The 239,071-nt window shown below is 46.1% G+C and overlaps 2 protein-coding genes across 3 annotated transcripts; both read right to left on the bottom strand.

The window, feature by feature from the left end:
- Positions 1-24,816: 24,816 nt before the first annotated feature.
- On the bottom strand, positions 24,817-31,481 carry LOC309365813 (serine protease 55-like). The gene is made up of 5 exons (XM_081904313.1): positions 31,286-31,481; positions 30,842-31,037; positions 29,228-29,469; positions 27,668-27,810; positions 24,817-25,245 (listed from the first exon to the last, which is right to left on the bottom strand). Exons 1-5 carry the CDS (start codon positions 31,338-31,340, stop codon positions 24,838-24,840), a joined length of 1,044 nt encoding a protein of 347 aa, XP_081760439.1. The 5' UTR covers positions 31,341-31,481; the 3' UTR covers positions 24,817-24,837.
- Positions 31,482-34,777: 3,296 nt separating this feature from the next.
- MSRA (methionine sulfoxide reductase A) lies at positions 34,778-234,764 on the bottom strand. 2 transcript variants are annotated; one of them, XM_081904414.1, is made up of 7 exons: positions 234,536-234,764; positions 220,899-220,919; positions 161,181-161,249; positions 151,768-151,887; positions 111,645-111,749; positions 102,186-102,292; positions 34,778-35,333 (listed from the first exon to the last, which is right to left on the bottom strand). In XM_081904414.1, exons 1-7 carry the CDS (start codon positions 234,741-234,743, stop codon positions 35,175-35,177), a joined length of 789 nt encoding a protein of 262 aa, XP_081760540.1. In that variant the 5' UTR covers positions 234,744-234,764; the 3' UTR covers positions 34,778-35,174. The 2 variants fall into 2 exon arrangements, with proteins under 2 accessions (XP_081760540.1, XP_081760541.1); XM_081904415.1 differs by lacking the exon at positions 220,899-220,919 and having other exon boundaries at positions 234,536-234,763.
- Between the last annotated feature and the right edge of the window lie 4,307 nt (positions 234,765-239,071).

Here is a 239,071-nt window from a genome sequence, read left to right as displayed (position 1 = left end):
CAAAAATGCTTAATATTAGAGGAGATAGCTTTGCAAAAATGTCTCTATCAGGCAGTGCTGAGACAGTGTTGCGTAGTGGTTAGAGGCAAGGTGCAAATCCCCACTTGGCCATTTGGACAGTCCCTGCCTCTCTGCCTAACCTACCTCACAGGGTTGTTGCGAAGATAAAGTGGGGTGGGGGGGAGAACCATTGCATATCACTGAGAGCTCCATGGTGGGATATAAATGCAATCAATCAATCAATGTACCTATGGAGCGCCGCCTCTGCGCTGCTCCCCGACCTCTTTGAGGCTTTTCCCTGAGGGGAGGACAAGAGACTGACTGGCCGCGTCAGTCCCTTCTCCCTCCTCGTAGAAAAGCCCGCAGGAGCCGTGCGCTCCTTAAAGGGTGTGGGGGAATTCTGCCACCTCCTGCAAAAGCAGGGAGAAGGTCTGGGGAAGCGCACAGGCTGTGCGCAGCCTGTCCTCTGCTCCCAGAGCTACGGGGGGGGGTGTCATATTTTTTCCCTTGATTTCCCCCTCTGAAAACTAGGTGCGCCCTATGGTCAGGTGTGCCCTATGGAGCGAAAAATACGGCATATCAGAAGAAATTTGCAATGCGATGCTGATGAATTTTCATGAGTAGGTTTTTTTTGGGGGGGGGGGGAATCAGCATCCAAACTGATGTGGAAATGTGGACAAATGAACTTAAGGGTGGAAAAATGAAGAACCAAAAGAGGCTGATTCGCCTCCTCCAACGACAACCGAATCTTTGCTCAAAGCTGACAGGGGAAGGAGTAGCCATGGGGCTCAGGAGAAATGGGGGCTGCCACTCTTGAGTCCCCCGCCTCACTCTGCCTAATGGTAGGGCCAGCCCTGCTTAATATGACCCAAAGGTGAAGCTGTTAGTTTTATAGATCCATCAAAGCAGAGACATCACTTTGCCAACAAAGGTCCGTATAGTTAAAGCTATGGTTTTCCCAGTCGTGATGTATGGAAGTGAGAGCTGGACCATCAAGAAGGCTGATTTGAGAACCAAGGTATACCACTGTATGGCCAATATGGTCAATGCACCCTTAAAGTCAACGGCATACTTCATGGAAAACAACGTTCCCGAGTGAGCAGGACAAGTTCCAGGGAGAGAAAAGTCTCTGTGCTCCTAATTTGAGGCCTTGCTAATTGAGTCCCAAGAGGGGATTCCTGCCTATGACTGAGAGCAACTGCTGAACTGGAACTTTAGCTGTGGTTCCCTAGAGATGACAGTGGCTTCCTTCTGGGTTCATCACATTCGGCTTCAGAAAAAAAACCACTCCTTTTCCCCAGGTGAAATAGAAAGCGCTTTCTCTCTTACCTTTGCTTCATCTGGAAAGGTTCAGATTTGGTTGGCATTCTCTCCCTGTTTGGGTGAACCTACAGCCTACACCAGCCTACAAAATCAAAATGATGATGATGATGATATAATTATTATTATTATTATCATTATTATTTCTACCCCGCCCATCTGCCTGGGTTTCCCAAGCCACTCTGCACAGCTTCCAGCAAAAGATTAGAAATACAGTGGTACCTCGGGTTAAGTACTTAATTAGTCCCAGAGGTCCGTTCTTAACCTGAAACTGTTCTTAACCTGAAGCACCACTTTAGCTAATGGGGCCTCCCGCTGCCGCTGCTGCGCGATTTCTGTACTCATCCTAAAGCAAAGTTCTTAACCCGAGGTACTATTTCTGGGTTAGCGGAGTCTGTAACCTGAAGCGTCTGTAACCCGAGGTACCACTGTACATTACGACATCAAAATAAATAAAAATTCCATCCAGTAGCACCTTAGAAACTAACTAAGTTTGTTATTGGTATCAGCTTTCGTGTGCATGCACACTTCTTCAGATACCTGGAAGGAATTGTTTTGTTTTGTTTTGTTTTGACTACGGCAGACCAACACAGCTACCTACCTGTAATTAAAACATTAGTCATTAAAAACTACCCTAAACAGGGCTGCCTTCAGATGCCTTCTAAAAGTCAGATAGTTGTTTATTTCATTGACATCTAATGGGAGGGTGTTCCACAGGGAGGGTGCCACCACCAAGAAGGCCCTCTGCCTGGTTCCCTGTAACTTGGCTTCTCGCAGTGAGGGAACCGCCAGAAGGCCCTCGGAGCTGGATCTCAGTGTCTGGGTAGAACGATGGGGGTGGAGATGCTCCTTCAGGTCTACTGGACTGAGGCTGTTTGGGGCTTTCAAGGTCAGCACCAACACTTTGAATTGTGCTCGGAAACGTACTGGGAGCCAATGTAGGCCTTTCAGGACCAGTGTTATGTGGTCTCAGCTTTGCAGGACCATTCCAGGGAATAGCTGAGATGCAGCCTGGGCAGTTGGGATCAAGTCCCAGGGCGACGGCGGTTCCCTGAGATGAGCAATACGGAGCGGTACTATTCACGGCAGCAGACGCAACGAAGGGAGGCAGCAGGAGGTGAACAGAGAGAGACCAGGGATCAGCTCTAATGGGAAGGCTTCACTTTGATATATGGGGCCGGGATGGTTATTAATAGCATGCCGGGGTTTACCTTTAAAAACTTACGGTGGATTATTTATTATGTCACTGCTCTGAGTCTATGATCTATAGATGGGGCAGAAATATTTGCTCGGAATTTCTTCCGGAGACAGGGTGGTGGCGGTTCCTACGCGGAGAACGAGAGTCTTTAATTAAGGACTTAATCCATAATTGCTTGCGCCCAGGCCTTCACGGGTTGCAGCCTGCAAAGGATATACTTGTGAGTAGGGATGCAAGAGGAAACCAGTTCGGTTCAAGCTCAGACACACTTCCCAAAACAAAGCACAGCGACTCGTCCGGATTTTGCAGTGCATTAATCCAACCAAAGCACATGTCCCAAAAGTGTGCATTTTAAGGGGGGGTGGGGTAGTTTGCACAGAAATGCATACAGCTGTTAAAGTAAAATACAGAAATGCATTCTGTTAGGCAAAATCAGTTGCAGAAATTAGGCAAAACTGTGTACAAATATATGTCTACAAAGGTGTTGTCAAGCACCTTCGTGAGAAAGTTTTCAGTGAACACTGAAAAGCACCTCTTTAACCTAGTCCAACCTCCAATGCAGGAATCACACCTGAGATGTGTCTACCTGGATTTCATAGGCCAAATTGACATCTGGGGGGATTTCTGAAAGGTGACGCTTTGTCCTGGATCAGGCATAGGCAAACTCAGCCCTCCAGATGTTTCGGGACTACAACTCCCATCATCCCTAGCTAACAGGACCAGTGGTCAGGGATGATGGGAGCTGTAGTCCCAAAACATCTGGAGGGCCAAGTTTGCCTATGCCTGTACTGGATCTTAGAGAAGTCAATCGGAAATTCATGTTTTTGGGTGATTCAACAACTTTGGGGGGTTTTGCTATTTGGAATATGGCAACCCTACGTGTGTTTTCAGAATCCCCCTATTCCTGTGACAGGAATCTCTTTCCCCTGTTTTTAATTCTGAATTTTAAATTGTTGTACCTTGCCCTGGGACTCACTGAAGGAAGACAGGTAGAAATGCACGCTGATTTGCTTTTTTATGGTTTGGGAAAACCATAGCTTTAACTATACAGACCTTTGTCAGCAAGGTGATGTCTCTGCTTTTTAAGATGCTGCCTAGGTTTGTCATTGCTTTTTTCCCAAGAAGCAGGCGTCTCTTAATTTCGTGACTGCTGTCATACATTCCCAGTAGTGATGTATGGAAGCGAGAGCTGGATCATAAAGAAGGCTCATCGCCGAAGAATTGATGCTTTTGAACTATGGTGCTGGAGGAGACTCTTGAGAGTCCCATGGACTACAAGAAGATCCAACCTCTCCATTCTGAAGGAAATCAGCCCTGAGTGCTCACGGGAAGGACCGATCCTGAAGCTGAGGCTCCAATACCTTGGCCACCTCATGAGAAGAGAAGACTCCCTGGAAAAGACCCTGATGTTGGGAAAGATGGAGGGCACAAGGAGAAGGGGACGACAGAGGACGAGATGGTAGGACAGTGTTCTCGAAGCCACCAGCATGAGTCTGACCAAACTGCGGGAGGCAGTGGAAGACAGGAGGGCCTGGCGTGCTCTGGTCCAGGGGGGTCACGAAGAATCGGACACGACTAAACGACTAAACAACAACGATGGTCATCATGTTGCCTAGACATTGTTGAGCTCCCTTACCTGCAATCCCTGCATCTCAGGGGGTTGGACTACAGGACCCTTGGGTGTCCCTTACAACTCTTCTGCGATTCCAGTCCTGCTGCTGTCTCAGCGATGCTTGTGCGAGCTTAAAGCCAATACGCTACATCTCAGCGCAGGCTTTTCCTGGTCAATAGCCCCAAGCGGAAACCACCCCGGCGTCATTTTTCACTCTCCGCAGCTGAAGGATCGGCTTGGGATGATATAATGTTCCCCATAACCTGTCCGTCCGGAGAGACTCCCGGCTCACTCAATACCCCTCAGCGTGACAGGCCTTCTGCGGCAAAAGGGGCCTTGATGGATCATTCCCCGGCTAGATTTCATATATCTTTGGGCTTCCAAAGGGGGCTTGACAAACATAATTGGTGTCACTCGGCTCGGCTCAGCCCAGCACCAAATGCTGACAAAACAGTTTGTAACAAGGAGCTCGGCCAAGTCAGTCTCAATCACTCAAAGGAGAAGGATGAAATCTCGTGCCTTGGCTCCATGGTTTGTTCTCAGCTTCCTGGGCAGCCCATTGCTTTGAAGGACATATGTGAGTCATTTTGGACTCACAGCTGTCCATGGAGGCACAGGTCAATTCTGTGTCCAGGGCAGCTGTCTACCAGCTGCATCTGGTACGCAGGCGGAAACCCTATCTGCCCGCAGGCTGTCTGGCGAGAGTTGTGCGTGCTCTAGTTAACTCTCGCTTGAACTACTGCAATGCGCTCTACGTGGGGCTACCTTTGAAGGTGACCTGGAAACTGCAACTAATCCAGAATGCGGCAGCTAGACTGGTGACTGGGGACGGCCGCCGAGACCACATAACGCCGGTCCTGAGAGATCTGCATTGGTTCCCAGTACGTTTCCGAGCACAATTCAAAGTGTTGGTGTTGACCTTGAAAGCCCTAAACGGCCTCGGCCCAGTAGACCTGAAGGAGCGTCTCCACCCCCATCATTCAGCCAGGACACTGAGGTCCAGCTCTGAGGGCCTTCTGGTGGCTTCCTCTCTGCGAGAAGCCAAGTTACAGGGAACCAGGCAGAGGGCCTTCTCGGTAGTGGCTCCCGCCCTGTGGAACGCCCTCCCATCAGATGTCAAGGAAATAAACAACTACCAGACTTTTAAAAGACATCTGAAGGCAGCCCTGTTTAGACAAGCTTTTAATGTTTGATGTATTATGGTATTTTAAGCTGTTGGAAGCCTCCCAGAGTGGCTGGGGAAGCCCAGCCAGATGGGCAGGGTATAAATATATTATTATTATTATTATTATTATTATTATTATTATTATTATTATTATTACATGCTGAACCCTGGGACAGGATGGCAAACAGCTAAATGGCACCTCCACGTCTTGAAGAACTCTACTTTATGTTTTAATGTATTATATATTTTGACCTTAGCTGCTCTGAGCCTGGCTCTGGCCTGGGAGGGTGGGATATAAATAAAATTAATTATTATTATTACTACTACTACTACCCATGAAACACCAAATATAATATAGTATGACACTCTATGACATCACACTGGCAAGATGGAGAGAGAGAGAGAGAGAGAGAGACTAAATCTGTCTTATTTTCAAGGTTTGAGATTTTGCTTTGAAAAGCCTGCCTCAGAAAAATGCAATTTGACTAAGAAGGTACTTAAATGTACTTTTCATAAGAAACCAGAGGCATTTCTCCTGGGCATGGTCAGCCAATTGGTGTCAAGGAAGGATAGGACGTTTTTTATGTATGCCACCACAGCAGTAAGGATTCTTTTAGCAAAGTATTGGAAGACACAAGAACTACCCACACTGGAAGAATGGCAGACGAAGGTGATTGACTATATGGGACTTGCGGAGATGACCGGCAGAATCCGTGACCAAGAAAAAGAGACGGTGGAAGAAGACTGGAAGAAATTTAAAGTATATCTTAAGAATTGTTGTAAAATTGAAGAGTGCTAAAATGTCAAGGGAAAAGAAAAAATGGAATTATAGCTGTAATTGTTTAAGTATGAGAAGAAGCTAAAAAAGAAAATAAGTAATTAGACAATTGGTGTGAGGAGTTGTCGAAAAAATCTCAAAATAGGGATGCAGAAAAGGAGAGGTAAGGGGAAGTCTGAGAAGTAAGGTTATGAAAAAGAGGTTTGAAATTATACATGTTTATATGTTTTGTTTGTTTATGTATTGTGTGTTGTTTTGTTTTTAAATATGTGTTGAAAAAACCAATAAAAAATTATAAAAAAAAGAAAAATGCAATTTGACACCAACATTCAACTTTGCGCCGCTCCTCTCGAAGGCGGTGTTTCCCGGTAGGTTAAATGAATGAATGGACAAAGAACAGAATTTACTACGCGCTTCTGCATGTCGCCTGCCAGCAAACTGTCAAATGTCAATTGCTACTGCGTGCCAATCACCTGACTGAGTCATACTACCAATTACCTTCCAGAAAGTGCCAAATATCGACTGTTACATGTCAAACGCTGTCAAACGCTGCTTGCTTCTGCATGTTAGTTGTCAGGTACTCTCAGATATTGACTGTTTCATGGCAAACACTGCCAAATATTGCCAGGTATAGCGAGAGTGCTGTAGTGCAAAGTGTGTTAATGGCTACCAAGAAATTATTCAGGGTCAACAGCGATCCTGCATTCCCGGGGGTTGGACTGGGTGACCTTTGAGGTTCCTTCAAACTCTGGGATTCTATTCTCAAGCAACAATTACCATATTTTTTTTCTGTGTATAAGACACCCCCATGTATAAGATGGCTCCTATTTTTGAACCCAATATTAAGAAATCAATTTCTTAATATTTCCATTTTTGACTATTTTCTTTTCTTAGCAAAGAACATCCATCGTCTTATACACGGAAAACTATGGTACCCACAAATACACTTTTTAAAATGAGAGTGTAATATTTTAAGGCTTTTTCAGGCACTTTCCCAGCCTTGGAAAACCTGGTATGAGGGATTTAGACAGAGTGCAATTCTTCATAACCTTAAATTTTAAATAATAAAATCAGGGGTTTGTTTTGTTTTGTTTGTATATATATATATATAATCAGTATATAATCTCAGTACATTATGGTGAGCATTTAAGGTCCCCAACCCTAATCTATGAGTTGCCATCTGATTGGATTTTATTCTGATCCTGATCTGATTTTAGGATGTATTTTAATTGATTGCCTGATTTTATGTTAATGTGTTATACATTTGATGTTAGCTGCTCTGAGCCCAGTTTTGGCCAGGGAGGGCGGGGTATAAATAAAAATTATTATTATTATTATTATTATTATTATTATTATTATTATTAGCAGAGGAGAAAGCTGGGAACAGTATTTTGAGGTGAAGTTTCTTCTCAAGCTCTCCTCGACACCCACTGTCTAGGAAGTCTGTTGAAAAACTGGGAGGGGGGCAGAGAGACGAGGACACGGGTTCTGTCCCAGGAACTTCCAGCATCTAATTGTTAACCCCCCTCCCCCCCCCCACTTTGCTGCATTGTTTGTGTTATCAGCAATTCACATGCACCACGCTGCCTCACAGGAAAATATTTCTGCACCTGGCATTCAGCATGTATCCTGTCTGAAAAGGCTCCCATTCAACAATTCAGCCGGCACCTACCTGGAGAGGAAATCTAGGGAGAGCACACAATTGATGGAAGATACGACAGCCAGGCATTGAAATAACGTAGGAAAAAAAATGTGCTACCCTGAGGTTCCCTCAAGTCCCCTGGGAAAGAGGCGATGGTTCTGTGATAGAGGAGAAACTTCCTTGTCGGCAGAAATGTTCAGGTTTGACGGATGTGTGGCTGAAGGAACTTTATTGGTAGGGCTAAGAGAGTGTCTCCATTTATCCCAGTACAGTATTTATCCCAACAGAAATACAGTGGTACCTCAGGTTACATACACTTCAGGTTACATACACTTCAGGTTACAGACTCCGCTAACCCAGAAATAGTGCTTCAGGTTAAGAACTTTGCTTCAGGGCGAGAACAGAAATCATGCTGCAGCGGCGCAGCAGCAGCGGGAGGCCCCAATAGCTGAAGTGGTTAAGAACAGTTTCAGGTTAAGTACGGACCTCCGGAACAAATTAAGTACTTAACCCGAGGTACCACTGTATCCCTTTTTATAAGTCTTCAAGTCTCCTGTATACAAGTCACTTAAAAAGGCACAGTTTTGTTTACAATTGTTGTTGTTGTTTAGTCGTTCAGTCATGTCCGCCTCTTCGTGACCCCATGGACCAGAGCACGCCAGGCCCTCCTGTCTTCCACTGCCTCCCGCAGTTTGGTCAAACTCATGCTGGTCGCTTCGAGAACACTGTCCAACCATCTCGTCCTCCGTCATCCCCTTCTCCTTGCGCCCTCCATCTTTCCCAACATCAGGTCTTTTCCAGGGAGTCTTCTCTTCTCATGAGGTGGCCAAAGGATTGGAGCCTCAGCTTCAGGATCTGTCCTTCCAGTGAGCACTCAGGGCTGATTTCCTTCAGAAGGGAGAGGTTTGATCTTCTTGCAGTCCATGGGACTCTATAGAGTCTCCTACAGCACCATAATTCAAAAGCATCAATTCTTTGGTGATCAGCACGACTAAACGACTAAACAACAACAACAATATGTAATTGAAGTAAGGAATAGACGGGAGGTCGGGTCTATAGTTCAAAGACCAATATTTGCTTTATTGTTTCGTAAGTAATCTTGTGTTCATTTTCATTTGTATTTCTGTTCTTCTTCTATCAACAAAAAAATCAAATATTTTTTTTTAATTTTATTTTTAAGAGGATTGGGCAAATTCATGGCTAGTGGCAATGATGGTTGTGCTGTGTCTTCACAGCCAGAGGCAGCGATGCTACTGAATATGAAGTGCTCTCGAATCCTGCTTCTGCCTTTCCCAGGGTTGCCTGTGAAGAATTCAAGCTGAGATGGATGGCAGCAGGGAGAGAAACTGAAATCGATTCTCTCGCCCATAGTTGCAGTCCGTAACACCTGAAGAGTGCCAGGTTTGCTGGGGGTGGAAGGGATACATTTCTGGCTTCCCCCTTTGCTCTTCACACAGGTTGGTTGGTTTGTTTTTTTAGGCCAGTAGGGCCCTGATGCCCCCTGGCGGCAGTTCCCAATAAAGCAACACAACAAGGGCTGCTTCTAGATTGTAGTCTTCGAACGCCACTGCTCTTCTGCAATAAGCTGCTCTTTTAAGTATACTGGGCCGAGGCTGTTTAGGGCTTTAAAGATCAGGACCAACACTTTGAATTATTCTTGGAAACTGTTAAAAGATGTCTGGAAGTTAGAAGAGACCTGGAAACCAAGGATCAGTTGGAGGAGTTGGGTATGTTTAGCCTGGAAAAGAGGAGACTGAGCGGAGTTAGGATAGCCATCGTCAAAAAATCTCAAGGGCTATCAAATGGAAGAGGAAACAAGATTGTTTTCTCCTGCTTCTGAGGATAGGACTCAATGGCTTCAAGTTACAAGAAAGAACTAAACACTTGAAAAAACTTTCTGAGGTGGTGGACTCTCCAGTGGCGTAGCGTGGGGGGTGCAGGGGGAGCCGGCCGCACCGGGTGCAACATCTGGGGGTTAGGGTTAGGGGGCGCAAATCCACGGGTTACGGGGCGCAAATCCACGGGTTAGGGGGCGCAAATTACTTGCCTTGCCCCGGGTGCTGACAACCCATGCTACACCACTGCTTCGAACGCCACTGCTCTTCTGCAATATGCTGCATGGCCGAACTGCAATGGACTTTGCACAGTTTCGCGGATGTAGCTGTTCTGGGTGTGTACATGCCTCTTGGGCTCTATCCGGTTTAAAGGTCAGCACCAACACTTTGAATTGTGCTCAGAAACGTTGAAGAACGGAGGATGAAGTTAATGGACTATGCAGAAGTTAATGGACTATGCGATCAGCTGTTAAGCGGCTTATCAGCGGAACAGCTGATAAGCGGCTTAGCGGCTTTAAAAAAGGAAGAAAAAAGCGGGGGGAAACCGCGGGGGGATGCAAGATTTTTTTCATCTTGCGAAGCAACCCCATAGGGGAATTCGTTTTATGAAGCGCCTCCAAAACGGAAAACCCTTTCGTCTAGCGGGTTTTTCGTCTTGCGAGGCGTTCGTCTTGCGGGGCACCACTGTAATTGTGAAGATCTGATGACGTTTGTAGGGTTGCAAGAAGTTTTGTGAGGAGTATTATTGGAAGTATTATAAAAATGCACAAGGGGGAGGATGATTTGTTAAGAGATGTAAAGGGAATATAAAGTTAAGAAATGCATAAGAAGTGGTTAAAATGGTGGATCATCAGAGGTGCTGGTGGAAGTCTAAAAAGATTGTGTAAGTGATAAGTTTTGTGGTCCATTTTATAATTTATATGTTAAAATTAATAAAAAATATTATATGAAAAAAGAATTGTACTCAGAAACGACGCTTAGAAAGGAAGAGAATGTGCAAATTCGCCTTAGTGGCATTTGATGGTGATTTGCCAGCCTTTGGGGTTTAGCAGGGATGCCGAGAGACCTGGCCGCATCTGTATAAGTAGCAGCATCTCACCTACTCCGTTTCCGATTTCTGGTGTGGGACCCATTGTGCACAATAGAGTTCCTTCGATTGGCAGGAGAGAGGAGGCCGTTTCCTGTTATGAAAACACAGCCAAGAGCCTGACACTCGGGGTGGCGGAATCTGGGTCTTGGTGCAATAAACAATGCCGATTCAGACCTGCAACAGAAAACACAATAGCACGTCCCCACCATTGAGAGAGCAGGGGCACTTGGTGTGACCCCAAAGGCATGGACCCTCGGCCACAACTAATAAATAATAATATTTTTTTATTTATACCCCGCCCTTCCGGGTTCAGGAAACCGGGCTCAGGGCGGCTAACAACAAATTTAAAACACTTAACTGATGCTACAAAAAAAAACACACACACAACACAGCATAAAATACGGTACAAAGTGTAAATAACAATAAAATCAGAAATTAATTTAGGGGGGAAATCCATTCAATAAACATTAGATGATCACCAGGGCTAGCTGGCTAAATTAGTCCTATTTGGGCCAGCGAGGAGACCAGGGGAGAATTAGCTGTGGGATCCCAGAGCGGGTAATCTTCATAAAAAGGGGGAGAGGGAGGGAAGGAAGGGGAATAAAAGATCAGGCTAAATTCAAATAGAAAGCCAGGTGGAATAGCTCTGTCTTACAAGCCCAATGGAAGGAGGTTAAATCCTGCAAGGCCCTGGTCTCATGGGACAGAGCATTCCACCAGGTCGGAGCCATCACTGAGAAGGCCCTGGCCCTTGTGGAGGATAATCTCACTTTCTGAGGGCCCGGGCCTCTAAACTATGGTTATTCATGGACCTTAAGGTCCTCTGCGGGGCAGACCACGAGAGGCGATCCCAATAAGTACGGGGCCCTAAGCTTAAACTGCTTTATAGGCAGGAACCAAATGCGATTCAATGCACGCAAATCCAAAGTGTTGCACCAAAGGGAAATAATAATAAGAGTCTAAAATTCACATATACACTCAAGGGGGGCTGAGAGTCCTTGGGGTCATAGTGGGTGGCTCAGTGAAGTCACCCAGTGGCTGCCACCTGTGAAAAAGGTGAATGTCATGCAATGGATTGTTAGGAAGGGGCAACAGAGCACATCCGTGTTCTTTTGTTAAATTCCAGGCGGACCTATTGGGGAAATATTAGCCAGTTGTTTTAGAGGACTGTTAGCAAGCAAGCTGCCTCAATAAGGATGGCAGGCCTGCAACTGTAATCTTGCTTCCAGGAGAGGCAGAGAACCCCCCTGAGATCTATGGCTATAGTAGGGATGTTATGTAGATGTTGTCGGCATGCAGAGGGCAGGGAGGCCAGCTGGCAAGCCCCAGCTGTGCCGTCTCCATCCATCGGCCAGTGCTCCAACGTACATCAGTGGCCCGGACCTCAAAAGCCAGGACACACGATTAGCAGAGTGTATTGCACACAGGGAAATGGATCCCCAGCTGCAGCATAATTACCTTAGAGGACCTCTGTACGTGGACGGGGCCTACTTTGCTTTATGATCACGGTACCTGCTTCTCCGATGTATGGAAGCGAGAGCTGGACCATAAAGAAGGCTGATCGACGAAGAATTGATGCTTTTAAATTATGGCGCTGGAGGAGACTCTTGAGAGTCCCATGGACTGCAAGAAGATCCAACCTCTCCATTCTGAAAGAAATCAGCCCTGAGTGCTCACGGGAAGGACAGATCCTGAAGCTTGGTCACCTCATGAGAAGAGACAGTGTTCTCGAAGCTACCAGCATGAGTTTGACCAAACTGCGGGAGGCAGTGGAAGACAGGAGTGCCTGGTATGCTCTGGTCCATGGGGTCACAAAGAGTCAGACATGACTAAACGACTAAACAATAACAACAACAACATTGCGCACACAGAATAGGCAAGAGGATTGTGAAGTCACTCTACAGCTACATAAATCAGAACAAAGAAACATGTCTCTCATGTCATCTCATGGAAGTTCCCAGCAAGCTGTGCAGGAATGTAAACAGACATGTGACACACAACAATCTCATGCCTGTTCCTTAAGGTGGAATGGAAATGTCAACAGAAACAACCCAGAATGGGGTCACGCCTTCCGTGTGCAGCAACATTTGGCTAGCACTTGGGACCGGATGAGTCTTTGTGCAAATAGTTGACTATATCAATATTGCTGTGCCCAGTAGACACTTTGCTTATCGGTTTCTGGAAACCACAGGAGGGGAGGGGATTTTTTTGTGATCAGGTCTGGTTTGCAGGCTTCCCACTGCAAGCACAAGAAACTGGACTAGTTGGGCCACTACTCTCATCCAGCAGGCTCTTCTTACGATCTTAAAAATACTTAGGACATGTGCCTGGGTGGCAACATGGGCTCTCCAGGAAACCAGGAGGAACGGTTGAGAGAGTTGGGTAGATAGATAGATAATTTATTACGGTCGGAGACCAGCTTATAAAACATACTTGGGGGTACAGTCACAGAAGGAAAACAAACAATTAAAACAATGTACAACAATAAATTAAAAACAATGTACAACAATAAATTTAAAAACAATGTACAACAATAAACTACCGCAGGGAGCTGACCCAGAGTCACCCACAGAACCAAGTTTGGGGGTTTTCTTAACGAACTAGTTTGAGTTGGGAGATGGTCTGTGCCTACAGATCTGTACACAGAATCTGGTGACCATCTGGGTCGTCTTCCTGTTGCCTAACAGGAAAAGGTCGAATTTTGCTTTTCCAGGAGGACAGCGAGTCTCAATAGTAGGGGATCAATGGTCTTACTACGTGCCTCTTCATAAAAGGGACATCTAAAGAACAAGTGCTCTGGGTTTCCTATCTCCCCCAATGAACAGGCGCAAAGTCTCTGAGCATATGGGACTTTTTTAAAGGCTCCTTCCAGGACCGGCGAGGGCAGAGCCGAGCTTCTGACAAGTGTAAAGGCCCTTCTTGCATTTTTAGATACGAGAAAGAAGAGATATGCTGCTGGTGCAGCTATATATTTTCTGATTTCTCCTATTTTATCGTCGGGGCACGTTGTGCAGTCCCGTTGTCTCTCGGTGTCTATGATTCTTTGCCTGACTGTAGCTTTTGCCTAACCCAAGTCCAGACTCAGAAGGGCTTGAGGGGCAAAACCCAGTTTCTGAAGGGTGTTCAGGACTGCTGTCTGCCAGGAGAGAGTTGGGTATGTTCAGCCTGGAAAAGAAAAGACAGAGAGGTGAGAGGATACCTGAAGTCCCCTGGGGAAGAGGTGGTGGTTCTGTGCTAGAGGAGAAATTTCTTTGTCTGCAGAAATTTTCAAGTTCAGTGGATGTTTGGCTGAAGGGACTTTATTGGTATGGCTATCTTCATTGAGATCTTCCATTTATTTAAATTTTAAGGACAGCCTTTTCCAACCTAGCGCCCTCCAGATCAAAGGGATGGATCAACGTCCCTATGAAGAAAAGCTGCAGTGTTTGGGATGTTTGAGTTTATTATCTAGAACAGGCATAGGCAAACTCGGCCCTCCAGATGTTTTGGGACGACAACTCCCATCATCCCTGACCCACTGGTCCTGTTAGCTAGGGATCATGGGAGTTGTAGTCCCAAAACATCTGGAGGGCTGAGTTTGTGTCCCTGCGATATGCCAAGTTACAGGAAACCAGGCAGAGGGCCTTCTCAGTAGTGGCACCCGCCCTGTGGAACGCCCTCCCACCAGATGTCAAAGAGAACAACATCTGAAGACATCTGAAGGCAGTCCTGTTTAGGGAAGCTTTTAATGTTTAATAGGCTATTGTATTTTAATATTCTGTTGAAAGCCGCCCAGAGAGGCTGGGGAAACCCAGCCAGATGGGCGGGGAACTGACAAGCCACTCCAGTATCCCTGCCAAGAAAACTCCATGGACAATAATAAATTATTATTATTATTATATAAGCAGCTGGGAATGTTTAGCCTGAAAAAGAGCAGAGCGAGAGGAGATAGCCATCTTCAACTACAGTGGTACCTTGGGTTACAGATGCCTCAGGTTACATACGCTTGAGGTTACAGACCCCACTAGCCCAGAAATAGTACCTCGGGTTAAGAACTTTGCTTCAGGATGAGAACAGAAATCGTGCAGCAGCAGCGGGAGGCCCCATTAGCTAAAGTGGTACCTCAGGTTAAGAACAGTTTCAGGTTAAGAACTGACCTCCAGAACGAATTAAGTTCTTAACCCGAGGTACCACTGTATCTCAAGGGCAGTCACATGGAAGATGGAGTGAGTTAGTTTTCTCCTGCTCTGGAGGGGAGGACCCGAACCAATGGCTTCAAGTTACAACAAAGGAGATTCTTACTAAACATAAGGAAGAACTTTCTGATGGTAGGAGCTGTTCTACTGTGGACTGGACTCTCCCAGAGGCTGGTAGACTCTCCTTCCTTGGAGGTTTTCAAACAGAGGTTGGAGGGCCAGCTTGCCAGGGTTTCTCTAGCTGTGATTCCTGCACTGTAGGGAGGGACGGACTAGATGAACTTTGAGGGTACCCTTCCAACTCTGCAATTCTCCGATCCTATGACTCTGTGTGCCTTCACCGCGGGAAACACCGGTGGATCCCGGTTGTCACGTAAGGCGTGGAAGGGCATCCGCTGTGTTTTACTAAAACAGCGCCCGCTTCTTCAGAAGGGAAGCTGGGTTTGCCAAGCGCATTCAGAGAAAAAGAAAAGAAGAACAACAACAACTCGGGGAACCATCCCATGCAACTGCAACATCACCCATTCAAGAATAATTGCCATGATAATGATTCACCGGGGAATCTGGCGGCCGTCAAAACAACAACCTATGGTGGAAGGTCTGGAAGCCTGGGTGGTGTTCCCTGGCATCAAACCGACATGGACGCTGCCTGTGTTTCTTCACCATGAATGAGCGCATAAGTACCCACGAGGGGAAGAGGAAACCCCCAATGTAGTTCTGAATAGACCTGTGAAGAGGGATAATAAAAGTTGTCCTGGATTTCCTCTCTCAGCAGGTGTTTCCTTCGGTCCTCCTATTCATTCATACTTTGGGTAGCCAGAGGCTGCCAAGATTATCATTATTATTATTCTTGTAGGAATGCCCCACCACATTTTACTGGCCTGCGTGAGAGAGAAAGCCAATTTACTCGCTCAATTCTCCAACTGTGGCTCTCCCACCAGCGCCGAATTAACAGCTGCCGAACTGTATGTATTCCCTTTCTTTTTCAAAAAATTTTTTATTCATTTTATAACACAAATAAAAAACACAGACAGAAAAGACAAACAATACAAACAAATTCTTGTCATATCCTTATTTTCTAAACATTAAGTTGACTTCCCCAAGTCCCACCTATCTGATTTTCATTTTACTTCATCTTTAGAAGTTTAGATATATCATAATTTCAAACCATCTTTTTTTAAATCATACTTAAAATAACTTCACATTTTATCACTTACAAATAATACTATTTTAAAATAGCCTATCTTCTACTTCTAATGCTACAGCCTATATCCACTTCCAAAGCTATTCTAGGGTTTAAATATTAACATATTTTTTTTCAAATATTCCTTAAACTTCTTCCACCATCTCTTCTCTCTGGTCTCGGAGTCTCCCGGTCAGTTCGGCAAGTTCCATATAGTCCATCATCTTCATCTGCCAGTCTTTGATAGTTGGTAAATCTTGTTTCTTCCAATTCTTCACTAACAATATTCTCACAGCTGTTGTGGCATACAGAAAAAAGTAACATCCTTTTTGGGGATTTGACCCCGTGAACTGTATGTATTCCCGGGACACCTAACATTCAAACATGGGCACACACTCCACCAATGTACCAGCTCCCCCCAATGGACCCCCCGCCCAATGTACCAGCAGTGGAGGCAAAGCATCACAGTCATGGCTAGAATCCTGTCGCGAATTCTTCACGGAGCTTTAGCAGAAATGCTCAGAGTTCCAGGTTCTTCGGTGCAGTATATTTATTGTGAGCTATATATATATATATATATATATATATATGCAAGATAGGGACGCGGGTGGCGCTGTGGGTTAAACCACAGAGCCTAGGACTTGCCAATCAGAAGGTCGGCGGTTCGAATCCCTGCGACGGGGTGAGCTCCCATTGTACGGTCCCTGCTCCTGCCCACCTAGCAGTTCGAAAGCACATCAAAGTGCAAGTAGATAAATAGGTACCGTTCCAGCGGGAAGGTAAAAGGCGTTTCCGTGCACTGCTCTGGTTTGCCAGAAGCGGCTTAGTCATGCTGGCCACATGACCCTGAAGCTGTACGCCGGCTCCCTCAGCTAGTAAAGAGATGAGCGCCGCAACCCCAGAGTCGGCCACGACTGGACCTAATGGTCATGGGTCCCTTTACCTTTATATATATACAAATATCTACAGGCTATAATACACTGACAGCACATTACTGCTGAGTCTTTCTGACCCGGAAAGTATTGCAGGCTGATGGCAACAGCTAGCAACCTCAAGACTGCAGACTTACTATCTCACACAGCATTCTGTGAACCCAACATAGCCATCCATAGACCTCTCCTCCATGGATTCCTCTTCTATAGCCATGCAAGTTAGGGGCCATCACTGTTTCCTGTGGTAGCGAGTTCCATAGTTTAACTCTGCACAAAGGACTTCCTCTTGTCCTGAATATTCCAACATTCAGCTTCATTGGAGGCAATCATTGTAGACTGCAATGAACCAGTGATCCAGCTCAGGGTTCTGCAACCAAAAGCAAAATGTCTTCTCCCTTGAAAAGCCAAAGTCCAAGTGGGAGAATCCCTGGCTGCCATCTCCGCTGCCCTCCCTAACCCCAAAATCCACCCCGATTCCCCATCCATGGGAGTAGTGGCCTAGAGAGAGGCTTATTCACCTTCCTCTGCCCCTGTGTTGACTTGGATATCTGCAGGACAGATGTGGGAGACCTTAGGAGCTCTGTGGGCTCCTTAAATTCCCATAACTTGTGATCCTCTAAAATCAGCGGTTCTCAACCTGTGGGTCCCCAGATGTTGTTGGACTACAGCTCCCATCATCTCTGAGCTCTGGCCTTGCTAGATAGGGGTGATGGGAGTTGTAGTCCAACAACATCTGGGGACCCACAGGTTGAGAAAGGCTGCTCTAAATGCTGTTAAGACTACAATTCCCATCTTTCCTGTCCTTTGGCGTGCCGATGGGAGTTGGAGTCCAAGGACAACTCTTCTACTGTCTATCAATTGCATCTTTTTCTCTTTTTTAAGCAAAATTCGTTTTTGTTAAATTTTCCACTTTAACAATCCAATCAAATCACATTAAATATTCCAAATTACACATATGCATATCAAATAGTCTGAATATTCTGCCAAATTATTAATTTTTAATAGGACTTCCCATGCTTCAAGTTCGGAGGCTGCTGATCATCTCATACTTCTACTGCTTTTCATAGTCATTTCCGATGGTTCCTCTAATTCTTTCTGTTGTTAACTTTCATTCTATAGCCCACTTTTTCTCAAAGAAGTGCTGGCAGCACTGTTGGTTTTCCTGCCCTCCTCATTTCAGCCTCGCAATGATCCAGCAAGGTAGGTTAGGCTGAGAGATGGCGCCTGGTCAGTACTGAGCTTCGTAGCTGAGAGGGCATTTGAACCCTGGTTGAGAGGGCATTTGAACCCAATGGCCAACCATTGCATGACATTGGCCATCGCCACATAATTATTAGTGTTGGGTTTTTTTTCTCTTAGTTTGCTTTGCAAGAGAGGGAAAGGACCTTAGCTTGGTGGTAGTACAGCTGCTTTGCATGCAGAATGTCCCACTCCCAATGTCATCTCTAGGTAGGGCTGGGAGAGACTCTGCTTGAAAATCCTGGAAAAGCACTGTCAATCTGTGTAAAAAAAGGTAAAGGACCCCTGGACGGTTAAGTCCAGTCAAAGGTGACTATGGGGTTGCAGTGTTCATCTCGCTTTCAGGCCAAGGGAGCTGGTGTTTGTCCACAGACAGCTTTCCGGGTCATGTGGCCAGCAGGACTAAATCCCTTCTGGTGCAATGGGACACCGTGATGGCAGCCAGAGTGCATGGAAATGCTGCTTACCTTCCTGCCACTGCAGTATAGTGGTACCTCGAGTTAAGAACTTAATTCGTTCCGGAGGTCCGTTCTTAACCTGAAACTGTTCTTAACCTGAAGCACCACTTTAACTAATAGGGCCTCCTGCTGATGCCGCGCCATTGCCGTGCGATTTCTGCTCTCATCCTGAAGCAAAGTTCTTAATCCGAGGTACCTCTTCCAGGTTAGCGGAGTCTGTAACCTGAAGCATCTGTAACCTGAAGCGTCTGTAACCCAAAGTACCACGGTACAGTGGTACCTCAGATTCAGTACTTAATTCGTTCTGGAGGTCCGTTCTTAACCTGAAACTGTCCTTAACCTGAAGCACCACTTTAGCTAATGGGGCCTCCCGCTGCCGTCACGCGATTTCTGTTCTCATCCCGAGGTTCTTAACCCGAGGTAATATTTCTGGGTTGGCGGAGTCTGTAACCTGAAGCATCTGTAACCCAGGGTACCACTGTACCTTTTTATCCACTTGCAGTTTGACGTGCTTTCGAACTGCTAGGTTTGCAGGAGCTGGGACAGAGCAACGGGAGCTCACCCCGTCGCGGAGATTCGAACCGCCGACCTTCTGATCGGCAAGGCTCAGTGGTTTAGACCAGTGTTTCCCAACCTTGGGCCTCCAGATGTTTTTGGCCTACAACTCCCATCATCCCTAGCTAGCAAGAACAGTGGTCAGGGATGATGGGAATTGTAGTTTAAAAACAGCTGGAGGCCCAAGGTTGGGAAACACTGGTTCAGACCACAGCTACAGAGCTAGGTGAACCAATGGTGTTACTGAATATAAGGCAGCTTCTTAGGTTAGAGAGAGAACACCAACAAATATGAGAATGACCGGGGTGTCTATGCAGATGTTACCAAGGGAAGGTGTGATTCCCACACTGAAGAGGAAATGCTGAGCCTTTTCTGGAAGCCCTGAAATCCGTCTGAGGAAGTGGCAGCGAGTCGGATTCTCAGAGGCAGAGGGAGATGAAGGTAAAAGGGGGTCTGGAAGGCATCTATTCTTAGAGAAAAGGCGGTGGGGGGAGGCAGAACGGCAACAGGGGTTGGGAAGGGGGGTTTATTATTGTGAGTCTTTGTTTACTCCAAGAACTGAATGAATCAAATGACCTTGTTGATTGTCAAAAGTCTGAATGGAGAGCAAGGTGTGAAAGGGGGGAGGGCATTCTGTTATTATTGTTCATTCACTTTTCCCCCCTTTTATTTCCTCTCCTTCATATTATTGCCGAAAACAAAACAAGAAAAAAGGTGAGGAAGACTGAACTTCCCCCATCTTCTCAGATGCATTTATGTGGGTTTCCGAGTAGGGATGTGAAGGCCGGGGTGGATAAATTCACTTTTGTTCGCACTCTAATGAGAAATGATCCAATTCAGTTTTTGAAGCAGTACACAAACAGAAACGCGACGCTCCTTCAAAATTCACACTTCCCTGAATTTTGTAATGCAGTTCTCCAGCCCAAGGACGCACGTGAAAATTTGTAAATAAGGAGAAAGTGTGCATTAAAATGCCTAAATGAAACAAAAAGGTGTTGTATTAGGGGAAATTGCATCACAAAAATATGTGTATTGGCCTAAACTGCCAACAAAAATATTAGAAAGAATTTATCTGCTTGGGGAAATCCTTTGAACTCTTTCACGCAAGCTCTTTATATGGTTCCTGCCTCATCCAGGTGATTTGTGGTCATGGGGCAGTCTTCCAGCAGAGGTTCAGCAGGCACCCTCACTTTCAACTTTCAGGAGTCCCTTGAACACTTTTCAGTGCCAACAAACCTATGCAGTTCTTGAGCGCTTAAGTCATTTTGATGATTGTTCTATATTGTCTGCTAAGGGTGGCGCTGTGGTCTAAACCAATGAGCCTCTTTGGCTTACTGATTGGAAGGTAGGCAGTTCGAATCCCCATGACAGGATGAGCTCCCGTTTCTCTGTTCCAGCTTCTGCCAACCTAGCAGTTTGAAAGCATGCCAGTGAAAGTAGATAAATAGGTACCACTGTGGCAGGAAGGTAACATGTTTCCTGTGTGTTCTGGTTTTTGTCATGGTGTTCTGTTGCACCAGTAGTAGTTCAGTAATACTGGCTACATGACCCGGAAAGCTGTCTGTGGACAAACACCGGCTTCCTCGGCCTGAAGCGAGATGAGTGCTGCAACTCCCATAGTTGCCTTTGACTGGACTTAACCACCCAGGGATCCTTTACCTTACCTTAAAAGGTAAAGGTAAAGGGACCCCTGACCATTAGGTCCAGTCGTGACCGACTCTGGGGTTGTGGCGCTCATCTCGCTTTATTGGCCGAGGGAGCCGGCGTACAGCTTCCGGGTCATGTGGCCAGCATGACTAAGCCACTTCTGGTGAACCAGAGCAGTGCACGGAAACACCGTTTACCTTCCCGCCGGAGTGGTACTTATTTATCTACTTGCACTTTGACGTGCTTTTGACCTGCTAGGTTGGCAGGAGCTGGGACCGAACAACGGGAGCTCACCCCGTCGTGGGGATTAGAACAGCTGACCTTCTGATCGGCTAGTCCTAGGCTCTATGGTTTAACCCACAGTGCCATCCGCGTCCCTTTACCTTACCTTACCTTTACCTTTATACAGTGGACGCTCGGGTTGCGAATGTGATCCATGTGGGATGCACATTCGCAACCCGCAGCGTTTGCAACTTGCAATGGCGCATCAGCGCACGCGCAGGTTGCGATTCAGCACTTCTGTGCATGTGCAAAGAGCAATTTAGCGCTTCTGCGCATGCTTGACCCCCCAAAACCTGGAAGTAACCCGTTCTGGTACTTCCGGGTTTCAGCGGGTCCGTAACCCAAAAAAAGCAACCTGAAGCATCTGTAACCTGAGTTATGACCCTGGTTTTGCAAGAGAGCAGTCTAGAAATACCTTTATAACTTTATGAACAAATGCATAAAGTCTTCTCTTGCTTTGCAAAGAAATGAACCTCGTCCCCTGGCATCGCCCACTGCTATGCCAGGCACTAGGAAGATTGGCAAACTCCCACAGGGCAGTGCAGAAAGGCACTTATGAGCTTGCATGGGCTGGCATGACCAGCTAGGGAAAGATTCTCATAAACCAAATGGTGTTTCTTGCTTAGCAGGGGGTTGGACTCAGTGGCCCTTGTGGTCTCTTCCAACTCTATGATTCTATGATTCTAAGTCTCGCCTCCCTGCCACTGTTCCTTCCCCAAAAAGAGTTTGCCCAGAAAGCTCCTAAAAAACGGCATCAGTTTTGAAGCGAGAGCAGGAGTGTTTTCTCATTGCTAGGCAGAACATAAGATATTCCAGAGGAGGCAGGAGGACCCTAGTGGGTGGGGAAGGCAATGCTGCCACCTAGGGGCTTTACTGAGGAACTACTCCATTCCTTGAAAAGACGCTGCGGTCTGCACTGGAGACTCAGCCCCTGGAGCTCAGTTGGGCCTCCTTCAGTCTCTTCCAAGGAACTATAACATGCCCCCATGTATAAGACACCCCCTATTTGGGGGGACTCCAAATTGAGAAAATGGGGGGAGATTGTATCTGTGTACAAGACGACCCACAATTCTGAACGTAATTTTAAAATAATAAAACCCTAGTCTTATACACGGAAAAGTATGGTAAAAGGACCCCTGACTGTTAGGGACTATAAAACCAGCTCTGGGAGGAGTTTGTTGGGAGTTGGGTGGGTGGTTGGAGTGGGAGTGAATTGGGATAGAGTTTGGGGGTAGGTTGATTAGCGAAATAGGCTGAGTCAGGAACAGTTAGGGGCTAGGAAGACAAGTAAATATCTGAGAGGTGGTTTAGTGAGTGAGAGCAGGTAGCGGAAGTTATAGGTCTGGATAGGCACCCCATGATTGTAATTGACCGATACCATTTATGAAACCACACGCTTGTTAAACTGTGATAAATAAACAGAAGTTTATGTTCCAACTTAACCCTGACTGGACTCAGTATTGTAGCAGGTAGGGCCTGGGTGGTGGCAGCGAGAAATAAAGTGGTGGCACAGGGGTCAACAGACGGTGAAACGTCTGGGGACCCTGTGTGATTGCCACACCAAGTAACTCTGGCTCCGTCACATCATGGATTACTGCAAAGTGCTATTGCATTTGGTCTGGAAGCTGCAGCTACTGCAAAATGCAGCGGACAGACTGCTCACAGGCAACATGGTAGCCAGCTGCTGAGATTGCTGCACTGATTGCCAATTTGCTACCTGGCCACGCTCAAGGTTTTTTGTGTTTATCTACAAAGCCCTACGAACATGAGCCTGACCAAACTGGGGGAGGCAGTGGAAGACAGGCGTGCCTGGCGTGCTCTGGTACTAGGGGTCACGAAGAGTCGGACACGACTAAACGACTAAACAACAACACAAAGCCCTAACCAACTTGGGCCCAGCGCACTTTGGGAACCTTATACTACTCCTCGATCCCTGAGATCCTTGGGTGGGGCACGTCTGGTGGTTCCCCAAACCCCTGAGGTTCGGTCGGGCTTTACTTGGAACTGATCCTTTAGCATGGAAGGTCTTGCTCTGCGGAACTCCCTGCAGGTGGAGGCTCAGCAGGAATAATCCATGCTTTCTTTTAAGGTAAAGGTAAAGGGACCCCTGATCATTAGGTCCAGTCGTGGCCGACTCTGGGGTTGCAGCGCTCATCTCGCTTTATTGGCCGAGGGAGCCGGCGTACAGCTTCCGGACCATGTGGCCAGCATGACTAAGCCACTTCTGGCGAAACAGAGCAGGGCACGGAAACGCCGTTTACCTTCCCGCTGGAGTGGTACCTATTTATCTACTTGCACTTTGACATGCTTTCGAACTGCTAGGTGGGCAGGAGCTGGGACCGAACAACGGGAGCTCACCCCGTCGCGGGGATTCAAACCACCGACCTTCTGATCGGCAACTCCTAGGCTAGCGCCACCCACATCCCTATGCGGGATCCCTATGCTTTCTTTTAGAAATCCCCTAAAACAGTGTGGCAGTGCATGCCTTTGCAAAGTGATTTTTTAAAACAGCAGCAACAACAATAACTATTATTATTTTTTTGTACTGATTTTTTAAATGTAATTGTTGTTGTAGTTTTAAAATTACAAGGGAAGGAATAAAATTACAGAAGGGGAAAAAAGAAAGGGGTGAGAGAAGATGCCAAAAGTAAAGCAGTATCAGAGCAGACATGGAGAAAGATTACACTTGTTGAGGTTTAACGAATACTTCTACATATTTGGAAAAGAAAATATCACAGTAATTACCAATATGTGGAATGCAGAATGGGTTAAACAAAAACGTTAATCTTAATCTTTGGTGATGTTTTTATCCACCTCATTGTAATTTTGCATGCTGAATGCTGCCTTGGTGTATTTTTTTGGGTAAGCATTTCCGTTTTATCTAAGAAACAAATGGTCGGTACTATTGATTTGAATGCCTAATACATGCCAAGAACTGCACAGAGATAAAGAAAGTTTCTCTCCCCCACAGCCAGTAAACAGTCTAAAAAAACCATGACACAGAGGGTTAGGAAAGTGGCAGGAAGAGGGGGAAACTTTCCACAAGGCAGGGAATGAAAAGATAAAGGTGCGAAGGAATAATTCCCATCTCCCGCTGAGAACTTCTCAGCAGCCTCTTTGGAAACAATTGCTCTTACTGCAGATTTGCGAGCATAACAGTGAGGCAAAACCCATTAATAACAGCACTATCAGTGATGCAAACGATCCTTCTGCAACCGGCTTCCTTCCCGATGTTGTGGACGACCCCTCCCATCATGATGTCATGGAGACTGAGATCAGGTGATTGACAGGTGAGTGATGCTGCCCATCTGTCCAAAGGGGACACACACACTCCTGTAGCATCCTGACCCGGAGTAGCATATCTGGTGGTGCAGGTCTGAGAGAGGAGGGCCAGGGGCAAATTCTGGATTGCCAGGGGTGGGCCAGAGGTGGTCTGTGGCCTACAGCAGCAGTTGATGCATGCACACAGCATCTTCTGTTGCAGCGCAGCCTCTCTCTGGCTGCAATGCACAGTGTAACCACAAGATGTCCCTCCGTATTGCAAAACGTGCCACTACTTGCAAAAAAAACCCCGAGAAGTCAGCCCTGGGGGAACGTGCAGGAAGCATGTTCATTTGATGGCCCTCGGGTTTCGTTTTAGGAGCTTTCTTTATTTTACGCATGAAGAAAGCGAGCGAGAACTCTTGCAAGAGAGAGAGAGAGAGAGCATTTGCAAAGCGGATTTTATTACAATAAACGGAAAAGTATCGACATCAGAACAGAAGCAACGGCACAGGGGGCGGAAAGGAAGGGAGAGTCGGCCAAACCGGGAACGGGGATTTCGGGATGAGTTATGAAAACGTCCACCCCTTCGGGGATTAATGGTTTTTCTTCCTCAGCCGTCACCTCTTCGAACTCAGCCAAAGCGGGAGGAGGGATTTCGGAATCGGCTACGACCACGTCCACTCCTTCGGGGATAAATGGTTTCCCTTCCTCGGCCGTAACCTCTTCTATCCAGTTGAGGTAGCTGAAAACCACAGTGTAGACAGCAGGGCTGCCCTTTCCTTCGCAGGCCTCACCCTGACTGCCTAGTCCAACCGCAAACCATCTCCCGACTTCTCCGGAAGTGCAAACCAAAGGAGCCCCACTGTCATCCTGGGAGAGGTCAGAAGGAGGACACAAGAGAAAGAGGTTAACGTCTTCATAGAATTCTGGCATCGGAAGGGACCCCACGGATCATCTAGTCCAACCCCCGCAATGTAGGAATCACAACAAATGAATCCTTCGCAGATGGCTACCCAAACTCTTGTTTACAAACCTTCAAGGTAGCCTACTGCACTGCTGAACAGCTCCTACTGCCAGAAAGTTATTCCTAAGGTTTAGTTGGAATTTTCATTCCTGTAATTCGAAAGCACTGTTTTCGGGCCCTGCTTTCTGGAGAAGCAGAAAGGAAGCTGCCAGCTTTGCACTATTATTCACTATTATGCACTATTATTCACAGTGAGGGGTTGTTACACCCCTGTTAGGTATCCCAAAACTGAGACGGCGCAGTCGCTCTCTCAAGGTCCATGGGCAAACTTTCCTCTCCATAGGCCCCAAAATTCACACAACAGCCACTTGATGGGCCACCAAAATAGTGCGCAAATGTTGGGAGTTTTCCACAATCCTTCATCAGCAGGCTAGGTGTTCAATGACTACACATCAAATGACTTTACATATCAAAAGCTTCTCCGAGGTTTAATGGCAATTGGGTTGGTCTAATCATGGAATGGCCCTAACGTGAATTGTGGATTTTCAGTTTTATTGGAAAACTCAGCCACTTTAGGTTTTTTTTTTTTTTAAATGTTTCTAAAAACATAAATGGAGACATTTTCTGAGCCTGTGTTTCTGCCAAAACAAAGGCATATTCTTCTCCGTTTACCCCAATCTCCATTTCATGCCTTTTCTTTTGTTATCTCCACCGTGTCAGAGTTGAACATTGGGTGCCCCTCAAGACAGGAGTCCTGTGCTCTCACAGCCTTGAAGCCCCCGACACATTGAAGGCACACCATAGATAATAAATAGCAACCACGTGGTTTATAAATTCCCCGCATTAATTCCTCACCCTCCCTTGTTCCCTTACCCTTCTGCATTTTCCATAGTTTCAACCAGTGCTATTTTTCCAGAAAAAGAGGTGTTGGAACTCACCAAAAACACCTCCCTTGTTCTCTTATAATGGCAATGGCGCCCACCTGAGAGGTGTTGGAACTAAGTTCCAGTGAGTTCCGGCTGGGGGGGGGGAGCCCTGGTTTCAACCCTCTGCAAAACCTACTCTTGAGTAAAGAATATACAACTCTTCCTAAAGAGTTTACACCTCCAGCCACAAGCTCACTCCTCCGAAAACACAGTGTGTATCAGTGGAGGCAGAAAAGCAGGACAAGAAAATGAGCAGTGGGAAGGAGAGGAGGGAACAATAATAATAAAAAATAATAAAATTTAATTTATATCCCGCCCTCCCCATCCGAAGCCGGGCTCAGAGCGGCTAACAACAGTAAAATGACACAACATTCTAAAATCAGTTCATTATAAAATCAGTTCAAATCAGATTAATGGCAACCATTGGGCTAGAGTTCAGTGAGGGTTAAAAAAGGAGGGGGTCAGGCTGTGCCTTGGCCAAAGGCCTGGCGGAACAGCTCTGTCTTGCAGGCCCTGCAGAAAAACGTCAAGTCCCGCAGGGCCCTAGTCTCTTGTGACAGAGCGTTCCACCAGATCGGGGCCACAGCCGAAAAAGCCCTGGTTCTGGCTGAGGCCAGCCTAATCTCTCTGTGGCCTGGGACCTCCAAGATGTTTTTGTTTGAAGACCGTAAGGTCCTCTGTGGGACATACCAGGAGAGGCGGTCTTGTAGGCACGAGGGTCCTAGGCTGTATAGGGCTTTAAAGGTTAAAACGAGCACCTTAAACCTGATCCTGTACTCCACCGAGTATAGGACTGGGTGAATGTGATCCCGTGGCAAGGACCCCGTAAGGAGTCTTGCCCCGTAAGTAGTTCTGCACCCGCTGGAGTTTCTGGGTCAGCTTCAAGGGCAGCCCCACATAGAGCGAGTTACAATAATCCAGTCTGGAGTTGACCGTCACGTGGATCACAGTGGCTAGGTCAGGGTGAGAGAGGTAAGGAGCCAACCACTTAGCTTGGCGGAGATGAAAACATGCCACCTTTGTTATAGCTGCAATCTGCGCCTCCATGGAAAGGGAAGTGTCGAAGATTATACCCAAACTCTTAAAGAGAGGGAAGGAGAAAAGGGAGGGAGAGGAACAAAAATAATCAAAAGGAGGGATAAAGGAGCATGAAGACATCTCTCCTCCCCTTTTTGGGGACTCTGAACAAGACTGGAGGACACGGCTTCTATATCCTTGTAGGTGACCAGGACTTCCCCTACTTGTACACTTGCTAAAATAAGTCTTCCCCATCTCTCCGGAGGCTGTGCAGAGAAACATTAGCAGCCCCCAGGAAGCCTGGGGAAGAGATCGAAGATCATTACCGCATCCATCCTGCCTGCCCGGCCTGCGGCACAGCAGTACAGAGCCAGGTTCATTATACCTTGCAGGTCTCCTTCCCTCCTTCGTCAGAGACGGCGCACAGCATGCTCTCCGTCAGCCCCTGTACGCTCTTGGAACAGGTCTCCCCACCGACCAGAGACATTTCCGTTTTCTTTAGCACTCTGGTCGGTGTGTTCTCGTCACCTGCAGGCACAGAGGAAAGAGGGGGAGGCGGCAGCATTCAGAAACGACAGGAGGAGGAGAGGGGGTGAATGGGACAGCAGGGGCTTCGTTTAGGCCTCACCGCTCTGTGCAGCGCGGAGACTTGCGCTGCTCTGGAATTGAGAAAAGGAGAGCCTGTGTTTCTCGAAGCCCAAGAGGGGCCTCGGATGCTGGTGGCATGGCATCAAGGCAAAGGGGTTGCACTGCTGGCCAGGGCAAGGGCAAAAGGTCTGGGCAATTCAGAGGCCAAATCTATAGCCTGCCAGCTACAAAGGCTGGTGATTCCACTTGCTCTAGATTATTTTGTGCTGGTTCCTTCCAGTGAGATCTCCTGGGGAGGACTCTGTCCCAAGCCATTGAGTTCCCAGTTCAATAATAATAATAATAATTTATTATTTGTACCCCACCCATCTGGCTGGGCTTCCCCAGCCACTCTGGGTGGCTTCCAACAAAATATTAAAATACAGTAATGCATCAAACATTAAAAGCTTCCCTAAACAGGGCTGCCTTCAGGTGTCTTCTAAAAGTCTGGTAGTTGTTTTTCTCTTTGACATCTGGTGGGAGGGCGTTCCACAGGGTGGGTGCCACTACCAAGAAGGCCCTCTGCTTGGTTTCCTGTAACTTGGCTTCTCGCAGGGAGGGAACTGCCAGAAGGCCCTCGGAGCTGGACCTCAGTGTCTGGGCAGAACAATGGGGGTGGAGACGCTCCTTCAGATATACTGGACAGAGGGCTTTCAAGGTCAGCACCAACGCTTTGAATTGTGCTTGGAAACATACTGGGAGCCAATGTAGGTTTTTCAAGACTGGTGTTATGTGGTCTCGGTGGCCACTCCCAGTCAGCAGTCTAGCTACCGCAATCATGCTCAGAATCCAACAGTTTTGGTTTCTCTCCATTTCTCATTCCTAAAATCTCCCTAAATCTTAAGTTTGGTTATCTGTATCTTCCTACCAGTTTGGGGGGAAAGCCCTTTAAAGTTCTCATGAGAATTAATCAGCACCTTAGTACAAATTTCTCCTGTTTCTATGCAATTTTGTCACATACACACATTTTTACAAAGCAACTCTCCCTAACATAATGCATTTTTCTGTACTTAAACCAGTACTTGAGTTTTCATGTACACTTTACATGAGCATATGAATTTTCTGCACGTTACTTGGCTGGAAAACTGCATTGCAAAATTCAAATGCGAATTTCAAAGGGGACAGCTGTGTTTGGGTTCACATGTGGTTTCGGAAACTGTGGATTTGATCGTTTCACCTTGAAGTGCAGACTGAGCCAATGGATACCTGCACATTCACACGCCCCATCTGCTCCGACTTACAGCAGCGAGTGCATGTCTGTGCGGCAAACTCAGGGGAGTATTTTTTTTACTGAGCTCTGGACTAGAAAATGCAATACCAGGCGTGGTGGATCTCCAAGTTGCAGCCCAGCAGTCTTGCCACGCTCCAAGGTCCTGCAAGAAGGGCAGGCAAATGGGAGTCCTCTCTTCGCCGAAGTCTACTGGGGAGGCCAGCAGGAGCAAAGCAACATCGTTGTTCAGGTTTGTACAGTCAAAGTCCTCATGGATGAGCACCCTGTCCAACTTCGTTCTCTCCAATTCATGCCCATTCAAAGCAACCACTACATGGAGATCTGAAGGACTTGGGGACAAAAGGAAGAGGGGCAGAGCATCAACAAAGATCAAACAATGAACCTCAGGACTGTGTCCCAACGAACCAATGACTTGAATGAGCATAAAACAGCTTAGAAAGAGTGGGGGAGGCTTATGGGGCAACATTTGTGGGCTGGGATCCATGCGCTCTCCCCCCACCATTCCCAAGGTGAAGCAAAACAAACAAGAGGCAAAGCCTCAGGTTGGTACCCAGAAAGTTGAACATGCAGCAAAACATTGCAGTGGGAAACATTCTTGTACAGGTTTCCTGAAAGCCAGCTCTGCCCTTTTTCAGTACACTCCATTCTATTCCCTCTTTGCCCAGTTTTCCATTCCACCCATCTAACAGCTGGGCAGCACCGTCCAATGGGCATGCTTAGTAGTAATTAAGCATTAAGCCATTTGACCTTCCTCTCCTTGAGTATTCTTTTTTCTAGCACAGTCGTACCTTGGATCTCAAATGTCTTGGCTCCCGAACAAACCGGCTCCCGAATGATTGACACCCGGAAGTGAGTGTTCCGGTTTCCAAATGTTTTGGTGAGCAGCCAATCGGAAGCTGTGCTTTGGTTTCCGAATGTTTTGGAAGTCAAACGGACTTCTGGAACCGATTCCGTTCAACTTCCAAGGTATGACTGTATTAAAACACACACACACTCTTACTCCTTGCCAAAGCACTCCTGGGCCACCCACTCACCTGTCTGGGGTGCCCACCCACTCACCTGGTCCATGTGCTGCCTGGCTGAGTTGTCTGTCTTCCATTCTCTCGTCTCTCTTCCTTTCTCTTCCCCCTCCGAGTGTCTCTTTGCACCTTGCTAAAACCACCCCTTCCCCACAGGCCATGTCAAACTTCTACAGCTTTCCTGGAATGCTTGCTCACCTGGGTGGGCGGCCTGCCTGCTCACTCACCTGGGCCACCAGCTGCCTGCCTTCCTGCCTCCTTCCCTGGTTCTCATCTCCAGTTCCCTCCTCCTTGCCTGTTATAATGGTCTAACAGCTCTGAGACCCAAGCTTGCCATCACACTGTAGTTCATAGCACCACCTGTCTGCAGCCAGGTGAACTGCAGTATGACGACATTCTTGCATTTTCATTATATATGTGTGTATTTGAACGTGAGCCTGCTGATCCCTCCCAGTTGTGTATGGAAGGTGCTTAGGAACCATACTCAAAGGAGGCGTTCATGATTAATATATAGTATTATTATTTGAAGATTGCTCCAAAGAGTGTTTGGAGAGTGAGCTTTCTCAGGGACAAAGGTTCTTTATGGATCATACTCTTAATTCATCCATTAAAATAACACAGGGAATTTTATTATTTTTAAAGACAACTTGCTATCGACTTAAAGGGAATCCTCAGTACTCACAGTTCCTCCGTGTAGCAGTGAGCTGCAGACAGAACCCACCAACTGCTCAGAATCACACCTCCACAGAAATGCAGCTCATTTGATTGGATGCTGGCCTGCCAGGGAAGTATCTCAGAGGCAGTCGTTGCTCCTGATCCTGAGATGGCTTTGAATTCAGGCCACAGGCCACAATGAACAGGGGGCAAGGCCTGTAGCTCTGTCAAGAGATAGCAGAATGATTTCATTCCCTGCAAGATTTGTGCCCATATAGCAGACTAGGGAAAGTGAGGCCGGGCTTGGCTGGAAGCGTGTGTCATGGGCCTTGCAGCATGATGACTTGTGTTTTAAACCCGTTTTCTTCCCCCCCCCCGACCCCGGTTCCTGTGGACAGCACCAAGACTGAGGGCTTTTTGCCACCTAGCTACCAGGAATAAACGACGTACCGCGGAAACAGAATCCGCCTACCTGTATGGGAGATTCTCGTGAAGGACGCTAGCAACAGGAGAAGGCGCTGTAGCATTTCAGCCTCGTTCTAAAGAGGCCCTCAGTCTTCATGTTCAGGCCAGAAGCTACAAGAAGCAATCCCATCATTCCTCATTGTACGGGACATAAGCAATCTGTTTGCCTAGAAGTGACATCACTCACAGTTCCTCCCACATTGCCAGTCCCCATGTGATGTCACCCACCAGCCTGTTCCCTTGTGGTGATGTCATAATGGAATGCTGGGTCTGGCAGTGAGCTGGAAGGCCAGCAACCTGCGGGTGTCTAGCCTCTGCTAAATTCCCCAGGGGGATATCTGAATACTGAAAGGAGAAAGTGTCACAAGGAGCCAATGTCAAGATCTGGCAATCCCAAGGAAGAAAAGGGAAAGTGGCTTTTCAAATGAGCTGTGTGTGTGTGTGTGTGTGTGTGTATACACACACACACACACACACACACACACACACACACACAAATAACCACCAGACTCCGGGCATGTACTACCCAAAAACTTCACACCAGGTAGCATAATCTCCACCCCTGCTATTTTAGAAATCAAATTACCGTATACTAATGTAAAAACACACACCAGGAATCTAGTGACAAATGCATCTGCTCTGTGAGATTTTTTTGTACGCATTTTGGGTTGAAAATCTGCTTTCAATGTATAGGGCAGATGGGGCCCAATATGGCAGCTCCTCTAGCTATGTCAGGTCGCAGTGTCGTAATAACCAGGAACCTTTTATGTGGTGGGTTGCAGAAATGCCTAAAAAACCCATGGAGATAATGGGCAGGTGTGTCTTGCATCCACGCGCAGCACTTACGAACATAAGAGACCGAGCGAAACCTCGTTCCAAATGGCGGCAGCCCAGCATAGCAATATATATAGCCCCAAACAGCTGAAGGGGGGCATTTGTTTTCTGGAATGAGAAAATCCGCTCCCGACACTTGCTGAGCTCAAGGCCCGTGGTATCCGATTTGCTAATAAATCCAATCTCTTTGTGCAAAAGGCACGGCGGCTTCAAGGCTGCAATTTCTTACTGCTCCTTGAAAATGGGCCTTCCCGTGCCAGAGGCCCTCACCCAGCAGCGGGAGGAAAATAACACTCTCCTGCCGCCCGGCCAATACTAACCAAAGGGGTGAAGGCAGCCACGAGTAAAGAATCAGCTGCAGCGCTATTATGCTCTATTCCCCTTTTCACCCCTGCGCCTGGGAAATTAGATAGGGCCAGGTTCCTCGACGGTGAACAACAGAACAATTCGGAGGTATAACGCTTCTACACAATGCGCTCTGTTACTATAGGAACCGTGCCTTCTAAGGATGAAGGGGGCAGCTCGGGAAGGAGGGCAGAATCACATGTTAGACCCTAACCAAGGACAAACATTGAAAAGGATGGGTGGTGGTGGGGAATGTTGCTCACCACCGAGCCAGTTTGGCCCCACGACCGTGGGTGCCATACGGCGTGCATGGCCTTGGCACCAAAGGGGGTGCCCGACCCCTCCATGGGGAATTTCGTGGGTGCCCCGGGGAGTTGGCGCCTACGCCACGTGACCCATTCCCACCACCCAACTGCAGGGCAGAAGGAGAATGCCCTGAAGCCGTCGTGGGTCTGTGGCTTTGAGCATGTGGCCATCAAAACGATCCAACCCACATTTGTTTGCCACGGAAGAAGATAGAAGCGGGCAGAACGGTGGTGCAAGGATTGATTAGCTGGTTGGCGTTCCAGCAGTGGGCATCTCAGCAGAAACCTTAGTTATGGAGAGACCTGATCTGTAGCTTTACAGAGGGGAGTGGTAAATGAAACTGAGTCTCCAAGCTCAGGTCGGCAGCCTCGTTGTATAGAGCCAAAAAGCAGCACCAAGGCTTGGGTACGTGGACTCGAGATAACAGCACAAGACATCTTTTTTCCTTAGCAACCTGTCGCTCTTTATTGCATTACATTTGATACAGTCTCCTTGCCAATCCAGACCACCCCCCTGGGTTAAGAGAAGCCAGGTTTCTTCAGCTTTCCCCATGTTGTAGCTGCTCTCGCAAATAAGAAACAACTGCATTCTTTACAACTGAGTGAAGGACTGGGGAGAGAATCACAGGAGTCCTTTTTGGGGGGGAGGGGGTGGGAATTGCATGCCACAGACATCTGGGGCAGTAACAGAAGGGTACCCATGGGCCGAGGAGCTTATAAAACTGCACATCTGATGCTACAGAAATCAAACCTTGCGGCTCCTCCTTCAGTCAAGAGACTTCCCCACAGTCCAAGCTCTCAATTTTCACACTTATTTCCAGCAAATTCCCCGCCCTGAGAGGATAGCAGAAGCTTTATATGCCACAGCTGCAAAAGCATCTCAGTTGTGCCCACGTAGCTCTCCTCCCAAAATCCCTCCCAATAGAATTGCCGTATTTTTCGCTCTAGAAGACGCACCAAACCATAAGGCGCACCTAGTTTTGGGAGAAGGAAAACAAGAAAAAAAATATTCTGAATCCCAGAAGCCACAGCAGCAAGAGGGATCGCTGCGCAGTGAAAGCCCCTCTTGCTGTTCTGGCTTCTGGGATAGCTGCGCAGCCTGCATTCGCTCCATAAGACGCACACACACTTTCCCTTACTTTTTAGGAGGGAAAAAGTGTGTCTTATAGAGCAAAAAATACGGTAACTTTTGCAAGAGCACACGTAAAAGATCTGTGGCTGCCTGAACCCACAGAATTAAGGCATTAGCTGAACGCAGACTGATATCACTGAGCTCTGGCACCAGTTTCAAAATGAATTCACACCATCAGGATTCCATTGTGGGAGAAGAGGGGCCATTCTTGTCATCCCCACCCCCTCTTGTCACATTCTCGCCCCTAACCCGCTGCATGAATCGGCGTTGGGAGATGTGAAGACTGCTTTCCTCACGCTGGGGGGTCATGCTGGCGATACAGACCTGGCTTCTAAATCCTGTGTGTGTGTGGGAGTCTGCAGAGGTTGCTCGCTTCAAACCTTCAGCCCTGGTGCACGGAGGATGGTGGAGGTTGGGTGACAGGGAAGCAACAGAAGGTGGGGGCAACCAGAATATCCCCCGCCAACCCTGCAAAATATTCTAACCCCGTGAACGGGGCTTGAACAACCGAACGGGGGCTTTGCAAGTATGAGCAAAGAAGCTAGAGGGGTGTGCAGATATTTTGCTCTTTCTCTGTTGCCTGCATCTCAAAAGGCTTTCACACACACACACCCATCATCTTGTTTTTCTATATCTTCTCTCTCCTGCATGGGAACACACAGCCTTGCCTTCCACACCCCCTTCCGATTCCAGGGCTAATGTTGGTACACAGCGTGAAACACCCAGTCCATCCCTGGGTTCCACTGCAGAGTCTATGCCCACCTAAGGTGTTTGGGTTGGGATCCTGAGCCATGTAGATTCCACAAAATTACACATTACAGGCCTTCCTGGACTGCACCACTTCAGAATGTAGAACGGGGGAGTGCGTTTTTGAATGCTCCCCTTTCTTTTTTAAAAAAAACCCAAACACTTTGTGCGTAGAAAATTAATATTCCAGGCTATGGCAGTACACCAGTTGAGGCATCCGATGAGCTGATTTTCTTTATGCTGTGAATTCGTTTTTACTTATATGGAGGAGCATGAAACAAAAGTGATTTTCCCCGTGTGCATCCTGAAGTGGTGGAGTCCAACAAGGACTCCAGGCACGTGGCTCTGCTAAATGTATAGCTCAGCTCTCAGCCTTTCCTTGCAGGCAGGTGCCTTTGATTTCACGGCATTCACTCGTGGGGAGAGCACCCCGAAGACTGCAGCCAAATGGTAGGAAAGATTCAGAGCATGTCCCTTTGCGTCCGACATCTTGCTTTAAGGTGCTGAGGTGGTCGCAGGAGGAAAGATCTCTTTTAGACACCGATGGGGCAGGAAACCCCAGTGCCTCCAAGTCCACAGTAGCCGTTAGGGTGCTTGCTCAGGTACTGCTGGTGATATTCTTCAGCGTAATAGAACTCTGGAGCCTCGCGGATCTCAGTGGTGATCGTGCCGAAGCCATTCTCCGTCAACACCTGCCAGAGGGAGGAAAAGGAGGGAGAATCCCATTAGGAATTGTTTGCACTGAGGTAAGAAATTCATTTGAGTGACCCACCAGCCAACAAACAGAGGCTAGAGCCCAATTCAGGAGTCTATAGCTTGGGGGTCTCCACACACGCGGTTGCACATGTGAAAATGTCCCCGGAATCTGCAAACCTGATAGTTCAGGGCTGCAAATTCCAGAGAAGTCTCTGCATGGTGAACTATATCAGGGGTGGCCAACTCCCAAGAGATTCTGCAATCTACTCACAGAGTTAAAAACTGGCAGTGATCTACCCCCTTTTTTGGGTTCAGGTCAAAGTTGTTGAGCTCTGCTTAGGAAGAAGGAAGGCCCATTTTTGGGGGGATTTGGGTCAAAGTTGTTGAGGAGGTAAAATGTTGAACTCTTTTTAGGGGCGTCACAGTTGTTCAGCATCTTTGGGGAGGGCCAATGATCTACCAGTGATCTACCGCAGACGTCCAGTGATCTACCGGTAGATCACGACCTACCTGTTGGACATGCCTGAACTATATTCATGGAGGCCCCCTCCTCTATATGTGGGCGTCAGGAGAGGAGTCCACAATGCCAGGGTGGGGTCTACCCAGGGAGGACATAAGAACGTAAGCAGAGCCTGCTAGATCAGGCCAGTGGTCCATCTATTTCTCACGGTAGCCAACCAGATGCTCCAGTCCCATGAGAGTTCCTTCCTTATTGTTGACTTCCTTCCATTTCTGGGTATATGTTTAAAGAACCTTTTCTCTTAGTTGCATGGCTTGGAGGCGGCGAAAGTGGGGGGTTTTTACCCCAGCTGTCAGAGACCAAATTGGAAGCAAATTGGGGTGTGTGAAATTACTTTCACTTGCTTTCCAGAATGGTAGCCATATAGGTCTACTATACTACAGAAAAGCTACAAACATGAGTCTGACCAAACTGCGGGAGGCAGTGGAAGACAGGAGTGCCTGGTGTGCTCTGGTCCAGGGGGTCACGAAGAGTCGGACACGACTAAACGACTAAACAACGACAACATACTACAGAAAATGGGGGTGGGGGCATTCACTATATACCAGAGACTTGTTCCAATCCATTGATTGCAAAAAATGGATTGCTTTGATCCAATTTCTCCAGACAAAGACTGGCTATTTCCACTGCTATGGGGGATCCCATCTAACCCCTTTATCTTGCCAAAGTTTTGGGTTAAAATAAATGGTTCTTACATAGTGCAATCTCAGCCAAGAAGGAAATGGAATGAGTGGGAGGATGTTTGTAGAGCTGATTTCTCAGAAATGGGGAGCAGCTAATTCTTCATTAGGTGAGTAACCTGATATCTATAATCACCTGGGAGAGACATACCCAGCCAGCCATATCCATCTTGGAACGGAGTCCATAAGCTGACCTCATAAGAGACAGCACACAGCCCAATTTTGGGTCTTTCTGTTGTCGGGTTTCCCCTAATTTTTTTCTTGTTCCCCATCACCCACTGCTATGCATAGCATTCTACCTGATTTCGAGTCCTGAGAACTCGAAAGCTTGCCACAATTTTGCAATGTTTTCAGCTGACCTTAATAAAGGCATTGCCTAGTTGTGGATTTGAGGAGTTCCCCCTTCTCCACGGACCAACACAGCTACCTTTGCTTTTTATGTGAGAACAATTTGAATGTAGGAGAAAGTCTGTTGGTTTCCTTGAACCCTGTTTACTTACATATCTCTTCGGTTTATATCCTGCCCTTCTTCCCAAAGGAGCCCAGGGGGGATTGTGACCAAGAGAGCCAGTTTGCTTTAGTGGTTGGCGTGTCATACTAGGACAACAGGGAGAGCACAGCTCAAATCCGCGCTCAGGCACAGAGCTCAGTGGGTGAGATTTGGGCCAGCCTCTGCCTCTCAGCCTAACCTACCTCTCTGGGTTGTTGTGATGATTAAACGAAGAGCAGGGTGAACTACAACGCACGAATAAATACAGAGTTAAATCCCGAGTCTTCGCAGTTAGCAAAGCAGGCATGGCTCCAGGGGGAGGAAAAGGAGGGGGGAAATGTATTTCCCCTAACGGCGGAAAAGGTGTTTGGAAGAATCCAATTCCACGGAGTTGGACTGTTGTTGTTTTGGCTGCTGGCACCATACCGTGGGGAGTCTAAGATGGTGCGAAAAAGGAAAGAAAAGGAAGGCTTTCTTGTTTACATCCGAAGTCTGAAAGTGGTGTGCTGTGAATAAACAAAGGATGCTCCCCCAAAATGCTGTGTCAGCGAAAGCCCCCCCCCCCAGCAAAACAGCTCTGCAGAACATGCCTCTGAGCCAAAGGCGTACAGCAGCAGCTCAACTTTTGCCTTTCTGCGCTCCCCCGTTTTTTCAGAGCGCCCTGTTTCTGGATGCCTTCGAATGGCACCCTGCTCCTCATACACACACCCATCCGTGCCTTCTGAAGGCAGAGCGGCTAAAGCGGAGTTTGCATGCAGCTGCACTTCTGAGCAAAGTCAAATCGTCATCCTGCGGTTTGGGGATAGCAGAAATCAGGTCACCTTTCTTCATTCCTGGGAACGTAAGATCTGAGAACAGGACGCAACGGGAGGCGGCCCAGGCGCCAGTTCTGGCTGGCAGAGAAGCAACTTTCGACCTGTAACTCGCCCACGTTCTCCTAGCAGATAAAAGGAACCCTCCAGACCCTGCCAGTCTCTGCGCGGCCCACGCACGCTTGCTGCAGGATCGGCTTCCGACCTTGCTTTTGCCACAAGCCTGCTGGTGGCGGCTGATAAATCAGGGACAGGAGCTCAGACTCTGACCTCTGTGCCCTCCTTATATTGGCCTGCTGACGAAACCAGCTGCTAAAATCTCAGAAAGGGGTCTAGGGGTTAGGACAGGCTGTTCGGTCCTGCAGAGGAGACTTTTAAGTTAAAAAAAGAGAGGATAATTTAAAGTGCAGATTGTGCCCTCTCTTTTTTCCAGCTCTCAAGGGCGCTGGGCACTACTTCTGCTCAGAGGCTCCCTTTCTGCCCTCCAAACAGGAACCGTGCTTTGCTTTTAACCCCTGCAGATCTGAGTGTGAAATATTCACCCGAGAGGCTGGCTGCTTTGATAGCTGGCATCGCAAGGGACACCTAAGCTTCTGGCTGCACCTGTGCCCCCCAAATAGCCGCTGGACTATGGAGGCCAACCAGAGTGTGAGCAAGACGCATTCACCATGATAAATTTATTGGGGCAAGATTGGAACGTTTCCCACCTCTGGTGAAAGTTGCAGAAGCTCCAATATGCAGGAGAAAGTTAATCTGTGTATGTGGCCTTCCACCTTCTGCCCTGCATGCTTTCTAGGCAAAGATATGAACTTTCCCGATCTAAATCCGAGTGCATTTTCTTTTTTTTCTTTTCTTTTTTGCCCTGCAGCTTTCCTTGAGGAAACCTGATCATTACCACTGAAATGGAGGAAACAGCAATTCAGGTTTTCTGTGAATTGCCATTTGCTCCTCCATATCAGTGGCCAATAGTGGGTTTTTTTTGGGGGGGGAGCAGCAAGGTAATACCCCCCCCAAAAAAGCACTTGAACAAGGACCTGGAAAGACCAGACCTCTGCCTCACAATGTGGAGCAAATTTAAGTGTGGATGAGCCCTGTGTTTTCCTTTAGACATTATAGCAGCATGTACTTCATCCGATCCCATTTTCCTGAAACAGCCCCAATTGACTAATCCACTAGGAAGCCACTCACCCACTAGCTTGCCCATAATTTGTCTGCTGGGAGAAATCAGGGGAAGCTTCATTGAAATGGCATAAAAAGCACATATGCTTAGGAATATTAGGTGTTAGGAAGGCAGGAAACTGCCTTGTCTATGTCAAAGCAAAGGCCCAGCTGACTCGGTATTGCCTTCATCATCCTTCTTCAACCTACCGTATTTTTCGCTCTATAAGACGCACCAGACCACAAGACACACCTAGTTTTTGGAGGAGGAAAACAAGAAAAAAAATATTTTGAATCTCAGAAGCCACAACAGCAAGAGGGATCGCTGCGCAGTGAAAGCAGCAATCCCTCTTGTTGTTCTGCCTTCTGGGATAGCTGTGCAGCCTGCACTCGCTCCATAAGACACACACACATTTCCCCTTACTTTTTAGGAGGGGAAAAGTGAGTCTTATAGAGCAAAAAATACAGTAGTTGTTTGGGGACTACAGCTTCCCTAACTGCCACAGCCAATAGTCAGGGCGGGAGGGAGCTAGAGACCAAACTATCTGGAGGGCACCTGTTTGGTTTAGATGGGTCTACACTGACTGACTGGGACTCTCCCAGGTATGACGCATGGGCAAGAGCGGTCCTATTTTTTTCCGCAAAACGCTGGAGATTTTGCAGGGGGTGTTGTGCTGCAAGGAAGGCACGATTCCAGGATCGGACACCTCTTGAAAACCTTCTTCTGTTTTATTTGTGTTAGTCCTTGCAGCTATTGCTCTTCTCACCTTGGTAGCTGTATCTGTTCTGGAGGGCTAGCACTTCCCACGCCACATTCCCGCCGTACCACTTCAACAGGCATGGCAAATCCCGGGACCTATAATTTGATAAAGGGTGCTGGGAGGTGTTAGAGGAGACCTTTCACAAAGCTACATCTCCCAGCACCCTTAACAAACCACGTTTCCCAGGATTTCTTTGGGGGGCGGGGAGCTGTTAAAGTGTATGTGAGTGCTTTAAATGTATAACAGGGCCTCTCTCTCTCTCTCTCTCTCTCTCTCTCTCTCTCTCTCTGCCTTTTAAACAGGGTGTGGTCTTATAAACTACAGGCTCTGTTAGCGGTGATCTCCTTCCCGATTTCCATTATTGCTCTCTTTCCAGCCACGGCAGAAGCACCAGATGCACGAGAGGGAAGAGGCAGGCGAGGGAGATGGAGGGAGGGAGAGTAACAAGGAATGCACCATGCCTTTCCAAGAGAACTTGGCGTTTGCAGCCCCTCTCCTTCCCTGCCAGCCATGGAACAGCAGTGACTTGGCAAGAGTTAAAGAGACAGATGTCAGTCTCATCTGGTTGCTTTGGCTCCAGTTGTTTGTTCAAAATGAACAGCAAAGCCAAGCAAGCGTGGGGGTCTTTTGTGCCCAGAGAGAAAGGAAATGAGCAAAGCCCTTCTGGTCAGCGCCTCTGACTCTTGAAGCCCATGTTGGTTTACATGGCTTGAATGAACGTGATGAGGTTTGCGAGGCACAATTGGGAGCGAGGGAACCATCAGGCCAAAACTTCAACAACAGGGAGAAGGGTGTGCATGACAGCCACTGCGTTTTGTGGAATGTGCAGAGAGGAGCAATTGATCCTTTTAGCATATTCCAGAGCCATGGCATTGACTCGTCTGGAGTGACCAGAAGACTCACAATAAGGCCTTCCATCATGGTCTGTGATGCAAGTACTGATGTCCCATTGGCTTCGCTCGAGCAAGTTCATGACTTTATTACATCATGAGGTTTGGTAGACAAAAGCCTGCTTCTGACGCATGAAGTGGACAGAAAGGGGACTGGTTTATACAGACAGGTAAGTTACCGAGCAATAGACCAGGTTAACAAAGTAAGGGGGGGGGGAAATTGGGAAAGCAAAACACAAAGAAAGAATGCTTGGGAACATGGCCTTATCTCCTACTGATTCCTTTAGCAACCAAGCCTTCAAACAAGCATGATCATAGGTCGGTGCCACCCAGCGGCAAGTGGATTTTTCAAAGGAAGACATGACCAGACTGCATCTGAATCTTATGTATTTTGCATGTGCCTTTCATGTAAAAGACATACATTTTACATGAAATATGCACTTTTTGATGCATTTCAGTGCATTCACCTGTAAAGCACGTATTTTGAGCACATCCTCTGTGTACTTTGTGCACACTGAAAATGGACTGCAAAATCAGTGTAATTTGTGTAGTTCTGGAAGAGAGTTCAGGAGTATTGGATTGGGCTGGACCACTGTGAAAAGCGGACGAAACTCATTCCTCCCCAATCCCTAATTGCTACAGAACCACCATCATGAAGACCTTACTGGCTGCCATTAAGCGCACCATGCTTTATTTTGGGCATTAGTCTGTTATAAAAGAATTGCGACTGCATCATAGGGGCCTCGGCACGACCTCCTCGCTCTACAGTAATGAGGTTAGCATACGCCACTCTCTGTGCCCCTGCAATGAGGCACATCTACAGAACCAGGAAGTTCGGATATACAAAGTTGTAACTGCACTTCATGGGTCCCTGTCATATTTGGTCAATTGTGCAGCTACTTCTCAGTGCGGAGCTTGACAAACAGAAATTTTGTATACAGGCTGACCAGGTGGAAAATGCATATTAGACAGCATGGACAGCCCCATGTAAGCGGAGACCAATTTGCCTCTGTGCATTTCATTGCTGGGTTCACATTATCCCATAATAATGTAAGAAGAAATCCATTGGATCAGGCCCAAGGGTCATCTAAGCTAGCATCCTGTTGTCACGGTGACCAACCAGATGCCCATGGAAAACTCGTGAGTAGGAAGAAGAAGAAGAGTCTGGATTTGATATCCCGCCTTTCACTCCCTTTAAGGAGTCTCAAAGCGGCTAACATTCTCCTTTCCCTTCCTCCCCCACAACAAACACTCTGTGAGGTGAGTGAGGCTGAGAGACTTCAGAGAAGTGTGACTGGCCCAAGGTCACCCAGCAGCTGCATGTGGAGGAGCGGAGACACGAACTCGGTTCCCCAGATTACGAGACTATCGCTCTTAACCACTACACCACACTGGCTCTCTAGGAGATGAGTGCAACCACACTCTCCCCATTTGTGATTGTGATAGAGGTCAACCCATTTGTCCCCCACAAAAAAACAACAACACACCAAATAGTGCAAGAAAATGAAACGGAATGCACACATTTCAAAAAGGAAAACAGCGAGGAAAACATGATGCAATGCAAACAGATCTCAAGTAACACCAACCGGCCTGCATTGCCCAGCACCACTCACTGAGTCTAGGGGGTTTTTTGCATCATAGTTTCACAGGGCCAATCCTGATGGACTACACATGCTCTCGTTGGTGCTGGAAGAAAATGAAGTTGTGTGTTTATTGCTGTAAAAGTTTTTAAAAATTGAATATTCTGTGCAGGCAGCTGATGTGGTACAGTGGCTAGAGTGTTTAAGACTAAGGCCAGTGAGACCTGGATTCAAATCCCCACTGGGTGGGTCAGTCTCTATACCTCATAGGGTTGTTGTGGGGACAAAACAGAAGCTGCCCTGAGCACCTTGGAGGACAGGCAGCATATAAGTGTACTAAGCAAGTAAAAGTGCCCTGTTTCGAAAAGCAGTTCAAAGTACAGTGGTACTTTGGGTTACAGACACTTCAGGTTACAGACGCTTCAGGTTACAGACTCTGCTAACCCAAAAATAGTGCTTCAGGTTAAGAACTTTGCTTCAGGATGAGAACAGAAATCGTGCTTCGGTGGCGCGGTGGCAGCGGGAGGCCCCATTAGCTAAAGTGGTGCTTCAGGTTAAGAACAGTTTCAGGTTAAGAACGGACCTCCGGAACAAATTAAGTTCTTTACCCGAGGTACCACTGTATGGTTTTAAAGCTATGGTTTTCCCAGTAGTGATGTATGGAAGTGAGAGCTGGACCATAAAGAAGGCTGATTGCCAAAGGATTGATGCTTTTGAATTATGGTGTTGGGGGAGACACTTGAGAGTCCCATAGACGGCAAGAAGATCAAACCTCTTCATTCTTAAGGAAATCAGCCCTGAGTGCTCACTGGAAGGACAGATCCTGAAGCTGAGACTCCAATCCTTTGGCCACATCATGAAAAGAGAAGAATCCCTGGAAAAGACCCTGATGCTGGGAAAGATGGAGGGCACAAGGAGAAGGGAACGACAGAGGACAAGATGGTGGGACAGTGTTGTCGAAGCTACAAACATGAGTCTGACCAAACTGCGGGAGGCAGTGGAAGACAGGAGTGCCTGGCGTGCTCTGGTCCAGGGGGTCATGAAGAGTCAGACACGACTAAATGACTAAACAACAACAACCACTGTATTAACCATTCAGTTGAAATTTGAGGGGAATCCAGACCCTAGCTAAATGCTCACAGATGCATGGCTCTTTAAACAGAGGTCGCACAGAACCCGGATGCTTTCGAAACGGTCCCCTACTTTTAGCAATTGCCACTCGATCCTGAAAGTAACTGTTGAGAGCTGGAAGGATCCGTTAGTCATTGACCTTCTACGGCAAGTGAAGCTACATCAGCAACAACAACAAAAAGGGGGAGCGCCGATTGTATGTGCCTCTTTGCATACGCACATCAATGCATGCGAGAAGAAGGGCCGCTTTGTAGAGAAACTTGCCAACAAGCCTACTTTTGGTGCCATCTGCTCCGAGGAGAGTGAGCACCTGTTTGGAGCAGCTGCTGAACGCGGAAGGTAGGTAAGGGAGAAATCAGTTTCATTCTCGACTTGGCCTGCTGCAGGTAGCACATGGGCCTCACCAACGGGAATGCCAACTGTTCCCTTTTAAGCTTGTCCTAATTAGGAAGCGGGGAGCGTTCTGAAATCTCAAAACTGTTTGGTTAGATTATTACAGGAAGTTCCAAGAGAAGAGAGGGTGGCGAGACTCTTCCCTCTCCTGAACGTCAGTTGCGGTTGCTCTTTTTATCAAGGACGCCAGCTTATTGCTGGGCAAGGGGTGGGGAAGAGTAGAAAGAGCATCCCAAACTCCCTTTCGCACCTTAACCCAGCCTTCATTGGCACGGTCCCTATCAGTAGAGCATAAACAGCCCTCCGGCTTTCATCTGCAAGTGAGTCTTCTGCATGTGATGCTTCTATCAGACACTAAAAATACTGCCTCCCTGTTGCAAACAGAACATTTCAGAACAAGGATTTAGATTGCAACGAGACCCGCAAAGGGAAGCCTGGAAAAGCGCCAAAATTGCTGAGAAGAAAGTGTTCCCTCACCCAAAAAATGTAACATGAGAAGAGCCCGGCTACTGGATCAGGCCAAATGGGGGCACATCTAATCCAGTGTCTTGTTTCTTACAGTAGCCAAACGGATGTCCCAAATGGGAAGCCCACAAGCTGGGCATGGCGGCAACAGCCGCCTCACGCTGTTCTCCCCCAGTGTTTAGAAATGTGTTGTCTCTGATCCCAGAGAAGGCATATAGTCATATAGCCTTATTCTCAATGAATTGGTCTAATCCAGGCATGTCCAAAGTCCTTTCCGGGGGCCTAATCTGGCCCGCCGGTCGATTTAATCCAGCCCCTGTGACAGTTTATTTCCTGGGGTAAAATCCTAAAAAAAACTCAACAACTTCAATCCTAAAGAAAGGTCAACAATTTTGGTTGGCCCTTTGGTTGGCCCTAACGGCCCTTCACTTCATCCAATCTGGCTCTCGTCCTTAAAAGCTGATTAAGTTGGTGACCATCGCTACACCTTGTGGGAGTGAATTCTATAGTTTGACTTTGCTTTGTATGAAGAAGCACGTCCTTTTTCTCTGCCTTGAATCTCCCAACATCCAGTTGCTTCGGGGTTCCAGTAACACAAGAGGTTGAGAAATAACTGCCTCCTATCCACGTCTTCACACCACGCAAGCATTCATGTAGCTCTATTGTGGTCCTTCTTTCTCTCTATTTTATTAAAGAAAAAACCTTTCCACGTAAGGAAGCCTCCTGGACATGCTTGCTACACTTCCCTGCGCCTTCTCCCGTCCTACAGTAGTCTTCTTGAAGTCACAGAACTGACCACTAGCCCCGCCCTTCCCGCTCTGGCCGCTCACTCTGGATCCCTCCCAAGCAGACGAAGGCTGCACCGAGGGGGTGAGTTCCTCTTCTGGGTCTGTCTGGCCTGTCGCTCAGCAAGGTGCAGGATTCTCCTCAAGCAGGGTGTCCGAGGGGGAGGAGGGCCAGCAGGACTGGGACTGTCCTGCTGTTGGGTAGAGAGGACAACCTCTGACCCATCTCTCTCTGCATCTGCACTTACACTGTGACTCTCAGCCTCTAACCCTGTCCTGGAAGGTCCTCCTCCTGATTTCCCTCTCCCCCTGATCACTCAACCCATCTGCTTCTATCACCTCCTAGTCACCTGACTGCTCTTCAGTGTCCCAGCACCATGGTCTAGGGTCCATGTTATCGTCTTCTGTGTCTTCCCTGGAAGGCTTTTGGGTGAGTGACCCCCACACTCTTTCTCATCCAGCCAGTTCCTGACAGATGGACTGTTGTTGGTTTGATTTGGCATAATCTTAAAAAGCAGAGACATCACCTTGCCGACAAAGGTCCGTATAGTTAAAGCTATGGTTTTCCCAGTGGTGATGTATGGAAGTGAGAGCTGGACCATCAAGAAGGCTGACTGCCGAAGAACTGATGCTTTTGAATTATGGTGCTGGAGGAGACTTGAGAGTCCCATGGACTGCAAGAAGATCAAACCGATCCATTCAGAAGGAAATCAGCCCTGAGTGCTCACTGGAAGGACAGATCCTGAAGCTGAGGCTTCCGGAACTTTGGCCACCTCATGAGAAGAGAAGACTCCCTGTAAAAGACCCTGATGTTGGTAAAGATGGAGGGCACAAGGAGGAGGGGACAACAGAGGACGAGATGGTGGGACAGTGTTCTCGAAGCTACCAGCATGAGTTTGACCAAACTGCAGGAGGCAGTGGAAGACAGGAGTGCCTGGCGTGCTCTGGTCCAGGGGGTCACGAAGAGTCGGACACGACTGAGCAACAACAAAGCTTCCTGTGCTCCTAACACTTAGCCTTGGGTCGATGGTGGGAATTTAAAGTAACAGTTCTTCTTATAAAAGGGGGGAAGTCAACATGGAGGTAATTCTGCCGCCCAGCAGGGGTCCCTTCTGTTTGCGTCATTAACTGAGCCTGCAAGTGCCATGGTTTGATCTACAAGGGCTTGGCTCTCTCTTCGCTGCTAATCTCGGTACCATGTAGAGCTCCCAAATGAATAATGTAGTGTTTGTGTTTTCCAAGCCAACTCCATTATCTCGCAAGGTACACCTGGCATATACGAGGCAGATTTCCCTTCATCGAAGTACGCAGGCAATGGCTTGAGCTTTTGAGATGGAGAGAGTTTTAAATCAGAGTTTAGATACTGACAGTCGTGCAAGCGTTTCCCATGGTCACCTTCACAACAAAGCCTGAGCCCAATATAACACTGGGCCCGTGTGTGTGTGTGTGTGTGTGTGTGTGCGGAGAACGGCTTGGAAATAAAAAGGAACCTCCTTTTTTTGCTTTGCAGCAAGAAATAGAAAGACGATAGCATCTGGCAAGATGTCTGGACCAGCCCATTGTGTCATCCTACTCAAGACACGATGGCACAACCTACAAATCTGACAATGATCATCGCACTCCATTCATGGATTCCTTCCACTTCTCCATTACACAGCAGCAGGAGGAGGAGGAGACAGCTACTGAAGCTGTGCTCGGTTCCTCACTCAGTCTCCTCTGCCCCCCAATGGAGGGAACATTGGGGAGCTGCCCCCCCCAAAAAAAAACTGGGGGGGGGGCAAAAACGCTCGGCCCCCTGGAGTTGGTGCCCCTGCAGCCATGTATAAAATTCTGCATAGCATGGAGGAAATGGATGAGGTGGTGTTTTTCTCTGTCTTGTAATACTCGAAGCACCCAATGGTGACCAGCCAATGAGGTGGAGTGTTGGGAGATTCAGGAAAGAGAATGAAAATACTCTTCCATACAGCTCATAGGAATTTGTTCCCGCAAACGTGGTGGTGGCCAACAGCTTGGACAACTTTAAAAGAGGATTAGACAGATTTATGGGGAGTAATTTATGGGGACGCGGGTGGCGCTGTGGGTTAAACCATAGAGCCTAGGACTTGCCGATCAGAAGGTCGGTGGTTCGAATCCCCACGACGGGGTGAGCTCCCGTTGCTCGGTCCCAGCTCCTGCCAACCTAGCAGTTCGAAAGCACATCAAAGTACAAGTAGATAAATAGGTACCGCTCCGGCGGGAAGGTAAACGGCGTTTCAGTGCGCTGCTCTGGTTCGCCAGAAGCGGCTTAGTCATGCTGGCCACATGACCCGGAAGCTGTATGCCGGCTCCCTCAGCCAATAAAGCGAGATGAGTGCCGCAACCCCAGAGTCGGCCACGACTGGACCTAATGGTCAGGGGTCCCTTTACCTTAAGACTATCGATGGGGTAATAAGACTAACCACAATGGCTATGTTCTGCCACTGCTGTTGAGAGACAGCATACTTCTGAAAGCAGTTGTTGGGTATCAGAAGTGGAGATACCCAGGTCTTGCTTGTGGGTTTCCCACAGGCATCTGGTTGGCCACTGTGAAAACAGGATGCTGAACGAAACGGGTCCCAGCAGGCTCTTATGCTTTTACGCTTATTTCTGGCGCAATGACTGATAAGCATCATTACACACACCAAGAAACTGCAGTGGTCAGGCGACTATTGCAACAGAAGAACAGTGAAATCCCACGTCTTTGTGTAGCAAATGCGTAGAGGAGCAAAGGCAGCTTTTGCCGTGTTTTTACAGCAAGAAAAAACCTCTGGTTTGGGATTTTTAAAGGGTGGGGGACACAAATCTTTTCAATTTTAGGTCTCCTCTTCATTGCTAAAGCTCCAGCTGAACCAAACTGCAAAATCCTCCCCCCATCATGCTGTTAAGAGTTTAGGTTCTGCTGGCATCTCTTATCTCCGAGAGGAAGACAAGCAGGAAGCCGAATGTGCCGCAGCTGAGAACACGCAGATTTAGAAGCAGCAGGCCGGAGCAGATGGGAGAGCGATTACTGATGCCGAAAGTTATTGTCTTTTAAAAATCTTGGCATTTCAAACAACGGGGGTGGGGAAGGGGCAAGAATGACAAAGAGAATGGCATGGAAGTGGGTTTGGGGTTTTTTTGTTTGTTTTACTCATCCCACTACTTTTCCAACAGCCAAAAGCTTGGAAAGGGTTAACCTCCCCCTACATAAAAGGCTGTGGGTGGTGCTGTGGGTTAAACCACAGAGCCTAGGGCTTGCCGATCAGAAGGTTGATGGTTCAAATCCCCGCAACGGGGTGAGCTCCCGTTGCTCGGTCCTGCCAACCTAGCAGTTCAAAAACACAAAGTGCATGTACAGTGGTGCCCCGCAAGACGAATGCCTCGCAAGACGAAAAACCCGCAAGACGAAAGGGTTTTTCGGTTTTTGCGACGCTTCGCTAGACGATTTTCCCTATGGGCTTGCATCGCAAGACGAAAGCCCATAGGGAAATCTCGGGGACCTTTTTTTAAATGCTGGCGGTGGGGAGCAAAGCCTTTTTCCCCCCTCCGGACTTCAGAAGAGGTCCAGGAAGGCCGGCGGGGCGAAAGGCTTTGCTCCCCACCGCCAGCATTTTAAAAGCGGTCCGGGATAGCAGGGAAGCGCTTCCCGCTATCCCGGACGGCTTTTGAAGGCAGGCAGGGGGGGCAAAGACTTTTGCCCCCCGCCCGCCTTGGGAAGAGGTCCTGGACCTCTTCCGAAGGCAGGCGGGGGGCAAAAGTCTTTGCTCCCCCCTGCCTGCCTTTGCGGGAGAGCGGAAAAGGCAGCGCTGCCTTCCCGCTCTCCCGGAAAGGCAGGCAGGGGGGAGCAAAGACTTTTGCCCCCCGCCCGCCTTCGGAAGAGGTCCAGGACCTCTTCCCAAGGCGGGCGGGTTTTGCCCCCCCTGCCTGCCTAACCGGGGGCTTTTAAATCGCCCCGGGACTGTCCGGGGCGATTTAAAAGCCCCCGGACGGCTTTTGAAGCCTCCCCCCGCCGCCCGGCATCGGGGCATCGTCCCGATGCCGGGCGGCGGGGCGGGAAAGCCTCCCCCCGCCGCCCGGCTTCGGGGCATCGTCCCGATGCCGGGCGGCAGGGCGGGAAAGCCTCCCCCCGCCGCCCGGCATCGGAACGATGTCCCGAAGCCGGGCGGCGGGGCGAGAAAGCCTCCCCCCGCCGCCCGGCATCGGGGCATCGTCCCGAAGCCGGGCGGCGGGGCGGGAAAGCCTCCCCCCACCGCCCGGCTTCGGGGCATCGTCCCGATGCCGGGCGGCGGGGCGAGAAAGCCTCCCCCCGCCGCCCGGCTTCGGGGCATCGTCCCGATGCCGGGCGGCGGGGCGGGAAAGCCTCCCCCCGCCGCCCGGCATTGGAACGATGTCCCGAAGCCGGGCGGCGGGGCGAGAAAGCCTCCCCCCGCCGCCCGGCATCGGGGCATCGTCCCGATGCCGGGCGGCGGGGCGGGAAAGCCTCCCCCCACCGCCCGGCTTCGGGGCATCGTCCCGATGCCGGGCGGCGGGGCGAGAAAGCCTCCCCCCGCCACCCGGCATCGGAACGATGTCCCGAAGCCCGGCGGCGGGGCGGGAAAGCCTCCCCCGCCGCCCGGCTTCGGAACGATGTCCCGAAGCCGGGCGGCGGGTCCGCGAAGCCTGGGCACGCTGGCAACTCTCCGCAAGGAGCGCTCCCGCTGCTTGCTGAGAGGTCCGCGAAGCCTGTCCTGGACCTCTTCTGAAGGCAGGCGGGGGGCAAAAGTCTTTGTCCCCCCTGCCTGCCTTCCCAGGGGCTTTTAAATCGCCCCGGACAGCGGAGAAGTCCTCCGCTGTCCCGGGCGATTTTAAAATGCCGCCTGCCAGAAGAGGTCGGGGGAAGGCGGTTTCCCTAGGAACGCATTAATTGATTTTCAATGCATTCCTATGGAAAAGCGTGCATCGCAAGACGAAAAACTCGCAAGACGAAGAGACTTGCGGAACGAATTAATTTCGTCTTGCGAGGCACCACTGTAGATAAATAGGTACCGCTCTGGCGGGAAGGTAAACAGCGTTTCCATGTGCTGCTCTGGTTCACCAGAAGAGGCTTAGTCATGCTGGCCACATGACCTGGAAGCTGTACGCCGGCTCCCTCGGCCAATAAAGCGAGATGAGCGCCGCAACCCCAGAGTCGTCCGCGACTGGACCTAATGGTCAGGGGTCCCTTTACCTTTACATAAAAGGCAGGCCACTGCCATACGACACCAGACACGGCAGACTAAAGTTGAGGTGGTCTAACCTTCCTTCTCTGAGTTCGTACATATTGTTTTGAAACCGATTCTCAGTTTGCTGTACTGTTTCCAAAACTCTTTTACGAAATATATGTGAATTACCTTGAGACATGTATGGGAAAGGTGATTAATAAATGTACAAATAATAATAATCAAGCAAAAAAATAAAAAAATTGAGGCCAGTTTCCGAGGCTTTGATTAAGGTTTCGCAAAGAACAGCTTAAAAAAAAAATGCTTGATACCCTATACTTCATATTCCTAAACTTATTGTGATAGATCAGGAAGTGAGTTACCTTGAAGGTTTTCTATAAAGCTTTATTCAGACATGAAGCCTCGAGACAAAACCTTGATAGGATTATAAATAAATAAATAACGGGGTTTCAGTGTCTATCGCTGTAAACCCTAGTCTTTTGTCATGGTATCACTACTGACAAAGATCTTTCTGAGAAGCAAGAGTATAAAATTGCTGCAATTGCCACTTAACACACAACATACACAGAGCTGAGGCTCTGTAGTGTGTCAGTGCCTTTGGACGACATGAATAGCCCTATTGCAGAGATTCAACACTTGTCCCAAGGACAAACGGAATCAATGGTGGCAAAGGAGAGATAATTCCCACCCCAGTGCAATTTAACAAGATTCAGAATAGGGCATCTGAAAATGATAATTGCAGAAATGCCACCTGTCTGATGCAAGCCCTCGTGGACAGGAGTGACTAATCGTGGAGGCTGAAGTGTGTTTCGCTGTGTAATGGTGAATAGCGCTGCTAAGGCATTGTGCCGATGAATGGATGTCTCTATTAATGCTGTGAAGACAGGGAAGTTCTCGCCGGGAGCTCAAGAAGAAAGCAAGAAGCAGAACAGGAAGGGGAAATTAGGCCAGGTGCAGAAACACTTCTGCTGGAAACGTCTGCAAGGTAAAGAGAACCGCGGTTTATTTTTACAGCGGATCTCGAGTTCAATGAATCAGTGGAAGAAAATGCCATGAAGCCTCGGGACAATGGAGGCCTGCGCCTTTATGGAATGCGCCCCGGGGACAACAGCTACAAGTCATTAATGTCCCAAAGTTAATATGACCGCTGACTGTACAGGCCATTGTATCAGACTCCTATGAATATTGTAAGGTCAGCACAAGGGCCTACTTGCTCAGCCTTCATTCTTCCAACAGCCTGGAAAGGATGAAAAGGGTTTCACCTGAGGTCCTCTCCTTAGGGCGTTTGTTTTCAACGCGCAGGGAGTTTTTCTAACGGGGGCATTCAAATCCAAAACCCAACAGTCTGAAGAGGGACTGTGCAGGATGAATTCCAGCAAGTCACATTGGTGGAAAAGCAGATGAGACCTCAGCCACTTGTTTGTGCCTCCCCTCAGGAAGGGGAAAAGCAATGTGTCAAGCATCGAAGTGTTTCGTTACAATACCCGCTGGTCAAAAACACCTTAAGTTTAAAGGATGTGGTGTGCAGAAGTAAGGCTGGTGTGAGGGGGTGCCATTTCCCCACTGAGGACATCACCAAGTCAAGAATGGCTGCTAACTCTCATATTTGTAGACTTGAACCTGCCATTGGTCCAGCTAGCTCAGTGTTGTATACACAAATGGGAGTTGCTCTCCAAAGTCTCTGATCCAGCTCTTTCTGAGGCCTCCTTGGAGATGCCTCTGGGATCTCTTGCATGCAAACCACGTTTTCCACCACCGAGCTACAAAGCCATCCTCCTCGGGACATAGAGCTTTATATATGAGACAGGTTGCCAACAAAGGTCCGTATAGTGAAAGCTATGGTTTTCCCAGTAGTGATGTATGGAAGTGAGAGCTGGACCATAAAGAAGGCTGATCGCCAAAGGATTGATGCTTTTGAATTATGATGCTGGAGGAGACTCTTGAGAGTCCCATGGACTGCAAGAAGACCAGACTGATCCATTCTGAAGGAAATCAGCCCTGAAAGCTCACTGGAAGGACAGGTCCTGAAGCTGAGGCTCCAATACATTGGCCACCTCATGAGAAGAGAAGACTCCCTGGAAAAGACCCTGATGTTGGGAAAGATGGAGGGCACAAGGAGAAGGGAATGAGAGAGGACGAGATGGTTGGACAGTGTTCTCAAAGCTACCAGCATGAGTTTGACTAAACTGCGGGAGGCAGTGGAAGACAGAAGTGCCTGGCTTGCTCTGGTCCATGGGGTCACGAAGAGTCGGACAGGACTAAACAACTAAACAAGAACAACATATGAGACAGGTCCCCTTAACAGTCCTTCATGGTACAAACCAAGGCTTGCTGGCTGATTTCAAGGCCATTTGCTCCAGTGGTTCCGGTTGCCCCTGAGCAATCTCTCCTGCCCAACTATAGGGAGTAAGCAACCATCAATCCTTCCACCCACCCGCCAGCTTCCCCATCACTCACTTCCTCCTTGAAAGCCCAACCTTTGCAGTCACAAGAAGCGGCCCCCATGCCCCCTGCAACTGCCAGTGTTGGTGCCCATTAGAGGCAACCCCGAGTGGCATTCTCTTGGGATTTCCGGGTGATGTTGCCTGTCATCCCCTGCCCACCCCCCTCCAGAATATGATTATAGTTCTGCCATATGCCAGCATGCAGAACACACAGAGGACATTTGAAAAAAGGGGGTGGGAAATACACCCAAAGCCTTATGGCTACATGGGGGCTCTTTGGTGATGACAGGAAGGACGGCGAGGCAGGCTGAGAAGGAAGCAGAAAACCTGTCACAAAGAGACGAGAAGACAAGGCAGTGGCTTACGGAATGGGGGGGGGGGTGGAGAGAAAGAGATGAACGAAGCACAACAGTGTGAACATTAAAAAAATACAGAGCATTTACCCTCTGGGGAAGCAAACCGCACAAATCAGAGCAAAACCAATGAGCTGCCATTTGAAACCTCCCTCCCCCTGAGTTGTTCAAACACAAATACCAAGACAGCAGTAATAATAATAATAATAATAATAATAATAATAATAATAATAATAATACAAAAAAACCCTTTGCACCAACCATTCCAACCTTGCACTGAACTTGGGGGTGTCGTGAAGCATTATTTACACTCCATCTATTTATCACTTCCTCCTCTTAAGCACCTGACCTTGTCAAAAAGCTTAAAGGTTATTGTTTTAAATTATAAATGAACAAGACTGCTCTACTTATCTGTCAGCACCTGGAAGGCCAGGTGAGGTCAATCCTGGTTCAGAATTCTGAATATGGTTCAGGGAAGAGAGAGAGAGCGAGGGGGAGAGGGGCCTTGAGTACGCATTGCAATTCTCTGCTCCCTTCAGCCTGGCCTTAGTGCTGCTACATACTAAGTGATTTGTCACGTAGTCAGGTTTAAACAAGTACCAATATGCCCAGAGCTAGTTGCATTTTTGATGTCTTTGCTGTGGAGTTTAGGTCAACCGTCTGGGCAGCAGAGTTTGCTTCAACATACGGACGTGGATGTGCCGGACTTGCCTCAGTAATGGACTGGATGTGAGCCAATAAACTGAAGCTCAATCCAGGTAAGAGTGAGGCACCAGTATACCTAAAGGAGTGTCTCCACCCCCATCGTTCTGCCCGGACACTGAGATCCAGTGCCAAGGGCCTTCTGGCAGTTCCCTCACTGCGAGAAGCAAAGCTGCAGGGAACCAGGCAGAGGGCCTTCTCGGTAGTGGCACCCACCCTGTGGAACGCCCTCCCATCAGATGTCAAAGAGATAAACAACTACCTGACATTTAGAAGACATCTGAAGGCAGCCCTGTTCAGGGAAGTTTTTAATGTGTGACATTTTAATGTATTTTTAATCTTTGTTGGAAGCCGCCCAGAGTGGCTGAGGAGACCCAGCCAGATGGGCGGGGTAGAAATAATAGATGATGATGATGATGATGATTCTTTAGTGGGTGGCTCCCTCGACTGGATGGATGGGAGATGGCCTACTCTTGAGGAGGCTACACTCCTTCTGAAAGAGCAGGCACACACACGGCGAGTGCTTCCAGATCCACTGCTGTTGCTTGAGGCTCAGGTGGCATGGAGTGCCATCGGCTAGTGACCCAGCTGTGCCCTATCTGGATAGAGATAACCTAACTTCCATCATCAATGCTCTGGTAACCTCTAGGTTATGTTACTGCGGTGGGCTATGCGTAGGGCTGCCTCTGAAGACGGTCTGGAAGCTACGGCTGGTGCAGAATTCAGCAGCCAGGTTGCTCACCAGGGCAAGATGGTCTTAAGCATATAATGCCAATCTTGGCCTGACTGCATTGGCTGTCGTTTTGTTTCCGGGCCCGACTGAAAGTGCTGGCTTTGACCTAGAAAGCCTTAAATGGCTCAGGACCACAATACCTCGAGGACATTCATCTTCTCCCAGGCTAATTAAACAACCTATGGGCTTTTAAGGACGCGGGTGGCGCTGTGGGTTAAACCACAGAGCCTAGGACTTGTCAATCAGAAGGTCGCGGTTTGAATCCCCGCAACAGGGTGAGCTCCTGTTGCTCGGTCCCTGCTCCTGCCAACCTAGCAGTTTGAAAGCACGTCAAAGTGCAAGCAGATAAATAGGGTACTGCTCTGGCGGGAAGGTAAATGGCGTTTCCATGCGCTGCTCTGGTTCACCAGAAGCAGCTTAGTCATGCTGGCCATATGACCCGGAAGCTGTACGCCGGCTCCCTCAGCCAATAAAGTGAGATGAGTGCTGCAACCCCAGAGTCGGCCACCACTGGACTTAATGGTCAGGGTCCTTTACCTTTGTGACCTTTTAAACTGGGGAGGGGGGTGAGTATTGGAAGTTAGGAAAAGTTTAAGTTGTTTGCCGTACAGCAGAGGCGGATTTAGGGCAGTGCGAGTGGTGCAGCCACACTGGGCTAACAGCCAAGGAGGGCACCTTCTCAAAGTCCAAAAAGCACTTGCCCAGCTTCCGGGAAGGAGGAAGGAGGGCTGTAGGACCCTGTCAGGGCCTCATGCCTCCTTTCTAGAGACCTGTTTAAGATTGGGGGGGGGGTTAGGGTTAGGCAGCCGCTTGCTTCAAAAGAGATCCCGGACCTCTTTTGAAGCAAGCGGCTGCGGGGAGATCGCGTCTCTTCGCAGCCGCTTGCTTCAAAAGAGATCCCGGACCTCTTTTGAAGCAAGCGGCTGCGGGGAGATCGCGTCTCTCCGCAGCCGCTTGCTTCAAAAGAGATCCCGGACACCTGCCCCAGCCGCTGGGCTTCGTAGCGCTGCTGCGAAGCCGGGCGGGGGGCGGGAACACCTGCCCCAGCCACCCCGCTTCGGAACGCTGCTCCGAAGCGGGGTGGGGGGGCGGGAACACCTGCCCCAGCCGCCGGGCTTCGTAGCGCTGCTGCGAAGCCGGGCGGGGGGGCGGGAACACCTGCCCCAGCCACCCCGCTTCGGAACGCTGCTCCGAAGCGGGGGGGGGCGGGAACACCTGCCCCAGCTGCCGGGCTTCGTAGCGCTGCTGCGAAGCCGGGCGGGGGGGCGGGAACACCTGCCCCAGCCACCCCGCTTCGGAACGCTGCTCCGAAGCGGGGTGGGGGAGCGGGAACACCTGCCCCAGCCGCCGGGCTTCGTAGCGCTGCTGCGAAGCCGGGCGGGGGGGCGGGAACACCTGCCCCAGCCACCCCGCTTCGGAACGCTGCTCCGAAGCAGGGGGGGCGGGAACACCTGCCCCAGCCACCCCGCTTCGGAACGCTGCTCCGAAGCGGGGTGGGGGGGCGGGAACACCTGCCCCAGCCGCCGGGCTTCGTAGCGCTGCTGCGAAGCCGGGCGGGGGGCGGGAACACCTGCCCCAGCCACCCCGCTTCGGAACGCTGCTCCGAAGCAGGGGGGGCGGGAACACCTGCCCCAGCCGCCGGGCTTCGTAGCGCTGCTGCGAAGCCGGGCGGGGGGGCGGGAACACCTGCCCCAGCCACCCCGCTTCGGAACGCTGCTCCGAAGCGGGGTGGGGGGGCGGGAACACCTGCCCCAGCCACCCCGCTTCGGAACGCTGCTCCGAAGCGGGGTGGGGGGGCGGGAACACCTGCCCCAGCCACCCCGCTTCGGAACGCTGCTCCGAAGCGGGGTGGGGGGGCGGGAACACCTGCCCCAGCCGCCGGGCTTCGTAGCGCTGCTGCGAAGCCGGGCGGGGGGCGGGAACACCTGCCCCAGCCACCCCGCTTCGGAACGCTGCTCCGAAGCAGGGGGGGGCGGGAACACCTGCCCCAGCCGCCGGGCTTCGTAGCGCTGCTGAGAAGCCCGCGCCCCCCAGCCTTCAGAAGAGGTCCGGGGACAGACTGTCCCCGGACCTGGTCTGAAGGCGGTTTCCCTAGGAACGCATTAATTGATTTTCAATGCATTCCTATGGGAAACCGTGCATCGCAAGACAAAAAAACCGCAAGACGAAGAGACTTGCGGAACGAATTAATTTCGTCTTGCGAGGCACCACTGTATTAAATTACATAGTAGATAGATAGATGATAGATAGATGATAGATAGATAGATAGATAGATGATAGATAGATGATAGAGATAGATAGATAGATGATAGATAGATAGATAGATAGATAGATAGATAGATAGACAGACAGACAGATGAATCTTATTTTGATTGAATTTGTTCTTGTAAGAAGCACAGCAGATGCTACTTTTAAGAAAAACACAGTTAACAGAAATATGGGTTTGTATATTTGCTTGATGTTTTCTCATTGTTAGGGGAGTGGGGGCAGAACAGTGTTTCTTTAAAGTCAGCAACATTGCCCTCGTTTTTATCCTTATTATCGGCCAATGTTTCAATGGGCCTTTAGGATATGTGCAGCCTGCACAATGTTTTAAGAGGTGCCTGCTGCACTGCACTTTGTGCATTTTACTGCACTGCAGCTGAAGTAAGAAAAAAACAGGGTGAGTCAAAAATGGAAATTTGTCTTGCTGTGAATTTCTGTTTACTGGGGTGATGGATGACGTTCCTCATGAGGGTGATGGAAGGAAGGAACAGGAAGTCATCATCCCTCTCACCAGACCAACCAGGAGAGCAGGCAGCTCTCTGAGCAATTTCTCCTCGCTCTGCTGGTGAGCTGGGGTGTGTGGCTTATGGCTTGTGCTGCCAGTGGTGGTGACGGAGGGGGGGTCCCCTTTTATTTCCACATCTCTTGGTCAAGGGGCTGCCTGTTGTACCCTGGTGTGGACATCCCGCTTTCTGCCATGCTCCTCTGTTCCGTGCCTGTCTCTTTTTCCCCCTGTCTAGCTTAGTCTATCAACCGTTAGGTTTTAGTCACTGACGGAGCTGAAGTTTCAAAGTCCGCGTGGGATCAAAGATTTGTCCACTTTGCTGGTCGGTCTGGAGGGGGGGGAAGAAAGCTGCCTGTTCCTCCCAGTCAGAGGCATCAGGCCCATGAACAATTTCACCTATCACCCGAAGGTAAAGTAGTGTTGTTGTTGTTGTTGTTGTTTAGTCGTTCAGTCGTGTCCGACTCTTGGTGACCCCCTGGACCAGAGCACGTCAGGCACTCCTGTCTTCCACTGCCTCCCGCAGTTTGGTCAAACTCATGCTGGTAGCTTCGAGAACACTGTCCAACCATATTGTCCTCTGTCGTCCCCTTCTCCTTGTGCCCTCCATCTTTCCCAACATCAGGGTCTTTTCCAGGGAGTCTTCTCTTCTCATGAGGTGGCCAAAGTCTTGAAGCCTCAGCTTCAGGATCTGTCCTTCCAGTGAGCACTCAGGCCTGATTTCCTTACAGAATTGGTGCAAAAATCACTAAGATAGCATGCATTGCTCATTTTAGGAATTCTATTCCCAGGGAAGAAGAAGAAGAAGAGTTTAGATTTGATATCCCGCCTTTCACTCCCTTTAAGGAGTCTCAAAGCGGCTAACATTCTCCTTTCCCTTCCTCCCCCACAACAAACACTCTGTGAGGTGAGTGGGGCTGAGAGACTTCAGAGAAGTGTGACTGGCCCAAGGTCACCCAGCAGCTGCATGTGGAGGAGCGGAGACGCGAACCCGGTTCCCCAGATTACGAGACTACTGCTCTTAACCACTACACCACACTGGCTCTCCAAGAATTCAGAAGAATTCAGCGCTGCACTATGCTTGAAGTCCCTTAGAAGTGTACCAGTTGCACCAGCAGAACGGCTTGCCCAAAAGAAAGGCGGGAAGCTGGCAACCCACTGCCATGTTGTTGTTGTTGTATAGTCGTGTCCGACTCTTCGTGACCCCATGGACCAGAGCACGCCAGGCACTCCTGTCTTCCACTGCCTCCCGCAGTTTGGTCAAACTCATGCTGGTAGCTTTGAGAACACTATTCAGCCATCTCGTCCTCTGTCGTCCCCTTCTCCTTGTGCCCTCTATCTTTCCCAACATCAGGGTCTTTTCCAGGGAATCTTCTCTTCTCATGAGGTGGCCAATGTATTGGAGCCTCAGCTTCAGGACCTGTCCTTCCAGGGAGCACTCAGGGCTGATTTCCTTAAGAATGGATAGGTTTGATAGTCTTGCAATAGTAGTAGTAGTAGTAATGATCATCATCATCATCATAATTTATTATTTATACCCCGCCCATCCGGCCGGGTTTCCTCAGCCACTCTGGGCAGCTTCCAACCGAATATTAAAAACAATACAGCATCAAACATTTAAAAACTTCCCTAAACAGGGCCACCTTCAGTTGTCTTTTGAAAGTAAAATAGTTGCTTATTGCCTTGACGTCTGCTAGGAGGGTGTTCCCCCATCTATGCTGCACCACTCCCCCAACTGCTATGTAGTTTTGTAGTAGTTTTATGTAGTTTTGTAGTAGTTTTATGTAGTTTTTCAATTTCATTGTTCTGCATGGGACAATGACAATAAAGATATCGTATATCACAGGGCAGGCACCACTACCAAGAAAGCCCTCTGCCTGGTTCCCTGTAACCTCACTTCTTGCCGCGAGGGAACCACCGGAAGGCCCTCAGCACTGGACCTCAGTGTCTGGGCTAGACGATAGGGGTGGAGACGCTCCTTCAGGTCTACTGGGCCGAGGCCGTTTAGGGCTTTCAAGGTCAGCACCAACACTTTGAATTGTGCTTGGAAACATACTGGGAGCCAATGAATCTGGCGCATAACCAGATGTTGCCATGCAGCAACAGTCTCCACAAGAAGGTGATGCTAGATGCTGTCAAGTTTCAGATTAGCTCCTTGGTTCAAGAGAAATAACACAGTTGACACGTCCCCCATGTCTTCCCACACATTCAGCGGAGCCAGAAAACCCCCACCATCGCTTATATCTGTTTGGTTGCTCTGACTTTTAATGCCTCCAAAAAAGCGTTTTTAAGTGGGCTGTTGTGTTGGTGCCAAGCCAGCAGCACCTGGAGCTCACTGTCACACTGTGTAGGAGCAGATGTGGGCCTGTGATGGCGCTGCGCTAACTTCCTATTCACTTTCATGGATGGAGGTGTTCTGCTGGATGCAGGCATGAAATGCCCCAACTCGGGGAGAGGGGAGGTGTTCCACAGAGTTTTGCCACTGGTCCCTCTCCACCAATAGGGCTGGGGGTGGGGGGACCAGTGGCAAAGCTGGACAGCGGAACATTGTGCCTCTCTGCTGCCGCCAAAGCTTACCTTGGTTGCTTCTGCAGTGGTGAGGGTGGGATGCTTGCAGGGCCACTGCATTTTGAGTTTCTGCCGCCTCACCCCGTGTCATGGGTGAGCCGGCTCTGCGCGTAACACACTGACTGTCAGGATTCTTTTCCCGTGTTGCAGTCATGGGATTGTTTACATCACATGACGGTGTACGTTTTCATTCCACCTTGTGGGAAGTGACAGAGACAGGATGTTTATATTACAGTGGTGCCCCGCCAGACGAATGCCTCGCAAGACGGAAAACCCGCTAGACGAAAGGGTTTTCCGTTTTTGAGGTGCTTCACAAAACGAATTTCCTATGGGCTTGCTTCGCAAGACGAAAATGTCTTGCGAGTTCCTGCAGGGTTTTTTTCCTTTCCCCCCCCTTTTTCCCAAGCCGCTAAGCCGCTTATCAGCTGATCCGCTAAGCCGCTTAACAGCTGATCCGCTAAGCCACTTAACAGCTGATCTGCTAAGCCGCTTAACAGCTGATCTGCTAAGCCACTTAACAGCTGATCTGCTAAGCCGCTTATCAGCTGATCCGCTAAGCCACTAATCAGCTGATCCGCTAAGCCCGCTAAGCCGCTAATAGCGCTAATCCACTAAGCCGCTAATGGCCTTGCTTTGCAAGACGAAAAAACCGCAAGACGAAGAGACTCACGGAACGGATTCTTTTCATCTTGCGAGGCACCACTGTACTGTGTTTCCGTGATGTGGAACATTTGTCCTCTGTTCTCTCTGTTTGCTGTCTGATGCTGAAGAGGAAGGAGCAGAGTTACGACACTCCAAGTGTGTATACGTAAATAAAATGTCGTATAAACACTGACAACTGGGAAACACTGGCCTGCGAGCGCTCCAGTTGGAGAACCTTTCCCAAAGGTGTCGTGGGCTTTGAAGACGCTAGAACTCAGGACGCAAGGGAGAAATGTGCTTAGAGGAAGGTACGCTTTGCAAATCCACACCGTGATCAACTCCTGCCCGGAAACCAATGTCCCCACTGTGGAAGGATGTGTGGATCCAGAATTGGCCTCCACAGTAACTTATGGACTCAATGTTAAAACCATGTTTATGGAAGACAATCTTACTCGGCTACGAGTGATCGCCAAAGAAGTAGAAAGAAGATGTAAATAAATGTAGTTTAGCCAAATGCTGCGCCACTGAGTCTGAACGCTGACTGCCTATACTCTGCTGATCCTGAAGTGTGCTGATACCTCTTAGGTATCAGTCGCTATGATGTTTGGGCTGGAGAAAGACTTTGATTCTCCCAAATGAACCACCAGGAGAGAGAGAACTTGCCAGTCAGGCACGTGTCTCTGCCGGACCCCTACTCATGTGTAGGACCTCCTGACACTGACGGTCACCTGCTCCCCAAGGTTTCAGAGTTCAGACAGGAGCCGTTGCCCGTTCTAACTGGACATGTTGGGGATTGAAGCTGGAGCCTTTTGTTATGGAAAGCAGATGAACTAACAGTGAACTCTGGTCCTTCCTCAGTGCTGATTTAAAAAAAAACAACAACAACGTGTCACAATTAGTTTTACACCTTGAATATTTTCCTAATATTCAGAATTGGGGATATTGAGGGGGTTTAGTGGAAACGATTTTTTATTGTATGCATATTAAAATTATGGGGGGATTCGTGCACACCCCAATAATCCTCTACTTGCAACAGAATATCAGTTTGAGAATGCCAGAAAGTCGATTTTCCAACACAAGATGAGATGGATTCTACTTTTTAAGGAAATGCAGTTTGGAAGGTTCTTCTTCTTCTTCTTCTTTTTCTTCTTCTTCTTCTTCTTCTTCTTCTTCTTCTTCTTCTTCTTCTTCTTCTTCTTCTTTTTACAAACTGAGCACATGCAAGACTCTACACAAATCATGACCAAATGAGTACAAAAAACTGAAGAGCTAGGTAATATCTGACCCAACGGACGAATGAGTCCATTCACGCTTCATCTCAAATGTTGACCTGACAGCCTGCCCCATCTTCCTCCCACAGATCAGACTCAAGAGCACAGAACAACCTTGACATGACAGGACCCATCCTGATGGATGGATGGATGGATGAAGACTCAGTTTGTCTTCTTCCTCAAATGAATGAACGACAGCAACGGCTCCACACACAGAAGGCTTTTAGAACTACAAGGGCACTGGAGAGGTGAGGGGGCTCCAGAGGCATCCCTTTCTCTTCTCCTCCTCAGACGGCTCAGCAGGAGCAGAGGAAACACAGCACCCTCTGTTGTGTGTGCCAGCAGTGGGTATATGTGAAAAGAAGCTCAACCTCTCGCTTCTGAGAGCCACATAGATGTGTGTTGAAAAAGGGGTGGAAATGAGACTTCTAACACCCAATTCATTCTCGGCTAGACAAGCCAAGCTCTGTTGCAATAGGATCTCAATGGCACATATGTTTGCCTTCTCCTTCTCCTTATGGGCCGAACTTAAAGCAAAAGGAGTATTAATTGAATTACTGCAACCCTTACTTGGCCTCTGTTTATGGCCTTGCTACACAGAAATTACATTTAAAAGATAGGAAGCCTGTCAGTGTTGGAAAACAGACACTGCATGTAGATCCTATGATTTATATAATTTTTGTTCTGGCTGATATTGTTGTTTTTGATGGATTGATCAAGTTACTGTGGAGGCCAATTCTGGATCCACACGTCCTTCCACAGTGGGGACATTGGTTCAGTCAGGGAAAAAAGGGAGGCAGACTATGTTTAGGGCACCTTTTTAGGCCCCTCCCCATTTTTGGGGTGAGCAGAGTGGATCCTAAAAGGGGCTGCTCAGTCGTGGATACAGCTGCCGAGCTGCTCAACTGCCTCGTTCCTTGAGTCAGAACGACTAAATCTGTATCTACTGCCCATGTGCCGGTTCATGACTAGGGGCTTCCAGATTTCACAATCCTGCCCCCGTTACCATTTGCCAATCGCCATGGGACTTTTGGGGTTTGGGTTGGGATGGGTTTTGGGAAGATGCCTGTGCGTGAATTAGTTTTATGTGTGTAGATCAGGGCACTCTGACCAATGCACAGTCTTTGCAGTAGGGCTCTGTTCCGATGGCTGAGTAGCCACAACGACCAGTAGATTCCTATCTGCTGCAGCCTTCGTTCGCCTTCACAGCCGTTGTAACATACCGCTTGTTATCACCTGCCTGTTCTGCCATTGAGGACTTCTTGGATCATTCTTTGTCTAGCTCCTTCCCTTTGACCTTACTGCCTTGGGTGACTCCACTGGGAATACAAGATCCTGACAGCTTTGCTCACAAGGGTCATATGAACGTGCAAGACCACTCGCCATGACAAGGTGATGATCCAGTGAGTGAGAAAGGATCAGGTAGCAAGATCCCTGCCTGGAACATTGGAGAGCTGCTGCCAGAGAGTGGACAATACTGGGCTAGGGGAACAAATAGCCTGACCTGCTGTTGGGCAGAATCTCGTGTTCATTGGCCCCTTTGAAACTACCCACCTCAACATCATACTCCCTGAGAGCCAGTGTGGTGTAGTGGTTAAAAGCAGTGGACTCGTAATCTGGTGAACCGGGTTCGCTTCCCCACTCCTCCACATGCAGCTGCTGGGTGACCTTGGGCTAGTCACACTTCTCTGAAGTCTCTCAGCCTCACTCACCTCACAGAGTGTTTGTTGTGGGGGAGGAAGGGAAAGGAGAATGTTAGCCGCTTTGAGACTCCTTAGGGTAGTGATAAAGCGGGGTATCAAATCCAAACTCTTCTTCTTCTTCTTCTTCTGAGGGCCAGCAGCACTGGGGCGGCTACTTAACAACTTATCTGGAAGACTCAACAAAGGAGCAGGTTCAAGCAACTTGAACTTGCAGAAGCAGTTTTTCGTAACAGCAATAAGTCTGCTGGATGAGCACTGGAATCAACCAGAGGATATAACTAAACAGGGGGCATGGGGGCCGGCGGAAACCTTACTTCAAGTCCCAGGAAGGTGCGACCATGCATAAGGAGGATAAAAGTGCTTACTCCTTCTTCCCCTCTTTATCTCATTCGGGTCCTCGTCTTATTTTCGTTTAATGTTATCGACCAAACCACCAAAGACGATCCCAATCCGAGAATATGTGCCCAAACAAAACTGGCAGGATAAAAAAGGAAAAGAGAGATGCTTTGGAAGCAAGCCAGAGGAAATCACATCCCCTTGTCAGAGAGAATATTAATAATGTAACAAATTCTCACCCAGTGCTCTCCAGCCTCATGATTTTTTGATGGAAAGATGCTACTAGGATGGTGTGAAGGGATTATGCGCTTCATGCGCCAGGCAGCATTGTGCGTCTCGGTCTGGGCAGTGGGGTGAGCGAAGGAGCTGAAAGCCAAGGCAACTTGACCTTCCCATCTGAGAGAACGACTCTGGATGGCAGCCGAATGTGCCCACCCCCCTGCATTCAGCCAGCCGTGCATCTCCATGACACCCAAAGCAGCTCCAATAAAAGTGCTTTTGGTGTGGGCATGTTGTTCTCTGAGTCACAGTTAGAGAACTCAGACTCCGTTCTCTCACTGTGCTGTCAAGTAGGTTTGCTCTGTATCTAGGCCCCTGTCCTGAAAACATTTGGTTCTTGTTTTGCTTTAAAAACACTGCGGTTCTCAGCAGGTGCTAAATAGGTGTGTTTTATATAGCAGTGCTATGCTGAATTATTAGCAGTGACAATTCTTTTGTTGCAGAAAGCCCAGGCGATTTGTGCATGACCTTCCTTCATACACTCCTTTGCAGAACCTAACTTCATTTGGCTATTTTCTTTCTCTTTTTATTTTTCTTGCACCCCACCCTGCCAATGATTATTTCATTTTTATCCCATCCTTCCTCTAAGAATCTCAGGGTGGTTCCATGTTCCCTTCCCCTTCATCTTCACAACAAACCCATGGACACTGAACAGGCTGACAGACACAGTGACTGCCCCAAGGCCACACAGTGAACTTCACTGCAGGATCAGGGTTTGACCCCAGGTCTCTGTCTGACATTCTAACCACTACACTCTTGGTTCTTTAGATCAGGTGTTCCCTCACCACAGATGGTCTCAAAGATCTGATGTTGAAGGCAAGGAGTAGATGAACATTAAGAGCTTGGCTTCCATGCAGAGGCTTAAACAGTTGTGACTTGGCCAGGTGGAATGATCCCCCATCTCCTCACCCCACATGCTTTTCAGGGGGCTCTTCCAGACCCAATTTCAGGGGGCACAAGAGGACATAAGAGGGAAAAGTTCCATTGCAAAAGTGAAAGTCCTTGCACTGGGCTTCCACTGGTGAGGTTGGTTAGGTGAATCCCACCCTTAGAATCCAGCAGCTGAGTTGAGTTCCTTCAGGGTAACCCTTGGATTCAGTTGTTTGTGCCTGTGGTCAAAGCCTGAACACAGGAAGGAAGGAACATGGAAAGGTGCCTCATTCTGAGTCACACCTTTGGTCCCTCCAGCTCAGAATGGTCTACGAAGAAGGAAAGGATGGAAAGCTGGAAAGGAAGGCTCAAGAAAGTTGAGGCAATTGTGTCCTAATAAGCGGGGTGAAGGCAAAATGTCCATGTCTAGATCTGACACAGGCGGCAAGAGCTTCTATCAGGCTCCCAGCTAATCAAAGCCAAGCTAGGAGGGAACCAAGGAGAGCAAGAGAAATCCTGAAGTACACCAGTGAAAGAGCCCAGGATCTGCTTCTGAAGTGGTTTGCACGCAATAGCAACTACCTTGCCACTGAGAGTTGGGATGGCTGTGATATAAAATGGAAATACAGGAGCGTCAAATGGGTGGTGCCCTTTTAATACATGGTATTGGGTTGGCTACACTGTCAGAAGCTCTCTTGTAGAGCTGAAAGAAGGGTGGAAGATAGGCTAAATAGGCTCAAGAGACACAGAGGCATTTTCAGTGCATAATACTGTGATCAGCCTTCTAATTTAGGACAGGACATGACATAAATCTGAGTAAACTAATTAAGCAAGTAAAAAGGATGCTGTCTGGAGCCCTCCTGCGTGTTCTGAACTCCCAAGAACTTCACCAAGCCTCACAATACTGTGATCCAGTGGGTGCCTGGATTAAGTTCAGAGCGTAACCCATTCTAGCCCAAGCGCATAAAAGCTCTACTGTTCTTAATCTTTTTACTGATATGCCAACATGTAAAAGAAGCACAGGCTCCACACAAGAGGAACTTCAGCGGCTACATAGCTACGAGTTCTAATGCCGTCTGACACTGGAAGACCGCCCAAGGTCCCAATGAAAAGCCAAAAGGATACTTGGCAAACCGACAAGGATTACAGGTGTGAAGAAGCACATTTAATGTCAAGTGACAGGATGTTTCTCAATTTACATGTAGCTTATTTCTTCCCATGACCCGTGTCGTAAAAAAGAAATGTAAATTAGCTCTGGAAAACTTTAATCAGCTGTGGCACCCACTATATACAGCAACAGTTGCAGACCATGGAATTTACCAGCTTTGAGCATACTTTTGCACACAGATGACAAATTAGAGCTTGGTTCCCTCCCTCCCTCCCTTCCTTCCTTCCTCCCTCCCTTCCAATTGGCCCATTCCAAGGGTTCTGTTTGGGGAAGGGTGGGTGACGGGTAACAGTTTAGAAACACAGTGCTGACAAAAAACCAACCAACCAACCAACCCCATATATGCAAAATCTTACCCCTTTCGTAAGTGGCAAAAACATAGTTGAGCAATATGTTTCTTAGGACCAACCAAAATGCCACAAAATACAGAGCAGACATTCCCCCCAGTTCCTAGATAATGCTACCCTATTTGGCTTTTAATGATTTTTTAAAAAAACTAAAACTGATCTCCAGCATTGCTAATATAAAAAAGCTGCCATGTTTCTCTCTATTTCTGTTTTTCCTGCCTAACAATGAACCTACACTAGCTTCACTTAAAGATGGGGACAGGTCCAGGTAACTGCTGGATTGCATAGTTTTAAAAATGGGGGGGGGGGTGTCAGCCATTCTTGAGTTTCTCCCAAGCATTCCTACGTACAAGTGTTAGGTTCAAATTCCTGAGAGCCAACCACTCTCAACTTCTGCTCTCCAGTTGTAAAATGGGAATCATGCCAACCCATCTCTCAGGTTGTGGTGAGGACAACAAGAGGGAATCTGAAAAGCACATTGTGCCTGGAAAAAGATATAAATTACAACACCAAAATTTATTACAAATATATGTATAAAATTGTCCAGTAGCACCTTGTTGTTTAGTCGTTTAGTCGTGTCCGACTCTTCGTGACCCCATGGACCAGAGAACGCCAGGCACCTCTGTCCTCCACTGCCTCCCGCAGTTTGGTCAAAAGTAGCACCTTACAAACCAACTAAGTTTGTTCTTGGTATGAGCTTTCGTGTGCATGCACACTTCTTCAGATACAGAGATAATTCAGATATATTACAGTTCTACAGCCCACCTTTGCTCAAAGGAAACCAGAGAACTGTAAGCCTGGAAAGGTCTCAAAGGGTCTCCTAGTCCAGCTCCCTGTGGTACATATATATGGTTTTCATTAGTAGTAGTATGCCACCTTTGCATTACAAAAATGTAAGAAAAAAATGAGTTGCCATAAGCAACAAATGCAAACATATCAATCAGCTTGCAATAAAATCAAACAATTCCCACATGATTCATAATAAGGTGCAAAAATTAGGTGCAGCAGCAAAAATTAAGCATCTCCAAAATTAAATCCTGACCTCTCAATAAAAACTCCTAAATGATGTCCCACCCCAACTGTCTATAGGCACCGTGAGCAGCAGGTTTCGTAGCTGGAGTCCATCAGGACCCTACCTTCCCCGGCCAGGTAGAAATCAGCTAGCAAAACAGGGAACAGGTCTTTTAGGAGTCACAGCAAAGATGGTTCTCCTACCCATTTTATCCACACAACGACCCTGTAGGTAGGTTAAGAGACAAGAGACTGGACCAAGGACAGTCAGTGAGCGTCACGGGTGGCTGGGGAGTTGAACCCTGATCTCCCAGGTTCCTGTAAAAACACAACCCTGGCTCAATAACCTTTGACTCCTTCTGCGCTTCTCTCCCCTGATGTGGCTGGCCTTCGTTGCATGAAGATCACCTGGAAACTGTCACGGGACAGGGTGGGTTCCGTATTTCATGGGATTTAGGAACTGTGTGTGTGTGATCCCGTGTCCCTGAATCCAACGGCTTTCCACTGTCTTTACCCTCCATTCTATGATTCTATAAATACACGATCAGAGAGCAAAGAGGGGGAAATCAAACAAAGCAAAACCTTTTGGTGTTCCAGAGTTCTCCCCCCAGTGTTCCTCTCTGAGGCACATTTGGTATTTCCCCCCCCTCCCCCTGCCCCCTTTAAATTCTGGCCGGCTTTCAATTCCGAAAACCTGATACAGAGAGTTACTTGGTATTCTGAAGGCGTTATTTTAAGAAGAAACAATGTAAATTGTGATTTGGGTGGCAGATGGCTGGCAGTTCACTGCTTGGCAATGCAACATGTATGGTATGTTAGAAAGTCAGAGCAGCAGGTAGCGCAGCTCCATTTGAAACAACCACAGATGCTAGGAAAGGAGCGGGGGAGGGGCACAAGCTGGTCAGGAAATTAAGAACAGGAGTGAGACTCACAGGGGGAAAGGAAGACCATAATTAGCTGAAAGTTTCTTCCGCCAATCAGCACTTTCCCCTCCCCCCTCCAAAGTGCACCACCAGAGAAGCAAAAGGCTCTGGATGAATCCAAGTTCCTTTCACAGCGTTGGAAGGCACCAAGAGTGCCATCTAGTCCAACCCCTTGCAATGCTGGAGTCACAGCTAAAGAACCTCTGGCATACGGATACCCAACATCTGATTAAAAGCCTCCAATGAAGGAGGAATCCTATTCTACCCTACTCCATTCTCTTGAGAGGCCCATGGACTGCAAGAAGATCAAACCTCTCCATTCTGAAGGAAATCAGCCCTGAGTGCTCGCTGGAAGGACAGATCCTGAAGCTGAGGCTCCAAGACTTTGGCACCTCATGAGAAGAGAAGACTCCCTGGAAAAGACACTGATGTTGGGAAAGATGGAGGGCACAAGGAGAAGGGGACGACAGAGGACGAGATGGTTGGACAGTGTTCTTGAAGCTACAAACATGAGTTTGACCCAACTGCAGGAGGCAGTAGAAGACAGGATTGCCTGGCGTGCTCTGGTCCATGGGGTCACAAAGAGTCGGACACGACTAAATGTTTAAACAACAACAACAACCCTATTCTAGAGTGTTGTCTACATTTCCGGTTCAGTACTAAAAGTCACAATAAATAGAAGAGGCGCCTACCACCTGGATGGTCCTTTCATTAAGGCACAGTGCAGCCAGGAGTCAGGCTCCTCCTGATGCTGTTTAAAGGCCTCTCAGCACTGTAAAATACTCTCCGCCGCAATATAATGGTTGCCTCCCCACCTCCCTGAGGCCACATTGTGAAATCTAACCTCCAACATCATACTTTCACAAAAAAGGAGGGTAAGAATAAAATCTGGCCTGCATTTCCAAAGCAGGCTATCTCGAGCCTCTCCACTGTTCTAGTTTGGAGAGTGAGGGACAATTTATCTGCAAGGAGGCCAGAGTGAATGCCTGGGCAAAGTTTTCAGTGATGGAGGAAATGGAAGCTTCAGCACCCTGGACAGTTCCTCAGTCAACTTCTGCCAAAAAATTTTCTCTGCCAAATTAGACTCTGCAAAGTGGCTGAGAGAAAGACTACTGCAGCAAGACTGGAAGTAAATGCTTACCTTTGGCCACTTTTCTGTTCAAATTTACCCCTCCTTAAAATTCTTCTTCCAACCATGGAAGAAAATAAGGCAGGTACATTGCACAGAGCTGCTGATGGAAGCAATTTTGAGATTTTCAGGAGGGGAAGCATGAATATAAGAAGGTATTAGGCATTCCATTCCCACCTAGCCCCAATGTACTTCCACTCCCAATGGCCACCTTTATGTTTTAAAAATCAGGAAACTGTTACATAGGTCCACTGCATAATACAGTGGCACCTTGGTTCTCAAAATTAATCCGTTCTGGAAGTCTGTTCCAAAACCAAAGCATTCCAAAACCAAGGCGTGCTTTCCCATAGAAAGTAATGCAAAATGGATTAATCCGTTCCAGACTTTTAAAAACAACCCCTAAAACAGCAATCTAACATGAGTTTTACTATCTAACGAGACCCTTGATGCATAAAATGAAAGCAATGTACTGCAGTCACACAATCAACCAACCAACCAATCAATCAATCAATCAGTCAATCAATCAGTAGCTGAACTGGGTTCCACACAGTCACAAAAACAAAACAAAAAGAGACGCAAAAACAAAAAACGCAAAATAAATAGCAAAACCAGACAGACTTTAGCATAACACTCAAATCGTCAGTGTAACACTCAAAACGGAGCATGTTTGGCTTCCGGAAAAAGTTTGCAAACTGGAACACACATAGGGCGCACTGGCCCATAGGGCGCACCTAGTATTTTTGGGGGGGAATAAAGAAAATAATTTTTATTTCCCCCCCCCCCCGGCATGGGGCTGGGGCGGGGGAGGCCCGAGCTTCCCCCGACCCCAGCCCCCAGAACAGGCTGCTATCCGCAAGCCTAGGGAACCCGGTGGGAAGTCGCGCCGGTCTCCCCATTCTTGCGGATATCTGCCTGAAGCCCGGGGTGCGCTCTGCTGCGGGCCCCAGGCTTCGGGATGCAGGCAGTTCTCCGCAAGCCGTGGGAGCCCGGCGTGACTTCCCGCCGGGTTCCCACGGCTTGCGGAGAACTGCCTGAAACCCGGGATGCGCTCCGCTGTACGCCCCAGGCTTCGGGATGCAGGCAGCTCTCCGCAAGCCGTGGGAGCCCGGCGGGAACTCCCGTGGGCTCCCACGGCTTGCGGAGAGCTTCATGAAGCCTGGAGATAAAGAGGGGTCGGTGAGCACCGACCCCTCTCGCTCTCCTGGCTTCAGCGAAAGCCTGCATTCGCCCCATAGGACGCACACACATTTCCCCTTCATTTTTGGAGGGGAAGAAGTGCGTCCTATAGGGCGAAAAATACTGTAACTTTCTGAAGGACAGACTTTGTTCCTTCAAACATCAGCAGCACCAGCAGGAAGCCACTTCTGCGGCTGACATATTTTAAAAGCAATATTTTATATATATATCTGCTGTTCCACATGAAAGCCACTCTATTACAAGTAAGTTTCATTGTAAGCAGGTATGGGTCACTTAGGTGATCCTGAAATACAAGAATTTAGAGAACAGCCCATAGGCATGAACTTTATGAAGGTTAGATCACCTAGAAACAGACTCGTAGGGACGCTATTAAGATACTGTTTTCCCTTCTAACCGAATCTGTTTGGATCTTTTAAAGAATGTGTCCGCAGGAATAGAAACCTATGTGGTATGGCGGGCAGTGTGCACACAGACCCAGACTAATGTGACAACAGCAAGTTAGTTCCCCAACTGTCTTTTGAACTTAACCCAGTGTTCCAGCATAGTCCTTGCCTCAAATGCAGCAAAATGCATTTTAAAATATGCATTTTGAGAGCTAATACATTTAGAAACACACATTGAATGTGAATTTTCTTGCAGACTTAAAAACAAACAAACGTGGAGGGAACAGGCTGATGGGCAAACACATGGGAAAGCGAAATGGACTGGAAAGAGGTTCCTTTGTTCATCCACACTTGTGAAGTGTTAGAGGGGTACAACGGCTTGTTTTATGGCTCACTGCAAAACTACAATTCCCAGGATGTTCTGCATTTCCCCAGGAGGTTTCAGTACAGTATCTTGGGGCTGTCTTTCATTTGCTTCATGGCTGCTCTCCACAGTTACTGTAATGTTCTGCCGTTTTACCACAAGACTTAACAGCTAGATTTCACATCTGCTGCGAAGTGAGCAAAGGGGCAGGGGAGCCAGTTCACAACAGCAAACGGAAATAAAAGAGAAATGGAGCAGAATCAAAAGGATTGTTTTGAAGAAAAACAAAATTGAAAGACTAGTATTAGCTTATCCGTGCTACAGATTAATTTTCAATAATGGAAGAATGAGTCAAAAACAATAGCCAAATTCAAACAGGAAGACTGGAGACCAGCAGAGAGCATGCTGAGCTCCTATCAATATGAATCAACCCCACCTCAGCTGTAATTCTCCTTTGTGGCCTTGGACAAGTCATACACTCATGCCCTTATCTCTAAAACTGCAAAATATTAACAGCTCAAATAATAAATAATAATTTATTTTTTTTATCTCCCACCCTCCCCAGCCGAAGCTGGGCTCAGAGCGGCTAACAACAATAAAATAATACAACACTCTAAAATCATGTAATTATAAAATTCACTCAAATCAAATTGATGGCAACCATTGGGCTAGAGTTCTGTGAAGATTGCCAAAGGAGGGAGTCAGGCTGTACCCTGGCCAAAGGCTTGGTGGAACAGCTCCGTCTTGCAGGCCCTGCGGAAAGATGTCAGGTCCTGCAGGGCCCTAGTCTCTTGTGGCAGAGCGTTCCACCAGATCAGAGCCACAGCCAAAAAAGCCCTGGCTCTGGTTGAGGCCAGCCTAACCTCTCTGTGGCCTGGGACCTCCAAGATGTTTTTGTTTGAAGATCGTAAGTTCCTCCGTGGGACATACCAGGAGAGGTGGTCCCGTAGGCACGAGGCTCCTAGGCTGTATAGGGCTTTTTTTAAGGTTAAAACCAGCACCTTAAACCTGATCCTGTACTCCACCGGGAGCCAGTGCAGCTGGTATAGCACCGGGTGAATGTGATCTCGCTGCGAGGACCCCATAAGGAGTCTCGCTGCGGCATTCTGCACCCGCTGGAGTTTCTGGGTCAGTCTCAAGGGCAGCCCCACGTAGAGCAAGTTACAATAATCCAGTCTGGAGGTGACCATCGTGTGGATCACAGTGGCTAGGTCATTTTGCAAGACCGTTACAGAAAGCATTGTAATGCTTTGAACTCCTCAAGAAGACAGGCATATCAGCAGCTTGTGCTCATATCAGGGTTGTCCATCAAGTGTCCTGCTTCCACTAAGGCCTCCTGGTGCTTACAGGTATTGGTCTGGCCTCAAAGTGGTGGCAATTCCCACTAGTGCAACCTTCTTCAAACTCAGCAGGCATAGCTAAGAGTTGAGGCTGGTGGGAGTGATGTCTGGGGACCCAGGGCTGAAGAACAAGGATGAAGAACTCTAATGTCAGCTGGCACTAGTGGAAAATGTAATGCTGGTGGTCAACAAAAGAGGTTCAAAGACTCTCTCAAGGCAAATCTGAACACTGACAACTGGCAAACACTGGCCTGCGAGCGCTCCAGTTGGAGAACAGCCTTTACCAAAGGGCTTTGAAGACACTCAAACTCAAGACAAAAGGGAGAAACGTGCTAAGAGGAAGGCACACTTGGCAAATCCACACCGTGATCAACTCCCACCCGGAAACCATGTCCCCACTGTGGAAGGACGTGTGGATCCAGAATTGACCTCCACAGTCACTTATGGACTCACTGTTAAATCTGTGTTTAGGGAAGACAATCTTACTCGGCTACGAGGGATCGCCAAAGAAAATGGACCCTTTTACTGGCTGATCTCTATACCTATCATGAAATTCCCTTTGTTCACTCAATATTTAGGGGTAATAGTTGGGAAGGGCTGGTTATGCCTTGTTGACTAGTGAAAATGCTTAATAATTCCCATCTATATCTGCTCAGTATGTACGTACATCCCGAATTCAGGCAGTTGGACCCAGAGATTCCTTTCTCTGATTGAAGGAGACTCCTCTCCAATGGAGAAAAGGAATCTTTAGATCCAACCTTAATAAAATTAAGTGTGTGTGTGTGTGTGTGTGTGTGTGTGTGTGTGTGTATTACAGGCAGTGTATGAGTGTTTTCTTGGGGTAAAAGTAATTTATTTGGGCAAAGCTACTCTCCTCTTTTCACAGATGTTTAGATGCAGCCTATAAAAATAGTACCTGCATTACGCAGGAAAAGAAGCTTATATTGACAAATCAATATGTTGTGTAAATATTTTTAAAAGATGAAGAAAGAGAAGATTGGCAGGCCCATGGTTTACCACAGGACATATGCCTTCAAGGGAAGTAATGAGATTAGAAAGTGAGGGCAAAAACACATGGCTCAAACAGGCAAAGAATAGCTCATACCACCCAGGCAGAAAGTCTCATTTCAACATCAATCATGCTGAAAGAGGGCTTGCTCCTGAGAAAGTAGCTTATGGAATTCAGGGCATCTAAATGGATTTTTAAGGAATAAAGGCTTAATTGTTGTGTCTTCAGTACCTGAGTTGCAGGTATAATATATCTTTGCAATGGCCATCTCACCCTGGAGCTCACATCAGCGGCCTCTAGAATTATAAATACAAGCAACTGACACAGTGAAATATATGGTTAGGTTAAAGGAGGACTGAAGTCACACATATTGCCCATTCTTTTTGCTTGGCAAATAGAAGGGGAAGAAATGGGGAAGAAAAGTAGAAATTCTACTTTCTTGGGTTCCATTATCACTGCAGATGGCGACAGCAGCCACAAAATTAAAAGATGCCTGCTTCTTGGGAGAAAAGCAATGACAGACCTAGAGAGCATCTTAAAAAGCAGAGACATCACCTTGCCAACAAAGGTCCGTATTGTTAAAGCTATGGTTTTCCCAGCAGTGATGTATGGAAGTGGGAGCTGGACCATAAAGAATTGATGCTTTTGAATTATGATGCTGGAGGAGACTCTTTAGAGTCCCATGGACTGCAAGAAGATCAAACCTCTCCATTCAGAAGGAAATCAGCCCTGAGTACTCACTTGAAGGACAGATCCTGAAGCTGAGGCTCCAATACTTCAGCCATCTCATGGGAAGAGAAGACTCCCTGGAAAAGACCCTGATGTTGGGAAAGATGGAGGGCACAAGGAGAAGGGTACGACAGAGGACGAGATGGTTGGACAGTGTTCTTGAAGATATCAGCATGAGTTTGACCAAACTGCGGGAGGCAGTGGAAGACAGGAGTGCCTGGCGTGCTCTGGTCCATGGGGTCACGAAGAGTTGGAACACGACTAAACAACAACAACCTTCCCAGGGAATTTAAACAGGACTGGTTAAAGCCCAGGTAATTTCATAGACTCATAGAGTTGGAAGAGACCCCCTTCTGAAAGTTGACTAGTTATTTATCTCCTTGACATATTATGGGATGCCATTTCACTGGGTGGGCACCACTACCGAGAAGGCCCTCCGCCTGGTTCCCTGTAACCTCACTTCTCGCATTCGAAGCTGGACCTCAATGTCTAGGCTGGACGTCGGCGGTTGAGATGCTCCTTCAGGTATACAGGGCTGAGGCCATCTAGGGTTTTAAAGGTCAGCACAAACACTTTGAATTGTGTTCAAAAACGTACCGGGAGCCAATGTAGATCCTTTAGGACCAGTGATATAGTTCTGGCAGCCACTCCCAGTCACCAGTCTAGCTGCCACATTCTGGATTAGATGTAGTTTCCAGGTCACCTTCAAAGGTAGCCCCACGTAGAGCGCATTGCATTCTTGGCTTCTGTTGTGCCACCTGTCCTTCAGTGCTTCTCTTGTCCTTCTAAACTGCAAACTTGGAGGTTACAGTCTATGTTAGCAATCACAACGGAAGAGGAGAAGCACCACCACAATGGTGATGCTCAGATTAGCACAAGGTTACCATGCCTGTCATCATCAGATTAACAGGAACCGTTCAAAGGAGGCAGTTGTACCTGTGATCATCTGCCTCCTTTGAACGGTTCCTGTTAATATGAGGAGTTATTTCAAAGAGCTGCTGAACTGTTGGGATTTGCTTTCCCTTCACATAGTTTTGTTGACACAGTTTTGCCTGACTATCGTTTCGTTGCTAATGCCCTTCCCACACACACCTAGGAAACCAGCACTGTCGAAATGACTATGCTCAGTGTGTTCTATATATGGATATTGGCATGGAAACAGCATTTTTGCTCCACGGAGCTGATCCACTTTTGCTTCTTATTCCCCACACCTATTAATTACAGTCTTCTGCTCATGACATCATGATTAGCTGCCATGGGAACAATGGGGGGGTTGTTTCTTCTAACACCCGTTCCAGGGCAGGTACTCCTGACAGCTGCCAATGCCACCAGAGCTAACTGTAAGAGCAACGACAGTCCAGAATGCAAGACCTTTGGGTGACCACTTTACAAAGTTGAGTATTAGTCAAAACATGCTCCAGCCAACCATGCCCTTGTTCACAATACTCCATTGCATTCTCCTTCCTTCCTGGTTTACCACTGCCCACCCCACAAGTATGCCATTATTTCGTGGGCACTTGACCCACTCAGTCCTCAGCGTACAGGTTTGTTTACCCCACACCTTAGGCCTTTTTTGTGCTTCTGCAAACTTTGAGGTTCTCCCCAAGTCTGATGATCCCTCCCTCTTGGGCACTGAAGGTGCTGCTTTGTCTAGAAAAGCACCAGCATTCACAGCCTAAACATCAGAAACATGAGGAACAACACCCAGAGAAACCAAAGCTGCAATCCTATTGTCCCCGGGAAGATGTAAACAGATGGCTGTGCCCTTACATGGAAGCAAGACCAACTGAAAGCAGTGGAGTGACTTCTGCAAAGAACTTGCATCGGCCACAGTCTGCATGGCCAATGGCCAGGGATGATGGGACTTGTAGTCCAATGACATCAAATTGGTGGGCCCTGATTTATAGAGCAAAGCACTACCTCTTCAAGCAATGGCTGGTTTCTAAAGTGCCCACACAGCATTCCAGGGCCTTTCCATGGGCCCCACATAATCACTCTGTTTCTCCCTGAAGCCCCCCCAAAGCTGCTCCTGAAGACCGATGTCCCTCTGGAAAAATAGTCAATACCGGGAACTCATTAACCTTTCACATGGCTGCAGATTTTTTGCTTGCACACAGGGATCTTTATATGTACGCCAAGTGTGTTTTTTTGGTGGATACTGCCAATTAAGTGTGTGTATGCAAAATAATAATAATAAAGGTTATTTAAATAAACCAAGAAAAAAGTAATGCTCTTGTAGCTGAGGAGGAACAGCAGAACAATGGCTGGGTGGATGGATCGCCTTTGATAATGGAAAGCACAAGAGGAAAACACTAAATCAGGGCACTGCATTGGCTGAGATGTTCTGCGATGGTGGTTTGGCCTTTGGCCATGCTTCTCACAAAACACTACACTCTCAGCATCTAAGACAGCCTTCCCCAACCCCTCTCGCACCAACCCCTCTCGCTCTCCAGGCTTCAGCAAAAGCAACGCGAAGCCTCCGGAGCGCAGAGCCCCTCTGTGCTTCGGAGGCTTCGCGTTGCTATCGCTGAAGCCAAGGAGCCTGCATTCGCTCCAGAGGACGCACACACATTTCCCCTTAATTTTTGGAGGGGAAAAAGTGCGTCCTATAGAGCGAAAAATACGGTACTTCAGGAGCGAAGCACCTCTCTAAAAATATCCAGGCTCTCAACAGAGAGGCAGCAGCAGCAGCAGCTCAGACATGTTACTAAGGAAAGTTAATTAAAAGAGGGAGGGAGATCTATGCATTCAACTGCTGCCTACCCCCCACCTCCACGTCCCAAGCCCCAAACACAGGGCCTGGCACTTATTCTGATCCCTGGAGTTCGGCGCGTGTTTTGATTCACAGACTGCATCATGTTTGCACCAGATGGCCCAGAGTTAATGAACACAAACTCATCACTTTTGCTCACCAGGGAAATGTGCAACACAACCTGATTTGTACACGGTGGCTAAAAATATTTGCGTATTTTTAGGGAGTGTTTTACTGTTAGAGAACGCCGCTTGAGGGAAGTGTTAAAAAGAACACGGCCTCCTTGACAAATATGCCTGCGCACGTTACAGACCCTGCTGGAGGAGAGCTGGGTTCGGATTCTTTCTTTTTTGAGGTTGTTGGTTTTTTTTGGGGGGGGGATCAGCATTTGACACAAGCAATGGTAGCACGCTCACAAACAGCAAGGCCTATAAGCTAGCACAGTGTGTTTGACTGCACATGCTTTTGTGGGAGAGATGACAGAAGGTCTGCGTGGATTTCTCTAGAAGTAAACCTCTTAGAAGAGGAAATCTGCAGCGAAATTGTGGCTTAGAGAGCCTCCACCGCACCCTCCTTTGCAAACACACACACAGAGGGAAATTCAGTTGATGCTGCTTTTGTGCAAGAGTCTGATGGCATGTCCACAGCAGGGTTTGCTGAGGCTCAGGTGTGCCAATTCAGCCCAATGGATTTCCTGCAAGCTACAGAGCAGCCGCAATGAATCTTGCACGAATCCCCAGTAGCTCAGAAGACAAACTGGAGTCTCTCTCTCTCTCTCTCTCTCTCTCTCTCTCTCTCTCTCTGTGTGTGTGTGTGTGTGTGTGTGTGTGTGTGCGTGCGCGCGCTTCTCACTAAAGTGATGGACTGTCACAGCATGGAAAATAGTTCTCTGTTGGCATTCGTGATGACCGTGCAGACAATAAAGTTCCACTCAATAGTTCACCACTCAATAGCCTGAAGACGGGGATCTCGAACCACATGCAGATGAATTTAATTGTGCAATTAGACTGGCATAGCAAGTTTAGGTTATCAAGTCTCAGGGCGGCTGGGCAGGCTTTGCTGAGATAACATGGCATGGCATGGCAAGCTCCCTCGCGCAGGTAAGGAGGGGAGAGGCTCTCATCTCATCAGGGCAAATTCTTTGTAAAATTCCTCTAGATTGCATAGATTGCAAAAGCAGCCTTGTCGTTTCCTGCTATTCCCCCAAAATCCTGTAGTTCAGGTTTTGCGTTGTTGGCAGGAGTACTTGATAGAGGCTGCTAGCAATGAAAATGCAGCAGAACTTGGGGGCTGAGAAGGAAAGTGGAAGCAGAGTTGTAGGCTAAGCACGTTGTCCAGAGAAGCCACAGAACCATCAGTCAGCTGCTCTTACCTTTACAATACAGGCACCGAGGAACAATGCAGCAAGGGCAATGATTAAGGGAGTGACGTGGGAGCCTCGGGTTCAATTCTCCCCTCAGCCATGAACTCACTGTGTGGCCTTGAGTAAGCCACTTGGCAGATTATAATTATCTACCTTACCTCAGCCTACCTTACAGGATTGGTGCAAAAATCACAAAGATAGCATGTATTGCTCATTTTAGGAATTCTATTCCCAGGGAAGAATTCAGCGCTGCACTATGTTGAAGTCCCTTAGCAGCGTACCAGTTGCACTAGCAGAACGGCCTGCCCAAGAGAAAGGCGGGAAGCTGGCAACCCACTGCCATGTTGTTGTTGTTGTTTAGTCGTGTCTGACTCTTCCTGACCCCATGGACCAGAGCACGCCAGGCACTCCTGTCTTCCACTGCCTCCCGCAGTTTGGTCAAACTCATGCTGGTAGCTTCGAGAACACTGTCCAACCATCTCGTCCTCTGTTGTCCCCTTCTCCTTGTGCCCTCCATCTTTCCCAGCATCAGGGTCTTTCCCAGGGAGTCTTCTCTTCTCATGAGGTAGCTAAAGTATTGGAGCCTCAGCTTCAGGATCTGTCCTTCCAGTGAGCACTCAGGACTGATTTCCTTCAGAATGGATAGGTTTGATCTTCTTGCAGACCATGGGACTCTCAAGAGTCTCCTCCAGCACCAGAATTCAAAAGCATCAATTCTCCAGCGACCAGCCTTCTTTATGGTCCATCTCTCACTTCCATACATCTCTACTGGGCCCTTATGATTGACAACGCTGTGTGCCACAGGCAGATTGCGGCGGCCCTAATACTTTCTGTTGCACAACTGGTTGCGCAACCAGCTTCCGCTATTACAGCCGTTGTGTTAGGTTTCATATTGCACAATCATTATTCTTATCGTTGGCACAACAGCCCTTGTGCTGGTGGTCAGAGGATGCTGAAGCCGGGCCCTAGAATTTGGAATTTTAATGCCACCTGTTTTATAACTGGATTTATTAAGGGGAAACTTATGTGTACACCCTCGTGTTACCTGAATTGCATATGGGCTACCTGAACCACACACCTGCAGTGGAAAATATATCATGCCACGCTTCCTGAATTTCAAAACATACACTTTTGCCACACTTAAGAATTCACTCTTTTGCCACAAAGATCCCACTGAGCATAAAATCTGAAGTCTAGAAGGAATTCCCCTGCCCTGCTCTGCTCAGACTTTTCTGCTGCCTGTGGCCCACAATGTAGTTGATAAAGACCAACAAGGTGGTGAGCCGGTTTTACCTTGGGGTGGGCACCTGGGACTAGAGCCTACCAGCAGAAACTGCTCAAAGGCTGGCACCCCCTGCAAATTTAAAGGTAAAGGGACCCCTGACCATTAGGTCCAGTCATGGCCAACTCTGGGGTTGCAGCGCTCATCTCGCTTTACTGGCCGAGGGAGCCAGTGTATAGCTTCCGGGTCATGTGGCCAGCATGACTAAGCCGCTTCTGGCGAACCAGAGCAGCGCACGGAAACACCGTTTACCTTCCCGCCAGAGTGGTACCTATTTATCTACTTGCACTTGGACGTGCTTTCGAACTGCTAGGTTGGCAGGAGCAGGGACTGAGCAACGGGAGCTCACCCCGTCGTGGGGATTCGAACCGCCGACCTTCTGATCGGCAAGTCCTAGGCTCTGTGGTTTAACCCACCGCGCCACCCGCGTGCTGCAAACTTACGAGGGGGAAAATCCCCCCTCAATAAAGTTGGAGGCTTACTTCTGTGTAGTAACTGCCCTGAACGTTATCCCCCAGCCAGGCGTGACCTTCGATTTGACTCTTGGCAAACGCAGCAGGAGAAGGCACTCTGTTCATATTCTGAGAGAAGAGATTAGTTGGAACTGGGCAGCTGGGCCCCGCAGCTGCCAAAATCGCCCCAGCGAGTGGCCCGTGCCAAGCCAATATACTATAGGAAGAGCACATTCTTCCATTACCTCCATCAGGAGGGAAGCTTGCCAGGCGCGTATTGCTACGAAATGGCTTACTCCACGTATAATGCTGAATGCAAACACACAGCTTGGAATGCAGGGTTGCCGTTCCAAGCTGCATTCCCAAGTGTGGCATGAGCAGGGAAGGGGAGGGAGAAGGGGAGAGAGAGCGAAGGGCTCTGGTTATTTCCGTAAGAGCCTTTCGTGTGTGTGTGTGTGTGTGTGTGTCTGGCGAGGGAGATCCTGCCAGCTACTTCCACGTACGTTGCGAAATTACGATAGAGATATCAAGGGAATGCTGATAATAATAAAAAAATATTTTTGTAAAAAAAAAAAAACACTGCACAAAACCTCCAGATAGAAACTCATTGTGCAGATTGGACCATTTCGGTTTACAATATTGGTATTAAAGATGAAGCAAAGCTGTTCAAGCCAGATATGCCAGCGTTGTCCTCTAGAGGATGGAAGTGGGAAATTAACCCATATGTGAAGCGGACTGGAGTCAAGAGGCATTCTTCCTGAAATAATGTTAACACTTTCTACTCCATTTCCCATTTTTTTCAGCTGTGTAGCTGTTTTCCGAGGTGTCGTGAGACATTTTTGTTAGATTCACCTTGAATAAGGGGGGGTGCACGCGCAATGTTTTATGTGTCAGACAGGCCATTTTTATACATGTTTCCATGCATTTTTACTTCTCTGGGGCCTCACATCCACTCCCATTCTACCAAGATGAATTTGCTAACTGTGCGATAATGCACTCTTAAAGTTGCACTGTATGCCAGACCTTGCCTTTTACACGCTTAGTTGGTTAGCAAATTCTATCTGGCTTAGGAACGCTGAAGGTATGGAAATGGGACTTGCACAAATGTAGGGTACCTAAATGTGAAAAGGGGTGCTTTCTGAAGTGGCCAGAAATGTGTATGACAATAAGAAATGAGGAGAGCACAAAGAGGCACTGAAAATGCATTTCAAGTTTGTTACTCTTCTTCCGGGTAAAGATGGACTGATCAGTCTATTTCCATTTTAGATCAGTTCAACATGCACTCAACCACAGGTCCATTCCACACTGCCCCACCAGATTTTTAAAAAATGCCTTTTGTATGCATTTTGTAAGCATTAACCCCATAAAATATGCCATTTTTGTAAGCCTTTCAAAGCATTTATCCTAATATACAGGTGTCTGCATGCTTTTCCCGACAAAATATGTATGTTTGTGCAAATTTGTTTCCAGCGAAAGTACACCAGCAAACACACAGAGATGCGCATAATCTGAGTGACAGCTGTGTTCTGCAAATTAGGTCAGTTTGCCATAAAATCTGGTCTGAACAAATTTCTCCTCCATCCTACTTTGGAGCAACAGCAAAAATGAAGCAAATCCGAGCTGAGGCAGTTGTCATGAAGGCTCTTGTTGTTTTATACTTATTATTTTTGTAGTCGAAATAATGTGATGTGTTTAAACAGTAAAGATACTCTTCTCCCACAATCTGAACCAGGATTTCTAATTTAAAATTAGTAGGTTTCATCTGTGGAAAGAGCTCACTTTTGCCAAGTTCCAAATAATACTTTTTGCAGTTCTTAGAGGCAGGTGTGCGAAGATACCATGCAACCCGCACATGGTATGTAGTTTGGCTTCAGCTCAGGGTTAGAAAGGACAAAGAGAGAACTTAGGGAAGCTTTTAATGCTTGATGTATTATAGCATTTTAATATTTTTTGGGGGAAGCTGCCCAGAGTGGCTGGGGAAACACAGCCAGATGGGCGGGGTATAAATAAATTATTATTATTATTATTATTATTATTATTATTATTATTATTATTATTATGTAACCACATGCTAGGGACGCGGGTGGCGCTGTGGGTAAAACCACAGTGCCTAGGGCGTGCCGATCGTATGGTCGGCGGTTCGAATCCACGCGGCGGGGTGACCTCCCATCCTTCGGTCCCAGCTCCTGCCCACCTAGCAGTTCGAAAGCACCCCTAAGTGCAAGTAGATAAATAGGTACCGCTTTATAGCGGGAAGGTAAATGGCGTTTCCGTGTGCTGCGCTGGTGCTGGCTTGCCAGAGCAGCTTCGTCACGCTGGCCACATGACCCGGAAGTGTCTCCGGACAGCGCTGGCCCCCGGCCTCTTAAGTGAGATGGGCGCACAACCCTAGAGTCGGACACGACTGGCTCGTACGGGCAGGGGTACCTTTACCTTTACCTTTAACCACATGCTAAGCCAAACCTTGCCTTAGCTCAGGGTGGAAGTAAAGAGGACCAGGGAGGAGGCAAGAGGCTGTGAGCTCCTCTCCAAGTGCCCTACACAGTCACAGGGCCTCACTAACCCATAGAGTGGTTAACCAAGTTGTCTTAATCAGCCTATATGGCCAATAATAACCTAAAACTAGTATCAGAAAATGGTATGATGGGGAAAACTAAACCTAGGCAAACAACCAGCTGACCTGGCCTTGGTAACTGTGCCATTTGCACTATGAAGTTTTAATTAGTTGCTTTTCATTGATTTATACTTAATTCTATGTGACACCACATTTGTCATATTGTACAGTGGTTTGCGCCCCAAAAAGTCCGCAACTAGAGTGGCGCTTCTGCACAAGCACGGAGCGCGATAGAGCGCTTCTGCACATGTGCAAAGTGCGCAGAACGCTTCTGCGCACACAAACGCGGCGAAACCTCTAAGTATACACTTCCGGGTTAGCCAAGCTTGCAAGCCGGAAAGACGCAACATGAACCTAACTCAACACAAGGTATGACAGTATCTGTCTCCGTTTTAGTTTTGTGATGCCCTCTGGTTTTTGCTGTATTGTGATCCCTCCATTATATTGTTCTACACTGTGATGGCCTATGGTTTTAAGCAATACATTTGAACATTTAAATACATTTTAAAAAGATTTTACAATTGTCTTGCCATTGATGTGCTGAGTGGGTCATGGATGAGTGTCTCTGTAGTAGAGCCTCAAGACTTGACAAACAGATTGGGGCAGTAAATTGTTTTCAGTGCACCTATGAGGCTTCCTCCCTACACGTTTTTGAGCTGATGCTCCTTTCCTTCCCCGAATATACGTAACAGCCAGACCAGTGGTAGCTGATGAACAGAACCTGCTCTCAGATCCCCTCTCCCAGCCGTGAAACTTACAAGTTGGCCTTGAGGATATCACTTTCTCTTGCCCTAGATGAGCCCCTCAAAGCTGCAAGAACAAAATTGGACAGCCCTAGATGAGCCCCTTGGCTGCTCTCTACCATCACATGCTGCAAGGCATACAGATAAATATAGGGACACATAAAGGTAAAGGGACCCCTGACCATTAGGTCCAGTTGTGGCTGACTCTGGGGTTGCGGTGCTCATCTCGCTTTACTGGCCAAGGGAGCCGGTGTACAGCTTCTGGGTCATGTGGCCGGCATGACTAAGCCGCTTCTGGCGAACCAGAGCAGGGCACAGAAACGCCGTTTACCTTCCCGCTGAGTGGTACCTATTTATCTACTTGCACTTTGATGTGCTTTTGAACTGCTAGGTTGGCAGGAGCAGGGACTGAGCAACGGGAGCACACCCCCTCGTGGGGATTCGAACCGCTGACCTTCTGATCGGCAAGTCCTAGGCTCTGTGGTTTAACCCACAGCACCACCGGCGATAGGGACACATAAGAAGCTGCAAATAGCCAGGTAAGCCTCTCTGTCCATCTCCACGTGAGTAATGGCCACCAAGGAAGAGTACTGGAGAGCATGACTGCTAGAAACCTCTGTCCAAGAGTCCCCCGGAAATTCACATCCAAGTCCTGGCCTTGTGAACAGTTCCTTGCCCCTATCAGCGGTAAAGGTAAAGGGATCCCTGACCATTAGGTCCAGTTGTGACCGACTCTGGGGTTGCGGCGCTCATCTCGCTTTACTGGCCGAGGGAGCCGGCGTACAGCTTCCGGGTCATGTGGCCAGCATGACTAAGCCGCTTCTGGCAAACCAGAGCAGCACACGGAAACGGCGTTTACCTTCCCGCTGGAGAGGTAATTATTTATCTACTTGCACTTTCATGTGCTTTCGAACTGCTATGTTGGCAGGATCAGGGACCGAGCAACAGAAGCTCACCCTGTTGCGGGGATTCGAACCGCCAACCTTCTGATCGGCAAGTCCTAGGCTCTGTGGTTTAACCCACAGCGCCACCCGCGTCCTATCAACGGTAGTCCATTTTAATCAGTTTGATTTTCCATCAATGCAAAGAGAGGGCTGTCAATGGCTACTAACCATGGTGGCTGCACTCTATGTCTCCACAGTTGGAGGAAGCAATGCTTCTGTCAACTGCTGTAAACCACAGGAGGGGAGAGGGGTCTTCTGCTGGGGTCCTGTTTGCGGGTTTCTGATGGACATCTGATTTGCCAATGTGAGAACAGGATGCTGGACTAGATGGGCCCTTGGCCTGATCCAGCGGGCCCTTTTTATGCTTTTATCTAGGTTTCCTTTCAGGTCCTTTGCACCTTCCCCTGTACGGCTGGGCTCTCCCAAGATGTCTCTGCACTGCCCATTGCCGCCGCTGCACATACAGACCTCGGCTCTCCCTCCATCCTGCTTATCCTCCCGGCTCCTCCTTCGCTGGGTCTTATTCTCTCGTCTCAATTTCCCCGTCTCCCTAATTTAGCTCTCTAGTTTAAAGTCTTATTAGTGTTGCATTAGAAGCACGAAGACTTGTGCTGTCATAACAAAGAGACAGAGAGCTTGTAGGCCCACTTTGCAAAGGGATTAAGTGGGAAGCAAGGCACCTTGCCGCATACTAATGATGCTTAAATAATGCTACTCTAGCACCCTTGTGGCTGGGTTAACAGTATGCAGGCTTCACAATAAGCAAGGAATGCAATTTGTGGGCTCGTTATGAGTTAAGATAATGGGGAAATGTACAATCCAGCCAAACAAGTTTGCCATAAACAATAGTGTGCTGGAGACGATAGCCCTTCTCTCCCTTTGTTTCGTTCCTATTTGTCTCCCCCTTCCCTCTCCCAATACCTTTCTTTCTGTGATGGCATTAAGTGACCCCCATTTCACGTGCCTCTCTGATTCCAGTTAAAAAAACAATGTGGTGAGGATGTTTCACACCAATATTTTGAGAGCTTCTTTTCATTCTCCTGCAGATACAATGCCACATGTGGATTAATTATGATGTGTCAAGGTTAGTAGGTTTAAAATCTGCACACACACACACACACACCCCTTTTCTAAATCTGTGTTTGCAAAAAGAACCAGTAATTTCCTCTGCATTTCCTATTTGGAGTGGGTATGTCTGTGATATTATATGGATGTGGTATCAGTGGTAATTTTCAAAATAAGGTAAGCACACCAGTTTGGGGGAGAACCCAGCTTCGTGAACCAAGGCTACAGAATTTTTCCCTCTATGCCATTTTCTACCTTCTATAAATCAAAATCAGTCACTTTAATCTCAAGCGTGATGGTGAAATGGTGACACAACAGTGCCAAAAGCGAATTGGTGGATCCAGATTCAATATTCCACCTCAGCCCTGGTCATGTCAATGAGCATGAACCACCTCGGAAGCTTGTTGTGTGGACCAAAACAATAAGGACGGAAAATAATGTCTCCTGTGAAATCCTGGAAGGTTGCTGCCATCAGCGCAGACAATACTGGCCTAGATGGACCAATTGTCGGACTCAGTATAAGGCAGCTTCCTATATTCCTAACGTCCAGGTAGGTAGCCGTGTTGGTCTGACACAGTCAAAATAAATAAATAAATTGTCCAGTAGCACCTTAGAGACCACCTTGCCAACAAAGGTCCGTATAGTTAAAGCCATGGTTTTCCCTGTAGTGATGTATGGAAGTGAGAGCTGGACCATAAAGAAGGCTGATCGCCGAAGAATGGATGCTTTTGAATTATGGTGCTGGAGGAGACTCTTGAGAGTCCCATGGACTGCAAGAAGATCAGACCTCTCTATTCTGAAGGAAATCAGCCCTGAGTGCTCACTGGAAGGACAGATCGTGAAGCTGAGGCTCCAAGACTTAGGCCACCTCATGAGAAGAGAAGACTCCCTGGAAAAGACCCTGATGTTCGGAAAGAGAAGGGGGACGACAGAGGACGAGATGGTTGGACAGTGTTCTCGAAGCTACAAACATGAGCCTGACCAAACTGCAGGAGGCAGTGGAAGACAGGAGTTCCTGGCGTGCTCTGGTCCATGGGGTCACGAAGAGTCGGACACGACTAAATGACCAAACAACAATGAAGTTTGTTCTAGGTATAAGCCAGGCATGGCCAAACTTCGCCCTTCAGCTGTTTTGGGACTACAATTCCCATCATCCCTGGCCACTGGTCCTGTTAGTTAGGGATGGTGGGAGTCCTAGTCCCAAAATAGCTGGAGGGCCAAGTTTGGCCATGCCTGGTATAAGCTTTCGTGTGCATGCACACTGAAGTTTCTGAAGAAGGTATCTGAAGGTATCGTGCATGCACACGAAAGCTTATACCCAGAACAAACTTAGTTGGTCTCTAAGATGCTACTGGACAATTTATTTATATTCCTAAGGGTTGAGCAATGATTGACAGATGACATAGTTGGAAGCATGGAACATGCAGACTTGCAGAAAGTATCCCTTTTCACCATGAACCACACTCTGCATGTACTCATTCTGTGTGGAGCTCTCGGAGGAGCAGCAAGGCTGAGAATATATGCAGAGGCACCTGCCTACGGATCTTTGACACTCTTCTGCCTTCCTCTCCTGAAGGATAAACAAGAGAAGAAATAACAGATCTCGAGTTCGCTGCACACAGGCCTACCAGCTCAGCATCACTTCAGAGCGCCTCAGAGGACTGAATGGTCCTCCACAAACAAAACAAAACAAAAATCCCTGCATATGAAACACACATGGACCCACAAAATCTGGAACGCCACAAAAATGGTGGGCAGGAAACCTTCTTCTTGACAGGCTGGTTTTCTACAGGCAGGAAGTTTTGGACATGGCGTCTCACTTCATTACATGAACCTTCGCCTGTAGCCTGAAGAGGGGAATCCCAGACACAGATCTGACATTTCTGCAAGAACTAGACCTTTGTGACACCATCTTTCTCAGCGTTTAGGGTGTGTGTGGGTGTGTTTGTGTGTGTGTGTGTGTGTGGAAGTCTCTGTTGGGGGCAAGGAAGCAAAAGCTGACAAGGTAGGTGCTGAGGATGATTACTTGGGTGTACAGGGCAAACAACTTTGTTGTTGTTTAGTCATTCAGTCAGGTCTGACTCTTCGTGACCCCCTGGACCAGAGCACGCCAGGCACTCCGGTCTTCCACTGCCTCCCGCAGTTTGGTCAAACTCATGCTGGTAGCTTTGCGAACACTGTCCAACCATCTCGTCCTCTGTCGTCCCCTTCTCCTTGTGCCCTCCATCTTTCCCAACATCAGGGTCTTTTCCAGGGAGTCTTCTCTTCGCATGAGGTGGCCAAATTATTGGAGCCTCAGCTTCAGGATCTGTCCTTCCCGTGAGCACCCAGGGCTGGTTTCCTTCAGAATGGAGAGGTTTGATCTTCTTGCAGTCCACGGGACTCTCAAGAGTCTCCTCCAGCACCAGAATTCAAAAGCATCAATTCTTTGGCGATCAGCCTTCTTTATGGTCTAGCTCTCACTTCCATACATCACTAAGGTAGGTCATAGTCAAAACAAAAAAAATTCCTTCCAGTAGCACCTTAAAGACCAACTATGTTAGTTCTTGGTATGAGCTTTCGTGTGCATGCACACTTCTTCAGAACGGTAGGTCATAAACACTCCTAAATCATTTACAGGGATGGGCTTCAAGTATCTGCATTGTATTTTTAATTGAACTGAGATTGCACATTTTATCAACCCAAAAAACTATAGTTGAATTAAAGTGATGTACAATAATATCACCAGCAGATGGCTGCAGCTACAGCTTTACTATATGTCTCTAGCAGTGGTGCAACACTATTATAAGGTACCGGAAGCAAATGTTCAAGGAATAACAGGAGCTGGATTTTTGCATAGGCCACAAGTTCTCCTTTTAAGTGACACAAGAAAGTATGTTAAAAACAACAACAACCCCAAAGCCAATCACACAAAAAGACAGATTGTTTGGAATTTGTTAACTGCTGCCCAAATGATTAGTGCAAAGAACTGGGAAAATAACAACAATCAATCTGCTGAGGAATGGTGTAAGAATTTGGAATACTTTACTAACAAGAAAGCTTACTGCTGTTACTCAGATACATTTAAGAAGGCAACGTCCCATAAATGCATTTTGAGGTGCAGAGAATGGCAAGCATTCATAGCTTTTTGCACCCTGGACGCGGGTGGCGCTGTGGGTTAAACCACAGAGCCTAGGACTTGCCGATCAGAAGGTTGGCAGTTCGAATCCCAGTGACGGGGTCAGCTCCCGTTGTCCGGTCCCTGCTCCTTCCAACCTAGCAGTTCGAAAGCACATCAAAGTGCAAGTAGATAAATAGGTACCACTCTGGCGGGAAGGTAAACAGCGTTTTCGTGCGCTGCTCTGGTTCGCCAGAAGCGGCTTAGTCATGCTGGCCACAGGACCCGGAAGCTGTACGCTGGCTCCCTTGGCCAATAAAGTGAGATGAGCGTCGCAACCCCAGAGTCGGCCACGACTGGACCTAATGGTCAGGGGTCCCTTTACCTTTACCTTTTTAAGATCCTGGAAAAAGAATCTGATCATGTACATCATTTATGTTCTATTATTTACAAATCCAGAGAGAAATTGGGTGTTTTGCTATATATCTGTGAGAGTGTTATTAACTGCAATACTCAGTATACATCATTACAATTAAGAAACCAAGGTGATGTTGCATGAAAGGAGAAACCGGTGATTTGTTTTCCAAAACAGCCGTTTTTCATTAACCACTATAAGGCTAGAATTTTAGGAAAATGTCACAGAAGTTATGGAGTGGGAGCCTGTGGACAAATGGCTTTGATTTCAGGACACAGTTGTTCACTTTGGTAAATCTACAGAAAGGGGGAGCTGGGCATTGATTTTTCTAGCATTGACGGGGATTTAGCTGAAAAACCCAGTTACTGGGCAACTTTGGTTTATTCCTAGCTGCTGCAGCAAAATAAAAGGGCCGCTTCTTATTTCATTTAAACAACAATGACCAAGTATGTCTCTCGCTTACCCTGCTCATCAATCCGTTCTTGGAGACTTGCATCTTATGCTCTTCTTTTTATCCTTGCGTGTGAACATCGTGGGGGTGTGGGAGGATAACATAAAAGCAAAGACACTGGCAGTGATCTGGGTGTTTGGGTGATGCGGGTGCCCAGCTGACTTCAAGCAAAAGTCGCTCCATTTACAACGATGTTCCAAGGCACCGTTAATGCTTTGATGGATCACACCAAAGAGAACCAAAATAATTCCTAGGCATCGGGCAGAGACTTTAACATGCAGGAGGGCAAGCGCTAGAAAGCTCAGGAAAGAGGACGAGGCAGACAATGGAGACATATAGCTTTAAAGAAACAAAAATTGAGATTTCTTTTTCAGCCTTGCTGGTGGGGAGATGTAGTGGAGGCTGTGCTCTTTTCTACGGACCATGCTTCAAATGCCTCCAAAGAGCTCCCTCGGAAATTTTCTCCACATGTGGTGGTTGTGTCACAAGGTGAAGACTTTTGGGGAGAGTGTGCCTAATGAGTTAAAAAAGATATTTAAGAGTTAAGAATTTGGGTGTCATCTTCGACACCTCCTTTTCCATGGAGGCACAGATTGCAGCTATAACAAAGGCAGCATTTTTTCATCTCCGCCAAGCTAAGCAGTTGGCTCCTTACCTCTCTCGCCCTGACCTAGCCACTGTGATCCACGTGATGGTCACCTCCAGACTTGATTATTGTAACTCGCTCTACGTGGGGCTGCCCTTGAGACGCACCCAGAAACTCCAGCAGGTGCAGAATGCAAGGCTCCTTACGGGGTCCTTGCCGTAGGATCACATTCACCCGGTGCTATACCAGCTGCACTGGCTCCCGGTGGAGTACAGGATCAGGTTTAAGGTGCTGGTTTTAACCTTTAAAGCCCTATACGGCCTAGGACCCTCATACCTACTCCTGGTATGTCGCACGGAGGAACTTAGGGTCTTCAAACAAAAACATCTTGAAGGTCCTGGGCCACAGAGAGGTTAGGCTGGCCTCAACTAGAGCCAGGGCTTTTTCGGCTGTGGCCCCGATCTGGTGGAACACTCTGTCACAAGAGACCAGGGCCCTGCGGGACTTGACGTCTTTCTGAAGGGCCTTCAAGACAGAGCTGTTCCACCTGGCCTTTGGCCAAGGCATAGCCTGACCCCCTTCTTCTGTAATCCTCACAGAACTCTAGCCCAATGGTTGCCATCAATTTGATTTGAATTAATTTTATAATGAAATGATTTTAGAATGTTGTATTATTTTATTGTTGTTAGCCGCCCTGAGCCCAGCTTCGGCTGGGGAGGGCGGGATATAAATAAAATTTATTATTATTTATAATTATTATTATTATTTAGGTTCACCTTTTATAAAAAAAAAACCAAACAGAAGCATTTTTGCTAGGAATGGTTGGAGAGGACATTAAAAAGGAAGATCAGAAATTCTTCCTGTATGCCACAACAGCAGGAAGACTACTCTTTGCACAGAGATGGAAACAACAGGATATTCCAACAATTGAAGAACGGCAACATAAAGTATCAGCGTATGCGGACATGGCAAGGCTAACTGGAAGAATCTGACAGCAGGACGATGAGAAATTCCAAAAAGAATGTTCCAAATTTATGGTATACTTAGAGAAAACTGTACGTAATAAAGACACTCACAGGACTGAAATAAAACTCATAACGTTTCTTGTTAATTCGGATAAGATATAGATTTAAAGGAGAATAATATTGTTAAGCTGTCTTGTGTTTAAGATATTTGGAAAAAATAATAAAAATTATTGGGGAAAACAAAAACAAAGAGCTCCCTCAATCTGCCAGTGTTGGATGTGATTCTTCTCTTTCCATTGCCAAGAACACGGTTGGTCCTTGCAGCTCTGGGATTCCTTGAGCAACAAGGCCACGTCAGTAATGAGCAGAGAGCCTGTGGTTCGCGTTACGCTTGCACGTTGCAAATGAGAAGTTTCACAAGAGGTTAAGGCACCTCTCACGGCAGCCATTCGTGGGCACCCTGCTCATGTCAACCGCCTTCCCCTCGTTCCATAGGGGGCAGCTAGCTACCAAACACATCATCCAATTTGCCAGCACAAATTGCGCCAAAAACACTCTCCCCTCGCGTTGCGTGGTGGCATTCAGAAAGGTTAGTTCTGCTCCTGGCAAGCAGGCGAGATGCCCCCATTTAACCAACAGCTGGAAGAAGCCATGAGCTTTTGGCGGGGAGCGGAAAAGCAGGTTTTGTTCAGCCATTTAGTTGTATCCGACTCTTCGTGACCCCATGGACCAGAGCACCCCAGGCCCTCCGGTCTTCCACTGCCTCCCGCAGTTTGGTCAAACTCATGCTGGTAGCTTCGAGAACACTGTCCCACCATCTCGTCCTCTGTCGTCCCCTTCTCCTTGTGCCCTCCATCTTTCCCAACATCAGGGTCTTTTCCAGGGAGTCTTCTCTTCTCATGAGGTGGCCAAAGGATTGGAGTCTTAGCTTCAGGATCTGCCCTTCCAGTGAGCACTCAGGGCTGATTTCCTTCAGAATGGATCGGTTTGAACTTCTTGCAGTCCATGGGACTCTAAAGAGTCTCCTCCAGCACCATAATTCAAAAGCATTAATTCTTCGGCGATCAGCCTTCTTTATGGTCCAGCTCTCACTTCCATACATCGGAGAAGCAGGTACCGTGATCATAAAGCAAAGTAGGCCCCGTCCACGTACAGAGGTCCTCTAAGGTAATTATGCTACAACTGGGGCTCCATTTCCCTGGTGCACCTAGTCTGCAGCATACTTAGACTAATGCTTAATGCAGCTCTTATCATTTGTTGTGTGCTCAAGGGAAATGGGAGCTGAACTCCCAATCATTCATCATTCTAGAGAGTGCCTCATTAAACTAAACAATCCAATAAAAAACAAAGTCAGATAAGATACAGCTGAAGTTCTTCAGAATCAGTTTATCTCTTAGTAGATTTTATTGTGGAGAGGAGGATTGAGGATGGATTTGCTCGTCTCCCAGGGCCTGAATTTGGAAGGTGAGGAAAAATACACTGCAGAGAGAATCAAATGTATTATTTCAAGCTAGAAAAGTTGGATTCTTCGAGGGCTGTTTAAGATTGGCCTGGGTATCATGGACCCAGGATTCTTCCAACTGACTTGATCAGAAGTAACTATGCGCATCTGTAGTGACAGGGAAGGGGTGCAGAATCTGACCCCTGAGCAAGGCACGCCGGTGACTAAAATGGCAAAGGTCTGATGCTTGCAAAAATGGCAAAAAAAAAAAAATGGAAATACTTAACCAATTTAAAATGGCATTGACGTCTGATAAAGAAAGGGTTTCTGTTTGAGAGTGATCCCTGCTTGCACTCTCAGAAGAGGCCTTAAAAACAAAAATCCAATGGGACAATGGCTTGGAAAGGAAGGAAGGAAGGAAGGAAGGAAGGAAGGAAGGAAGGAAGGAAGGAAGGAATCTTTGTAATGAGGTAATGTTTTTCAAAATTACGGGATATATGTTTTCCTGGGGTCCTTGGTATGGAAGACAGGAGTGCCTGGCGTGCTCTGGTCCAGGGGGTCACGAAGAGTCGGACACGACTAAACGACTAAACAACAACAACAATGTTCCTACTGCAGCAAAGCTCTTTGCAGTGCTTCATATTAGGATCATAAGGCGAGCCCTGCTGCATCAGAATAAAAGGGCCAAAGAGATCCCTATATTGAGATGTGTGTCTGCTCACAACTGCAGCAATTAGTGTTGAGGTTGTGGGACCAGGGGCTGAGCTGGAGAGAAATAAGCCTCAGGTTTTCATAACGCTATTGCAAACATTAGCATTGTCATGGGCATGCGCACTGTGCCTTGACCAGAGCCGTTCCAAACTCACAGGCTGAATAAGTCGATTGCCCTGAAACAAACCATCTAATTAAAAAAAAAAAGTCACATTAGCTAGGTGCTATATTTCTTGGCAGCAATGACAAACCTAGACAGCATCTTAAAAAGTAGAGACATCACCTTGCCAACAAAGGTCCGTATAGTAAAAGCTATGGTTTTCCCAGTAGTGATGTATGGAAGTAAAAGCTGGACCATAAAGAAGGCTGATTGCCGAAGAATTGATGCTTTTGAATTATGGTGCTGGAGGAGACTCTTGAGAGTCCCACGGGCTGCAAGAAGATCAAACCTATCCATTCTGAAGGAAATGAGCCCTGAGTGCTCACTGGAAGGACAGATTCTGAAGCTGAGACTCCAATACTTTGGCCACCTCATGAGAAGAGAAGACTCCCTGGAAAAGACCCTGATGTTGGGAAAGATGGAGGGCACAAGGAGAAGGGGACAACAGAGGACGAGATGGTGGGACAGTGTTCTCGAAGCTACTGATATGAGTTTGACCAAACTGGGGGAGGCAGTGAAAGACAGGAGTGCCTGGCGTGCTCTGGTCCATGGGGTCACGAAGAGGCGGACACGACTAAACGACTAAACAACAACATATTTCTTGGCATTGCTAATACAGCTATGAATTTATAACATGACTCTGGGCATGTACAAAGTGCTTTCCCCCTCCCTGCTTAGCAGAGCTGGAAAAAGCTGAAGCAGTTGCGCGCCTGCATGCTGGAAAACCAAGGCTGGTGCTTAGGAGTCTGAAACATTTATTTTTAAACAGAATGTGTGAGAGACGGAAGGAGGCAGAAAGAGAGAGAGAGACGAGGGCACGGATCAAAGGAGAACCGAGTTTAAAATTAAATCTGGTCCAGGTGCAGAATGGCCCTCTCGGTCCCTCAATTGTCATAGCAATTCTGATGACAGCTGTGCTGTAAATGGAAGTTAATTATAATATCTGAGGCCTGTCATCTGCATTTCCGCCGTTTGAACTGGCAGGAGGAAAGGCCCCCACGCGCAACTGCATCCCAAGCAGTTCAAAAGGAAACGCAGGGAGATGTTAAACAAAAGGAGCCCACCGCTCTCGCACTTCCCAGCTTGACGACTGTCCTTTGGCGACACACGCACTCGAGGGTCAAGATAATGGCCTTGACCGGCAGGGGACCAGGGTGGGTGGGGAGGGGAGGGGGCTCTCGAGAGCGCGAGCCAGGCAGGGTGCGCAGCTGGCCGCTCAAGTGACCTCTTGGGTGATGCCCTTCTTTGACATTGCCTGTTAATGCGTCCCGGGCGAAGGGTTGATGGGAAACAATGGCAGGCAGGCACCCTGCGCAGGCAACCCTTGACACGGCGGGCCTTTTCTTCCTCCTTTTGAGGATGCAGCCAATGGGCACGTTCCCCAGGCTGGCTGCCATGGCAACCACACTGCAGCTCGGTAGCACATTCGAGGCCTCACGTGAAAGAAGATGAATGTGCTGCACGGAAAGGGGGGGGGCAGCAAGGAGGCGAGGAAGGAGGCCGAGAGGCAGGTGATCGCGCTCAGAATCATACATTCCCACCAGGGGGAGCGAGTCCTTTTTAAAGTGCAAAGATGGACCATTTCCATTTTTTAAAGGGTCCCAGGCCATCACCACTGTACACAAACACACCACATATGTAACACACCATATATACACACACACACACACACACACACACAACATATATACAGTGGTACCTCGGGTTACATATGCTTCAAGTTACATACGCTTCCGGTTACAGATTCTGCTAACCCAGAAATATTACCTCAGAACTTTGCTTCAGCATGAGAACAGAAATCGTGCTCCAGCGATAGCAGGAGGCCCCATTAGCTAAAGTGATGCTTCAGGTTAAGAACAGATCTCCGGAACGAATTAAGTACGTAACCAGAGGTACCACTGTAACACACTATCCATCTATCTATCTATCTATCTATCTATCTATCTATCTATCTATCTATATTGCATGTTATATTTTATATATATGTTAAGGTTGCTATATTTCAAAAAGGGGAAATCGGGACACAAAAGTTGAGGCTTTGGCCAAGTTTTTGTGGCCAAAGTTGTTGATCCCAGACGCTGTATATGTGTGTACACATGTGTACACACACACACACACACACTGCATTCTTCTCCATTACAGACCTGAATGATTGTTGTTTTAAAACCAAATGCAACTCTGACCCAATGTTTTGGGAAGATGGGGAAGAATGCCTTCCTGCACAGAGAATCTCTTTTCTCTCTCTAGCGATTTGCACAGGAAATTAATGATACATGAACCCCGAATTCATTGCACTGGAATCCCAAAGAAAAGACCCCCCTGAAATGTCTGTACAATTGAAGAAATCCACATTTAACTACCTATCCTACAAAGTTATCACTCAGACTTTTATCATTTATGTAAGTGGTGATAATGGAGTTACACCAGTCGTCGCTGCTCAAATAAGAACAGCTGCTGTCTGAACACTACAAATAGTAATCATTTTTGCCAGACCTCAGGCACAGCGTCTACGAAGTTTCATTTGCACCAGGTCTGACCAGTGCTTAGTTCCTATACCTGCAGCCTGGACAGGGCTCACACCCGAAACATGTAGTATACTAATGAAGAAACAGGTCCCTTGACCATGTGCGTAGTAGTCAGCCCAGTGGGCAAGGACATGGGCCTTTCAGGATGGAGTGTGTGGATTTCAGGTAAGCTTCCATACCTTATACTTGTAAATAAAGCGCTGTCTGAAAGTAACAGCAGCAGCAACAGGGATATACTTACATTCCATTCTTCAACTAAACCTATCTAGAGAAATGAGTAATCAGCTCATCACAATTAAGCCACTCTACCTGTCTTGAACAAGCCAATAAACTGAAACTAAGAAACAAAGCTATATTTGCAAACCAGGTGTTAGATTTTTGAAGAAATGCATAACAAAAATTCAAAAGTAAAGGGGTCCATGGCTTGGCTATTAATAAGTACGGGTCCTGGGTAATTAGCTAACTGGGAACCACTGAACTAACTGATTGATGGAAATAAACTCACAAAAACCTCCAGGCAACAGCTATCTCTCCTTGAAGATAGAGAAGGAAGAGTGACTTTAACTCAATAGCCAAATAAACATCACTACTCATTGTTCAATTTATGCTTCTGCATTATAGTTAATACACCATGGCCAAAATGTTTTCAAACATTTATACATATGCCCTTCAGTCTCAGCCACTATTAATGTGACAAACGTTGTGTACAGGCCTCATCACCAACCCCTCTACAAGTTTAGTTCCCTGTGCTGGATTTGTGAGTAAAACTAATGAGCAGCTGAGCTTTTATAAAAAGCGTACAGGTGTTTTCTCCTTGGTTCCTGCTTTCCAATAGACAACAAATGGAGATACATTATAGGCCGTAAAATGGAAGCTGAGAGCATCAGACATGTGCATCAGATGGCAGGAGGGGTATGTGCTAGCCTGCAAAAATTGTGATAAAAGGGTTGGGAGAAGGCGTTGAAACGTATTAAAGATTCCCACACAAGCTCAGGTACAGCAGTGGATCCATATGGGCAACAGACAAAAAAAACTCCCCAAGTTTGAGCATCCTAGACCCAAGCACACCTCCCGTTTTTAACTAGGCTCTGTTTGGGGTAATTCCCAGTGCTGAGCTGCTTTCTGCAGAGCAAGGTTTAAAAAGCAATTTGTTGTTTTCTGCTGGGAATGGCCCTTGAAAAAGGATGGCGTGCCTGTGCTCTTCCTCTGCTGGTTCCTGTGGACCAGGGAGTATTGTCAGGATTCATTCTTGATCTTGTTTGAGTGTGCCAGTTTCGGTAGTGTTTGACTTTGGTGCTCAGAACCAGCCCTACCCTACAGGACTCACAGCTTTCCAGCTGCCCTACATTTTTAAAGCACATCTGCTGGCAGATCTGATCTCCAGCTGTAATAAGGAACTCTGTGTTCCTGCCTTCTCTTGCTCTGGAATGTTTCCCTGGATTTGAGACCTACCTGGACTTTGGATTTCTACTGGGACCCACTGGCCTACCGCTCTGAATTTACTTCCTTTCTGAATTTTTGCTGCTTTGACCAAGTTCTGCACTCTGTGGGGCCTTGATCCTGTAAGAAGCATTGGCTCTCGCTAATACGCAATAGCCTATGTAAGGAAAGGGAGCACATACCGATGTGGCTACTGAGAAAAAGGCAACTTCAGCCAATATAGGAAGGCACAAATGTGAGCTGCTTCATTTGACTGCGCTGCAGTCATGTCTCAAGGCCACCAGAGGGCAATGAAATAAACCAGGTTCTCCCGTGGTCATAATTCTGAATTTCAACATCTTACAGCAGGCAAGTCAATTACAGCAGCTTTCCCCTTTGCTGCAATAAAATGCCATTGAATAATGTGGATGTTTATTTGCTGTGGCAGTTGATACTTAACACCAATTTGCACATTTGGAAGAGATAATGACAAGTTTGGAGGGGCGCGGGAGGGGGGAGGGGGGAGAGATGATCACACAAGATATAATTAAACAATTGCAATAGTAAGAAATGATTACACCAACACAGAAACAGGGCAGGTGATGCCCGATAGTTGCACAGAGAGATAAATGGGCTATTTAGCATCAGCAACAACTGCAGAGTCAAATATATTAATGCGGATTCGAGGCAAATGTCTGTTTTGGAGCACACCGTGCAAGTGTCCAGAGCCATGAAGTGCAATATTCCTGGCACACCACCACACGTACCAGAACCAGCTAAGGACCTAGCCTATCCGTGGCATCCCTTGGGCTAAGAGATTGTAGGGCTCTGCACCCAGTTGACATGTCCCTTCTGTGACTGGTCAGAGTAGAGGCAAAAGAGCCTTGCTGAGAAACAGGTGACCCTGGACGGGATCTGCTGCAATGGATCTTACAATTCTATTGGTGGATGGAGCAGATCAGAAGGCTTTCTAGGGGTCAGAGATTACTTGAACTACCCTGGCCTACCATAGGGACGGAGGGGGATTTTATTCGATCTGCATGTTCAAACAAACTAACCTAAATCACACCTTCCAGACTAACACACAGACTGGAATACAATTGTCTTTGGATTTTGCTCTTCTCCAAATGTTATGATACAGATTTTAGCTCTAAAATGTATCCAAATGCATTAAAAGAAATACACGCTCTATGATAAACTATGTTTAGAAATGAATGCATTGACCTAAAGTAGTCCTTAATCAAAATGTTGTGATAACATATATATTCAAGTAACGTCTAAATACAAACTTGCATACTTAAAAAGAAAAGAAAAAAGCAGAATGAAAAAGCACGTGTGAAATCAACCGAGACCAGAAACAGACTGGCCCTTAGCCTATTTATGGGTGCCTTTACTGCTTTCATTCTATTTTGCATGTCGTAAAGTTTATGATATACTTTATGGAAGTGTGGTTTATGTACAGTATATTTCAATAAATAAAATAAAATAAGTTTCTTTAGATGCTTCCTTGATGGTATGGCTCTGCAATTCTCTTCTTCAGCCAGAGCTGGGCAGTGTCACAAAGTCTGAATTGCTGCCTGACACCCTTTGTGTCCCATGTTCAGAACCAGCTGCGGGCTTGAGTCCAGGCAATGACCTCTGCGGGAATATTTGCAAGCTCCTCCAGCCCACCTTCCCAGCCAAAAACATCTAATACTGAGAAAAGCAGGTATAACATGCTGATTGGCAATTTACTTATCCCCACTGACTCAGTCCACAAGGCAGATAAGGAATACACAAAAGCAACTGCCCCAGATTTTCCAGGGCATGCTTGTTGCACCACAGAAGGACAGTGAGAGAAATCCCCACCCCAGCACTCCTTATGACTTAAGCCCTAAGCAGAGGCTTAACACCCACATCTGCTAAAGCGGTCTCTAGTTCACAAAATCTTATGCTATAATAATACTGGTTATCCTTTAATGTGCCACAAGCCTCTTGGTTCTTTTTCTGCTGCAACTGACTCTCTTTGCCTGGAAGTTGCTCGCTGAAAATTACAGCTAAACGACACTAAATTGCACCCTTCATTCACTGAGATTGCAGAAAGATTATTTAACATACTGTATATTAAATATCTAAGGCTGCAATTCCATATGTACTGAAGCCCCGATAGGGCTCATTTTTTTCCAGAAGACACTACACATTACCTAAATTAAGGACAATATTGTCCCAAGAACAGATAAACATGTTTCATTTAAACTTCCTATGAATAATTCCACTGACTTGATCTTTCAAGAAACATCTGTGCTGATAAGCAGGAAAAATGGCAAAGAAAGGGGAACCGCCGAATTAAAATGCAAGAATATTAGCACGGGAGAAAGCAAGGGAGCAGCCTGGAGTAAGGCGAAAAGGAGAACAATGAGGTATACATGGAATAAGTAGTAAAATGAACCACTCCAGAGATAAAGAGACACTGAGAAAGAGTCTGGTGAGTATGTTTGGAACAGCCTCACCTCTTTCAGTTCATCAAAAGCCTCTTCAGTCTCCTCCTTTAAGGAAGTCAAATATGCATGGGGTACAGTCTCTCTTGAGACTGTATCATCTTGAGCTGCAAGTAGGGAGCGACTGTGTTGAATGTACCCGTGTGTACAACCCCCTACCCCACCCCAAACCTTTGCCTGTGGAAAGGTATCCTATCAGTAAGGAGGAAAGGGAAGCAAAGGACTGGCTAGAGGCATAGAGACCCTCACAAATCAGGCTGCCATCCCTGATTAGAGGGCCAACGCTTGCGTGGTCGCGCGGTCACGTCTGACCTCCTATCAGTCAGACACAGGCCAGTACTTATCCATCCAAGTTGGCAGCCCAAAACAGACAGACAATGACAGGACTGCCAGCTCCAGGCTGAGCACACCAGGAGGGGAGCTGCAGACACTGAACCTCAGCTTGTGGGAGCAATGAAGGGAGTCAAACCTGCCAGCTTAAAATCTGCTTAACCCTTCACAGGACACAGCTGACAATCTGTGCCAAGCAATCCTAAATCTATAGGTCTGGTACTGCACTGTCCTGTCCCCCTCGACCCATCCTCACCCTCTCCGTTTGGCATTCATCATGGCAAATTTCTGGAGGTGATGAAGTCCTGTCAACTTTCTCCAGGACTGAAATCAAATAACAGCACTTAGAGCAAGAATGCCAAGAACATAACTAGAACTACCCACAGCCCTCTGGGGAGGAAAGCTACACTGTAAACCCAAGTTTCAATGATTGCCAGCTGACAAAGAGAGCAAATCCAATATGTTTGGAGGTGAGAAGTCAGAGGTAGAGCATATGCTTTGCAGGAGAAGGTCTCGGGTGTGCAAGGATGATGCTTTTGCGTGCTTAATATGTAAGGAAGTGACCAACTTACCAATTGCCAGTCACTCTTGAGGGCTTTACACCTTAAGAAGAGCTTGCAGGATCAGGCCAATGGCCCATCTGGTTCAGTATCCTATTCTCGCAACAGGCAACCAGATGCCTATGGGACTTCCGAAAGCTGGATCTGAGCACAACAGCACTCTCCCTACCTGCGATTCCCAACCACCTTCCAAGATAAAGGTAAAGGGACCCCTGACCATTAGGTCTAGTCGTGGCCGACTCTGGGGTTGTGGCGCTCATCTGGCTTTATTGGCCAAGGGAGCCGGTGTACAGCTTCCGGGTCATGTGGCCAGCATGACTAAGCCACTGCTAGCGAACCAGATCAGCGCACAGAAACGCTGTTTACCTTCCTGCCGGAGCGGTACTTATTTATTTACTTGCACTTTGACATGCTTTCAAACTGCTAGGTTGGCAGGAGCAGGGACCGAGCAACGGGAGCTCACCCCGTCGCGGGGATTCGAACCGCCGACCTTCTGATCGGCAAGTCCTAGGCTCTGTGGTCTAACCCACAGCGCCACCCTCGTCCCAAACCTTCCAAGATACCTCCTGGTAATCAAGAGCTCCTTGATGTAAGCCCATGTCTGACTACAGAGCTGGAAACTGACATACTGTTGAAGTATCTCTCTCTAGTGCATTGTTCAAACTGTTTCTAGGCTTCTTTAGAAGCTTATCAGGGGTTCCTCCGGGAAAAGATCATTAATGAAGGCTTGGGTTGACATGGACCAATGGTAAAGCCCAAGAGGTTTGGCCAGTGCTCTGTGCAAACAGCAAGGGCACTGCTGAATGGGACTCTGAATCTGACACAGGTTCCTCGAGAAATGGATAGACTCAGTGGCAAGCAAACAGATAAGGAAAGGGCTCCCTCGGGGGAGGAATATGAAAAGCATTGCTCTGGTGCTGAGTTCTTTTTGACTATGACTGCCAAAAGCGTTAAGAAAAAAAGGATAATGCCGGCAGATTTAAATGCAGAAGAAGAAGCTGCAGCAGTATAAACCAATGTCATGCAAACCCCAGATGTTCCAAGAGGGAGCGATGGCAACATCAGCATGGAGTTCACGGTTCAGAGTGATGAATTCTCTCTTCTGCTAGGTGCGACACCATGAAACAAGGATAGTGAGGCCAAAAGGATCTCTCATGTGAGTGCACTAATAGCCAGGCAGGAAACCCAACAGGGAGCTAGTCTCCAGGAAGGCTGGAAAACTCACGCTGGTACTTAGAACTCTGCGAAACTTTGCAGCAAAGCACAGCCTGATGGCTAAAAAGTTGATGATGGAATTTCCACCCAAAGGCCGGATGCTTGTGGGGGATCTGAAAGTCCCCCTCACTGTTAAGTTCTACTCAGCCTTACCTTTTGGTAATCTTCTTTGGATCTCAAAGCAGCCTCCATCTGTTCTGGGGAAAACGTGTAGATGGCAGACCGATACTGTGTGCCGAAATCATTCCCCTGCCTCATCCCTAAGATTAAAGAAGAAAAAGAAGAGGAAGGTGTGGGTGGCTCAGTTCTACATCCCAGAGGGTGAAAATATAACCAAGTAATCTAATGTTAATGTTGTCCTGCCATAGGATTAGAAAAACAAGCCCTCCGCGTGTTGTACGCCCACAGTTGACATTTTTATCAAGTATTTGCCTTTTGCTTAACCAGAAGTGAATGCATATTATGGCTTGGTGACATCACTGGCAGCCAAGTACAGCTGTAAGGCATTAAGAGAAATCAAGAGAGTGATTGCAATATGTGCTGTCATTTAATTCACTGAAGTCAAGAGGCTGCTTTTAAAAAAAACGAGAAGGGGCTATCATAAAATCACTCAAAGAACCCAACTGTAAAGAGGCCTTTAGAAACTCTCTAATGAGTGGGGAGTGCTTATCGGAGGAGGCGGTTCTGCACCCTTATAGGAGCTGGAAAGTTTCCACTATAATCCTGCTCTGCTTTAAATAGAAGGAGGTCCCTGTGCTGCCTCTACGGCAATAGAAGCCTAATGCTCATTTGTCACTGGAGGGAAATGGGCTGAAGATTAAGAGAGGGCTGCATGCCACTGTGAGAAGCCTGAGTGAAAGTATGGATGCACACACCAAATTGATGGCATTATGCTGTGAGTTGGCGCACAGTCAGTCAAGGTGGAGTGGCCACTGACAAAGGAAGTTTGGGGGTGGCAAGAGCCAAGGTGAAGTTGGCCCCGGCCAGGTCAACAGACGACAGCCTTTCTGGCACTTCTAAAGCAGCCAGGTAGAATGGCAGTTGATGGAAACAGTTCAGGTAAGGGAGGAGTCAAATGGCAAGGGATAATGGCAGAAGCAGTGAGCATGAGACCATCCCTTAAGGTGGCATAACAGGGCAGACCGTGTTTGCCTCTCGTACACAAGCCACCCCACGCGTGTTGCACCCATGGTTATCTAAATGACTCTGGGACTGCGCCACTGCTGTGCTGCGTTGTCAAACAGTTTGGAATTGCTTGTGAAATGGAATAGTTTGCCCGCTGGACTGCAAAAAAGGCAGACCAGGGGAAGAGGGAGATTTTGCCACCCTGAGAGGCAATGCACGTTTCGTATAAGTGCCCCATTTATTGCTGCTGTTTCATATAAGTGCACCATTTATTTTCAAGAGAACATAATAATAATAATAATAATAATAATAATAATAATAATAATAATACCTTTATTGTCATTGTACAACCTGTGTACAATGAAATTAAATGAGCCTCCCTCCCCCCCAAACAATCTCTTATCAAACAACACACCACCTTACAAGTCAATTTTGCTATGTTGTTTTTCGTTCAACAGCCTAACAGCCCATGGATAGAAGCCATTTTTTAGCCTGTTGGTACGGCTGATTATGCTTCTATATCTCCTGCCCGAGGGTAGAAGATTAAAGAGGTGCTGGCCGGGGTGTGAGTCATCCCTGAGAATTTTTCTCGCTCTCCTAAGGCATCGATCCCTTGCGATGCCATCCAGTGGATTCAAGGGACAGCCCATGATATCATGTGCTGTATTCACCACCCTTCGTAGAGACTGTCTGCCCGTGACTGTCAGGCCAGCATACCACACTGTGATACAATATGAAAGGACACTTTCTATTGTGGACCGGTAAAAGGAGTTCATCAGTTGTTGTTTAACATTATTCTTTCGCAAAACCCTGAGGAAATGGAGTCTCTGTTGGGCCTTTCTCACCACCTGAGTTATGCTGATTTTCCAAGTGAGGTCTTCATTAGGTAAACTACCAGGAATTTAAAGGAGAAGACTCTCTCCACACAGCCCCCCGATATACAACAGGGCAGGTTCCCCTCTCTTCCTCCGGAAGTCCAACACCATCTCCTTTGTCTTACTAATATTTAGGTGCAAGTTATTCTCTAAGCACCATGTAGATACTTTTTGAACCTCCCCCCTGTACGCTGTTTCATCTCTGCCTGCAATCAATGTGGCCTTTTAAAAAAAACTTTTCTTCTTCTTCAAAGCAGCACTGGTGCTTACTATCAACTCCCCCTGGCAACTATTGCCTGTGGAAATCTCAATAAGCAACAAATGAGGCAAGAAATTCAATTTAGGAAACAATAGTGTAGAATGACCGATCCTGATAATCCTTTCTTTGTCAGGAAAAATGTCTACCCAGGCAAGCACTACGCTGCCGGTGTGAGATGTGTCACCTTATATTTCCACCTGGAAGCCTTAACTCCCCCCAGTGATGCCTTAATAAAAAAATCTGGAGCAACCTTAGATTTGTATCACAGGCACCAAAGCAGAAGGCCTATTTACCATTTTTGGCCCGGCGGTTTGAAAGTCACATTTTTCAATAAAACTTTTGGGTTCCTGAAATTCGTTCCGATTGATAAAATACCATGGGTAGAATTTTGCAGGATGTGTTGCTGATGTGTGAAAACCGTCCAGATCCAAGGATCTCCAGGCAGGCACCTCCAGGTGGTGGAGACATCAGGCACCATCCTGGAGCCTGACCATCTTCACTTGGTCGCAAGTGACTGATAGCCTGTTGCAAAATCCACCAGGTGCATTTCAAACGCTGCATATCACTATGCAGAACCAAATTCCCACCTACATAGAAAAGTCATATCTGCTTCTAAAATAAATCAAAACTCAGGTGTCACTTAACCATCCCCACATACCATATTTTTCGCTCCATAAAACACACCTTTTTCTTCCTAAAAAGTAAGGGGAAATGTCTGCGCGTCTTATGGAGCGAATGCGTGGTCCCTGGAGTTGAATTGCCCAGGGGCGAAAAGCAGATCATGTTCCCTTTTTTGAAAGAGGGAAGTGGGTGTAGAAACAAAGCCACTGATCTGCAAGCGATCGGGAGCAAGATAAGGGACGCTAGCAATAAAGGAGACTGCCTGGGAGGCGGGAGGTAAAGAACGAACTTGCAAGGAGAGGAGACAGGAAGACTAAAACAATAAGGAGAGAAATTAGAAGAAAAGGAGGAGCAAAAAACTGTTCCAGCTAAGGAAAAGACACTAATGCAAATGAGGGAAGGGAGTGTTGAAAGAAAGCAGCTGACAGGTAAGCAATCGGGGAGGGAGATAAGGGACACTAGTGATAAAGGAGGCTGCCTGGGAGGGGGGAGGTAAAAGCCCATGGATCCTCAGGATTTTTACATGGTTGTTTAGTCGTTTAGTCGTGTCCGACCCTTCGTGACCCCATGGACCAAAGCACGCCAGGCACTCCTGTCTTCCACTGCCTCCCACAGTTTGGTCAGACTCATGTTTGTAGCTTCGAGAACACTGTCTATCCAACTTGTCCTCTGTCGCCCCCTTCTCCTTGTGCCCTCAATCTTTCCCAAATCAGGGTCTTTTCCAGGGAGTCTTCTCTTCTCATGAGGTGGCCAAAGGATTGGAGCCTCAGCTTCACGATTTGTCCTTTCAGTGAGCACTCAGGGCTGATTTCCTTCAGAATGGAGACGTTTGATCTTGCAGTCCACGGGACTCTCAAGAGTCTCCTCTAGCACCATAGTTCAAAAGCATCAATTCTTTGGCGATCAGCCTTCTTTATGGTCCAGCTCTCACTTCCATACATCACTACTGGGAAAACCAGGACTTGTCCATGGCTACAGCCTGCACCAAAAACATCACACACCCAGTGTTGCCTGGGGCTGCAATGGCGCAAAAACGTGGTTACCAAGCACAGATCCACATGGATTCTCAGGATTTTTGCATTGGGCTACCCCAAACTCACCGTCAAATCACATGTCTGTGGCCACAGCATGAACCACAAAAATCATACATCCACGGTTTCGTTCAGAATATTTTTTCCCCTTGTTTTCCTCCTCTAAAACCTAGGTGCGTATTATGGTCAGGTGCGCCTTATGGAGCAAAAAATACGGTATATCTGAGCCCAGAGGGGTGGTGCATCTGATGGAAAAGCCCTGCTCCACTTCCCCACTGACCTCATTCCACATACGAAAGAAATCACAAGCTGGACCCACTCTGTTGATCTTCAGGGGTGGCTTGGTCTGTAAAGACTTGCTCCCGAAACTGTGTGCAGAAACCTGGCCATTTAAAGCTTTTCTAGTAAGTACTAGCACAGGCATAGGCAAACTCGACCCTTCAGATGTTTTGGGACTACAACTCCCATCATCCCTAGCTAACAGGACCAGTGGTCAGGGATGATGGGAGTTGTAGTCCCAAAACATTTGCCTATGCCTGTACTAGCACTTTAGAGTTGCGGGCAGTCTATGAGAAGCCACCATGCAGCTGCCCTACAATTGGCTGAATATGAATTAATGTCTATATACTAATGGAGCCTGGTCTGCTATGGAAACGGGTTGCCATGCTGACCTTCAGGAACAAGAAATGCAAAATAGTTTGAACCGTGGGCATCTCTGAAACAAGGACCACCTCACCCAGCCAACACTAAGGATTCACTTGTTCTACTGATTTTAAGCATGGGTTTAATTCTCTCACCAGAACCAACAGAATTTAGAACTGATTGACTTAGACCCGGGTCATGCCAGTTACACAGAGAAAGGGCACTGCTCAGGGCTGGTGCATTTGCTTAACGGGCAGAATATCTCAGGTTCAGTCCTCATCATCTCCAGGTAGGACTAAGAAGGTCCGTTCTGAAAGCTTGGAGAGCCACTGCCATCAATACTCCAGATAAGACAAAGAGTTAGATGGATCAAATGGTCCGATTCAGTATGCTTCCTGTATTCCCGAGTTGCTGTGAGCTCTCCGTTAGGTAAGTTCTAAAGATTTTTTAAAAAGCAAACCATACCTTGAGCCAGAGGTAACAAGGGTCACGAGAAAAAGGGTGTATGTCAGCTTTTCCACCAGAAGGCTGGGCAGGGTGACAGGGAAAGGCACACACAGACACAACCACACTTGCCTCTGTGCAAGAGTTAGGGTGGAAGAGCCACAGAGTAAAGCAAGGTTTTTGCTTACATACGTTTTGCTCTGGTGAAGATTATAGTGGTCTTCAATGTGCATGTTGCATGTTAGTTGCCAAACCTGATGCACTAATTCTCAGCTGTGCATCATGCAGGTGAAATTAACTGAAAGTGGGGAAAAAAACTGTTCAGCTAAAACTGTCGGAAGTTGTGAAAGGTGAGCAGTATGTTATAGAAATGCTCCACAGTAGCTGAAATATGGCACAGGAATTGAGATTATGCCGTGCTTCAAACTGGATCAGGAGCACACCAGAATGCAGACCATAATATGTTGCAGAGCTGCCTAAGCCTCCTGTTCCAATGTAATGCAACAGTGTCATTGAGCCAGGAAGCAAAGGCGGCCTTGAATGCACCCAACAATGGCTACCATATCTAAGAAGCATTTTGTAGCCACAAAAAACTCACCGGGTGTTGATAAGCTACAGATCGGGCAGAAGCCAAAATTAATCCTTGCAGTGGGATTAGCAACTAGATGAATAATCCAGGCCTTTGACCATGTTACTTTTCAAAGTGGAATCACCAGGTTTAATTCAGTTCTAGTGTAAACTTGGATTGCAATGGCATTTTGAGAGTCACACACACGGCCCTCCCAATCTCCCCCTCTCATGAAAGGCAAGAACCTAATGGAACCATTTTCCTTTCCCCTCCATTCTCAAAGGATCCAAGTGGTAATGGAGACAAATTGCTACGCTCTGAAACGCTCTCTGGCGTGGTGCAGTGAAATTGTAAAGGGCAGCTCATAGCTCTTACTTTGGTTGTAAAAATGTATCTTTGATTTACAGAGTTTTCTGCAGCTGTCACTTGTCTTCTGATATATCGATCCGTGATTTTCCTCCCCCCACAATCAATACCTGCTGAGTTAAGACTAATAAAACTCCCTTCCTGCAGCTCATCATATGATTATTTAGCAGAAGTCATTTGTACCGTGTCGCCCTGGCCTCATCTCATCACTCACTGTAACGATTCCTGCGAAAAGAGCTTGAGAGTCGCCAATGGGAAAGGGAAAATTTTTGAAGAGAAGGTCACGGCATGTTAATGAGCTGGCACTGAGGCCGTCCCACTTGTTTGGCAAGGGGAGAAGCTCTACACCCAAAGGAGGAACTCAGTAGGAAATTTCCCGGCTGCAACTTTGCTTGGTGAAGCTCTAGGCCACAAGGAAATCAGAGCCTCTGCTTTACCAAACTTAACTGCCCGTTTCAGGTTTCACAAAGGCATCAGCTGGAGGTGGAGCAGAGGTAAAGAGGCAATAGCAGCCCCTTATGCTTTGTACCATGGGTAGGCAAACTAAGGCCCAGGGGCCGGATCCGGCCCAATCGCCTTCTGAATCTGGCCCGCAGGTGGTCCAGGAATCAGTGTGTTTTTACATGAGTAGAATGTATCCCTTTATTTAAACTGCACCTCTGGGTTATTTGTTGGGCCTCCCTGGTGTTTTTACATGAGTGGAATGTGTGCTTTTATTTAAAATGAATCTCTGGGTTATTTGTGGGGCATAAGAATTCGTTCATGGGACGCGGGTGGCGCTTTGGGTTAAACCACAGAGCCTAGGACTTGCCGATCAGAAGGTTGGCGGTTCGAATCCCTGTGACGGGGTGAGCTCCCGTTGTTCGGTCCCTGCTCCTGCCAACCTAGCAGTTCAAAAGCACATCAAAGTGCAAGTAGATAAATAGGTACCGCTCCGGCGGGAAGGTAAACAGCGTTTTCATGCGCTGCTCTGGTTCGCCAGAAGCGGCTTAGTCATGCTGGCCACATGACCCGGAAGCTGTATGCCGGCTCCCTCGGCCAGTAAAGCAAGATGAGCGCCACAACCCCAGAGTCAGTCATGACTGGACCTAATGGTCAGGGGTCCCTTTACCTTTACCCTTTACCAACCCCCCCCCCAAATATAGTCTGGCCCCCCACAAGGTCTGAGGGACAGCGGACCGGCCCCCTACTGAAAAAGTTTGTTAGCCCCTGCTTGTACTATGGAGTCACTTGCCAGTCCAGGAGCCCGAAGGGTGGGATATTCAAAGGGCAGTCAAACCAATGGTTCATTGTTTGCTAAGAAAGGCTTGTGATGGAAGTTGAAGCTCAAAGAGTTTTCCTGTAAATTTGCTAGAGAGAACTCTGTGAGAAACTCTCAATGTGCTCTGCCAGGGGTGTTGCCATATATAGTCTCACCTGCCTGGGCACACTCTACTTTGCCTCTCTTCATCTCATCACCAAACCGGAAATCTGAGCACAATGTGCATCTCTGCTCCATTGCTCAGACACCACCTTAAACTAGACTCAAGCATGTCTTTGTAATGCAATCACCATTTTAAGCCTGCCTGAACAAAGTTCCTGTAATATTCTAATGGGAGAAGCTGATAAAATGTGGGTTAGACGGTGTTACTGTTATGTGGATTTGTAGCTGGTTGACTTCCTCCTCATTTTTAACATGTCAAAATGAAATAGCAGACTCATAGCAGAATGCAGAATGGTGGCTTAGGCCTCCTTTCACATTCTATATGGGTACAGCTGTTCTTCCACTCCTCTAAGAAGACACATCTGTTCATTAGAAAAAACAATGTAATTTCTAGTGACTAATTTTAATTATTTGCAGATGATAGATTCCTTGTGCATCTATAAACAGCTCAGGCTTCCCCGCTCGGTGACAAACGAACAGGCCCTTTAGGCAAAATGGGATGCAGTAATGAAAATCTGATACAAACTGAGAGAATGGAGCAGGTTGGTCTCTTGAGAAAAAGAAAAGGGAATTCCCTGAGTCCTCCACCTCATCAGGTGACTCAGAGGTAGCAACCAGAGCAATAAACTGGTTTCACAAGCTTGGCTTGCTGTGCAGCATAGTTTAATATTCAGTTGCTGCTGAGGTCTGATTACAGGATTCATAAGGTCCTTTTGAAAGCTGTCAATGAGCTATGAGTCACATATCCCACCACTGCCTCCCTCCCAAGCCACATCCATGGTGGAGGAGGATATAAAACCCTACGGAGACAGCATAGGTAACAGGAGTCAGAGTTGCATCCCATGCTGGAAGAAAAATATGGTTGGAGGCTCACCAAAATGGCATACAATGCCCAGCATGCTCAATGCAGCTGAGCTACTCCACTAGCCAACCAGAGGGAAGGGAAAGGGCTGGGCAAGCTTAAAAAGTAGCAACAGACAGGGCAATAGGAGGAAAGTGGGGAATCTTGGATCATCCCCCCAACCTGCTACCTTCCAAATGTTTTCGACTGCATCTTCCAGCAGTCCCAGTCAGCAAGGTGCTTCAGACTTTAACATCAGCAGTAACATCTAGACCATGGGAGTGTTTCAGCCCTGTTCTTGAGTTTCTTCAAAATCTAAAATACCGTACTTTTCGCCCCATAGGGCGCACTGGCCCATAGGGCGCACCTAGTTTTTTTGCACAGCTCTCCCACGGCTTGCAGAGAGCTGCCTGCACCCTCCCACAGCTAGCGGAGAGCTGCGCGAAGCCCGAAACCTGGGGCGTGCAAAGTCGCGCAGCTCTCCCATGGCTTGCGGATAGCTTCCTGAAGCCTGGAGAGCGAGAGGGGTCGGTGCATACCGACCCCTCTCGCTCTCCAGGCTTCAACGAAAGCCTGTATTCACCCCATAAGACGCACACACATTTCCCCTTCATTTTTGGAGGGGGAAAAGTATGTCCTATAGGGCGAAAAAAATGGTAGCAACCCGAAAATACTTATCCCAAAGCTACTTCAACCCGAGGTATGACTGTACAGTTATACCTCATGTTACGTTTGCTTCAGGTTGCGCATTTTCAAGTTGCGTCCCGCAGCTACCCGGAAGTAACGGAACAGGTTACTTCCGGGTTTCACCTCTGGAACAGATCCCGTTCGCAACCAGAGGTACCACTGTACTGCTTTCAGCCTGCAGATACTTCCAAGGAGGAGCTATCAAACCAGTGTACCTGGCTAAGACAATTATCTACCGCACTGGTGCTAATGGTCTCCGATCAGCAAGCCCTGCAACCTCTCGCTCATTTTTCTCTAATCGTAAGAGATACCTGTAATTCTGGAAAGATGAAAAAACCGCACCAAATTCACAGAGGATAAAGCTCTGTGCCTGAGTGAAATCATCAACTGCAAAGAGGCCTTTAATTTGAAAGACAAAAGATCGCATTAAGGAAGAAACTGTAATAATCAAAGGTGAAAGGAATGTCTATTGTCTTGTTCTCTGTTCTGTTCTCTCCTCTCTCTCTGTGGGAATTTTCGCAGGCAGGCATCTGTGGGGGGTTTGGGGGGGGAAGGCTGCCTTGCGTGCTTCCTGCTCCTCATTCTTCCCCACCCCATCAATAAATGCCGGCAATCATACTCTCAAGCTGCGGTGTGATTTCAAGGTTCATCTCTTCCTAGCAGCTCGAACACTAATTATCCCAGCTGTAATTAGTAAGATAATTAAATACTGGCTCGCTCATCACTCTACCTTGTGTCGGGTCATGATTCTCCCAGAAGACCTTGAGCAGTTTCTCAAAGCTGATGGTTTCTGGCTGGAATACCACTCGCACGGCTTCGGTATGGCCAGTCCTCCCTTCAACGAAACGAAAAAGAAGAAGAAGAAGCCAAAGTATTAATCACAAAAGGCCACCCCAAAAGAATGGGCATCTGCCTCGCCAATAAATTAAAACGGCAATATAAATATGGGGATAGGATAGGGGTTTCTAATTTGCTCGCAATTTTACCACATCACTGTTTCAGGTGGTTTGAGAGGAGCATTTGCAGTGCATTGCGATGGATTCCTCAAGCAGGGGCCTTGCAAGGCGATCCCAGAAAAGCCAGCTGGCGAACATTTCGCTGTAGCAGCCAAGATGTTGGACCACAAAGAAAACTGAGCCAGAACCTCTGTTCTGCTCCACAGTTCATGGCGTGAGGAAGGCTGGGCTGAAGTAGTGAGGCGTTCTCAAAGTAAAGGAAGGATTGAACTCTGATTAATAAGAATACACACAGAGGCTTGAACCAGCAAGACTCTGGGAAGGGTGCGTATAATAATCTCTCTCTCCAGCCCCTGGCCCAGGTCGTTTTATTCACAAAAGAGCTTTTTACAAAGTGTTCGGAAGAACCAATCAGATTTCTTCTGAGCATTTCAACAAACCCCACGTGGGGACAAAGTCAAACTACAAACACTAGTTAAGCATGCATACTTTTGGGGTAAATGAATGAAAACTACAAAAGAGTGCATTCAAGAACCCTGGAGGTCATAAACAATCAATACACATGATAAGAAGGATGGCCAGGAGGACAGCGATCATGATCACTTTTATGTGAAACCTGTTTCCTGGCCCTAAGATTAACATATCAGAAAAGCTGCAGCAAAGAAACTGCCCACTGTCTTTGATGACTCAAGACGCCTGCCTGTCTAAGTGGGTACGTGACTTGTGAAGAAAGAGAAATGGAACAGAGATGCAGAGGTGTGGATTGATCAAGAATCATATCAAAATAGTTTAAACCCAGTCAACACAATGCTTTCATTGCTGACACAGGTGACTTACTCTATATTTGTTATAATTCCTCATAGCAATCCCACCTGATCACTACAAGTAGCTTATCAAGTTTCAGGCTCTCTTTCATTTGTGTGAAAAGTTACCTCCCATTTTCAGGAGGTAGGTTTGATATCTGTTGCAAACAAAAGTTGTGATGCTTTGACAGACTTTTTTCTCCATGGCTGTTGCCAACTTACTTGCTCTCACTGTCCTCAAGTTCTTTGCTCTCACTGCTGTTAACCTGAAGTTGGCTCTGGCAACGCATGCAATTTCATTCATGACATTGCATTGCTCCGATGTAATGATACCCTACAGTGTGTGTCGTTAAATTATGGCACCAATGATGCCTGCAAACGAATTCACAGCCAGAGGGCAAATGAGGGCAAATGAGGGCAGCAACAGGCAAAGATGTGCTGAGAGGAAGCCACTGTCAGATAACCAAAGAGTACTGAATCAGCAGAAGGGCTTGGCAAGGTAAGTACCGTATTTTTCCATCTATAAGACGGAATATGAGCGTAATATGTATAAGACGCCCCCTATTTTGGGGGACTCCGATTTAAGAAAATGGGGGAAGATGTATCCGTGTATAAGACACCCCTAAATTTTTGACATTATTTTTTAGGGGGGAAACCTAGTCTTATACACGGAAAAATACAGTATTTCTTTGGCAAGTTGCTTGCTTACGTCAAACATGACAATTTTAACGTGAATGTCAAAATTCAGGAACATTCAGTGCAGCCTGACTAGCACGCACGTGGTAATAAATTCATAAAGGCTGCAGCAGACAAAGAGCTCAGTGGTAGGGCCCAGGGTTCGAAACTCCCATTGTTCCAGGCGTGTTTTGCGACAGGGAATTTCAATAATGCAAGCAGTTTCTGAGCTCTGAGTGCTGTACTGAGCCTAAGATTTCATATTAAAACTGCTACTGCTGGAAGAAAAGGAGGACCTTTTCCTGCCTCCCCAATTCCAGCCACTCTCTGAAGACTAGAAAAAAATATTATCATAAGAATATGGGGAGGAGGACTAGACCATGTGAAAAATGAGCGTAATATTTTAGCTGCATTTCATTCATTTTCAGCTTTGTATTCTTGTTATTAAAAAAGCGTGCCTAGACGCTCCATTCTGGTCCATGGGGTCAGGAAGTTTCGGACACGACTAAACGACTAAACAACAACAACAGACGCTCCATTGCGCCACCCCGACCTAGGTTTAAGGTGCCATTTAATTCCTGGCTTTCGTATCTCAATTTCTAACACTGGTAGGGCCGTTATATTAGCTGTGCTGGAAGACCAGCTCCATAGGGGTTCTCACTCTCTATATGTCACCTGACGTCAGCTACTTTATTGGGCTGCAGAAAAGACTGAGAAGGGAAACAGGGATGCAAAGAGAGATAAAAATGGCAGTGGCTCAGGCATCTGGGACGCCAGATCTAAACAACTGTGCTAATACAATGCATAGAGGAACTGCAATGTTAGTTCATGCACACACTTGCATAAACACATGGGTTCTGGTATGTCAGTTCTAACCCTGGGCTGCTAGTCGTTTCCATGTGAACCAAGCAGTGACCATTTTACGCCTGGTAATAGCAGTTCTCAATTAAAACTATGTACAGTGCAAGGGGGGGAAAGGCATGATTAATTACAAATTATTCCTGTAATGGAATTACTGCATAATCTACCCAGTGGATTTGGTGATCTCAATAACTCTCAAATTATTAATTGGGGATTATATCTGTTTTATGGTTAAGTTCAAACCCAGGATATGAACCGCTCTTCTGTTGCCAAGAACGCTGATACTCAGCATTCTGTGAATGAAATTTCAAATAACTTCAGTCCAGAAGACCATAGAATCAGAGAATCGTAGAATTGGAAGGGATCCAACGGTCATCTAGTCCAACCCCCTGCAATGCAGGAATCTCAACAAAAGCAGCTAAACCTTAGAACAGGAGTTTGCTTATTTATTTTATATATATTCAATAAATTTATACCCTTTATACATGAGATAATTTCTCATAAGGCAGAGAACAATAATATAGAATCATAGAATCATAGAGTTGGAAGAGACCACAAGGGCCATCGAGTCCAACCCGCTGCCAAGCAGGAAACACCATCAGAGCACTCCTGACATATGGTTGTCAAGCCTCTGCTTAAAGACCTCCAAAGAAGGAGACTCCACCACACTCCTTGGCAGCAAATTCCACTGTCAAACAGCTCTTACTGTCAGGAAGTTCTTCCTAATGTTTAGGTGGAATCTTCTTTCTTGTAGTTTGGATCCATTGCTCCGTGACCGCTTCTCTGGAGCAGCAGAAAACAACCTTTCTCCCTCCTCTATGTGACATCCTTTTATATATTTGAACATGGCCATCATATCACCCCTTCACCTCCTCTTCTCCAGGCTAAACATGCCCAGCTCCCTTAGCCGTTCCTCATAAGGCATCGTTTCCAGGCCCTTGACCATTTTGGTTGCCCTCCTCTGGACACGTTCCAGTTTGTCAGTGTCCTTCTTGAACTGTGGTGCCCAGAACTGGACACAGTACTCCAGGTGAGGTCTGACCAGAGCAGAATACAGTGGCACTATTACTTCCCTTGATCTAGATGCTATACTCCTATTGATGCAGCCCAGAATTGCATTGGCAAGTCCAGATAAATGAGAGAACGCTTGTTACGGAACAACCAAAAGGGTTTTTATTAAATGCTGCCTACAGAAGCACAACCAATAAATAAAGATGGCCAAGGTTAGTAATAGGGTTGTCAAATTTGCAGATGACACAACCGTGATTGGGCTCATCTCTGAAAGGGAGGGTGAAACGGACTATAGAGATGAGGTGGAGCAGCTGACAGAGTGGTGCAGAGCTAACAACTTGCTCATAAATACAAGGAAGACAAAGGAGCTTGTGGTGGACTTCAGGAGACAGAAGAGCAATGTCCAGCCACTTTTGATTGATGGGGTCTGTGTGGAGAGGGTAACAACGTTCAGATTTTTGGGTATTGAATTACAAGAGGATCTGTCCTGGAGTGTCAACACAAGGGGGCTTGTGAAGAAGGCACAGCAGAGACTGTACTTTTTAAGAATCCTAAGGAAAAACCATCTTCCACAGAAACTGCTGCTTGCCTTCTATCACTGTGCCATTGAGAGCGTGCTCACTTATGGCTTATGTGTGTGGTACGGAAGCTGTACTACCCAGGACAGGATGGGGTTGTGCAGAGTTGTTAAGGCAGCAGAGAGCCTTCTTGGCTGCCCACTCTCCACCTTAGAGCAGATTTATGCCACAAGGTGCCATAGGAAGGCACTGGACATAGTAAAAGATCCATCGCATCCTGGTCACTGTCTCTTTGAGCTCCTGCCGTCGGGACGGAGATACAGGACGATGATGACAAGAACGAGCCGTCTCAAGAACAGCTTCTTCTCCAGAGCGATCTCGGCCCTGAATGGGAAACCTGGACTTTGAAAGTCATCTAATCTTCCTTGCTGTATTATATTATATTGTTTTAATTAGTGTTTTTATAGTTGTTCTGATTTTGAGTGGAGTGCCCTATCTGGGTGGATGGAGCAGCCAAGTAATTTCGTTGTCCCTGAGAGGGGGCAATGACAATAAAGATATTATTATTATTATTATTATTATTATTATTATTATTATTATTATTAAGGTTTATGAACACAATTAAACAAGGATTTGCATCTCCTCTAATATTTTTGGGACATAGGCGTGACTTCCAGGAGTACTGTATGGCAAGAAGCCATAACGATAAACTATGCTAGCACAATGGCCATAATATTTTCAAAATCACCCTAGGAGGAGCCATGACAGTAACTTCCCTTCCCAGGATAAGAGCAGCAATAAAATTGCAGATATTGTTGTGTACTCAAATACATACTAATGGACAGTGCTAGACCTTCAAAATTTCTAAACTTTTAGGGCAGACCTGACCTGACCAGATCATACTGGGACAACCATCAACACAGGAAGCGGCTGTATACCAGATTATTTGCCCATCCAACCCTGTACTTACTGACAATAGCGCTGCACTATCTTGGCAGATCATGTCACCTGACCCTTTTAACTGGAGCCATGGGGGCAGAAACTTCTGCATGCGAAGTAGGTCCTCTACCATAGAGCTATGGTCTCCACCAGTGCTTTTTTTTCCCTACAAAAAAGTGCCGGAACTCACCGCCTCAGCCGTCAACCCAGACACCGATGCCACCATCTTGAAACCAAAATCACATGACAAGATGTCGGGCCACACCATCATATAGGGAGATTCAGATTGTTTCCCTCCCTCAGCGCCTTCACTCATTAATGGGGAGCAAGACACCATGTACAGTGGCACCTCTGGTTAAGAACTTAATTCATTCCGGAGGTCCGTTCTTAACCTGGAACTGTTCTTAACCTGAGGTGCCACTTTAGCTAATGGGGCCTCCCGCTGTGCCACCGCCGCACAATTTCTGTGCTCATCCTGAAGCAAAGTTCTTAACCCGAGGTAGTATTTCTGGGTTAGCAGAGTCTGTAACCTGAAGCGTTTGTAACCCGAGGTACCACTGTACTCTTTTGGGCTGCCCTTTTATACCGTCTCATGCCGCAAAGCCTCTCAAACAGTGATACTTAGCGAGCACTGCCCTGCAGCGCAGATAATAATAATAATAATTTATTATTTATACCCTGCCCATCTGGCTGGGTTTCCCCAAGACACTCTGGGCGGCTTCCAACAAAATGTTAAAATACAACAGTCTATTAAACATTAAAAGTTTCCCTAAACAGAGCTGCATTCAGATGTCTTGTAAAAGTCTGGTGGTGGTTTTTCTCTTTGACATCTGGTGGGAGGGCGCTCCACAGGGCGGGTGCCACTACCGAGAAGGCCCTCTGCCTGGTTCCCTATAGCTTTGCTTCTCGCAGGGAGAGAACCGCCAGAAGGCCCTCAGAGCTGGACTTCAGTGTCCGGGCAGAACGATGGGGGTGGAGACACTCCTTCAGGTATACTGGACCGATCCTCTGTATTGTGCACACCCATGGCAGCAGCCTGCCACTGCCCCCTTCACCTTCTGGTCTCCAAGCTTGTGCCCCAGCGTCAGCCTGGCCTGCATGGCACAGGCACCCACAGAGGGGCAAGCCTTGACCGTTGCTTCTCTACATCATGAAGCAGCACTGTCATCGTCAGGCAGCTGGCCTGCAATGGTGCCCACCTGAGAGATACTGGAACTGTGTACAGTGTTATACCTCAGGTTAAGTACTTAATTTGTTCCAGAGGTGCATACTTAACCTGAAACTGTTCTTAACTTGAAGCACCACTTTAGCTAATGGGGCCTCCTCCTGCCACAGCGCCGCCAGAGCCCGATTTCTGTTCTTATCCTGAAGCAAAGTTCTTAACCTGAAGCACTATTTCTAGGTTAGCAGAGTCTGTAACCTGAACCGTATGTAACCCGAGGTACCACTGTATTCCAGCAGAAAAAAAGCCCTGGTCTCTCCTGAAAACTAGGTTTCTATACACACAACACAACACAACACAACAATACAACACATAAACATCTAGACACTAGCACCATGATGTTCTGCTGTTCATTACAGTCCACATTATGCATGAGGAATTTGCTGGTGTGGTTGTGGTTTTTTCTTACTATATGTTAGTCAATGTTTGTATCTTACTTATACGTGAATGTAAATCTGGATAATTACTACTCCGACTTCGGTGAAATTGCTCTGCGTAACAGAGATGAAGGTCTACTGAGGACCTATAGGGGCTATTAGAATGACACAACAAAAATAAATCTTGGGAGTCTTTGGGGGGAAAGCACAGTGGAAACATCTGTTCATTGCACAACAGGAATAATGGGGAGGGAGAAGTAGGAAGGACATGGAGATATATTAAAACCATTGGAGAATAACAGGAGAAAAGGCACAGGAGCTTTTAACGGTGCCATCAAATCTCAAACCTCCAAATTCAGCACTCATTTCTGTCCTTTTATTGCTAGTTGCAATTGGGGAAGGGGAGAGATGAAGGAACCAAAGTGGAATGATGGGGAGGAGGACTGCTTCCTGTTAAGAAACATATAAAAAATTAGGATTACATGTTGTAGGACATAGTAGTAAAGATGTGTACAACATACTTTGATTTGTGGGACAGTGCAAATATTTTTGTACATTGCATGTGTGCATGTTCCTTTACTAATGAAGTACTTCCTTCTGTTAGTCACACTAAATTTGCAGTGTACGGTCATACCTTGGGTTGAATACGCTTCAGGCTGAGCATTTTTGGCTTGCGCACCGCGGCAACCTGGAAGTAGCGGAACACATTACTTCAGGGTTTCGCCGCTCGCACATGCGCACACTCAAAATGACCTCATGCGCACGCTCGGAAGCGGCAAATTGCGACCCGCGCAAGCGCAGGCGTCGGTTGCGTTTGCTTCCAGATATGAACGGGGCTCCGGAACAGATACCGTTCGCATCCAGAGGTACCACTGTATGTAAGAGCTGTTTGACAGTGGAACAGACTCCCTCGGAAGGTGGTGGTCTCGCCTTCCTTGGAGGTTTTAAAGCAGACCTTGGTTGGCCACCTGTCAGGGATGCAGTGGTGCCTCGCAAGACGAAAATAATCCATTCCGCGAGTCTCTTCGTCTTGCGGTTTTTTCGTCTTGCGAAGCAAGCCCATTAGCGGCTTAGCGGATTAGCGCTATTAGCGGCTTAGCGGGCTTAGCGGATCAGCTGATAAGCGGCTTAGTGGATCAGCTGTTAAGCGGCTTAGCAGATCAGCTGATAAGCGGCTTAGTGGATCAGCTGTTAAGCGGCTTAGCGGATCAGCTGATAAGCGGCTTAGTGGATCAGCTGTTAAGCAGCTTAGCGGATCCGCTGATAAGCGGCTTAGCGGCTTGGGAAAAAGGGGGGGGAACCCCGCAGGAACTCGCAAGTCATTTTCGTCTTGCAAAGCAAGCCCATAGGAAATTCGTTTTGCGAAGGACCTCCAAAACGGAAAACCCTTTCGTCTAGCGGGTTTTCCGTCTTGCGAGGCATTCGTCTTGCGGGGCACCACTGTACTTTAACTGTGAATCTTGTATTGCAGGGAGTTGGAATAGATGGTTCCCAGAGTCCCTTCCAACTTTACAATTTTATGATTCTATGTGTGGGTGGGTGTGCACCCAGTAAGCAACATGCTAGGATGCCGAATATGTGTGGATGAGAGAATCCAAGGATCTCGTTTTACTTGATTGGGAGCCACCCAGAGTGACTGGGGAAACTCAGCCAGATGGGCGGGGTATAAATAATAAATTGTTGTTGTTGTTGTTGTTGTTGTTGTTGTTGTTGTTGTTGTTGTTACCAGGTTGGAGCCCCCTTTCTGCTGGCAGGGCCTATGCCGTTGCCTGTGGGTGGACATGGACTGGGACCCATTGCCAGGCCTGCAAGTCTGTGATTCCACATTTGGAAGCAACGTGAGCCAAAAACTCTATAGAGAATTCTTGGAGATATCAATCGCAAGGTGGGGAAAGACACACTAAGTCTATTTCAAAGTGCCTTTCTAACGAATGTGCATCTTCCACCCCTCTAAATACACAGCAGAAACAAAATCAGCAGGTGTAAGGTAATAAATCTGAATAAAACTCAAATATTTTTCCCCTGAGATAGGGCTTCCAGTAGGGAACATTTCTGCTTTTCAACATGACAGAAGAAAGAGAGGTCGTTCATGTTATAATAGTTTTGTTGTGCAACTTAATAACGAAAGGGACACTGCTGAAGATGAAAACTTCCTGATTCCGGAATCTATTTTCCCATTTTGCTCTTAAAGCATGTTCATTTCACTCTGATTTATCTCACGTTAAAAACAGAAAGTTCTCCTCAGTCAGTCGAGCAGCCCCGCAGTCTGAGGCAGCAAAATTTCAGGAACCTTCTGTGCTGAAGCTTAAACTCTGAAACAGAGCCGCAGAACCTTGATGGATTGATCTCAGGTCAGAAAATCTCAGTGTCAAACGGCTTTCTGCTCGCCATGTTCAGCTCAGCCATAAGAAGCCAGCTTTTCAACAATAAATGTTCTTAAGAAGGAAGCTTGCAGCTAGAATCGACATGCTGTTCTAGGGCCTATTATCCTTGTTTCTATGTAACAAGGCCTTTGTGCAATCAAGCTCTACGGCAAGCAGCCGAGGGTTGCCATGTGTCCCAAGGCCGCTCGATACTAAGTGTAGATGTGGGTTAAAGCCCAAGTACGCTGAAGCTCCGTTGATATAAAACAGCACCGACAATTTATGCAGAAGCAGCACCTCGCTCCAGTCCGCCTGACCCACATTAGTTCAAGACAGTGCTTTTCCCCCCTAAAAAAACCAATGTTTAGGGGTACTCTCATTTTGACTCAAGAAAATCACCATTTTATAGTTCAAATCAGGGAAAATAAATGGACAAAAGTACAAAGATTCACAAAATGTTTAGGGGTATGTGTACCCCCAGAAAAAATCACTGGTCTTTCTCTTAGCAAAGGTCATGCTGTGGAGTAAGGATGAAAGTTTCCCTTTCAAAACCAGGCCTGAAATCCCACTTAAATGAATCCAAATAACTAGTTTAATCCAAGTGTGAGTGGAATTGGCCAGCAACCACCTGCTTGAACACTTTACCCAGGAAACCCACTGTGGAAGGACGTGTGGATCCAGAATTGGCCTCCACAGTCACTTATGGGCTCAGTGTTAAAACCGTGTTTATGGAAGACAATCTTACTTGGCTACGAGGGATCGCCAAAGAAGTGCAAAGATATCCAGAGCTGCAGAAGTAACTGTGTTATCTTTGACGACAAAGAGTTAACTACCGTATTTTTTGCTCTATAAGACTCACTTTTTCCCTCCTAAAAAGTAAGGGGAAATGTGTGTGCATCTTATGGAGCGAATGCAGGCTGCGCAGCTATCCCAGAAGCCAGAACAGCAAGAGCGATCGCTGCTTTCACTGTGCAGCGATCCCTCTTGCTGTTCTGGCTTCTGAGATTCAGAATATATTTTTTCTTGCTTTCCTCCTCCAAAAACTAGGTGCGTCTTGTGGTCTTGTGCGTCTTATAGAGCAAAAAACACGGTATCTGCTATGTGCATTCCTTTGGCTGGGTAGCACCCCTGACACTGGGAAAGAACTCTGCTTCCATTTCGGAGGTCAGTCACTTCCTGTAGGTTACACAAGGAGTGACACCACCCAGGCCAGCAACTGACCAGTCTGATCTGAAGTGGAGAGGAGCTGGACCATGCCTGATCAGCGCAGGATATGGTCCACATATCCTGTTAGCTGTCTGCCCCTGCAGCGATGTGTCCACTACCTGACCCTGCTGCTCCCCCCCCCCCTCGCAAGGAGCCGTGGACCAGTGGAGGATAAAAGTTTATCACGCTGTTGTTGAAAAGCTGTTTTCCGGAAGCTAATTGCCTGTTCAGCCTACATTCATTGCACACTTGGAAAGCATAGCCACTCTTAAAAGATTACATGAAGTAAGCTCTTGCAGTGGATATTCCAAACAAGTGAGATCGGAAACACGCAGTCTTGGAAAAGAGCTATTTGTATGCCACCTAACCACTGTTTGTAAATTTCCCATCAGATTGTCACTTTAAAATCACTGAAAATAGCTCTCTGATTCGGCTTAATGGAGGCTGCAATCACAGCCTGTGGCAGCTGCGTCAAAAGGAGAGAATCTGTCACCTCACCTTATTTCCCTGTGTTGCAGTCTTGCTTCTTGGTGAAGGATTAAATATGCAAAAGAAAGCCTGTGTGTTTACATAGATCTATCAAGACCTTGTCCTGCCCACAATCATCTTCCCCCCACCTTAAATTGCTTGAACAAGATACCACTGGGTATCTTCTAACACGATGCACCTCACTGCATAACCACCTGATCTGGCTGTACAGCTGTTCAACGCACACATTTTTGTTAAACAATCTCCACAGAGTTAAAGTTATCATAGGGTAGGTACTGTTCCACAGAGGATGTTTTCAAAAGCTCTGACATTCTGCTCTGCCACAAGCAGGGATGTACAAATTTGTCAAATTCGCTTCTCTCCGTTTCTCATATTTCCAATCTTAAATTCAGTTCTCCATATTTCCAAAGCAATTTGCAAACAAACAAACAAACGCCACCTTTTAGGAAAAAAAGTCCTCATGAATATTTGTCAACATTTTAGTGCAAATTCCTACTAATAAACATATTTTTGGTATGACGTTTTGACTAATATACACTTTTCCCCTAATATAATGCATTTTTGGTATTTCCTATTTTACTCATATAGTGATGTATGGAAGCGAGAGCTGGACCATAAAGAAGGCTGATCGCCAAAGAATTGATGCTTTTGAATTATGGTGCTGGAGGTGACTCTTGAGAGTCCCATGGACTGCAAGAAGATCAAACCTCTCCATTCTAAAGGAAATCAGCCCTGAGTGCTCACTGGAAGGACAGATTGTGAAGCTGAGGCTCCAATACTTTGGCCACCTCATGAGAAGAGAAGACTCCCTGGAAAAGACCCTGGTGTTGGGAAAGATGGAGGGGACAAGGAGAAGGGGACGACAGAGGACAAGATGGTTGGACAGTGTTCTCGAAGCTACCAGCATGAGTCTGACCAAACTGTGGGAGGCAGTGGAAGACAGGAGTGCCTGGCATGCTCTGGTCCAGGGGGTCATGAAGAGTCGGACACGACTAAATGACTAAACAGCAACAACCATTTCACTCATATATGCATTTCTATGCACACTTTCCCCTGGCATACGCATTTTTGTACACACTCCTGGCTAAAGACCTGCATTGCAAACTTCAAAGAAATGTAAATTTCAAAAGCTATCTGTGTTTTGATTCACATATTGGCTCCAGAAGGGTGACTTTGGTAAGAATAGCTCTGCTGGATCAAGGCAGGGAACCACCTAGTATAGCACCCTGTTCTCACAGTAGACAACCAGATGCACCTGAGAAGCCCACAAGCAGAGCCTAAGCAGAACCAGCACTCTCCCCTTCTGCGGTTTCCAGCTGTTTGTTTACAGAAGCATGCAGTCTACAGTCATGGAAGCTGAGCACAGCCTCCATAATGGCTAGCGGCCATTGAGAGCTTTATCCTCCATGAATTGGTCCCATTCTTTGAAACCATCCAAGTTGGTGGACATTGCTGCCCTCTGTGGAAGCAAATTCCATAGTTTAGCACCATACTGTGTGAAGAAGCACTTTATTTTGTCTGTCCCCCAATCTATAAGTTCTAGTGCTATGAGACGGGGAGCAAAACTTTCTTCCATCCACTTTCTTCATGCTATGCATGATTTTATAAACTTCTGTCATGTTGCCTCTTACTCACCTGTTCTCTAAACTAAGGTAAAGGGACCCCTAACCATTAGGTCCAGTCGCAGACGACTCTGGAGTTGCGCAGACGACTCCAGGGTTGCGGCGCTCATCTCGCTTTAGTGGCCGAAGGAGCCGGCATTTGTCCGCAGACAGCTTCCAGGTCATGTGGCCAACATGACTAAGACGCTTCTGGCGAACCAGAGCAGCGCACGGAAACGCCGTTTACCTTCCCACCGGAGTGGTACCTATTTATCTACTTGCACTTTGATGTGCTTTTGAACTGCTAGGTTGGCAGGAGCAGGGACTGAGCAACGGGAGCTTACCCCGTCGCAGGGATTTGAACCGCTGACCTTCTGATCGGCAAGCCCTGGGCTCTGTGGTTTAGACCACAGCACCACCCACATCCCTGTTCTCTAAACTAAAAAGCTCCAAATAGGTTTGTAACTTTTCCTTCTTGGGGAGTTTCTCCATTGCCTTGGTCACTTCACTTGACCTTTTCTGAACCTCTTCTAACTCAACAGTATCCTTTTTGAGGTGAGGCGATTTGGTATTCCAAATAAAGCTGCGCCATAGATTTGAATAATTCCATTATGCTATCGGCAGTTTTATTTCCAATTCCTTTCCTAATTATCATTGATCCCCAGCATGGAATTAGCGTTTTTCACAGCTGCCACACACTGGGTTGACATCTTCATCAAGCTAGCCGCTACGATCCCAAGGTCTCGCTCCTGGTCAATCACTGCCACTTCAGCCCCTGTGAGTGTATACATGAAATTAGGGGGGGAAATTGCCCCAGCATGTATCACGTTATACTTGTCTGCACTAAATTGCACAGTCCCTGTTTGTTTTATGACCCAAACAATTTAACATCAATTGCAAACACGGCCACCTCACTGCTCACCCTGAACACTAGATCATGTATGGACAATTTTAAAAGTGCAGGCCCAAAAGCAATCCTTGGAAGACTCCATTTTCTACATCCTCCCCCCATGAGAACCATCCATTTATTCTTACTCTCTGCTTCCCATTACTTAACCAGTTCCTGATCCACAAGACTATATCACCAGATATTCCATGACCGCTAGGAGTCTTTGATGAGGTACTTTTCCCTTAACCTCATCTCTGATCTATCTGCATTCTTTGCAATCTAAACCATCTCACACCACAGAAATGTTTAAAGGCTGCCATGCTTAGCAGGTGTGGAAGGAAAGGGTCAGGTGTGACTAAAGGCACACAGAAGTGAGCAACAACCAGCACTGTTATTATCTGTGAACCTAACTGAGTGACCTCCTGGCAAATAGAAGGGGAAGAAATGGAGGCAGTGAGAGATTTTACTTTCTTGGGCTCCATGATCACTGCAGATGGTGACAGCAGCCACGAAATTAAAAAAAACCTGCTTCTTGGGAGAAAAGCTATGACAAACCTAGACAGCATCTTAAAAAGCAAAGACATCACCTTGCCGACAAAGGTCCATATAGTTAAAAGCTATGGTTTTCCCAGTAGTGATGTATGGAAGTGAGAGCTGGACCATAAAGAAGGCTGATCACCAAAGAATAGATGCTTTTGAATTCTGGTGCTGGAGGAGACTCTTGAGAGTCCCATTAGAGGAGGGAGAAAGGTTGTTTTCTGCTGCTCCAGAAAAGCGGACACGGAGCAATGGATCCAAACTACAAGAAAGAAGATTCCACCTAAACATTAGGAAGAACTTCCTGACAGTAAGAGCTGTTCGACAGTGGAATTTGCTGCCAAGGAGTGTGGTGGAGTCTCCTTCTTTGGAGATCTTTAAGCAGAGGCTTGACAACCATATGTCAGGAGTGCTCTGATGGTGTTTCCTGCTTGGCAGGGGGTTGGACTCGATGGCCCTTGTGGCCTCTTCCAACTCTATGATTCTATGACTGCAAGAAGATCAAACCTCTCCATTCTGAAGGAAATCAGCCCGGAGTGCTCACTGGAAGGACAGATCCTGAAGCTGAGGCTCCAATACTTTGGCCACCTCATGAGAAGAGAAGACTCCCTGGAAAAGACCCTGATGTTGGGAAAGATGGAGGGCACAAGGAGAAGGGGACAACAGAGGACGAGATGGTTGGATAGTGTTCTCGAAGCTACCAGTATGAGTTTGACTAATCTGCAGGAGGCAGTGGGAGACAGAACACTAAACAACAACAACAAGGGCATCTGGTCCCAGAATCACTGGTTTAAGTGCTGGCACCATACAGGTATACCTGTAAAACACCATGATGAGAAGGCTGGGAGCTACTGACTGGATATGGAGACAAAGCCACAGAAAGGGGCCTGTGCACACTCCTGACCCTTGGAGGCTGAAAACTGAGTGACAGTGCAGAAGTAAACTGAAAGGGTGACACAGAGAAAAAGAGGCAGGGCAAAGCAAGGTGGGATACAGTGCTCAGATTGTGGTTGGGGGAGGGTATGGACCCCCACTTCCTGACTGCCCCACTGACCTTCCCCATAGCCTTCAGCTGCTGATGGAGTCATCATAAATGGTAAGGGATAGTGGGCCCTCTCTCCCCCTGTAATTCAAATACTGCTAGCAAGGGAAATCATTTGCACACTGCGCCCCCTTATTTTTATGGCCACATTTCCATACACATTCACTCTCTACTTTTGGTGGTCTTATTCCTAGGGGTGCATAAAATCCTTGCACTCATCTCGCTTGTGCTCATCTCTGGCGAGCCGAGAATTCATGCCTCGTCATTCTGCAACCTGGCCTTCCGCCACGGCATTAATTGAAGCTTTTGTTTATTCCCTTGCTCCACATTCAGAACACCACTCCTTTGCAGATAGCATTGATTTCTGCTCTCCCGCTATTAAGGACCAGTTGTACCTTTAAAACAAAACAAAACAAAAGATTGCCTATCTGAAAACAGAACGCTCCAAAGCAGCACTTTAAGATCTGGTTTTATTCTGCCATCAGGTGCTGTAAGAGACAGGCTCAGATCTTGCTTAGGACTACCGGGCATGGCCAAACTCAGCCCTCCAGATGTTTTGGGACTACAACTCCCATCATCCCTAGCTAACAGGACCAATGGTCAGGGATGATGGGAACTGTAGTCCCAAAGGGCTGAGTTTGGCCATGCCTGGACTAAACTAAACCAAGGTGGCTCCATGTTTGCAGAATGCTCTCCCCAAGGAGGCTCACCTGGTGCCTTCATTAGGCAAAAACATCCCTCTTCTCCCAGGCCTTTGGCTAATTATGGCCTTTTAAACTGTGTGATGGGGATTATTGTTTTGTTTGTTATTGTTATACATTTTTGTGCTTTTATACTGCAAACCACCCTGTGATCTTTGGATGAAGGGTGGTAAATGAATTTAATAAACAAGATAAAGAACAAACCTTGGTTACAGTTAGTGGTTCAACCCATGAGCCTAGGTTTGGACAAAACATGTAAGGTGAACCATGGTTTAGGTCACAGCAGCAGGATCACAGGAAGAGCAAAGTGCCTGTGATCTCCTCTCCTGGGAATCTGCATGATTTCATGTTCACACTCAAATCATTGTGTGTGTGTGTGTGTGTACACAGAGAGAGGGGGGGAGGAAGAGGGCCTTTTCAGTTGTGGCTCCCTGCCTGTGGAATGCTCTCCCTACCCAGGTCTACCAAACACCAGTATTAACATTATTTTGACACTATTTAGTGATAGTATGCTTTTGCAGCTGTTTTATTGGGGCTATTCTTTAGGTTATTGTACGGCTTTTATTGGGAGTAATCTGGTTACTTGGGCACAGCTAGAGGAAACTAGAGGAACTCAATGGCTTTCATGGTAACATACTTGTTATTTTCTGCCTTTATGTTATGCATTATGCTCATAAAAGTTTGCAAGCCACAGTCAGAAACTTCTTTGCAGCAAGGGATTATGTAGCAAGTTTGAATTTTAGTTGGGTGAAGAGGTATACAACTGTTGTTTTTTTACAAACTGAACCAATTCAGGCAGAACACCTGAACACTTACTTCCGGGTTTCCGTTGTTCGGGAGACAAAACGTACGAGTACCAAGGCATTTGAGAACCAAGGTATAACTGTACTTCCATCTTGTCAGGATTCAAACTCAATCTGTTAGCCATCATCCATCCTCCAACTTCATGTCTTTCCAGTGTGGTGTAGTGGTTAAGAGTGGTAGTCTTATAATCTGGTGAACCGGGTTCGCTTCCCCGCTCCTCCACGTGCAGCTGCTGGGTGACCTTGGGCTAGTCACACTTCTCTGAAGTCTCTCAGCCCCACGCACCTCACAGAGTTTTTGTTGTGGGGGAGGAAGGGAAAGGAGAATGTTAGCTGCTTTGAGACTCCTTCGGGTAGTGATAAAGCGGGATATCAAATCCAAACTCTTCTTCTTCTTCTTTTTCTTCTTCTTCTTCTTCATGTACACAGAGGAAAAGACATTCCAAAGTGCAGGGGCAAGCGTGGAAGACCCCCTGCTTCCAGGCCATCACCCTATGATATTCTGTAGGGTGCAGTGCCATGAGTAAATTTTCCACAGCTGAAGCAAGCGATGCTTTTGTACTTACAGTATAAAATGTGGCCCTGCAGGGTGAAGGTACTGACCAGTTCTGGAAAGTGTTCTGCTGGTACTTTTTCATTATTTGCCATAGAGGCATTACAGAGTTTCCTGGTCTTATCTCACCTCTGCTATGGCTACCCTTTTGCCAGCCTAAATAAAGAGGAAGTGGGGTTTCTACGACACTGCATGGTATTTCAGGTTGGTCCTTGACAGAAAAGGTTGCCCACTTCTGTCATAAAGCAGTAACTAAAAACGTACATCACAATAAATTTAAGATATACACAATTTATGATCTTATATGTATATCATTTGGGACGCAGGTGGCACTGTGGTCTAAAGCACTGAGCCTAGGGCTTGCCAATTGGAAAGTTGGTGGTTCGAATCCCTGCGATGGGGTGAACTCCTGTTGTTCGGTCCCAGCTCCTGCCAACCTAGCAGTTGGAAAGCACGTCAAGTGCAAGTAGATAAATAGGTACCACTCCGATGGGAAGGTAAATGGCGTTTATGTGCGCTGCTCTGTTTTCGCCAGTCATGCTGGCCACATGACCCAGAAAAACTGTCTACTGACAAACGTTGGCTCCCTCAGCCAGTAAAGCGATATGAGCGCCACAACCCCAGAGTAGTTCACGACTGGACTTAACTGTCAGGGGTCCTTTACATTTTTTATGTATATCATTTATTTTTGTAGCCATGGTCTCACAATTTCACATTTACTGATGACTAGCATCTTGCCAAGAATATAAATGAAAAGTGAAACATTGTGCTTTTTCACTAAGAAAAAGTTAGCCACTGGGAAATGATCAAGCACCAGCCAACGTATTTCTGTTGGGACTCGACCCAGATTTAAGCTCTCAAGTTTAGCAGATAAAACGCTGAACACATCAATCATTAGCCTTTAATAAATCTTTCCAGATATTTCACTTTTTCTGTGGCAAACCTTTTAGATGTTATTAATTCCCATCCCTTTTTTAATGAATTGCTGTGCCCATGTTTAACCTTCGGAATCCACATAAAATAAATTATTACTGATGATTAATTATGCTGTGAGGGACCAATAAGAGCAACTTATTTTTGAACCATACAGGGAATTAATTAAAACTGGCTTCAGTAAACAGTTTGCTATTTACGCTGCCACTTCTCCAGAATAAAAGGCCTCTTCTCTCCCCTGTACTCCAAATGATCTTGAATTCTCATCAAAAACAATGCAGTGGGACAAAATCCTTGTCTGTTTGCAAAAGTGAAACTGTGAATTGCAATTCTAATCAAGAGGTCATCCTTTAAAAAAAAAAAAACCCTTCATAGCTGATAAGATTTCTAAGTATGACTTTAGTACACATGAACCCCACCTTAATTTTTTCTTATCAAGACTACCAGTGATGAGAACAGATAATAAAACAAGCTCCTCCTGGTCATTCTATTAATATGCATATGCATGTTGTTGTTGTTGTTGTTGTTGTTGTTGTTGTTTAGTCATTTAGTCGTGTCTGACTCTTCGTGACCCCATGGACCAGAGCACAGCAGGCACTCCTGTCTTCCACTGCCTCCCACAGTTTGGTCAAACTCATGCTGGTAGCTTCGAGAACACTGTCCAACCATCTCGTCCTCTGCCGTCCCCTTTTCCTAGTGCCCTCCATCTTTCCCAACATCAGGGTCTTTTCCAGGCAGTCTTCTCTTCTCATGAGGTGGCCAAAGTCTTGGAGCCTCAGCTTCAGGATCTGTCCTTCCAGTGAGCACTCAGGGCTGATTTCCTTCAGAATGGAGAGGTTGGATCTTCTTGCAGTCCATGGGACTCTCAAGAGTCTCCTCCATCATCATAATTCAAAAGCATTAATTCTTCGGCGATCAGCCTTCTTGATGGTCCAGCTCTCACTTCCATACATCACTACTGGGAAAACCATGGCTTTAACTATACAGACCTTTGTTGGCAAGGTGATGTCTCTGCTTTTTAAGATGCCGTCTAGGTTTGCCATCGCCTTTCTCCGAAGAAGCAGGCGTCTTTTAATTTCGTGACTGCTGTCACCATCTGCAGTGATCATGGAGCCCAAGAAAGTAAAATCTCTCACTGCCACCATTTCTTCCCCTTCTATTTGCCAGGAGGTGATGGGACCAGTGGCCATGATTCTAGTTTTTTTTATGTTGAGCTTCAGACCATATTTTGCGCTCTCCTCTTTCACCCTCATTAAAAGGTTCTTTAATTCCTCATACATACACATATATATTGATGTGGGTGGGTCTTGAACCCTTGCCCCAGGAGGACCAAATGTGCTCTGCAGCTGCCCTGCCCAGAAAGCCATGAGGGTGCTGCTGCTGCTGCAAGTGGCTTCTCCCCCTTTCCTTTTGTGTGTGCTGTTATTCCAAAGCAGGTGCTCTTTTTTCCCCAATCATTTATATGGCACTTAGGTGGGACACAGGTGGCGCTGTGGGTTAAAGCCTCAGCGCCTAGGACTTGCCGATCGAAAGGTCGGCAGTTCGAATCCCTGCGGCGGGGTGCGCTCCCGCTGCTCGGTCCCAGCGCCTGCCAACCTAGCAGTTCGAAAGCACCTCCGGGTGCAAGTAGATAAATAGGGACCGCTTACCAGCGGGAAGGTAAACGGCGTTTCCGTGTGCGGCTCTGGCTCGCCAGAGCAGCGATGTCACGCTGGCCACGTGACCCGGAAGTGTCTCCGGACAGCGCTGGCCCCTGGCCTCTTAAGTGAGATGGGCGCACAACCCCAGAGTCTGTCAAGACTGGCCCGTACGGGCAGGGGTACCTTTACCTTTACCTAGGTGGCGGTTGCATGGGGTGTCACGCGATTTGCACCCCTGCCCAAAGGAACACCTGGAAGCTAGATATAGAAGGGTCCTTGCTGGCTGTGCCACTGGGGCTGGAAGTCCCCTGGCATTGCCTGGCATTTTATGCATGCCGTGATAACACAGGGAGGTGGGGGGGCGCTTCCCCATCTTCATGAGTTCACTGGCTGCCTCCATGGATGGGTAGCAGCACAGTCATAGTTGGCGGTCACTGGCAAAGTTTTCAGAGATGCTGGGAGTGTTAGGATCACCCTATTCATGTGTAGGACCCTGGCAGAGACACATGCCCAACTGGCATTTTCTCTCCCTCCTGGTCAATCGTTCGGGAGCTTCAAGTGCTTTCTGCAGCCTGAACATCACAGCGACTGATACCAAAAGGCATTAGCCCGCTTAGGGATCCTGCAGAGTATTTGCGGTTTGCGTAACAGAACTCAGTAGCACAGCATTTTGACTAATCTATTTACATATAATACATTCAAAGCATTCTGCTTTAGCTCCTTCCTCTTTCTCATCAGACAGCAAAGAGGGGAAAAACAAAGGACAATAGTCCCACTTTCCGGAACACAGTAACACAAAACATCCTGTCTCCGTCACTTCCCACGCTGTGGAATGAAAACATACACTGTCATGTGATAGACAACAATCTCATGACTGCAAACACGGAGCAAGAATCCTAACATGAAGTGCCTCTTCTGTTTTTATGTCACATTGTCATTTCTTGGTTGCTTATTTTTCCAGGCCGAGCATACAGCGAACACTACAATGCAGCAGGATACCCAGTTATTGAATACATATTACTAGAGCAGCCACATCACTAGAGCAGCCACAAAATTTGGTATGATTAACAAACCGTATCAATACTTGATTATTATTTAATTTCACAGGCAACCTCTGCTAAGAAATAGTTTCAAAATGTAACGCAAACAAAGGCCCTCAGTCGAAAAGGGATTCAGATATTATAATGGTGGCGTATCTGTGCATGTGCTAATCTGTTTACATATTGTGATGGGACGATGAGCTGCTTGTGCGTAAAATGCAAGTCCCTCAGAGTTTGATCAGGCTTTCAAACCTCTGCCTGTGACGGAGCCCCTCCAGCATGGCTGCGTCAATCACTAGTAGAATCCGAAAGTGGCTGCTTTCGGAAACGTTTCCAACATAAAAGCTCCTTAACGGAAACACGTCGTCTGGCCTCTCGGCGTGACAGTTTCCGTCGAGGTGTAGGTGTCCCTATAGGAGGTCCTGAGACCTCCCCACTGGTTTCGCTTGAAGCGTCTCTGAGCCATCCCTCCGACTCACTTTCCCTTGGAGTTCTTGCTCGCCCTCTACTGGTTCCCTCTTCCGCTGCTACTGCTCTCTCACCCTCAGTGAGCCTTTGCGCCTCCGGCGCTTTAGATGTCAGTTCCCTGACATCCACCTCCCCTCCAGGGCCCCCTTCACCCCCTCCCGTCTCCTCTCCTACTGGCAGTGAGGAGGTAAAACCCTTGAAAGAACCTCCCTCATCTTCCGACGTCGCGAACACTTCCTTCCACTTGTTGCTGTTCCTACTCTCTAGGTACTCTTCGTCATCAGAGTCCACTCCCTCTTCCAACTCCGACTCCGCGAACCCTTCCATTTCCTCTTCCTCATCGGTGGTGCCGAAATACTCCCTCCTAAACCTTGCTATCGGCTGAGGTTTCCTCGGGAACCTTTGATGGAACGTTTCTGTTAAAACCTCGTCATTGACTTCCTGCGCACTTACCCAGGTGTTTTCTGACTCCGGTTCCCCTTCCCACGCCACTAAATACTCCACCTGATTTCCCTTCCACCTGGAATCGAGGATTTCCGCTACATGGTTGCGGCGTTCCCTCTCTTCCAAGGCTGGTCCCCTGACGTGCTCCCCTTCACCTCCTCCCCTGTATGGTGACAGCAACGACCTGTGGAACACTGGGTGCAATTTCATGTGATTGGGTAATCGGAGTTTGAAAGCTACCGGGTTGACCTGCTGAATCACCTCAAAGGGTCCCAATCTTCTGGGCCTCAGTTTCTTACAACCCCCTTTGAACGGCAACCCTTGGGTTGACAACCACACTTGATCCCCCACCCTTATGGTTTCACCTTCCCTTCTGTTCTTGTCTGCCTGCTTCTTATATTGTGCCTTAGCCCTTTCTAAGTTGAGCTGGAGCTGCTGATGGATGGCTTCCATCTCTTCTACAAAATGTTCAGCCGCTGGGACACTCCATCTCTCCCCTCCTTCCCCTGGAAATGCCCTGGGGTGACACCCGTAATTAGCCAAAAAGGGACTCATCCCTGTGGACACATTCTCCGCATTATTGTAGGCAAATTCTGCCAACGCCAACTTTTCGACCCAATCGTTCTCTCTGTCATTGACATAACACCTAAGATATTGTTGAAGAATGCCATTTGCCCTTTCCGCCTGCCCGTTGGTTTCAGGGTGCCGGGCAGTTGAAAAATTGACTTCCACGTGTAACAAGCTCATGAGCTTCCTCCAGAACCTGGAAGTAAATTGTTTGCCTCGATCCGAGATCACCCTCGAGGGAGCCCCGTGCAACCTAAAGATATGTTCCACAAACAACTTCGCCGTTTCTTCCGCTGTGACTGCATGTGAGCATGCTACAAAGTGGCACATCTTAGTTAACAGGTCTACTACTACCATGATGGCTGTTTTCCCCTTGGACCTTGGCAGATCCGTCATAAAATCTATTGATATCGCTTCCCAAGGCCGTTCTGGTGTGGGTAAAGGTTCTAATAACCCTGCCGGCGCCCTTCTTTCCCCTTTGGCTCGCTGACATTGGTCACACCCTCTTACATACTCCCTTACATCTTCCCTCACCTTAGGCCACCAAAATTCCCTGGTAACCAACCACATGGTCTTGTGTTGCCCAAAATGTCCCGCCGTGGGGCTATCATGCAACTGCTTGAGTACTCTCCCCCTCAATTCACCTTCGGGTATATACAGTGCCCCTTTGTAATACAATGCCCCATTTCTTTCCTCAAAACCTCCGGGGCTCTCGCCCTCCCCCCTGAGACCTCTGAGCTTATCCTGGGCATATTCATCATTTTCCGTTTCCTCCACCAGTTCTCGTTGCCCCACCATCGCCGCCCCACACACCCAGCGGTCCTCCGGGATGACATGTCTCTCTTCGATCACCCCCTCCCCTTCCCAATATTCTGGTTTGCGTGAGAGCGCGTCCGCCCTGACGTTTTCTGGGCCTGGCACATAACAAATCTCAAAGTTAAATTTGGAGAATTCCTGTGCCCATCTCACTTGTCGTTGGTTGAGCACTCGAGCTGTTCTCCAATACTCTAAATTTTTGTGGTCGGTGCACACTTGCACCTTGTGTTGTGCCCCAATTAATAAATGTCTCCACCTCCGGAATGCTTCGTGAATGGCAAGTAGTTCCCTGTCATACACCGTGTAATTCCTCTCGGACTTATTCAGCTTCCGCGAGAAGAAGGCACACGGTCTCCACTCCGACGCACTCCTCCCCGGTTGAAGAAGGACCGCCCCTACCGCCCGGTCGGATGCATCTGTTTCCACTCTCATGGGTTTTCGTAAATCCACATGCAGAAGTTGTTCTTCCGAGGCGAAAGCCCTTTTCAGTTCTTCAAAGGCTCGATCCGCCTCTGCCGTCCAAACAAATTTCTTCTTGCTGCTGAGACAGTCGGTGATGGGCGCCGTCAAGTGGGCAAAGTTCTTGATGAACTTCCGATAAAAGTTCCCAAATCCCAAGAATCTTTGCACGTCCTTCTTGGTCTTCGGTGTCTTCCATTCCAGTACCGCTTGGACCTTGCCTGGATCCATGGCCAATCCCTTGTCTGACAAGCGGTACCCCAGGAATTCCACCTCCTTGGTATGAAACTGGCACTTCTCCAGTTTCACCCACAGCTGGTTGGCTTGCAGCCTGCCCAACACTTCTCGAACGTCCCTCACATGCTGTTCCTCATTTTCCGAATACACCAACACGTCGTCTAAAAAGGCCACACAATTCTTGTAGAGCAAAGGTCCCAGAACGTGGTTTATAAAAGCTTGAAAACACGCGGAGCCCCCTTGTAGACCGAAGGGCATAACGAGGTATTCAAAGGCTCCCAACGGGGTAAACATGGTGGTCTTCCATTCATCTCCCTTCCTTATGCGTATCAGATTGTACGCCCCCCGCAGGTCCAGTTTTGTAAAAATCTTTCCCTTCCTTACTCTGGTCAAAATGTCATCAATTCGGGGCATAGGGAAAGCCAGGGGCTCCGACACTGCATTGAGGGCCCTGAAGTCACACACCAGTCTCGGTTTGTCTGTGTTCTTTTTGTCCACAAAGAACACTGGGCTGCCCCCCACCGCTCGGGACTCTCTGATGAAACCTCGCTTCAAGTTTTTGTCAATGAACTCCCTCAGCTCCTGCATCTCCCTGTCTGACATGGCGTACAGCTTGCCTACTGGGAGTTGGGCCCCTGGGAGTAGGTTGATTTGACAGTCAAAGGGTCTATGCGGTGGCAGTTTGTCTGCTTCCCTTTCGCTGAATACGTTGCTCAGATCTGCGTATTGCGGGGGCACCTTCCCTTTGTCCATCACTTCCATCCCCGCTAGGGTGACTCTGTCTCCTCCCGAAACCTTCCCCTCCTTGCAGTGTTCTAGGCAATGCGCTGACCCAAAGGAGACCACCCTCTGATGCCAGCCCACTAGCGGATCGTGTAGCGCCAGCCAGCTCATCCCCAAAATGATGGGCGCTCCTCCCAGGATGGCCACATTAAACGCTATCTGTTCGGTGTGCCTTGCCACTCTCATTATCATCGGGACAGTCTGTTGGCTAACTTCTCCCCCCAACAGCTCTCTGCCGTCAATCGTAGTCACCTGCAAGGGGTTACTTAAAGGGATAGTCTGTATCTGGTGCTCAGCTGCAAACTCCTTACTCATGAAATTACAGGAGCTGCCTGAATCCAAAAGCGCCTTGACCTTTAGTGGGTGTCCGTTTGGCAGTTCTAGTAACACCTCTATCACTAAAGCGGGTCTGGGGGGTTCTGGCATGGGCACTTTCATTGCTCTTTGGCCTGGCTGCTGTGCCCCAACGGTGGCAGCCAGGCGTTGGCTTTTACTTGCTCCTTGCCTTCCTCTTCCTTTCCCCCAACAGCTCCTGCCATCCCTTGCCATTCCTTTCTTTGTGGGCAAACTCTGGCAAAGTGCCCTGGCTGTTGGCAGAGATAACATCTCTTGGCGCTCTTTCCCTCCTTTTTCCGCCCTTCACTGGGATTTGAAACTGCGCGCGCCCGCGCTGTTCCAACTTCCATCGGCTCTGCCGGCGGGAAAGGTGGCTCTGGAATGTCTGGAATGCGGAACTCCCTCCAACGGTCTCCTTTCCCTTCCCGCTTTTCCATAGCCCTCGCCTCCTGGCGCGCTCCTATGGCCAGCGCAGATTTGGTTAACTGGTCCATAGACTCCGCCCTGGGGCCCCGGGAAAGCTCATCTTTGACGGTTGAAGAAAGCCCCTCTTCGAAAAGCATTTGGATGGGCTCCGCCGATAGGTCCCACCCCAATTTGTGAATCAACATGGTAAATTCAGTCCAGTACTCACGGACAGATCTGCTTCCTTGCTGGCAAGCCATTAACTGCCTTCGCACCACCCCCTGCTCAATATCGCTGGAAAACATCAGGTCCATGGCACGAAAAAACTTCCTCGTGTCCTTTAAGATCTCATTATTCGCTGCCATCAGGGGTCTAACCCAATCTTTCGCCCCGGATTCGAGATGGCCAATCACATACGCCACTCGCGATTCCTCATCGGGGAAGTCATCAAACTGCAAGTTTAGAGCGTATTGCATCTCTGTTCTAAAGGCATGATAGTTCCTGGGATCCCCCCCGAATTTCTGCACCAATCCTGGCACCTTTCTGGCGAGCGGGGTGGTTTTCTCCTTTCCCTTTTCTGCATCCTGAGCCCTCCTCTCCTCAAGCCTCGCCGTTTGCAGCGCCAACTGGATCTCCAACGCCCTGTACCTTTCTTCCAGGCTTGGACCTCCTCCAGCTGCTCCTGCTTCCCCGGTTCCGGCTGGATTGCTCATGATGCTTCTCCCTGCACAAGCTGGCTTTCGGAGACTTTCGGATTGCTGTGATGGGACGATGAGCTGCTTGTGCGTAAAATGCAAGTCCCTCAGAGTTTGATCAGGCTTTCAAACCTCTGCCTGTGACGGAGCCCCTCCAGCATGGCTGCGTCAATCACTAGTAGAATCCGAAAGTGGCTGCTTTCGGAAACGTTTCCAACATAAAAGCTCCTTAACGGAAACACGTCGTCTGGCCTCTCGGCGTGACAGTTTCCGTCGAGGTGTGGGTGTCCCTATAGGAGGTCCTGAGACCTCCCCACTGGTTTCGCTTGAAGCGTCTCTGAGCCATCCCTCCGACTCACTTTCCCTTGGAGTTCTTGCTCGCCCTCTACTGGTTCCCTCTTCCGCTGCTACTGCTCTCTCACCCTCAGTGAGCCTTTGCGCCTCCGGCGCTTTAGATGTCAGTTCCCTGACACATATACATTCCAATTTACATATTCATCAATGTAGATACTGCAGAGTAGTATCACACCTAAATATTTTGCTCCACAGGGAAAATAAGTAGATTTGGAGGAAAGGGTTGTAACTGGGGAAATTGAATGGATGGGAAATGGTTTTAAATATGCCATGATCCTCATTCCAAATGGGCCTTTCCCTGCCGTGCTGCTTTGATCATATATATCTCATTTCACATCTTTTCTGGTCGTAAGTCCTATGTGGTGAACAGGGTAAGGTATTTATCTAGGTGTTCAGTCATACATAGTGAAATGCAAAACATAGAGAAAAATGCAAAAAATAAATAAATTATGCCGCAAAAAGTGAAACAGGAGTAATATCAGCAAACAGCCTGATTTACATATTCTCCTCCCACAATGACAATTAGACATTCTGGAGTTCTCATAATGCCTACATTTCAATTCCCCGATTTTAGCATGGAGACAATAGTCATCTTCTTAAGCTCCTTCTCAAGAGAATGCAGGAATGGAATAAAAATATTTCATGCCATTATGTTTAAAAGATACATTTCACCATTAAATCACACTTTCAAAAAGTGTGGAGGAGAAAGACTACTACTAAGTGTGACCACTATTCAGCACTTAATTGTTTTTATAAATTGGCTGTTACGAATTGGATGGATACATCATATGAGCACAGATTCCATTTTCTGGAAATTATGGCGGCGGCTCCATTTTAAAAAGAATGGCATTACAGGCAATAAGAGGAATGGCTAAAATAAACTGGCCTTCGTTAAGCTTAACTTCCAAATCTCATGTCATTTCCTGCATTCCACTTTCCCCATTTCAGTTTCCCATAAGTTGCTAACACTGATCAGACTGAAAACAGTAGGGGGAAAGAATCTTTTTAAAAGACAAGAGCAGTCCTGATGTCAACAGGGCCAAGACTCCTTCTTTGGAGGTTTTTAAGCAGAGGTTGGATGGCCATCTGTCATGGATACTTTACTTGAGATTCCTGCATTGCAGGGCGTTGGACTTGATGACCCTCTTGGTCCCTTCCAATGCTTCAATTCTATGATTCTATTTTTTTAAAAAAAAAATATTAACAGTTTAGACATTACAAAATAAAAGAAATTAAAACAAAACAATACAGTTCAGTACAAAAACAAAGACACAACATAACACTAACACTAAAATATTAAACTGACAAAACAAAACAAAAATGATTTAAAACACATCCAATAGTTTCAATATCTTATCTTTCATTCACTTGTTTCAACGACCTCCTCACACCTCCCTTTTTGTATTCCACTTCAGTTAACTGTTTCAGCAATTCCTTTCCTTCTTCCTCTGTTTTCTGTCCTGTAATTTATCTTAACATATTCTGACCTTATTTTTTTCCTTTTAATACATTAGTAATCCATTTGTACTTAGTTCCTTATAACATTTCTACTAAAGCCATATAACTTCATTCCAGCATTTTTCTAACATTCATTAATTTTACAGTATTTCTGTAAATAGTCTTTAAACTTTTTCCAGTCTTCTTCCACCGACTCTTCTCCCTGGTTTCGGATTCTGCCAGTCATTTCCGCCAGTTCCATATAGTCCATCAACTTCATCTGCCATTCTTCCCGGGTGGGTAAATCTTGTGTCTTCCAGTACTTCGCGATGAGTATTCTTGCTGCTGTTGTTGCGTACATAAAAAAAAGTTCTGTCCTTCTTTGGCACCAATTGGCCGACCATGGCCAGGAGAAAGGCCTCTGGTTTCTTCAGGAAGGTATATTTAAATACCTTTTTCATTTCATTATAGATCATCTCCCAGAATGTCTTAATCCTTGGGCATGTCCACCAAAGGTGAAAGTATGTACCTTCAGTCTCATTACATTTCCAACATTTATTGTCAGGTAAATTATAAATTGTCAGGTAAATTATAAAGCTTGCAATTCTATGATTCTAAGAGATAAGGCCAAACACTATCATAGCCCATATATGCATTCTTTGACTATGATTATTGAACTTAGCATGTGGCTGACCACATGGACCACAATGGCTGTGGAACTGCTTGTGGTTTATTTCATCCTTTATTTAATTCTTAACAGCACTTTTAGCAATCCTGACCCTGCCTATACTCAGCATCCTTACCAGAGACCAAGCCATCCTCTGCAACACAGTCCGTACCATCCCCTTCTCTGCCAGTTGTTGACGTAGGTAACAAATATGCCGACCTAGGCAAGCATGAAGCCAAAAGATGGCTCTCCACTTGCTTGTTCTCCTTTTATTCAGAAATGGGAGATTAGACACACTCATGTCAGGCTGCTACAGCACATTCAGCAGAAAGTTCAGCTGCATACACTTTATGGAAATGTGACATTAGAACTGAATAACTGGAAGACATTTCAGCCACAATTAACATTTGATACTGTTTGGAAAGAAAACACAATTAATTTCTAATTTTGCCACTTCGGTGAGCAAACACTGGCTTAAGCCAACAGGGAAATCAGAACACAAACTAGCAAAAGTTGCAGAAGGTGGCTACTCAGAGAGTCTTCGCTGAAGTTCTGATTTGGACTACCTCTTCAAATCTCACAGATGTGGCATTAAAGAACTGAGTCATCTCGCTCAAGTGTGCAAGCTTGAGATAAAGATGTGTAATCACACTGAGGCCAAGCACTGCCCTAAAAAATTATACAGATAGGTAGGTTTCGCCACATCCAGACAGCCTCCTACACCTCCCAGTATCAGACGACTGTCCTTGCAGCCCTCAATTGCCCTTTGGTCTTCTTCTTGCTTCTTCTGTGAGGAGGTTCCTGGGAGGAGCCAGGGTGCCAAAGGAGGCTGCAGGCTGCCAGATGAAGGAACACTATGCCACAGATGGAGCATGGCTAGAGTGGGTAGCTGCCAATTTCTCTGCTTGGCCTGGGAACACAAAACTGGGTGGACCTTGCCTCCTCCCCTCACCAGCTCTTCTCCCTCCCCTCTGTCCCCTTCTCTCTTCTTTTGTGGCAAGAATCAAAAAGGAACAATGAGACGAAGAATAGAGCATGAGACTCAGGGTTTCACCCACATTGGGTGAAAGATTTCTGTATTGCAGTAGGCTGAACTAGCAGTCCATCCCAACTCTACAATTTTATGAGTCTCATGGCATCTTAAAGGCTAATAAATATATTGATATATTATTATGGCATATATTTCCACAGAGTATATATTTCCATGGAGTACATCTGATGAACTGGACTCTCTAGTCTACAAGAGCTGATGTCATAATACAATTCTTACTCTCTAAGATGCAACAAGGTTCTGCTGCTCCCCACCCACCCAAAACTAACATGGCTATCTCTGTGGAAGTTAATATCAAAAGAGACAACTGCCTCACTCAAAACATATAAGCCCAAAGAAGAACTCGAATAAATAGGAAATAATACAATAATAGCAAGTTATTTACAGGACTCTGTTCAAAAGCAATAAAGACTGCAGCACACCAATACTCATGTGCTTCAAGAGTCTTCCCAAAATAAGAGACACAAAATTATTAGATCATAAATCAGTCCACCAACCGATTGTATTTTTTACCATGGGCCTTCCTCGGCCACTTCCACCCTTGGGAATCCCAAACTCCAGGCACATTCAGCCTGCAGCCAAAGAAGCTTTGATGCAGATCTTCCATGGTGAACTTCTCTGGAGATTTCTGAAAAGGTCCCTCCATGTGCTTTTCCTGCTTACTGAACGCTCCCCAGCCTAGCTCCCTATCCTCACACCAAAGCTCCTTGGCACCACTGCAAGTGGCTTCTCTTTTTAACCTCACTCCGTTTCACTAGTTGCCACTTTGAGTGGTGGCAGGATGCCAAGAAAGAGCAGCTGTTGTTGTTAGAAATTGTATACCGCCCTATACCCATAGGTCTCAGGGCGGTTTACCCAAAGCAAACCTCCCATCAGCCTGCAAAATGATTATTTCTTAGTTAGATTTATAGCCCTTACTCTTAAGGATGAGATGTAGTGACTTGCCCAAGTATGGAGGGGACGCGACGGTCACCTCCAGACTTGATTATTGTAGAAATGGCGTCTGTCCTTTATGTGATATGGCTCTTGGAGGGTGTAAAATCCACACAGGATATGTTTGTTTTCAACCCGCTTGTGAAGATTATCAGAGATCACAAAGAAAGGAATATATGATAACAACAAGAAGATGAGGAAAATAACAAAGAGACTATCTGGACAGAACTGTGTAATTAAAGCAGCAGCAAGAGTGATTTTTGGATCCCTTTCAGAGCTCAAAGTATGGGTACCCCCAACAAAATTTTAAAAATTTGGCTGTATAATTTGGAACTAATGTGATTTGGAATTAATGTGATTTGATTGGCCTGTTAATAAAAATTATTTTTTTTTTAAAAAAAAGACTTGATTATTGTAACTCACTCTACATGGGGCTGCCCTTGAGACTGACCCAGAAACTCCAGCGGGTGCAGAATGCCATGGTGAGACTCCTTACAGGGTCCTCGCTGCGAGATCACATTCACCCGGTGCTATACCAGCTGCACTGGCTCCCGGTGGAGTACAGGATCAGGTTTAAGGGGCTGGTTTTGACCTTTAAAGCCCTATACGGCCTAGGACCCTCGTAGCTACGGGATCGCCTCTCCTGGTATGTCCCACGGAGGACCTTACACTCTTCAAACAAAAACATCTTGGAGATCCTGGGCCACAGGGAGGCTAGGCTGGCCTCAACCAGAGCCAGGGCTTTTTCAGCCGTGGCCCCGATCTGGTGGAACGCTCTGTCACAAGACCTTTGGCCAAGGCACAGTCTGACCCCCTCCTTTGGTAATCCTCACAGAACTCTAGCCCAATGGTTGCCATTAATTTTATTTTGAATAGATTTTAAAATGAATTGATTTTAGAGTGCTGTGTTACCTTTATTGTTGTTAGCCGCTCTGAGCCCAGCTTCGGCTGTGGAGGGCTGGATTTAAATAAAATGGTGGTATTATTATTATTATTATTATTATTATTATTATTATTATTCAATTGAGCTTCACAGCTGAGCAGATGGGCATCCCACTTTGACGCATGTGAATTAAAGAGAGTCAACAAATTTTACCAAATGAGCTCCTTGGGAGACAAACAGAGGAAGGCCCTTGAAGCCTAGAGAATTCACAGGTAGAATTTATCCTCCTCATTTAGTTACGTTTGTGAAACCAATATAGCTTTATTAGCAACATCTTCATGAGGACAGAGCACTACTTTTTTGAGCAAAATAGGCTACTTTTCTGACACAATATAGGCTAAGAAGCCCCCCTCCCACCCAACCCACATTTTAAAAGTGCTCAGAATCATTACCCTAATGTGAAAGGGAATGCACGCGACATATGGAGGCTGTTGCTCCTTGGGAACAGCAGTGTATAAATGGCGGCTATAATATTACACGCAGTAATTACAGAAATATCACCATTTCAAGGAAATAGGATGTGCCCTGTAAACGTCATCATCATTATCACTGCAGCTCCATAGCGTTGGATCGTTAAGAGAACAAGAGCTTTGATATTGAACTGAAATAAGAATATTAACTTTTAACAAAACAAAACGCAGCAGCGAACGAGAAAGATGCGAACAGGCAGCCGACACCATCTGCTGCCCTTTGGAAATCTGCACTGATAGCAACTGCAGTCCATTCCTGTTATTCATGGCCATGTCATAGAATCACAGAATGGTAGAGATGGAAGGGACCTCAAGGATCATCTAGTCCAACCCCCTGCCATGCAGGGTTCTCAACTAGATCACACATGACGGGTGGTCATCCAACCTCTGCTTAAAAACATCCAAGGAGAGTCCACCACCTCACATGGGACTCTGCTCCACTTTCCAATAGTTCTTACTGTCAGATAGTTCTACCTGATGTTTAGTCGGAATCTCCTTCCTTGTAACTTGAATCCATTGGTTCAGAAGCTAGCCTCCAGAGCAGGTGAAAACATGCTTGCTCCATCCTCCATGTGACCAACGTTTGGATATCTGAAGATGGCAATATCTCTTCTCAGCCCGCTCTTTACCAGGTTAAACATGGGACACAGGTGGTGCTGTGGTCTAAACCACTGAACCTCTTTGGGCTTGCTGATCAGAAGGTCGGCAGTTCGAATCCCCGCGACGGGGTGGGCTCCCGTTGCTCTGTCTCAGCTTCTGCCAACCTAGCAGTTCAAAAGCACGCCAGTGCAAGTAGATAAATAGGTACTGCTGTGGTGGGAAGGTAGACATTTCCGTGCGCTCTGGCTTCGGTCACAGTGTTCTGTTGTGCCAGAAGTGCTTTAGTCATGCTGGCCACATGACCTAGAAAGTTGTCTGTGGACTAACGCCGGCTCCCTCAGCCTGAAAGCGAGATGAGCTCCACAACCCCATAGTCGCCTTTGACTGGACTTAACCGTCCAGGTGAGAGCTGGACCATAAAGAAGGCTGATCGCCGAAGAATTGAGGCTTTTGAATTATGGTGCTGGAGGAGACTCTTGAGAGCCCCATGGACTGCAAGAAGATCAAACCTATCCATTCTTAAGGAAATCAGCCCTGAGTGCTCACTGGAAGGACAGATCGTGAAGCTGAGGCTCCAATACTTTGGCCACCTCATGAGAAGAGAAGACTCCCTAGAAAAGACCCTGATGTTGGGAAAGATTGAAGGCACAAGGAGAAGGGGACAACAGAGGACGAGATGGTTGGACAGTGTTCTCGAAGCTACAAACATGAGTCTGACCAAACTGTGGGAGGCAGTGGAGGACAGGAGTGCCTGGCGTGCTCTGGTCCATGGGGTCACGAAGAGTCGGACACGACTAAACAACTAAATGACAACAACAACCGTCCAGGGGTCCTTTACCTTATTACCTTACCAGGCTAAATATGCACAATTACCTCAACCATTATTCATAACGCTTGGGTTTCAGATCCTTGATCCTTTGCACATGTTCCAACTTGTGACAAACATCCCTTCTAGCTCTGGGGGCAAACCAATGCACTCCGTCTCCCCATCCCCCACAAAAACAACCAAGACACTTCCCCATTATTTTCTTTGCCTCAGTAACAAATGTGTATATTTCTCAGAAGTGTATTTCTCGCCACAGACACTCATCAGTTTTTTGAAAGTCCAGATTTAGCCATCTGAGGGGCAGATATGCAAATGCACTTAATGCCTACCATTTACTCAGTGTGCAACATCAGCAGTTCAGCATTGGGATCGTTTTTCGCATCAGTCTGACTTCTGAGGAACCTGCCAAGATGCAGAAAATTCCAGGCCATGTTCTAGGGGGCACACTAAGTCAATGTCGTGCTTGCCAGGGCTTTTGTGATCACTGATGCCACCATGTGAACTGGACCCAAAGATGCGCCCATCACTCTTTCGTGACTTCACATTACAGGGCAGAAATTTGTAGTCTTTCATAGAAGCTCAGCTCTGATCTTACTGATCGTCTCATCAAGGAACACCTCGTGAGCTTCTAGAAAACCCCAGAGTTCCTCAAGAACATAGTTTTAAACTTCTTTCGTCCAACAAAATTCCTTATTTTCTATAATGAAATAATGGGCAACAGTTAGGTGCCAACACCTAACCTTCCTTCAGATCATGTTGTTGTTGTTGTTGTTTAGTCGTTTAGTTGTGTCCGACTCTGCGTGACCCCGTGGACCAAAGTGTGCCAGGCACTCCTGTCTTCCACTGCTTCCCGCAATTTGGTCAAACTAATGCTGGTAGCTTCGAGAACACTGTCCCACCATCTCGTCCTCTGTCGTCCCCTTCTCCTTGTGCCCTCCATCTTTCCCAACATCAGGGTCTTTTCCAGGGAATCTTCTCTTCTCATGAGGTGGCCAAAGTATTGGAGTCTCAGCCCTAGGATCTGTCCTTCCAGTGAGCACTCAGGGCTGATTTCCTTAAGAATGGATAGGTTTGTTCTTCTTACAGTCCATGGGACTCTCAAGAGTCTCCTCCAGCACCAGAATTCAGGAAGCATCCATTCTTTGGCGATCAGCCTTCTTTATGGTCCAGCTCTCACTTCCATACATCACTACTGGGAAACCATAGCTTTACGGACCTTTGTTGGCAAGGTGATGCTGTCTAGGTTTGTCATTGCTTTTCTCCCAAGAAGCAGGCGTCTTTTAATTTCATGGCTGCTGTCACCATCTGCAGTGATCATGGAGCCCAAGAAAGTAAAATATCTCACTGCCTCCATTTCTTCCCCTTTTATTTGCCAGGAGGTGATGGGACCAGTGGCCATGATCTTCGTTTTTTTTGATGTTGAGTTTCAGACCATATTTTGCACTCTCCTCTTTCCCCCTCAATAAAATGTTCTTTAATTCCTCCTCACTTTCTGCCATCAAGGATGTGTCATCTGCATATCTGAGGTTGTTGATATTTCTTCCGGCAATCTTAATTCCGGCTAGGGATTCATCCAGCCCAGCCTTTCACATGATGAATTCTGCATATAAGTTAAATAAGCAGGGAAATAATATACAGCCTTGCCGTACTCCTTCAGATCATACAGAGTCGTACTTCAGACCATACAGAGTGCTTTGATAGCTTTGACCTGTCCACCCTTCAGCCCAGGTGAATAAGGCTATCCAGAAAGTGACAGACTGGTACAGTAAACCAAGCAGAAGAATGTAGAATAATCAAGGGTGCACAGCATACTGATAGTCTCCACTGAATCTGTAAACTAGTCATTTAAATCCTTACACCCTTTCCTTACAAGAGAGGCTATAAGGAGTACAGACAAAAGCTCAACAGGAATCCATTCTCTTGACAATGGCTTGAACAATAAAAGGAAATGTTCTGAACCACACTCATTACTGTCTGAAGACTTTAATCTTGTGATCTCCTTCAGAGTCTGTTCTCAAAAACCTTCAGGTATCCTTAGAAGCCATAGAAAATGAGGATAATGTTTGCACTTTAATTATGCAACGAAACCATCACAGAAAGCTAGGTGATCTGGCAAGGTATAATGACGTCTCAGTTATATTGCCAGGACAGTGATGCCTTTTTCTCTAAGTTATATGATAGTTGAATTTTCCTAATGGGGGTGGGGACATCCCACGTACAGGATAGGTGAAACTAGAGGGGGGAGAGAAAAAACTTTGCACTGCTCATTTTCTTTATTCTGCTCAGAAAGTGGTAATTAACACAGGGAGTGTCATGTACGTCCTTAAGGAAATTTTTTTACATGCACTCGTGTATGTAAGCATGGTTTTTACTTGACAAGATATAAAGCAGTTGTTGGGGCACTGGGCACGCTTTCTAAGTAAGCAACTGTCTGAAGCCAATTTCATATACAGTTATACTTTGGATCCCAAACGCCTTGGTACTTGGACGTTTTGGCTCCCAAGCGCCACAAACCTGGAAGTGAGTATTCCGGTTTGTGAAAGTTCTTTGGAACCTGAACGTCCAACGGGGCTACCACAGCTTCTGATTGGCTGCAGGAGCTCCCTGCAGCCAATCAGAAGCCTCACTTTGATTTCCGAGCATTTTGGAAGACTTCCCGATAGGATTCCGTTCGACTTCCAAGGTACGACTGTATTCAGGTTTGATGCCCAAGTTACACCTATTCCAGGAAGTATAGGACAGCAACTCTCTCTCTCTCTCTCTCTCTCTCTCTCTCTCTCTCTCTCCAGGTCTGTCCAGAATAACACACATGTCATTCACAATTTGAATGTGGACTAGGGGGCCACCCTGAAGTGTATAACCAAGACCAGGATGGATGACCTGGATGGCTCCAAATACTTTTGGTAGTTTGGCCGCCCTCCTAAACGCAAGGAATGACAATCCAGAAGAGCATTTTCTCTGCGACAGCACCTAAATTGTGAAACTACCTCCTCACAGAAGTACACCTGGCATTTTAACTGTACAGCTTCCACCTTAAGTTGAAGATGCACTTAACAATAGATTACACTGTTCAACAGAACAGAACAGTGTAATCTATTGTTAGGTATCAAAAGGTCAGCGGTTCAAATTCCCGCGACGGGCTGAGCTCCCGTTGCTCGGTCCCTGCTCCTGCCAACCTAGCAGTTCAAAAGCACATCAAAGTGCAAGTAGATAAATAGGTACTGCTGTGGCGGGAAGGTAAACGGCGTTTCCGTGCGCTGCTCTGGTTCGCCAGAAGCGGCTTAGTCATGCTGGCCACATGACCCTGAAGTGGTACGCCAGCTCCCTTGGCCAATAAAGCAAGATGAGCACCGCAACCCGAGAGTTGGTCATGACTGGGCCTAATGGTCAGGGGTCCCTTTACCACTATATTACATTACATTACATTATTGTAACCTGCCCTGGGACTTTTGCTGAAGGGCTGCATAATTTTTTTATACAAATAAATAGTTTTCCACCTGCTCAAGGTGGGATCCCAAGGTGGGATTCCAAAGCAGTGTACAAATAGTAAAACTGCACAATAAATGATGACAAAAATATAAAACAACACAATATAAAACATATACTGAGTTGGACAAGGTTGGATAGTGGAAAATTCATCTTCAAGAGGTGCTCTGAGCTCAATGGAATCGGGGGCCATGTTTCCATTCTGCCTTGGCACTATCACCCTCTGAGCCTTCCCTACTTTTTCCGGAAAGGTATGTATCCAATGGACTCTTCTCCAAATGAAGCTGAACCTGCAGAAGAGGCCTTGAGTTTCTTCCCATCAATAAGGGAAGGTAGAACAGAGAAAAGCATTGTTCAAGACAGCGTTTGTGTCGCCTCCACAAATCCTTAAAAATTCTTAGAAACATTAACCAAGGACACCGGGCTACTTGAGTGGCAATCTCATTTCTCCTTCTCTTCATGCACGCCACAGTAATATCTAAAGTAGCTTTTAGACTAGGATTATAAAACGAAAAGCCAACCACAAAGAACACGATCAGGTGGGGCGCCCCCAAAAGCTAATTTTGTGACCAGCATAATTTGTCACACAATGCCGTAGGTATCATGGCAACAAAGCTAATGGCAGGATGCATATATTTAAATTGCTATTAATTTTCAAAGATCACTCACGCATATTAAAAGATAAACTGACAGCTGTTGAGAAAAACCATCAGAGGGTGACAAGATTTAAAACAGGCCAACCAAATGACTTTCGGGGTAACACGATGATAAATAATGTTTAAAGCACATGTTTCCCCATATAATTACTTTTTTTAAAAGCTACCCTAAATTCCGGGAAATTACATGGTTGCATACCCCAAGTATGAATCAGAAATATAATGTAAAAACATTCTGATTTCAAGAAGTGCGGGCGGAGGTAATTGCAGTGAAGCAGCTGATAAACCACCAAGTGCTTTCTGCCTCCATCAGATTTCAGTTCCACTTGAGATGTGCAGATTTCAAATAGCTTATGAATACATTGATAAACAAAGAATTGTTCTGAACATCTGTAAGCAAACTATGAAGAGATGTTTCGTACTGAATGAACATCATGAGTTTCACATAATGCTTGCCAAAAAAATGTGTATTTGTGTATTGAGTAAAATGCACTGGAAATAGCCCAAACACTTATCCATTGCAAATGCCTTTTCAAATTTGCATCTGTAGGACAATTTACTGTGATGTAAAAATAATTCCCTATCAGAGTACTTATTGGCTTCAGAAATCTGAGCAGGCCGATTGTTCTTCAGTTCAATGCAGCGTGGCATCCATCTTGCCACCAGAAAAGGTGCTGTGCACCAACTATTCTTAAAATCATATATATATAATAACTCTTTGCTCCTAGTTTCTGCTAATAGCGCATGGCAATCAAAATGGGGTCAATTAATCTTAGAAGGTTTTCAAGTGTGTTGTAGATAAAAAATCTGGGCACGGATTATTTTGCTTTCAGGCAGAGTTTGTGTAAGATGATCACTTTTGTAGTTTCTGATACCAAAACATCGGATTTTTAGAGATATTCTGCGCTAGCCCAAGCCACTCTGTTACTCCTGATCATGGGTAGGCAAACTAAGGCCCAGGGGCCGGATCCGGCCCAATTGCCTTCTAAATCCGACGGTCTGTGAAGAAGCATGTTTTTACATGTGTAATAATAATAATAATAATAATAATAATAATAATAATAATTTATTATTTATACCCCACCCATCTGGCTGGGCTTCCCCAGCAGAATGTGTCCTTTTATTTAAAATGCATCTCTGGGTTATTTGTGGGGCCTGCCTGGTGTTTTTATATGAGTAGAATGTGTCCTTTCATTTAAAATGTATCTCCTCTGGGTTATTTGTGGGGCCTGCCTGGTGTTTTTATATGAGTAGAATGTGTCCTTTCATTTAAAATGTATCTCCTCTGGGTTATTTGTGGGGCCTGCCTGGTGTTTTTACATGAGTAGAATGTGCCCTTTTATTTAAAATGCATCTCTGGGTTATTTGTGGGGCATAGGAATTTGTTAATTCCCTCCCCCCAATATATATATATAGTCTGCTTCTTTCCCCTCCCTGGGGGACACCAAAGGGGAGAGAGGAAGAACGGTGTGTTCCTCTCACACATCTGAGAAGAATCGCCGAGACCTCGGCTGCTTATCAGCAGAGTGCAGCAGCGGGGAGGTCGCCAAGGAATATCTGCCGGTGCCTACGCTGTGGCACATTCCTCTGACCCAGGCAGAATTCCAACACACACAACCCTCGGATTGCATAAGAAGTCAAGTTATGCTGAGTCTGCCCATTGGTCCATCTATCTCAGCAGTATCTGACTGGCAGGGAATCTCCATGGTTTTGGACATGAGCCTCTTTTCCAGCTCTACCTGGAGACGTCTATGATTGAACCCGGGAACTCCTGCATGCAAAGCTTTCCCCATTTTGCAGTCGTAAAAACACTCCAGTCATTCCAATGACTTCTTGGATTTCCAGGGCAGCTGGGTTGGCCCCCTTGCATCCACAGGAAACCAAGGACGACGTAGCACCTTGAGATACTGGTCTTCTACTAGCAGATCAAGACCCACAAATGATCGTGCTGTGACTTAGGTCAATGACAAACCTAGACAGCATCTTAAAAAGCAGAGACATCACCTTGCCGACAAAGGTCCGTGTAGTTAAAGCCATGGTTTTCCCAGTAGTGATGTATGGAAGTGAGAGCTGGACCATAGAGAAGGCTGATCGCCAAAGAATGGATGCTTTTGAGTTATGGTGCTGGAGGAGACTCTTGAGAGTCCCATGGACTGCAAGAAGATCAAACCTATCCATTCTGAAGGAAATCAGCCCCGAGTGCTCACTGGAAGGACAGATCCTGAAGCTGAGGCTCCAATACTTTGGCCACCTCATGAGAAGAGAAGACTCCCTGGAAAAGACCCTGATGTTGGGAAAGATGGAGGGCACAAGGAGAAGGGCACGACAGAGAACGAGATGGTGGGACAGTGTTCTCAAAGCTACCAGCATGAGTTTGACCAAACTGTGAAGGCAGTGGAAGACAGGAGTGCCTGGTATGCTCTGGTCCATGGGGACACGACTAAACGACTAAACAACAACAACAAGTGACTTATTGCAAAAGGAAGTTTCCTATCCTTGTAGATTGTATGCAATCCCCAATGCAAAACATCACCAGGGAATGGGGGTATTTGCTGGGCACATTGCCACAGTTCCCACAATCCCATGTAAGCAGAGCACTAGGCAAAACAAATAAATCTGTGTTTCACTGTCAAAATGGGTTATGGAATTCTCCCTTTTCTTGGCACAAAATCTGCGTTCCTTTGATGGAACACTTGTTTTATTTCTGCTTTTCAGTGCGGAGCGCACACAGAGCCCAGCCACAGCTCAGCATTTGAACACTTGGTTTCCATACTGAGGGTCATGGATTCAATCCCTGGTCTGCACCTCCAGCTAAATGGACCTCTTGATATCTGAGCTGCCAAAGGCTTTTCTGCCGAAGTCCTTGGCAGGCCAGAGTAGGAAGCCCTGGTCTATGTAGAAAGATCAATGTTCTGGGTTGGCGTGAGGCAAGTCTGCATGCTTATATGCCACTAATCTTTCTTCTATAGATTAGTCTTAACAACCTGTTTGTTTGGGGGAGGGGACTTACATCACAGTGCTTCAGAAAAAGGTTTATAATCCATGAAAAAGTCAGCCCTACCTGAACAGACCTCTTCATAGGTGGGATTTGGGGTGTGTCCTCCAGCATAGCCCACTTGAGTTGAGTAGACTCCTTTCTGTCGCCAAAATTTCCTCTCAGCGCCCCAGAAGCAGCCCATCCCTGTTTGGAACAAAATAGAAAGCATTCTTGTTACAAAAGACTTACAAGGTTTTTGCTTAAAAGAGCATATTCAATGTGCCATACGACACAGCTAAAAATATAAAACATAAACTATTTAAGAAAAACAAAACAAAACCAAGAACAATAAATTCAAGAAAAGGGAACCCTGTCTTCCAATCAGGGACGCGGACTTATAAAAAATATTGGGGGGGCCCGAGAAAGCTCATGAATAATAAATAAGCTCATGAATATGCAAATGAAGTGGCGCCGCCTCCTCGTGAGCGAATAGGGGAGAGCGTGCTGCGCCTATTAATCAGCTCCAAAGGAAATTGGGTGGAGCTTTTGCTCGGGAGGGAGGGCAGGAGGCATGCAGCCCGCCCCTCCCTGTGCATTTTGGGCTGGGGGAGGGGCGGCGATGGCGCTCTGCTGGAGGGGCGCCGGAGATTATTGGGGGGGCGGAGCCCCCCCAAACGAATTTTTGAGGGGGCTCGGGCCCCCTCAAGCCCCATGGAGTCGGCGCCTATGCTTCCAATCTGCTGTCAAAAACTCTGTAAAAAATAAGGAGAAGGGAAAGAAAAAGTAAGAATTACTATACATTTAAGAACATTAAAAATAAAAAAGCTCTGTCAAAACTGGTGCCACTATGACAGAGCTAAATACTTACTGGTGTGCCTGGGCAGGTTCCCCAGACTCTGAGTTTTCGTTTAAAAAGAAAATATCCCTATGGCAGCCATTTTGAATTATTTTATGCCCCATGGCAGCTATTTTGTGACTGGCACCAATTGTATTCTCCCCCTGTTATAAGACATATCCCAAGGGAAAGACCAGTTGTTGCATGGAGTCATTGTCTGGTATCAGTCAGTCCATTAATATCCTCAGTAGAATACTGCGAACCCCTGCCTGTTCCAGGAGGACCAGAAGGATTTGGAGGGCAGCTGCGTCAAAAGTTTATCAGTAGTACCAATAGGATCCCGCTTCCCCTATGTAACAAGGAAGAATCGGAGCAGACCCTTTGATCCAATGGGAGGGAAAGGAACTCTTCAATGGTAAGCCAGAGGGAGAGGGAGGGCTCCAGAGGGGTTCCGGAGAGCGTCCCGGGAGGGAGAGAAGCAGCCCATCTTCTGGGGAAGGAATTCAGCGTAGCACCAGTGGAGAAGGGGGGCAGATGGGGGAATCGGCGAGGTGGCTCCATGACTCCTCGCCGGAGACCAGCGGGGAGAGCACGGGTCCTCCGCTGCCCACACCCTCCCTGCGCAGAAGGCTTCCGCGCAGGGAGAGTAGGCGGAGACTAGGCGTCAAAGAGCTTCTTTGCTGGAAGAAGTTCAAGAAACGCCCACTGACGGATTCTGCCAGCGATTGAGACAGCCACGGGTGAGAGGCTCTCCGGACAGAAAGGGTTCACCCAGGTAACCCAGCCAGGTGTGGCATCGATTTACGCACGAGCAACCCCTAGAACCATTACAGTAACCTAATTAGATACCCTCAGTTGTCATGAACACATACTTTTCTTGAAATAAAATAAAAACCTAATTCTTCCATACTTTAGATGACCCATTTCCTTAAAAAAAAAAGGATTTCAAAATGCACAACCTTTAGGGACGAGAATCCCATCCATGTAAAAGCCTTAGGGTTGGTTAAATGGCAATTGTACATATTTTTACAGCATAATTTTCTTTTAGCTGATTAACAAACTGTCAAAACACAATAATTTGTATTAATGGCAAACATTCATTTAATGTTCTGCTTCCTGGCATCTGCAATCTTTAAAGGTGGCAGAGCAATAATTAACTAAATTAGAGATCATACAGGAATTTTTTTTTTGGGGGGGGCGTCTAGGCTAGTTAATTTATGCATGAAAATAATATTCAAAGTGCACACAAAAATGAAATATTTATTCACTGACATGGCCAGCTAGCCATTAAGTCGGAGCTTCAACTCAACAGAATTCCACTAATTTTAACAAGAGCTTCACCAATTCAAATTATCTGAAATTACAAGTTAGCAAATATCTAAATATAAACAGGGTCTGGCCTGAAAATTTTCCCTTTGAAGCTGAATGCTCCAAAGCAAACAACAAATTAAATAGCAGACAGAACGGACCTTGGTACAACAGGCACCATCTTGAATCCATTCACCCTGTAGTCTCCTGCCCTGTGAGTCATTACCTTAAAAAAAAAAAAAGCCAACTTAACTAGGGGAAAAGCTTCAAGTGGAAGCAAGGAAAAATGCCTTTTTTGTGTCCTTCCTTGAATCAGAACTCCTACATATCGAAAGTGGGCTTCGTGTGCTCTATGGTGATATCTACTTCTTAGCTCAGACCTGAGAAAGTGGGGTTTGCTGTTCTTTGTGATCCTTGTGACAGGGAAGGGGTGCCACTTCCCTATGAAATTCATGCCTTCAGATGTCGAGAAGAAACCCAAAGGTTCAACGGCTTTTGGATGGTAGCCAGTAGGTGCAAGCTTCATTAACCATGTTCGAATAAATACGAGTTATAACATGTTAGAATAAAGACGAGTTACCGTATATCCTGAAGCTGAGATTCCAATACTTTGGCCACCTCATGAGAAGAGAAGACTCCCTGGAAAGGACCCTGATGTTGGGAAAGATGGAGGGCACAAGGAGAAGGGGAAGACAGGAGGGCCTGGCATGCTCTGGTTCATGGGGTCACAAAGAGTCGGACATGACTAAATGACTAAACAACAACAAAATAACTGGAGAAACATGGATACTCTTCAAACCTAATGGAAGGAACTCTGCACCACCAAGGCCACCTGAGCCTCAAGAACCAGCAAGGGATCCAGAATTACCCCCACGTTGTGTACCCTCTCCTTCAGGGGGAGTGCAACACCAACAAGAGCAGACAATCTCCCACTAAGAGTGCCTCCGTCTTATCTGGATTAAGCTCCAGTTTGTTGGCTCTCATCCAGCCCATTGCTGAGGCAAGACAATGGTCCAGTATGTCCACTGCCACACCAGCAGATGTAAAAGAGAAGCAGAGCTGTGTGTCATCAGCACATTGCTGACAACATACTTCAAAACTCTGAATGACCCCATTCACCGTTTTTTTGTAGATCTTAAACAGCATGGGAGATAGAATAGGAGAAGTCATCATACAGGCCACCAAAGCAGTTTCTATGTCAACACCAGGCCTAAACCCCGATTGAAATGGATCAAGAAAATCTGTTTCCTTCAAGAGTGCCTAGATCTGGTCCACAACCACCCTCTCAAGAACCTTGTCCAAGTAGGGGAGGTTGACCACTGGACAATAGTTACTTAGATCTTCCAAATCCAAGGCGGGTTTCTTCAAGAGTGGTCTTATCACTGCCTCCTTCAAGCAGCCAGGGACCACCCCCTCTCTCAAAGAGGCATTAATCATCTCCCTGGCCCAGCCAGCAATTCCCTCCCTGCCAGTTTTTATCAGCCAAGAGGGGCAAGGGTCCAGAATGCAAGTGGTTGCCCTGAAAGAAAAGAAACATCTCCATATCCTCGAACTTTGCTATCTGAAATTCATCCAACATAACAGGACACATCTCAATATTCATCAACTTTAACAGTGGAGTCAAGGTCCTGATGGATGCAAGTGATTTTATCCTCAAAATGCTTTGCAAACAAGTGACAGCCAGCTACCGTCGGTTCTGCCACCTCCTTTGGGTCAGACTGTAAAAGGCCCCACACTACCCAGAAAAGCTCTGCTGGACGGCCCAATGAGGGTGCAATGGAGGAAGGAAAGTATGCCTTCTTTCCTGCCTTCACGGCCACTAGGTAGGCTCAGTGATGTAGCAGGCTCTCATAAGGAGCAATGACATCTTTGCCCACACCACTGCTGCTGCCTGCCAGCTACTTAAGTGAAAAGAATGGTACCCCTGCATGCTCAGGATGCTGTGGCTGCCAGCTGGGCAGAAGAGGCAGCTGCTTCCTCTATCCAGTCTCATTTTATTCTCTTTTAAACGTGCCAGCCATTTTGTGTTATGCTGCGCCACCATGGCAGCCATTTTGTGCCACATTCCAAGGCATCAACTATGCAACTGGCAACCCAGAGCAGTTTCTCAAAATTCTAAATGTCCCCACTGGCCCCAAAAGTTAAACTTCGACTCCAAATGGGTTTGGGATTTGTTTTTTGCTTTCCATCTTTTATTTTTAGGGCTGGGTTCTACTGGACATCCTGTGGTGCATTCTTTTCTTTCTCTTTTTGCTTTTCCTGTTTCAAAAGTGTTTCAGGCCAGGTCCTCTCTAGGAGTGAATCACAAGAGCTCTGCTGCCTTCTGCCAATTTCAAAGATTCTTTGAAAGCTCAGTTAACAGAACAAAGCAGTACCCGCCATCAAACGGATTACAAAGGTATGGCCTTCCTTTGATACTTCAGAAACCAACTTCAAACTAAGTCATGTACTCTGGCCGGCTCCTACCTTTGTTGCTGGTTGAAATGTACTAAAAACAAAGAGACAATATAATGACAATCTAAGAATAATTGTACATCCAGAATATTCTGTATCCAGCAATGTATAAAAAGAACTGAACAGAGACTGTGCGGAATTGTATTCTGGGTCACAAAACCATTTGCTTCCCAAACTGTACCAGGCAGAGTACACGCTTGCAAAGCAAGACCTAGCAGGATTGAACCCTCCTGCTCTATGCAGTGTGGCTGGGAGCCAGGCAGAAGACACAGTGCCTCCTTCCCCCACTGTATAGGCTTTTGTAAAATAAAAAAACCCAATTAAGCATTAGCTCCACACACCCCAATTGATATTGTGCCAGATCCAGGTCAGGTGTTTCCTGGGTCATCCCAGAGGGTAGGGGCAGGTATAGCCCTAGAAACTAACCAATTATATTAGCCATTTATGATTCTCAGTATTCTTTGGTTTATTGGAATTCCCCAGCAATGTCAGGTACTTTCAGCTGGTAAGACAAGATTAGGACCCTCAAACAGGGCTAAAAACAACATGTCAGAATGCCTGGGAAAATAAGCATGTTTAGTTAGCTTTCCCTGGGAAGTTATCACTACCTCTGCAACTGATTAATAGACCGCTGACCACTGTGGCCATGTCCACAGCCCAGAGAATAGCTTGAAGGTATGTGATTAAAGTTGACAGCTGAAGCTCAAGAGAACTGGCCCAAAGCAGTGCCTGGATTCGAAACCGCCTAGGAATCATTTGTACACTTTTGCCAGTTCTAGGCAGCATTGGGGACATTGAAAAGTTCTCCAGACACCACAATATCCTGAACATAGAATCCCAGCATCAAAACTGATCATCTACTTCCAGAGAACATGCATCCCACCTGTGTCAATTAATAGACAAAGTGAGGGTTGTTGTTGGTTTTATTCTAGATTGTGTGATACAATCTGCTCCAAAGGAGTCTGGAGAGTGCGTGCCAAAGAGATGCCGGACTTCCCCTGGTGCATAAAATATAGTAATGAAGGCAACAGGAATGCATGCTTCGGGGCAGGGGAGCCCCATAGTCAGGGGACTACCACTGAAGAAGAAGAAGAAGAGTTTGGATTTGATATCCCGCCTTTCACTCCCTTTAAGGGGTCTCAAAGTGGCTAACATTCTCCTTTCCCTTCCTCTCCCACAACAAACACTCTGTGAGGTGAGTGAGGCTGAGAGACTTCAAAGAAGTGTGACTAGCCCAAGGTCACCCAGCAGCTGCATGTGGAGGAGAGGGGAAGCGAACCCTGTTCACCAGATTACGAGACTACCGCTCTTAACCACTACACCACACTGGCTTTCAAAAAACTCTGCAACGGATTCAACTAAATAGTATCCCTTGCAGGAGCCAGCAGTAGGGCTTTCCCCACTCCTCCCCTCACACCATCCTCAAAATTGGCTTGGGAGAGTCAGGGGAACCCCCAGAAAAAGACACAGGAGGAGGAGAGGGGAGGTTGTTCAGTTGGGAAAGCAGATATGTTTGTACTTGCAGAATGTATTTTTAGTGTGATGTTGAATTCCTCCCTCTACCCCTATAGTTCTAACTGGACACTGAGGTCCAGCTCCAAGGGCCTTCTGGCGGTTCCCTCGCTGCGAGAAGCCAAGTTACAGGGAAGCAGGCAGAGGGCCTTCTCGGTGGTGGCACCCGCCCTGTGGAACGCCCTCCCACCAGATGTCAGAGAACAACTACCAGACTTTTAGAAGACATCTGAAGGCAGCCCTGTTTAGGGAAGCTTTTAATGTTTGATGTACTACGGTATTTTAATATTATGTTGGAAGCTGCTCAGAGTGGCTGGGGAAGCCCAGCCAGATGGGCGGGGTATAAATAAATAAATAAATAAATAATTCTCTCCAGTTACCACCCTTCCTAACTTCAAACAGCAAGAACACCTAGAGAAGGGTGCCCAATAAAAATCTTATTTGCCAGGCAGGTTCAAAATCAAAGGGGGTGGGAACAGATACTCTGAAGTGCCTGGTATGGGGTGGGGGGGGGGAGAGAAACACCATTCTACCGTTCTGTGATTGGTGCTGGAGGAGACTCTTAAGAGTCCCATGGACTGCAAGAAGATCAAACCTCTCCATTCTGAAGGAAATCAGCCCTGAGTGCTTACTGGAAGGACAGATCCTGAAGCTGAGACTCCAATCCTTTGGCCACCTCATGAGAAGAGAAGACTCCCTGGAAAAGACCCTGATGTTGGGAAAGATGGGGGGCACAAGGAGAAGGGGACGACGGAGGACAAGGTGGTGGGACAGTGTTCTCAAAGCTGCCAGCATGAGTCTGACCAAGCTGCGGGAGGCAGTGGAAGACAGGAGTGCTTGGTGTGCTCTGGTCCAGGGGGTCACAAAAAGTCGGACACGACTAAACAACAACAAAACCATTCTGTGGAATGGAATAAAGGAAAGGCTGCTCTAGAACTCAGCAGCAGGCAAAAGATCCCAGCAGTGTCAAAGAGAGTGAGCCATGAGCCCACAGGGATGGAGTTTGAGTTCTACCGGATCTTACAGTTCTTTATAGAATTGTTGAGTTGGGAAGGGCCGAGAGGCCACCTAATCCAACCAAATACCAAATATATAAGTATCCACTCAAACAGACTCCTCACAAGTCGCCATAAAGCATGCATGAACAAGCAAGTTCACCCAACCAGCCGCATCCTGTGGGCAACAAGGAACTATGCTCCCTGCCTCAGGCTGCAAAAACATGAGGGGAGGAATTAAGAAGGCACCAATTCTGGAAAAGAAGCATGGAGACCTCCAGGTACGCAGATACATGTTTTATTCAGCCCAGCGAAGCCTGGGGTTCAACGAAACATACTACTGTGCATCTTGAGCTCTCTTCCTTTTTCTCCCCAAACACCTGGTGAACTGCAGCAAAGCCCAGTGTGCCAGAGGCCAGGTGTCCTCAGGGAACAAGTACCTTGGAATGACATGAAGGCTGTGCATTTCAGAGAAATGTTCCACATACACTGTATGTACATAAAGGTAAAGGGACCCCTGACCATTAGGTCCAGTCGTGGCCGACTCTGGGGTTGCGGTGCTCATCTCGCTTTATTGGCCGAGGGAGCTGGCATACAGCTTCCGGGTCATGTGGCCAGCATGACTAAGCCGCTTCTGGCGAACCAGAGCAGCGCACGGAAATGTCGTTTACCTTCCTGCTGGAGTGGTACCTATTTATCTACTTGCACTTTCATGTGCTTTTGAACTGCTAGGTTGGCAGGAGCAGGGACTGAGCGACGGGAGCTCACCCCGTCGCAGAGATTCGAACCGCCGACCTTCTGACTGGCAAGTCCTAGGCTCTGTGGTTTAACTCACAGCGCCACCCGCGTCCCCTGTATGTACATACATGCACACATATCGACATAGAAAGATATGGCCCACTGTCTCAGACTGTGATCAGCCAATCATTTCCAAGGGCAATATTATTGGGGCACACCAATACTACACAGCATACCCCATCCCTTAGTTATGGAAGTCCCTTCTGCAGCAGAGGAACAGAAATGACAAGATATACAACATATATGTTTATCTAACTCTGCACTGAACCCAAGCAGGTGGTCTGTTCCTACAACTACTCCAGGGAGAATATTTTAAGAATTTTACACTTCCAGAAAGAATGCTATGCTTCTGAAAAGAGTATTCTGCAGATCAAAAAGTCTCTTTTGAAAAGCAATTTGCACTGACATCAAACTCAACGTGCATTGAGACGGATAAAGAAGATACAAGCTGAGCAGATGAAAAATAAAACATAAACTGCAAAATGTCAGAATGAAAAATACAAATTATGGTACCTTGGGGAAAAGACCATGAAAGAGAGCACAAACAGGACCTACGCATACACTCAAGAGTTTACAGTTGCATTGCCTTTTTCTCCAAGAACAAAAATCAGAGAGAAAGCATAAGAAGATAAATATGTGATCCTTTGAAATAAGAGAATGCTAATGGCAACCTCAATCAAGGACAGTTTCCCGTATTATTCCCGTATTACAGTGTACTTCAAAAATGTCCTTGGTAATGTCACAGTAACTGCAGATGTTTTGAAGGAATCTAGAGCCCAATTCCGTTGCTTCTCCATGCCTCGTGTAACAATTTGCCTAGTTTAAAAGGTGAACACATCAGACCAAAAATGGAACGTTTTCAATCCAAAAAAATTACTCTCAATTTGTTTTCCAGTGCAAATGATTATAAGTACAATAAACTGGAAAAGAATTAAGTTTAAAGTATTTAGAAGATGCAACTGTTCTAAAAAATGAGAAAGCATTGTTTGGTTAGGGAGCTGTGCGTGAGCATCAGTGAGCATATATATTGAAATGTCTCCTGAACTTTTAATCCTTTTATCTATACCAGTGATTACTTCTTTTTTTAATCAATGATTCTCAACTGAATGTTCAGAGAGGTCCTGGTTGCTCCCAAATCCCAAACCAAAATATATGAACTCGTAACACTCAAAAGCAGAAGGAAGGACTTGTAACCGAGCAATTTATAAGAAGTAAAATCAATAAAAATGTAGGGCTGCATTCACATGTCACATTTAAACCATTGTGTGCTCATTGCCCAAAGGTCCTCCTCCTCCACACTAGGAGCAACAAATCACAAGCCTTGGCTTGTTGCGTCATCTAAACATGAGCTCATGGTTTGTTTCTCTCAAAAACCAACCAACCAACCATGAATGATAGCCAAGGTTGTAAGGTTTGCCACATTTGGATTCAAGTCCCTGCTCAGCCTTGAAGCTCACTCAGTCATCTTGAATGAGCCACCAAGGAGTTGGGAATACTAACAACAACCAAGTGGAATAATAATTGTAAATAATTTTATAGAGCACACACAGAGAGCTGCACTGATAGTCAATATTATTAATAATAGAAAAACTTACCAAATATTGCCATTTGTGTTCCCTCTGGAAAAGGTTCGACCATGCTGTTTCCATTCACGTGGTGTTTATCTAAGAAAGAAGGAAATAGCTACCTGTCAGGTAAGAAAATGTATCACGGGAACAAGCCCCTAAAACATATTTATATCTTCGATACCTCAACTAGCATGGGTTAATGCTAAATCCTTTATTCATAGCAATGGTGATAAAGGCAATTGTCAAACGGCACTTCTTATAGAGAAAACTTTTAAAAATTGCATTAAACTAAAAGATTCTGCTCTTCAGGTTTGTTTTTTTTTGGGTTTTTTATGTATCATGTTATGTGGGACGCGGGTGGTGCTGTGGGTTAAACCACAGGACTTGCTGGTCAGAAGGTCGGCGGTTCAAATCCCTGCAATGGGGTGAGCTCCTGTTGCTCGGTCCCTGCTCCTGCCAACCTAGCAGTTTGAAAGCACGTCAAAGTGCAAGTAGATAAATAGGTACCACTCTGGCGGGAAGGTAAACAGCGTTTCCATGAGCTGCTCTGGTTCGCCAGAAGCGGCTTAGTCATGCTGGCCACATGACCTGGAAGCTGTACGCCAGCTCCCTCGGCCAGTAAAGCAAGATGAGTGCCGCAACCCCAGAGTCATTCGTCAGGAGTCCCTTTACCTTTACCTTTATCATGTATATGTACCTATATGGTATAGTTTGCCAGGCAACAGCACCCCTGAACACACTTGCTCCATAGCCAGGAAGCCCACCTGCCACCTGGATCACTAATGTGAGCTAAACTCCTGAAAACAGAAGAGACTGGGGTCTGGGTCTGCTCCCCTCAGTATCCTGTCCCTAGGTGTGACAGTATTGGAGGGCCTGTTATATTCTTCATGTAGATTACTTGGTCACCTTAGCTCTGTAACACCCATAACATTTGAATTGGGGTCCTTAAATCTAGAAGACCTGCTGTAAATAAAAATTGTTGTGTGTGAACAAACATAAAAAAAACCCTCTTGCTTACTGCAAATGGCAATTCCTTATGTCATTTTTTTTAATGTGCTTCCAGGAGGAAGGGGTGGGGACACCAAAGACAGTAGTGGGGTGGGAGAGCTGAAAATAATGTCAATACGTATATTTCACATCTGGGAACCAGTGAGCCCCTTTGGTTTCCGATAGCACATGGGTAGACAAGTCTATAAAGCCTGGGACACAAATTTTCACGGCCCTTTAGCGACTTGTTGTTGTTGCTATTTAGTCGTGTCCGACTCTTCGTGACCCCCTGGACCAGAGCACGCCAGGCATTCCTGTCTTCCACTGCCTCCCCCAGTTTGGTCAAACTCAAGCTGGTAGCTTCGAGAACACTGTCCCACCATCTCGTCCTCTGTCATCCCCTTCTCCTTGTGCCCTCCATCTTTCCCAACATCAGGGTCTTTTCCAAGGAGTCTTCTCTTCTCATGAGCTGGCCGAAGTACTGGAGCCTCAGCTTCAGGATCTGTCCTTCCAGTGAGCACTCAGGTCTGATTTCCTTAAGAATGGAGAGGTTTGATCTTCTTACAGTCCATGAGACTCTCAAGAGTCTCCTCCAGCACCAGAATTCAAAAGCATCCATTCTTCGGCGGTCAGCCTTCTTCATGGTCCAGCTCTCACTTCCATACATCACTACTGGGAAAACCATAGCTTTAACTATACGGACCTTTGTCGGCAAGGTGATGTCTCTACGTTTAGCGGAAGTACTGCATTTAGTGTTAACTCTGGGTGTGTATACTTGATTCTGACCAAATTAAGCCTCCTGGTGTATATTTTGTGCTAGGAGGCATAGTTTGGTCAGAATCAAGTCTACACTTCCAAAGTTAATGCCTGGCAGGCATTTGGCACAGAGAATTTTATCCATGCCTATTCTCTCAAGAGGGCGTTCTGCGGTGGGCATTACCTTCAAGGCCACAGGAAGGTAACACCTTGGGGTTGGTTGTCATGGCCTAAAAGACCACCCCCAGCTCTTTATTTTCATGAGAGCTCAATAATTTTAGCTTGAACTGTTAATGTCTCCACCACATATAATCAATAATGGTTACTTTATTAGATACTTGTTATTTATAGCTAATAGGCTTTTAAAATACTTGCTTTCAATTATGCCTGTGTGAAAAAGGAATTCACTTCTGTATTTTATTTCAATACCAATTTACTGTGCTGTTGTTACACACAGGTCTAAAGAAAATATAGAGCTCCATTAATTTTCTTAAACAACCTCCCATTATGTCAGAGATCTAAAAAACCTTTACAGCAATATCCACAACAGTGCCCAGATATTTTAACGTCAAATTCCATTGGCTTTGATGAGACTACACCAACGCAATTAGCATGCAATCCTGCGGGAACTTTTGCAAAAAACAAGAAACTGACCATCAATTGTCATGAGGCAAAGCCAAGCAGGTTCCAATAAAATGAGCATTTTAGGGAAACAGTACATAGAAAATTGAAGTACATAATGTAATTTTCATGTGTCAGAACAGGATGCTGTACTAATGGTCCCTGGTCTGATCCAGAAGAGCTTTTCTTCCGTTCTTAAAGTCTGCAAAATTAACTAGAACAGGCTTAAGCTGCTCCATCTGTACACTTGGAAGAAGCAGAAGATCACCCTTCCGAAAGAAGAGCAGGAGAGGTATATGGGAAGCATGAAGAAGAAAGAATGAGGGAAAGGCCATACCTCAATGATAGAGCATTTGCTTTTTCCGCAGAAGATCCCAGGTTCAATCCCCGGAATCTCCAGGAAGGGCTGGGAATATCCCCTCTTTTAAACTGCAGAGAAGCCACAGCAAGTCCATGCAGGCAATACAGTGTTACCTTGGTTCTCAAATGCCTTGGTACTCAAAAAACATGGAACCCAAACACTGCAAACCCAGAAGGAAGTGCTCCGGTGTGCAAACTTTTTTTGGAAGCCGAACGTGCTCCGTTTTGAGTGCCACACTTCCGTTTTGAGTGCCACGCTTCCGATTTGAGTGCCATGCTTCCGATTTGAGTGCCACGCTTCTGATTTGAGTGCCACACTTCCGTTTTGAGTGTTACGGTGAGGTCTGTCTGTTTTTGCTATTTATTTTGCAGTTTTGTTTTTGCAGCTCTTTTTTGTTTTCTTTTTACGACAGTGTGGAACCCAGTTCAGCTACTGATTGATTGATTGATTGATTGGTTGTGTGACTGCAGTACAATGTTTACTGCTTTCATTTTATGGATCAATGGTCTTGTTAGACAGTAAAATTCAAGTTAAATTGCTGTTTTAGGGGTTGTTTTTAAAAGTCTGGAACAGCTTAATCCATTTTGCATTACTTTCTATGGGAAAGCGCGCCTTGGTTTGGGAACACTTTGGTTTTGGAAGGGATTAAGTTTGAGAACCAAGGTACTGCGATAGATGGACCAATGCTCTATCTCTCTATAAAGCAGCTTACAATGTTCCCAGGATATGGACTGTCTGTTCCATTTATTCCTTGCAAGTTAAAAAGGCCCAAATGTTTAAGTTCTAAACTAAAAAGAAAAGCAACGAGTAAATTCCTTGTTTCTGAGAGCTGCATGGTTTAAGGGGGAAGGAAGAAGCCCTGCCAATCTGAGATGCAGCAATAAATCACAAGTGCCAGGAAAGACAATAGGATTGCAATGGGATTACGCTGGAGGAAGTTTCTTCCACCTGATTTCCAGCCCATTCCCAGACTTACCCCTTAACTCCCACTCTTTGTAACAACCCTTCACTGCTGTGAATAAGCATCAGGAAATATCTGGAAGCCAGTGGTTTGCATTTCACACTTGCATACAAGATACTAACCAGAAAGAGATGGAAATAGCGTATTTAATTTAAAAGCGGGTATTTGTCACTGTGATTTTCTCTTTCAGTATCTTATAAGTGAAACGTCTAATAATGTCAGCAGGTGGGGGGGCGGAGAGACAGAGAGAAAGAGAGAGATTGTGTCCATTTGCTAATGCTGCTTTCCACTCAAATGTTCCTCTTCAACAGTAGAAGAGTTCGCTCTCATTGTCACGATTGAAAGAACTTGCTCAACTAGCTTCGCTGGGGGTTTGCATCTTTGATTCTCAAGCATCAGCTCCTCGTGCTCCACAGCAAACAAAGCTTGGTACTCAAGGGAATTTGAGAAGATTGCAAGAGGGTGGGTGTTTTCAGTGCTGTTTACTTATTTTCTTTTATAAACTGAGCCTAAATTAGTTGTTTGTCTCCTGGCCCACTTTAAACTTTCTGCAAGGTCAGGCCAGCATATCAGACAAACACAGCGTTTCCCCCAATGCTACACAACCTTCCCCGATGTCTTGACTGCCTTTTAAATCCCCAACTGCACCCTTTGCTATACACAGTTGTGCAGCGTACTGATAGTTCTCATGTTCCAAATGGCAAACTATTTAATCTTAACTCCTAGCAAAGGCGCTTTAGGCTCCTGCTTCTTAATCTCCTGTTCCAAACACCACTGCCACTGAACCCAGTCTCTCTCCTAAGATCTCGGACAGCGGTACAATTCCCAGCTCCATGGCTTTCAAGGCTGAATGGTGTGATAGGAATTTTGAGGTCTTAGATATATGGTAATGTTCATAAGTGTACCAACCAAGCACGTACATAGATCTGCACAGGAAGACCGACCTGGAACCATTTTGATTCCTAAACTGAGCCAATGTTTTCTCTGCAAGGTCAAAGTGGGAAACCTCCCCATTGTCTCTTTCCTCACAAATCCTGTCTTAAGGGCACATTTAAGATATGAATAAGGTGTGAGCCTGTGACATGGCCCAGGAACTAAGTATTTATCACTACAAAAGACTGGCCAGGCTCCCCAGGCAAACCAATCAAGTAACCTGCCAGACAGGAGATAAAGAATGACAGGAGAAAAACAACATTCAAATTTCTGTTTTAGACCGCCTTTTCTGTGATGTAGGTATGATGTATCTGGGGGGTGGTCTTAGGTTACACCCTTTCTGTGATGTATGTATGACGTTTCTGGGGGTGGTCTTGATCTACAGGGTGGCAATTTCAAAAGTCTTTATAAGGCCTTGTGCGCCATTGTTCTGGGTTCCTCCTCCTTTCCTGCGGGTGAGGGGAGCGCCCTATTGCAACAGATCAAAAAAGATCAGGCTTACTAGCTGCTTTGCTTCTCAATATGCTCTGGTTGGCCTCTGTTATTTTCTCCTACCAATAGGGAACCTATGTAAGGACTCCATATGGGCTCTTGGATACCCCATAAGGGGAAAAGGGCAGGTTTTTTTTTACAACAGTGGCACTTGCCAAGAGACTAGCAAAAGAAAAGCCTGTATCCTTGAAGAGTAGCCCCCACCAAATACCCTCAAATACTGCTTTTCATCTGGCTGGATGGGAGCTTTGTGAAAAACAATATGGCTCCAAGTTATACTAGGAACAAATTATTTTCACTTATTAAAATTGACACTGACAAAGGGCACAGTGGTGGCTTAAAATAGTTCCAGCAATGTTTTCATGCAGTTGATGTATCGCGATGTGACACCCCACATTCAACTGCATCCATTATATCAAGCGGCATTACTGTCTGCACACTGATTGATGCTACAAAATATGATGTGTTTCAGTACAATATTCAGTACAATATGTCAGCAAATAATGATCTTAAACTGGGCCAAAATTCCTTTAGGTAGGATTTGGGAATTATTATTTTTCTCTTGAAAAAAGTAAAAAGACTGGCGAGGCATTCATAAGAAAAAGAGATTCAGGTAGGTAGCCATGTTGGTCTGACGCAGTCGAAATAAAAATAAATAAAATTTAAAAATTGTCCAGTAGCACCTTACTTTGGCCACCTCATGAGAAGAGAAGACTCCCTGGGAAAGACCCTGACGCTGGGAAAGATGGAGGGCACAAGGAGAAGGGGACGACAGAGGACGAGATGGTTGGACAGTGTTCTCAAAGCTGCCAGCATGAGTTTGACCAAACTGCGGGAGGCAGTGGAAGACAGGAGTGCCTGGTCCATGGGGTCACAAAGAGTTGGACACGTCTAAACAACAACAGCGCCTTATAAACCAACTAAGTTTGTTCTGGTATAAGCTGAGTATAAGTATCTGAAGTAGTGTGCATGCCCACAGAAGCTTATACCAGAACAAACTGAGTTGGTCTATAAGGTGCTACTGGACAATTTTTATTTTATTTTTTATTTTTATAAGCAAAACAGCTTATAAAACAGCTTGTACCATTACTGCCAGGAAAAGGAAAGGCAGAATAAAAACATATAGTCTTTTAAACGATTTACACATTTCTCTGAAATTAAGAATATTTACATAGGATTGTGGTTCATGGGTTTAGACCACAGATGGTAAGCAAATTCCTAATCAGTCTCCATACTCCACTGACACCCACACCCACAAGAACCTAGCTCACTGTTCTTCTCTTTATATACATTCGTCAGTGCTCGTTCCCCTTCTCCATTCCCATTCTCTTGTTCCCTCTGCTTTACCCTGAGATTTGCAAGCTGTTCCCTGAATTCAATTATTCTCAGGACAGTGGATAGAACAGACAACTGAAGACAGTGAATATGAGCAGACACATGAGAACTGCACTGTGCATGCCACTGCGCTGAGTGTTAGTAGCTCATCACCCAAACAATAGCCCAAGGCCCCAAGCACATTATCACTTGCTTCCAGCCAGACCCTCAAAAACCAGATGGGTCTCTGGTTTTCTCCAGTAGGACTGCTGTTATGGTGAACCGGGACCCACTACCACAGCCTGACCTACAGTGGGTCACACGCATAAACTTATACGGGAACAAATTAAAGAAGAAGGTCACCAAATACAGGCTTGGCTTCAGAGTCTGAGTCTGAAAAGGGTGAATACTTCAGATATAAGATAAAGAACACCGGACAACCCTTTCACATGTATTATTGGGTCGCTGAGATCCAGATTTCCCACCTCCTACACCAAAATGACCATGCGATATTTCAAGAGGTAAAACATACAGTTGCTGAGCTTTTTTTAGGGCAATCACCTGATAGTCCAAGCCACACACGCCAGAGCCACCTCCGTGTAAATAAAAAAAAAATCCCAAAATCCAGGACATTTGCTTTAAAATGCAAAACTTTCCACTGGATGGGCTTGTAGGACCCCAAAAGCGGACACGTCCAGGAATTCCCAAACTTTAAGACAGAAATAAGGAGCATGAAAAAGCAGAAATACTTTGCACTGCAGTATCTGTTCAAGACATGAAAAACTTCTACTCACTGGATATGGCATCAGAATCATAAAGGGAAAGGATCATTTGGGTCTTATATAAACCATTCACTGAATGAACTAAGTGGGAGGCACTGTTTTAATCACACAAATGAATGATTTCCTGAGTGTGGACTATCCACTTTGTTGTGAATTACTGAATTGCAATGGAACTTTACAGATTACAGATACATGAAGAGGGAGGAGGATAAAGTGAGGCACATCTGTATAGAAGCTTCTTCCAAATATAACTTGCTCAGTGTGAAGAGCCACTATAGGACCAGCCAGCCTCCTACTGGTTCCTCAAGTTACCTGGTGCTGCTTTTTCCGACCATTACATAGCTGGGAGTGCAGCACAGCAAACTAGAATCTAGATCATTAAGTCCCTCTACTTGAAAGCTGTCCCAGTAGTGCACAAGTAGGGCGTGATCACCTCATCTGTCTCCTGAGAAATCTCTATGTGGGACAAGAAGCTACAGTTAGAACTGGATATGGAACAACTGATTGGTTCAAAATTGGGAAAGGAGAACGACAAGGCTGTATATTGTCTCCCTGCTTATTTAACTTATATGCAGAATTCATCATGCGAAAGGCTGGGCTGGATGAATCCCAAGCCGGAATTAAGATTGCTGGAAGAAATATCAACAACCTCAGATATACAGATGACACAACCTTGATGGCAGAAAGTGAGGAGGAATTAAAGAATCTTTTATTGAGGGTGAAAGAGGAGAGTGCAAAATATGGTCTGAAGCTCAACATCAAAAAAACGAAGATCATGGCCACTGGTCCCATCACCTCCTGGCAAATAGAAGGGGAAGAAATGGAGGCAGTGAGAGATTTTACTTTCTTGGGCTCCATGATCACTGCAGATGGTGACAGCAGCCGTGAAATTAAAAGACGCCTGCTCCTTGGGAGAATGGCAATGGCAAACTTAGACAGTATCTTAAAAAGCAGAGACATCACCTTGCCGACAAAGGTCCATATAGTTAAAGCTATGGTTTTCCCAGTAGTGATGTATGGAAGTGAGAGCTGGACCATAAAGAAGGCTGATCGCCGAAGAATTGATGGTTTTGAATTCTGGTGCTGGAGGAATGATCCTGAAGTTGAGGCTCCAATACTTTGGCCACCTCATGAGTAGAGAAGACTCCCTGGAAAAGACCCTGATGTTGGGAAAGATGGAGGGCACAAGGAAAAGGGGATGACAGAGTATGAGATGGTTGGACAGTGTTCTTGAAGCTATCAACATGAGTTTGACCAAACTGCGGGAGGCAGTGGAAGACAGGAGTGTCTGGTGTGCTCTGGTCCATGGGGTCATGAAGAGTTGGACATGACTAAACAACTAAACAACAACAACAAGGGCATCTGGTCCCAGAATCCCTGGTTTAAGTGCTGCCACCATACAGGTATACCTGTAAAACACCATGATGAGAAGGCTGGGAGCTACTGACTGGATCTGGAGACAAAACCACAGAAAGGGGCCTGTGCACACTCCTGACCCTTGGAGGCTGAAAACTGGGGAGCATCAGAGCTACAATTACTGCTTTCTACTTACATGGAAACAGCAAAATATTATTCATTAAGGAAGGAGTTTGAAATCATTAGAATCATAGAATCATAGAGTTGGAAGAGACCACAAGGACCATCGAGTCCAACCCCCTGCCCAGCAGGAAACACCATCAGAGCACTCCTGACATATGGTTGTCAAGCCTCTGCTTAAAGACCTCCAAAGAAGGAGACTCCACCACACTCCTTGGCAGCAAATTCCACTGTTGAACAGCTCTTACTGTCAGGAAGTTCTTCCTAATGTTTAGGTGGAATCTTCTTTCTTGTAGTTTGGATCCATTGCTCCGTGTCCGCTTCTCTGGAGCAGCAGAAAACAACCTTTCTCCCTCCTCTATGTGACATCCTTTTATATATTTGAACATGGCTATCATATCACCCCTTAATCTCCTCTTCTCCAGGCTAAACATGCCCAGCTCCCTTAGCCGTTCCTCATTAAACTAGCAATGGTAAAATGTAGAATACTAGTTCACTGTACTCCCTCTTGCTTGCTTGCTTGCCATGTTGCTTAATGGGTCATAAAGGAAAAGTTGAAATTTCCAAAGCCACAATCCATAAATGCTACATTCACATTGTTCAAAGAGTCTGAAATTTCACTTTCTAGAATACTTACTGCAGTAGCTTATAACAATTGCTGTCAATAGCGTTTTAACTGACACCACTTTCAAGCAAAGTTCCATAAAATCTGCCTAAGCTAAAGCATGTGATATGAAATGAATCTCAGAAATGATTACATATACCAATGGGAGGATTTAAAGAATTTGGATGTTAGGATGACGGAAGACTCCCTTAGGTTGCAGCACATGAGTAAAACGGAAGCCATTGTCCAAAACAGCACGCCAAATCCCCCAAGCCACAGAGACAATGTATTTTAACCACTAATAACAACAAATAAAACAGGGGGAAGTGGGATTCTGGGGGGGATGACGACAAAAAGTGAAGAACAACATTGCAAAAAGAAACAAATGAACTGGCCAATTAAATTCAGAACAGGGTGAATTTAATATTTGTTTATCCCCGTACTCCAGGCTGGGGGCAGGGGCTGAGGTTGAGAGAATCATGGCTTGCCTGAGGCTACTGGGTGAGTTCACTGGCTGTGGCCGAATCAGAATTGAGGAATCTTCCAACTCGCACTATTCTACAGCATCACCAGGTTTACGCTCGGTCCCTTGGACACTGACATTTGTCAGGAGTCGACTCCCTCTGTACAAACGCAGAACAAAAACACTGACATCTTCTCATCTGGCTCACAATGTCGTGGTATTATCATTTTGGAGATTGAGAGCACGTCTCCAGTATGCTGCTAATACAGCACAAACAGGGGGAAGGGGGGAAAAACCAACCGCAACAGCCCTCGTGAAGATGTCAGTAGCTGTAAGCAATATGCAGGCTGTGATAGAGTATCTTCCTTGTACACACTCCCCCCCCCCCACCTCCCCTTGATGGCAGATTATCTGCCTGGAGGTTGCATTAAAGCTTCATTCAGCTGTCAGTCAACAGATGAGCAGGAATGGTTCAGTGCCTCTTCCCCACCCCCGCCCACTCCCATCTGACAGTGATAAATGATCAGGAGTAATGCTCAGATAAGCTGGAGAGTTCCAGGCCTCCCTTTCAGAATCTTGTTTCAGACTGGCCGCCCAGTTTTTCCTCCCCGGGATGAGGGGTGGGCTACCAATGGAAACAACAAGCAAATAATAATAATAAATAAAGCCCCATGCGCAGCACCTCGACAGCGAATTCCGCGCGGAGTTGGGGTTTAGCGGAAAAGGGAAATTCTGGAAAGGGGATTTCTGCTCCCCCAAAGCGGCCTCGGTTGGGTGCTGAATTTGGAGCGCTCTTGGATGGTTCCTGTTCGTTTCAGTGAGCACTGGTGTTACCGGGAAAATCCGAGGGCTCCCTTGGACAAAAAGTAAAGACACCAACCAGGGTAAATTGAAGCCTGTAGGCTTGGTCTTTATTGAAGAAAGACTGTCGCGACAGGGTGCTCCCCTCACTTTCAGGTGAGAGGAAAGACACAGAAAAATGGTGTGCAAGACCTTATAAAAACTTTTGAAATTCCCATCCTGTAGGTCAAGCCCACCCCCAGAAACATCATGCATAGGTTACAGAAAGGAGGGGTTGAGGGAGGAGTTGTGGTGGTAACCTGAGTGTTCTGTCACCTGCCTGATTCCCTTCTCCCCCCTCCTCATGAGTCATTTTCAGAAGACAAAAGGTAGTCGCAGTTTCCTGCCCCCTGAGGGAAGATCTGATCATTGTCCTTTGTTCCAGTCCATGCTGAATCCACTCCCATGTGGAAGTTCTTTGTGATCTTGATTGTCTTCTGTCTAGGACCATCAGGGTTGGCATAGCAACTGGGCAGGGCTCCTGTGGATGTGCTGGGATGGTGAAGGGATTATGGCTGGCCTGTATCAAACCTTCCCCATTTAGTAGTCCTTCCTTCATGGAGTAAAATAAAAGTGGAACAGTGCAAGTCCGATGTATGGTTGATTTTCTATGAATTTATAACAGAAGCGTAGCGTATGTAGTGTGTGAGTGAGAGTATGTGTGAAGTTTGTACAAACTGAATGATGGGGGGGGTTTCCTGCTACACTGGGCAGAAGAACCACCCGCTGGATTGTGCCCCTTGTTGGTTAGTGGAGAGTGTGCGTATGGTTGGGGACAGGACCACCTCAGGAACCAAAGTATCTTGGGTCAGCACCAGTTCTTGCCAGGGAAAATAAAGGAAGGCCACAAGTTCTGTGAAGAGCCTCTACAACAGTGGTTCTCATCCTGTGGGTCCCCAGATGCTGTTGGACTACAACTCCCACCATCCCTGAGCTCTGGCCTTGCTAGCTAGGGATGATGGGAGTTGTAGTCCCAAAACATCTGGGGACGCCACAGGTTGAGAAAGGCTGCTCTACAACCAGGTTTCAGTTTACACCTCCTCTTTAAATGGATACAGGTTTTGGAAATAAGCAGCAGTGCTTTAGCTGCCCTGTCCAACAAACTCTCCGTGTTTAAAAAGGAGATATCCAAAAGAGAGAGAGTCTGCACATCCTGCTTTTCCCTCTTGGAAATAATCTGGATAAAGAAGTTCCCAGGCCAATGGAGATTCCATGATTAAAACATGAGATAATGGGTCTCCAGAAGGAATCACAAGGCAAACAGTTGTCAGGGGACACCCAATCTTCTTCCTTCCCTCTCCAAATGAGTTATAAGGCTGGACAAACAAGCAGAAGCTCAATGTGCTCATGTAATAGTCCCCTCTTTTCTTGTACTGATTAGGAATGTATGGAATATTTGCATCATTTCAAATTTTGGGTGTGAAAATTCAACCAACAGGAAATGGTCGGCTCTACAGTTCTGACCAGAACTGGCCAGAATATGAATACTCAACCGGTATTTTAAGCTACTGGGTGTGCAAGCAATTAGTCATCATGATCATTATTTATATTTTTTACAGTTGCAATCAAAATTACTCAACCCACATTGCAATTCAAGTTTGTTATCAAAATTTACAGACTTTCAGCTACTTGCAATGAGTTTTAAAGCACAGTTAGCACAACGCCAAGTGTACCCCCCCACACACACACACACAAACCTCATGGGTGAACACTAGGTATCACACTGCACCCAAATGCATTTATCTGGATGCAAATCCCATTGATCTTATTGGAGCTTGCCTCCAAGTCGACAAGCCCAGGATGACAGCCAAAGTACAGTGGTGCCCCGCAAGACGAACGCCTCGCAAGACGGAAAACCCACTAGACGAAAGGGTTTTCCGTTTTGGAGGCACTTCACAAAACGAATTTCCCTATGGGCTTGCTTCGCAAGACGAAAATGTCTTGCAAGTTCCTGTGGGGTTTTTTCCCTCCCCCCCCCCTTTTCCTAAGCCGCTAAGCCGCTTAACAGCTGATCGCTAAAAGCCGCTAAACCGCTAATAGTGCTAATCCGCTAAGCTGTCAATGGGCTTGCTTCTCAAGACGAAAAAACCGCTATACGAAGAGCCTCACGGAACAGATTAATTTCGTCTTGCAAGGCACCACTGTATTCTCTCTCTCCGATTCTATGATTCATGTTATTAATTTTAAAAGTTTTCTAACACTTTTAACTTTCTGGACAGAAGTGGGGGGGCAATCAATAGATCTGGGCTCTTTTGTTTCAAACTGGTTACAAATTTCTATATTAAATGCAGATTTCCATTATTACTGATCTAATAAGCCTTATTCTCATCTGGGCTATCAGCGACTCAATAAGTAATTATCATTCACCTTAGGCTGTTCCAGTCCATTAGACCAATACTGATGACTCAGGAGAGACAATAAATGAAGAGCAGAACACTGATAAAAGAGTAGAGAAGCAACATAAGTGGGGAAATGCTGTGGATGTAACTCTCTTAGTCTTGGCTACGCTTGCTGAATGTGTGCAATGCATATAAAGATTGGGGCGATCGAACAAGAAAGTTGATTCTAGGTAAGGCAAGTGGGCACCCTACTTCTGCACTCTCATACGGTGTGCCCTATAAGACCGTACACCAGCAAATAAGCACGCACGAATGGTGCAAGGAGTGCCAAGTCAGCTCAGCATAGCAACCCATGGCGTTCTCCAAGCCAACACTCAGTAGGTGTCAATGGCCCAATGGAAACTGGTCCATTAGGGTGAATGGGGCACTGCCACACCAAGCGCAGCCAGCTCCTTGCTCACAACCAGTCCAGGGGGTGGCAAAGCTGCCAACTTTCTAATCTTTGGTCTCAGCGCTCCCTTTGTAGAACTCAGCAGGGAAGAGCGTGAGAACAGTATCAGAATTAACTGTCTCCGCCAGTCACTTTTCTGGAATCCATCTACTGTTGGCCTCCCTGCCTTCTGACCTACAAGTCCCAATGGGTACGGGCCTCCACTACTCAATACTATCACACTAATAAGCGATCCTCCCATCCCACGCCGCACACTGGTAATCTACAAGTGTTCCTACATTTATGAGATGCTGCTGATAGGAAGTACAGTGAAGATGGGCCAGAAACAATCCTGAAAGTGGCCTTCTCCTGTGGATCCTAACAGCAACACTGTGCTTGAAATATGAAAGTGACTACAGTGGTACCTCAGGTTAAGTACTTAATTCGTTCCGGAGGTCCCTACTTAACCTGAAACTGTTTTTAACCTGAAGCACCACTTTAGCTAATGGGGCCTCCTGCTGCTGCCGCGCCGCTGGAGCACGATTTCTGTTCTCATCCTGAAGCAAAGTTCTTAACCTGAAGCACTATTTCTGGGTTAGCAGAGTCTGTAACCTGAAGCTTATGTAACCTGAAGCATATGTAACATGAGGTACCACTGTACCTGTAATGGGATTTTTTTGGAGAGGGGTGTTAGCAGGCAGTGTTACAATATGGCCTTGTCCTACCCGAGATGGAAGGGTAGCTCTGTAAGAACAAGTCAAAACTTGTTTGAAAATGAATCCCACTGGCTTGGGTAGAACTTAGTTCCCAACAGTGTTGTTGTGTTATATTTGGTCATTTTCCCCCCTCCCATTTTTCTGCAGATTCATGTTTGCGTACACATGCTTTAAATTTTAGTTAAAGGGGGAAGATAAACTAATCCGAAAGCATGTTTAAGCTTCTAAATATTAAACCTGTCTCAAATTGGATTGATACAGCATATTTCCTTGAATAGGCTTTTTATTTGTTTGATTTAAATTAAGTCATAGATTTGGGTGGATCACCTATAAAATAAATGAAGCTGAAATAGATTATGTAAAAGATATAATAAGAAATTTTGCAATTCCAAAATATTCCAGTGAAATGCAAGAATGGCTTAGTGAAGTATATCCTCAACTACTCCCGTTAAAGAAGTTGTCCAGATTCAGGTATTAAGAATTAATTAATAAAATTACTTAAAATTAGAATGCAATGACAATTTCTCATGGCTAAGTAGTACTGAATTGCTTGAACATGTTCTCTCTAAAAGCTTTTTAGAAAATTAAAGCTCTTCCAATACATATGCCATTGTATTTTCTGTAGCTGACAAAAACTGACAATTATAATTGAAATAAGAAAATTAAATATACTTTAGAAGAAATTCTGCCAAATACACCACTTTTATTATGAACTGTGATAATATGAATATAATCAGAAAGCGGGAGATGGGAGCAAAACAGCTAGTGTAAGATGGGGAAAAAACCTCTGAGTACTCATTGATTTTCCTGTTATGGAAACCAAGGTTAAAAGAGAAAAACACACATTTTTTAAAAAATACTATAGTCAGCATAGTATTCATTTCTATACTGAAGATTTGCAGTAAGCTAGAACAAAAACACGTGGAAGGTTCTGTATCCTAAAAGGTGATATTATAAATAACTGTAATAAACAATAAAACCAAATGGAATTGCATCAGCAGTTGATCCAGCATGATAACAAAAATGTATAAATTAAACAGATTTACACACTTTTGATCTGGATCTGCTTTTTTCCATTTTTACAAAGTTGGCCTAGTCCAAATATTCCAGAAACTATGTAGGCTGCCATTGGAAATGCAACCATATTTATGAACCTTCATAGAGCTCACCTTTCATATGGCACAGTGGCCTAAGCAGGTCAGGAAATTTCTTCTCTACCAACACAAGCCAGGAGAAACTGTATACTTGCACTTTCGAAAACCTTGTAATGAAGTCAGGATGAGTTCCTTTAATAATCTTGCCTGATATGTGGACCAATTCTTGTAGGGTCTCAACCCCAGATGCCAACGCAGTACCTAAACCTACTAAATCAAACTAGTACTGGACAAAACAAGGGCAGACACAATAGTTTATTTACCAGGTCATCCTCCACTGTGATACACTAGCATCCATCTCTCAGCAGTGCCTTTCTACATTCCTGATGGGATGTTATGAGTCTTGCACATGACTGTGACCTGATGGGAAGTCTTGCTCCTAAGCTTCGCTTCTGTACATAATGCTGGCAATGTTGTAATAATCAATAAAAGAGGCTCCTTGGGACTTGCTTGACGAGATGTCTCCCAGATGACACTCGCTACCTATCTGTCGTTATTTCAACCCAACAATTCCAGGTAGGATAAACAAGCCAGTTCCTGTAAATGTCATTGGCATCTATCTGCCTTGAGAGACAATGGCGTGCCTTTCCAGAGGTGATGTCAAACTGCTACATTAGCAGCACCAAAGTGACTTCCCCAGTGTGCAAGCCTGAGTAGTGTGTATGGAGGTCCTGGGCTGCCCAGACAGAAGTCCCCGCTCTTGGCCTCACTGATGTGGTCTAAAGAAAAGCAGAGAAGAAGAAGAAGAAGAGGAGGAGGAGGAGGAGGAGGAGGAAGAGGAGGAGGAAGAGGAGTTTGGACGCGGGTGGCGCTGTGGGTTAAACCACAGAGCCCAGGACCTGCCGATCAGAAGGTCAGCGGCTCGAATCCCCACAACGGAATGAGTTCCCGTTGCTTGGTCCCTGCTCCTGCCAACCTAGCAGTTCAAAAGCACGTCAAAGTGCAAGTAGATAAATAGGTATCACTCCAGCGGGAAGGTAAACGGCGTTTCCGTGTGCTGCTCTGGTTCGCCAGACGCAGCTTAGTCATGCTGGCCACATCTCAGAAGCTGTACGCCGACTCCCTTGGCCAATAAAGCGAGATGAGCGCCACAACCCCAGAGTCGGCCACGATTGGACCTAATGGTCAGGGGTCCCTTTACCTTTACGTTTATCACTACCCAAAGGAGTCTCAAAGCGGATAACATTCTCCTTTCCCTTCCTCCCCCACAACAAACACTCTGTGAGGTGAGTGGGGCTGAGAGACTTCAGAGAAGTGTGACTAGCCCAAGCAGCTGCTTGTGGAGGAGCGGAGACGCGAACCCGGTTCCCCAGATTACGAATCTACCGCTCTTAACCACTACACCACACTGGCTCTCAATATGTTTGACTCTAGTGTAGACGCAGGAGTTGCCAGAAGGGGGCATACAAGGTGCCATCCAATCTCAAGGTCTCCACTCCATTCTTTCATAAGGTTTACTTATTAAGTTTTTATTCTCTCAAAGAAATCCAGCAAGGCTCAGGTTCAGTGTTCTCCTCCTAGATGGCTCAGTGAAGGCTCAGGGTCAGTGTTCTCCTCCTAGATGAGCTGCTTTTCCAGGTTGAAAAACCCCGTCTGTCCCTCACTTCCCTCTCCAGGATGTGCAGAAACCACCTTCTTGACCGTTGGACCCACTCTTGGTCTCATCCGCTCAATCCACTAGAGCCCATCTTCGCATGCGTGGAAAGTCCCTAACTCATTGAGGCTTTGAGACCCATCAGCTACCCTCACCTGGTTTAGCCGGCCAGTTGAAGCTGTTTCCTGGGGTGTGGCTGCTGTTGCCTGCTGACAGCTTCTAGGAGCCACAGGTGAACGCTGAGTGCAGGTGAGGACCAAAGGTGGACAAACTAGCCCAGAAGGAGCATGACGTGTCCCCCACCAGAGGTACTATCTCACCCCTTAAACCCATGGGTGCCATCTTGAACAAAATATTGAGGGGGAGCCACATCACATGATGTGGCACATGCACACCATATGAATGGCAATGTCTATTAGCTTGAGGGGCTCCTCAAAAAAATTTATTGGCGCAGCCAAAATCCCTAGGAGTTGGCTCCTATACCAGCTCCTGTAAATATATAGGCACAAATCTGACACCAGAATATTCAGAAACAGGTAAGACAGCATTACAGCCTACAAGGAATTTAAGGTGCCCATCTATGTTGGGCTACTTTTGAAGGTGACTCAGAAACTACAACTAATCCAGAATGCAGCAGCTAGACTGGTGACTGGGAGAGGCCACCGGGACCATATAGCACAGGTCCTAAAGGATCTTCATTAGCTCCCAGTGCATTTCTGAGCACAATTCAAAGTGTTGGTGCTGACCTTTAAGGCCCTAAACAGCCTCGGTCCATTATACCTGAAGGAGTGTCTACCCCCATCATTCATCTAATAATAATAATAATAATAATAATAATAATAATAATAATAATAATACAAAATAACTTTAAAGGAAAACTCCAGTATTAGACTGCTGAATTACAACTTATCAAGACATAAATTCTATTCATCTAGATCTGAGTAAGGATTATGGTTTCCTGTTCTTCCTCAGATGCTAATTTACTAAGCAATGGTAAGATTATATTTATCACCATTTATTGCTATTGTGAAGGGTCACTGTGCTTATTTGGCCTACATTGAAGCTTTAATTAATTTCAGAGAGTGTACTTTGTGTTTTTTATTGCCATTTAACTTTCACTGTTTGCTGTCCTCTTCAACCATGTGAACCTGGCAACTGAGGAATACATTTTATGCATCTGACATAATGCCGGGGTGCCTAACCCCTGCCTGTGAAGTACGCATGGCCCCACTCAAGATTTTTTGTACCTCGCAGCCTCCCCATCTGACATTTTCTAATATATCTTTTGCATTATGGTGCTAGAGGAGACTCTTGAGAGTCCCATGGACTGCAAGAAGATCAAACCTCTCCATTCTGAAGGAAATCAGCCCTGAGTGCTCACTGGAAGGACAGATCGTGAAGCTGGGGCTCCAGTACTTTGGCCACCTCATGAGAAGAGAAGACTCCCTCGAAAAGCCCCTGGTGTTGGGAAAGATGGAGGGCACAAGGAGAAGGGGAGGACAGATGGTTGGACAGTGTTCTCGAAGCTACGAACATGAGTTTGACCAAACTGCGGGAGGCAGTGAAAGACAGGAGTGCCTGGCGTGCTCTGGTCCATGGGGTCACGAAGAGATGGACACGACTAAACGACTAAACAACAACAATATATCTTACTATATAATCTTTCAGTAAGAAAAAAATCATCGCACTTCAGGTTGCATGGCAGCTAGTAGGGAAAGATGCTAACAGGCAAGGGCTCCCTGCCGGACGTGTTCAGTGGGTAGTTTATTTTATGCTTCTGCTCATTGAAGGCAGATGTAGGGGAGCTGGTGTCACTGAAAATCCTACTGCTACTGTAGTAACTGCAGCACATGACGATGTTTAGGAACACCTGCATCTGTGAGTTGTAAGAGTTCAGCTGTTAGGATAATCCTGACATAGTTTTCTGCAGTGAAGATTATCCCACTAAAACACTGGTGGCCTTTTCTGTCAAAGAGTTCCATTTCTAAAAAGTCTGCGATCCAAACTCAATGGCTGCTTTGTTATTTTTAAACTGCACCCATGCAGTTTGTCCTCAGCGCCAAAACTAGCTGAACTTGTAAGTTTCAATAAAACTTGCTCTACTGTGCATCTTTTCCTCCTCCCTTTCAGGGGGGTAAAAGTTTAGCCCCTTTGCATCTTGTGCATCAAATTAAGTCCGGCATGGGGACTCATTATCACAACCATCTAATTAAGAAAATACATCAAGACTCCTAAACGTTTATTGGACAACTTCAGCAGGAAGAAAAGGCAAAAGTGGCCAGAGGAGAACTAGGAATTAATGGGGATACTTAATTAAATCAATATCCGCAACAGCATTCACTGGAATCAAATCGTTTTCTATGCTGGATGGAATGACACTGCTGGGAAAATTTTACATTGGCATTGGGGTTTTTTTTTATTATTCTCATTCTTATGATTCGTGCGCATGTACATGTGACAGTTAGAAATTAGGTGAATGCAGAGCCATTCAGAATATTTCAGGGCAAAGGCTGCATTAGCTCTTATTACTCTGTTTAGTTATTATTGTTTGTAGTAATTACATCACAAGAATTAGCCGTGTTAATTATTGGCACAGTAATTCAGTCCTAATTGCTGCCACTGAAAATAGCATCCAAGCAGTATTCAGTAGTGGCATCTTTCAGCGGAACAACTTCTGCTGGATACCAAGAAGAAGAAGAAGAAGAAGAAGAAGAAGAAGAAGAGGAGGAGGAGGAGGAGGAGGAGGAGTAGTTTGGATTTGATATCCCGCCTTTCACTCCCTTTAAGGAGTCTCAAAGCGGCTAACATTCTCCTTTCCCTTCCTCCCCCACAACAAACACTCTGCGAGGTGAGTGGGGCTGAGAGACTTCAGAGAAGTGTGACTCACCCAAGGTCACCCAGCAGCTGCAGGTGGAGGAGCGGAGACGCGAACCCGGTTCCCCAGATTACGAGACTACCGCTCTTAACCACTACACCACACTGGCTCAAACAGTTGGACTAGTCCAGGCATAGGCCAACTCGGCCCTCCAGATGTTTTGTCACTACAACTCCCATCATCCCTAGCTAACAGGACCAGTGGTCAGGGATGATGGGAGCTGCAGTCCCAAAACATCTGGAGGGCTGAGTTTGCTTATGCCTGGACTGGCATGACCCCCTGAAACAACTTTGCAGGATGACTCACTGAGGATGCAATGCAGGTAGCAACGTCCTTTCCTGCCTTCATCACCACTTGGCAGGCAGGACTCTGTGAACTAAACAAGCGTTCAGCCACCTTTAGGGAGCGTTTTCTGCCACCCACACCCAATCAACTCCCAGCTGCTTCATTGCTCACAGCTCTTTGGTAAAACCAAGGTGCAGAGCAGAACCGGAGGCAGCGGAGAAGAACCCATGGGAGCGAGTTTTTGACAGCTCTCCTCATCTCACCAACTCACAGAAAAATCAAGGCATCAAGAGGATCTGAATTCCCCCCATTTGTACCATTTATAGCAGGCGCAGATTTCAGCTTTGTTTGTACAGAACGTAGATGCCCAGGTACGTAATTCTAATTTGCTTTAAAAACACAGAGGGCTCGCACACACATAATGCTAAACCAAGGTTCAGTGTTGATCCTCAGAAAGCTAGAGCAAATGGACAAAAACATACACACTCCTCCCTCCCTTCTTCCACACAGCCAGGACAATGACTGCTACTGGCTTTACTTTCATTTTCAAAGAATCTCAGCTTAGCGTTAGGTTGCAAATCAGGAATCCTGTTTTAAAACAAATACAGTGGTACCTGGGTTTAAGAACAGCCCGGATTAAGAACAATTTGATTTACAAACTCCGTAAAAAAATAGTGTCTTGGTTTGAGAACTTTACCTCAGTCTAAGAACGGAAACCGAACGGTGGAAGGACACCGGCGGCGGGAGGCCTCATTAGGGAAAGTGCATCTCGGTTTAAGAACAGTTTTGGTTTAAGATCGGAGTTCCGGAACGGATTAAGTTCGTAAACCAAGGTACCACTGTAGTGGTTAGTAAAGTCATGGTTTGAAACTTTCTTGATTAGAAAGAAATAAGCACTGCTTATTTTAATCCAGGACTCCTTGTTCACATGTACACTCGAAACAGACATTCATGCAGGCAGGAGAGGGAAGCATATAAACTCAGTGCTCTACTTCAGCTTGCTGAACCTTATTCGCATAGCACTGATACAGTTTAGTGTTCCATGCAAACTAGCCCCCCAAAATACACTGTCTTCTGCAACCCTTTCAGAATCTCATTTGCTTAGTCTTTGGAGATATAAGAACCAGAGAATGGTTCCTTATCCCATTAAAATGTGGTGGAAATAAAAATCCCTGCACCAAGATCAGAAGACATGTATGTGTGCAAATAAATGGAACATTTAAGGAACCAGAATCCAAATATTGTGAAATAACAACTACAATCAGCTAAAACTGCCCTAGCTTTATTAAACGTAATACTGGAACTGGCCACATGTATGTAGTTGGTTGTTTGCTTTGGGTTTTCTAAAGAGATGTTGCTAAATTTCTCCGCATTAAGCTTCTGCAAACCTCCATTAAAAAGCTTTCACGAGTAACAGTTGCTGTTTCCATAGAAACAGAAGATCATAATTTCCGTGAAAATATAAAATCTTTTCAATGTGTTTGATGGCAATTTTCTCCAAATGACCTCCAGATAATTAACACAATGGTTTAACCCAAGCTTTAACATAACTTTCTATGAGCCAAGCTAATTTTCCCCTTTTAAAAAAAAGGAATGTATTGTTCTTCCAAGGCAAAAAGAAAGTCCTTGAAACTCTGTGATCTTTTCTGAAGAGCTTTTGTGAATGTGGCCTGTTAATGTTTCTTCTCCTATTAACACATTTGATCTAACCTTGTGGAAAATTACACATATTTATGACCTCTGTGTCTTTGCTGAATTAGCAATCAGAAAACCTGCAGTGCTAAACCAAATAAATGGAGAAAAGTCCAATCAATTTGCATCCCATTGTGACAGCCTGTACCGCATTCTTTCTGAAATCATGAGACTGCATTTGCTCAATCAAAACCTAAATAAAAGCTGTTGTTAAAGGGATACGAACTATGGATTTTACTTTTTGATATAATTCTATACCCCCTATTAGTGTGGGTAGAGATCATAGACTGCAACACTCCAGTAAAAGGACAAAAGCAAACAACAGATTTTTATTACAAAACGATGCTCACTCTTCTAGTGATGCTGTTCCTACAAGCAGTAGGGCCTCTGGGGAACACAGAAGAGGATGGTACTAGCAAATGTGCTATGGAAAAGGGAGAGAGAAACAGGGCTGTAGCTGAGCTGTAGAACACATGTTTTGCATACAAAAGGTTCTAGCCTCCATCTCCAGCACTTCCTGACAGAGCTAGAAAAGACTCCTGCTTGAAATCCTGGAACGCTTGTTGTTGTTGTTTAGTCGTTTAGTCGTGTCCAACTCTTCGTGACCCATGGACCAGAGCACGTCAGGCACTCTTGTCTTCCACTGCCTCCCGCACTTTGGTCAAACTCATGCTGGTGGCTTCGAGAACACTGTCCCACCATCTTGTCCTCTGTCGTCCCCTTCTCCTTGTGCCCTCCATCTTTCCCAGGGATCTTTTCCAGGGAGTCTTCTCTTCTCATGAGGTGGCCAAAGTATTGGAGCCTCAGCTTCAGGATCTGTCCTTCCAGTGAGCACTCCGGGCTGATTTCCTTCAGAATGGAGAGGTTTGATCTTCTTGCAGTCCATGGGACTCTCAAGAGTCTCCTCCAGCACCATAATTCAAAAGCATCCATTCTTTGGCGATCAGCCTTCTTTATGGTCCAGCTCTCACTTCCATACATCACTACTGGGAAAACCATAGCTTTTACTATACGGACCTTTGTTGGCAAGGTGATGTCACTGCTTTTTAAGAACGCTACGAGTGGTCAACAGAGACAATGCTGAACTAGACGGACCAGCCTCCTATGTTCTTCCTAAAACACAAAGTGAGGAAGAAAGAAGGCAAGGTACAGGTAGAAAACTAGGAGGAAGGAATGGGAGTGGAGTAACCCAGCAAAACGGGGTACAAAGAGGCTGAGAGGTTCATGGTTCAAGATGGGCAAAGTTTGGGGTTGGGCACCACCTACCACAGAACTGTGGTCCACATACAGGCACGTCAGCCACTCTGGCAGCATGGATGCCCAGCAAGCAAAAGTCTTCTGCCACCTTTCCTGTTGGATCAAGCCCTGACGGGTTCAGAAAATACTCATAGGTAAAACTGTCTGTCAACATGTATGGGAGTCCACCTAGGAGTCTTAAGTAAGCCACTCTTAAGCAATTACAGTGGTATCTCGGGTTACATACGCTTCAGGTTACATATGCTTCAGATTACAGACTCTGCTAACCCAAAAATAGTACCTCGGGTTAAGAACTTTGCTTCAGGATGAGAACAGAAATCGTGCAGCCGCAGCACAGCAGCAGCAGGAGGCCCCATTAGCTAAAGTGGTCCTCAGGTTAAGAACAGACTTCCAGAATGAATTAAGTTCTTAACCCGAGGTACCACTGTACCTTTAAAGCCCTAAACGGCCTTGGCCCTGTATACCTGAAGGAGCACCCCCATCCCCATTGTTTAGCTAACAGACGCTGAGGTCCAGCTTTGAGGGCCTTCTCAATAGTAGCACCCACCCTGCGGAGCACTCTCCTGTCAGGTGTCAAACAATTACGGTACATGACCATTTGTAGACATCTGAAGGCAGTTCTGTTTTGGTCACCAACTTGAGTGCTTGCTACAAGAGAAGCCTAGAACTAATAATTTATTACTTTCATGAGATACTTTTAAACAAAAATAGTGAGGCGCCCAGAAAACCAAAGAGCTCTCCCCCCTGCAGTGTTCAATGTGCAATGAGTCAAACTCAAAGGAACCCTGGAGCAAGAGGAACTGACTTTTCCAAAAGAGCAAGCTTGGCTGCCCCAAACCTGGTACAGCTGCCTAGTAGGTAGGCAAGGAAGACTTAAGAGACCGGAGGCTGTGGGATGGAGCTGTTTAAGAAAGCGCAATGAACTGATACAGGAGGCAACCAGGTCTGTAAGGCATATGCTCAAGGTGTTGAATCAAGTCTGGACAGGAGAAGAATGTATTCGGTCACTCGCTTATTTTCTGGTAAGCCAGTCTGCACATTCCCTCAGGCATATTCCACTGTTGTTGAGTTGCTGCAGATGAGAACTGTGAGTGGCGATCTAACATGCTGCATTGCCCACACAGCTAGATGACTCTCATGAAATCAGCAATTCCAACATAATCCATGAACAGGCTTTGTGTGCAAAGTACAAGGGAGAAACACTCCCGTTTCTGGGTCCTGTTTTCAGAACAAGAAGGTATAAACCTTCTCTAAAGTCCAATATATGAGGTTCAAGGGCTGCACTGGTAAATAGCATATCTATATCAATAATTATATCTATATCTATATCTATGTTGTTGTTGTTTAGTCGTTTAGTCTTGTCCGACTCTTCGTGACCCCATGGACCAGAGCACGCCAAGCACTCCTGTCTTTCACGGCCTCCCGCAGCTTGGTCAAACTCATGCTGGTAGCTTCAAGAACACTGTCCCACCATCTTGTCCTCTGTCGTTCCCTTCTCCTTGTGCCCTCCATCTTTCCCAACATCAGGGTCTTTTCCAGGGAGTCTTCTCTTCTCATGAGGTGGCCAAAGTCTTGGAGCCTCAGTTTCACAATCTGTCCTTCCAGTGAGCACTCTGGGCTGATTCCCTTCAGAATGGAGAGGTTTGATCTTCTTGCAGTCCATGGGACTCTCAGGAGTCTCCTCCAGCACCATAATTCAAAAGCAATCTATATCTATATCTAAACTTCCAAGGGAAGAAACTTTGATGGAAACTAGCATTCATGTTCACAGAAGCATCTATCAATATAGATATCAATATCAATATAGATATTGATGGATGCACCTGTGAACATGAATGCTAGTTTCCATCGAAGTTTCTTCCCTTGGAAGTTTCTTTCCCTTGCCTACGACCTCAGAAAAAAAGAGATTCTTGAATAAAAACTGCCACCTTCTCAAGCACAGTTGCTAAAAACATGTAAAAGGCAATATATTACCATAATATAAAACTGAGGATACTCAAACAAACCAAAACAGGCAGCATCTTCACATCCTACGAGATTGTAAACAAATAAAGGAAAAAACCCAACAATAGGCCCTTGCCCTGCAGATGGGATGGAAATAAGCAGGCATCATCAGAGGATACATGAGCAGAGATTCTGACAGGTTGAAATGAATTATGCATACAGCAAAGAATTACAAAAAATGAAGCTTGGATATTTTCAGCTACGAGACACAAATTCAATAAGCCAACCAGAAGCAGCCTTACAATGGATTAAATACATGGCATGTTTCTTTTTCAGATGCATTCCGCCATTCTGCAGAATAACAACTTGCCTGCATGTTTTGTTCTGGAATCTACTTACTTGTTTTCAGCTCCTAGCTAATCAAATATCAGAGTATCAGATGGTTATTTGCATCCTTTATTTGCCTTAAACTATCTCAGACAACAATTGAGCACTTAGGTTACTGCAGGGCCAGGGTCAGCACTTTCCCACCCTAGCAAAGACCACTGCCTCAGGCACTCCAATAAGCACCAGGCAGTCATCATTTACCGTATTTTTGGCTCTATAGGACGCACCCAACCAACCATAAGACGCACCTTGTTTTAGAGGGGGAGAACAAGAAAAAAAAAATCTCCCCCTCTCTGCTCAGCGCCCCTTCAGCGAAGCGGCAGGAGAAATGGAGCCCCTTCCATTTCTCCTCCCGCTTCGCTGAAGGGGGGCTGCGCCAGTTCCCGCTGCGCCAGAGGCTTCAGGCGGCTATCCCTGAAGCCTTTGGAGCACAGTGCGAGCTCCCACTGAGCTCCGGAAGTTTCAGGTTCCTTTTGCTGCACTCCGGAGGCTTCACGTTGCTTTCGCTGAAGCCTGGAGAGCGGGAGGGGTCGGTGCGCACCAACCCCTCTCGCTCTCCAGGCTTCAGCGAAAGCAACGTGAAGCCTCCGGAGCGCGGAGGGAGCGCTCCCTCTGCGCTTCGGAGGCTTAGCGTTGCTATCGCTGAAGCCAAGGAGCCTGCATTCGCTCCAGAGGACGCACACACATTTCCCCTTAATTTTTGGAGGGGGAAAAGTGTGTCCTATAGAGCGAAAAATACGGTAAATTTCCAATGGTGTTCTAGAACAGGGTTAACCAGTGTGGTGCTCTCCAGATGTTGTAGGACTCAAATTCCCATTGGCTCCAGCTAGCATGTCACGGGAGATGGAACTTGCATGGAATCATAGAATTGTAGAGTTGGAAGGCAGCCTGAGAGTCATCTAGTCCACCCCCTGCAATGCTTGAACCTGACAGGTGGCCACCCAACCTCTGCTTAAAAACCTCCAAGGAAGGAGGATCCACTGTTCAACAGCTCTTACCGTCAGAAAGTTCTTCCTGATGTTTAGTTGGAATCTCTTTCCTTGTAAGTTGGAGCTGTTGGTGTGGGTCCTACCCTCCAGATCAGGAGAAACCAACTTGCTCCATCTTCCATGTGACAGTCCTTAATACATTTGAAGATGGCTATCATACCTCCTCGAGGTCTCCTCTTTTCCAGGCTAAACATACCCAATTCCTTCACCCGTTCCTCGTAAGGCTTGGTTTCCAGACCCCTGATCATGTTGATCACTCTTCTCTGCACACATTCCAGCCTGTGAATATCCTTCTTAAATTGTGGTGCCGAGAACTGGACACATTATTCCAAGTGTGGCCAGACCAAGGCAGAATAGAGTAATGCTTTTACTTCTCTTGACCTGGACACTATACTTCTAGACACTATACAGTGGAACCTTGTGTTACGTACCGCCCCCCTTGTGAACGCTTCGGGTTATGAGCTCCGCTAACCCGGAAGTAGATGCTCCCGATTGCAAACATTGCCCCAGGGTGCAAGTGGGAGGCGCCATTAGTGAACGCGCCTCAGGTTACGAGCGGTTTCGGCTTAAGAACGGACCTCTGGAACAAATTAAGTTCATAACCAGAGGTACCACTGTACTTTGCAGTCCAACAACTTACGGAGGGCACCACATGGTATACCTTCACCTTTCAGTGCCCCTGCTAGATGCTCTAATTCCAACATCTCTTCAAGCTTAAAGCCAGTCCTGGGTTGTTGCTTACAGGAAGAACTACCCCAGCCTCAGTGTGCCAAAGTTACTTTGTCAAGACTGACAGAAAACCAGTCTGCCAAATCTGAGGAGCACTCAAGGGACCAGAAATTAGCCTAGTTGATGGAGAAACAGCCTAAGAAGAGGGTTGCCACCTCTCCACTTGAAATTGCCCCTGCCACACCTCACATCCTGCCACAGGCGTGCCACCATAGCATCCAGTTTGAGCTGAAAATGAGAAACTGCCTCAGTGTCCTAACAGCGATCTGTTCAAAACAATGCCATCAACGCCACATTCACCTATCATTTCATTCTTAAAGCAAGCCTGGCAACACTTCCTCATCAGCTGGAGTTTGGAGAAGAGGCTCAATTCTAGTCATTTCTCCTCTCAAACAACCCAGCTTTGCAGGAGAAGAGGCGCATTTGTGAAACATACAAAATGACAGTAATCATGGAGTTTGCGTGTATCGTCTTAAGCAATCAAGGCAGAGATTTAAGCATAGTCAGATGTGCCTATTCCCAAACTGGCCACCTCTGATGAGCCAGCTGTGAGCTACAATTGCCACATTCTAATATAGGCAAAGGTTGGGGGGAGGAGGAGGCATCTGATTCTACACAGGATTAACATAATTATTCACAGCAGGATACTGCGGAATTAATTTAGCCAATCAGAATTACAGTTGGGGGCTGGGCATGTGCAAGGCTGAATATGAGGGGGGAAAGATAAGCAAACACGGAAAAGGAGGCAGCAAAAATGCTACTTGCGCCTTGCTAATGTTTTGATTATTCATCACTCAGAAGAACTGGAAGACAACCAAGTGAAAATGTAACTGTTACACGAAGGTCCTTGGCTCCATTAAGCAGACTTGAAATTAGAGAAACTGTGAATGTGTGTCAATAAGAAGCGAAACAGCATGAATGTTATTACTGAGACGCCGTGTAAGCTGCAAACTGGACAAATGTATATTTCTCGGCGGCGCTGCTCTGGGATTTCTGAAGCGGATACTGTATATTCATGATTTCCAGAGACGCAGGGTGAATTTAGCCTGGAATTCCCTTGACCCATGCAGAATGGAATGAGGGAAAGGGTCTTCATTCTGTGGCAGAGCCCATGCTTTGCAGGCACACAGGTCAACATATCACTGGGCTGGGTGGATAAACATGTATCTGGTATAAGGCATTCCTAAGAAAATAACATGCATAACTCCTGGATGGCTTCTTACATGTGAGTATAGAAAGCTGCCTTATATGAAGTCAGACTAGTTTAATTTAATTAAACCCAATACTGTGTACTTGCTGTGACCCAGGAACTGGATTCCCTACAACCTGGAGAAAGTTCTGAGGATGCCATAAAGCACAAGTCTGAGTGTATCATGCCTAGAAAGGACATCGGAGGACTTCAAATAATAATAATAATAATAATAATAATAATAATAATAATAATAATAATAATAAATTATTTATACCCCGCCCTCCCCAACCAAAGCCGAAGAACCTTAAGAGATCCACAGTGCTCAAGCTCCACAATGTGAAGTCAGTCTAATCTCCTCCATTGCGAAGAACACCAACTTCAAACCTTCACCTGTGAAGGAAGCCAATCAGCCTTGCTAGAGCTGACAGCTGATCCCAAAGGAACTTTGACCCAACCACAGCCTACCTACCGTAAATCATCAGTTAGTTTCAGGCCTTCACTAGAGTAGCGTCATACTCTGCTGCCTGTATCCAGCCCGAACTTTTTCCAGCACCACTGTCCCAGGTATTGCATCCTTGCTTGAACTCTATAATTCTCCATGCGGTATCTGCCCTAGACCATAATTCAAGCAGTGACAGATCTAAGGTCTCAGGCCCTGTTTTCTTTGCCACATTGGCAGCAATCCTTTTAACTGGAAATGCAGAGGACTGGCCCTGGAGGTTTTCTATATACAAAGCCTGTACTCTGCCACTGCACTCAAGACCCTCCCCTTGAGCACCTTTGAGAAATGTGGATAGATTTCACCTAGTCTCCGTGCTTACACTGGCCTGCTTAGAGTGAAAATCCTGTGTAACGTATTGTCATCCATGGAAGAACCAGAGTTAAGAGGCTGGATCCACAGGGAACTTGGCTAAAGAATGCACACCAGGAGCAGAGTTTCCTTTATTTTTCCCTGCAAGATATTTGGATATTAGCATTTTTGGAGCATCTTGGAGTAGCCAGCAACTAGAGATCCAGACAAGTGTGGTTTTGGACACCTCTGCACTATATGAATACTGAGACAAACACTGAAGTTACATTACACTAATGCAACTGAATAACTCCCCCCCCCCCAAAGCTTAACTCTTCTCTCCCCAGCTGTGAACTCCTAAAATCACTTCTTTCCCACTACCATTAAGCTTGAAATGGGGGTTTCTATTTGCTTCAATATAATGTTTTCTTCAAGCCTATTTGTGGAGTGGGATGATCTTCCTGGAGAATACAGCTGTAAAGGTGAGATTAACTCTTGCCTCCCCAGCTGCACTCTCTAGGAAGACCACCCCCTACCTCCATTAGGCTTCCCAAAAAAAGAGTCTAATTTCTAGTGCTGGTATAAAACACGAGTGTGTGCATGCTTGCGTGTTATGCTCATGACAGTTTCTGCAGTTTGCAAGATCATGTTTGTTGTGCAATACACCATAACAACATCCACGTTTTTCCACAGCAGTTGTCAACATGGAAATTTGGCTTAAGGAACAGCAGTAACTCTCACAAGCACAACTAAAAAGAAAGTAACTACACAAGGAATAATTCTGTAATAGGGTAATACAGTGGTACCTCTAACTGCGTTCAACTCCGGTTACGTATCCTTTGGGATACATACGTGGCAAACCTGGAAGTATTTTTCCAGGTTACGCCCCGCACACATGCGCAGAAGAACAGCTTGAACTTGACAGCCTTTACACATTAGACTGAACTGCATGTGCCATTTGCAGGATCATAGCCAATGACACTGACTTGATGCTTCTACAACGTTGATACAAGCTTTAAAACCTGCACGTTCAACTGGCCAACTGCCCTAGGATGAAAGGACTTGGAGCTTCTCAACTTCAGGTTTCCTATACAATGCAAGGGTGATGGTCTTGGGGAGTGTAAAATAGGAAGCCAAACAGCACGTCAGCTAGTCATCTGGGCTCTTCTAAGCCCAACAAGAAATTCTTCTCTTGCCTCCTCCTGAATTTCTTCCTCTTTATAAAAGGCAGAATGTGCTGACCGTTCCACAAATGACCTCAAGCTGGTGGGAAAGTCACCATGCCTTATTTCCTCTCGTGAATACTGTGGCTGAAGATGCTCTTTGCACACAAGAGTGCATCCTGTCCCTTTAAATCACTCTCTTCTGGAGTGATGGTATGGTGCATCAGAAGCCTGTTCTTTGTGCAGGAATTCTGCGGGGATCAAAGGCATTAAGTCGGGCAAGCAGCACTCTCTGAGTTTCCTGGAAAAGCTAAACTTGTGTCTTTGCTTCTGGTAATAATGAGAAAAATGACAGGAAGGCTGATGCCATTTTATATCTTGCAATAATGGTTGATCTATGCCACTGTCAATGAGAACCATGATTCAATCTATAAGGATATAGGGCCCCGCGATGAAAATAGTATAACTGCAAATCCTGATTAACAATCACTGCATCACTAAAATGGGTTCCCATAGCAACAGGACAGAAATTATACAACAAACGGCTTTGCCATATCAAATAAATTATTCCGTGAAATGTTCCTTTTTCGGAAATCATTTGGCTTTCTGCTGCGTTGACGCTTAAAAGTCTGGCAAGTGCTACTTCAGATGCTTGTGCCATACCTCTCAAAAAAGATGCTAAACTCCATCATCATTTGCAATTCAAATATCTGAGAGCTGCTTTTCTAAAATACATGCGGAAAACCACAAGGCGCAAACTGACTGAAGGTAGAATTGGCCCAATTTAAACAGACGCATTGTTCCTGACTCCAGGCTGTTGTTTGTTCTGCCCAAAACATGGGGTGAAGTTTCAGACTCACTTATGAATTGCTTAACTTAGAGTTCCTTTCCTGTGTATCTCCCATTCTTTGAAAAATGGCATCTCTTCCTTAGGAAAAATGCACACTCTATTTTTCACACTTGGAAGCTATATTGGTGCATCTGTGTATTGCTAGACCAGACAAGTCCAAAGAACTCTGGCCAAGTAACAATGCATAAAGCATCCATAAAAGTCAGTTATAAGCCAATAAGACAGAAAAAATATTATTAACAGAAACGCATACTATTTTAACTCATCTGCTGTCATTATGTATTTATCATTTTAATGCTTCTCCAAATCAGCTTAAAGGTAAAGGTAAAGGTACCCCTGCCCGTACGGGCCAGTCTTGCCAAATCAGCTTACAAAACATGAAATCACACTCCAACAGATAAGATGAAGGTAAAAAAGGTAAATGACCCCTGGACGATTAAGTCCAGTCCAAGGCAATTATGGGGTGCAGCGCTCATCTTGCTTCAGGCCGAGGGAGCTGACGTTTGTCCACAAATAGCTTTCTGGGCCATGTGGCCAGCATGACTAAACCACTTCTGGCACAACGGGACACCGTGATGGAAGCCAGAGCAAACGGAAACGCCATTTACCTTCCTGCCACAGTGGTACCTATTTATCTATTTGCACTGGTATGCTTTCAAACTGCTAGGTTGGCAGAAGCTGGGACAGAAGAACTGTAGCTCACCCTGTTGCATGGATTCAAACAGCCAATCAGAAAGCCCAAGAGGTAGCATGAAACAGAGCACAAAATAAAAGTCAGCCATAGATAAAGCCACCAGCCGCCCCCCATAGAGAAATTTTTAAACAAAAGAGTCTCACAAGCCTTCCTTACAGTCCACAAACTGAGGCAAAAGCAGCCACTAGCAGGCAGGCTGTTCCATAGAAAATTATATTGAAAAATCAGAACTCCTATTAGAAGAAACAAGTTCCGTTATAAATACTGAAATACTAAATAAGATGGATAACAAGGTGTAACAGAAAAAGAAGCAGAAAATTGGTTTAAAAGTATGAGAAAGAAAGTAATAGAAGTGGAAAGAAATTGCAATTGAGTAGATTGGAAGTTTGTCACAAGGGTGGGGTGAGGGGTGAGGTGGTGGAAAATGAAGTATTTGTGGGATTGAGTGTGGGTATGTATGAATATTTTTAAAGATTGTATGAAATGTATGTTTGTATATTCATAACATATATGTATTAATGTTGAATTATTTTAATAATAAAAAAGAAAGAAAGGGAACAACTACAGGAACACAGAATTGGAGGAAAAGAGAACAAACTAAATAATTTTAGAGACTCTTCAAGGAGCTCCATATTTGTGGGACGGGAACTGAAAATAACTCTTTCAGTGTGCTCAACTTGGTGCAGACAATGTTATAAGTTAATTGCAGGTGTTATGCTAGGATGACAGGAGGTCATTATACTGGCAATGCATGTCAAAATGTCTCCATGTTTTAATGGCAAAAATTTCATCAGGCAGTAGAGAAGAGGACAGTACAGTACAGAAGCAAGACTATTCTATCACTTTTGCTGAGAAACCAGCTGCCTTTGGCCTTCCCTCAACAGTCACTTAGCAACAGCCATTTCATCAAGCTCCCTCAGCAGCTCAATCTTAGCTGGCCATTACAAGTTGTAAGAACTGGAGCATGCATTATTTTTCTTCACCCTTCCCATCCCTTTTCCTTTTGTGTCATGTCATGCCTTTTAGAGTATAATCCTGAGAAGGTTGGGGCTGTTTTACTACTGACTTCTGATTTTTGAAAGTCACTCTGGGATAGATATGGGGGAGAAATCCATTTGATTCACCTCCCCATTTGTACTTCCCAACTTAATAAGCAAACCAAAACACAACTACCCTCCAAAATTTGTACTTAAAAAACAAAAACAAAGAAAGAATAAGCACCATAGAAACAGAAAACCACCTTAAAATGGTTGCTGTAATAGGAAAGTCTTCTTTAAGTGCCTGTTAATTCAGGATGGTATGTGTCTAATCTTAGTCAGGATGGGAAGGAGTCCCACAGGACTGGACCTCAAATATTGAATGTACATCTGGACCTCAAATATTGAATGTACACCTGGTAGTTAGACCAGATGCAAGGTGGCCTCACATTCAGCACACTGCTATAAACAAGCCTTGAGGTTACCAATGAATGATTCACCTTGGCAAAGGTATCCCTGTCCAAGAATGATCGTAGTTGAAGTACCAGCTGCAGCTGGTAAAAGCCACTCCTGGCCACTGAGGCTAGCTGAGCCCCAAGTATCAGAGTTGGATCCAGGAGCAGCCACAAAGCACAAATCTGTTCTTTCAGAAGGAGAATAACCCTCTCTAGGATTTGCAAGTAGCCAGTCTCCCAGACACAGGAACTATTCACAATTCCTCCGTCTTCCTGGGGTTCAAACTCAGTTTCTGGGCCATCCATACCAAAACTACATCCATACAACATTCTAGACCAGGGTTTCCCAAACTTGGGCCTCCAGCTGTTTTTGGACTACAGTTTCCATCATCCCTGACCACTGTTCCTGCATGCTAGGGATGATGGGATACAAAAACAGCTGGAGACCTAAGTTTGGGAAACCCTGGTCTAGATCATGTTCAGCCTCTCCTGACTCAGATGTTGTAGAGAAACAGAGGTGTGTATCAACAGCATACTGATTATACATTGACTCCCAAAACCCCAATGACTAGGGAGGAAAGGAACAACTGTAAGACAAAGTCCATTCTACAGAGCTGATCCTGGAGGTTGCCATGGTCCATGGTGTTAAAAGCCACAGAAAGATTCAGAAGCAGATGGAAAACGCATTCCCATGTATCACTCTCAATACAGGTCATCCATCAGGCCAAGCAAGGCTGATTCGGTCAAAAAAACGTACCTGAGCCCAGACATAGTCTGTATCCTTTTATCCTACAGTTATAACTGCTCCATCACCACTCGCTCCCTCACCTTGCCCATGAAGTGGTGTTTGCGACCAGGCTTTTATAGTAAGTGTTGCAAACCATGGGGTGCTGGTGGGATTCTTCAGTACAGTGGTACCTCGCAAGACGAATGCCTCGGAAGACGAAAAACTCGCAAGACAAAAGAGTTTTTCGTTTTTTGAGTTGCTTCGCAAGACGATTTTCCCTATGGGCTTGCTTCGCAAGACGAAACGTCTTGCGAGTTTGTTTCCTTTTTCTTCAAACCGTTAATACCAGGGTGCATCCGTGCTTCGCAAGACGAAAAATCCGCAAGACGAAGAAACTCGCAGAACGAATTAATTTCGTCTTGCGAGGTACCACTGTAATGGATGCATGACTGCTTGTTTAAGGGCAGCTAAAGCAACACTCCCTACTAACTTAAATAATTCCTCTAACAAGACATTTCTGGAGATTTCCTATATTGATGCTTCTTTTCAATGATACTTTTTTTTAGAAGAAGATAGTCCAAAGTAGAAAAAAGTGCGTCATCAGGTGAGGCATCTCCTTTGGAAGAATAACAAAACTGATTCAATTTATCCAGAAATGTCAGCCAGTTTACTTTATTATGCTGACTACAATATTTCATTTTCAAAAATCATTCTCAAGAACCATTTTTTACTCTCCAGCTTGGAAATGTAAAAGAATTGCAAACAGACAGCGCTGCAATTATGGAAGCAAATGAGAATATTCTTCATTGATTTTTGTTGTGAAAAGTTTCCAAGTTGCAAACAAATAAAAATTACCAGCACAATTCAAGAGCAGTAATCAATATCAAGTTACTTTTTCTCATTCTTTCTCATCATACCCCTTGCAAAACGAATTTATTCTTACTTATATAAACTTATCCAAAGGCACAATTACTATGCTGGCTACTAGTGACAGAATTGAAGACTTATTTAAGTATTTTTATGCCACTCTACACTTATATTCCCAGGGTGGTTTACAAAAAAAACAACAACTATAAAAAATACAAAAAGTATAATAAGTTAAAAGCCAAATATATCAAGATGACTTTAATTTTATAAAGAGTCTTTGGAAAATTCACTAAACATTGCTGCTAAGCTTAGCATCAATAAATGTATTTAATAGAGGGTTGTCCAATACAGAATTTGACATTGCTCTCCCTCAAGTCAAGAGCAGTAAGTTCCTGGAACTAAAGAGAATAGGGTGGCATGCCTGTTCTTAAGCAGCAGCCATCAGCCTTTACAGATGCAGAACCCACCATTAAACTTCTATATAATACTTCATTTTCTCCTGTACTAATTTTACCTTTACAGTACATCTTACATCTATTGATCAAAATCCATCGTATCCTCTCTTTCTCCTGTTTGCTCTCCCTTTCCCCACTCTCACCAGTGTCGCAAATCCCTCTTAGGTCAGTTCACAAACCAGTTGTGAGTTGTGACCAGTGCTGTTCTAGAAAACGTGGTGCTGAAATTCACCATGGACACCTCCCTTGTTTTCTTAGAACGGCAATGGCACCCACCTGAGAGATGCCAGAACTGAGTTCTGCTCAGTTCCAGCTGGAAAAAAAGCCCTGGTTGTGACCAATCTATTGAAATCTACAGCGGTACCTCTGGTTAAGTACTTAATTCATTCCGGAGGTCTGTTCTTAACCTGAAACTGTTCTTAACCTGAAGCACCACTTTAGCTAATGGGGCCTCCTGCTGCCGCTGTGCCGCCGGAGCACGATTTCTGTTCTCATCCTGAAGCAAAGTTCTTAACCCGAGGTACTATTTCTGGGTTAGCGGAGTCTGTAACCTGAAGTGTATGTAACCTGAAACGTATGTAACCCGAGGTACTGTTCTAATTTGTGGGGATGGGTAAAGGAGAAAAGCAGGTTTATACTGCTGCAAAAATGCAACTAAGGTTTTAGATGAAATAATCCTGAATTTCAACCTGAACTCCATTCAGTAGCCTCCTACTGGTCACCACCATTATTGAACTATATAAGCAAGAGCACAGAGGCACTGATCAAAGCAGAATTATGTTATCCTGACTCTTGGGAACAATGCCCCTGTATCTATAATTTTTAAAAGGAGCAGGCCATTTCTACAAGAGTATCTCATTGTTCATGGCACAGGTTCTTCTGCTGCTTTCTGCTTTTTAGCTCACACTGACTATTAGTGACTTCTCTGGACCTCATTGTACATCCCAGAGACACTGCAGCACAAAGCCTCGTTGCGAGTACCCACAACTGCAAGAGCTGCAAAGCACAGCTGAAAATATGATAAGCAAAAGGAACTTGCTTGGTTGTGGCAAGTAAGGAATGCCTCAGACGACCAGGCTGGGAAGGATTACAAAGGCTGGTCTCCATTTTCTTGTAGTCCACACAAGGGGTGGGGGTGGGGGCTAATGTTTGTGGGCTAGTCAAATTAACGGGCTTGTTTGCAAGGTTGGTTGGATCACAATTGACTAGGATGGGAAGTAAATTAACCGGCAGCTGTACACACTACACACTCGGTACCACTTAATGCATTGATTCAGGACCCTAGAAAAACAATAAACACGTTTTAAAAACCTAACCTATCCCAAGAAGGAAGGCAAATGTGAATAAACACTGGACAATTTTTTGCCTCCAAGTTCCTTGCGGGAAACCGAGCACTGCTGAAATAGGGAACAGCAAAAGGTTAAGTGCGATGCAAGAAGGCTAATTCCGCCCCCTCCCTCCAAAACAAAAAGTGTGGGGGGGGGGGGGAAGGGTGTTCAGACCTTGAGTACAGATGTCTGTGTTGAAACAATAGGGGTTTTTTTTTCTCCCAAAAGCATACAGAGCTTGTCCATCTTGCTCCCTGTAATTATAAGAGAACACAAACAAAAGCACACTAGGAACAGAACAGCAACACACAGTCACATCTCATCAGGGAGGAAACGTAATTGCACTAGGTCACTTCAAGGGGAGTCACAACTAGGCTCTCCTTTTGTACAGCTATACAGAAGAACACTGTACTTCAATGTGATTTCCCCCTGCGACCTTGGGGGCTAAAACAAGAGGGGGAATGCAGCTAAAGAAAACTTATATTATTAGACGGACACTAAGGCTGGCAGCCAGAGAGACAGGCTAAAAGGTCTTGATTTGTAAAAAGCATTGGAGGAAAAATTGTTTCTTAACAGGGGAGTGAACGTGAAGAAATTGGGATAATTTTCTCACTTCATTAAAGGGAGAGATAGGAAATGTTCTGCTTCTTTGCTGTGGTTGTTGTTCTAAGGCCGACCTTCATGTTGCCCTCCCTTGATTAAAAGAAGACTTTTTCTCTCTCTTTTGCAAAAAGCAAGTGAAAGACATCAGGCACAAGCACCGAGCTATTTAGAGCCTGCTCCACAAAGCAGTTAAGCTGAAAAACTTGGGTTAAGAGCAACTAAGATAACTCATTCCAAATATTTTGTTGTTGTTTAGTCGTTTAGTCGTGTCCGACTCTTTGTGACCCCCTGGACCAGAGCACGCCAGGCACTCCTGTCTTCCACTGCCTCCGGCAGTTTGGTCAAACTCATGCTGGTAGCTTCGAGAACACTGTCCCACCATCTCGTCCTCTTTCGTCCCCTTCTCCTTCTGCCCTCCATCTTTCCCAACATTAGGGTCTTTTCCAGGAAGTCTTCTCTTCTCCTGAGGTGGCCAAAGTATTGGCGCCTCAGCTTCAGGATCTGTCCTTCCAGGGAGCTCTCAGGGCTGATTTCCTTCAGAATGGAGAGGTCTGATCTTCTTGGAAGTCAACTTGCTTCCAAAGAAGAGTGCTTAAGATTGCAGCATGGATGCTTGCGTGTTAGTATGTAGTAATACCAGTAGGTATATTTAGGATTGTAACTGGGCTGTGTGGCTATGATCCTCAACATACGTTCCCTAGAAAAACACTGAAGTGAAATCAACAAGACTTAGGGCTCCTGCACACCCTCATTTACTTTGCTGCTTTCCGCTGGGGAAACCCAATCTTCAGCGCTGAATGGGAACAAAGGGCAATCAGGTTTTCAGCAGATTGCTGTTTGTTCTGATTTAACACCAAAGAGTGGGCTTTCCAGGGGAAAGCGGCTGGGGAAAGACAAAATCACCTCCAAAACACAGGGGGAAGTGGAAAACTGCTCAGACCTGTGCTTTCTAGGACAAGCAGAAATGTACATGAGCTCTCGCTATCAAGTACAGTGTTACCTCGGGCTAAGTACTTAATTCGTTCTGGAGGTCCGTTCTTAACCTGAAACTGTTCTTAACCTGAAGCAATGCTTTAGCTAATGGGGCCTCCTGCTGCCGCGCCGCTGGAGCACGATTTCTGTTCTCATCCTGAAGCAAAGTTCTTAACCCGAGGTACTATTTCTGGGTTAGCGGAGTCTGTAACCTGAATCGTATGTAACCTGAAGCGTAAGTAACCCGAGGTACCACTGTAAATTCATTTAAGTACAAGATTTCGTACAAGTAAAGGAGTTCAGACTTTCTCCCGAAAAGATACAGCTCTTATCCAAGGATTTCAATTAAAGTACTGCACAGCAAGGAAATTGACTATGGTTTTAATAACTCCAGTTCCAGGTTTGCAATGAGGCCATAGCAAGAGCAAAGGGACAAACGGTCTGGCAAAAATATAGTATATTACAGTACTGACCCTTACATTGACTTGGATCATTTCAATATCTGCTGAGGATGCCTTCCTGCTCTATGACTAACAAATCCAGACCTAATAAATCTACAAACTGGGCTGGTTATGTCATCTCTTCCAGAATATGAATGGCATCCTCCTTTAAAAGGTGTTAACTAAAAGGGAGTGATAGGAGAGACAACAAACAGACCCCACAGCAGGAGGAAGAAGCACAAGTCAGGGATTCTGCACAAACACAAAGGGCTACAAACTGACACAGAGGATCATGGGATGTTTCTTTTGTTATTGCCTAGAGAAACTGGCAGTGCTGATAGATAGGGATGCAAGCATATACCTTGCAGAACCTTTGAATGCACAGAGGGAAATCTCTAAGAACAGCGAAGAAAATTCTCCACCAGCTTTAAGTGCTTCCTTCAGAAGCTGACAAGACTTACAAATATTCAGCAAAATAACCAGGAAGCTTCTGAAGGCGAAGGAGAACATTTAACAGCGACGACAAAGAGAAAAAAGTTTTCCGCACTTCTTAGATATCACACACCGAACACAGCAGTGCAGAAGTCAACATGTTCCAATTTCTTACAGCAAAGCTTTAGGGGGCATACATTTGCACCATACAACTTTGCATATATAAGCTTTGATGGAAGAGGTATGCATCTTCCTGCCGAGAGCCAAAAGGCGTCAAATGTGGTGTGAAGAGCGCTCTGACAGCACCTTTGATGGGACATGGGAGGGGAGGGGAGGGGTCATGGGGGAATTGTCAACTTCCTTTTTTCTCCTGTTTGCGTTATCGAACAGTGGGGGCAATGGGAATGGTTCATGTTCTACAAAGGAAAGGGGGAAATCCCACCCCTTGATCTGGAGTCATCAAAACTCCAGCACAGCTTAGCTGGATGTTAAGTCTCTTCTGAGCAGAATCCGTGCACCAGTTCTGCACGGAACCAAATAAATGTTGGAAGTAGCAGCATGGTAGCAGACGAACGAGTGGGAGAATGAGTGTCAGCAAGGGAGTGTGATGAATCTGTAGGTGGAGTCTGGGTGAGTGACAAGTGGAGAGTCAACTGAGAAAGACGGGAAGGTGGGACAGTTGAGACAAAGTGTGAGAGGACTGAGCAATATTAGAGAGCAGCAGCTTGGACAAAAAAAGGGGGAAATAATTATTAAAGGGGGAAATAAAGTATGCTTGGTTAGGATAGTAAATGGCTACTTGTTCGGATTGCTGTTTTCCATAAATAAATATATGTACATATTTTTAAATTTAAATGTGTTTTGGTCTGGGGGCTTCCAGGTTAGTAGATCTCGCCCCACGACTGTGTATTTCAAAGCTAGCACAAGTAAATAAAAGGAGAATCCCTGGGGAATGCTAAGGGAAGTCTCGACTCCAGGTAGCAGCTGCAGAGCTGACCTACTTTCTACTCTTGAATCAGCAAAAATAATCATGTTAGAGTTTGCATTGAATGAAGTGTTTGGCAATTCTTTTCTCACAAATCTTCACAAGGGACAATAGATGCTTTCACCCAATGTCCATATCGGGCTCCCCACAGCTTCTTGGTACCACTGGGTGCCACTGTCCCCAACAGCATGGTAGTACTGATGTAAAATGCCAGGTCAGTATGTAATGAGACCATGGTTGTACATGATTTAATAGCAGAGGAGGGTACTGACCCAGTGTGCATCACTGTGACTTAGGGGTGGGGAGAGATGGCTGTGCTTCACTGAATACTCAGCGCAGGACCAGCACAGGCTAAAGGGTCAGGAAGGTGAGGGGGACATATTTCACCGGAGTTTGTTCTATCTAACCAGGAACCCTCTCTGCCCTGGAGCAGATATAGAGGGCCTGCATCTGGCACCGGGTCTTAGAGGCAAATTAAGGATGCTATTATTGTATCAGTCACACAGCTGTCCAACAACCTCCCTGACCTTGCTGGGCAAGGTGGTCCCAAGCACAGTGCTGAAGGGACCCTGGGTGATAATTCTGGGTGACTTCAACATTTCTGCTGAGGCTGCATTGGACCGGCTCCAAATTTCATGGCCTCCACAGCAACCATGGGACTGTCTCAATCTGCCTCTCTCAACTGAAAGAGCTGACTGGTTGCCAATCTGCTACCAGGACAGGTCCAAGGTACTTGTGTTAATCAGGGCCATCTTAAGCGTATCTGGCGCTGTGGTGCAGAGATCCCTCCGGCGACACCCCCCCCCCTTTCCCAGAGTTGTCAACCTTTTCCCAAGCTTCTGCGGGGATTGCTCTCCTCCTGCGGAGGCTTGGGAAGGAAACTGCACACCCGCAGGTGGTGTGACGGGAGCTCAGCTGGCGGGCGTGCAGGAGGCCGCCGGCAAAGCTGCGTAGCTCCCCCAATCGCTGGAGCGCCCCTGAGAGGCCAGCGCCCTGGTGCAACACACCAGTAAGCCCAATAGGAAAGACGGCTCTGGTGTTAATCCACAAAGCCCTAAACAACTAGGGCTCAACGTACCTTAAGGGCCGCCTGATTCCTTATATTCCACCTTAGTAACTGAGATCCCCTGATGGAGCACTTCTGGGGCTTCCCCACGCCCCTGAGATTCAATCAGCCTTTACTATGGACCAAGCCTTTTGGGTAACAGCAGAGGTTCAGCAGAAACCATCCCTCCTTTCAGATGTCTTGTGAAAATGCTTTTCTTTAGACAGGCTTGAACAGCATTATTTTTTATTTTACCCAATCAGTATTTATTTATACTTATTTATTATGTTTTTATATGTGCTGGAAGCTGCCCTTAGTGGCTGGGGAAACCCAGCCAGCTGGGTAGGGTAAAAATAATAAAATTATTATTATTATTGCTTTATTGGTGTTTTTGCTTATTTTAAATTTTATTCTTCTTCTTATATACTTGCTACATTTTTTATGAAAGAAAGGACTATAAATTTGCAAATAAATAAATCTGCTTGAAAGAAAGGACTATAAATTTGCAAATAAATAATTCTGCTTCCTTGAGCAGAGATGTCAAAATATCAGGTATGGCAGGCGGTTTATTTTCCCTGATACTATTATGTCAGCTGTGTCTGCCCAGGCTCTTCTTTATCTGCCCTTTCCTTGTTGCTGTTCATTACAAATCACTGCCTTTTTATGAGTAAATTATATAGTAATACTAATATGTACCAGAGATCATATATAGGATAACAGATAACTACAGTGTTAATAAAAAGCTGTAATTCTCCCGAGTACACTTCTAGGAGTATAAAATGGACTACACATGTAAATCTCAATATGAATGTTAGCAGACCTTTGTGAATGATTTAGAGTTTTATACTCACTACTTAAGCAGCACATTTTAAAGAGAACTGCCACTTGTCTAAGAAGCGGTTGCAACTGAAGCACTATCAGCATTGTTATAGATATAGACATGCAGCTTTTCAATACAAGGGAGTAGTTTACTGTTTTTATATGCGCAATTGTTTCATATACATTTTTAATGTATGGTGAAATCACTTTGTGATGTTTCATAGGAAGAGACTTATAAATGAAAGAAATCAATAATTAATTTTTTTTTTCATGCAAAGCGCAGCACTGGATTCATGCATCTCATCTATGCTGAGGTGTCTTCACCCCCTTGTGCACAGCTGAGATGTACAAGTCCTCTTTTGCAAGTTACAGAAAAAGCAAAGAAAACACAGCAGGAAACACGTGTGCAACTCCTGTCACTGCTCTTGTTGAAACTATGAAGGAAAACAACAGACTGCAGCTGAAAACAGAAGGAACAGCAATTTTTTGGCATATATGGGATTCAATGCCCAACTCACTCCCAATATTCACTTAACAAGGCTGTTAGTAACTGTTGGAAGTTAATGCATCTTGCAGGTTTTAACAGGGACAATCCCAGTTCAGCTCCAGAGAAGGGGCATGTAATGGGAATTGGGGTTGCTCGTGCGTAAGTTGCCACTACTCTTGGCAAGTTGCCTGGTTAAACCTTTCCCTGGCTGCACAGCCCTTACTCCGCGGCTGTGTCAGTCACTGGCAGAATCCGTCAGTGGGCGTTTTTGAACTTCTTCCAGCATAAAAGTTCTTTGACGCCCAGTCTCCGCCTAGCCTCCCTGCGCGGAAGTCTTCTGCGCAGGGTGGGCGTGGCCAGCGGAGGACCCGTGCTCTCCCCGCTGGTCTCTGTGGAAGAGTCCTGGAGCCATCTCTCCGAAGCCCTCCTCTGCTCCCCTTTCTTCCTGGTGTCACGCTGATTTCCTTCCCCAGTGGATGAGTTCCCTCTCTCCCTGCTGGGCCCTTCTCCGGCATCGCTGGGGAGCCTTACCTCCACTCCTGGCTCCGATGGCAGTTCCCTGATAGGGTAGGTATTACTGTTCTCAGAATACAAAAATGCCAGATATTTGCACTGTTATATTCCCAATGCAGAACTTATTTTGCATTGGCTGATAGGTATTCAGCAAGCATTTGTAACATAAATCTTCTCAATATGACTTAGCTATTTCTATTCGAATTAGAACCATATCGGCTCTCCCAATATCTTTGCTCTGGAGGTCAGGTTCAAGTAGATAAACTTCAGCTAGTGCACATTATCTGTTTTACTCATCTAGAACCTCAGCTTGAAAAGTTTGCTTTCTAGTACTACAAGAAATACTTGGGCCAACTATCAAAAGTGCAATTCTATACACCGTCACATATATATCCAAATCTTTATAAATACAGAAAACGCTGGCCAGGAGCAAAGTATCACGTATCTTAAGGTTGGTGTCATCATCAGCCTGTCCGGCTGAATTAATTTGCCTCTGGTTGGAAACAAATGTTTACTTTGGTGCTAGGAATAAGCCTCCTGGCAGAAATGCCTGTTTGCTTGGTATACACACAGTATGCATGCCTGCAGCCCACTGCAAACATGACATCTTCTGGATGACTCAGCAAAGTATGTCGTCTAATCCGTGATGGAGCATCTGAAACCAGCCACTTATTTTCATAATGCCTGAACCAAAACGTGATGACAGCACTCTGGTCCCAAAGAACTCAAGAGGAGGAGGAGGTTGCACACACCTGATCGAGTAGCCTCTACATCAGGCATAAGCAAACTCGGCCCTCCAGATGTTTTGGGACCTCAACTCCCATCATCCCTGACCACTGGTCCTGTTAGCTAGGGATCATGGGAGTTGTAGTCCCAAAAACATCTGGAGTGCAGAGTTTGCCTATGCCTGCTCTACATTAAAGCACAGCACCTATCTAGATGCTGGTTCGTGTCATTGCCAATGGCAAACAGGGAGGGAGAACAATTACTATTGTATTTTAATTTTTTGTTGGAAGCTGCCCAGAGTGGCTGGGGAAACCCAGCCAGATGGGCGGGGTATAAATAATAAATGGTGGTGGTGGTGGTGGTTGGTAAGGTCCCTTACCTTTCTCGCCCTGATCTGACCACAGTGATCCATGCGACGGTCACCTCCAGGCTTCATTATTGTAACTCGCTCTACGCAGGGCCGCCCTTAAAGCTGACCCAGAAACTCCAGTGGGTGCAGAATGCCGCAGCGAGGCTCCTTATGGGGTCCTTGCTGCGGGATCACATTCATCCAGTGCTCTACCAACTGAACAGGCTCCCGGTGGAGTACAGAGTCAGGTTTAAGGTGCAGATAGGTAGCCGTGTTGGTCTGCCATAGTCAAAACAAAAAAAATTCCTTCCAGTAGCACCTTAAAGACCAACTAAGTTAGTTCTAGGTATGAGCTTTCGTGTGTATCTGAAGAAGTGTGCATGCACACGAAAGCTCATACCTAGAACTAACTTAGTTGGTCTTTAAGGTGCTACTAGAAGGAATTTTTTTAGGTTTAAGGTGCTGGTTTTGACCTTTAAAGCCCTATGCGGCCTAGGACCCTTGTACCTACGGGACCACCTCTCCTGGTATGCCACACAGAGGACCTTAAGGTCCACAAATGACAACACCTTGGAGGTCCCAAGTCACAAGGTGGTTAGATTGGCCTCAACTAGGGCAAGTTGGTTAGTACTGGCCCCGACTTGGTGGAATGCTCTGTCACAAGAGACCAGGGCCCTGCGGGACTTGACATCTTTCTGCAGGGCCTGCAAAACAGAGCTGTTCTGCCTGGCCTTTGATTTGGACTCAGTCTGACCCTTATGTTTCCCTCCCCTTATGGTTTTGATCTATGGGCTACTATTAAAATGAGGCTGCATTTTTAATTATATTTTAACCTGTATTTTAAATTGGTGGTGTGTTTTTTTAATTGTAATTTTACTGGTGTTAGCCGCCCTGAGCCTGGCTCTGGCCGGGGAGGGCAGGGTATAAATCAAAATTTATTATTTATTATTATTATTACTCAGTGGCAGCCCCTGGGAATGGTGGAACAGCAGCAGTTAGGTGCTGCTGACCAGGGTACCCCACCTTTCCCACTACACAGGCTGCAAGAATGCCATCAGTAAAACAGTGGACAGAGCTGGCTGGGAGGAGCAATCCCTTCTCAGCCCCTTGGGAACAGACAAGGAGCCAAACCACAGGCCGGGGAGGGAGAAGGTGGAATGCAGCCATCACAGTCTCTGAACAGCTGCCCCCAGGGTGCCAAGGCATCCTATCCAATTGCACGGAAGAGCTGTTTCATATATAGATAAGTCCAAGCAGCCAGAATATATTTATAGAGCAGAAATGTTATGCTTCACGTATTTCCCCTCCATATTAGATGTTGATCATCTTTTCATTTTGCGCACATTATGTCAACTCCCCCAAAAGATAGCTGTGCCTCTTTTGTGGGTTTTAACAGTGTGTAAGCTGATTTTAAAAAGAAAACACTCTGCAAAGGAGCCCCCTGGGATTCGGAATTCATTAGCATGCTAAGGGAACATGTGCCAACAGGAGAGGTTTAAAACAAGCCCCCTAGGGGATAGGGAAGATTCTTAGAGACAGCCGCATACAACTCCAAAAGACAGCATTTGATGTCAAGGAAAAGCTTTTGCTATAACCAGCTTTCCTGGGGAAATCTAGGAGCCTTGCATCATTTATTCAAATAGAGTTTTGTGCTCAGTGAAGTTAGTAAATAATCTGGACATCTTTGAGTACTAATGATTTCATATGTGTGAAGCCTTTGGTAAGAACAACACAGTCTGTCAACAGGAGTTAAATGCAATTAGGGCACTGTTGGGTCAGCTATCTCCTTTTTAAAACATCACTGTGAAGCACCTCCGGTGCCAACAACAGCTACCCTCGGCCACCAAAGGTCAGAATTGGTCGTCCTCCACAATGTGAGCTCCGCAGGTTCCCTTTATCTACCATTATTGTCCACTGACAAAGGACAGGTAATCTGTGTTTGTTTGGCGGAGGTCCCAATTAGGCTTGGAGATTCTTTGATTCTATGTTCCACTTACATTCGCAGCTCATTATGACAAGGATTAAGAATTCATGTTTTTAATCCACTTAAAAAAAGAAAAAACAGTTTAATTCAAGGTTTTTCTCCCATCACCTCCATAGCAACCATGGGGTGATCATCTACAGCACAGTGCTCACAAATAGAGGCACACTGGTTCTCATGTTCAGAGTTGAGGAAACTGGATGAGGGAAATGTTCCCCTTGGCCACTATTGCCACAAGCCTAAACTTGGTGGGTGCGGGAGGGAAATTCTCTTTTGATGTTTCATTCCAAAAGATGGATGAAGTCAACTAGATCTAAAACAGACCTGAAATACTGAATCACTGGGCAGAAAGACCACTCTATTCATGCTTAGTTCTGAGCATTTAAAGTTACTTCATCATCAAATCACTACCATAACTTCAGACCTCTACCTTTACCCACCCTTCACGATCCCATTCTCAGTACATGTATGTTCCAACTTTTTCCCACCCTGTGCCATTATTTGTCTGCCTGGTGTAGACCAAGCATAGGCAAACTCGGCCCTCCAGATGTTTTTGAATTACAACTCCCACAATCCATAGCTAACAGGACCAGTGGTCAGGGATGATGGGAATTGTAGTCTCAAAACATCTGGAGGGCCAAGTTTCCCTATGCCTGGTGTAGACTGTAAGCCCTCTGGGCAGGGACTGCACCAACGTTTTATCTCCTGTACTTTGTGCAGTACCCAGTAAAGGGACCCCTGACTGTTAGGTCCAGTCGCGGACAACTCTGGGTTGCGGTGCTCATCTCGCTTTACTGGCCAAGGGAGCCGGCGTACAGCTTCCGGGTCATGTGGCCAGCATGACTAAGCCGCTTCTGGCGAACCAGAGCAGCGCACGGAAATGGCGTTTATCTTCCTGCCAGAGCGCTATTTATCTACTTGCACTTTGTGCTTTCGAACTGCTAGGCTGGCAGGAGCAGGGACCGAGCAACGGGAGCTCACCCCGACGCAGGGATTCGAACCGCCGACCTTCTGATCGGCAAGTGCTAGGCTCTGTGGTTTAACCCACAGCACCACCCATGTCCCAGGCAGTACCCAGTACAATGCTGCTGATAAAGAAATTACCGTATTTTTCGCACCATAGGACGCACTTTTTCCCCTCCAAAAATGAAGGGGAAATGTGTGTGCGTCCTATGGTGCGAATGCAGGCTTTCGCTGAAACCTGGAAAGCAAGAGGGGTCGGTGCGCACCAACCCATCTCGCTCTCCAGGCTTCAGGAGAGCCCCACCGCCAGCCCCACAAGCTCGGGGGACAGCGGGGAGGCGGAACGTCGCCATCCCGCTGTCCCCCAACTTGTCTAGAAGGCTGGCGGTGGGGATAAGCCTGCTCTTCCCCGCCGCCAGCCCCGCAAACTCGGGAGACAGCGGGAGAGGTGCAGCGTGCCCTTCCCGCTGTCCCCCAACTTGTCTAGAAGGCTGGCGGTGGGGATAAGCCTGCTCTTCCCCGTCGCCAGCCCCACAAACTCGGGAGACAGCGGGAGAGGCGCAGCGCGCCCTTCCCGCTGTCCCCCGACTTGGCTAGAAGGCTGGCGGGGGGGAGAAGCCTGCTCCTCCCCGTCGCCAGCCCCGCAAACTCGGGGGACAGCGCTGGGCTCCCGCTGCTTGCGGAGAGTTGCCTGTTTGGGGGCTGGGGTCAGGGGAAGCTCGAGCTTCCCCCGTCCCAGCCCCGCGCCTGGGGGGGGAATAATTTTTTCCCCTTTATTTCCCCCCCAAAAAACTGGGTGCGCCCTATGGTCCGGTGCGCCCTATGGTGCGAAAAATACGGTACGCAGTCCCTGTGGTATTGATAACTGTGGTTTATAACAGTACCATTTATGTGGTCGCCAAACAGCCACCCCTGTTGGTCATTCTTGGGGAAACACCACGGCTGAAGAAACAAGGAATCATGGGAACCTTAGAAATTTGGTACAGATTGGGCCTCTGGAAATTGCACAATACAATCCTATGTATGCACCTTTTCTTTCAATGGTCTGTTCTCCCAAGCAAGTGTGTTTAGAATTGCAGCCCAAATTAAGCAACAGCCTGAATCATTCAGCCTACAGAGTTAAAGGAGACAGCAGCAAAGTTATCAGAAAAGTTCCACATAAGACCAAAACACCTCCACCTGGGACAAGCTACAGTGGTACCTCAGGTTAAGTACTTAATTCGTTCCGGAGGGCTGTTCTTAACCTGAAGCACCACTTTAGCTAATGGGGCCTCCTGCTGCCGCCGCACCACCAGAGCACGATTTCTGTTCTTATCCTGAAGCAAAGTTCTTAACCTGAAGCACTATTTCTGGGTTGGCAGAGTCTGTAACCTGAAGGGTATGTAACCCGAGGTACCACTGTAATATTTTTCTAGCTGGAAGAAGGATAGAACAATAGTTGTCACTCATCAAAGCCTAACTTTTAGGAAATGAAAGGGTGTTTGTCATGAACCTATGGCCATGTTTCCTTTCATTGTAGGAAATGAAAGACACTTAAGGAACCAATGGTCATGTTTGTGTAGAATATTATTATATAAAACCCATTGTATAGGAGATGTGGTTCATTTTAGTTTTGCATTGTTTTACATGCAATACTTAAAATGCTACATTATTCTTAGCATTAGCCGCCCTAAGCCTTTGGTGAGAAAGTGGATTAAAAATCTAAAGACCACTCTGAAAGTCAGCCCAGCCTTTAGTACAGCTGTAGCTTGCTTCTTAGCAGAAACTATAAGTTTCCCTCCAACTCATTAAAACACATACGGAGTTGTGAGGTCATTAAATATCATTAAGAAAAATAGAATCATTACGAAATGTAATTTTAATTTAATTTCCCAAGTGAAATGTAGATAATAAAGGGGAGGTTAATAAAAGGTGTGAAAATGCAGCCAGAGGAAAAAGGCGCTCTGTTCTATAAAATTTAATTAACTCTTTCAGGATTCAATAGAATTGCAAAGTTATGTGATATTTTATTTTTTTTATTTTTTTTGCCCAACTCCTTTCTCTCACCTTAACTTTTTGGGCAATAAGCTGAGCTACATACTACCCCATGTTCCAGACGATCTCATGACTGCAGAAGAGACTCCTGTTGAAAGTTGGTGCCAGCTTTATTTTTTAAGAATAAGCACCTAGTCCTCATGACTGACAATGTGATACTATGCATATTTGTCCAGAAATAAGTGACACTGTATTAACCATTGCTTACTTTAATGGAAGTGAGCACTGGATTTCAGCCAGAAAAAATAATTTTAATGTGTGTGACAATTTTGTTTAAGGATCAGGAATTCAAAGTCCCATGTGGTCATTTCTTTTTGTCCTAGGCTTTGGACAGTGACAGCAGGGGGTTGCAAAGAGGAGGCCCACATGCGAAAACCACGAGACCCAAACCTTGGGGGTTCAAGGAAAATTCAGTTGTACACATTTGTTTCTATCCTCTCATTGCCTCAAAGTCCAAATCAAAACTGTTTATTTTTGCTGTTACAGCAACAGGAGACAATAGGAGAGCCTCAACATCATAATTAGCAAAGCAAACAGTTTAAAACAATCAACCAGTAAGACTTGAACATACAGTACCTTCAGAATTATGATGTTGTCAATTCACAGTATTAGCGCTAATATGATTTGCCATGCACACAAATATTACAACATATTATTGTCTAATAGATGCAGGGCTCAAATTATGAGGAGAAGAGCAAAGTAGGGGGCACTTAATAACATCCCCAAGTCCCACTCTGACTCCCTGCCCCTGCTATTTTAGCCAAATCCAAGGTCTTCTGAAATCCATCGTCAAAAAGGAACCATCCCCACCATGGCTCAGCCCAACCCCCAGTATTTTGAGGAATGAAAACATCAGTTAATTATAACAATGCAAAGGAAATGTGTATATAAACAATATTTCCAGTTCAATTTTGGACTAGCAAACACTGCCGTAATTATGAATTTTGAAGTAAAATGCATTGCTTGCACAGCCAGTATCAATAATTTCCCTCTTGAAAGGTGCACTTCTTGATACTTTGCCATTGCTACTGAAAAAGGAGTTGCTTCATTCATAATACACTTTTTGGTGACTTCCATCAGGAAATTTCACATTTGGGCATATGAGCCTCATTAACAGGAATAAGAAAAATTCTGTATTGGAGACCTCTGAATTGCATCAACTATATTTCAGCATTTGTGGAAAATTACAGAGATTAATTCTAAATCCTCTTCAGCCCGGGACATCAATTTTCAGCTGTCTCATGAAGATGCCACTGAAATTATGCACATTAAATGTACATTATGTAGGCACTATCATGGTATAAAGCACAGCTATTGTTATTAATCTCAGAGCCGTGGAATCGAGCCCCACATTGGGCAAAAGATTCCTGCACTGCAGGGAGTTGGACTAGATGATCCCTGAGATCCCTTCCAATTCTACAATTCTGTGATTTATATCCTAGCTTTCTAGAGAGGAGCTCAGGGTTCCCCTTTCCCATTTAGCCTCACAACAACTTTGTGAGTAGGTTAGGACAAAAAACAGTAACTGGCTCAAATTCACAAAGCGAGAGCATCATGGCCGAGAAGGGATTTGAACCTGATGTTGTTGTTGTTGTTTAGTTGTTTAGTTGTGTCCGACTCTTTGTGACCCCCTGGACCAGAACACGCCAGGCACTCCTGTCTTCCACTGCCTCCCGCAGTTTGGTCAGACTCATGTTTGTAGCTTCGAGAACACTGTCCAACCATCTCATCCTCTGTCGTCCCTTCTTGTGCCCTCCATCTTCCCCAGCATCAGGGTCTTTTCCAGGGAGTCTTCCCTTCTCATGAGATGGCCAAAGTATTGGAGCCTCTGTCCTTCCAGTGAGCACTCAGGGCTGATTTCCTTCAGAATGGATAGGTTTGATCTTCTTGCAGTCCATGGGACTCTCAAGAGTCTCCTCCAGCACCATCATTCAAAAGCATCCATTCTTTGGTGATCAGCCTTCTTTATGGTCCAGCTCTCACTTCCATACATCACTACTGGGAAAACCATAGCTTTAACTATAAGGACCTTTGTTGGCAAGGTGATGTCTCTGCTTTTTAAGATGCTGTCTAGGTCTGTCATTGCTTTTCACAAAAACTGGGGAGTATCAGGTTTTTGAACCTGATACTCCCCAGTTTTTGTTTGAAACACAAACCACCAAACCACACAGAAGATGTAACTGTCCCACCAGGTATGAAACTTTCTTTGAAAATGGCAGTGATGGTTATGGAGACTCAAGTTGGTATCCTATTCTTCAGTGGTCCTCCATGAAGCTCATTCTCATATCACTTCTAGGGCAAATCCTGCATTACTGTGGGCTGGACTAGGTGACGTTTTGAGGTATCTTCCAACTCTGTAATTCTAAGTTAAGTTCTCATTTTGTATGTTCTTGACTTAAGAATGCAGAAAATAAAGGAGCTGCTTGCTGGACCCAACTGAAAACTGTTTTTAATTTTTATTCCAAATGCCCACCCTATCCTCAAGGAACTCTGCTTGCTTTTTTTAAAAAAGAGCCCAGTAAAAGCTATCAAATCTCTCCTTTCTGGATGTAACTTCAGTGGGTAGTTTTAGCAGAACAGCTCTAAGATCATTTCCCCTGCAGCAGCTATAAAACGTTTATAGTCTTCAAAAAGCTACACTAAGAACCTGCTGTTGGAATTCTTCCTCATTAATTAAGCTAAACAAGCCCCTGAAAAGCCTTTGGTAAGAGACGCTATATTGCATTAATTAATCATTTAATTTTCTTCTGAAAAAATATTTCTTCCATTCCCACAGGCAATCCCAGTTCTTCAAAGGCTATGACTGCAGTTCACTGGGGCAGCTACAAAACAAGATGTGGGGTTGCACACAGGGGCAGCTGAAGCCTATTTATTAGAATCATATATCCTAGCAAAATCACTTTTGCCTATATACTGTATATAAAAAAATAAAACGCACCCCAATTTGGGTCCATGTTGAAGAATGCAGCTTTGAAAGATGGGAAAGCAAATGCTTTATTTACTTTAGATTTCCATTCTATTGCAATGGCTTGGTGTGAATTATGAACAGAACTGCCAGATGATTAAAGAAATCTGAACTGATTAATGAAATGTGTTTAGTTTATCAATCAGTTAATTAGTTGATTAAGATTGCAGCTCATGCACACTTTCCTGAGATAAAGGCCCACTGAATACACCGGGAAGTATTTTTCATGTAAATATAGAACTGAACTGTGGTCTCCTATCATTTACCTGTAATATGAACAGGTTGTTTTCAAAAGGAAGCTTTCATTTTTGAATGATATGTGCATGTGTCACAGCAAACATCGCCTTGAAAGAGAGAGGCATCCCCTCCTATCCTTGCACAGAAGAGAATGCCTCTTCCAGCAACAGCCCAATATGTTTTGCTGCCTGAAGCAGAACTAATACAGAATGTGGCAGCTCATACGCTCACACAATTTTGCTTGTTCAACCTACCAAACAACCAAACAACCAGAAGGCAGGACTTATGCTGATTATGAATCTGTGAATGAATGCATGGAAGGAGTCTGTAAAATGTATGAAGAGCGTCTGAACAGAATGAATCTGAAATGTGGATTTCATGCTCTTTATTCAGCTCATAGTAGTGAGGAATGGAAGTTCCCCTGAAATGTCTGCTTTATATACATTATTTACACAATGGGCCCCACGTGATAGGCTAATTCCGGGATTCACCTGTAGGCCAATCAGGTTGCAGATCCACTTCCACCTGGAGCTGGATTGGGTGGCTCCTGTGGACCAACCAGACTGCTGCATTCTGGACCCTATTGTTGAATCCTATTGTTCTAGGACCAATCAGACTGCTGCCTTTTGGATCCTATTTAACTCAGTACATAACACAATCCTAACAGCCCTTCAATTACATATGATATTAGCCAGTTATTTGATTTCATTGATGACATGGCTGACCTCAACCACCTTGTTTTTATCGTGCTTATACTCAGCCATACCAGCCATACAATAAAGACTGGATAAGGGAGAAGACCTATGTCCTTCTCCACAGACAAGCTCAGCAAGCACGCAAATAGACACAGTGGTTAAGGGGGTTTTGAGGGAAGGGTTTTGACAACAGGTGTGTACAGCGTTCTGTAGTGAAAATTTGGTATTGTAGTCCTCCTGTTCATTCTTGTTAGCCTGTACCTGAGACAAAATCTGTTAGAATTCCAAGGGATTTTCTCAGTTTAACACTCAAAGAAGAAAGGGTATGCCTTCCGCAGGTCTTTTAGTTTATTTGTCTTTGCTTAGACAGTTCTACTTTTGTTCCTCACTCCTGGGATCATTCAATTCTGCTTTACCAAAGTCGCTGTATGTACCCCTCTTTGGGGTTTCCCCCAATGTTATTTCTTGGAGACAGTCGGGTGAAAAATAAAATAAATACTCTTTAGATAATAATAAAAAATGCTGACTGGGGCAGAATAACATCATCCTATTATGCTCTTGGGAGAAAAGCAATGACAAACCTAGACAGCATCTTAAAAAGTATAGACATCACCTTGCCAACAAAGGTCCGTATAATAAAAGCTATGGTTTTCCCAGTAGTGATATATGGAAGTGAAAGCTGGACTATAAAGAAGGCTGATCGCCAAAGAATTGATGCTTTTGAATTCTGGTGCTGGAGGAGACTCTTGAGAGTCCCATGGACTGCAAGAAGATCAAACCGATCCATTCTGTAGGAAATCAGCCCTGAGTGCTCACTGGAAGGCAGATCCTGAAGCTGAGGCTCCAAGACTTTGGCCACCTCATGAGAAAAGAAGACTCCCTGGAAAAGACCCTGATGCTGGGAAAGATGGAGGGCACAAGGAGAAGGGGACGACAGAGGACGAGATGGTTGGATAGTGTTCTCGAAGTTACCAGCATGCGGGAGGCAGTGGAAGACAGAAGTGCCTGGTGTGCTTTGCTCCATGGGGTCACGAAGAGTCGGACATGACTAAACGACTAAACAACAACAACAACATTATGCTACTGTTGAAAAAACTGCACCAGCTGCCGATTAGCTACTGGGCTAGATTCATGGTGATATTATTGGTGTACAGAGCCCTAAATAGCTTGGGACTAGGACACCTGAAGGATTCTCTCTCGCCCTACATACCGAACCAATCACTATGCTCTGCAGTAGAGGGAACCAGCAGATGCCATCATATCAGGAGGCCCTTCTGCAAGGTGTCAGTATCAGGCCTTTAGTGTGGTGCCACCTACACTCTGGAATTCCCTCCCATTAGGTATCCAACAAGCTAATTCATAGGAAATGATTCATTAATGAATGAACATTTGCAATTGGAATCAATTCATTGTTTCAAATCAACTTACAAAACAGATTCCCCCCCCCCACACACACACACAAAGCACTGGAAAATTTTCTGCTGCTGACCTCAATCAGCTCAACTAATACCCCAATCAGTTCAAACTAATTTTTTATTTATTTGTTTTGTTAAGCTGCTGTTGCTTGTTGTTTGTTATTGCTGTTATATTATTTCAAAAAATGTTGTTGTTAACTGCCTTGTGACACTGATGAGAAGGGGGGGTTAAATTTTTGAAATGTTTTATTAAAAAATCTGAAGATCATAAATGGAAAGCCTTTTGATTTGCACTTGTTTTTTGTTCTTAGACAACAAAATTCCCTTGGGAGTACAACACTGGTAGAAAACTGAACAGCATTTAATCTCCCACTCTTGTCCACTGCTTCGAAGTCATGAAGTGGCTCCCCCATTATTTCCTAACACTTGAACATAAAGGTCAAGTCCTTCTGAGGCAGTCAGTTTTAATTTTGCATTCCTATTTACTTTGAAGCAAGTTGTGTTGATTCCAAACACACTCCCTTTCAAGCGCTTAGGGTTGCTTCCATTTCAAGAATTGGCCAGGTCACTAGCAGCAAACTTTCAAATTATAATGAGAATTATCATAAGAATATAATGATAGGATCACCGTCAAGAGACTTTTCCAATATCAATATTTGACTACAGGTTTGCCAAAATATAAATGCTTTGAAAATCAGGAGCAGGGCAAGCGATCAGTAATTGGCAAAGGCTTATAATAAATCAAAACAAGAACACGTCTCTCTTGTACAAAGCAATAATCCAATCTAGTTTTTTCAAGTGAAGACTAGGAGCCCAAAGGCCAGGCAGTTTATTCAAATAAAGGAACTGGATTATTACCTCATAAAACAGCACAGCACACTGATGATTACCTTTCTGCTACAAGCCTTGTCAAAATAATATCACCAGTAAATGCTAAAAACATAACCAGCAGCAGAGAATAAGACAGTGCTGATTCAGGGAAGAGGGAAGGAGACACAGGGGTGTGTGTTTTTTTGTCACTTTCCAGGTAAAATGAAAACTAAGCCCGTCACTTTTGTGGAAATAAGTTCCATTAAATCTAATGAGACTTCCTTCCAGGCAAACATTATTTGGAAGGAAACACTTAGCATCAGGCTCAAGAACCAGCTACAGGCTGGTAGATCTCCTCTTTGGAGGAAAATTCCTATTGCAGAAAATAAGTCACTGAATAGCACATTTCCATGGGTTCTTCCACTGAAGAAGAGAAAGAATCTTCGGACTCGCATCGTCCATCCTCAAATCTTGTGACCACCTAATCTCTTTTTTTATATATAAATAATATTTATTAAGGTTTTAAGGGTTACAAAAAGAAAAAGTAAAAACATCATATTAAACACCAACAAAAACGACACATCATAATAAGAAAAAAAGAGGGGGGGGAGAAAAAACAAGGAAAAATAAGAAGACAGAAAAATAAAATCCATTTTAAAAAAAACACTTCGAATCTTCCCATAACTTATCTTTCGTTAGCTTGTTTCCTTGACCTCCTCACACCTCTCTTTTTTGTATTCGAGTTCAGTTAACTATTTCAGCAAATCCTTTCCATCTTTTCCAATTTTTGTCCTGTAATTTATCTTAATATAACTTTACTTTCCCTCCTTTCACCAATTAACAGTCTATTTTTTCCTAATCCTTTATAACATTTCTGCTAAAACCACATAAGTTCATTCCAACATCCTTCTAACATTCATTAATTTTACAATGTTTCTGTAAGTAATCTTTAAATTTTTTCCAATCTTTCTCCACCGACTCTTCTCCCTGGTCTTCGATCCTGCCAGTCATTTCTGCCAATTCCATATAGTCCATCACCTTCATCTGCCATTCTTCCCTGGTGGGTAGATCTTGTGGTGACCACCTAATCTCTGGCACCCTTGAATGCGAGAGATGCCTCTTGCCCCAAAGCCCTCAGCATCCTGCCTCAACACAATCTCAAGGTAACAACAGGCTTAACAGTATAGCCAATATGTGTACAAGGCAAAAGCAATGCTGCTTTAAATGTAGGCAGACCCCTCAAAAGGAAGCTGGCCTGGGCAGCATTGTACGTAGAACTCCTGTGCACTAAGAGCACTGATGGGCTCTGCCTTTAGAGCTCCTGTGCTCTGTCCAAGGTGCTGAAATATTGCTTGAATTTCCAGCTTTCCTAAATCAACCATCTACTTCAGTGTTTCCCAACCTTGTGCCTCCAGATGTTTTTGGCCTACAACTCCCATCATCCCTAGCTAGCAAGACCAGTGGTCAGGGATGATGGGAATTGTAGTTCAAAAACAGCTGGAGGCCCAAGGTTGGGAAACACTGATCTACTTGATGGTACTCATCAGCGTGAAACACCTGTGCTCAGAGATGTGCACAGATTGCCAATCTGCTACTGGGCCAAGTTCAAGGTGTTACTATTAGCATATAAAGTCCTTAACAACTTGGTTCCAGTTTAGCTACAAAATCTGCTTACTCCACAAGTGCCCGCTCAACCACTTTCGATAGGCAGAACTGGCACTATTACAGGTACCACATAATACCCGTTCTGCATTTGTAAGAACTTGATTGTTTAGTGTGGTGCCACCGAAGCATCGGAACTCCCTGCCTATTGAGAACAAGCAGGCGACTTCACTGTACTCTTTGACGCCTGCTAAAAGCATTCTTGTTTAAAAAAACATACACAGATGCTTAGAAAGTTGAGGTACTTTAAATCTGTTTTAGTATTTTAACTTTTGTATGTTTTAAAGTACTGTTGTAAACATTGTAAAAAAAGTGTCTTAAAGTGGTTTACAAAGAGATAAAACAATTGTTTTATCTCTTTGTAAACCACTTTAAGGCATTTTTTTTCAGTCAAGCGGTATGTAAATTTTATTAAGTAAATTAAGCAAAATAAATCAACTCCCTTCATTCTTCGCCATTACGCCACACTGGCTGGGGCTGATGGGAGTTGAAGTCCAACAGTATCTAGAGGACCACAAGTTAGCTACCCTTGAACTAGACAGAAGGTGCTCCCCACAGGCCAAGTACACTGTGGTTCCTCTGTGGAATGTGTTTACTATAATGTTTGATATACAAAGGGCTCTTTCTGTTCTTCTGTATTCCTTGATATTTCCCACAAAGCTGACCTTTATAAGGGCTGTCTGGCGGTTCCATCATTGCAAGATGTGAAGTTATAGGGGACCAGGAACTCAGTAGTCATGCCCAGCCTGTGGAATGCCCTCTCATCAGATGTCAAGGAGATAAACCATTTTCTGACTTTTAGGAGACACCTGAAGGCAGCCCTGTTTAGGGCTTTTTTAAAAATATGATGTTTTAATTTGTTGGAAACCGCTCAGCGTGGCTTGGGTACCCCAGTTAGATGGGTGGAATAACAACAACAACAACAACAACAACAATAATACCACCTTGCTTTGCAAACCCAGTCATCTTGCTCACTCTTCATTCACTATACAGTACACAGGACATTCAATGACAGTTCAAACTCAAGTTTATGATATCACCTGGTTCCCAAACATATACATAATTGTGCCCACTTGGGTTTATTGATTTCTGGGGTGGGGGAAACCTACTTTATTCCTTCTTCAAAAGTTTCATTTCAGAATGAGTAACCAGACATATAGCTCTAACTGCTGAACTGCTCTAATGGGTAGGAAGGTTTTACCTACACTCCCAATTTTGAAGAAATGCTTCTCATCCTGTCCTGGATTGGGAAGGTGTACAACTGATCCCCCTCTTTCTTCCTCTCTTATTGTTGTTGCTGTGAATTGCCAACAAACCACAGCACAGCAACAACAACTGAGGTCCTATACTTAACTTTTCATGGTGTTTGATTGTCTTTGGATATTGTTTTATGCTTTGTTGTTTGATGATGTTAACCATGTTGTGCTTCCATTTGGAAGGAAAGCGAGATACAAATAAGCACTGAAACAAACAAATGTTTTGGGAGTCTGGTGAAGACAGGCGTAGGCAAACTCAGCCCTCCAGAAGTTTTGGGATTACAACTCCCATGATCCCTAGCTAACAGGACCAGTGGTCAGGGGTGATGGGAATTATAGTCCCAAAACTTGTAGAGGGCTGAGTTTGCCTATGCCTGGGCTAAAACATGCCTGCCACCTTGAAAGCAGAGCAACTGGAGAACTGAGGAAACAGCCTTAACCAGGGTTTCACATCCCGGTATTCTTACAGACAACCATTATTGCTTAGTTTATTCAAGACTAGATTGCTCAGATTTAACTACCATATTTTTCGCTCTATAGGACGCACCAGACCACAAGACACACCTAGTTTTTGGAGGAGGAAAGCAAGGAAAAAAATATTCTGAATCTCAGAAGCCAGAACAGCAAGAGGGATCGCTGCGCAGTGAAAACAGCAATCCCTCTTGCTGTTCTGGCTTCTGGGATAGCTGCGCAGCCTGCATTCGCTCCATAAGACGCACACACATTTCCCCTTACTTTTTAGGAGGGAAAAAGTGAGTCTTATAGAGCAAAAAATACGATAACTGTGGTAAAGGAAACAAACTGTAGCTAAACATTTTGTCTGCCTAAGGCCTAATACATTATTAACACGTTGCTGGTAATGGCATTTTCTAAAAAAAATCTAACACATGTCGTACATGCTGCAGCAAAAAGTGCAATCCCCAGGAACTACTCCTATGCAAACCCCATCAAATCAATGGAAATTGAGCCAGAGCATTGTAATATTTTAATACTCCATTGTGAATCCTAACAATTTCAATGAAAGTTGTGCAGGAGCTACTGTGACTGGATTGCATTCAAATTAGCACCTCTAAAGAAATATAGCATTTCAGAATGAATTGGCAGTTTGTATACAGTATTTGAATACTCCCCTATATTACATGTTCTGTATAGGACAACGACAATAAAGATTATCGTATCGTAACTGAATCTATTTTAAAGAACATTTCAAAATTCAGTTATTTTTCCAGCTGGCTCACTGCACTTTTAGAGAGAATTTCATTCCAAAAGCCTGGAATTTTGGGTCCATAACACACAAACAATGCACTCTTGTGGCATCTCAGTTTGGGGATTCAGAATAATTCCTTGGCAATCATTTGGCTAAAAAGATTTTTTAAAAAAACTTTTGAAAAAGGTAAGCAGGATACTAATGCATCTTGCATCAATACGTCAAAGTATATTTAAAGCAGGTTACTTGGTATATCCTCCTTTAAAATTCTGCATACTTTCCCATATATTTGTTTAGGAATTGCAAGCAAAAATTAGAATAGGTTTTCAAGACCAAAGGGCACAATCCACCAAAGTAATCCTGCTTAACTGTGTAACCCTACACATCTGCCGTGTTCCCCTGAGTTCAATAGTTTATTCCTATATAACTGGGCATACCGTTGCAGAATCCTAAGCACACCTAGTAGGGAGTAAATCCCATTGGATACAGTGGCTCTAACTTTCATGGAATCATGCACCGGATTGGACATTCAATCCCATTCAATCCAATGGAAGAATTCAATGTGTTTAAATATCTCTCTTTCAAATCAAAGCAGTTTTAAAGTACTTACCTTTGGCTGAATACTGCTCATCTTATGTTATGTTATGTTATGTTATGTTATGTTATGTTATGTTATGTTATGTTATGAAGAATTACACAAAAGATAAACACAGAAAAAGTACATTAATAATAATGGTAACTTCAACCCTATAAAATGCAATCAAGTCTACATGAATATTAGCATGAATGTTACAAAATAAAATAAGCTACATGCAGACCTTTCATTTCCAAAAAATTAAATGGGATCTTACAAAGGCAGTCCTAAATATCTTTCCAAGCAAGCCATTACAACAAACACTGCAATAAGACACAAAAAGAAGTTCAGTGACAGCATTTGCTTTACTGTAATGACTCTGGAATCTGTTCAGCTAGGCAGGAACTTTGTTATTAAAAATATATCAACTCCTATATACACTAAAAACTCCAACTATTTTTGGCTCTTTAAAATTCCAGTCCTAAACTTGTTATTCATAATGTTCTTTGAATTTCAAGGGAATTAATTTCTTCATAAGTGTGCTTGGCATCACAAACGTAACAATTTTCTATGTACATTCAGGATCTACATAAAGATTTTTAAACACAGTCACGGGCTTGTTTTGTAAAAAAATTATGATGAAACTTGTTATGCTAACAGCTGGTGGCACAAGTGAACAATCTCATATTTTAAAAAAGTTCATCAACTATTTGTGCTAAGTGAAAAGGACCCACACTAGACTGTCATAACTCTCTAAACCAGTAATGAAGGAAAGAAATGGAGTAATTCAAGGCCTAGTTGACAAGATACTTACGTATTTGTTGGTTCAAAATTAGGAATAAACTATTCCTCTCCTGTGTCATAAAGTTAAAGACTGCTTTAAGAGAAAATTACTCTATCTAACTGCATAACTAAAATCACACTGAATCTGATCTTCATTCATTGTTAAACTACTTAACCCAACAAATTCAAACTCAAGCAAATAAATTGTGGGGCTTTTTCTACCAGTTATCTCAATCAACAGAACAGAACCTACTTAACCCAAAACTTTCCTTATCCTGAGTAATCAGCCCATATTCCATTTCCTGCCACCATCAAACAATTTTTCAGAATCCATTACAATTTGCTCCTGAAGTATACAATTCGCTAATTTCACAAGCGTCTTTTGAAAGTTATACTGTATGCCCAAAACTGTTTCCAGGCACTAAAACAAATTGCCATCTTTCTAGCTGCATTTCTTCAAGCAAAGACTGTTGCCTTCAAGCTGAACATCGTGGGTTTTCCCTGTTGTCACCAATTGAAGGGAAACGTGCTAGGTAAAGGAGGAATCGTTGAAAACAAATGCTGCTGCTTTAAGAAAATGCAAAACACTATTTTACATCAATATTTAAACTATATCATTTCACAGGGGATATAGGAACATATATCAGAGGGGATCCCTTTTAAAAGTTATCATTTGCAATGTATTATAAAGGTGAAAGAAAGGAAAGCTTATGCCCTCAAACCAGTTTTCTTGAATAAAAGCAACTGTTCAGCTTGATCCCAAAAGCTTAAAGTCAATGAGAACTTTTATTCTGCAAATGTATACCATTATTTTAAAACTTAGAATCTTCCCCCCGCCCCCGCCCCCTCATCCCCATCTTCCAACCTTACTATACATTCAAAATTCAAATACCGTATTATCCTATATGTATAAAGACAAAACACTGTGGTGGCTTCTTTAAGAAAGGCTGCTATTTCCCAAACCAGTGATGGACGAATTTTAATATACCGCCGCTTTAAAACAAAACAAAACAAAACAAAAAAGCCCAAGCGACTTTTAATAATCTTCTAAGTTTGGACACCGAAAACTTCTGAGTTTTTTTTCTGTATCCCAAGATGGTTTTCTTTCCTGAAGCTCAAGCCGAGAAAGCAGACAAAAGAAGCCGATTTGATTGAACAGTGCCAAGTCTTGCCTTTTTCCCCCTTTCTTCAGCTTGCTTGCTTGCTTGCAGCATGGCAACCTTCCCAAGCAGTCTTGGCAGAGCTCCAGCCTGTGCCAGGCTGTTGGAAGTCCTTGTTTCCAATAGATGCCCTTTGCAAGTCAATTAATAAACATATACATACATATATATATATATACACATATAAACGTGTGTGTGAGTATAGATGTATATGTATATGCATACATATACATACATGTATATATTATTAGCCAAAATTGTTGGTTAGAAACCAAATCCTGGCACCAGCATCGCTTCATCCTGCCAAATCGCCTTACAGCCTTCATGGTTTAGTACACTGTGCACAATGGTAACAAAAACATTTTACTCAGTAGTCCTGGAGAACTGGATGCAATGCGCACCATTCAGCGATAAGAAATGTGTTCTCTATAAACGTCTGCAGGCGATACATAAAGATGGCAAGCTTCTTTTGAAGGAGGTTCTACCCATAACATTAAGAAGCATGGAATACTGCATTAATATCAGGCTGACTGGTGATAATGGGGAAAGCTCCACTATGGAAACAGACCTAAATCATGGCTAAAACTGAAATTATAATCATTTTGTTCTCAGAGAAAATACAAGGAATGTTAATTTCCCCTCCCCTTCTTGTGTCTCATCTTGTCAGATATCTTGTCAGGTGGAACCACAGGCAATGGGTGGTCAGACCGTAAGATACAGTAAAGGTAAAAGGTAAAGGGACCCCTGACCATTAGGTCCAGTTGTGACCGACTCTGAGGTTATGGCGCTCATCTCACTTTATTGGCTGAGAGAGCCGGCGTACAGCTTCCGGGTCATGTGGCCAGCATGACTAAGCTGCTTCTGGCAAACCAGAGCAGCGCACGGAAATGCCATTTACCTTCCTGCCGGAGCGGTACCTATTTATCTACTTGAACTTTGACGTGCTTTCGAACTGCTAGGTTGGCAGGAGCTGGGACCGAGCAACGGGAACTCACCCCATCGCGGGGATTCGAACCACCGACCTTCTGATCGGCAAGTCCTAGGCTCTGTGGTTTAACCCACAGTGCTACCCGCGTCCCTTCCGTAAGATACAACAAGGCATTGAATTGGGACCAGTTCATAAAAAGTGCTTCCCTCTCCTACAAATGCCTGGTGACACTGTGCTGGCATTGAAAAGGAACTCTTAAAGGGATCTTGCTGTCCATTTGCAAACATTTCTTCTTCTTCTTTTACAATAAAAAGCAGTAGCAGGCACACCTAATTATTATCCTCCCCAAACTACAGTTAAAACCGATGTTACAGTTAAAACACACTCCTACAGAAGGCAGTGATGGCCGCTAACTTGGGTAGCTTTAAAAGAGGATTTGACAAATTCATGGAGGAGAGGGCTATCAATGCCCACTAGCCATCATGGCTATGCTCTGCTTCCATAGCTGGAGGCCATAATGCTTCTGAATGCCAGTTGATGGAAACTGCAGAAGGGGAGAGTTGCTCTTGTGCTCAAATCCTGCTTGAAGGTTTCCCGCAGGCATCTCTTTGGCCACTGTCATGTCGTGTCACTGCCCTTACAGAAGCCGTGCTGGCTGTGCTTCAGCGAAGCTTGTCCTTCTGTATTATTTTATCTTCAGCAATGCCTCCCACCAGTTTTCCTGGAACAGACATTAAGTTAACCAGTCCATAATTTCCTGGATGCACCCCCACCAGCCAATTCCAACAGTTATTTTAACGTTTGTTATTATACTGTGTTTGAATTATGGTGCTGGAATTATTATACTGTGCTTGAATTCTGGTGCTGGAGGAGACTCTTGAGAGTCCCATGGACTGCAAGAAGATCCAACCTCTCCATTCTGAAGGACATCAGCCCTGAGTGCTCCCTGGAAGGACAGATCCTGAAGTTGAGACTCCAATACTTTGGCCACCTCATGAGAAGAGAAGACTCCCTGGAAAAGACCCTGATGCTGGGAAAGATGGAGGGCACAAGGAGAAGGGGACGATAGAGGAGGAGATGGTTGGACGGTGTTCTTGAAGCTACCAGCATGAGTTTGACCAAACTGGGGGAGGCAGTGGAAGACAGGAGTGCCTGGCGTGCTTTGGTCCATGGGGTCACGAAGAGTCGGACACGACTAAACGACTAAACAACAACAACAACAAATTATACTGTGCACATAACACTGTACAGTTTCACAATCTGAAGTGTCCATGTTCTGGCTTCAGAAAAGTATCAATGCTTCCATGAAAGAGTGCATTAACTACAGGAAAGAGTATGCTGCAATAGGGAGGACATCAGTCTTAGACACGGACACCCAAATGGAAAAGCAGGTTTCAAACCCCTGCTCAGCCACAATATTTTACTGGCTTGCTCTAGATTGCATTCCAGCCCCCAGACAACTTCACACAGCACTTCAAGGAGCTGTAAGACAGCATGAGAGACAATATTTAACCCCGGGGAAGCACAAAGGACAATTCCCAAGGGGAGAAGATGCCACTAAAATGCATATCTCCAATTCCCAACACACAAGGGTAGTTGAGAAGGACACCGTGGCTGATGGCGTCAGAGGCCACCAAAAAGACAAGACGCATTAGCAGGGTCATCTTCTTCTCTCAGTAGAGATAGGTATTGACTTGTATGTGGCTAATTGTATGTACCGTACTTTTCCGTGTATAAGACGAGGGGTTTTTTTTTAACTCAAAAATTATGTTTAAAATTGGGGTTCATTTTATACATGGATAGTGCACAGTGGGGATGTAGTTTTGGTTGCTACCATGATGCGGAGATTGCCAGCATCTATTTGGTGTGTTATTGGTGGCTGTGGCAAGGGCTGGTGTTGACTGGCTGTCGCTGTGGCATTAGGGTGGGTGAATGGTGGCTTGTGCCAACGCGGGGACATATTTTAGGTGGCTTTTGCGATGTGTGCGGGTGAGTGATTTCCTACAACCCCCTCCCCCTAAAAAAAGCTCAACAACTCAGGGCAATCTCCCCCATTTTCTTAATTTTGTGTCCGTCTTACACACAGGGGCGTGTTATACACGGGAAAATACGGTAAGCCACTCTGGGAGCCTTTTCAGCTGAAGAGCAGGGTACAAATGCTAATAATAATAGTAACAAATTATCCAGAAACGCAAAGTAAGTTTCCATCCTCAAACCATGCACAGAAGTAGCCTTTTACAGTAATACCTCGGGTTGAAGTAGCTTTGGGATGCGTATTTTCGGGTTGCGCTCTGCGGCAACCCGGAAGTAATGGAGCACGTTGCTTCCGGGTTTCGCCGCTCCCGCATGCGCAGACGGTCAAAATGATGTCACGCACATGTGCAGAAGCGGTGAATCGCGACCCGTGGACGCGGGTTGCTTTCGCTTCAGGATGCGAATAGGGCTCCGGAATGGATCCCGTTCGCATCCAGAGGTACCACTGTACTAGGATCCGTGGGGAAGGATAGGCTGCTGGCTGCCATAATAATAATAATAATAAATTTTATTTATATCCCGCCCTCCCCAGCTGAAGCCGGGCTCAGGGCGGCTAACAACAATCAAATAATCAAACAGTCAAATAATCACACATTCTAAAAATATTTCATTATAAAAATTAATTAAAATCAAATTGATGGCAACCGATTAAGCAAAATTCTGTGCAGGTTGCCAGAGGAGGGGGTCAGGCTGCGCCCTGACCAAAGGCCTGGTGGAACAACTCTGTCTTGCAGGCCCTGCGGAAAGATGTCAGGTCCCACAGGGCCCCAGTCTCTTGTGATAGAGCGTTCCACCAGATTGGAGCCGCAGCCAAGAAGGCCCTGGCTCTAGTTGAGGCCAGCCTAACCTCTCTGAGGCCTGGGACCTTGAGGGTGTTATTATTTGCAGACCGTAGGTTTCTCTGTGGGGCATACCAGGAGAGGCGGTCTCGTAGGTAAGAGAGCCACAGTTGAAACTGAACAGTGTGGCCAAGTCATAGCACCCTCAGAACGGTGGCAAGCAGCTCATTGAGCAGTGAAAGAAACTGATGCAGCAGGGCTAAGTTATTTGAGGTCCCTGCAGGAGCCACTCAACAACCAGCTCTCTGTGAATACAAAGATTGTTTGTTTGTTTGTTTGACTGATTTACTGTATTTCTATGCCACCCTTCATCTGAAGAAGAAGAAGAAAAAGAAGAAGAAGAAGAAGAAGACTCCACCTATCTGAATGGGTTGCCCCAACCACTCTGGGCATCTTCCAACACATTTTAAAACATAATAAAATGTTAAAAACTTCCCAATGCAGGGCTGCCTTCAGGTGTCTACTAAAAGTTGCATAGTTATTTATCTCCTTGACATCTGATGGATGGCCATTCCACAGGGAGGGCTCCACTACCGAGAAGGCCCTCTGTCTGGTTCCCTGCTACTTCAATTCTCGCAGTGAGGGAACCAGCAGAAAACCCTCGGAGATGGACCTCAGTGTCCAGGCTGAATGATGGGAGTGGTGATGCTCCGAATTAGCCATAGGTATGGGATAAATGTATATGTAACAAAGGCACCAGGCAAACGTCCCTGGGGAGAATGTTCCACCAGCGGGGAACCACCACAGAAAAGGCTCATTCTCATGCTGTCGCCCTCTAGACCTTAGGACTGCATTCCAAATGTCCACACCTCTACAGATGTAGAAAGGAAAGACAGGTGCTTGAAACTGCAGATTTGTATTGAAGACCTACTTCCGTTTGTCGTATAGGCTAGCCTTTGAAAATACAGAATAGAATTTAAGCTCTTTAATCACAGCCCCAGGGATGCGGGTGGTGCTGTGGGTTAAACCACAGAGCCTAGGACTTGCCGATCAGAAGGTCGGCGGTTCAAATCCCCGCGACGGGGTGAGCTCCCGTTGCTCAGTCCCTGCTCCTGCCAACCTAGTAGTTCGAAAGCATGTCAAAGTGCAAGTAGATAAATAGGTACCGCGCTGGCGGGAAGGTAAACAAAGTTTCCGTGTGCTGCTCTGGTTCACCAGAAGCAGCTTAGTCATGCTGGCCACATGACCCGGAAGCTGTACGCTGGCTCCCTCGGCCAGTAAAGCGAGATGAGCGCCACAACCCCAGAGTTGGCCATGACTGGACCTAATGGTCAGGGGTCCCTTTACCTTTTGCTTTTAATCACAGCCCCACTGTTTTACCTATAGGGACACAGGAATCTGTGTTATACCAAGTCAGACTAGCAGTACCCCCTAGTTCAGTGGTGTACACTGAACCATTTAACACTGAGCCATTTGACAGTGGCTCTCCAGGGTTTCAGACAGGGAGTCTTTTACACTCCTAGCTGGTGCTGCTGCAAAGGAGATGCTCTACAACTGAGCTATAGGCCTTGCCCAATAAAAGCTGGTATTAAAAACCAGGGTTTGTTGTTAGCCTCCTGCAGCATTAACGCTTGTATGTATTCCAAATGTTTGTATTCCAAAACATGCACTAAAGGCAAAAACCATTATAGACTGCCAAACGTTATGTCTGAAGGGTAGGTAAGAATTTACATTTCAGCCTAAAGTGGTGGTAAAGCTTCTGACAGCTAATTTTAAAATCTGCTCAACCTCAGCAGGCTTAGAAATTATTAGCAGACTTTGAAATGTCGAAACCGTACATGCGCACATAGCAGGGAAGAAGTCCCCTTGAATTCAACGGGACTTTCACCAAGTAAACATACTTAGGGCGTCACTGGGACAATGTACATTTGGCTACCTATCAGCACAAACTTAGTCAATGTTCTTCATTTGTGTGGAAACTAGCTGCAGACCTTGCACAACTCGCAGGTGAGTTGAGCTTGTTTTTGTTTTGACGAAGTCAAGCCAGCTCAGCCCTTGGGAAACTTCTGATACCATAGGCTGGGAAACCGCAGAGGAGGAGGAACCGAGCAGATCAACCGCAAAGAGGAAATATCACTTTCAAAGCAGGAAAAAGAGAAATGAGCCTGGAAATGAGCTGCCTAAATAGCTAGAGCTGGTTGATCCACAGTACTAGGCTCAGTTAATATAAGGATCTTTTATTATTATTCATTAGCAGCTCTGCATACCAAAGGAGTGACTCAGGTCTGTGAAGTGGCAGCACTTTCTATTCACAGCAGCAGACATCAGGTCCATACTGATAACCGCTAGTGAACAGAGTTTCTTCATCCCTGGGGTACGGGAGAAGCGGAGACTCTCGAGGGAGAATTTGAATAAAAAGAAGGAAGCAAACCTAGTAACCGCTGTGTACAAGGCATATTATAATGTTATCTCTGGCACAGCTATTTTGTTATTGATAACCTCAGAAAAGCTTTTAGTATGGTTTGTTAAGCCGTATCAGAAATTCATCCCTCAATTGCAGTACATGAAACACTGTCCTTTAAAAAATGTAAACACAACCTTTGGGAAATTGGAGATAACAGATGCTTTTAAGATATTCTCCCTCTTTGGCGTACATAACCGTTTTATTCATGGATAAACATTTTCCATAGGTTTCTGAAAGGCTGGTCTTGCTGCCACTGTTAATAAACTATAGAAGCTATAGGACTGCACCTTCGTCCCCAGTACAGGACCAGATTTTCAGCAATAAGGGGATTTACACCAGTGTTGCTGCATAGGCTTCCTTGCTCAGCAATGAAGCAGCACACTTTGATAAACCATGGTTTCTCAGCTTAATCTGCCTCACAGGGAAGTTGTGAGAAAAATGAAGTAATACTCTGCAAACAATCTTGACATAGAGTGCAGGAAAGATTTCAAAATTATTAATCTCTGCTCCATAGACCCCAGGATGTTTCGATATAGTGTCCAGAAGCAGAAGAGGCTAAGGCCAGGTCTTCTGTATCTTTAATTGGCCCACAGAAGAGGGAATTCCGGAAGGTGCAGTTTTCCTAACCCTTCCAAAATTCCCTCTTCTAAATGCAATCCTCCATCTTCCTCTAATCCCAGATACTATTTGAAGAACCGATCAGCTGCTGTATTTTATTCGAGGGCCTTGACAGCCAGGCATTAAAGAACGCCCTCACATCAAGTTATTTTGTTCCATAATCTGGAATAAATTCTCAGAGCAACACACAAGCATCATTCTCCGAATACAGATCTTCTCCATTTTCTTGTGGTCAGGTTCATGAATATGCAATCTGCTGAATACGTCTCTTTTATGTCTTCTTTGCAATCAAGGGATTGATTGCCAGTTGAGTAAACGTGTCCACCCTTCAAGTGATGCTGTTCCCCAACAACCTGACTTTTATTGCCAGGGGGGACCCTTCTGGTGAGATACTTCGGCTTACAAGCCCATCTGAATCCTTGTGGGGTTGGGATCCAGCTTTGCACAATAAAGCTTCAGGCCCATGCACACCGCAGTGTGAGAGGAATGTTAAGCAGCTTTTGAAGAACTCCAGGGATTGGAGGGGCGGGGGCTTTCAGGTGAAAGTGTTGGCTAATGAATATTGTGTGTGGTACTTAGGAGGTGATAAGACAGTGTTGGGTTTTGAGGACTCCCAGGAGCTGTGTTTCTCTGGCAGCCGGTCAGGCCATCTGAAATGCATATATATTGGATACCATTCATCTACCAAAGATTATTTGCACGCTTTTGACGTATTGCTTCTTTTCCAGAAGTCACATGAAGAATTTCCACCTAAGTATCAGTTGCATTATCCCTGCATCATTTCACCTGAAGTATAAACACACACAAAACTAACACATCTCTGTTTCTGGTTGTGTTGCTATAAATTTCATTGGAGAATACATTGTAGGGTACAGGCACATTGCACTTGAAATAAGAGTTCTTTTTTATTGTTCTTTTTTGAAAAAAGAGGGGGATGGAACACGTCTATAAACTATCACGCCATCTCATACTTGCCTTTCCTGCAGGTAGCACTGTGGTCTAAACCACCAAACCTCTTGGGCTCGCCGATTATAAAGTCAGCAGTTCAAATCCACGTGACAGGGTGAGCTCCCATTGCTCTGTCCCAGCTCCTGCCAACCTAGCAGTTTGACACCATACCAGTGCAAGTAAATAAATAGGTACCACTGTGGCGTGAAAGTAAACAGTGTTTCTGTGCACTCTGACACTTACCATGGTGTTTCATGCTACAGAAGCGGTTTAGTCATGCTGGCCACATGACCCAGAAAGCTGTCTGCAGACAAACGCCAGCTCCTTCAGTCTGAAAGCAGATATGAACCCTGCACGCTATAGACAAATTCAACTGGACTTAACCGTCCAGGGGTCCTGTACTTTTACCTCACCTTTGCTCACCTTTTCTCTAAACTAAAAAGTCCCACACACTGCAACCTTTCCGCAGAGTCGCTCCATCCACTTGATCATTTGGGTGGTCCTTTTCTGAATCTTTTTCAACTATACAATACCCTTTTTGAGGTGAGGTGACCAGAACTGTACTTCTTGTTGTTTAGTCGTTTAGTTGTGTCCGACTCTTCGTGACCCCCTGGACCAGAGCACGCCAGGCACTCCTGTCTTCAACTGCCTCCCCCAGTTTGGTCAAACTCATGCTGGTAGCCTCAAGAACATTGTCCAACCATCTCGTTCTCTGTCATCCCCTTCTCCTTGTGCCCTCCATCTTTCCCAACATCAGGGTCTTTTCCAGAAAGTCTTCTCTTCTCACGAGGTGGCCAAAGTATTGGAGCCTCAGCTTCAGGATCTGTCCTTCCAGTGAGCACTCAGGACTGATTTCCTTCAGAATGGAGAGGTTTGATCTTCTTGCAGTCCATGGGACTCTCAAGAGTCTCCTCCAGCACCATAATTCAAAAGCATCAATTCTTCGGCGATCAGCCTTCTTGATGGTCCAGCTCTCACTTCCATACATCACTACTGGGAAAACCATAGCTTTAACTATACAGGCCTTTGTCGGCAAGGTGATGCCTCTACTTTTTAAGATAATACGCCAAATGCAGTCGCACCATCAATTTCTATAGCAGCATTATGATATCATTTTATTTTCAATTCCTACCATGGAATTTGCCTTTCTCCCAACCACCGCACACTGGGGTTAACACCTTCATCTACTATGATCCCAAGGTCATGCTCCTAGTCTCTGGTTCAGTCCCCATGAGTATGCACAGCAAGCCTGCAACTTATAAAGGTGGCTATGTTCAGCGGCTTGCTCCTAAAGCCAAAATCATGTATAGTCAAAACCCTCTGGGTTCAGTGGCGGGTGGGCTTGCCAATATTATTTTCCCCAGAACCCTGCCCCTTAAAAAAAAATATCTATTTTTTGCCCTGTGCGTAAATCTGAATGCGCACATATTAACTATGTGGAAATGGTGGGCTTACGCTATGTCAAATTTCACCCTGGCATGTATCACTTCACACTTATTTACAAAGGACTGCATATGCCATTTTACCACCCATTCACTTACCCCTATCAACTTAACACCCCTCTGCAAACTTGAGCCACCCCTCCACTGCCTTCCCAACTCCAAGAGAACATTTTATACAATGTGTCTTTTTAGGTACTTTTCATTAGAACACGTCTTCTTTTTGCAAATAAAGGGGGAGGAAAGCAGGTATTTTATTGTAATGACATGTTTATTTTATGTATAATGGCATTATGATAACATACTGTTTTTATATGTTTCTATTTTAGCTGTAAGCCACCTTGAGTTCAGGGGGAAAGGCAGGGTATGTACTTATGTATGTATAAATATTTTCCCCCAACAGTCAGTTGCAACCCTTAACTTTCCAAAGCCAGAGGTGTGCAAGGAAGTATAACTGAAAAAAACGCCTTATGCACGCTGTGAGTGAGATGGAATGCCCTTTATTGGAGCAAAGCCTGGGGATAGCTCAGTCACTAGAGCACGAGACTCTCAGTCTCGGGGTCGTGGGTTCGAGCCCCACGTGGGGAAAACAGATCCCTGCATTGCAAGCGGGTTGGACTAGATGACCCCCGTGGCCCCTTCCAACTCTACGTGAAAATCATTGCCCCAGTTGCAAAACAGCCGCCTGTGCTGCTCCTTAGAACAGTGTTTCCCAACCGGTGTTCCGCGGCACACTAGTGTGCCGCCAGGCGTTGCCTGGTGTGCCGTGGGAGGGAGGCGGGCGAGTCGGGCGGCGAGAGGCGGGGCGGCGGCGGTGAGGAGAGGCCGCCCAGCGCGGGGTTCTCGCCGTCTGCCTGCCTGGCTGCCTGCCTGACGCGCAAACCCCCGGCGCAGGCGCCCCGCTTGTTGACACGGGAGGGGAGGGGGGAGAGGAAACGCTGCTGGTGCCGCTGCTCCTCGGCGGCGGCTCCTCCTCTCAGCCCGCCCTGCCTATATTTGCACCAATCCCCGTCCACTAAAGCATTCGCGCCTCCCAATGGGAAGCCTTGCCGGGCGGCGGGCGCTGCTGCCTGAGAGTTCTGAAGCCACGCCCACTTTCCCAGAGACTGGCAGTTCTGAGGGATCCAGGGCAGGGCCGGCGCACGCGCGCGCTTCTTGCTGCCCGGGCGCTTGCTCTAATCCCGCCTTCCCTGGGAGGGAGGGACGGCGGTGGCCGCGAGCATCCGGGGCGGGGCGCGCGCTGGCTCTCCCTGGCGGCCCCCGTGCCTGGCGTTCTATCAGTGCGCCTCCTCTCTCTTTCCCCACCCATCCTCCACGTGCTGCGCTCTAACCCGGAGTTAGAAGCAAATTAGAACACGCCCCCCGTGTGTGGTGTGTTTTTTTTGCTGCTCCTCTTTTTTTAGGGCTTTTTGGCGGCTTTTGGGACGGCGTCGAGGGGTGGCGCCCACGCTCCTTGTGCGGCCGCCCCGGAGGCTCGCACGCGCGGTAGTGCTAGAGGAGGAGAGAGGTGGGCATGGCGGCTGTTTTGGAGCTGTTGCTGCAGGACGAAGTGGCAGCCAGCGCTGTCGTGCGGTGGCTGAAGGCGAGCCAGAGCCCCTGCGCCGTGGAGGTAAAACGCGCAGCGCCGCCCTTGCTTCACCCAGCCCTCGGTTCGAGCGGGAAGTATCCGGGAAAACGGAGTTGATGCCGGCCTTCAAAACTCTGCGCTCCAAAAGGGAGGCGGGAGGGGAAAAAAACAGGTCGACCACTTGAGGTTTCCTCCTCTGGCGGGATGCTAAGTGGGAAGCTGCAGCCTTCAGGCCTGCGCTATGTGAACTCCTGAAGGGCTCTTGCGGTAGCTTTTCGGGAGCCCAGGTGTATATATGTGCCCCCCTGAGGGAGCCCTTCACTGAACCTGAGAACCCTGCTGTGGAGTTGGTGGGACTGAGTTGCTGTGCGCCCTTACGAATCCTTCCCAAATGCAGCTTTAATGATTCAGAAACAAGACCTACAGAATTCGTTGGAAGTTACTATTTTTTTATTTTTTTTTACATAAGTAAAAAGTGACCTTTCCCCATCTGGCATGGTGGTGTGCCTCGAGATTTTTTTCATGAAACTAGTGTGCCTTTGCCCAAAAAAGGTTGGGAAACACTGCCTTAGAAAAAGGCGACCTAATGCAACCCAAGCACCGCCTAAGATTGCAGAGACCCACGCGGAGCATGCGCACTGGGGCTTGGCTTCTCCCTCGGAGAGAGGCGGGCCAAGAGGCGCGCATGCTCCCTCCGAACACCACCGCCAGGTCCCCGACCCACCTCCTCAGCGCGCAGGCGCAGAGCGCGGCTGGGGGAGGGGCTCGCGCATGCGCCACAGTCTCGAGAATAACGTCTCCCTCACGAGCTGCGCTCTCTCTCTCTCTCACACACCAGCGACTCGAGGCGCATGCGCGGCCTTCTCCTTCGCTCTGACTCGAGGCGCCCGGCTCCCCTCAGGAGGCCGCTTTTTAAGTCTTCTCTCTCTCTCTCTCTCTCCCCGCTCACTTACCCAGGAGGCGCACAAGGCTCCGGCTCCGGCCGGGCAGGACCTCTCGTTCCCCGGCTGCCTTGAGGGCAGAAGAGGCGGCTTCTCCCATGGCTGCGAAAGCGAGGAAGAGTCTGCGGAGGCCGGCGGAACTCATCGCCCCTCCCCCCACCACCCCATAAACTGGGGCAAAAGGGACGGAGAGGCGGCAGCCGTCAGGCGGCGCGCGCATGCGCCGGGACGGAACCCATGTCGCGAGGCTCGAGTGGGGGTGGGGTGGGAGGGCACGTGGTCAGCGGCTGGGCGCGAGCGATGGGGAGTCACGTGCCCCCGGAGAGGAAAGGTGCAGTTGCGCATGCGCGGGCGAGAACGTTATTCAACTTACCTTGCATAATATTGGGGTTGTTTTTTTTTAACGCCTATTGGGGGTGGAGGGCAGGCAATGGATCAAATTACGTTGCAAACTTCCCGCGGTGGTCGGCACAGAAATGCAGTCGATCATAAAATTCATTATCAATAATAATGCTTGTTGTTTAATGTTATTTGATATTAATTTGTTAATATCAGAGGCTAAGCCCCGAATTAATGGATTCAAGTTGCAAGGAGGGAGATTCCGACCAAACCTTGCCCAAGCAAGTGTGATGGCATGGGCGTAGCCAGGGGCAGAACGGAGTTATCTGTGACACAATTGGTTAGTTAAGTATTTTTATTTATTTACCTGATTTGGGAGGCAGCTCCCCACTACGCCCAGGCTGCGCACCTGGTCCTTCAGGGGCACAGTTACCCCATTCAGGACCAGGGAGTCCTCCACACCTGCCCGCCTCCTGTCCCCCAAAAACAGGACTTCTGTCTTGTCAGGATTCAACCTCAATCTGTTAGCCGCCATCCAACCTCCAACCGCCTCAAGGCACTCACACAGGAAGCAGCAAAACGCAAAACCGTCACGGCTTATGTTGCGTTCAGGATGCGAATGGGGCTCTGGAACGGATCCCGTTCGCATCCCAAGGTACCACCGTATGAGGTTGTGGCACTTGTCTTGCTTTCAGGCTGAGGGAGCCGGTGTTTGTCCACAGACATCTTTCTGGGTCACGTGGCCAGCAGGACTAAACCTGCTTCTGGTGCAACCAAACACCATGATGGAAGCCAGAGCGCACAGAAATGCCATTTACCTTCCCGCCGCAGCGGTACCTAATAAAAATACATGGCACATGAGGAAAAAAGGAATAATGCATTGCAGTGCTCTATAACATAAGTTACCAGAGCAGTTAAGCTGTCCCTATCCAAGTAGGGGCATAGCTAAGCCATCAGCAGAAGCTGATGGAAGGCACTCTGCACCACTGACGCCCTGAGCAGGACTGGAGAATCTATGCCCCCTCAAATAGTTGCTGACTCCCAGCTGCCATCACCCCTAACTGGGCCATGCTGGCTGGGGCTGATGCTTATTTATTGATCCTTATTAATGTGATAAAATGTAAACCACTGTGTGTCGGTCTTCACTAGAAGAGTGGTACATAAGCACCCTAAACAAACCTTGGGGATCTCCTCTTAACTACAATGACATCTGGTTTTATTTATTAATAAATAAAGGATCTTAAAGACACAACAAAGTCTTCTGGTACCTTAAAGCATGGGTAGGCAAACTTAAGGCCTGGGGGCTGGATCTGGCCAAATCACCTTCTAAATCCGGCCCATGGATAGTCAGTGTGTTTTTACATGAGTAGAATGTGTCCTTTTATTTAAAATGCATCTCTGGGTTATTTGTGGGGCCTGCCTGGTGTGTTTACATGAGTAGAATGTGCGCTTTTACAGTGGCGCAGCAGCACATCTGCGCACATGCTGCTTGCAATTTGGCACTTCTGTGCATGCGCAAAGCATGATTTAGTGCTTCTGCGCATGCGCGGCCAACAAAACCCGGAAGTAACCCATTCCGGTACTTCCCGGTTTCGGCGAGGCTGTAATCTGAAAAAATGCAACCTGAAGCGGCTGTAACCCAAGGTATGACTGTATTTAAAATGCATCTCTGGGTTATTTGTGGGGCCTGCCTGGTGTTTTCACATGAGTAGAATGTTTGCTTTTATTTAAAATGCATCTCTAGGTTATTTGTGGGGCATAGGAATTTGTTCATATATACCTTCTTCTTTTTTTCAAAATCTAGTCTGGCCCACCACATGGTCTGAGGGACAGTGGACCGGCCCACGGCTGAAAAAGGTTGCTGACCCATAACATTTATTATGACATAAGCTATTATGGAGCAGGGCCCACTTCATGGGATGCAGCTCCGTTACATTTTCAGCGTCTTAAAATTATAAGTTGAAGGTTTCCGTTCAGTTTATTTATATGCCTAAAGCGGATTGCGAGAAACATGTAGCTTGCCATCAAAATACAGAACATTTGGGGAAGCATGATTTGCTACGAAACATAAATAAACTCAAAAGGAAATAAAATCAGCAGCTTAATAAACCTAGGGTAACACTTAGGCACCGTACAATTAGGCGGGGCTGCCTGACATCTGTTCACAAAATGCTGCTGCTGCAACCGCCTGTGAGGGAGCAGGCACTGCATGTCACGTAAAACGCGGACTGGGCCTCCAGCTTTTTGCAAATGCCTACATCTTAATCTTTTCCGCAGCACCAGTGTTACATGGGCTGAAGAGGGGCCCTGTGAGAGTTAGCTGCAGGTGTGCATTTGTTTCTCACGGTATGGATTTCTTAATGCGGCCTAAGATGCTCACAGGCAGATTATAAAGAAATGCGCAGGCATAACGACATGCATCATGTAGGTTGTTAGTTTGCGTAACACCGTATTTTAAGAGTTATTCTGAACGTTACCAAATAGACCATCTTTGGGGGGGGGGGTTCCTTCTCCTTCGTCAGGAATTTTTGGTTTTTGCAACAGATTCCCTCAAGCCACCTGGTGGATTTCCAGTGTAACTACAGCATCAGGGAGCTGTGCCGGCAGCTGAACGCTCCTAGTGACTTGTTAATGCCAGTGTTGGTCCCAAAGGTTGAGAACAACGGGGCACATTCCAAGAAAAGAATAAAAATGCCAGAGGGCAGAACTAGCTCCATCCAGGAGGAATCATCCACTGGCTAGTGCCCTGAACCACAGGGTACCTGGCGGCGAGCCCCACAGGTGTACATGATTCCATGGCAGATGATGACACAGAGTCCAGCAAGTCCAAAGTCCGGTCAGGCCAGGTTCCTGCCTCTGCAGCCGATCTGGGGTCAGGTCACCTAAAGGTCAGTCCCACACAGGAACAGTCCCAAAGAGCATCTCCTGGTATGTCCCACGGAGGACCTTACGGTCTTCAAACAAAAACATCTTGGAGATCCCGGGCCGCAGGGAGGTTAGGCTGGCCTCAACCAGAGCCAGGGCTTTTTCGGCTGTGGCCCCGATCTGGTGGAACGCTCTGTCACAAGAGACTATGGCTCTGGGACTTGACATCTTCCTGCAGGGCCTGCAAGACGGAGCTGTTCCACCAGGCCTTTGGCCAGGGCACAGTCTGAACCTCTCCTTCTGTAATCCTCATAGCACTCTAGCCCAATGGTTGCCATTAATTTGATTTTGAACTGATTTTAGAATGCATTGATTTTAGAATGCTGTATCACTTTACTGTTGTTAGCCGCCCTGAGCCCGGCTTTGGCTGGGGAGGACGGCATATAAATACATTATTATTATTATTATTATTATTATTATTATTATTATTATCATCATTATCATTATCATTATCATCCAAGCCATGATCCAACGATTGTGGGGAGTGGAGCAGACACAGCACTTCCACTCTGCTTCCCTTTTATACCTTGTATCCTGGTTGCAGCATTTTGGCTTGACATGTTACCCTCACCTGTCCTGAGCCTACTCCCCCTGGGGAATCGGACACCTCCTCCCAGAGCTAGCAAGCCTCACCTGGCCAGCTACTGAGCTGGGCTGTGAGCCCTTGGCTGCCTCAACCTCCTAGAGCGTCCCTCCTGCTTCTCCTTAGGTCTCAGAGCCCACCATGTTCGGGGAGACCCGGGCCCCTCTGGTGATGGGTCCTGCTGCTCTGGTTCCCCATGCACTGTCCCCCACCCCCTCACCATTCTCCACTGCCCCACAAGTACTTTCCACACCAATCATCCCCAGCTTGCCCCAGTCTGTCCCGGTCACAGCTACACCCTTCGCTGGGCTCTTCTTCCTTGTTCCCGCCATTCATGACTTCAAGATTCTGAGTGCTAGGTTTTCATAACCGAGTGAATTGGCATGGGAGGCAAATTGCCTCTCTCGGATTTTAAGCACGGTGCACCAAGCTGCCCCTGCAACATCAACTCCAAGGTGATTTCAGTACAGAAGCACTCATGAAAGGGAGAATCAGATCCGTGCTCAAAACTTTCTCCAGTCCAAGGGCTTCATTCTCTTCTGGGAAACCTTCTGAGGACAACATGCCAGCAGAAGGCGGAGCAACAGATGTAAATTTAGGCTGGTTTCTGCACACACAAATCCTGTCCCCCACCAAGAAATCGAATGGTCATCGTCGGAGTTCAAAGACTCATTCCATCCTGGCAGAAACAATTCAGCTGC

The sequence above is a fragment of the Podarcis melisellensis genome, assembly GCF_964234715.1.
Source record: "Podarcis melisellensis genome assembly, chromosome: 3".
NCBI classification, from domain to species: Eukaryota; Metazoa; Chordata; class Lepidosauria; order Squamata; family Lacertidae; genus Podarcis; species Podarcis melisellensis.
The sequence above is the reverse complement of the archived record's forward strand: the minus strand, read 5'-3'. Positions and strand labels throughout refer to the sequence as shown.

Bases quoted from the DNA above. Each gene is read 5' to 3' on its own strand.
- LOC309365813 (XM_081904313.1), bottom strand. From the start codon at position 31,340: ATGCTACAGCGCCTTCTCCTGTTGCTAGCGTCCTTCACGAGAATCTCC. The intron at 31,038-31,285 runs GTAGGCGGATTC...ATCTCTTGACAG, and splicing joins CACGAGAATCTCCCATACAG to AGCTACAGGCCTTGCCCCCT. The intron at 27,811-29,227 runs GTATTGCATTTT...CTGTGCCTGCAG, and splicing joins TTGGAGATCCACCACGCCTG to GTGACGAGAACACACCGACC.
- MSRA (XM_081904414.1), bottom strand. From the start codon at position 234,743: ATGCGCGCGCCGCCTGACGGCTGCCGCCTCTCCGTCCCTTTTGCCCCA. The intron at 161,250-220,898 runs GTAAGTACTTTA...CTTCTTTCTTAG, and splicing joins TGAGCAGTATTCAGCCAAAG to ATAAACACCACGTGAATGGA. The intron at 35,334-102,185 runs GTAAGGCTGAGT...TCCCTCTGGCAG, and splicing joins CCAAAGAAGATTACCAAAAG to GTGTTGACGGAGAATGGCTT.